The 263,057-nt window shown below is 48.1% G+C and overlaps 2 protein-coding genes across 2 annotated transcripts in view; one reads left to right on the top strand and one right to left on the bottom strand.

The window, feature by feature from the left end:
- The first annotated feature begins 37,774 nt into the window (after nt 1-37,774).
- AdoR (Adenosine receptor) lies at nt 37,775-161,817 on the top strand. Its single transcript, XM_089573648.1, has 2 exons — nt 37,775-38,603; nt 160,956-161,817. The coding sequence occupies exons 1-2, from the start codon at nt 38,013-38,015 to the stop codon at nt 161,802-161,804; spliced, it is 1,440 nt and encodes a 479-aa protein (XP_089429774.1). The 5' UTR covers nt 37,775-38,012; the 3' UTR covers nt 161,805-161,817.
- Nucleotides 161,818-168,773: 6,956 nt separating this feature from the next.
- Nucleotides 168,774-263,057, bottom strand: part of LOC149363674 (uncharacterized) — a 139,481-nt gene continuing 45,197 nt past the window's right edge. The window contains exons 2-16 of the mRNA XM_089573647.1: nt 247,073-247,421; nt 240,553-240,970; nt 237,124-237,326; nt 235,187-235,414; nt 232,378-232,569; nt 188,009-188,367; nt 186,693-186,831; nt 184,836-185,021; nt 183,722-183,880; nt 182,954-183,166; nt 180,405-181,016; nt 175,886-177,271; nt 173,617-174,081; nt 171,738-171,889; nt 168,774-170,436 (exon numbers count right to left, since the gene is read on the bottom strand). Of these exons, the coding sequence (XP_089429773.1) occupies nt 170,404-170,436; nt 171,738-171,889; nt 173,617-174,081; nt 175,886-177,271; nt 180,405-181,016; nt 182,954-183,166; nt 183,722-183,880; nt 184,836-185,021; nt 186,693-186,831; nt 188,009-188,367; nt 232,378-232,569; nt 235,187-235,414; nt 237,124-237,326; nt 240,553-240,970; nt 247,073-247,421 (5,094 nt within the window). The 3' untranslated portion in view covers nt 168,774-170,403. The remainder of the gene's footprint in view (nt 170,437-171,737; nt 171,890-173,616; nt 174,082-175,885; nt 177,272-180,404; nt 181,017-182,953; nt 183,167-183,721; nt 183,881-184,835; nt 185,022-186,692; nt 186,832-188,008; nt 188,368-232,377; nt 232,570-235,186; nt 235,415-237,123; nt 237,327-240,552; nt 240,971-247,072; nt 247,422-263,057) is intronic.

Genomic DNA, 263,057 nt, shown 5'->3' with positions numbered 1-263,057 from the left:
CTCGGTATGAAATGGCGTAAAACAGGGCCAGAGGTTAGCAGGAACTTCAGTCGTCGAAAGGATGACTCACATTCCGAGGACCACGCAAACGGAGAGTCGTTTTGCAGCACGGAAGTGAGCGGATGAGCAATTTGGGCGAATTCTTGAATGAAACGGCGAAAATATGAACTTAGGCCCAAAAAGCTTCTTAAATGCTTTACATTTTGAGGTTCTGGAAAGTCACGCACAACAGCGATCTTTTGTGGGTCGGACCGAATACTGTCCTGATCCACTAGGAATCCCAGCCTCAGGGTCTTTCGCTCACCGAAGTGACACTTGTTAGAGTTTAAAATTAGACCGGCCTGTTGAATGCAGTTCAACACAAGGCTAAGCTGCTCATTACTCTCATGAAATGTCTCCCCAGAAATTATTGCATCATCCAGGCCGGACATGCATAGCTCCCGCCTTAAGCCATGCAGGATGGTGTCCATAAATTGTTGTAACGTCACTGGGGCATTGCACAGTCAGAAGCGTTGGTTTTTCTCGGTCCGACGGATGCATCGGGATCTGCCAATATCCAGAGCGCAGGTCGACAGATGAGAAATAGGGAGCGGATTGAAGACAGTCCACGGCATAATCTGTACGCGGAAGAGGGTAAACGTCCTTCTTCGTAACGGCGTCTAACCAACGATAATCTACACAAAATATCCACGAGTTGTCCTTCTTCCTCCACAATATGAGGGGGCAGCCCAAAGACTGGAGGACTTCCGCATAAAAATTTTCTTCAACATGTCCAGAACCTGCTCGTTGATTATCCACCGCTGAGCCAAGGACACTGGATAGGGCTTCTGCCTGATCGGAGTCGAGTCGTCATTATTGATCTGATCTGACATACGTGAAGGCGGGGCAGAAAAATCACCTTTTTGGACAAAATCGAACACAGATGCGCAATGTGCCAGAACTTCACGTAAATCACGCAAGTCGGACGAGGGGCGGGATTAGTTTATCATCCGGTTAATATTTTTGCCGTAGTCAGGATCCACGCTCGGGCGCGGATGAGGTGACACAGACCGAATGGTAAGTACTCCTTAATCGTCAAATGTAGCCAACTTGAGGCTGGAGGGTGAACAAACAGGTTCCGACGAAATAACCACAGTCCACACGTGGGCGCAACTACCTACGGCCTCAACGACGGCACGGGACACTAGCAGATTTTTCTTAGCGGCGTTGAACAAGTCGGCTTCAATGAATACAAGGTGGATGTCTTCTCGCGCGCCAGGACAGTGGACAGGCACAAACATTGCTGCCAGAGCTGGTAAGAAGGCATCGTTGGTGACGCAAAATGCTCCGTCACTAGGGTTAGGTGATTCTTTTACAAAGGCAGACAGAATATTGCGCTGAAGAGAAATTCCGCCTGCTGCGCAGTCGACCGTCGCTCCACAACTGCGCAAAAAGTAAGTGCCGAGAATGACATCATGCGTGGCTCGTTCTAAAACTGCGAACTCAGCCCGAAGCGTTTCCTCACCGATGGCGAATGACACGCAGCAGGGACCCACAGGGCGCAGATGTTCTCCCCCAAAACCGCGAAAGCTAGGTCGCCCACATAATACCGTTGGCCCAAGACGATTTTTGAAACATATATTCATTAAGGAGACTGCGGCACCGGTGTCCACTAAAACGAAAGTATTTACACCATTTACACTAACATGCACTTTGTTCTTCAACATCACAGCAGACAGAGGAATTGGCGAAGATGTCTGTTCCGCGACCCCTCACCTCCATCGGCCGCCAATGCTAGTTTCCCGGCAGTGGCCATTCAGCCCGAGGACATCATCATCATCATCATCATCATCAGTGGCGAAGGCGGGCGGAGGTGCGGTGACGGGGACCGACCTCTGTGAGGGGGCTGGGGTGTGAAGCTGCGGTCAGAAGTGGGAGAGTCACTCCGAAAGGCGCCAGAGGGAGGTAGTTGTCGACGAGATTGATTCCACGCAGCCTTGTTCCGGAAACCAGGAGAACATCGGGTCCAAGAGTGTGCGGCCTGCTGTCGCCGGCGCTGACAAAACCACACGATGTGTCCGCGGCGGCCGCAGCTGTAACAAATCGGCGAGTCACGATGAGGGTAGGTGCCGGCGGGAGTGGACGGTGGTCGATAGACGGCCAACTCGGCCGCGCGAGGACTAACCAACCGCGCGGCTGAAAGTACGGCCGACTCGGAGTCCTGGTCGCGACGCAGTGCCAAGGACAAGATGACCACCTTCAACGAAATAGTGAAATGGTACAGACTGAACAGACAGACTATGCCGCCACCTCACCCGGGGCTTACCCGGAAGGAGGCAGTGTTATATAGACAGTTACAGACGGGGTCCCTGCTCACCCCGGTGCTAGCTAAGCACGTGTGTCCGAGTGTGTACGCGAGTGACATATGCAGACTGTGCGCGAAGGAGAGAGCCACCGCGGCTCACATCCTTTGGGACTGTAGCGTAAATCCGCGCGAAGCCAGCGAGAAGACGACGATCCCGCCGCAGCTAGAGGCTGCAACGAGGAGCTGTGATCATAAGACACAACTCAAGGCCGTCCAGCAGGTCTCGGCAGCTCTCGAGAGGCAGCGACCGAGCGAAACCGAGGAGAGGGGGGCGGCACCCCCAGGAAGGGGGCGGCGGCCCTCTCGAACCCGCGGAAGTAGCGAGGAAGACCTCAAGGAGCACAACGCACGAGATTGACGTAGTGGCCGCGTCGCGGTTGTAGGGTCTGCTCGCGGGCAAGTCAAATCTCGCGCCGCTCACCGCGGGTAGTCTCGGACCCCTTCTTCCCGAGTGGTGGGGCGGGGGGAGACAGGCGAGGAGAAAGCCTTTATAAGGCGAGACCGGAGAGGCTGCTCGCGGCCTCTTGCTCTTGGACCAGCCCTGCCGAAAGGACCACCTGACCCAGCTGCCACGACGACGACCGGCCCCCCTGATGTGAGAATAAACCCTTTGTACAAAGTCCTGCCTCGAGTGACTGCCTGTGCGCCCCCGCGCAGAGGAATTGCCCACAAATAATGGCGCCCAGCGTGCGGCTTTAATTAACACCTTGTGGACGATTTCTCTGCCGATTTTGGGACGTGCAGCCAGACTCGTGGCAGGCCCTCTTTGTTCAGGGCCACGCCGGACCGATAGGGTTAAGGAGCGGGTCAGGCGGAATGTTCGCGGGGTAGCGACTTGTGTAGTGTTGTAAATTTGTTAGGGGTTTTGTGTTATTTATGTAGTTTTCGGGCGTTTTCTGTTGTGTATTTCCGCGTGTTTGTAGATAGATTGTTGTGTATGTGAATGTTCTTGTTGCCATGAGCAGTTAGCCGGTGCGGCCGGACAGTTAGCGCGAACTATGCCTCCCAGAAAGGATGTTTCAGCCACGGCTTTGGATGGCGGGGCAGCCGGTAGTGAGATGGCCGACGCGGCGGCCGTAATAGGGGAGGTGACTGAGATGTTTGCCGCATTAGCCCGTCAGCTCGGTTCGGTGGCTGGCGCCAACCAGGCCGCAGCATCGGTAGCATCGGCGACAGCATCGCGCCCGCGGATAAATATGGAGGTCCCCTCCTTTTCCGGGTACACGGACGCGAAATCAGTCCACGAGTTTCTACAACAACTCGAGGACTACCAGACGGCTCTGGGCGCCCCAGATGACGTAATGCTAGGGCAGGTCCTGCCTGTAGCACTCGTCGAGAGCGCGGCGCGATGGAGGCGCTGCCAGCCGACTTTCCAGTCGATGGCGGACTTCAAAGACCGTTTCCGCGCCGAGTTCTTGCCGCCTGATTATGAGCGCCGGATGCTGGAGGAGCTCGCGTTGCGCACCCAACACCCAGAGGAAAGCCTCCTCGAGTACGTACGCGCAATGCAAGAGCTGTACAAGAGGGCAGACCCGACGGCAACCGACCGAGATCAGGTTGCGCGTGTGATCAGGCAGTGCCATCCACGCTTCAAGCCGTATCTGCGGGGCCGCAGTTTTACAAACCTCGAGGCCCTAGCGCAGGAGGCCAAGACCGTGCAGGCGGATTTACTCGCCGAACTGCGCTACCAGCCGCCCCCCAGGCCGGTCGAATCGCTGGAACCGGGATGCGCATGGGATGGAGGCCGAGAATGCGCGATGAGGGCTCGGCGCGCCGAGGTAATGGCCGTGGAAAATCAGGCGGAACCCCCTGTTGTCCCTCGCGCGCTTGACCCGTACGCATTCGAGCAGCGGCGTCGTGCCGGCCTCACAGGCCACGCGCCGAGCGAGCGTCAGGAATGCGCGGAGAAAGGGGAGAGCCGTCCCCAACCGCTTCGTGGAACGAGGGGTCCTCCGTCCACGCGGCGGGTGAATGACCGGCTTTGCTGAAATTGCAACCAGCCCGGCCACGTGGCACGCGATGCCAAGCTAGGCGTATGCAGGGAAACGCCAGGCGCTGGCGGTGATGTCTGGTGGCACCGACCTTTCACCGTCAGCGGGAGAATTTCATGGTTGTCAAGGCGCTAGTCAGGAAAAGAACTCCCGCGCCGGCGACGGGGAGGCCTTTGTCCCGCTCGCCTGTAGAGCTCAGGGAGTCGTTCCGCGCTCAAGCCCTTTTATGCTAGTGCAGTTAGCGGGTCGATGCTACTCTGCACTCGTAGACACGGGCTCAACGCTGTCACTGGTCGGTGACGAGGTGTACGAGGCCTGCCGGATAGGTAACATCCGTGTCAGACCGGCCGAAACCCCGTTAAGCTTAGCAGCTGGGGCGGCAAAGGCAAAGGGAGCAGTGCGTCTTACGATGCGCTTTGACGGCAGAAAGCGGAGACATCGCTTCGTCTATCTGCCTGGCTTGTCGATACCAGTAATTCTGGGAAGGGATTTTCTCTCGAGCGAAGGCATTGTGCTCGACATGGGGGAGAATGGCTATCGTTACAGCCAGCTCGCCCCCCTCATTCCCTTCGAAAGCGCATCCTTGCCCGGCTGTCCTGCACAAAAGGTGGGTGTCCACACCTGTGCGACAGAAAGGCAGGTGAGCTCCCTCGAGACGCTGAGAGACGGTGGCCCGTTAGAAGCGATTATTGCGTCTTTCTCAGGACCCAGTAGTCAGCGCCGAAGGCTCGCGGAAACTTTACTCCCGTTTTCGGATTGCTTCACGGAGAAACCGGGCAGAACCGACCTGCTTCAGCACGAGATTCAGACGGGTGATACGCGCCCTTTCAGGTGTAACCCGAGGCCGTTAAGTGCGCATAAGAGGCAGCTTCTCGACTGTGCCCTAGACGAGATGATTGACACCGGTGCGGTGAGACCCTCACAAAGTCCCTGGGCGTCCCCAGTGGTTATAGCGCCGAAGAAAGATGGATCGGTCAGGCTGTGTGTTGATTATCGTAAGCTCAACTCACTGACGCCTACGGTTGCGTACCCTTTTCAGTCGATCGAGGCCGTGATGTACGCGTTAGGGAACGCGAGGTTCTTCACAGTCCTAGATGCAAGCAGAGGGTACCTGCAGATTGAGGTGGCCGAAGGTGACATGAGAAAACCGCATTCACCTGCCACCGCGGGCTCTTCGAATTTACTCGACTCCCGTTTGGTTTGTCTAACGCCCCGAGCACGTTCATGCGACTGATGGACATCGTGCTGGGCGATGCAAGGTTCAACTACGCCATGGCGTACCTCGACGACGTTGTGATATTCTCACAGTCGTTCGAGGATGGATGGAAAACTTTATTGAGCAAGTGAGTTTGGACCGTACAAGGTCTCAGGGCCACCGCACAGCCCTCACATTACGCGCATGTGTCCAGGCCACGTAGGGCCATGGCACTGGCACCCCGGTTCACACAGCGAAGTTGCGCGTCCGGGTCCTGCGACGCAAGGAGGGCCTCCCATTCCTCCCATGTACCGATGGCGGGCTGTCCCTGCGGGGGAGGATCGGCAGGGCAGCCGAAGAGGATGTGGTCTAGGGTGGCGTGCGGTTCTCCGCAGAGAGTGCACTCGGGGGAAACATGGCGGAAGTGGGATAGAAGCTGAGGGGTAGGAAGAGTTCGGGTCTGGAGTCGCCTCCAGAGGATTTGTTGGGAGTGGGATAGGCGGGGGTGGGGAGGGGGATAGAGTCGACGGGCAAGGCGTGCTTGTTGAGTTAGTTCTGAGAACGTGTGTGCCCGCTCCCTCGAGAAATCCCGGCTGGGGTCGCCATTTGCCCGGCAAATAAGTCCTCGGGCTATGTTATCGGCGGCCTCATTTCCGGGATTGCCAGAGTGAGCCGGCACCCACACGAGCTCAATACGCCTATCGGGATTTAGGGTGCACATTATCAATATCTGCCACGCAGGGGGATGGACGCGTCCGCGGGCGAAGTTAAGAATGGCTGTTTTGGAATCGCTTAGTATATAAGCCGCATTGGTTTGGGCAATGGCTATTGCTATAGCTGCTTCCTCTGCTTCTTCCGGGGTACAAGGTGGGTCTATGAAATGGGTAAATGGGGGGGCTGCTGGATGATAAGCCACAGCTACTGAACGGTCTGTACCACACGCGGCGTCCACCCAGCGCACATCCTCTAAAGTGCCATATTCTGTATGGAGAGCTTTAGCTCGCGCGACTCGGCGGGATTGATGGTATTCAGGGTGGACATTCTTAGGAAGGGGTTTCAGGATAAGCGCGGAGTGTATGGCGCGAGGGAGAGAGATGAAGTCTGTCGTGTGTGCCGGTATGCGAATTCCCAGAGAATCCAGTATATATCGTCCAGTTTCCGTGCCAGCCAGACGAAGTTACTGTGTGTAGCGATGTGCATCTATAAGTTCTTGTATAGTGTTGTGCATTCCTAATTTTAAGAGTCTGTCCGTGCTAGTGCTCTTTGGTAGGTTTAGCGCTGCTTTGGTAGCCATGCGGATAAGAGCATTGATCTTGTCTTTATCCGAACAGGATAGGTTTAGGTAATGAGTGGCGTAAAGAATGCGGCTAAGCACAAACGCATGCAGCACCTTGAGATTATCTGCTTCATCTAGACCGGCTCGTGAATGTGAAACCCTTCTAAGAAGATGGATGACGGAGTAGGTGGACTGTTTTAGTGCTTTCAATGTAAGGTTGTTTTTCCCCGTGTCCTGTAAATGCAGGCCAAGAATGCGGAGGGCAGGTGTTTGCGGTATGGGAGTGTCATGCAGGTAGATAGTGATGGGGGAGGTAGGGACGCGCCGCGGGCGGATTATGAGGAGTGCTGACTTTGTGGGGGAGCATTCAAGCCCAATGTTTGCCGCGTGAGTAGCGATAGTTGTAGCGGCTTCCTGAAGGGTCGATTCTATGTCGCCATCCGAGCCGTATGTGGTCCAAACCGTTATATCATCCGCGTAAAGTGTGTGTCCTAAGTGCGGGATGCGGCTGAGAGCCTTGGCCAGGGGGATGAGGAGCACCTCATTCACCTGAATTCCGTTCTCGATAGAATGAGACGTGCCGGTCTAACCATTAATCCAAAGAAAGTGCAGTTGGCATCGAAGAGAGTGAACCTCTTGGGCTTTGTCGTGGATGATGGCACACTGAGACCGAATGATGACAAACTGCAGGCAATTCTGAACTACCCCTGCCCCATGGATGTGAAAAGCTTGCAGAGATTTTTGGGGATGGTTGCGTTCTACAGGCAATTCATCCCGCGCTGTTCGGAGCTTGCAAGGCCGCTGAACCTGCTGTTGCGTAAAGGCTCGAAGTGGGTCTGGGGCAAGGAACAGAGTGACGCATTTGTTGCCTTGGCTCGCGCGATAGCGAATACCGCTAGTCTGCGCCTCCCCGACCTGAACAAGCAGTTTGTCTTGCAGACAGACGCTAGTGACTACGGTGTTGGAGCTGTTTTGTTACAGGAACACGAGGGCAAACTGCGCCCTGTCGCGTTCGCTAGTCGCACGCTCACATCGGCGGAGCGGAATTACTCCGTGACCGAAAAAGAATGCCTGGCGATCATGTTCGCATTGTCGAAGTTCGACATGTACCTAGACGGAGCGGTCTTCACCGTGCAGACAGATCATCAGGCATTGTCTTGGTTAAAGAGGCTCAAGAACCCCGCAGGCAGACTCGCGAGATGGGCGCTGACGTTGCAACGTTACGCGTACGTCATCGAGTATCGCCGGGGCAGCTTGAACAAGGTGGCCGATGCTTTATCGCGCGCACCATGGAATGCTGGCGGAAGCGCTTCAGAGGCGCAGCCCAGCTTTGTAAAAAGCGGCGTCACCGCTGTTGGAGAGGAGGAGAGGGCGGACGGGAGTGTCGCGCCCGGTTTGGAGAGAGAGGAGACGGACAAAGGTCCCGCACGGTGCTGTGACGGAAGGGAAACACAGCAGCTCGTGGCGGCGACCGCTCGCCTGCCTAGGAGCGAGGCAGAAAGAAATCTGTCTTGGGGAGTAGCGGTCAGTAGAGAAGAGCTGATCGAGGCCCAGAAAGCAGACGGTCTTTGCCAGCGGGTGCTGAAGGAGCTTGCGAGCAGCGCAGCTTGCACCGGGAACGCTGAGGGCAAGTACGACGCGTATCTGCTGGGCGATGATGGCTTGCTGCTCCGCTATATTCCCCAACTTGACGAGGAAGCGGCGATAGCATCCCCTTTCCGGGTCGTGGTCCCGAGAAGGTTGCGGAAACGGTTCCTGCAGTACTTCCATGACTCAGCGCTGGCAGGCCATGGCAGCGGCAGTAAGACTTACGACAAGTTATGCCGTGTCGCGACCTGGCCAGGCATGAGAAAGGATGTGCTGGGATACGCCCGTACCTGCCCGGTATGCCAGGTAGCCAAGCCTCGGGCGGGCAAGCCCGCTGGCATGATGAAGGCGGTAGTTAGCAACTACCCGTGGCAAGTGGTCGCGTGCGATATCATGGGACCCCTCCCTCGGTCCGCGCGCGGAAACCAATTCATCCTGGTAATAACGGACCACTATTCCAAGTGGGTTGAGGTTTTCCCCCTTAGGAAGCTTGTGTCGGAACGAATTTGGGAAAAACTGTTGGAGACTTTCACTCGTTTCGGTTTCCCTTCCGACCTGATTACAGACAATGCTTCGTATTTCACAAGCAAAGTCTTTGTAGACTCTTGTCGGGCGCTTCAAATCCGCCACAGGAGAACGAGTCCCTACCACGCTCAGAGCAACATAACCGAGCGGGTGAATCGAAATCTGAAGAGCATGCTGGTCGCGACGACCGAGCAGCACAGAGATTGGGACGCGCGGCTGTCCGAACTGGCGTTCGCTACAAGGACAACCGTGAACAGGTCAGTGGGTATTACACCCGCTTACTTGAATTTTGGGAGAGAGATCGCTTTTCCGCTAGAGAATGCCCTACTCGACGCGGCGGGGCCTGCGCCCCCTCCGCTTTCGCAGTACGCGGCAAGGCTCCGGGAGCGCCTGGAGGCAGCGCAGCGAGCAGCCCGCGAAAACCTCGATGTGGCGCGCATGGAGCAGGCGGATCAGTACAACAAAGGTCGCCGTCACGTCGTTTTCAACACGGGCGACCTAGTACTCAAGAGAACGCACCCACTTAGTAACGCAGCGCGCGGTTTCGCCGCGTCGCTAGCGCACAAGTGGGCTGGGCCGTACGAAGTTACGGCACGGACTACGCCGCTCACCTACCAGTTGCGGTTGTTGACAAACGGCGAAACCGCCGGTCCGGTGCATGTCGCTGATTTGAAGGCTTTCCACCTTCGCAAGGACGATGGCTGCGAAGCGGTGGAAAATCAGCGCGATGCGGCGATCTCACCCCCGGGAGGACGAGCAGGTAGCGGTGCGGTTTGCAACCGACGCTACAACCTGAGGACCAGGTAGCACCCGTGTCTCTCGATCAATTATCACTCGCAGTGCTCTCGCCCTCTCAGTATGTCTTCTAGGAAGCTCCAGCGGACCGACGCCCGTGGCTCGGACTCCAGAAGGCAAGGCAGACCACCGTCGAACGGTGGCCGCCATCAAGGCGCGCCACCCGGCTGGCGGCAGGAGCCGCGCGAGTGGCGCAGGTTCCACGGCCGCGGTGGCACCCACCGCCCGCCAAACCACATGCCTAACCACTGGAGAGCACCTCCCAGTGGTGCAGGCCAACGCAAGAGGGCCAGTGACGACCAGGCGCAGGGCCCCCCTCAGCACCCAGCCGGCGCTTCGGCCGCCGAGCAGCCGCAACCCAAGCGGCCCAGGGTCCTGCGGCACGTGGCCACCTGGACCACGGTCGCCAACGGAGCGGCCATCTCTTACTGCGCGCGGTCCAGGTGGCGGGACCAGGTGCAGCCCCTTCGCGGCGGTGACCTCCAGGAAGTGGCGCTGCCTTTCCGCGGCCTGACCCTGGAGGAGAGGGACCAGGAGTCCCCGGCCGTGTTTAGTGCCGAGGAGCTTTGGAGGGCGCTGCCGGCAGGGCCCCCAGCGGAGCCAGGCGACTCGCTCCCCCAGGCGGCTCGTGAGGAGCCCGTCCAGCCAGCGGTGAGCGGCCCCCCGGCGAGCACCCCTCCCCCCTGCGACGACTCTATGGACCCGGACCCGGAGGTCATCGAACGCCTGCTGGCGGACCCCGGGACGGACGTTTGAGGGGGGGGGGGGGGGGAGATGTAGGGTCTGCTCGCGGGCAAGTCAAATCTCGCGCCGCTCACCGCGGGTAGTCTCGGACCCCTTCTTCCCGAGTGGTGGGGCGGGGGGAGACAGGCGAGGAGAAAGCCTTTATAAGGCGAGACCGGAGAGGCTCGCGGCCTCTTGCTCTTGGACCAGCCCTGCCGAAAGGACCACCTGACCCAGCTGCCACGACGACGACCGGCCCCCCTGATGTGAGAATAAACCCTTTGTACAAAGTCCTGCCTCGAGTGACTGCCTGTGCGCCCCCGCGCAGAGGAATTGCCCACACGGTAAAAGTTTGTCCTCCCTGCTTGGAGGGAGCCTAACCGACTCTGCAGGCTTTCTAAATAAAAGTTGTTCTCTCTCTCTCTCTCTCTGCACGTCCGTGTGTGGTGAAAACCGGGTGTCCATAGGCTCAGAGGTGTGACCATGACTAGGAGGATCGCGGATGTTCTGGCTGGTAGGACCACGAGGCTGGGGGTTCAGCATGCGGTGGCTGGACAGCGCATTCGTGGTGGACAGGTGGTGCGCCGACGCCTTGCAAAGTGCTTTGTCAGCTCTTCACTGAAAACTCTGCGGACCAGTGAGGTAAAACCGTCGGGAACATAATAGTCAACTCTGGAGAGTGTTGTAACGTTAGAAAGGCGTCCAAATCTGGGTGAAATTAGCCGCATTTTTAAAGCCTCAAACGTGCGGCAGTGCTGAATAACATCCGAGGTACTGGCGAGAGTATCCTTCGGGATCAGAAAATGACAAACATCTTCAGAAATCCCCTTTAAAAGAGGGCCAAACTTGTTTTCCTTGAACATGCGCCTATTCACAGTGCGGTAGATCCTCAGGACTTCAACGATGTAAGTCGTGCACGTTTCTCCCGGCAACTGCACTCGTTGAAAAAGAGTCTTCGCCTGGCGTTACTTAGAAGCAGAGTCTCCGAAGCACTTAGTAATCTCGTCCACAAACTTGTCCCACGTAGATAGTGTGTCTTCGTGGTTCTCAAACCACAACAGCGCTGTGCCTGCCAAGAAGAAGACCACGTTGGCGAGCTGCATGGCTGAGTCCCATCCCAGTGATTATACGGGCTGACTCGTTGGTAGTGGGCCAGCCAATCTTCGACATTCTCATCGATTAGACGGGAAAACGTTTAGCACTCACGCTGGTGCCGCCAGGAACTGACCGGCACCTGATGTTCGCGGTCTGGGTTGGGAGCCGTTCTATAGTCGTGTGCTAAGAGAGTCCGTTTCCGTCATGGCTCGCCATGGCTGTTCAGTCAGGCGGAAGCCAGACCAAGCGTCTGCTCCGTCGCGGTTCTGCGGGGTCTAGGACTACCCGGCACGCTCCAACAAGTTGTTACAGAGATGGGTTTATTTACAAGAAGAGAAAATGGTGAAAACAGGGGACGGCTAGCGTAACCGGCATTATTTGCCCTGTTTATTTGGAACTCAAGAAGATATGACGAGTTTCAGGCTCTGCCTCAGGTAGGACCGAACATTGAACTTTAAGCACGCAATTTTTTTCGGCAGAACGAGAAGCTTGCTGTCTGAGTTGATGGATTTCGCAACGGTTTTGCTGAAAACGCTGCAGAAAATTTTTACAAGAAATTTTTAAATCGCTGCGTGCGCCAGTTTTTACGTATCCAGGTGCTGGAAGATGTGATAAGCGAGCGTAATGGCGACTGCACGTCGGCAAAAGTGCTGCCTTAGAACTAATATAAATCTCACCCGCCAGACTGCAGTAAAAGAAAGGGAGAAAAAAATGTTTAATGCATAAAATAGTTGGGTGGACCCTCATTGCTTTTGCCGCCCTCTTGCCCGGTTCGAAAGCTGGTCTTGAGCTGGATGCAGCCATCCAGTTCTCAGTTTTTGGGTTACTGATTCTTTGTATAGCTGGGTTCTTCTTGCTTGCATATACCATGTGGTATAAGTTAGCCACTTCAGCGCAGAAAGCGCAATGCGGATCGTACGAATTTAGAAACATATAGTTGAATTTGACAGGATTTATATACGTATTCGATTGCAATTTCCTTAAAATGACCCCTTGCCCCCTGTTAGATTTTTGTGCGGTTCGGCGTATACTTTCCTCGTTAATCATAAATGTTGGAGTAAATCGCAGTAGCTTAATAGTGGTTCAGAATAATTATGTTCCTGCGAATGTTGGGGGACCCGGGGTAATCGCGCTGGCAGCAGCGTGAGCGCCTTCGTTTCCAACATCCGCAGAGCATCCTGGAGTCCATATGACGGTGGATTTAAAGCCTGTACTTCTTTAGTTCTGAGTATTCTGTCTGCGTATTTACCAATCCTTCCTCTTGTACTGTTACGACATGCAGTCTGGGGGTTCGTAATTACGCATGACACGAGACCTTCCTGGAAATTACGCAAAAGCTATCGCTGCTTCCTCAGCCTGGACGATTACCTGGCATCGAATTTATGCCCCATTAACTAATTTCCCTTGCACATCCGTGCACGCTATCTTCGTTATTCCGCTGACCGGTCCTGCCGCGTTCACGTAAATTGCCTTTTCCATCCCGCCCATGTTCCTCTGATGGCGTTCGCCCTAGACTTTCTTCTTTTCTTACGATATTCGAGGTGCATATTTCTCGGAATGGGCTGCACCTCGATCTTGCTTCTAAGTTGATCTCCCAAGTACGATATATTTAATATACAGTGCCATCCATTTTAGTTTCCATACCCAAACTGTTACGGCACAGTGATGTACGCCTCGTCGACGAAAGTTATAGCAGACCGTGGTTTCCGCTCAAGCCAAGAAATTCAAAACACTGTCGCGCCATCTAGTTACAAAAACTAATAGCGCATGGTCGACGGTGCGAAAAGAGCGTTGCTTTTCATCGAAGGGCTCACTGGAGGGAGTGTAAACTATAATAAAAACATCACGGACACTCTTGAAAGGTAAAAACGCAGTGCTGTTAAGACAAATAAGTGATTTTTTTACCAAGATGTGGCCGCGTGGTGGGGTACAATGAAAATGGCGGGTTTCACCGCAAGATGTCTTTTTATGCAATTTTTAACGCCAAGTTAAAATTATAAATCCTCGTTTCTTTGATATTGCAGCGCTCAATTCTTGCAATATGAGGCACGATTTTTTTATATCCACCATATGACTCGTAAGTGGTCGGTACCTTTTAATGGTTGACGCCGCTGCGGTGGCTCAGTGGTTATGGGGCTCGCCTGCTGAACCGAAAAACGCGGGTTCGATCCCGGCCGCGGCGGTCGAATTTCGATGGAGGCGACGGAGGCGAAACGCAAGAGGCGCCCGTGTGCTGTGCGATGTCAGTGCATGTTAAAGATCCCCAGGTGGTCGAAACTATTCCGGAGACCGCAAGATGTCTTTTTATGCGATTTTTAACGCCAAGTTAAAATTATAAATCCTCGTTTCTTTGATATTGCAGCGCTCAATTCTTGCAATATGAGGCACGATTTCTTTATATCCACCATATGACTCGTAAGTGGTCGGTACCTTTTAATGGTTGACGCCGCTGCGGTGGCTCAGTGGTTATGGGGCTCGCCTGCTGAACCGAAAAACGCGGGTTCGATCCCGGCCGCGGCGGTCGAATGCGATTTTTAACGCCAAGTTAAAATTATAAATCCTCGTTTCTTTGATATTGCAGCGCTCAATTCTTGCAATATGAGGCACGATTTTTATTGGGGTTTAACGCCCCAAAGCGACTCAGGCTATGATAGACGCCGAAGTGAAGGACTCCGGAATAATTTCGACCTCCACTACGGCACCTATTTTTCTCTTTCTTCTTTCACTCCTACCTTCTTCCCTTCCCTTACGGCGCGGTTCAGGTGTCCGCCGAGATATGTGAGACAGATACTTCGCCATTTCCTTTCCTCAAAAACAAATTTACAAATGCTAGAGGCCCGTGTACTGTGTGATGTCAGTGCACGTTAAATAAACCCATGTAGTCGAAATTTCCGGAGTCCTTCACTTCGGCGTCTATCATAGCCTGAGTCGCTTTGGGGCGTTAAACCCCAATAAAGAAACAATTCAGGTCTAAACTCGCCTATACAGCAATGGAGAGCGCCTGTCTTGTGACATGATCCCGTAGGTAGGGTGATAGGCTATCCATGTTTTTCAGGTGAGCTTCGAAAAAAAGGAAGAATTAAGCCCATGGAAGCAATACCTTTATTACATTCCTTGACCTTCTCTAGGTTATAAAAGCTCAGTTTTGGGTGAACGTAGCGTCTTTGTCATTACACCGCGGTAATCTACTGATACCGGCCATTATAGCTTCAAATTGTCCACGACGTCCTTTTGAAGCGAAATATGCACCATATGGTAACATGAAAACCTCTGCTGAACGTAGCGTAGTGGTGCTCGAGGTAGCGTTCTGTCGCCCTTAGCGTGATAATGTTTTAGTCCGTTCACCTATGCCTTTGTGTGTCCTACAGCTGTGTGTCCTGCACTCCTAGGCGTCCTCGTAGGGTTGATGGATCGATTGGTGGATGGATATAAGGAGCGCCCTCTTTGAAACGGGGTGGTAGCAGGTGCCGCCGAGCTCGAATTTCTTTTCTTTATATTTCTCGAACCAATCGATCAAATTTCAAGATAATATCTATAAATTCGCCATATTTCATTACATATAAATTGTATTGAGTTTACCTTCGACCAGTTTTTAATCCTGAACTTGTATCCTTAAGTCGCCGCCTTGCTTTTGAGCCATAAATCTTCCAGTCACTTTTTGGTAACGTCTACCGCAGATTAATTCACATTACCTTGGTTATTTTTACACCTTAAGGCCTCACGGTGAGTGACTGTGCTTGTACCGACATTCGGATGGATACGGCAGTAAAATATGTTTCATTGCCTCTGCGGATTTACCCCGCGTTGCACATGTCTCATCTTTTTGGCCAAATTTCTTTTTGGAGCTTCGTGTTTTAAGACACCCTGATCCCGCTTCAATGAGTTGTACGCTGCCTCTAGAGTTATCATAGAACGATTGCTTCCTCATTTTACTTTTCCATTTTCTATAGAGATTTGAAGTGTGGTTTTTCCTGCTGAATAATAATGGAATAAACTGGGCAAGTTAACTTCTACCATGAAAGATGATGGAGGTAATTTACCGAACGTGTTCGTGCACATGCTTTGGTGTACAGTCATGGCCTGAACAACACGGAGTACGATTCGGCGATCGAACTACTCTTGTGCGTCACCCAGCAACAATTGAGCGGTGTCTGATGCCAGCGCACGTAGTCTACAAGATAAGACTGTAAGAAGATAACATAAGAGCTACGCGATAGTGGTATACCGTAGAAAAGTAATCTAAACTATATCTATTATTAATAACGGAGTAATTACCCTAAACATTTGACCACCATTGTTCCCACTTCGAGTTATTGATCAATTCGCTCTCACCCTACCATAAGCTAGCCGTTCGGGTTAGCTCAGTTGGTAGAGCGACTGCTCCGGTGAAGCAGTGGTCCCGGTTTCGAACCCCGGACCAGGACGAATTTTTCTTAACTACCGTATGTTTAGTATGTTTCTGTGAAAGCTGTATAACTTTCCTTTTTAGCCGTGTGGCTACGCTTGGGGGGATGCCAATGAGTAATTACTTCTGTATTACAAATCTACTCCACCTTGGGGGATTCCCCTAAACATTTGACCAACACCCATATCTGTTGCTGGGGCAGAGCATAATTCGATACGGTCTCTTTGTGTACAACAGTGCTAACTTCAATGGGCTTATAAAGGAGAAAAACTCCAACGCAGACTGGCAAGAGACACAGTGTAGTTTACCGAATTTTACATCAAACACACTGATGAAGTTATGAGAAAAATCGAGATGCTAACTACACGAAGTTTACCTTGTTACACAGGCAAAGCTGATTTGTTGGGCATGGGCGCTTCTCGTCGTGGGCTGCACACTGTGCTTTGACTGTCTGACTGTGAATTTGACTATGCTCTGACTTTGGTGTTCTCTTGATATTTTTTGTTACTTCCCTGCTTTTCTCTTTCATTTTGTTTTTATTTTGAGTGTTTAGGTCCTTTTCATTTTCGTATCTTGAAATGGGTTTAAGCCTGGCAATGCGTTGCTGCCCCAGGCTCCCTCTCTCTTTCTTTTCTGTTGTTCTTTTTTTTTATATTTCTCTGAGTGCTCTCTCGTCATTATAGATTCCCTTTAATTTTCTAGCAAGTCCGCACCTGGCTTGCATTTCCTTCCTGTCGTTCATCATCTTTTTTGAGTTCAGCGTTATTTTACGTCATCCTGGATCCGCAGCCAGATCGGCTTCTTGCTCTCTTTCCGCTGCTTCGCTTATCCTGCTAGAAGCACCAGCGCACGTGTTCTTCAGCTTTTATTACTCCCTTAAGTGGGAATATTGGCTCGCTGCGTCAAAAATTAAGTCAGTTTTCGGAGTTCAAACAGGCGAAAAAGAAACAAACAAAAACAGGCATCGTTCACCGACGACCGAATTAAACAGTTTTTTTTTTTTTCCCGCACATACCTCGCTCGAAGCCTCTTACGGTGCCTTGGAGCCGACAGATGGCTACTCCGTAGAAACATGCAGCACTGCCAAAGCCAGTGCTGGCGTCGTCTGGCCATTTGAAAGCCTAATTCGCAATGCCTGCCTAACGTAAGAACAGTTTCTGTTTGGTCGGTGGCTGTAGGCTAGTGCATAAGCGAGCCAATCGCAACAGCCAGTGGTATATAACGGCCATAAGCCGCGAGAAATCAGGAAGAGCTCTTGCGCGTGATTGGACTCTGATCGAGTGACGTCACCGTTTAAGCTTTCGTAACACTGCAGGATTTTAGCGAGAAGAGTATCAAATGCGGTACCTTCGTCCTCAGCTCCCCCCCCCCCCCCCCCCTCCCTTGAGACTCGAAGTACTAACGAAAGCGTTGAGGCAACGTGCAAGAACTAGCGCTCTTATGACGTTCGAGGAAAAGAAGTCGCGTTGAAGTTACGACTTTCATATCCAATCTTAAGTGGATTTACGGCTGCACAAGTTTGTTCTGCTTATGGTTCGTGCTGGTATTCCCTCGATAAAGCAGTGCTTGACCGTTTTTACTTCAACCATATAACTTTAATGTCAACAGGACTCACGTAGACAGTACGGAATTTAGATGACCAGAAAACAGACCTGAATCAGAAAGAGCTCTGGTGTACAGACATGAATAAGAAGACAAGTAATGGAACGGATTTCAAATCACGATCCTTTAATTTTATCCTTAAGAAACTGCGGACTGATCAAAGTGTACTGAAAAGGCTTGTTAGGTCTGCAGATTTAAATTACGCTTAGCATCCAGCCAAAGTTATTACAGGAACCCAGTAACTTTTCGTCGTCAGGAATGAAGATGTTTTGAGCGGCGACCGAGTTCAACTGAATGCCACAAGCTGCGCGGGACAGTCTATTAACCTTCTAGTTTTATTTGGGCCTCTCACGGTGCTAAATTTCGAAACATGAGCCAAATGGAGAGTTTTGCAACTGCAGTAATCAAAGAGCTCCACTTCCTACACAACGCAAAGACGTCCTGAGTATGATCTCAGGAAGTCCATTATCAGGATGTCCAGACGTCCTCAGGTCGTCTCTAATTGGTCCTCAAGCAGCCCAAATGGGAACCATTTGTCCATCCGTTGCGCATACTCAGGATGCCTTGAGGATCATGTTTGGGGACGTTTTCAGCCCTACTTCAGGATTTGTATCAAGACTTTCTTTTTTTATGGGAATACCGTATTCAATGCTGATGTAAGCGAAGGTAACCAGAATAAGCAAAATGAACGGGTTTATCAAAGGCCGCAGAGAGTAGCTCTATGAAGTTGAATGCAGCTGCCTGACTGGAAAAGATGAGTGGCCAAAAAGCCTAATCAGTCCAACCTCATCAGAGCGGTTTGTTCCTCTCCGTGCCGCAGGGGGCGTGACAATCTGCCTACCTTAAGCATACTTAAACAGAATGAGGCATCATCCATCCAGATGTCGACGCAGGCATAGTCACCGTTTAGCACAGTCGCTATCTCTGTGGCCTTGGCGTTTAGAGACAAGGAAGGTAACGCAAATCTTTTTGCCTTACACATTAGTAAAAAAGATTTGGAGGATTGGTGGCTTCAAATTAGGGCAATTACCAAAAGAATTTGTATTTAAATAAAGAGAGAATTTCGAGGTAGCATCTTGAAGTTTGGCGGATCGATTAGACAAATAGTTTTTTTTTTTTGGGGGGGGGGGGGGTACGTCAGCTTCTACTTTAAGGGTATGACCAACACCATTCTCTATAGAGGGTGCTGGTATGACGAGACACGGATACTGTGTGCTCTTTCCCAATGAGAAGGGAATGTGAATGAGGGGCTCGTTTTACATTTCAGAGAAGCCAACAACCACAGAAACCAAGGAACACAGGGGCTTTTTATATTTATTTATTTTGTGGTGTTGATCAATGGAGAATATTACTGAATATGTTATCGCTTAAAGATAATTTACTAGAAAAGCAGAAGAAAAAATTATGGCTGAGGCTTAGCTAAGGTTAAGCCTAGTCAGATGCGAAGCATATTGGTGGCTAGGCTTGGTAATACATGGCTTTCCTTGGTTGCATACTTGGTCATTTTAATACAACCACTAGAAGCCTTCGTCGTGGGGGAAGACAACGGCATGGCTACAGCGGAACGCCGACTAACCCCGAGACGCGCGTTGGGTGAGCGCCTGGATTGCCACGGAAGCCGCGTCTGCCTGCCCGGTGGAGCGAGCGTTTCACCTACACCGAGTGTGAACGCGCGTTCGAAATCCGCGGGAATGCCGCTCGAGGACATTCCGGCGTCTGTGCGATGGCATCGTCACGACGACGTCACGGTGTCACGTGGCGTGACGGCTAGGGGTCCCACGGCGACGGCGCGAGGTGGAGGCCGCCTCTCTCATCCGATGTCACGTGGTGTGACGTCACGGTGTCACGTGGTGTGACGTCTAGGGGTCCCACGCCGACGGCGTGAGTGGTAGCTCTAGCAATATGCTTCGCATAAAAACAACCACATGCCGGCGGTGGGATCCGAACCCACGACCTCAGAATTACGCGTCCGGTGCTCTACCAACTGAGCTACGGCGACGGCTGTCAGATCTTCTGCTTTCTGGGGTATTTATCTTTACAATTGGCCTAACCTTGAGAGTGTTCATCAGCGCCATCCACGTTCATAAGCGGCGCACGTAGGACGTCCTGAGCTGCCGCTGGTGTGACGTGGAGCGTCATCAACGGTGAGGGTGGAAGCTGTGTGAGAACCCTCTTATACTTCCTATGGCATCAAGGCTGCCAGAACCGAGGCCCTCGCTAAGCAATTAAGCAGAAAAGCGAAGGGGAATGATATATATATATATATATATATGTGTGTGTGTGTGTGTGTGTGTGTGTGTGTGTGTGTGTGTGTGTGTGTGTGTGTGTGTGTGTGTGTGTGTGTGTGTGTGTGTGTGTGTGTGTGTGTGTGTGTGTGTGTGTGTGTGTGTGTTGCGAAATCATAAAGTACTTGACTGCTTACAAGAGTATACAGCGAAGTATACGCTTCGTTAAAGGAAACATATTTATTCGACTCGACGTTTCAATCGGAAGACCGATCTTCTTCAGGAGATCGGTCTTCCGATCGAAACGTCGAGTCGAATAAATATGTTTCCTTTAACGAAGCGTATACTTCGCTATATATATATATATATAGCAACCTCCATGCAACTCAGGTCCCGCCGATGGCAGCCGTGGTGCATCGCTTAACCACTGTACTACCAAGCTAGGAGTGGTAGGAAGACTCACAGGGATCTGTGAAGATAAGGGACAGAATTACTGATATGGACATTAACCCATTGTCGCTATCCGAGCAACTGGCATCTTTGGACACTGGATGTGAACACCGGAACCGATGTGAAAACCAAACTGTTAGCGCACCTAATTCGTATTGTGCCTAACTACGCAAATCGACCATCATTTTTTTTATGCACATGCCCCAATGGTCAGTTTCGCAACCGGTGTGATCAAAGAGCTCCGGCCCCAGCGGCTGGATCCTCTCTCTAGGACTTTTTTTTTTCACAGTAGTGACGCACGTGCTTGGGGGAGAGATCGTGCGAGAGCCTTCCCTCCCTCTCTACTTGGTGGTGTCTGGCTCACGCCACAATACGGGATATTTTCGGCGGACATCAAACAAGCCCACGAGTGGCAGGAAACTTGCTCTAACGGTCAGCGGCATACAACCGCGAGAGCTCACTGCGTGCGCATTACCCAGGCAGATGCTCCTCGGCTGGACTAAAGGGGGGGGGGCTTTATGAGCGTAATGAATATGTAGAGGCTGCAATCAGATGCGCCACTTCATTATCTAACGCCGCCTGAATATGACGCTACCAATGACTGCATTGCGTTGGTGAAAGTTTGGTTGGATATGAGAATACGAGAGCTTACGCAAAGTGCTCTGTGTATAATTTCTACAGCTGGCGTTTCCCTGTTATTATGAAACACGGAAATGACGTGGCGTGCGCGGCACATCAACCAGAATTAAGATCGCGATGAGCAAAAGCCAAGTGGTGAAACCTCCCCAAAATAAATGACACATGTGAATTAAAAAAAAAAGTCTGTGTTCAAGCATAATTATTGAAATCCGACCCCAGCTATCTGTCTTGGTGATATCGACTTGCACATTGGATAGAATGAGATTGAGGCCACTTTTTAAACTCATTTTAGTAGTGGAGTAGTAATAGTAGTAATGGTAAAGGGTGACGGAACGGATTCAGGAGAAGGCAAGCGTAGCAGGGGGCGGCAGAAAGTTAGGTGGGCGGATTAGATTAAGAAGTTTTCGGGGACAAGCTGGCCGCAGCTGGCACAGGACGGTGTTAATTAGAGAGATATATGGGAGAGGCCTTTGTTCTGCAGTGGACGTAGGCCGATTATAGTGACAATAGCGGTGGAATGAAATGGAGCGAATTATTTTTTCCTTCTCTCTCTTTTTCGCGGTTGTTGCATTGTAGCAAAAGAGAGAGAGCGATTCTGTGGAATTAAATAGTCTAGAGAATTCATTCTGTGGAACTAAATAGTCTAGAGAATTCACGCATTGGATGAAGTCATCAGTGTAAGCGATGAACAAGAATGAATCGCTAATTCACCCTTCCGGAAGAACTATGAAATTATGTTTTCTTAAACTTCGAACAAATATCCTTTTCTGCATATCATCTGCTGACAGTTACACACCCGGGTTTGCAGAATGTCTAGTCTGCATCTGCTCACAGTCTCACCCCAAGGTTTGCAGAATGTCTCGTCTGCGTGTGCTCACAGTCGCACCCTCGGGTTAACAGGATATCTAATCTGCATCTGCTCACTGTCTCACCCCCGGGTTTGCAGAATATCTCATCTGCATCTGCTCACAGTCTCACCCCCGGGTTTACAGAATATCTAATCTGCTTCTGCTCACAGTCTCACCCCCGGGTTTACACAATATCTAATCTGCATCTGCCCCGCCGCGGTGGCTCAGTGGTTACGGCGCTCGGCTGCTGACCCGAAAGACGCGGGTTCGATCCCGGCTGCGGCGGCTGAATTTCGATGAAGGCGAAATTCTAGAGGCCCGTGTACTGTGCGATGTCAGTGCACGTTAAAGAACCCCAGGTGGTCGAAATTTCCGGAGCCCTTCACTACGGCGTCCCTCATGGCCTGAGTCGTTTTGGGACGTTAAACCCCAATAAACCAATAAACCAAACCTAATCTGCATCTGCTCACAGTCTCACCCACGGGTATGCAGCATGCCTAGTCTGCGTAGGTCCGGCCGGCCGCGTTCCGATGGAGGCAAAACGCAAAAGGCGCCCTTGTGCTATACGATGTCAGTGCATGTTAAGATCCCCAGGTGGTCGAAATAATTCCGGAGCCCTCCACTACGGCACCTCTTTCTTCTTTCACTCTCTCCCTCCCTCCCCTCACTGCTCGGTTGAGGTGTCTCCCGGTATGTGAGACAGATACTGCTCCATTTCCTTCGCTCAAAACCAATTTTCCATCTCTTTTCTAGTCTGCGTAAGGCCGAAAAGAAAGTACGATGGTCTTGGAAGGCTTTCTTTGAGGAAAGGAAATAACGACTGTTTACACAATGGAAAAAAAAAATCAGCATAAACTCTTGGTCTTTCTCGCGTTCCTCTTCCCGTGCCTTTTACGAGGTAAAAGAAAAGAAACTAAATTCCGAAAGAGAAATATAATTGAACAACATACAAAGGAAAAGAAAAACAAAAGAACGAATCTCAGCTGAATATTTTCGGACACCGTGGAAGACTGCAGTAACTGCACATGGGCGTCAAAAAATAAGAATGGTTTAGAAAAGGAAACAAAAATAAGGAAAAAATAGAAGATGAAAGAAGTGGAAGATATGCTCTGCTGTGGCGCTCCATTGCGCTCGTAATGCGTGCTCGCCGACGTGCGAAACAAGCTCGAGAGACGACACAATGAGCCTGGCGGCCATTCTCAAGTGGTGGGTTCTTGTAAGGAAATAACCCTCGATGATCGCTTGTGCAAGCGCTCCATGTATGCCGCAGTAGGGCCGAGCATAAACTACATAAACTTGCAAGGCTGTATGCAGCGACGTTTTCGAGAAAGAGGGGATCATTTTTGACGACCTAAACTGGCGCGACTTCCTACTTACTCTTCCTTCTGTTACGCGCGGTAAGTTCGTCGTTATGGAGGGGAGGAAAGAAAGGGGGGGAGGAGAGTCGTCACTTTCAATGCCTGGTAATTTGTCACACGTCGTTTCCTCTGTGGCGCAAACACTTCGGCAAACGGAGTTTTCCTCGATCCGTACCCCGCTGCAAAAAAGCCAATCTCGCGTGACGAATTAGCGACGTTGGTGAGACCGGTCGCCGTCTGTCTTGCGTGTCTAACACTTCGGAGCAGTGTGGGGCAAAACACCAGACGGGACTTCTTCAGTGGGCGGGCGTTGGATGTGTTTCGACACCATGGACCCGAAGACGTGTGGGTTGGACAGACCCACGCACCGGCCTTGTGGGGTCTCTGTGCCATCTTTTGTTGCGAAAGCAACACTACGCGAGTCCCCGAGCCATTTCGCGGAGCTGTGGCAAGGCCATACTGCGCATGCGCGAGGAGCAGTGACGTCACACGGCGCACAGCTTGCGCGCCACCGCCGTCGCTGCGCGGGTGACTCAGAGATGCCGCCGCCGCGCTCGCCAGTTGCGCATGCGCAGTAGCGGCACATAATGTCACTGGAGCGGCACATAGCGTGCCGGGGCCGCCGCCGCTGCCGCGCGCTCTCCATCGCCTCTCTCTCCTTGTTCTCACTTTCTTTCTGTTCTCGCACCTTTGGCCTAGTGGCGCTCTTATGAATCCACTGCACAGGCGTCTTGCGTTTCGCCTCCATCGAAAGACGTCCGTGCACTCTGCGATGCCAGAGCACGTTAAAGAAATCTATGAGGTCGAAATTACTCGCAGGCCCCCAACTACAGTGCCTATCGCCATTCCTTCTTCCACTCCCTCCTTCCTCTCTTCACTTACTGCGTGGTTGAGGTGTTCACAAAGAAGTAAGACAGCTACTGTGCCTTTCATTTCTTGAAAACCAATCATAACCTCTGTTCCCTAGCTGCCACCTATATTTCTTGGCGTTATAGAAAAGAGGCATAAGTGTTAGGATTTCGAAATGATGATTTCCCAAAAGCAGATGGAACAAAAAAGAATTCATCATACACTACCCCGAATATAAACACATGACAATACATAAAACAAATCGATGAAAACACGCTACGCGATACGACATCGATCCGTAATTCTTTTGGTTGTGAACACTATACTGCTGTTATCCTTTGAAGGACTTTTACGGTGTCACAAAAGAAACTTCAAAACTAAACCCGAAATGAGTCTTAATCTACCTTTGAAAAATGTCTCTGTGTCAGTCAATCGCTATACAAAAAGAACACATATACAAGTGAACGCAAGGAGAATACGCCTACTGCTCACGTATTTCTGACGCATCAGTTACATTGATCGTTCTTATAATTTTCTAGAGGATGAAAGTGGGCAGTGGTGGGTGGGTGGCTGGCAACCCACAGGGTGGGTGAGGCGACTGGTGCGTGGTGCTTCTCGAGGGCAGGTTTTGAAATCGACTCACCGTTGCTTTTTGAAGAGGTCTATGCCTGCAGATCGCGGTGTATTTTTGATTAGTACAGTACAGCACGTTTCGGGAGATTAGTAAGAGCAAGAGGGCCTTTTGCAAGGTCCGCTTCGCCGTAGCAACATGGGAGAAAAAGCTGTTCTCGGCGATTTCTTCACTTGAAATTTTGAATTTCCATACAAACGCATTCGTAACTGAAAATTCCAGGTCTTCTGTTTCCAGATGCTGCTGCAGTAGCGTTGCAGTGCAACTTGTGAAATTTGGGCCGGTGTAGACAGCACAGTAAGAGTGTTTTCCAGCACTTGTCTCAATATGACCTTTACTGAAAACGTTGCGACATCTCTGGAAGCTGCTGATGTCTGTGGATTAGACGTAACCATCCACTACTTTTTAGACACACGCTAGAAAAATGGCTACTTGAACTGCGTGCTTACGGAATGGACGCAGACACATTTTCTCACGTATTGCGCATTCGTAATAAGCCGTTCAAGGGCAACAAAATGTCGCCGGCAACTTGTTCCAAGCTCACACGCGGAAGATCTGTGTAGACAAGGCGTCTTTGTGCGGCAGTGCGCAGGGCCTCTGACGTTGACCGTTTGAGGGACATCCGGACTGACAGGCGCTAAGCACCGCTGCGAGCGTCTTGTCCTGCAAGGTCTTGTATCTTTTTCCTATATTTTTTTTCTTTGCTGAGCTCGCTTTCACGACAGGCTAGTTGGAGATTTATGGGGCACAACGCTCACTTCTTCAAATGTCGGCTGCTGCAAGCAATTTATCAGTTTGCTTTCTCGCTGTAACGAGTAAAAAAAAAAGAATAAAGATAAGAGAAAAGCGCAAGTAGCAAGTGTCCTTTTCGGGTCTTTGCCAACGTGTCGTGAGAGGCATCAGGAGAAAGCAACAGTCCACCGCCGAAGACGCGGAGATTCGCCTGGCTGGACAAATGGAATCGAACTGATTCCACGAAAAGTGGGAAGGATCTAGAACCTAGAGTTGACACGCTTTGTCGGGTGCACCCGTCACTGCCAAAGCAAACACCGTTATTTTACCCTGTTGCACTACGCCGCGCTCCTGTATTGAGGCCTCCTTCTTTTATCGAATTCCTTGCTTTGTTTACTTTTATCTTGAACGACGATGTCCGTCGGACGTTGGTTTGCTACGTGTACAGATAAAAATTAGATTCCAGGATTTATCTCTGCCTTATAGTACTGGTGTAGTTGTTGTAGTTATAATCTCCGCTTCACCACCGAGCGAGACTTCATCGGGAGAAGCAACACATCAAGAGAATTAAACAAGCTTAATAAGAATGGGGTGGTACTCTGGCTTTACATAGGGGAAAGCAAATGAATAGAGTAGTCACTCACTCACTCACTCACTCACTCACTCACTCACTCACTCACTCACTCACTCACTCACTCACTCACTCACTCACTCACTCACTCACTCACTCACTCACTCACTCACTCACTCACTCACTCACTCACTCACTCACTCACTCACTCACTCACTCACTCACTCACTCACTCACTCACTCACTCACTCACTCACTCACTCACTCACTCACTCACTCACTCACTCACTCACTCACTCACTCACTCACTCACTCACTCACTCACTCACTCACTCACTCACTCACTCACTCACTCACTCACTCACTCACTCACTCACTCACTCACTCACTCACTCACTCACTCACTCACTCACTCACTCACTCACTCACTCACTCACTCATTAGAAAATTGCTAATGGCAAAAAGTTTATAGAAAGAAAAATTCAGTGAGCTGCAAGCAAGAAAAAGAAAAATTGCTAGTGAAGGGTAGCTAGCAAGATAAAGACACGGCTTCTGAAGTTCTGAGACCAACGAGTGATTGTCTGAGAAGATTGAGGGAAGAAAAATACAACTGAAACAGTCTAGACGGCGTTGCTGGCAGAGTGTGGACACGTCTGAAGTGATAGATGGGCTTCACAGGCAGAACACTAGTCGAGCTATACAAGCCGGTGCAGCTCTCGCGGCGATAACAGTTTTTGTCGGCTACGAAGAGGACGACATTGAAAACACGATACATCACACAAGAAATTCAAATAAAGGTTGCGTTAAGAAAGAGGGAAAGAAAAAGAACAACATTGCAGATGCATTGGACGACACTTGCTACTATGACAGGACGCTGCAAATACGAAGCAAATGAATAAGTCACCGACGAAAGGATAGATGATCGGGAATCAATATTCTGCACTACGAATACACTGTGAGCGCGCAAATCGTGCTCAAACAGTTCACATTCTGGTATATTTCTGACCTATCACGTATGCAAAAAAAACTTATCGGCTGATATTTGTCGCTCATTTTCAGGCGGCAAAGATATGATTAAGGAATGCCAGAGGATGAAAGTCTCGAACCCCATTAACGGGAACAGAGCTACCGGGACTGTAATGTTAAGCGAGCTGAGGTTAAACCACAAAAAAGAAAGTATAATATGGAGAGGATAGAGAGTGCGCTAGATATAGAAGGAGATGTCAACAAACTTTGAGGTCAACACAGACTTGAAATGAAATAGAGGAAAGCGCAGCGAGCTATGGAAACAAAAAAACATAGGAGTAACGCTACGGGACAGGAAGAAAGCACAATGGGTTAGGGAACAAACGTCAGTAAAGGATATCAAATCAAGTTGAAATCAAGGCAAAATAGGCAGAGGTAGGAAATGTAATGCGGAGTGTGTAGGTAACCGATGGTCTCTCAAGGTAAGGAAGGGGATTTGAAGAGAAAGGAAAAAAGCAATGGCGGCAAAAGGGCGGATGAGATTGGAAAGTGCGCAGAGATGGGATAGACGCAGCTGTCACAAGACAAGTTTAATTTGAGGGATATGGGAGAGGCTTTTGTCTAGCAGTGAACGTAGTTCGATTGAAGCTGCTGACGACGATAAATTAAACGTAATATAAATAGAGAGGCTGTCCAGCCGAAATGCGCATTTGTAGTTCGTGTAGTCGTGCATACATTTAGACAGCGCAGCTGAAGGCCGAAGCTCTAGATTCTGATGTCCCCTTAGACACAGTAGGGACAAGTTGTGCCTCCTACTGCTGTTTCACGTTCTTTCGCAGTGAAATCGATACTGCTGATTCCTTATTCTATTTCTTTCTCTTTTGGTAAAATGATTTGTCAACACCATGTCGCCATCACCTATTTTCATGCACCTTTGTGGAGCACCTCGAAAGATCTACCTGGTAATCAACCATGTAGCCACCGCCTCTTTGGAGAATTAGTAGAAATTGAGAAAAAATGATGGCAAATCGGAAGCGTGGTTATCATTACGTCACAAATGATGCTTTATATTTTGTTAAAGTAGGAATCAAAAGTGGCTCCTACACTCTGAACAGAAAGGAGTAAAAAGGGAGTAAAGTTATCCTTTAGCACACTCCGTTTTATAAAAGAGAGTGCGCTAAGGACAGCTTACTCACTTTTTAACTCCCATATAGGCTAATCCGTGTGTAGAGTGAAACGGTATACTAAGCACATGAACGAACGAAGGAAGGGCGACCGATTTACCGACCGATTCACTGACCGATTTACCGACCGATTTACCGACCGATTTACCGACCGATTTACTGACCGATTTACCGACCGATTTACTGACCGACCGACACCGACCGACACCGACCGACCGACCGACCGACCGAACGAACGAACGAACGAACGAACGAACGAACGTAGTAGCGAAATACAAGACAGTGGTTATGTCTACGGTGCCCTCGGCTGTGGTTGATAATCGTCCTTCAGGCAAAGAAAGCGAGGGCATTTCGAAGAACTCTAACATTTTTATCTCCCTTCCCCGGGATGAAGTAGCCATAGTGAAAGCCCTTTCACACCCTCTCACCTATTAGCTCTTCTCCTTGTACAAGAAAGCTGTCACTTTCCTGGACACATGGCTCACGCTTCACCTTATCGTTTCACAAGCAAGTTAACACGGCATCCTGTTGTAGTTACAGCATATTAACCAACCGACCACGGACAGGCAACACGTGAAACCCCGGTGAAAGTCCGTCACATGGCTGCCTCTGTAAAAGCCGCCTCGTGGAGGCAACTATATACCAGGAAAGGTAAGCAAGGAGCCGAAGACAAATGTCCACGAACCTGTCAGCCGCGCTAATGGAAGCGCTCGCTTCGTTGTAAGCGCATCTTCCCAGAGTGAAGTCCCCAGGCAAGCTGGGTCTGTCGCAAACTAAAAAAAAAGAAACAGAAAAGAGTTATGCATAGAGGAGGAAGACGGGGGGGTGGGGGGGGGGGAAGGAGAGAGGGCACTTTCCGAACTCGACGGAGGGATGCTAATGCATTTGCAAGTACAATTCGGTGGTATTCTCCACGGAGATAAGGTTTCTTGGCGCGAAAACAACGCCCCGCTCGTGCTGCCAGGCAAACGCAGTAGCTCGAGATGCAAACAACTTCTGCTCGAAACGACAAAAAGCTTTCTATTCGGCATGCGTCTTGAATTACTCGGAAGTGTGGGGTGGTATGCAGGTTACGGCCGGGAAACCTACGGTTCGTTCTTCTTGTTCGCTTATTTTTAACGTTCCTTCTGCTTGTCACGCGCGCTATTTCTATTCGGACGTGCTCTAGACCTCGTATACTGAGCACGTGGAGCGACGCTCGACGAACTCTGGATTACCTCGTGACCTCGCGGCGCTGTGACCTACCTGCCACTGCGGCTGCAATGTACGCTTCAGTTAGGCAAAGCATTCTCACTCTCCCTGTTGGTTTATTTGCTGCCTGCTTTCCTTGCTTTGCCTGCATTGTTGCATTGGACCTGCTTGGGTGGCTCAGGGGTTTTGGCATTCGGCTACCGATTCCAAGGTCACGTGTCCGAATCCCGGCCGCGGCGGCTGTTTTGAAGCGAGCTTCACTATACGGGACCTCGGGCTTCAATCGCGGACCGTGACCTTCAGCTGGGTTAGAGGTCAAACCATGAAAAAGAGAAAAACAAATTGAATCAATATCCATGACTGGGAGTCGAACCCGCGGCTGCAGGAACACATCTCCTTTAAGGGCCGCTTAGTAAGACCACTAGGCTATCGATTTTTTTTTTTTTTTGCTGAGTTCAGCAAGTAATTTACAAACAAACCAAGCGGAGAACACAACACACATGCTAAAAATACGTCACCCGCACTTGGGGTTACGTGAACACATTAAAGTTCGCGCATGTATAACAAAGCTTCCATTCTCGGAAGCCACTGAGGCACTGCAGTCTTGTATTTTGTGGCCTTCAAAACTCTTCCAGCAGATTCTCGAAAATACCCTCTTATCGGCCTCGCGTCAATGTCTGCATGTCTGACTGCCTTCCTGAATCGCCAAACACGGTGCAGGCCCTATATCATGATCATGTCGAAAGGAACTCTGTCTTCATTGTCAACGGGCAAAAATCTGATTCCGAAAGCATCCACCGGTAAGCCTTTTCTATTCGTGTGTTGTAGAATGTCCCAAAAGAAAAAGGCTTCCCAACAGTCTAAGAAAACGTGTTCAATAGTTTCGGGCTTTCGGCATATGAAGCAATGATTCCCCAAGGTACAAAAAACCCTTCTCTTCTAGATACGTCTTGACTTCAAGAGTGTTCGTATGGAGCTTAAAAAAACTTTTTAACTCCATCGGTACAGCCATGCTTTTCACTCGTTTCAGAACTGCCTGCCATGAACCTGAACAGTGCAACGACCTGTATAATGGGACCAGAAGAAAGACATCACACAGGTCCTTTAAAGTTCCTTGCATAGTCGCCGAACTAACAACTAAATTTCACCACTGGGTTATCGCCTCTTGTTAAACTGCACCACTCTCTCGCGCTGCGCACTGGAGAGCGTCGTCTTCATCAACTTCCATCTGCTCCGTCCCGCGGCCCTGCCTGCTCACCGTCGTCTTCTACGTAGCACAAATCCTTGCTTTTTTTTTTCATTTTCATTTATTCGTTTTTTAGGCAATGCAAGTATTGCCCACGAGGCAAGACAAAAGGAGACTATTGGTCTCCTGACTCTTGGCCTCGCCGGGCGCAGCAGAGGCAGTAGTACATAACATATCACCTTAAGCATACATCCTAATCACGATCGGATCCGATGATTATATAATCCTACATGCAATATACATATGCACAAGCTGCGAGACATAAATGGCACTTTGCTTAATAGCGACATGAAGAAACATTGGAATATTTAACAAAAAACAAACAAACAAGAACATCAATGACACAATATGGCGCGTGCTCTTTGCCTAAACTGATATACAGATGTAACATTTTTTTTGCAATAGCTATTATATCTGGATGGGAATTGCAGAACTTTGTAATGTAATGTTCGATAGTTTGTGTACCATAATTTGTTCTTGGCCTTTCTGTCAGTAAGGTAGTACGGCGCAATGAATAACCGGTATCTCTATCGAGGTATAGATTACAAATCGCCTCAGAATTTGTTGTCATCTCTTTATATATATATACAGACTCAGTTTCAGGTGATATGAATACATGAAAGACGGTAGATTGTGGCGGATCATAAGCTCAGAAGCACTAACTTGTCCATTTGCTGGCTGAAATAAACGTGCAGCTTTCCGAATGAGCACACATAGTCTTTCGCTATCAGTTTTTGTGGTAGTTCCCCATACCAACAGACAATAATTTATATGAGATTGAAAAAGAGGGAAATACTGTCGCTTCTTGAGCCAAACGGGCAACAGATTACGAAGCCTGTATAGCATGCCAACTGATTTTGCAACCTTGATGCGGACATTCGCTCCGATTCGAATGTAGTAAACATTCTCTGTAGTTTTCTTGACAGAGGTGCAATTCAAAAATACCCATATGCTGCGCGATGCTATTGTACGTGAAAGAACCCCGGGTGGTCTAAATTAAACCGGAGAGCTCGACTACGCCGTCTCTCAAAGCCCATGTGTCGCTGCAGAACGTTGCACCCCGCAATGTACAATTTATATTGGTCCGTTGCTTTTCCGTCGTTTCATGTCACAGCAATAACACTATATGACAGTTTTGTCCTCTTCGTGTAAACTGCGTTGCGGTCTACGCCGTACGTCGCATCTGAAAACATTTCACAAGCGTTCACTAGCTGGACAATAATAACTCTATCCAACCTATTTTGGTCAGCAATAGGACGCTGTTCAGAATATGCCGTCTGTGGTCACGCCATCACGAGGGCTTGGTAATAGGCGCTTTCTAAATTTAGGCCGGGAGAGGGGGCGGGTGGGGGGAGGGGAGGTTATACTGCTACTGTTGTCATTCATTTGCCTTCGAGAAGGGCTAAGTCGGACAGCTTTTACGTTTTTGTCCTTTTGCTTTAGATCTCATTGCTTCAAGCCAAGATAATAGCTCTGTTGGCTTACTTATATACTTGTGACTCTTTTTTCAACTTTTCAGTTGTTACAGTTTTCCCAGTTTGGGGTTTGCCCCCCTCGTGAAAAACTGCCCAGAAGTGACTGTGAAAGCCCCCGACCCCCGCTAGTGCCCTCAACTATAGGCCTACCTGAATCGCGTGATATTACGTGGTTCTCGGACGTGCCCCTTGTGACATTCCAAAACATAAGTTCCAAAAACACAAGTGGAACTGAATTTCTAGCGAAGAAAGACGAGTACAATGAAACGAGGTGGACAGTGGCATTAAGCCTGAGGACACCATCATCATCATCAGGACAGAGCGCTGTGTCCTGTCCATTTCGTTTCTCTGTCCTCGACTTTCTGCGCTGGAAATTCGGCCCAATATGTAGCAGCTAGCCTGCAAGAAAGTTCTCGCACAAGTGGAACTCGTTGCAAGACAGTTAGAATCTATCCCAATTCTACTTTTCGAAGTTCCGATCGGTAATTTTTTTCCTTTTTTCTTTTACTGGTATCATTTTCGTTGGCCAGTAGGTCGACGCTGGAGATTTCTTGTTAACACACACGGCAGCAACGACAGCGGCGACACCATTGCTCTGAAGGAAGCCCCCTACACAGCTCTTGCTGCGAAAAGAGAAGCGAGCCACGTGCAATGTCGCTGAATGACGGCTTCCACAGAATGCGCAACCTGTCCCGACAAAAACCCAGCAGCCGGTCACGTACGACATTTGGGTTTAGAAAGGAGGATTGACTCCCCGGAATGATGGCTGGTCGCACTGGATTTAATGTCCTGCCATGGCAGCTTGTCCATTTAGGGTGGCGAAAGCAGTTGCTTGGCTGGAAGATGCCATTATGTTTCTCCAGAACTGCGTAGACCTCTCGTATGGACACGAATCCGGTAAATTTTTGCATGAAAGAACAATTCTGTGCGTCCCTTACAAAAATGTTTTAGACAGATCATAGAGAACAGTCTATAGGCAATACAATTGCTATAGACAGTCTACAGACAATCTATAGATTTATGGCCATACACTTTTAGTAGACTCTTGTCTTTAGACAGTCTATAGACAATGGATAGACAAAAATCAATATATATAGGAAGTCAATAGAGTCAATAAGAAGTCTACAGACTTTCTAAAGACTATTTTGAGAAAGGTTGGACGATCCCGTGGCCCTGCCAGCTGAAAAGGTGGCCTTTAAGAACATTATTGCTGCGCCGCAGAATTGATCTCGTGAAACAAAATGCGTAGTTATCACCACGCAAAATGACGAAGCTGACCATCGAAGTTGCATTTCTGGGACTAGTCCACTGGCCACCGTCACAGTTCGCGATGTTCAGCGCCCTTAACTATGGCGTTCTACTGCTGAACACGAAATGGAGAGTTCAATTTGGGCTGTAGCGTCGGGGTTTTTGTTGAGGCAGACAGAAAGACACCCCTGTACTAATACCAGGGACTCTGCTAAATACTCTGCACATTGAAAGATTCCAGAGGGAGAAAAAAAATAACCTGGACCAATATAATACTCCTCGCACTGACACTCCAGAGCACTTTAATGGACTCCAGTGGCAGGAAATAGACGTGAATAATCTAATATGTGGCTTATACTGACTGTGAAATGCACAGTAAAGGGTGCTAGTTAGAGAAAATAATCCGGAGCGATATAATCCGGCGTGCACTGGCACTACAATTCCCGTTGAGAGGCCCCAGGTGGACGAAATAACTTGTAACATCTAACACGGCACATACTTCAGTGCACCATGAAGGATCCGGGTGGAGGAAATAACCCGAAGCAGTACCCAATCAACTTCTATCCCCTCCAACCCGTCCCTGTTCCTTCCTACATCGGTAACCCTAAAGAGGTACTTGATGCCCTATCACAGATGCGGAGGTTCTAGGTACTATCGCGACCCTCGAAACTACATCTGCACCCTGCCCTTGCTTGGTTACCAATAAAATCCTCCGGAATCTCGATACTTCCTCTGTCCAGCCTGCCACTGGCTATTTCAACCACTGCTTTGACGCTGGCGCCCTCCGACCCTGTTGGAAACACACAAAGGTCATATTCATCGCCAAGACTCAAAACCTTCCCCCTCCTCGCATCTTAATAACTTGCGACCAATTTCCCTCACCTCCTGCCTTGGCAAGACACTTGAGTATGTCATACTCACGCGCCTTATATCCCCCTCTCTCTTATATCTCCCCCCCCCCCCCCCCCCCGGATGGTTGGTTTACGCCAATCTCTTTTATGCCACGATGTGATGGTATGTCTTAAGCACGAATTTCTTGCCGCCAATGGCAGCATGGATATGGTTTGGTTTATGATATATGGGGGTTTAACGTCCCAAAGCGACTCAGGCTATGAGAGACGCCTTAGTGAAGGGCTCCGGAAATTTCTCACCACCTGGGGTTCTTTAACGTGCACTGACATTGCACAGTACATGGGCCTCCAGAACTTCGCCTCCATCGAAATTCTGCCGCCGCAGCCGGGGTCGAACCAGCGTCTTTCGGGTCAGCAGCAGCCCGAGCGCCGTAACCACTGAGCCACCGCGGCGGGTGCTGCAGCATGGATACGATAATAGGTCTCAGCCTACATGGCGCGTATAAATCAACGTGGCACAAGCTGCTATCTACACTGGCCTTAAAAACACTGCTTGCCGCCTGAAAACCTACTTCTACATCAGCAGTTTCCTCCTGTCGCGTATCGCTTCCCTAGTCTTTAATTCTGAGTACTCCCCCTCATACACCCTGGATAGTTTCGGCACTCCCCAAGGTTGCCCGCCCCCCCCCCCCCCCCCCCCCTCTTCTTTCTTTAATCTGGGCCCGTACGTACTTCTCTTCGTTCCATGCTCTACCTCAACTGCTTCCTCTACGCTGATGACATCATCCACTATATATCCAGGGGCTCTGATAGTCACATCGAAAATACCCTCCAAACACCAACATGGTCGTAGAACGTGCTGCCGCCATGAACTTCCCACGGTGCCCCTACATATCTGAACTCCTGCTCTTCCCGTCACACCACAGTTATCGACACTCTCTGTATATCACTGTTTACATTAATATTCACGACATTCAACACGTCCCTTAAATGCGGATACTTGGCCTTTTCATTCAGGCCACCCGACTGAACACTTTTACTCTTCAAACCCTTCGTACGCTGTCGATCATACCCTCCGCCTCATATGGCGCGTGTCTAACAACCAAGGAGTTCTCCAAGAATCGGAACTCCTTCGTCTTGTCCACGTCTTCGTCCTTAGCAGACTTCATCACCGTCGTGTCAATACGCTCTTGTTATTCCCTCTAGTGTCTCCACCGAACGTCCTCTTCACATCGGGATCGTCAATACCTTCTCTGAACAGTTAGAGGCTCATCTCACCTCCCAGTATGCCCGTCTTGCCTGTGCCACCACTGGTCGGCATATACTTCAATCCCCACCTTTCGATTTTACTTCGATTACTCAGGCCAATCACACTACACCCTATCACATCTATCCGCATCTACACATCCCCCATTAACCCAAGAAAATGCGCCCTGTTCACCATCCACAACGACGTCGAAAACTGGCGGAAGCCCTTCAAAAACGCCTTTACAACGCCACGGACGTGCTCTATGTCGACGCGGCTGAATACCTTTCCGGACTCTCCTATGCCCTTACAGCCGTTGCTTCCAACACTTCCTCTACTCATCAGGCAGAGGAGGCGGCCCTCGCTCTAGATGTGACCACTCCCGGTACTGCCACCATTGTCAGTTATTCTAAATGAGCCATCCACAATTTCGGCGTGGTCGGGCATCCCGTACAACCCTGTCCTTTCTCCTCAAGCGCCCTCAAGAAACCCTCCAACCCACTCCATGACCCTTCTTTCGAACCGCGCACACGCAGGCCTAGCTGGTAACTAGGCGACTCAGGCCGGCTACCGAGGTTTCACTGTCCGGGTGCCGGCCACGGAGTCCGGCTCTGACCACGTGACTCCGCCTAATGCGCGAGACTTCCCCCTCTCCTCTCATGACATATGTCACCATTAACGCCACGGTCCCCATATACACCCCCCTGCACAGCGCAAAACCTCTCTGTGTCGCGAGATTCTGTGCTGTCAGTTTCAGACTCGCACTTTTCCTACTCCTACCTTCTGCCCCCTCGTCCGTCCAGCTGTCTATCCCTGCTCGGCTTGTAATTTTCGGACCGGCCAGAGCCAACCCCTCGTCCATATCATGTGAGGCTGTGTGCATAGTCCCCCACCCCCACTGCCAACTTCGATTCAATCTAAGGAGCAGTGGGAGGCTGCTCTACGCAGCCCAGCGCCTGATCTCCAGCACAAGATCCTAGATTGGGCTCAGAAGGTAACAGAGGCCTAGCAAGCATAGGACCCCCTTTCCCTCACCCGCTGCTCCCCTCCTTGTTGGGGTAAATAAAGTTGTAACTCATCCATTCTAATGCAGCGTCCCTCAGCCCCAGTTAAACTCTAGGAAGCCACAGTTGCGAGTGACGGCCCGCAGACGCAGTGCGGTTTTATTTTTATTTTTGCCACCCGTGGACACCGACGAACTCGACTTTCCATCTTTCTCTTTCCTCGTTCATTGACGTTAGCCCCTCACAATGTCTAAAGCATCCAAAATGCCTGATTAACCTCCCGGCTTTCCGGTTCTTAGGTATGCCTTTTTTTCTTTCCTTAAAGCGCAGCAGAAATTCACCATTTACGGCATACTATACCCAATGTCGCAGCAAACACGAAATAGAAGCAAATAACTTCTTAAGGGTTAACGAAGCTTCGAAATCTTTGAAACAGTTACTGTAGCCGACTTTAAATCTTCTTTGAAAGGAATGTACGGAAAGCGGTTTTCTACGATAGAAACAACTGAAACTTGCCTGGCGTGCACCTACGTACAGCGGTGCGACAGAAACCTGCTTTTAAACACATAAATTCACGTAAATAAATAAAAAAGAGAAAAATGTTCCGATGTTACGCGGTAGTGTAGCAATCCTCTCTCGAAAGATACGGCACGTGTTTGCTATAAAGTCACGGAAAGTATTGCTCAGAAGCACCATAATTCTTGTGGTAATGTAGCACACGCTCACGCACGCACGCCGCACGCACGCACGCACGCACGCACGCACGCACGCAACGCGTACCAGCTACGCTCACAGGCGCGAAAACACGGGCAAGATATGTTGACCTCACAGCCACAAATGACGAAAGAAAAAGTAAAAGGCCCGGCTGCACGTGGAGTTCCCTACTAGGCTTCCATCGCCTGATCTGTGGTCCCTACATTATGTCGTGACGCAATCGTGCGGGGTTTTCAAAGACGATAGCCGAAGCGCCTTTTCCAGGATTCTTTATTTATTTTTATTACCAGCATTAGTGTATGAAATAAAGCACTTCGAACAAAAGGGAAATTCGAAGAAAAGAGAAATTCTAAAGGAAGCACTAAAAGTTAAGGTTTATGAAGCACCGTCCTGCGGGCCATAACGCCGTGCTTCGGACGCTTGTTGCGTCGATTGCGACCTGTCTGAAAACGTATAACAGTGTGAAATATATAATACGAAGCCAGACACCACTGAACCTCGCCGGTAGGATTAAAAGATGGAAGAATGGGAAACCTTGAAGCACGTCGTTCGTTATAACTTAAATGTACAACTGCTTATTATATATTGTAACAGCGGTTGCTGCCAGTTGTCAAAATTTTATGAAACTTATCCGCAGAACTTCAGCTTAGCTGGCTTGGAGCTAACGTCGACTCCTTACAACACACGCAAAGAGCAGCGAATGAGAGGAGGAGCTGCGAGAAGCCACTCTCAAGTGAGCGGACGCAAGCCGTTTGCGCAGAAAAAAGAGCGCGCGAACCGCACAAACTTCAGTGGCGCTGCCGTCAGCGCGCACGCGCACTCGCAAGCTTCGTCCTCGGCGGCGGCGATTTGTCGTCTGCTCGCGGCGCTCCCCTCGGTCGGTGCCGGCTTTCCCTCGCGTCTGCGCCGCCGGCGTCGTCTGCTCGCGCAGCTGAAACGCGTCAATGGGTTGAACTCCGCGTGGACGGCCGGGGGCAAAGTTTTTCTTCGGGGCGTCGCGGCGTCGCATATGTCGCCGCCGTCGCACAACACTGCCACCACCCCTTATGGCGGTCTGGGAAGCGCCGGTGCTCTACACGAGCGTCGAGGCCACCGTAGCCTTCCTGGCGACCGCCGGCAACCTCGCGGTTCTCGTCTGCTTCGCGCGCGAGCGTCGTCTGCGACGCCGGCTGACCAACTACTACATCCTCAGCCTGGCCGTGGCCGACCTGCTCGTCGGCGTCCTGGCCATACCGTTCGCGGTGCTCACGCGTGCCGGAATGCCTCACGACTCGCCACTGGCGTGCGTTGCGATGCTCTCCTTCATCGTCGTCCTGTGCACCGTGTCCATTCTGCACTTGGTGGCCGTGTCCGTGGACCGCTACTGGGCCATACTGTACCCGTTGGCCTATCAGAGGCTCGCCTCCGAAGGCGTTGTGCTCAGCGTCGTGCTGGCGTGCTGGCTGAGCGGCTTCGTGCTGGGCTTCCTGCCCCTGCTCGGATGGCACGACTCCGAGGCCGCTTCGAGTGGGGACTGCCTCTTCCTGCCCGTGATGAGGTACAGCTTCCTGGTGTTTCTTTACTTCGCCACCATCGTGTACCCGGCGCTGCTCATCGCCTTCTTCTACATCCGCATCTACAGCGTGGTTCGCAAGCAGGTACGTCCGGTATCTAACAACCGTCCCCCACGGCGCGCGCGAGGGCGAACGGCAGTGTTTAGTTGTTTGCATAGGGCCACAGAGCAAACAGTGTTTGCGCGACAAGGGTCCCGCCAGCGTCGTAGCGGGCTCAATATAAATGTTTATGTGATGGCTGCGTCATCAGTTAGTTATGCGGCATGCTATACGGGAAAGAGGCAGCGAAGTAAGTGAATAAGCAGTGCTGTTCGTGAGTCATCGTACGTAGCATCGATTCGCGATTGGTCGACGGCTTCGCTTTATTCACTGGGCAGTGGCCAATCACGTTAGTAGACGAAACGACACCGAAGGCACCCACTAGCTGTCTACTTGGCAAAGCCATGCGCCATTAATTAAAAGGAAACAACTGCTACAGAGCGAGTTGTGTGCAGGCGTCGGGTTAATATATAGGTATACAGCGTGGCTCATCGACATGCATTAGTTCAGACGCGTCCAAGGGCGCGATAAAACATAAAGTGTTTGCTTACTTTTTTAAATGACGTAATTCTCTGAGTAGAACTGTATTTCCGAGTAAGAAAAGCGCTTGATATGATGCGTTCATTACGCAATCACTGCTGCAAAACCCGAGTCTTCATGTGTGCAAGGCGCGCTCTAGACGTACCGGCGATTAATGGCACTCTCGAGCTAATTTCGTGTCATCAAAACGTATTGGCCACTCTGCCAGCGAAGACAGCTTGGGAGACCTTGGGAGCGACGTCGTAATTATACGGGCTTATACGACATCGAGTCGCAATTAGTGGCTAGTAAGGCGAAAAGAGACCAAGGCTCGGAGGAGGAAATCGCGAACGCAAAAAAGGCAGCCGGCCTGCGATAAAATAATAAATAAAATTATAGGTGTAAGGAAAGGATTGGTAGCTCGCTAAGTGCGGCTTCAAATTCTACTTGAAGAAAAACAAGCAATGAAAAGTAAAGAATTGTTCTGAGAACAGCATGACGAAAAGTCGCGGACAGTTTTTCGCTCGTTGTCGAAGTGGTTTAGGTTTACAAGTTAACTGTTTAACTCGCTGATTCTACGAGCCTCTTAGGTAATCAGAGCCTTTCTTTCTGTCCTTGGAGTCCGTCCAATTCGCGCGCTTGAGGGAAGCTTGTTTACACCCACCGGCAGATTGAAGGCGTCGATTTTAGGGGCCGATATTTTGGAGACGTCGACGAGAACTCGTCCGTGAATTAAAACCATTTGAGAACGGCAGGCTTGTGTTGCCTCGGAAAGTCTCGCTCTTTAAACGATTATTACCGCTTATAAGTTAAGAGCTCTCTAAGAGCTTTCCTAGAAGCTGATGAAATGTGCAGAAAAAGCGTTGTTAAGTACATTAATTACATGGTAACATCGTGTACGAGGAAGACTGCATTTAAGGAAGAACGAAGCAACAAGCACTGAAATGTCAGGCTACCTCAGAAACAATACAAAAAGGAGCAGCTCAGCAAAATTTAGTGCCGTGAACTTTGATCGCACAAATTATCTAGCTTTCGGAGTGCCACCATTTCTCATGCTTAAGTGCCGCTCTGGTGTTTTTTTTTTTTTTTCTGGGTTGTTTTAGCACTTGCTCTTTCGTCGTGGACTCTTTCTTTGTGAGCCGTATAGTCAGAGCGCTATTGCCGCCGTTTAGCCATTTATACGCATCGAATAATCAGGAAATGGGGTGACTATGTTTTCCGCTTATCAGTGGAAAAAATTACTTCGAACGCTACATTTCCCGCGACAACAAGTTGCTTTGAAAGCTTTTCTCTCTCTCTCTCTTTTTTTTTTTTGCGTCACGCTAATGAAACATACGGCTTTGTTTACGCCCGCTGCGTACACAGTTCTCGTCGCGTAAAGGACTAGTTATTAGTGGCTGTTTTCAAAGCTTCAGTTTTCTGTAACTGCCAAATTTCATCGCTGACTTCTCGCTGACTTCTCGCTTTCTTATGTTTATCTAATACGCGGTGTAATCAGAGCAAGCAATCTTCCTCGAAAACAAAAAGAAAGAAGGCAAAAAAAGAGCAACGCTACATAGGCAGATTGTTGAAGAAATATTTAGTAGTTGCTGCGGAAGAGTGTTCAAAAGTCAGAAACAATAAAGAGGACATCAGTGTACATGGCTCTGAGTTTCTGAACTCGGCACTCTAGCAACCATCCTTCAAAGCTATTTGGAGTTGTGCAGACAGGCACTGTTTTCCATAACGTGGCAATTTGCTGGTGCTTTTGGAGGATAGAAAGAGGCAGCGAGGGAGGGGGTAATTAATAGTTAAGAGGCTGAGCGTAATGACCTCTAGGCACTTTTATGCTTCCCCTCGCACTTGGATTTGCATCTTTCAATGAGAACGCACAGAACGAAACAAAATTCTAAAGTCACGAATCTCCGGCGAATTTAAAAAATTAACACTTCATAGGTAAGAGCGATGTTAACTGAAGGAAAACGCTCATTTGTACATTGAACTCGAGAAGATACCAAGCGGGCCATCAGTCTGCAGAAAAAGGGCTTTGAAAAATGAACAAACACAACAAAATGTTTTATTCTCACTTATACGTCGGTAAACAATCCTCGACTGCATGCATGGTAAAAACTTTTCTCTTCGATTCTGCTTCGACGTGATCATAAATTTAAACAAAGACATTTAGATTGCACATTTCGCAGTTCGTTTATACCTTTGCATTACGCAAGTTAATGTACCCACATTTAAATGCTAACGTCAAAATTTTGTTAGTCCGCTAGAATGTGATAAATCGACGTGTCGCAAATTATCAGCCATTAGCATTTGTTCTATATTCTTCAGCTTGGTTCGAGTTATGTGAAAGACCAAATAGAAGGTCTCGAAACAACTCGAAGGGCAAGGCACACTAGGCAAGTTTTTATAGGACATATGCTTTCTTATTTATTCCGAAAAAATTGTAAGAAAACGAGGAACCAGGAATTTTCGGACACTGGCTGTAAGTCGCGCATTCGAGCACTATTTTTCTTTACACATCTCGCTCAGTGATGTCAGACGTTTTGACTGGAAACCGCTGGCTACTGAGAGCATGTCTACATCAAACTTTGCACTCATTGTGTTCATTTAGAAATGAACACACGACGCGCGAAGGGTATGGCGGGAATTCGCGACACTTGGCATGATCATTACCAGATAGGCAGTGATGAGCTTTGTAACGCGCGCAGTTTGGTGGACCGGACTCTATTCATATGCCCTCACTTGGCTGGTTACGTCGTATATATGAATAATATTCGCGCTCCACAACGCGTTCCACAAGAGAGCACTGGAGAGGAACTGTAGATTCCAACTTGTCGCCCATTCGTTTCGTGTTTCGTCGGGCCCTGTAAACAAGGCTGCGTAAGCTACGCCTACACGAACTGCTCAGTTTCGTCGATGCGAGGGGCTGTTTGGAGGTTTCACCACGAGGGTTTATCGTAGGCGTCTTAATTGCGATGCCTACAGCAAGCATTTTTTTTCGGTGACTCAGAACATACAGGGAAGGAGAAAGAAAGAAATATAAAACGAATAGAGCAAGGCTATCCGAAGCGCTAATGTTTTAATTATGAAACCTTGTTGGGACAGCGCGGCGGTAGCAAGTGGTAATGAACGAGAGGTCTGTTTGGAAAGAGGGCTACTGTGGCTCTCATTGCAACAAGTTGTTGACCTAAAATTCGCGGTTCCTTCTACGTCGCAGCACGAAAAGAGCTGCGCGGTCTATGCCCTATACGGACGGCGCTAATTGACACACGCGATGGAGCTTCGTATGCATGAGACTTCACGGGAAAAGGTTTTCGGGGGGGAACGCGGAATTCATTACGCGATGGATGAAAAGAAGGCGTGGTCATCCCGCGACCGATGCTGACGCAGCGCAGGCAAGGTGGATCGGAGTGGAGAAAGAAAGGGAACTCGGCCTTGTCGCATCTAATTGAACGACCCGGAACGCGGACAAAAATAGATGGCGCTGCGGACGAGGACGCTGTGGTTGACGCCTTATAATACATTGGGGCGAGGGTTTGCCCGTTAAGTCAGGAGAGACACGACAGGGAAAGAAGGTTAAGAAGACAGCGGGGGATGTCTCGTCTACGTCGTTTCTGTGCCTTTTGTACTGTATGTTTGCGCTTGAAAAAAATAAATAAAAAGAAACCGACTTTCTTCGTACGTTAGTCGGGTTGGACAACAATGACTCCATGAAAAGTAATTTTTTTTTTCGTAATACAATCAGTGGCTTCACTTCACAGAAGAAACGATTAGCATACAAAACGCATACTTCGTGTTTCAGGTTTGTGATGAGTCGGCAACCATAATGTGAACACGTGTATGTGCGTACGTGCATGTGTGAGTGAGTACGTGCGTATGCGGCTCAGAAAATTACTTCGCATCAAAGAATGCGTAGGTCCCTGTGGTGTAGTGTATACAAAACCACCTCCCCGACGAAGAAAAAAGGAAGACATCGCAGAAAGTCAAATGAAGCGTTAACTGATGCGGAACGACTTGTAATAATATATGTTGTGTCGACACGTTTGCGCTATGCTAAGCACGCCACGGCCCGCACGTACGTAAAGCATTGGAAAGGGACATCACCCGACTTCAGCACCTATAGCCGCCGCGGTGGCTCAGTGGCTATGACACTCGGCTGCTGTCCCGAAAGACGCGGGTTCGATCTCGGTCGCGGCGGCCAAATTTCGATGGAGGCGAAATTCCAGAGGCCCGTGTACTGTGCGATCTCAGTGCACGTTAAAGAACCTCAGGTGGTCGAAATTATCCAGAGCCCTTCACTACTGCGTCCCTCTTAGCGTGAGTCGCTTTGGGACGCTAAACGCCCCATGAACCAAACCAAACCAGACTGACTGCAGCACCCCGGCAACTCGGGCGTTGCTGAGCGATTGGAATGAAGGAAATAAATGGTTGATTAAGAAAATTTCAAAGGAAAGTGGCCCGCATACAGACTAAGCATAATGATTGACTCATTCAGTTTACTAACAGCCACCGCATCGCTCAAATAAAGGTTTTCTCATTCGTGTCATTAATTGAGTCCATGCTGAGTATTGAGCACAGAAGCTGAACCTGGAAGTTTCACTATGGTGTTTCGTCGCTGTGGTTTAGTTAGTCATTTTCATTTACTTTTGCGCTTTCTGATGATGCGGATGTTCAATTTTTTTTTCTGCATTTGCTTTATGCCCACTGAAAAATTATGCATTGCCTAATATTTAGGGTATGCTATTTCAAAGGGTCCGGTGTTTCCAACTGTCCTTTCTGCGTTATCTTCGGTGGTCAGAACCACTCCCCTCTTACCCTCTTTTCTTGAGTTAGAGCACATCGTCCCGTCCAAAAATTGCAAGCCACTGGAATAAAGATACCGTGTTAAAGTTTTTGCAAGCCACTATTTGCTGCCACTATCCTCGTCCCCTGTTTAGGTTGGATCATATAGTCTCGATGGCTATTGTTATTGGCGAGCGCTGAACCAATTACGTGTGTTTGTTACGTCACTAAAGTTTTGTGAACATTTCCGAAGACTTTTACGCAGGCTGATATGGCTGAAATTTCCCTTCGCGTGAAGGAACAAGCTTGGCTGTTGCCGAGCCCGTAATAAAAGGGAGAGTCCTTGCAACAAAGGATAGCTCTTATCATTATCATCACGAGGAAGCCCGCGACCATGAGCGCGTTAGAAGCGTCGCTTTCTCGGCGCTAATTGGGGCTGCTTCGAAACAATAGCGATTACGCTCCGGTAAAGCCTTGACCATTATATATGGCTACGCCTACCAAGGGAGTTCCCGTCTAGATGCAAATGCGTCACGCCTCACGCTCTCTGCGGCCTTTTTATCGTCCCTGGTGGCAGTGCAGTTAATCGTCCCTAGCGCTCGAGCTACGCCTACCAGGCTCGCTGACGTCACACGGAGTTGTACATTGCGTAGTTGTACATTGCGCCATTGTAAGACAAGGGGACAAGAGGTATAGTTAGAGTGTATAGCGATTGTTCTAGTACACTTTTGCGAAACATCTGTAGTCGGTTAAAACTTAAGACCGCAGCGGCTTTCCCACTTCCATCCAATGGCGACGGCCAGTTCTCATGACACTGCTAGCGCGACAATGCAGGGGGCGGCGCCACAATGGACAGAGGGGTCTATCCACGAATATATATAGGGAAGAGATTATCCCCTTACATCTACCACTCCCTGCTTTGTCTCACCAGCAGGGTCATGAAAATCTTCCGACGCCGTTGGCTGGGAGGGTGTCCTTTGAAGGGGAAAAGCGGCTGCGGTGTGGTACTTGTTCGCATCCCCGTGTCCAACTGTGAACGAACTTACTCATGTTGTGACGCGATTACGCGGCTACCTCACACAACTTTTATACGTGCTGCTGTAGCCACAGCACCGCTCTCAGCGACTAAAACTTATAAGCTACGCTACGCGCTACATTGTATAAAAGTTTGTTGGTCCGCACGCACGTTTGTTTTTTCATTCATTCATTCATTCATTCATTCATTCATTCATTCATTCATTCATTCATTCATTCATTCATTCATTCGTTCGTTCGTTCGTTCGTTCGTTCGTTCGTTCGTTCGTTCGTTCGTTCGTTCGTTCGTTCGTTCGTTCGTTCGTTCGTTCGTTCGTTCATTCATTCATTCATTCATTCATTCATTCATTCATTCATTCATTTGTGCGATGTCAATGCACATTAAAGAACCCCAGGTGGTCGAAATTTTCGGAGCCCTTCACTACGGCGTCCCTCATAGCCTGAGTCGCCTTGAGACATTAAACCCCCATAAAAGCTATTAATTAATTGATTAATTCCTTTATTTCAACGAATAAACTGTACAAGACATAAAAAACATGTCGATATTAGACAAATTAATGGTTAATTGATGACGTAACAAAGCAAGCTTAGCAAAAACAATGAAGTACGGTCACTGACAAAGTCAGAGAATAGTTAGTCACCTTTCCGGACCCGTATAGGTTTTATGTTCACACGGAGACGCCCTTTTCACCACTCTAACTTTCAATTCAATGCAAATTCGTGTGATTTCAATCTTATTGATTTATTTACTAATCGTTCATGAGGTGCGTTTGGATCCTCCTGTTGATAACTCTAGGTGCTTGCATTGGCAATGATTCGAGCAACAACGGCATCGTCAGGTTCCTTTCTTTCGCTCTGACTGATGTACACTGGCCCACTATAGATGCGGTGATCGTTGTCACGGAATGGTTGCGCCAGCGAAATGACAGATTGGTTATTCTTAGCCACGCCGTACTCTCCCTGCTTAGGTCGTGAAAAAAGATTGCTGGTTCCTCCGACTTAACAGAGACTTCAATAATTGCTGGGTCATGGTATCTGCTATCCGCCGAACGGTCGTTAACGTTCACTATATATTTCTGCGCAGCATGATGGGAGACACATCCACAATGCTTAAGTTGTATTCTTTAAAAATAAGACGGGAGCTGCCGCTGACACCGAGGGCGCGTACGTGATCTTGGCTTGTTTCTAAGGGTAGCGCTTGTTTTTTTTTTGCTTTTTTTTCCCTGAGGGTGCAGGACAGAACTTCTTTTATATCCTTGGCTCCCTCGCTAAGCCAAAGCAAGCTCAGCCTAGCAATGAACGCAGGCCGGCGTTCCAATTTCTGAAAGTCTGGGTGAACTTTCGAATACGGCGCCTGACTGGAAGGGGCATTAAAAAAACGAGAACTCGGGACGAAATCCAGTGCACTAACAATTAAGTTAACGAGAAAACTCCACGCGCATGCTCATCGAAAGCCTTTTTTTGTTAACTTCGGTGATTAGTGCGCTCTCGTTTTTGGTGCCCGGTCTGGTTGTGAGCCGTGTCTTAAGCCTAACTACGAACAGATCCAATGTTGCATACACTCTTAACAGAAAGGAGTAAAAAGGGAGTATAGTTGTCCTCTAGCGCACAGCCTTTTGTAAAAGGGTGCTGAAAGAGAGTTTACTCCCTTTTTACTCCCATATAGACGTATTCGTGTTTAGAGTGTACTGCTACCTCACGGACCCCTTTCCAATAGCTCCGGCGGGTCAGGGAGGTCGGGCCGGGGGAGGAGCGCCGACCTTCCAGCGTGCAAAAAGTGACGAGAGGAGAGGGAAATGCGCGAAGACAGAGAAATTCAAATTTTGACTACAGATAACTCAGCCTCTATAAAACGCATTAAACAATTCTCGCTGGGCACTATTCGTGAAGCGGGATGTTTTAACACCCCAGGCACACCGCAAACTTATCAGAGCCGCTTTCAGGGCCCGTTTAAGGCAAGGGCTGAGTCGATAGCGACGGGATGACGATCATGATGGCGAGGGCGAGTGTCACCAAGTGACGCTCTTTCATAAGGTAGCAACATGATTGACCGGAGGACATATCCACGCAGACTTGACTATCGGCATACACAACGAAAAACACTCCGGCAAGTGATCACTTTCACGAGAAGAGTTTCGCGAATCGCACCGCTGGTTGGATACGGCCGCGATCTAGCGCGAATATGCAGGCTTTCTAGTGTCAGAGCTTATCGGGTGGCTTTCGCGCTTCGGTGAGTCTTTCGAAGGCGGAACTCTGGCTGGCGCCGGCAACGTTGATCTGAAAGAACGTAGATGTCACCAACACCGCGTACCCGCGGGCGGCAAGTCGCTGCTAAACTGATAGGGCCGCCGGGTGTCGTTGTCGCCTTGCCGCTTCTATGCACACTGACAGGCGACGAAGCGTGCATCCGTCTTTATATCCGCTTGAATACAAACCGCACGGCTCCTGCTGTTACGGCCGAAGCGAGCGGAACCACACGAGCGGCATGAGTTAGGGTGATCAAGCGATACGAGTTAGTGTGCTCACGCAGGGGCGCACTAGGACCAAGGACAGAAAAAGAGCAAACAAGCACCGGATGCTGCTATAGGTGTAAATGAAGAGTAAACATTCGTATGACACCGAGGGAAGATGAGTCCACAACACATACTCGTCTGTCTTCGCTGTCCCACGTGTCCTTTTGCGTTTCTTTCACCTATACGCTCTAAACAGCTGTCCTCTAGCGCTATCCTCTAGTGCTCTAGAGGACAGTTTACTCCCAGTTTAATTCCATAGATCCGCATTCGTGTTTAGAGTGTAAGAACACGAGTTACACTCTTGGAAAGGAGTGCTGAAAACTCCTTTCGACAGAGTAGACGCTTGTCTGTTATTTCACTCCTTTTGCCAGAATCACCGCACTTCTGCTAAGCTCATTACCAGGAATTGGGTACAAGCAGGTTCAATTCCGCTGACTGCCACTACGTGGAGCATGGCTTTGAACATTAAATAGCACGTTGACGTTATCTGTGACCTAAGAGAGAAAGAGAATGACCGAATGGCTGCATAGCAGATAGTGCGATAAGCTGAGAGGCACTAGCAGGCTGCTGTCTCGAATTCCTGGCAATGATAGTGCAGCACACAACCTCTGTAGGAGTGGACGAACTGCTTCTATGTACGAAATTTCAGAAAAAAAAAACAGGCCGCAGTCGGAAGACGGGTACGCGACCTCTTGAAACGCCACCGCTCTTTTAATACGTGTGCATGCTTATCTTGGAGTCTCGCTGCTGCCTTTCTTCCTTCGTACATTTTCTGAGCTATAGCGGTCCAATTAGCCAGTAATTCACATTCCGCTACTGCATTAGAATTCGCATAGCTCAATATGCGATGAAACAATCCAAACATTACGTGCACATCGCAGAAAACCTTCAGTCTCAGTTTCACGCCGGACGGTACGTTGAAGGCTCACCCTTCGTGAACGGAGATCACTCGCGTCCTGTTGCTTAAGTTATTGTATCAAAAAGCCAGTGTATAGCTCTCACATCGAAATAGCACTGCAGTATGAAGTATTTAGAGCGACGCTTGAACCCTGAAGATTTAAAAGGTTTTGACCAAAGTGCTGTGCTTGAGCCGAAGTATTCGTCGTTTCTGAGAAGCGTTTTTGACACGAGAGCGTTAAGGAGTTCGTGAGGTGAAAAAGCCGGCGTTGTCGGCGTCGCCGGCGTAGCCTCACGTGTCGCGTCGTTAGTGCCAGAAAATTTTTTGGCGCACCAGCGGCGGAGGCATTGCGTAGCTTGAGAGAACTGAAGCCTTCCACTTCTCGCGGAGGCCACCAGGAGCGCTGTGAGTGAGTGCGCAGACAGCTCTACTCTCTACTGAAGGAGGCAATGTAGCAAGAAGCAATATAGGTGGAGTAAACAGCTGAAAAAGAGAGTAAAGCTCTCGGTTTACTCTTTTTGAGAGAGTTCCTGTCGCTAGAGTGTAGCTTGTCAAAACGCTGGTGTAATATTTGTAACGGCAGTGTTTTGGAATCAGCATAAGTTTGTCCTTTGAACAAGATGAATAAATGAACAGTCCTTACGTTCGAGTACATCTGCATCTCTGACTCCATGAATGATACTTGTTTGTGAGATGCATGTAACTGAAGGACGGAATAATTATGCATCGCGGCCGTGGACTGTGGAAAGTGGGGGGAGGGCTCTTGAATTTCCTCATTCGCACAGAGCAGCTGTAATGCACGCTGCATTACTTCCGGTTTTAATTTTCGGATTTGACAGAATGGGCTGCACTTTAAAGCCTCTTCCTCCGGTTGGCTTTTTGTCGGTTACTTGCCATGTGTCAAGCATTATGCAAGCTAGTGGACTTTCATGCCACCAGTTCTGACGTCACCTGCTGCAGCTACCGACGGACCTCGGGGCAAAAAAATAGTAAGAAATTAGTCATTCCAAAACTCTATTATACACCGCTTTCTTTTTATTGCCGACATTAAGGAGGCAGAGAAGATAAAGATGGCGGGGTTAGCGAGGAGAAGGTATGGGTTTGCTACCCTGAACTGGTGGAAAAGGAAGGAGAGATACTAAGGGAATGGCGAAAAGAGAGCTGAGCTATAAAAGAAGCATTCAAAGAAGGAACTAAGAAATTTCAGGTAAGTCATAGCTTATCGGGTAGACACTACGTCGGCTTTTAGTAAGTGTAGCAGTAACACTGAAAGACTGAAGTTTTTTCTGGAGGTAATTTTTGGAAATTGTGCAATGTGAACAAATCTAACGATTCCTTCGTGACTCTGCTGCTGTCACTTACACTCGATGATTCTCTTTCTGCAAAATGCCTAGAATGAGCAGTCGGGACGCAAGTGAAATCCTCTGGTTCACTCGAATACATGTCGTTCGCGCGTGTATTATGCTTTATCGGCTCCATTCGCTTCTAATATTTCCACTACGTGCGAAATAATTCATGCAGTGTCTCGACGGTTGACATTTATTTTCCTAGAAAGAGAAACCTCCATGTATTTCCACCAAGGACGTATAAGACGGTTACCTAATAGGGGAGCGAATAAAATACACACACCTACAAAAACGAAAAAAAAAAGGATATGCATCTCACACCCATCAAGCAGCACTGTCTGCGCCTTACCTCGACCTCTTCTCTTTCCTTCTCTTTCTTCCTCCTTTGCTCATGTATCGCTATATATATATATATATATATATATATATATATATATATATATATATATATATATATATATATATATATATATATATATATATATATAGCGATATATATATATATAGCGATATATATATATATATATATATATATATATATATTGTAGCGGCCTTTATTGGCAAGAGATGACTGGTTGTTAAGGCCGGTAAGAGCGGGCAAGGGCAGGTCCGGTCCCGGAACAGTTGATGCTTTTGCCGCGCGTCGGTTCTGCTGCTTCAGCTGCCGATCGTCTTCTTCTCGCCTCGCGCCGCGCATCGGTTCTGTTGCTCCGTCTGCTAAGCGTCTTCCTCTTTACAATATATATATATATATATATATATATATATATATATATATATATCCGCCGCATGTAGCGAAACATGAGAAAGAGAGACAAAAAGAAGGGAGAAAAAGAGGGAAGGAGAGGGGGTATGCTAATGCTAGTGGCAGGAGCTCCGTGTGTAAACAGTTTGACAGTGCTTGCTCAACTCGCTGCCTACTCCTGTATTGGAGAAGCCATTAAGCATCTCGCAACTCCTTAGCGCGTGAATGGCAGCTCAGCGAGCGACACAAAACACTTGGAGCGGAGCTCCAGCATCTATATAAGGCAGCATGAATTCGACCTGCATCGAGTTGCTGCTTTCCTTCCCTTATTTCCCTGGGCGCCGACACGCTACGCGCGGCGGCCAATAAAACTTCATTATAGAACAAGCAGTGCACCAAATGTCCCCACAGCCTACCGCCGCTGCTGACCCTCCCCTGAGGTGTAACTCTGAATGAATGGCTACGCAAATGCAGCGTGATTGAGCATTATTTCCGAAGCGGCTGCTGCATGATAAAGGACTCAATTCGCTTACGTCCTGAGGCTGCCTTTGGAACGAAAGGAGTTCTCCCCTTAAGCCTAGAAGCACAGCCGAAGCACTTAAACGAAAGCGTTAATTTATCAGGCAGCTGCTCGTTCGCGCTCGAGCGAAGTATGTTTTTTTTCCACGATAAGCGTAGCCTGTTCAGTGACATAAAGAAACAACTAAACAAGGCAATAAAGAAAGACTAAAGAAATATATAAAGAAGGAAAGAAGAAAGAAAGAAATAAAGAGAGAAATTAATAAAGAAAGAAAGAGAGAAAGAAGGAGAGAAATAAAGAAAGATAGAAAGGAAGAAAGAAAGGAAGAATTGACAAAAGGCAGGAAGGAAGAAAGGAGGAAAGTAAGAGAGAAAGATGGAAAGAAAGAAAGAAATGAAGAAAGAGAGAAAGAAAAAGAAAGAAGGAAGGAAAGATGGAAAGAGAAGAAAGAAAGAAAGAAAGGAAGAAAGAGAGAAAGAAGAAACGAAAGAAGGACAGAAAGAAAGAAAGAAGAAAGTAAGGAAGAAATGAAGAAAGAAGGAAAGAAAGAAAGAGGGGCGCAAACGACAGTTCGCTTTATTTTAAATAAATAATAGCGTGCCATGAAAGACATATCGAGCAGCAGCGTCGAATAAAAAAAGGAAATAACTAAACTAACTGAAAAGAACGAGTCTAACAAGTCGTTAAGATAACATGAAACTTTAGCTGAACGGTAGCAGCAGACACCGATGCGCATACTCTGTATATCCCCTGTCTCCATCCCCTTTACCAGTCTATTGAAAGGTAGGAGCCATACACGTGAGGCGGGGCCCGGCTGTCCCCATGGCAACAAGCTCGAGAAGTAACCGGTCGTAGTGAACCATGATTCCGCAGGGACTATGTTCCGCAGGAGAAATTCGCGCGCTTGCTCTGGGCTCTCACGGCAGAGGCATCGGTCATGAAATATGGCTGCTATGGGAGCCCCCAAAGCATAAACGTCAAAAATCAGGTACGCCATCACGTTTCGCGTGTCGAGTGCAGCATTAATGTACGCACAGTTACGGCACGTTTCAATCACGACTTATCCATTTCGCAATTCCAGCCCAAGTCGCCTCTTCGGAGATTCATAGCTGTCACCCCTTTTTTCTTCACATCTTACTCTTTTCACCTCTATTAAAAAAAATAGAAAAAAAGAAAGCATAAAACTCGGGCTAGGGAGACTACCTCGCTTAATAATCAATAATCGCCGTCTTCAATCAACCGGAAGCGATACGAAAATACGAGCCCAAGGAAACTGAGAGAGAAAGATCGATGCAGTTTCGAGCTGTAATGGGTCGAGAAGAGTTTTAAATGGTAACTGAGGAGAACCCGATCCGATTTTTGTTTTCAATAAATATGAATTCTATAGCCCTGTCTGGCTATGTTGACATTTGCCTGGCAACAAAAGACGCATTTATTGCTGAGAAAAAAATTGACTCAATTTTTGTTTATTTTTTTCCGCCATCCAGCCCAAATCGGTGACGTCAAGACCCAGAAAGATTCGGTTATCAATGTCAGAGAAGGAATGGCGGTGCAGCGTAGCCTTAGAGATCCGTTCCCTTCCTCCTCTCCCTCAAAAAGTAAAAATAGAAACTCTCGACGAGCCTCAGTTAGATTGCGAAAACGGCAGATGGTGGCGACAGCTGTATTTTATATTTAACTCCGTTTTCTGCGAAAATAGTCTCTTTGTAATCATAACTGAGTAATTTATCGATACGGGCCAACTGCTGTTTGTCGTAAGCATTGAAGCACTCCTTAGCTGTCATGTGAATAGCGCGTGTTTCACCCAAAATATTCTGCAGTTTTTATAAATTGTCTTCTTTGAGTTAGAAGACCACTTTTTTTCGGCACAGCGTTGTCAGCGATGTGGTGCATCAGAATGGAGCTAAGATGTGCTAACTAGAAGGCTAGTTAACTATTACTAATTAGTTAATTTTTAAACTATGACTGATAGTCTACTTATTTATTGAAAAGCGTGTAGCACATCTTAAGTACTATCCACATCAGTATTTAGAATTTCGAAAATGCAGTCATCCGTAGCACTGCAGCCCAACAAAATTTGGCTATTTCGACGTGTTACGTGCTCTGAAGAATTGCTTTGCCTCCAAGCGTCACGAAAGCACATGTATTTTGCGGCTATGTCGGCAAGATTTTTGTGCCACAGCGCCGAAGGTAACATCGTTCTCGAAATTTTAAAAACCAATATGGATATTTTACTTACGCAGGTCACAGACTTCTGATTAAATAAGGAGACAAATCGATAGAATTAAAAAGTTAATTGTTCAGTATTAGTTAACCAGACTACTAGTTAGAGCGTATTAGCTGTATCCTAATGTACTTCACCGCAGACCACGCTATCCAGAAAAAAAAAGCCCCCTTCTAACTCAAAAAGCCCATTTAAAGAAAGTTGCCGAACATCGCAAATGAAACACCCCGTATGCACTCAAGTGAATTCCTTATTGTAACGATGCTTTGTTACCATTATTCCTCGCTGTAACAAAGTGGCCTCCAACGAGGCAGGTTATGTACCGGAAAAAGCGTAATGCCTTTTTAACCGTACGGTAACACAATTTCTAACTAACATGACACAGCAATGGATACGGCAATCCTCGTTATAGGGGAAGCTACCGGAGCACTGAAACTGCTTGTTATATATAGCCATCACTTTGTGATATAGGATGGAAATTACACTGCCGCATGGTTCAAAGGCAGCTACGCTTCTTTTGGTGCATAGTCATTTATTTGCAGTTTCTTCCGTTGCACCGAGGCTTGTCAATAGCAAGGCAACGTAATAACGTTTTGACAGCGCCGACAAAAAAAAAAAAAAGAACTTGTTGCTTCGTATGGCGAAGTTCAAGCAGAGCAAGAACTTTCTATTTTTTTATAAACCTAGTTTTTGTGGCTGTTTTCTGCCGTAGTGCCGGTAAGGCACCAGCGCCTCCTTGGGCTCAAGACTCGAAGTTAGTGCACGAATTTTCGATCGCTGTCGTGGCTGTCGAAGTTTGTGCTGAGTAAAGGCTGCACTGTAGAGAGACAGGAGGCATCCATCACCACTTGCGGGACAGCTCCGGGCATGCCCTTAAGTAAAAAAGAAAACACTTTACTCTAGCATGTTGAAATACCTCCTTTCTTCCCCTGCAGCCGTGGTTCCCACCGATAGCGGGAGGCAACAGGCAGAACTGGGGCCGGTTAGGGTCTCCACAGTGTGTCGTCGTTTTGATGGATTCGCGAACCTTCACGCTTGTGCGAGCCAACAAAGCTGTCTCTCGCGTGACGAGGATGCCGGTAGGGTTATCAGGACCGAGCTCCGCACAAAGCTACTACGAACCACCGCCACCGTTCACGGTCCATTTGATTCCTCAGAAAGCGAGGTGTGTATGTGATCTCAGTCTTTGCTGGAATGTTAAGGACGGCTGCTCAGCATTAATTGTATCTACGTATTCGTCGTATTGTAGTGGATTTGGCAGTTTAGCGCCGAAGTTGTGGAAAACCGAACGAAAGAGAAAGAGAGAGAGATAGAAGAAAGGAAAGGCGAGGAGCTTAATCAGACAGTGATTGGTTTGATTTGGTTTATAAGGTTTAACGTCCCAAAGCAACTAAGGCTATGAGAGACGCCGTAGTGAAGGGCTCCGGAAATTTCGACCACCTGGGGTTCTTTAACGTGCACTGACATCGCACAGTACACGGGCCTCTAGAATTTCTCCTCCAAAGAAATTCAACCGCCGCGGCCGGGATCGAACCCGCGTCTTTCGGCTCAGCAGCCGAGCACCATAACCACTGAGCCACCGCGGCGGCACTCAGGCAGTGATTGGTCGGCAACCCTTGCAGGTTGGAAGGAGGGTAATGGCGTGCGAAAGATAATGAAGGTAGGAATGAAGGACCAGTTAAGGTCGTAGTATGTCCCTGTTGTCCTCTGGTCTCTAACAAGAGGCGTGAACAGTGAGTCTGCAGTTAGGCGCTGAAGTTTGACCCCCGCCCCTCCTTGAAACTTGAAGAGTGACTTCATGGCCTTCCTCAACACAAGTCAGCAACAAACGACTCAGTGATTCTGAACGTCAGTGTCATTCTGTCATCGTTCTCTTTGTCCTCATTTCCGCCATAACTGCCCGTATTCAGCGACGGCGCCCTTTGAATAGCGTAGGCGTGGCAAGGATCCTAATTTCCGATGACACTTAGGCCATTTTCGCTGCTTTTTCTTCGGATGAGCTCACGTTCTGTGGTCCCAGGGACTTTGACAATAAATACGCAATGAATGCCAGGAGAAATGCAAACATTCACCATCACACCGAGTCAGCATGTTTTCCTAAGTTCGTAGGTTTCCGGGAAGCCGTGCGCGTACGACCCGCCAAACAATCCATTCGAACGTCTGGTGACACAAAGGGTAACCGACAGGGGTACAGCTAGTGAAAACAATTTTTTTTATGCCAGATGTCGGCTTCGTTTTTCCGCCACCAAAAATTTAACTAGCAATAATAAAAAAAAAAAACGAGTCATTCGTTACTGACTAGTAGCCATACATGTGGGCATTTGTTTTGTTTTGTTTTTTTTCCGCTTCACACAGTTTCCTCACAGTCGAGTTAGGCACTGGTCAAAACACCGCCTGCTGGGGAATGCTGACAAAAAAACTGGCGCCGAAATTCTTTATATAAATGAGCCCATGGCGTGCATTTTATGTGCCGCGAATACGTGAAACTAGGTTTAAAGGGTCGACGATATGCAGTCCACCTAAGCGGTTATTGCTGACCTAGGTCACGCAGGGCAAATGAGAGGGCATGTGTGTCTGGTAACTGTCTCACTTCTTTCGAATATTTTGCTCCAACTTTTGCCTTTTGAGGGCTCATCGACGGATAAAAACTTATAGCTTTTACGCGTTAAGAGCTTTGCTTTGTGCTTTACTATCGGGGATTTGGTTATCATGTATACGGCTTGCCTAAACCGCTTCTTCTCAAGCGTTGAAAAGAGATGAAACTTTGTTGTGTTACTGGGCTAGTATGTTAATGCAATCAACTATTCAATGAAACAAGGCGCTAAATCAATCGGCAATGGTAAGAATCTGTTGCACTCTGCATGCAAAATGCAGTTGTTTTCCGTAAAGCAGGCCACCAAACAGCAGTACGGAAGAGCGACACTTTTGAGTGGGCAGCCCAACTGCCTCCGCAATCACCAACATTTTTTATTCATTGCTTAAGCATCAGGCGAAATACAAATCGCTAGCGTTTAGAGAAATTGCGCCACTTTCAGAATACATACAAGCTAAAGCAGAAGAAAGAGTACGTTAGAGTTGGGCACTGACAAAGTTAGGTAGACATTAAAAGAAAATAAATGCAGTTCCCTTAACCGATGATAGTGAACTATCGAATCTGCGCTCAGCAAGTATGGCAGAAACAGATTGCACCCAAGTGTCCGACCGACCATTATACTCCAAAGCTAGCCGCCAACCGCTCGTCGATGTCATTAGAGGCGGAGTCACAGATGCGTTAGCACAGCTGCGGTATGACTTATATTTCCAGCGAGACGCTTTTGTCAGCGCCGACCGATGATATAGGCGGGGCGGCAAGGAAAGAAACTAATAAGAAGAGGTGTTAGAGGAGAAAATGAAATTTCCTCGGAGGTGCCTGTCACGATTCAGCGCGAAATCAAATTTTCGTACAGCGGTTTTCGCTACTTCAAACAAGATTTATCGCATCAGCCACGTCGCGTAAGGGACTACGTGATGTCGAGTCCGCGTTACATAACTTACATAAGCTGTGGATAATCTCGTTCCAGACGATGCGCTCGAATCCCATTTCTCACACTTCGCAGAAGGCATGTCGCGGACTTGTGAAAACGAGCCAACTTTGACGCTTGCTGTCGCCTCTAAGTATACACAGAGCCTCTAGCAACTACTTCCAGTGCGGATTGCACTAAAAGCACCCCCCCCCCCCCCCCCCCCCTCCATCCATAGCGGTGCACTTATGGCAGCGGCGTCAACCGCATCGCGATGTCAACATGTTGCCTTTGCTCGTGATAAACAAGTGCCTCTCTTTTCGCGTTGCGTGGGACTCTGAAAGTGAGGGTGAATTTCTCAAGTGCACATTTGCCCCCGAGGAAATGCGCGAGTGATGTTTAATATCCTAAGTATAAGTACCTTGATTTATGGCAGCTTGCTGCGTAGCATTTGGGGGCGTTTTAATTCCCGCCACCAACACTTCTAACGATAAGCGAGTCGGATGGAGGAAGAACTTCGGCTAATTTGTGTACTTTCTGAAATCTCTCACTTTGCGAAAGTACATACGCGGGCGTTCGTTTTCTTATTATTTTTTTAGTTCTAATTAAAGAGGCAATGAATTTTTACGTGCTAAAGCGTTATTGCGGGCTGTTTGGAATATCGTAGTGGAGGGTTCCGCAATTACTCCTTCTAAGCTCCTTCTACTTTCACCAAATTCTCAGCACAGAGGTTTTTAATGCGAAAGTATTTCTAGGCTATGTCGGCGAGGTCGTGCCACCAAAACGTGTCCGCAAAACGTGTTCGCAGCAGTTGTGACGGTCTCAGAAGAGGTAGCATGAAACGAGTGATTGTAGTCTGATTGTAGGATGATTAGTTTATTAATTAGAGCCAAAAATGTCGAAAAAACGTCGAAATAGCGCGGACGTCGAATAGTGAGTGGACGGGAAAACAATCGCTAACGGCAAAATAGTGGGAAAATAAACAAAGGAGTGAAAAAAAGTTTGAAATGAATTGAAATGTCTGTGATGAGTGGTAATTAAACGAACAAAAAGCTTTATTGACATAGAATAATTAGTTAATTAATTCTCAGCGAAAACCACTGGACGGTTGAATAGGCTTGGTGGGTACATAGTAAGTAGACGGGAAAAGCAACCACCACGCCAGATTTGAAAAACCGAAATGGTTAATTAAGATAAAAGAAGGTATAATAAGAGTACATAAATCGATCTTTAAGTAAAGTATATGATCATTACGCCAATTCGACAGTTAAATTAATGAACAAACAAAAATCAAATGATCAAGACAGGCAAAGAGATGCGGCGAGTGCCGAGGAGGCGTCAGTGCGTTCGCATTCTCCCAAAGCGGGTCGCCGCAGTGATCTCTAATTTTTATTGTGTTTAAGCCTTCGAAATGCGGCCGCTGTTGCTGTATCATAGCCATGAACTCGTGTTCAGTACATACCCAACAATTCTGGACAAAATTATTTTGAGCAGGAAACTGTTTGTGAACGCAATTTTTTCATAAAATGTAGTATTTCAATATAACAATCAATATATCCGCAGATCACCCGACGGCAGTTTTGTTGTTTTATTAGCGTTTTTGCTATCGTTAAAAGCGTTCTCCGTTGGTTTTCAACGACAGGCTTGACTGTTCCAAGCGATGGATGGAAGCACTTTAAAAGAAAGATTTTGCTATATATCAAAAGAATAGACCATTACTTTCAATATTTCCATCACAGTATCTTACAGTTTTTCAATTTTCATAATTTTTGTCCGCGAAAGTGGGAGATGAGCCACTGCGGCGGGTATTTCTGCTTTCCGCATTTAACTTCCATCTTAAAGGTGGCGCTATTGCTGGCAGTTTCTGCATGTGAGGGTTCAACAAAATTGATGAAGGTGGCTTGATAAAACCGCTAAAACGGCAAGTTGAATATTTTGTGCAGGAAAAGAAAGACGTGCCATTCCTGAAGATAGCCTTCATTGATGTCTGGCCCACTGAAGATTCAACTTTTCATCGGTTAGAGAGGCGCGTATTGTCTAAAACAGCTAAATACGCACGTTTATTAAACGAGAATTTCTTCTCACCGAGGCAGTGTTCTAAGTCTCGAACAAGAAGTCGAAAGGGGTCAGATTCGGAAACAGGTGTTGAAGAACTAATTTTAAGCCTAATGTGTACAATTTATACAGTGCGACGGCTGATTGATGGGATGGTTCGGAACAATCGCTTTCATGTGCACCAGTCAAAGGTGTTTTTTTTCAGCTCTTTTTTTCTAACAGTTCGTTAATATCGCATAATAAGCTTTTATCATTGTTTCACGCTCCTGAAACCAGTCTTGACTGCACCAAGAAAACAGTGGCATCTGTCTTCCCAGTCGACAAAATGGACTTTGTTTTCTTTGGAGCGCAATCACCAGGACTTGTCCCCTGCTTTGCCTGTACCACTTCGACGTCGTTCTGCAATGGTGAACTCATCTTTTGTCTACAGTCTCGAAAAGACACCGAAAATCTTGCGAATTGCGTCTGAGCGTTGCCAGAAAGCATATGGAAACATGCTTACGCGACTCTTAGCCATCCCGGCACCCATCGCACGCACAACTTTTCCTTGTGCAACTCTTCCTGCAGGATTTTGTTATTCACGCTCGACACTCCAACAATATCAACAGGCTTGTACACTTTTATTGCGCCATGTATAATGAGGCAACGGGAATATTTTTCCACGACCTCTAAACACATGTGACCTCAAATGGGCGTACAGAGTGGGTGTCATCTTGAGTTAGGTAAAGGTACCGAACTTGGTTTGTAGCGAAAGCTACATTGGACGCGAAATTGCGATTTCGCTGTGGCGGTGTTGCGAGGAGGCACAGAGACCGACCTTGTGCCGTTGCCTAGCAACCGCCGCAGCTGGCGGACGCCGCGCGATCGCCGCGCCATCTGGCATGACGTCACACCGCGCGCCCCGCCGCGGAGCCGCCGCCGCAGTTTGGTATGACGTCACACCGTGCGCCTCGTCGTTGCGCTCGCTTTCGCTATGTATATTGTTGCGGGAAAGAATATATTTACAAATATTTACAAATAGAAAAGAACAGCTGCGAGCGGCACCGAGAACACAGTCCGAACTTCGTTGTCGTCTTCTACTCTTCCCACTCGTGCCATCGCTCTTTGTCGTCGTCGTTTACCCGCTTCAATATCATGGCATAGCCGAGCTAAGCCACTGCCATTTTTTTTGATCTACAACGCACCGTTCACTTCTTCTAATAAAAATGCTTTAGCACTGAATGCAACTAACTTCCCTCTCCATTGCTATGGAAGGTGCCGACATGCTCGCTTCAAACGCATGCTGCTTATGAAAGACGGGGCGATTCTTGCTGATATTTGGCCTGAGCTTGTATACAAGCAATACACGCCAAGAGTGACCTCATCGTACCGTGACTTCTAAACAAAAAAAAGCTGCCAGTCTTTAAACGCCAACTATCTTACGGCGTCACAGTGTCACGCAGTATCTCTTATAAAAAGGCTCTATAGTCCGTCTACAGACTTCTTATAGACTCTATTGCCTTCCCAGAGATATTTCTTTTTGTCTATTCATAGCCTATAGACTGTCAATGACAAAAGTCTACTAAAAGTGTATGGCCATAAATCTATTGATTGTCTATAGGCTGTCTATAGCACCTGTATTACCTACAGAATGGTCTCCAGGATTTATCTATATAGAGTCTATAGACGGTATAAACAGCCTATATACTGTCTAAAAATTTTTTGTAAAGGTTAGGCGCTGAATCTCGGTAGTATTCCACATGTAAAAATAATGGAAATTTGGCTTATTGGCTGTGGACGTTAAAGGACGTTACACATCAAGCCGCCGTTATCAATTTCATCGGCAAGTCGGCACGCCAAGCAATAAGATGAAGTGAAATAACATAAAAATATCGCTTCGTTATACGACTCATAACCTGTACAGGTGCTATTTATCGCCTTATGCCATTGTATAGCCCAAGTTCTGTCTGTTTCATAGAGATTTATTTTTCTTTCTACTGGCACATCGTCATTATTGTCGTGGTGGTGACTCTCTCAGTCCAGTTTTCGGAAACTTATTGAATATATCAATCTGTCGACGTATGCTTTTGCCTGCTTAGCAGACAACTGGTAATCAGAAGTTCGCGGGCGGCGTCTAAAAGAAAGCAACCTGATTATACGTCTAACCTCACCTAAGCTCGATGACCTAGTCGCCTGATCCAGCTATTTTACCCCGAGACCAAAGCCGCGAATCTTGAGTGAGGGGTTAAAGTAAAGGGCTTATCTTGGAGTCACCCTCTCGGAGTCTGTTATCTGAAGAATGAGGTGTTTCGCAATATCAGCCAAGTCGGTAATGGCAGGGTTATGTTATTTAATGTCGTCGCAGCCGTCCCAGTTGTCCGGCGTCGGCGTCTGCAGACGACAGCTGAGAAGAGCAGTCATACTTCCTCAGCGAAATGGCGCCTGTATGAAGGAGCACCACAACGTGTCATTATGTAGATGTGCCAGCTTTCTTTCTCTTTTATCCCTGCTCTGGCTCAGAAAACTATTGGGAGAAACTTGGGGAGTTCTTGGCTGAACAGGGAAAAAGTCAGACTTTTATTTCTGCACATGCTACAGTGCTAGCGAAATAAACGCAGTAGAGGGCGTATTTAAGCAGATGCTCATGGTCTTGGCGGAAGGGGAGCAAAATTTATCAGAATGATAAAATACTTGTCTCGGTGATGTCGCTACGGAAAGGCTGCGTTTATGACAGTCTAGTTCCCAGGGGAAGCTAGAAGTGATTGATTTTGTTGAAATCCGAAACGTTGACAACGTTTGTCACTGCCTGGTTTGAAAAAGGTAATCGTTAGATGAAGGAACGAAGAGACGAGATGAGAGATGAAAGACAAAACTTTCAGCTCTGAAAACCCTGATGTATTCAGTGCTGTGACGAAATTTGGATACGGACCTCCGTGGATTCAGAATAAAAAAGAAGCATGCTGAAAAATCGTGGACTAGTCAGGCTGATGGAGATGATGACATGATTGCGCTTTTGACAACACTTAAAAGCAAGAGGGAAACAACACATAACGTGGATGCGCAGACTGTCAACTGCCGACAGCCAAGTGAAAAATGAAAGACCATGACTACAACCAGCTGTACCAATTTTAAACCCTCTAAATAAAAAAAAAATCGCGGGCAAGAAAACAAGGTGAAAGACAAGACACGAAAAAAAAGATATCTCCTCTCTTGGCGAGGGTTAATAGTTCATACAGTCGGATAAATTCTCATATAGACAGTAACAGATGGGTTTAAAGTGTTCATTAATACACCTTTCTACACGGACTACATCTGATGCAGACTATAGCAGGTTTGCGCGAAACGGAGGTATCTATAAACGCGAGAAAAATAAAGTGCAATAAAAATAAACCACGCGCACTACGCGGCGATGATTTCCTCTGCCATCCCTTCAAAATCGTGTGAAATCTTCGGTCGACGTCAGCTCATAGAGCAGGGAACGCGAAGCGCAATAAAACCAGATGCGAACTACGTATCACGAGCTGCCTAAGAAGAGCTGCGACACCCACCGGACGGTATCGCAAAGCTGTGCATTCGGAGAACCGTCTGGGTGAAGCTACCAGCACTAGACATATACAGGGTGTTTCACCTAAGACTTTCTGCAATTTTAAAAAATAAGCTATTTGAATTAGATGCGCGCTTTTTCTGGCATAGCATTGTCAGTGCTGTAGTACATCGTAATTCAACTAAGACGTGCTAACTAGCAGGCTTGTTAACCAATATTTAATAGTTAACTTTTAAACTATTACCGTTGGGCTCCTTAATTATTTAGAGGCATGCAGCCCACCGTAAGTAATGTTCATATCCGTTTTTAGAATTTCGAGAACGCGATTATCCTCGGCGCTGTGGGCCAACAAATTTCGCCTACATCGCGCCAAAATACATGCGGTTTGAGAAGCTTGCAGGCAAAGCAACCTCTCCAGTGAACCTAATTCGTCGAGATAGCCAAAATTTGTTGGGCCACAGCGCCGAGGATAATCGCGTTCTCGAAATTCTAAAAACGGATATGGCCTTTACTTACGGTGGGCTACATGCCTCTCAATAATTAAGGATCCCAACGGTAATAGTTTAAATGTTAACTATTAAATATTGGTTAACAAGCCTGCTAGTTAGCACGTCTTAGCTGCATTATGATGTACTACACCGCTGACAATGCTATGCCAGAAAAAGCGCGCATCTAATTCAAATAGCTTATTTTTAAAAATTGCAGAAAGTCTTAGGTGAAACACCCTGTATAGTACGTTGCACTTCACTCATCCCCCGATGAGAGTCAGATTAAACAATGTAGGGCTAAGGACACCGCCCTGGGGCACGCCACGGTAGGTGTAATGCTCAGGCGTCGGGCCATCTTCACATTGGATAAAAAATGATCTTTTGGACAGATAGCTCTCTATCCACGCAAACATCCGACCACCGATGCCCACAGTTTCCAGCGCATCAAGGATGGCCTCATGGGTCACGTTGTCGTAGGCACCTTTTACATCCAGAAAGAGTGCCGCTGACAAACGTTTCAAGCGCTTCTGTTGTTGAACCGTGGATACGAGATCAACGACGTTGTCAATAGAAGAGCGACCCCGCCTGAAGCCGGCCATAGCGTCGGGGTATATTTTGTAGTGTTCGAGGTACCACTCAAGGCGCGACAAAATCATTTTCTCCATGACCTTTCCTACGCAACTGGCCAAAGCTATTGGCCTATACGACGAGAGCTCGAGTGGAGATTTCCCTGGTTTTAGTAGGGGTATCAATCGACTCGATTTCCATTCTTGAGGAACAGCACCGTCGAGCCAAGAGTCGTTGTAACGTTTGAGGAGCTCTTCTCGCGCGTCGTGGCCAAGGTGGGACAGCGCAGCATATGTGATTCCATCTGGCCCTGGTGAGGACGAACGCCGACATCCTGCAAGAGCAGCGTCGAGTTCCTCGCGAGAAAAAAGGACATCCATGGCTGAGACCCGTGAGGCAGGAGGAACACGCCGGGAACTCGAAGCAGTTGGTACACCAGCAATTTTCCTGCAGTAGTCCGTTGCTACCTCAGACTGCTGTCGATCTTGATAGACAGCCAACGCATAGAAGGGTTGTCTTTGCTGCGGAAGCGTACGGAGGCCCCGCACAGTACGCCATATAAGGGACATGGGCTTGCGGGGATCCAAGTGCTGACAAAAGGACCTCCAGCGCTGGTTCGCCAGCTGATCCATTCTTCGTTTGATTTTTTTCTGCGTACGTCTAGCCTCCCGTAGATCATTTAAGCACTTGGTTCGTCTGTATCGCTTTTCTGCTCGCCGCCGAAGAGCACGCAGGCGTTCTAGTTCAATATCAAAATCACTGCGTATTCTTGAGGACGTGATGTGACTTCTCGCAACGTTCATAGCATTAGCTATAGTGTGCGTGTGACCAGTGCGGTTGTGACGAAACGATCAGCCACCTCCTCTGTGACTGCCCTCGTTTTGAGCGAGAGCGCGGTGTCCTAAGTGTTTCTCTGCTCCGCTTGGACTCGCGTCCTTTAACAGAGTCTAACGTTCTGGGGCCTTGGGCTCAACCTTCCAGACAACGGAAAGCGGTGAAAGCGCTCCTGACTTTCTTAAGGGACTCGGGGTTGCATTCCCGCCTATAATCTTTAAGTTTTCAGTGCGCGCCCTCTGTCCCTGTGACATGGTGGTCGCTGGACACTTAGAAAACTCATTTCCTTGCCGCTCTTTTTCCTTTTTTCCCCTTTGTTCCCCTCCCCAAGTGTAGGGTAGCCAACTGGGCATCGCCTGGTTAACCTCCTTGCCTTTCCGTCCTTTTCTCTCTCTCTCTCTCTCTCTCACTCATCCCCCGCCTTGTAGAAAGGGACTGACGCGTGTCTTCGTATGCACGCACGTCGTCATCTCCGTACGCACTTTACGGCGTCACAGGCCGCTGACCGAGCTTCTGGGCTTGCACCGGCCTCGGCGCCTGCCGTATTTTCACGCTTATTAGCGTCATCGAAAATTTTTATTTGCAATCGGGAAGCAGGAGTGCTGCATTATATGAGGATTTCGGATGGAAAGTTGGCTCCACGGCATTGAGCGCCGTCTACTGGAGCATCCTTGGACCTCATCATCATCAACGCACTGTTGCGCCGATCGATCATTGGAGCTTGGAGGTCATTCTCCGCTTAAATGACGCTCGAAAGCTCCAAGAAGTTTTCCATTATCAGCAAGCTTGATGGATCAGAAGGCAGACGGTCTTCGACAGCGAAGACGAAGCTTATGAAAGCGGTAGTGACGGCGAAGATTGAACGCGTTCTTGGATTGGGCACTGCAGATAGTAGCTTAAAATAAACTTGTTTGTTCACACAACGAAGTGAGCGTTGTTAGCGCAGTTTGAAAGGGCATACTCCTGGCTGAAATACGAAGGGCATGCATGGCTGTGACAGGTGGAGTGCAACCTAACCTAGGTCACGTGACCTCGTGACGTCATCACAACCTGCCCACCGGATAGTGAGCAAACTGCCCAGCGTGGCAGGTGGCAGTTACATCAATGATTGGTCGCTCGGGAAGAGCAGCCTGAGTCGCACAAGGCCCACCGCTGGGAGCACCTGCCATCGCAGGGCCATCGCTTAACCGCTGAACCACTGCGCTAGGAGTGAGTATGAGGACTCTCAGGGATCTATCAATAAAAGGCGAGCAAGACCAATTCCACATATATGGGCGTTAACCCACTAAAGCTATCGCGTCGTACCCCCCCCCCCCCCCTCGCTCCTTCTCTCTTCTCTTCCCTTTTCATCCCCTCATTCCCTTCTCCAGTGCAGGGTAGCCAACCGGAAACCTTTCTGGTTAACATCCCTGCCTTTCCTCCTCTCTGTATCTCTCTCTCTCTAAGTGTGTCCTGCAATATTTTCGTCTAGAGTTGGGGCCCAAATTCAATATGCGCGTTTATTTGGAGGCGCGGGCAACACGCGAGAAAATCCGGCATCTAAAAACGGCGTTGGCGACGGCCGCTTCAATCTCGCCGAGCCGTGGGCGCGGACGTTCATATACGAGCGCCGCGCTCCATCAGCCTTTCCCGCATATATATACAGTCAGTATTCACTTCGGCTGCGCTGGCTCGAAGCCGCCAACTGAAGAAGCAGCTCCCCCTTTCAGTGAATACCTTCTCGTTAGGCGCAGCGTAGGAATGCGAGAGGCATTTCCGCGCTACTTCCGGCGCTATATGAGGAAAAGGCAGGGACCTAGTAACGGCGCGCTCTCCAAGGTCGCACGACGAAAAGGACGAGGTTGGAAGCATGGTATATAAAAAGAGCATAGTCTCGTGTAGACGCCTGTTCTTGGTAATTGCTCTCTTTGTATCGTAATAAGACCGTCATCATCATCATCATCAGCCTGACTACTCCCGCTGCGGCGCAAAGGCGTCTGTATGCCTCCCCAATTAACCCTCTCCTTTTCCAGTTGCGGCCATCGTATCCCCTCAAACTTCGTAATCTCGTCCGCCCACCTAACTTTCTGCCGTCCCCTGCTGAGAACGTAACTGGGTCTAATAAAGGCTCGAGCAAAAAACTCTTAAGCAATCCTGGGTGGATCGTTTGAATGCGTTAGCAGCCAAGGGTTCGTTATATCCGAGGTCGACACAATAAAGTTTGTTATACATCAGCCAAACGTTCGTTATATCCGAGGTCGACACACTAAAGTTTGTTATACATGAGGTGGTACCCTTCCGAGGTCAACACATGTAGTTCGTTACACCTGAATTCCAGGTATTCGTTATATCCACACGAAAGGAATGCGCCGTGAGCATTTAAAACACACACACTCACACGCGCACACACACACACACGCACGCACGCACACACACACACACACACACACACACACACACGCACGCACGCACGCACACGCACGCACGCACACATACACACACACGCACGCACACATACACACGCACACGCACACACACACACACACACACGCACACACACACACACAAATAATTTTACTTAGAAGTAAGAACTACTTTAGCAGCCGGATTTTTCGCTGATCCCTAGATTCCGAGCACTTTAGCTGATAAGGACAGGCTTTCTCACGTACTCCAATCAAACCATGAAGGCACAGCGAAAGACGAACCCTCGACGTTAACCTATAACGACGAATACTATAGAGGTTCGCCAGCCCTGGGCATAGCTGGAAGGAAACAAGAGTATGCTATGTAACAGTTGTACCATTCTCTCAGTGCATTACTTAAGCCGCGCTTATGGCGACACAGGCAGTGCTCTCCCGAAACGCCCCTCCACGTGTCGCAACTCGCTCGTCAAATATTGGTCCGCGCTTAAAAAGGAGAAAAAGAAGTAAGGCATACAGAGGACCCTCGGGGTAAGGCCAGTGACGGGATTCGCCGTATGGTCAAGGACAGTTAAGCGAGCGTGCTTCGATAGGCCGCGCTTCAACGTTGGCAGGCAACGACGACGAAATCAAATTCTTTCCCTGTAGCGAACATAAACTGAGCACTGCGCCGTAAAAACGACGGACGGACGTAGTGGGGTTCTTTTTCAAAGCGCTCCTCGCACAGCTGAGTAGGATGAGTTTAGGGAAAAAGGGAAGATATGAGTTTAGAGGGAGGGCGAAGGGATGCTGCCTGAGGGGGCGTATTGGAACTGGTGAAGAACAGTGTTTTCTATGAATAGACGGAGCGCCGTTTGGTTATTTTAAAGCGAAGCTCGTCCGCGCGGCGGGGTATACGGTCCTTTCTCAAGCGCACAACGCACAAACGGTGTCGCTTCGGAGACAAAAGGCTCCGTATGGAGCGGACGACAGGGCAGCGATAGGGACTCATGGTCGATGACTGCTGCACCGCATGCTGGGCATTAAGTATGCATGGCGGCTCGGTGGAAGAGAAGGGAGGAGGCTATCCAGTTGGTCCAACGCAGCCGGACGGGAAGAATGATTTTTGTCCCTGTTCGTTCTTTCATCATCCCCACATGCTCCGCATCCTTTTATGATTTTCTGTTACTCTCACTCTCTGTTCCTTCATATTTAACGTTTTTTGTTGTGTTCAGTGCCTGGTAAAATTTTACTAAGGAAGACTTTCCGCACTCTCAAGGCTGCTTTTCTCAACGGGACAGTTTCGTAAGGTTGGGCTCAATCCTTATATTCCCTAATGTTTCGGTGACCACCAAAATAAAAAAAAGTCCTCCTATTCCTGCACAATTTTTACCTCTGCTTGTTCATGACAATGTCTTTCTTTCTTTCCTTCTTTCTTTCCTTCGTTCTTACTTTCTTTCCTTCTTTCTTTCTTTGTTTCTTTTCTTTTCTTTCGTTCTTCCTTTCTTTCTTTCTTTCTTTCTTTCTTTCTTTCTTTCTTTCTTTCTTTCTTTCTTTCTTTCTTTCTTTCTTTCTTTCTTTCTTTCTTTCTTTCTTTCTTTCTTTCTTTCTTTCTTTCTTTCTTTCCTTTCTTTCTTTCTTTCTTTCTTTCTTTCGTTACTTCTTTCCTTCTTTCTTTCTTTCGTTCGTTACTACTTTCCTTATTTCTTCCTTTCTTTTCTTTCCTTCGTTCGTTCTTTCGTTCGTTATTTCTTTCCTTCGTTCGTTCTTTCGTTCGTTCTTTCTTTCCTTCGTTCTTTCGTTCGCTCTTTCTTTCCTTCGTTCTTTCGTTCGTTCTTTCGTTCGTTCTCTTGCTTTCTTTCTTTCTTTCTTTCTTTCTTTCTTTCTTTCTTTCTCTCTTTCTTTCTTTCTTTCTTTCGCTCCTTCTTTCTTTACTTCCTTCCTTATGCTCTCTTTGTTCTTTTTTAACTCTAAAGATAGTTTCCTTCTCTTTCTTAGATATTTAGTATGGAGAAGGCTCCTTTCTTTCTTCCTTGACTCCTTCCTTTCTGACACCGGTTTTTTCTCTCCATTCGCTGGTTGCTAGTGCGCTTGTTGCGGGTTATCTCAGCGGCAACGACCGATAAGACAGCAAAGACTGAATGCGCTGCTTCGTTTCAGTTACTGCAGGACCCGTCATATATAACCCACGCCAAGGAAAGCGGGGGTGGCAGGAAAACAAGAAACAGGCGGACTTACAGCGAATGAAGGAAAAAGAAATGCAAATGGCTTTCCTTAAACATGAAAGAGCAGCAGATTTTTGCCATAGCACTCGTTATGAGAATTGTTGCATAAGCGCCTACAAATTGCGCAGGGACGCCATGGTCCTTTCCTGAGCAATTAAGGCAATGAAGATGATATGTGAATATAGAGTTAGCGCTAATTTGTTCTTCAGGCTTTGGTCCTCGCATATCTCTCTCGCATTTCCTCTAATTAACTGAATGTCACATCTCGTTTGGAGTGTATACGAAGGCCAGGCTCATTATTGTTACCTTTTTCTGCTGTAACGTCGTTGACGTCATAACGGGCGAGAAAAGACAGACGCGAGGAAATATAGCGCGTACCAGGAGGCTACGCCAAACGAAGAAAAGAAAGCAACGTTGGTTGGTTGGTTTATTGGGGGTTAACGTCCCACAGCAACGTTCATTTGCCGCTATGCACCCTGGACAATCCCCCGCCGTGGGTATGTGCCATTAGGACTGAGGACATCATCATCATCATCATCGTCGTCGTACCATTAAGCTAGTACAAGTCCTTTGTGTGCAGCTCCAGCTTACAACAAGGGCGCTACAATTCTTCATCTGGTTTTCTGAATACTTGGCTTAGTAAATACCTTAGTATAGCTAATTATACCTCTTAGCGTATACTGTACAACATTAGATGCAATAAAACTTCCTTTACACTCTGATCTTGGTTCATACGACATCTACGACATCATGATGCAACATACTTGTAAAGCGTTTTCAGGTACTTTGTTTTTCTTTTGATGAGGTCATTTTCTGTGTCCTGGTTTGAGGAGTGCGTTTGTCGGAGCTATTCAGCAGATTACCCATGAGCGAAAAGGCCTTATAGGACTGAAAGCAGTCAGAATCACACAAAAGTGAGGACCTGTTTCGACACCTCAAATGCCATCAGTGGCTCGAGAATGTTCTGATAATGGGATACTTACGGTACATGAGCGTTCGCATAGTAATTCGTACGGAGAGGGCCACGTTTATGTGCGTTTAATCTTTCACGAGGATATAAAGCCATATACCCCGCGAAGTAAAACTGTCTATTCTATCACAAGTACGAGAGAGTTTTCGCATGATCCAAGGGCGATATAAAACGACGCCCTAATACGACCTCCAAAACAAAACAGCTTTATCATTTGTACTTTTTTTTCTTTCTCGCGCCCTCTGTACCGCGGTTCAGACACCATTATCAGCGGTTACGGGCGGAAAAGAGCAGATTCATCCTTGTTTGAGTTCATCTCCCCTTAACCTTATTAGCCTCGTCTCTTCGACTGGTCTCGATCCGCCGCCGTATAAGCCATGACGGAGTGCCTAAGCGGTGTTTTATTTGCGGCGCAAACAGGCAGGCGTAACGGTGCAGCTACGGGACGCCTTCGGGGTCTGTAAGAAGCCAGCCTAACTGAATTAACCCGGGAGGCACGTGCGTCGAACGGGTCTGAGTGTTCGTGTCAGCGAAGAGCTACGTGAAAAACAGTGCAGTCTGCCCTGGAAGATGGGGATGTTTCGGCTCAGTTGTATGCCCATCAACGTCTGGTACATCTACGCACCACCCGAGGCCAAAGAAAGCTCGGCGTCCCCTGTCCTAGCTGCAGTGCTGAGGACGCTTTCTTCTCGTGCTGACGCTTCCGTGCTTTACGAGTAGAGGATCGCTACAGCGCAGTTTGCTAGCAATCTTAGTAAGTGTTGCCATGACATATAAACGAAAGGCACGCTTTGGATTCAAGCGTCCATGCGTTGACGGGTTTCTGTCCTAAGCGAAAACACGTGTTCGTAATATGCTTGAATGATTCGCTTTTCACGCGCTTTCTGTGGCGGTGTTTAAAGATCATTGCCGGTGTTCACATAACGCCGAAACGAATTCGTAGGGCCGCCGCGGTGGCTCAGCGGTTATAGTGCTCGGCTGCTGACCCGAAAGACGCGGGTTCGATCCCGGCCGCGGCGGTTGAATTTCTTTGGAGGAGAAATTCTAGAGGCCCGTGTACTGTGCGATGTCAGTGCACGTTAAAGAACCCCAGGTGGTCGAAATTTCCGGAGCCCTCCACTACGGCGTCTCTCATAGCCTTAGTCGCTTCGGGACGTTAAACCCCATAAACCATAAACCAAACCAATTCGTAGGTTGCCTGTCCGCATAAAGGAAATAAAACACAGACAACCATAAGTAAGTGGCTGGGGACGAGAGAAAAGCGAATTTTTTTTTCGGAGACACTTCCCCGGCCTTGCTTTCCTAATGTGAGCGGACAGATAGGGAACACTACAGACGAATTACGAGCCTCTTCCGTAATGAATGGCGGATACTTAGCAAGCAATAAGACCATCACGATTGCTGGCGTTCTACCAGTAGCCGCTGTTTATAAAGTGAGAGATGGCTTTTTCCCAAATTTTGTATACAGACATAACAATGGCGTCAACTGCAATAACAGCAAAATGTTCGGAAATGAGACTTTCCCATCTCTACCGGAAACTGTGAAAAGAAAAAGGAGCTATGAGGGAGGGCGCACGGATGTTTCTCTTTCTTTTACTTTTGCGCACGCCAGACCAAATGGGCCATTGTAGGAATTGAATCAAACAGAACCGGACTTCAGCTTCACCCTGTCATATTTGATTTCAGCCATGCCCATCTCTCCGACCGGATATTGAGTGATTTACTCTTTCGGAAACAACGTGAAATGCTGACATGTGCCACTGTTACAAGCTGAACAAAACGTCGCCAGAGTACGTTGCTTTGAAAGGCCAGCACCACTTGGCCAGAATATAAGATTCCTCGGATGCAACGAACAAAGCACTTACAGGGCAGAAATGCCGGAAGCAATGTCCCATAAAGAGCTCCCTTAATTCGATGTTTACCGCAGACACGTGCTGGTTCTGCCCACTCTGGGTCTAATCACCATTAGTGTTCCAATCAAGCGAGGAAAATAGCCACGGACCAAGGCCTCACGCAGTACTCTGAATTCATTATGTCCGGAGATTCCACTGCCCCCGACAAGAGAAAATGGCAGGAGGGATTTCCCAGATCGCTTTGTGTTGTCTGGCACTATAACGCTGACAGTACTACACATTGGGCTGGATGGCTGGCTCGCTCGACAAGTCACTCGCTCGACTCACTCTCTCACACAGTACAGTCGCGCGTGCGCACGCACGCACGCACGCGCATACACGCACGCATGCACACGCGCTCACGCGCACGCGCACTCACGCGCACTTACTCACTCACTCACGCGCACTCGCGCACTCACTCACTCACTCACTCACTCACTCACTCACTCACTCACTCACTCACTCACTCACTCACTCACTCACTCACTCACTCACTCACTCACTCACTCACTCACTCACTCACTCACTCACTCACTCACCTCCTTTAAACAGGATACAACAAGCACTTTTTTTCCTTTGATAATCTTTCTCTTTATTTAATCCTCTAAACACTGACACAACCACCTGCAGGCTTATAAAAGTCTGTGTTGCTTCCTCAAGCATACATGACGAAATCTAACAAGCGGACTCTGCAGCGTCCTGCGCCATGACCCCACGAACCTGGCGCCTAAAAGCCCGCTTCCCGCTGACACCTATTAGGCTGGCTGCATGCTGCCGTCCTCCCCGTCTTAGCCGACCATCGGTCTCCATCGCTCCATGCAGCGACGAAGTCGCACTCTTATCCCGCCGGACAGCGATTGTTCTTGATGATCGTGCCCAGCTATGCGGAAATGCCGTCCCTTGCATTCTTCAGTCCTGGATAAAAGGCTCCATCTTCCTCTTTCTAGGAGCAGCTTTCACGTGCATAGCTTCCTTCCCCTGCAGACTTGCATGGCTGGATACGTATGCATGCATACACGCATGCCATTCCTCCTAGTGGATGCAAGAGTGCTTGCTGTGCTTGCGCATGATGACATAAGAGCGAGGAAAACCCTGTTACTTCTACGTCAGCAACGGCAGTGCCGTAGCCAACAATTGTGGACAAACGCATTGTCGATCGAGAAGACGTTTACGAACGAAATTTTTTCATGTAATGTAAGATTTCACTATAACAATCAATATATCTGCTGATCACCCGACGGCAGTCTTGCATTTTATCTATTTACGTTATTACTATCGTCAAAAGCATTCCCCGCATGTCTGGAAATGCAATGCGAAGAGTGCATAGTGACAACAGGACAGGGTATGAGGGATGGTCAGTGGTCTCCCAGCGCTTACGTCACAGGCCACAATGCGTGGTAGTCGCTTCCCCTCCAGGTGGCGTTAGTGCTACATAGCGCCGCAAGCTGCAGTGCATTCTGGCGGGCGAAATCAATAAGAGCGGGTAGGTGCGGCGCCATCCGCCGCGTCGCTAATCGACGTAATGGGACCATCATTCACGGGGCCTGTTGCGGCGCATGCACAATTAAACGCTTGTCCTACTCTTCCAGGCGCTCTGACGGGAGCCCTGGGCCTGGAGCTCATAACCAAGTGCACGCGTACACTTTGCAGTTACGAAGTAAGCGTGCTTGTATATTGGCACTAGCCGAGAGTGGGAACGTATTGTATGTGGGTTAGAACACTGCGCGGGACTCATTTTGAGACCAAGGCTCATCCCGTGCCCGAGGCTGAAAGCCCGAGTCCGGTGAGGCCCGTAGTTTCAAGCCTGGGCCCGGCGATGTCCCGCCCTTATGAAAATGGCCAATAGAAAGTCTACAGACTTATAACTCTATTGCCTTCCTATAAATATTTCCTGCTGCCAATTCATGCATGCTCTATAGACTGTCTATAAAAAAAATTCTACTAAAAGTGTATGGCCATAAATCTATATATTGTTTATAGACTATCTACAGCATTTGTACTGCCTAAAGAATAGCCGATGGAATTGCGGTATAGAAATTCTATAGACTTTATAGTAAAGAGTGTATAAACAATATATAGGCTGTCAAAAGAAATTTTTGTAAGGGGCGCGCCAAGCTCAGAGTGAGGCCCGCACCGGCACAGCATCAGCGCAGGAGGTAAATTGTTCAGAGGGTTCTAGTAGACGTGTATAATAAAAATCAAAATTTTGCCGTCAAAGGAGCTCATATCGGAGTAAAAGTTGATGAAATTGGCTTGGTTAACAACAACAACAAACAACAACGAAAAAATGGTCACAAGGAGAGGTGAGTTGACCCGTTCGCATTCTCAAGCAATGGACTCATGTGTGCGCAGCTCCCAACGGCTCATCTCGGCAAGGCGGTGTTGTTGTGGAAAGATTGGTTGCCCGCGACAGTATGGCAACAACGTCCCCCTTTTCTTGACTTGGGTGACCGGTGGTCGAGAGGATCGTGGTATTCCTGTGACAGCTCTTCCCTCTCCATCAGATATTGTTGTTTGGTTTGACCATATAATGCGCAAGGAGGTAAGGCTACATGCCCCAAATGCGGGGTGAAACGTTGGTCTGTACCAAGCTTGAGGCTCGGACAAAAGCGCCCTCAGCATGTCAGCTTTCGAGGGCAGCCCGGGTGCAGGAGGTTTATTGCGAATCGAAGGCCGTTTCAACGCAATATTTTCTCCGCACATTGCTTCGTAGGAGGATTAAAACTTCAGCGCCAGTTATCGAGTAGGTCACAACCACTGTATGTGGAAATTTCACGAATGCAAGCTCGTTTAAACATACAAACCGCCAACAAAACGAACATGCAGTTCATCAAATTGTATTCGGTGAGACGTTCTGGAATATGCTTGAACAAAATTCGCTCTCAGCGCATAATTATTTCACGCTTGATGTCATTTTTTGACAGCTCTTAAAGAGTCAGATGGGCTGCTTGATTTCGCGCTTTGGGACCTGCGAGAGCGACTAGTCAAAAGCGCCGTTTAACTACTTCGTATTTAGGCGAAAGCCTTATTAGGCTCATGGCTCGCCAGCTTGTCAATCCGTCTGCGCGAACTTGTCACTCAAACCTAGTTCCCCTATATATATTCCAGTATGTGAGGAGTTCAAGTGAGACCAGTGGGTTGTACCATTGGTACACAGATTGTGGACCACCTAATTGGCTGTGACGAGATTTCAGTGCCGCCATTCTTTCATTTTTCTAAACTTTCGGAGCAGCGAGCCAAAATAAGCCAGAACAGTTTTTGTATTTTCTTCCCGCGTGATAATGACGCAGGTATAGTAGACACCAAATACAAATGATAAACAAACGGTGAATACTTTTTTGTTCGCTCATTTCTTTGTCCTTGCCGCTGTTTTTGCCGCTGGAGAGCCCAAAGTGTACTTCGTACGATAATGAGAAATCAAAATCCCGACACTGACGCGTCTGTGTACGGGCCCGAGCCCTGCCCTGTCCCGCAACTTCAAAACTAGGCCCGGCCCAGGCCCGTAAAAAGAGCGCATTTCCGAATTAGGACCACGCCAGGTCAAAAATTACAGTACTCGGGCCGACACAGGTGCTGTGTTCTAATGAGGGCTACGGCGTATGGAAAAGCAGAAAATGAAAAACCCCACAAAGATTCGTCATCAATTCTCCAGCATCTCTCCAGAACAGGGGATAAGGAGACATCGATAGAGAGAGAGAGAGAGAGAGAGAGACTCTTTAATGAAAAACAGAGAATTTAGCCGGCGTTTCAATATCGCTGGCATGCTACTCTGCGTAGGGAGGGGAATTTGGGAGATAAAGACTGAAGGAGAGCAGCGTGGAAGAGGTGGAAGAAAAAAAAAGCGAAGATAAAATGCGGCCATGAAATGGGTACTAAGGATGCAATGGCGAGTAGTGATGTGACCTATGAATGATGGAGTGCATAGTCCGACAAATGGGCTGACGAAGTTCACTGCATGAAGAATGCATGAAGGTAACGTGCAGGTGAATTTAGAGCTTATCGAGATGTCCAATGTCCTTTAAATATGTAAATAGAAACTTCATTGAAGTTGCGTTATACACAGTGTTCCTGTAAGATTCACGAGTACGATGTGACAATACCCCCCCCCCCCCCCTCTGCCGCTCCCCCCCCCCCCCCCCCCCCCCGCCCATGTCTTCATTATTGCTCCTCCCATTCTCCCCTATCACCATTTTCTTATACATACTCATACGTCTGCGCAGAGAACGTTTGCTCAAGGAAAAAGTCGCTTGCATAATTATAAGTACAAGTATTCCCTTACCACTTATAATATAAGTGACAAGCGATTACGTCTACTTATGGCAGGTAGTGGCCGCTCATCCGGATCATGAGAGGGAAATAACTAGAAGAATCAGAATGGGGTGGAGCGCATATGGCAGGTTCTCTCAGATCATGAATGGCAGTTTACCAATAACCCTCAGGAGAAACGTATACAACAGCTGTATCTTACCGGTACTCACCTAGGGGCAGAAACGTGGAGGCTAACAAAGAGGGTTCAGCTTAAGTTAAGGACAACGCAGCGAGCTACGGAAAGAAAAATGGTAGGTGTAACGTTAAGATACCAGAAGCGGGCGGAGTGGGTGAGGGAACAAACCCGGATTTATGACATCGTAGTCGAAATCAAGAAGAAAAAATGGGCTTGGGTGGGGCATGTGATGCGAAGGCAAGATAACCGCTGGCTTTTAAGGGTAATGGAATGGATTCCAAGAGAAGGCAAGCGTAGCAGGGGGGGGGGGGGGGGCAGAAAGTTAGGTGGGAGGATGAAAGTGATTAAGAAGTTTGCAGGGATACGGTGGCCGCAGCTGGCAAAGGACAGGGTTAATTGGAGAGACATGGGAGATGCCTTTTCCCTGCAGTGGGCGTAATCAGGCTGATGATAATGATGATTAAACAAAAAAGAAAAAAATCAGCCTTTTATGATTGAAATTTGAGCACACGTCACGTGGTGACCTGCGTCACACAGGTCCCGCGTGGCAGTGTGCTAGCCTCATAATTACTCCACCCTTCCTTGCGAAGCAAGGAAATTGACTCAGCTCGTCTTTGGCGAACAAGAACCGCGGGTGCCAATTACAAATTTGTCCTTTGTGTTCGTTCTGTAATCACCGCGTTTCATTTATAATGATGTGACGCGGCTTTTCATCGATTACGAGCGTCGAGACAGGCAGCTGCGTGAATTATTAATCAGTTAATTATCTGGCCCCTAGCCGTGACGTCTTCCTGCTAATACTGCCTGCAAGAGTCGCGGCCTTGCAGGACGGAAAAGAAATACAAGCCATTTTCAACTCAGCTGCAGGCAATGCACGGGTAAAACAATACTATGTTAAACTGCTCTGCACAGGAAGGCTGGGTTACGAAAGCTTGATTTCCCTTCCAAACTGGAGCAAAAAAAAAAAAGGAACATAGCGATATGGTAATGCGGTGGAACATACGTCATACTTAATATACGGCGTATGACAGGCGGTGTTGCCAGTAGCGGATGGACAACGTTATATGAATGTGGCAACAAGCTGGACACATGTGTTAGTTTTTTTTTCTTTTTTGCTTCGCTTTGGCAGCAGATAGGAAGAGAAAGAAGTGACATGGAAGGGCGGGGAGATTAATGGAACGGTGTTCGGATTGGCTACCCTAGCTGCGCTATGGAAAAGAAAGTAGGGATGTAAAAGGGAAGGAGGGTGATGAATAAATAAGTTAGGAACATGCCTTATGCAAACTAAGTCAGAACCTGTTGTGCGCTTAGGAGATATAACAGTGCCTGGCAAGCTTTAAGAGGGTTAGGGCAGAGAGGTTTAAAGAGAAAGGTATTCAGGTTGGCTAATCTGCATTGGGGAAGGGAAGAAGGGAGGTGTCAGAAGGAAAAAGAACAGGGAAGCAGCATGTACACGCAACGCATCTCTATAGTGCAGACTGTGAGCAGAAACAGCGCGAGGAACGAGCGATCAAGTGGAAAGGACGATGATATGCGAAGCTGAACGTGATATGGCGCGTCGCAAGATTTAGTGCGCAGAAGCTGAAGACGCCGCCGATTCGGAGTCCAAAGACGCCAAAACGATTACGGAGAAACCGCTCGGTCGTGTTTGGGATCAGTAATTTCAATGTTACATTCTTCTTTACGCAGTAAACTACAGTATAGGTACAGTCTTTGTCAAAAGTAACCAGGCTGCATGGTTTGCTTACAGCTCGTACAGTGGAGCCCTAACAGCTTCCCTGATGCTAAAATGGTCTTTAAAGGTAAGGACTGGGGGTCTTGTTATCTTCCAAAAACTTTTGGTCTTTAGGGGAGTCACAAGGCTCCACTATACAAGCTAGAAGCAAACCATGCAGCCTGGTTACTTTTGACAAAGACTGTACATAAAAGCTCCCCTGATTTCACGGAGTATACAGCCGAAGGGGTTCGCTTCTAAGCTGTTTGGCGAGGCTCCTTAGCACATCAAGCAGTCCAAACCTTGGGAGGATTGAGGACGCAAAGCCATTCCTCTTTCGAGCGATTACGGTCGCTGAGGATACATGACGAGACATGCTGCAGGCCTCACAGGCAAACCGTTTGGGCTGTATACTTTTGACGTGGGGTGTACTACATACACTCAGCACCATGCAGAGTTGTCGAAGCTACACAGCTCACGTCAGCTTCTCGAGGACCGAATGCGCGAAGCTGTTACAAATTGACTCGCCCTTACGTGACTGCTGTAACGGACACGTGTCGTGTTCGTATCAGTGCCGCGCATCAGTTATTGCATCGCGCCGATGCGCAACAGTAATGCGCAGTAGGTTACAGCGTCCCGCTCGGCTCGCCCAGAACGCCGGCACGCGTCCCGCTCGGCTCGCCCAGAACGCCGGCGCGCGTCCCGCTCGGCTTGCCCAGAACGCCGGCGCGCGTCCCACTCGGCTGGCCCAGAACGCCGGCAAGCGTCGTGCCTATAAAAGCTGTGCCTTCAATAAACAGTGGTTCATTCTTGCACTGACCATGCTGCTGTAAGCGTCGTCCCTCCGGCTGGTTACATGGTGTCAGAAGTGGCCCTTTGAGGCCTATGGAAATCGACCCTGCGTCCGGCGTGCGATGGACCTGCTGAAGACACCAGAGCCATTGCGGCTGACTGGTAACGTAACAGAAAACTGGAAGCGTTTTAAGCAGAAATTCGAGTTATTTCTGCAGGCGACGGAGACTAAGGACCAGCCCAGATCGGATGCATCCAAGGCGGCACTCCTGTTGAGCATCGCTGGCGACGACGCTTTGGACGTCTTCAACAACTTCCAGTTTGGCGACAATGAAGACAAGACGAACTACAGCACCTTGGTGAGCAAGTTTGATGCTTATTGTGCCGAAGTTAGCAATGAAGTACATGAAAGATACGTATTCCGTTCAAGAAAGCAAGCGGAGGGAGAACCTTTTGAAAAATTTGTTCGTGACTTGAAAAAGCAAGCGGCACAGTGCAACTTTGGCACGCTGCAAGAATCGATGATAAGGGACCAGATTGTATTTGGCACGTGTAATCCTCGACTACGTGAGAAGATGCTGCGGGACAACCAGCTGACGTTGAAAAAAGCAGAGGAAATGTGCAGAGCAGCAGAGACGCTAGCACAGCGGAATGAAGTTTGGCACAGAGGGGACGACAGTGTCGACGCGATTTTGAGGCGCGCGGCTCCCTCGAAAGAGGGGAAAGAAGCAAAAAAACAGTTTCGTTGTCGTAAGTGCAACCGCTGGCACAAACCTAAGCAATGCCCAGCTTTTGGAAAGAAGTGTCGTTTGTGTCACAAGCTGAACCATTTCGCAAGTTGCTGCGCGTCAGCCGGGGTCAGTGAAGTGCGAGAACAGCAAGACGCGGACTTTGACATCCTAGAAGTCACCACGGCAAAGCGCGAGAGGGATTGGATGGTCAAGGCTCAAGTTCGTAACTGTGCGATCCGTTTTAAAGTGGACACCGGATCGCAAGCAAGCTTGTTTCCTATGTCGATTTACCAAAAACTGCGGGGAGCAGAAGAACTGAAGCCGACTAATTCGATCCTGCGGGCGTATAACGGGGGCATCATAACGTGTTTTGGAACATGTACGCTTGAAGTCCGTCTTGGGAACACTTCTGCCACAGTGAAGTTCTTTGTGGTGAAAAATGGGCGTCAAGCCATACTTGGGCTAGAAGCGAGTGAAGCTCTGGGGCTAGTCCAGCGTAAGGTATGTGCCGTAGACAAGACCGCAACTGATGACCTTCTGAAAAATTTCGGGCACATATTCCAGGGCCTCGGGTGTTTGCAGCAGGCGTACAGTATGGTCTTGTCACCTGAAGCGATACCAGTAGTGCAACCAGCGCGACGAGTTCCGGTGGCGCTAGAAGAACCCCTTAAAAAAGAACTTGACCGAATGGTACGTGCTGGCATCATTGTGAGGGTGAACGAACCTACCGACTGGGTCAGCCCCCTAGTTTTGGCAAAGAAGAAAGATGGCACGCTAAGGGTGTGTATGGATCCCAGGGCTATAAACAAGTACATAAAGAGGCAGCATTTCCCGCTTCCTAGGCGAGAAGATTTGGAAGCCCGTTTAACAAATGCCCAGTACTTCAGCTGCCTTGATGCAAATTCGGGCTATCATCAGATACCGCTTGATGAGCGGACTTCGAGGATCTGCACTTTTTCTTCGCCGTTCGGGAGATACCGTTTTCTCCGGCTGCCCTTTGGCATTTCTTCCGCACCAGAGGTATTTCAACAGAGTATGAGCCAAGTCTTTGATGGCCTACCCGGCGTACTGGTATATATTGACGATATTTTAGTATGGGGTTCCAGTAGACAAGAACACGATGAGCGGTTGATAGCAGCGCTAAAAGCCGCCGAGAAAGCCGGCTTGACTTTCAACATCCAGAAGTGCAAGTTTAGGGTGAAAGAAGTCAGATTCCTTGGCGATATCATAGGCCGAACGGGCATATCGCCTGACCCCAAGCTGATCAAAAACTTGGTGAATATACCAACACCAACGTCCAAGAGTGACGTTCAGCGAATGCTGGGTGTACTTAATTACTTTGGTAAATTTGTCCCACGACTGTCCGAGCGAACAACGCTTCTACGTGAGCTTATCAAGACGCGCTCAGAATTCCAATGGACAGATAACCATGCGCAGGAGTGGAAAAAACTAACACAAATCCTGACCACCGCCCCCCTTCTTGCAATCTTTGATCCGCAACGAAAATCCAAGATTACCTGTGACGCATCAAAAGACGGCGTTGGTGCAGCATTACTGCAAGACTACAGTGGTGAGTGGAGGCCCGTAGCATACGCATCTCGTGTTTTAACGCAAGCCGAGAAGAATTATGCCCAAATTGAGAAGGAAGCACTTGGGATATGTTTTGGCTGCGAAAGGTTTCACGAGTTCGTGTACGGTAGAAACGTGCTTATCGAAACGGACCACAAACCGCTGGTAGCGATAGCACGGAAAGAAATTGCTGACATGCCACCACGAGTGCAACGATTCTTTTTGCGTTTGCTAAAGTACGACTTTGTCTTGCAGTACATTCCAGGAAAACATCTCGTTCTCGCTGACATGTTGTCACGGTCAACAAAGGATCAGGTCGAAGAAAAAGGTGGCACAACACACGACGTTGAGGTTCACGCCGTCCAGTCCTTGGGCTACATGGTCACCTCCGAAACGCTGCGGTCGCTACAGCTGGAAACTGCACGGGACTGCTACCTCCAGACTGTGATAGCATGCTTGGTGGACGGGCAGCCAGTGACAGGTGAACTCAAGCCATTTTCGCACGAACTCTCTGTCGTTAATGGAGTAGTGCTGAAAGGCACTAAAGTCGTCATACCGAAAAGTATGCGACGAATCATGTTGGAAAGAATTCATGCGGGCCACCTTGGGATGCAAAAATGTAAGGAGAGGGCTCGGAAACTTATTTTTTGGCCTGGTCTGAATGGCGACATCACTGCCCGTGTGGAAAGCTGTGCAACGTGCAGAAAATACGCGTACAGGCAGCCAGAAGAACCCTTGCTAATGCGACCCGTTCCAAAATGTGCTTGGTACAGGGTTGGAGTAGATATCTTTTCCTATGCGGGCAAGTCGTACGTGGTTGCGTATGATGCATTTTCAAATTTTCCCGAGGTCGCCACGCTCGAAAACACAACTGCGGAAACCACGATCGCAGCCCTTAGCGCCATGTTCGCCCGGTATGGTATACCAGTGGAAGTATGCACGGATAACGGACCCCAGTTCTCGAGCCATGAATTTGCCACGTTTGCCAGAGCATATGACTTTCATCATATAACATCGAGCCCCCGTTATCCGCAGTCGAACGGCTTGGCGGAAAAAGGAGTGCAGATCGTGAAGAGGATCCTGAAAAAGACCCTCGACGCCCGGGAGGACTTCTGGCTTGGTCTTCTTGCATATCGCTCTACACCGCTGGAAGATGGGCATTCTCCGGGTGAGCTTCTTCAGCGAAGGCGACTTCGTTCTAACCTTCCCGACTTCGGCAGGGTGACTCGTACTACAGTAAGGAAACGCCACCAAGCCAGGGCTGGACAGCCTTTGGCAGCACTACACAGAGGCTCAACGGTGCGACTTCAGGATGCTGCTGGTTGGTCGCGTAAAGCGAAGGTCGTTGCTGAAAGCGCTCCAAGATCCTACTTGGTACAAACCAAACATCAACGTATGCTGCGGCGGAACCGCCGGCATCTGCTTAGGACGGCGGAGCAGTACACCAGTGAAAGCGACGACGACACTTGTTCGGGTTCTCAGCCCCGTACACAGCAACCTACGACACCAGCTGAATCAGGTGCACAATCCTCTAGAGTGGCCTCTGCTACAAACGGTGAGGAATCTTCTCGACCAGCAAGTGGATACAATTCTCCGTCGAGCATCCCATCGTCGCCCACCGTGAGAAGATCAACTCGGACCTCCCGGCCCCCACAGAGGCTACGCTATGACGAACACTTTAATCAAGTGCCCTAACTGTGACTGTTATATTGAAGTGTCTCATTTTGTTCTTTCCCGAGGGAGGATGTAACGGACACGTGTCGTGTTCGTATCAGTGCCGCGCATCAGTTATTGCATCGCGCCGATGCGCAACAGTAATGCGCAGTAGGTTACAGCGTCCCGCTCGGCTCGCCCAGAACGCCGGCACGCGTCCCGCTCGGCTCGCCCAGAACGCCGGCGCGCGTCCCGCTCGGCTTGCCCAGAACGCCGGCGCGCGTCCCACTCGGCTGGCCCAGAACGCCGGCAAGCGTCGTGCCTATAAAAGCTGTGCCTTCAATAAACAGTGGTTCATTCTTGCACTGACCATGCTGCTGTAAGCGTCGTCCCTCCGGCTGGTTACAACTGCCAATAACGACAGCCAATGGGGTTAAGAGCCGAGTTGTCATTACCCAATCCCGAAGAGCGCTTTCGCGAGAGGAGGAGGAGGAGGCTGTGGCCGCTCTTGGCGGGTGCCTGAAGCGCGCCATTATGAAAGAGACGAAGGCAATGAAAAAGGGAGTGGAGGAAAACTAGAACTGCAGGTACGAGCGAGAGGGAAAGAAAGATGTAGTGAGGGAAAGCGTGCGAACGGTTTCGTGAATTCCACCACTGCACGACTTTTTCTTTTCTTTGACAGAATCTACGGCATTCTCGATTTGGCTGGGTTTTTCTCTTTTCAGACTTGAATGAAATTTGTAGCCCCAAGAAGAGAGAGACAAGAAATGCACAAAAATCAAAACGCCAAGCAGAACTGGAGGATGCGGCATTATTTATGGCATAACGCTTATATTCTTCTGTCTCTTCCATTCCAAACAGTCCTAACACCACTGGAGGACGTGATTTGTTTCAACTGGAGAGTGTGTGGAAAGGGAGAAGAGGCAGAGGAGGGGAAGGGAGAAGAAGTAGCGCTACTCATAATGCGTCAGCTGTCTTCTAAGCAGTTTTCAGCGTCTGAAAGCAGAGAGTTTCCGAGAAGTTACGAGTACTGAGGGGGGGGGGGGGGGGGGGGGATACTGCTGCGATGCGATGAAGGATACGTGATACCTTCGCGCATTGATATATGCGGTGCCTCCAACGTCGGCCGCCTCTTTGAAGACGCCGAAAGTGGACACTCGGGCGATGCGAATTTGCATAATGCCATCGTCAGAAGCACCGCGCTGAATTATGGATAAACGTGGACGCTCCGGTGGTGCTCTTTTCTTATTTTCTAGATCCCACCTTTTTGTGTGCAGGGTATCCAGTTCACACCAAACATGCTACTTAAAAGAGGCGTATTTCTCGTTACACGGTTTCGCTTTAAGTTACTTGTGAAAGTTTTCAAAAGAACACGCCCAGAGCGTAAAAATGGCGTTTGCAAACTGACGTCCGCACTTAACAACGTCAGCTCAACTTCCTGCTCTGCAGCTTGAACATGAAACTCGCGCCTTCAGTTCTGCGTGGAAGCCTCTCTGTAGAAGGCGCGCCAGTTAGGCAAAGCAACACGTCTTATCAGGTAACTTCCAGGAGCCTTTTGTACATTTTTTTTACCATCAAGTTGTTGCTTCACTTTACTCTAGTGCCTGAGTTGGCAATTATAGCAATGCCGAGGAGTCTTTTTTTTTAGTACATTCGCGTAACACTTTGTTGTTACTTCAAAGTCGGCTGCAGCGATGATGCGGCTATTAGAAACTGTGCCGCAGTATGTTTGGTTCGCTATACAGACTTGCACCAACTGCAACGTAAGACGATCAAAAGGGGAAGTCCGTTGAGCCGGGAAGAATGATGGAAATATCCTGACGAGATCATGACTCAAAATGGTTATATACACAAAAGCAAGTAGCCCGCGTCATTACTGCCACCACGCAGCGAAGAGTTGACCCAAAGTGTCAGCTTAGTAGGGGGAACTTTACTATAGATCGCAGGATAAAATCAATCAATCAATCAATCAATCAATCAATCAATGAACTAAAACGCGATGCTCATCTCACAACCTTAGCGAACCGCCGAAAAATTTCCAGACTGTGTCTGTTTCATAAGTTCTATTATCATCCATTGCTTAACTTCATTATCGGCCCGCACATCGCATCTCCAATCGCCCAAACCACGGGAAGGCCGTCTATCCTCCCACTGCCCGCACTTCTGCGCATCTGTCATCGTTTTTCGTTCATACAGCAAGGGACTGGAATGACCTGCTAAACGCCATCGTGGATCAGACCGACTCATCGTCGTTCAAATCGTCCATCGAAGAAATGTACTGCTGATTATTCCACCCCCTCATGTATTACCCCTTCAATGGGGCCTTTGAGGTACAAATAAATAAAAAATCAATCAATCAATCAATCAACCAATCAATCAATCAATCAACCAATCAATCAATGAATAAAACAATTTAATTTTTCCTAAGGGAGCTCAGGGAAAAAGGGTGAAAAAAGCATACTCATCGGAGATTTGACTGGGACAATGTGAGGAGGCATTCTTGCGGGTTTAGTATGGGTATACGGATTGGGCATTTTCAACTAATGCATTCTTAAATCTTTTACAAATGAAAGTCGTAGTTCTTGGAATCAAGCCATTTTTGTTTCGGCATTACTTCTACTGTTAGGCGTACTTCACTGAGCATTAGGCTGAATAGTCGCGAGTAGCCGTATTCACCTACAAAAGAAAAAGAAAAAATAACAGATCTTGTTGCTCAGCAGAAACATTCCGCTAGTGGCATCGCAAGACGCCTTGGCAACTCTCCTCATCGGCCACGCACTGCAAAGCTTCAAGCTCTATACCTCGGTGTGCCTCGGGAATTAAGTCCGTTACCTATACGAGGCCCTCTATATTTCCCCTCTTGCATTAGCTCTTCCCTTTCTCCCACCGCAGTGTAGCCCTCCTAGACCCCTTGCTGGTTAACTTCCTTGCTTTCTCTCTCCCTTTCTCTTTCTTTTAATCAGCAAATGCAATGGAAACTGCCGATAGTAAGAAGAGACGAGGACATCTAAGGAAAATACGAAGCATCAGAGATCACTATTGATAATTCACAGTCTCATGGCCCTTGGCGCAAATGAACCCTGCCTCGGAAAATTAAAAAACAAGCCAACATTCTTGTGGAAGTTGGGGCTACATAATCAGGGGCGGTTGCATTCCCGAAGTAATTTGCGATTGCGAAAGTTTTATAGAATGACCAGAACGCCCTTATGCTGTGCAGTAAGAATATACACAGCAGCCGAGACGTCTGCCGGACTTGGACCAATTTTACGCGACGAAAAACTGTGAACTTGGACCTCGATTATACCTGACGTCGTTTCTGGCTCCCAGGTGGCTCCGTAGTTCCAGTGATGTTGGGCATAACAGGATCACGTTACGAAACCTTATTATAAGTGTCGGCCATGCGTGCAACACGGAGCGGAGGATAGAGGAAGCAAAAAAGAAAGACAGCGGAGCGTGCGAGTAGGGAGGAGACTCTTACAACAAATAAAGGGTAAAAGCGAAAGCAGCGAAGCTGTATAGTCCGAGGCAAAGAGCGGCAGACACAGCGCTAGACGGAAATGGCGGCATCGTGGCAGCAACGGCATCGTTATAAGGCTGAGCGCAGACGTTGCCTCGAGCCGTTTATACTACTGCAGGGGAAGGTCATATAGAGCTCCACGCAAGCCGCTTGGGTCCAATCAGGCCTATTATATAGCGCGAGGGTTATACCGCAGGAAACCGGCCCCCGTCGTCAGGTTGCATCTCTCAGCTCGAAGAGCGGGAAAAGGCGGGCGTCTCTCAGGGAGCAACCGGAACGCACGTTCGCGAATGACGGTGCTGTTACCGCCAGGGAAAGCACCAAGAAGGTTCCTGGTCGGCGTTAGCATTGCAGTGTTCCGTCGTCATGTGCAACTGCAGCATAGCGCTGATACAGGATTGGTGAAGAGAATGAGGAGAGTACTCAAGAAGTTAAGGTTCGTTGGAGAGAGAGCTTGGTTCGTAATCGACGGCCGCCGCGTCCACCTTGTTGCATTGCTTGGTTCTTCCAAGTGCTTCTGCATTGCCTTGCTGTAACAGTAGGTGTCGTGATTTCAGAGCTGCATGGTTGATTGATTGATTGATTGATTTATTCATTGATTGACTGATTGACTAACTAACTGACTGATTGACTAATTGGCTGATTGAGCGCTTGATTGATTGCTTGATCGACAGATCGATTAAGGGATTGATATATTTATTCCTTTATTCATTATAGCTTCGAATTCGAGTTGTAGGACTTTTGGATCGATTTCTCTACTACTGCTACGAACAAACCTAGGTAATGCTATAGTGCAGAAATTGTATATTCTTGTGAGTTACATAGCCGATGTAGGTTATAACAACGAGTTCTGCATGAAGTGTATTCTATAGCTCAGCTACCACTGTAATTCCTTTGCCCTTGAGAGAGGTTGTCAGCGATAAAAGTGAAAGGAAGAGTTTCATGAAGAATTACTAAAGATTTCTTGAGCCGCCGCGGTGGCTCAGTGGTTAAGGTGCTCGGCTGCTAACCCGAAACACGCGGGTTCGATCCCGGCCGCGGCGGTTGAATTTCTTTGGAGGAGAAATTCTAGAGGCCCGTGTACTGTGCGATGTCAGTGCACGTTAAAGAACCCCAGGTGGTCGAAATTTCCGGAGCCCTCCACTACGGCGTCTCTCATAGCCTGAGTCGCTTTGGGACGTTAAACCCCATAAACCAAACCAAAGATTTCTTCGCACATAAATTGTGAGCGGTGGCTAAGCGATCTCTGTGCTTGAATGCAAGCGACATGACGAGTGCCGCGAAGCAAACTTGCACTTGGGGGCACAGGCGCAACGAAATGACTAGACGGTGATATTCAGTGACTTCATGAAACGACAAAGGATCACTTTCTTGAAAGGCTGGCTAATGAAGTGCTATGTAACGCACGAAGCGTGTCCTTCCCAAAATTAAACCGATATTCCTTTCTTCTTTTCTTACATACGCTCACTCAATCCTGGGCCCACTTCGGTCCCTACTCGCTTAATAATTATAAATAAGTAATTACTCGCATATCTTAGATTTGTTTAATAACGATTATTTAGTGGGTGTATATATACAACCACTTTTTCTCTGCATAGCCGATTCTTCTTCTACTCTCTACATTCTACCTTCTACACCTTCTGCCTATTTCTTTTCTCATTTATATTTGAATTTTTGAATTGAAACGTCGCTTCCGGAAACGTGCTAAACTGTGGACTTACCGATCACCGCCATGAAAGACAATGATAAACGCTTAGGAATTCATAAAGTGAAAGTGCTTTTAATTTATTTTCATTACACACATTTTTCTTTCTCGATAAGCTAAGAATTGGCCGTTTAGAAAAAAGCCCCGGTAAATATTGTCAATATTTCTGAGGTCATCGAAATATATCAACCAACTAGATATTCAAGATGTACTGCGGTGGAAGGCACACCACTAAATTGTTCGTCAGGATTAGCTTGACCGTATGCCCACTGTAGGGCAAAGGCCTCTCCCATGTCTCTTCAATTATTCCTGTCCCTTGCCAGCTGCGGCCCCGTATCCCCGCTAACTTTTTAATCTCATTCGCCCACCTAACTTTCTGCCGCACCCTGCTACGCTTGCCTTCTCTTGGAATCCACTCCGTTACCCTTAAGGACCAGCGGTTATCTTGCCTTGGCATTACATATGTCCTGCCCAAGCCCATTTCTTCCTCTTGATTTCGACTAGGATGCCATTAACCCGCGTTTGTTCCCTCACCCACTCCGCCCTCTTCCGATCTCTTAACGTTACACCTATCATTTTTCTTTCCATAGCACGCTGCGTAGCCCTTAAGCTGAACCCTTTTCGTTCACCTCCACTTTTCTGCCCCCTATATGTGAGTACCGATAAGATACAGCTGCTGCATACTTTTTTCTTTAGGGATATCGGTAAACTGCCATTCATGATCTGAGAGAACCTACCATATGTGCTCCACCCCATTCTTATACTTCTAGTTACTTCCCTCTCATGATCCGGATCAGCGGAGACTACTAGCCCTCAGTAGACGTACTCCCTTACCACTTCCAGCACCTCGCTACCAATTTTGAACTGCTGTTCCCCTGCGAGAATGCTGAACATTATTTCGCTTTTCTGCATCTTAATTTTTGGACCCACCGTTCTGCTCTGCCTGTCTTAGCTCATTGATCATGCTTTGCAGTTCATCTCCTGAATGACGGAGCAAGGCAATGTTTTTGGTGGATCGCAGATTACTCACGTTTTCTCCATTAACTCTTATCCCCAACTGCTCTCAATCCAGGCTTCAGAATACCTTATGCAAACAGGCGGTGAAGAGCATTGGCGAGATCGTGTCCCCCTGCCTGACACCCTTCCTTAATCGAATTTTATTGCTGACTTTATGAAGCAGTATGGTAGCTGTGCAGCCATTATAGATATCTTCCAGTACTTTCATCTAACACTCTTCTGCACCCTGAATTGCTACTTATTATCAAATGCTGGCGGCTAGCATGCAGACAGAAAGCGTTGGTTATGCGCTATTTTTACCTGAAATACTTCGCGATGTTTTGTTTTAAAGCGCTTCAGAGGAACATTTCTCTCTTCAAAGGACAAAATATGTCTCCAGCTCAGCAACATCTCGTCGTCCGAAAGCTCTTGCAAGCAATAAACGCAGAACGCTTGCTAAACGCTAAAGGAACATATGAAAAATAAGCAAGAAACGCTTCGGCCAGCGGGATCTGAACCGGCCTCTGCTGGGTCAGCCCACGCTGATCGAGCAGGCATTGGTCCGAAATAGACGCGGCCGACTGCACTAAAGGGATGTAGGCGAACGCTGTACCTGCTGAGGTTATCATTTTTGTCCTTTTTATCTCTTCTAACCGAACACAAATCGCTCCTAATCTGACGATAGCAATTTCTAAGCAATTCGTGCGCTTACACAATATGCCCGCCGCGGTGGCTTAGTGTTTGCAGGTGGTGGTGAAAACTTTTTAATAAACAACAGGAGAGTTTGCAGACCAAAAATGGCCCTTTACATAGGTGGAGTCCTTAGTCCGGGACCCCGCTGGACGAGGCCGCTACTCGCGCCCGTTGGACTAGAGCCCTTTGAGACTCCAGCCCCGAGCAGTTGAGCAGGGCTGCCTCCCATGCCTCTCGGGAAGGGAAAGGATTGGGGGGAAGGGAAGGATTCTTTTGACAGGCCCAAACCATGTGGAAGGTATCGGAAACTTCCCCACAGTGAGGGCAGCGCCCATCAATTTTGGGGTCGAAATGTTTCACTATTGCAGGACACAACAGAGTGTTGGTCTGCAAGCGCCTCAGAGTTCGCTCATCAGCTTTACTCAGGCCCTTAGCAGGGACCGGGAAAAGACGATGGCGTTCGCAATAGTCGTCCAGAATTTCTCTGAACCGCAGAAGCGGTTGCACAATCTCCGAGCCGGAAGAGCCTGGGTGAGGTGCCCGGTAGGTAAGCGCTCGGGCAGCCGCGTCCGCAGCCTCATTACCTCTAACGCCCTGATGGCCTGGAGTCCAAACTATGCGTTTGGGCGAAGGGTCCGATTCCCTCACTGCGCGCTTTAATATACTCCAGGCTAAAGGTGAAATCTCGCCAGCCAGGTAGTGTTGACAGGCTCGACGCGAATCTGTCACGATTACCTTCGAATTCAAGTCCGAGGCGGCAAGCGCAATGGCTACTTCCTCAGCCTGTGCTGAATTTCGAGCTCGAAAGGAGAGCCCGTTAACGCATTGATCCTGGTGAACTACTGCGGCCGTGTAGAATCCATTGGGCGACGGCCCTGCCACGTCAACGTAGTATACACCCTGTTTGGATCCGTGTTGGTTTTCGAGGGCCCGAGCGCGCGCCTCTCGTCTGCCTTCGTGTGTATGTGTGTCCATGTTGCGCGGGAGTGGAGGGACCCAGAGCTTGTGACGCCATAGCTCCGGAATCCGACACGTCTCCTCTGGAGTGCACTCGTGTTGGATGTGCAAGCGGTCTAGCAGGCGGCGCCCGGATGCCGTCTGCGAGAGTCGCGTATATTGGTTCACGAGGTGGGCCTCTCGTAACTCCTGGTAGGAGTTGATCACCCCCAACGCCGACAACTTAGCATTGGAGGTGGCCACTGGGAGGCCCAGTGCTCGCTTTGTAGCCTTTCTAACGATGGTGTCGATTCTTATTTCTTGTTGTTTCGTAGTGCGAAGGTAGGGAGCGGAGTAGAGGATCCTGCTGGTCACGAAGGCATGGGCGAGCCGAAGCGCGTCCCTGCCTCGCAACCCGCCGCGCTTGTTAGAAACGCGATGGATCATGCGTCCGACCTGTTCGCCTACGCGCTTGAGTTTGGCAATAGTGGATTCCGGGCTGAGCCTGTTATGGATGAACAGACCTAGTATGCGGAGCTCCCCGACCTCTTTGATGGGGCCTCCCGTCAGAGAGATTTGCAAACTCGTGTTGTCCTTAGGATCGGATCTGATGTGCAGAAGTTCCGATTTTGCGGGAGCACATTGGAGACCACAGCCGATAGCGTAGCTATCGGTTATGGTGGCGGCCCGCTGAAGGCGGTCCTCCATTTCCCCAAGGCTACCTTCGGTAGTCCAAATTGTTATGTCGTCCGCGTATAGTGCGTGATGAATGCCTTCCACCCGGGCCAATTGGTGGGGAAGCTGCATCATGGCAATGTTGAAAAGAAGTGGCGACAAGACCGCCCCTTGGGGTGTACCCCGTGTACCCATCGTGTATGGTCCGTATTCGTCATCCTCAATCTTGAGGAAGGCCTGACGCTTGGAGAGAAAGTCTCTTACATATGTGAATGCCTTGCGCCCACAATCAGTGGTACTCAAGTTAGCCAAGATGCTGCTATGACGAACGTTGTCAAAGGCCCCCTTAAGATCAAGGGCAAGGATGGCCTTGTCGTTGTGGCGCATGGCAGTGGGTCGTATTATGTAGCGGTGTAACTGGAGGAGGACGTCCTGCGCAGACATATGCGGTCGGAACCCGAACATAGTGTCTGCAAAGAGGCCCTTGGTCTCTATGTGTGGAGAGAGGCGATCCCTAACCATCGTCTCCATAAGCTTGCCCACACAAGAGGTTAGTGAGATGGGCCTCAGGTTGTCGGTATTCACTGGCTTGCCTGGCTTAGGGATGAAAGTGACCAAGGAGGTCTTCCATTCGGGAGGGAGTGGACGCCCGTCCCAAATCTGGTTAATGTACCCTAGCAGGTGGAGGTAGGCCGAATCTGGGAGGTTGGCCAACAGATTGACTGTTATGCGATCCCGACCCGGAGCCGTACCTCGCCGCATTTTAGCTAAAGCCGCCTTAAGGTCGTGTAACTCAAAAGGGGCATCAATGTCGGGATTCGGCTTTCCCGCGTACTCGTACTCGGGCCCAACTGGGTCCTCTATGCGGCAGAGATATCTGTCGCACAGGGTGTCCGCGAGTTGAGCCGTCGTACCTTGGTACCCGTGCAAAGCCCGCCGGAGCTGTCTTTGCGTCTCCCCTCTAGTTTGAGTGGGGTCGATGAGACTGCGAAAGAAGCGCCATGTTCCTCTCGAGCTCATCTGACGCGCTGCCGAATTACACTTCTCTATCCAGTTTGAATCGGTGAGCTGGGCAGCATACGCCGCAGCCTGCTCCGTGAGGTCGACAATGCGAGCCTTAAGTTTGCGATTCAGCTTTTGCTTCTTCCACCGTTTGGTAAGACTCCGGCGAGCCTCCCACAAGTGCAGGAGGTGATTGTCCACTGCAGGGATCTCTTCAGTGGTCTGAAGTGTCGTGACGTGTTGTCTTTGTATTGTGTCTAATTGCTTTGCCCACTCCGCATATCCGCCGGATAAGAGCACGGGAGGTATCTCTTTTGTTCGAAACTTATGCCAATCGGTCAATTTAGTGTGGCCCCACTTTTTGCGAGCCGCCTTCGCCAGAAGAGTGACCCGGAGAAGGCAGTGATCGCTACCAAGAGTCTCTCCCAGGTTCTCCCAGGTAGCGTCTCTGGTGTTCGTAACGAGAGTCAGGTCAGGGCATGTGTCTCGCGTAACCGAGTTGCCCACACGTGTGGGACAACACGGATCCGTGAGGAGTGTAAGACGAAGTGTGGAGATGAGCTCCGCCAGCTTGCGTCCTCTGGCCTTCTCAAAGTGGTAGCCCCAATGTAGGCTTGGAGCATTGAAGTCTCCAACGATCACTAGAGGTTCCTTGTCAGCCGATTTGAGCGCGCGGTAGAAGATTTCGTTGAAGGTCACGCGCGGCTTATGCGGGGGGCAGTAAATGTTAAGGACATGTATTGATGGGTCGCGGCGCTTGAGCGGCAGGACCTTGACCATACTGTATTCCTGTTCAGTCTCCAGTTCGAGGTCTACTGGGACTGCGGTGTACGCTTTATTCACCAGGATGCACGTTGTAGGACCGCCTTGAAACGAGCTATACCCTGTGAATTTAGCATCTGCGCCGGGTTCCTGAAGAGCTAGGAGCGCCGGTGCGGTACCGAGAGACTGCAGGTAGAGCTGGAGGTGTGACCGTTTTTTCCAGCTCCGTAGACCCCTGCAGTTCCACTGTATGATCTCGAATTGCTCCGAATTGTTGTTGGCTTTCCGCTGGGGTCGGCTAGCCATCGTGAACGTGATTATTTAATTTTGGGGGCCAGGTCCCACCCCCGAAGGTGATGGGGCCTCAGGCAGAGGCACCAGCACGTCCGGAGAGAGAGCGGCCGGAATGTTTTCTAGTGAGCCTGTGGCCTGGCGAAGGACCACCTTCCGCCTGCGGAGGTCTGGTCGCGGAGACCGCGAGCGGGAGCGGCTTTGACTGAGTTGAGCTCCAATTTGGTCCTGAACGACAGAGAGAGCTGTCTCAGTAACCTGTGCCACTATAGCAGGCATGATTTTTGCCAATTCGGCCTGAAGAAGTTGCTGAATGGAGCCCCGGACCGCTTCCATGATTTTACCTGGCAGAGCATCAATTTCGCTCTCCAGGTTGTACAGGCGGCTCTCCACCATTGGCAGCCTACCAACCACTGTGCTGGCCGACTGCTGCGACACGCTTGTCAGCCCAGATGCGACCGAGGCATTCTCATCTCGGTCCTCCGGCTCGGCTAGTTCTATAGGCTCCGAAGGACCAGCTTGAGGTTCTTTACGTCCCTCTAACTTAGCCTCCAGCTCTTGAATTTTCCGCACTAGGAATTCTGTTTGGCGCCTAAGTTCAACATTTTGCCTCTGTAGGGCGGCTTCCGTAGGGGAGAGGGAGGGAGAAAGAGGCCCGGAGGCAGCCCTAGCCCAATCGCTCACCTTGTTTTGGGCGGTCGCTAGAGGCGGGAAATCCCCAGCGCTGAAGTTCGGCGACCTCGCCTGGGTCCCGGACTTCACAGCCGTCTTGACATGACCGGACTTGCCCGGCGCAGAAGTGGACTTGCTGTCCTTGGCATTGGTGGGCGGAGCTTGCTTCTGAGCCGACTTCCGCTTGCTTTGACTCCGTGATGGTCCCGGCTTGATCGGTTTCCGGTACTTGCCGACGCAGCCGGCAGCACCGGTGAAGTGGGCACCCGCGCACAGCAGACATCGGGGGGTGCACTCATGTTGTGGTATGCCCTCGGGTGTGGTGGCCACCTGAGAGCCGCAGAGGCCGCAGCGTCCCGACTGCGGCCGCGGGCAGATGTCAGCCCGGTGCCCCACCGTGCCGCATCGATGACAGGCGGGGATCGTCTTCTTGTACAGTCTCACAGGAATGCCCTGGTCGCTGCAGAAGATTTGGCGGGGTACCTTCTTCCCTTGAAAGGTGACCACTGCGATGGCGGTGCCGCCCAGCTTGCGCACAGAAAGTATTTCTCCGTGTCTCCACTCCAGCTTCTGCTTGAGGGAGGCCGACGTTTCGCCGGGGTGAACGTTGATCACTCCCTTGCAGACCTCGCCAGAAGCCTTGGCGTGCCCGCGAAACAGAAGCTGGCGGTCGCCGACCGTCAGCGTGACATCGCCGAGGAGCTTCTCAGCGGCTGGCACAGAGTTCACGCCACACACCAGCACATTTTGGTCCCACACGGGCCATACAGAGAGTTGCACCTCTCCACAGTCCCGTATGATGTTGCGCACGGCAACTCCGGCTTCACCTGGAGCGAAGGTGGCCTTCAGATCCAGCGTCTCGCGTGGCTTGAGCACCACGATGAGGTCGTCGCGTCCAATGCGCGGCGTCTGCTGCGGCCGCCACTGGGGTTTGCAAGTTGCACCCTTCAAGGCCGCGCCACCGACACTTCCTTGCGAAGCGTGCGGGGACCGAACTGCCGCCTGGTGCTGGGCGGCGGCTCCAGTTGGCTTGGGAGCGTTCGTCTTCTGCCGGCGTCTCCAGATTTTGACCATATCTGCCAAATAGTCATCTTCCGATGTTGGAAGGTCCTCGAGTTGAACGGTTTCCATGCGTACGACTTGCATGGACAGCGGATCATAGCCGGTAACCGTATTTGGAGCCGCCATCGCCGGGGAATCCCCAGCCGGGGCTGGCGAACGCCGGCGAACGCCCCGCCGCCGTTAGGCTTAGCGCCGCGGCGGTGGGCGAAAGCTTCAAAATCTCAGAATTTCGTCAAAAATGGGCCCACCTTGATGGAAGTGGGGCCCACTTGTGCCGCTGATCTTCGCGGAGACGATGGTGCCAAGATTCGTGGGGTCCGAGTTGACAGACCGCAATAAGGAGCGATCAGAATCGGAGCCGATGTGCGCCCGTCTTCTCCCTTCGCGCGCCCTCAGCGTCCCCTCCGTGTTTGCAGCAGCTCGAGGGGCAGAGCTCGGCCGCGGCACCCCCACAAAAGACAGAGGCGATGTGCGGAAGCGCCTTTGTGTTCACATTTAGATACGTCTAAAAGAACCCTACGGAGTCGAAATCAATCGGAAGCCCTTCAATGCGGCGTGGACCACAGCCCACAGTGTCGCTATAGTCCGTAAAATGACCTTAACTAAAATTTAACTCGCATTATGTAGTACATGATGCTCTACAGAGCCTTAGCGGGCATCCGGGTTTATCAGCTGTCGCTGAAAGCACTTAAGGCACGAGGAGGCAATGATTTATGGGGTTTAACGTCCCTTAAGCGACCCAGGTTATGAGGGAGGCCGTAGTGGAGATGTTCGGATAATTTCGAACACCTGGTGTTCTTTAACGTGCACTGACATCGAACAATACACGGGTCTTTAACATTTTGTCTCCAACGAAATTCGACCACCGCGGCCGGGATCGAACCCGCGTCTTTCGGGCCAGCCGAGCGCCGTAACAACTGAGCTACCGTGGCGGCTACGTGGCCGCATTCATTGCTTGGCACAGGCTGCTAGTTGCAATACTAATGAGTAAAGGCTCTGGACTTCTAAACGTCTCCAACGAAATTCGACCACCGCGGCCGGGATCGAACCCGCGTCTTTCGGGCCAGCCGAGCGCCGTAACAACTGAGCTACCGTGGCGGCTACGTGGCCGCATTCATTGCTTGGCACAGGCTGCTAGTTGCAATACTAATGAGTAAAGGCTCTGGACTTCTAAACGGATGCCCCTACTAACTAACTATAGGGCAGTGAAGTTTGGGAGATCAAATGACATCAGGATTCCGTTTCCCGCATCACATGTAAAGGCCTAATTAGTGGCTTTAGAGGAAAGGCAATGGCGCAGTAACTGTCTCTCTCGGTGGATACCTCAACCGCGCCGAAAGGCAAGGGAGGAAGGTGGGAAGAGAAATGGGTGCCGTAATAGAGGGCTCCGGAATAATTTGGACCCCTGGGGATCTTTAACGCGCACTGATATCGCACAGCACAGGAACGCCTTTTGCGTTTCGCTTCCATCTTTGAAACGCGGTAGCCGTGGCCGGGTTCGAACCTGGATACTCTGGCTCAGTAGCTAAGCGCCCTAACCACTGAACCACCACGGCGGGTGTAAACGACCTAGGGGCAGCTTTGTAGAGGCGCCTGACGGGAAAGGAGCTGAAAAGCTCCAAGAAATACGCAGAGAAGCGTTCTGTGCTATCCCGGAGGGGAACCGGGCGATGACGTCCCCTGGATATCAGACCGTAGATGAAGACAGGAATTTGCGAGTAAATGTACGAAAGCAGCAAGGACAGTGAGACACGAAAAAAAGAAGGTGCGGCGTGAGAAAGGAAGAGCCTCCAATATCGAGGCCTGACGAGCAGAATCCGAGCTCCGGACAGAGCGATTGCAACATGATTTCCGAGGAGTAGGGCCCTCCGATAAAAAGAAAGAGAAAAGAACGACATGGTATGTCCAGCGGCTGAGCAGAGGCGTTGCGACAATGAGTCTGAGAGGCAATGTCTGCAGGAGCTAAGGCAAACAAAGTGAAGAAAATGATTCCAAAACCTGCGATTGAGTGAGTTCTTCCGAACCACACCAAAATTAGTTTGTTTTTTAATGATTTTTCTTTCCGTTTATCTCCGCAGTCATGATTACAGGCTCCAATCGGCGCCTCTTTTTTTGGTGATCTCCAGACTGTGCCGTAATTAAACTTAAATGAAACGCGAGGAGAAATAATTGAGCGCTGATTACACAACTGGCAATGCAGAAAATTAATGCCAGCTGCCGTTTGATAATGACTCCACACAGAATGATACAGCCTGTGCGGAGTGCCCGCTTTCGGATTCCCGTGAAAAGTGCCCCCCCCCCCTCCCCCCCACCCCCTGCAGCCTCCTTCTGCAGTGGGGAAGGCTCTCTGAAGTAAGGTTTCCTTTTTTTTTTTTGCTGTTCGCGTTTCTGTTGTTTTGTTTGCCTTTAATTTGATCCTGGCGCTATGTACAAACTGCGCGCCTTATTGTTCACTGCAGTACTTAGTTCTTAGGGCTAGATGACAAGAGGCGCTGGCCAATTCACAAATTTCCTTTCAACGTTTGAGCGAGAAACGCTGGTGTCGGCAAACTCCCTGATTGTTAATAATGGAAGAAGGCTGTAATGAAAACTCAGAGTGGAACGGTTTTACCGATAAGTACGGGTCTGTTTATGTATCGTTGCTTGACAATCTGGGGCGACGAGTTTGCCTGAGAACATGAACAGCTGGTCGCACTGCTGACGCTTAATACAAGTTATTCCATGTTGCACGCTTGTCGCAAAGCTTCAAGAGGTTGTCTTAACATTCGCCATGCTGCCGCTTGGAAAAAGAAAACAAGGTTGCCAGCACCGTGCTCCAAATCCCTGCCGTCGTAGCGCGCAGGACGTTCTTGTAGGAAGGCAACATGAGAACGACATAACCAACGGTAGAGCTTGAGTAGTGGAAAGGAGATAAGGAAAAAAAAAACACGAATGGTAACTAGACTTCAGTCGGGTAACTGTAGACAACCGAGATGAAAGGGGCAAAAAGATGGTAAAAAGATGGTAAAAAGAGGCAGAGAAAAAGAGCACGTGAAGAATAATAAAGGACTTGTAAATAAGGATGTATGTCAACAAAGTATAGGCCGTCTCCAAGACACGTATAGATATCAAATCCTACACCAGAAGCCCACGACCCATTGGTCCAAGGACCTTACCTAAAGAGAATAGATGCGTGTCCAGCCTATACACAGATATGTTAGCGTCAGGCGTGAGACGTTGAAGCGAGAACAGGCGCAGATACGTTTAATACTGTCCTTACATTCGCAGATGTCGCGGACAGGACTGTCAGGTAGCATATGGGGAGGCAGCACCCGCCCGCAGAGTATAGTAACATTGCGATGGGCGAACTAAGGTGGCAGCCATATTTCTAAGGAAGGTGGCTGAGGCAACCGTCGATACACGTCAGTCAGCTGCCTAAAGCCCGGGATACATGCGATACGTTTTTGTCGACAATATTGGCGCGCCAGAAAACGTCGTGGCGGCGCGACGCCCGGCTGGAGATACACGGAGCGAAGAAGCGTATCCTTCGACGCGAAAGCAAATGCGATCAACAAGTGGCAAATACCACTGAACAATTAGGTCTTTGAGAGCAACGCGACGCTGACTGTTCTGTAAAAATCACGAAATTGTTCACTTCGACACCACTGCACTCGCTTTAGCACGCGTGCATAAGTATCTGTAAGAATTTGCGTGCTCGAATGCATGGCGTCGCGTATTATACCTTTGGGCGCCCGCTCAGCCGCGGACACCACCGGCTGCGGTTTTCTTCGACAAATTCGCTTCCGGAAGGAAATGCAGGCATTCAGATGCAAGATTCGGCCGTGTTCTCTAAAAAAAAAAAGCGACATTTCATGCCTGATGTAGCGTTTATTTTCCCGACAATAACATTTTTGTGCCAAAATCACTGCGTAGCTCGTCGGCCATGGCGGCCATGTTGGTGACGGCAGGCAGTGGCAGCTAAACCGGAAGAACGGGCTTTCTGCGCTGCTGTTGGCTCGCTTCAGCTGCCGCTTCCGGTCTCACCGGACGCCGCGCGTCAATATCTGGTGGGTCCAGATCGTAGGCGGCGGGCGTTTTTCTCGACGCCGGGCGTCGAGTGAGCGCTGTGGGGCAAAAATCGCCGACTTGCAGACGTAAAAGCGCTCCATGTATTCCGGCCTTAAACTCCTGACACAAGTACCGGTCGTTAAAAAAGGAGTGAGTCTGTGCGTATTCATGAGTACTACTGTCAGCGTCGTCAGAGGGGCCGTTGCCAAACTGCGTCGCGCTACTAAACAACTAAACAGGCAGCGAGAAGAAATTGAAGTTGGCCTGCATTGATAGATCACCCAATTCTGACGTCAATGACGCTACTTTTACTGAAAACGGAGCTTTTATAGGCTAGGAAAGTACAAAAAAAGAGTACAGGTGTCAAAATCACTATAAGTGAACTGCGCGGTCCGACGGTTGTTTTTTTTTTTTTAGGGAGCAGATCTCTGAGGCTAGGCTGCAGCGCCATTCACTTAAAACGGCTATCTCAGAGTCCTCTTCGGTGTGGACGGGAGCATTCTGAAGTATATGACGGTAAACCTTTTAAATGCGGTGTTCCTAACCACAAATGCGTCTTTTACTCCCGGGCAAACATCAACATACCCAGAAAGAACTGTACTATAGATTTTTATGAAGAACCAAATATTTAATTTTTATCGTTGTCTCTTTAACGTGTAGTGAAAGCAGGTTGAGTACATAAGCCTACTTGCAGGGATGGCGGACGTAAAGAACAAAAATAGGCTGTTTTAACAACTCGTATCATAGTTGCCACGCTAGACTTCGGAGGCGTCTATCTTCTTTCTAAGCTATTGGTTGTTTCGTAAGAAACATGTGTACAGGCCAAAGAAACATGAAAAAAAAAATGCTTCGTCAGCATGCTGTCAGAACGCAGCAGGTCTTGGCAGTCTTGTTGGTGTACTCGGCCAACCCCTCTGACGTGGATATTTTTATGCAAGCCAAGGTGCCGACAAGGATAATCGAAGTATAACGGAAAAGGCCTTTGCTTGGCCGTGTACTTAACTGGATGATGATAACAGAGAAGGTGAGATAGGGAGATACTGGTCGTGGTGAAATGTGGGAGCTCCGAACCTGACTATAAGGACGTCTACATGAACCCGACAGAGTCGAGTCGAGTTTGCTTGTCGAGTAAAAAACCAGTTGTCGGGTTCATGTAAACGCTGTCGGGTCGAGTAAAATAAGCGGCGGAGCGAGTCGAGTTAACTCGCCTGCAGGGGGTAGGTTAACTCGCTTGACCCGCCTTTCTAAAGGCATGTCGGGTAACTCTCGGAAAGCTTCCGGTCATGTGATCAGTCGACCAAAATGGCAGCCGTCGTCAGCCCCCCGCGCTAGGGTCCCTAGAAATACTTGCTAGTCTGCCGTCCGCGCGGAGCTCCCTACGGAACCATTTGGCTGCGCCTCGCATGAATGCGCAGGGGGCGCTGCACGCATTCGGAACGCTGCGCCTGCAGCGGCCGCCGTGCCTGCCGTGGCTACGGAAGTGTTGCGCGCTTCTTCTTGGACGCGAGCACAGAATACTGGTGTTTTTTTTTGCAATACTGGCGTTTAGTGGCAAACTTGAGCCAAGACAGGCTTGAAACCCTATTTAGCATGGTTCGGTAGTCGTCAGGAACTATAAATGCCGCACCGTATTTGGTTGCTGCATAAGCGCTCGCATTTTGCAATCTTGCGAACCCACCACCATCGGGAAACTGCACCAGAAGTGGTCACTTCATTAGTTTTGGTGCCTAAGAAACAGAATTCTCTACAGCCTTATTGATAGAATAGCGATCAATGATGCGGAAACTCCATTGGTCTCTTGTGCTCCACGTATACATCTGATCACGGCGCATGTATGACAGGAAAAGGTCACGAGATGTTAATTCATTATATCTCGGCCGAGCTACATAGCTATAGAAGCACTGAAAAAAGCCAGTGTGTAGACTGCGTGTCAGCCTTGGCGACTGAAAAACTTTCACTGCTAAATTTCATAATGGTGGCTTGCTGTATCCCTCTGTCCCCTTGAAGAAAATTATCACCACAGCTTCATCTTGCTTATTTTAGCCTTAATAAGTTGCTCGAGAAGAGCATTGTTGACTTCGCTGATTTTTTAACATATGCACGTTTTCCGTCCAGCCAGCGTGAAACATGTACATGAAATTGCTAATGGCATAATCAAATTATACATTCTGGTTCACCTGCGCTTCTACACGAAGTCAATCAATGTTGAGAGGACTGCCAAGAAGGAGCAGCTGAAGCCCTTAAAGATGAGATGATGCCAGTAAGTAGCGCAAACAAAAATGTGAGCAGCCTGACTGAGTGCAAATTTGTCGGAAACATGTGTTTAACAAAGGTTTTTATATGGTGTCATACATTAGTGATTCTTAGGTATATTTTCTCTGGCAGTACGTGTGATCTACATTGCATGCGCTGAAGCTATTTTACCAAGCACGGAATTCAAAGAAACTTAGAATGCATGCTTGTGTTCATTACCTCGGTAACTCGGTTCCTTAAAAGGAATGCATGCCCGCAGTTCGCCTAAAGCATGTTGCGATTTACAGGGCTCAGGTTCTCATCTTGCATGCTTTAATTATGCGTGCATCGAGAAGTTTCCAGTGTTCAGTCTGTGTTCTAACTTCAAAGTCCGTACAAGCTGAGATCAGATTGATAGCATGAATGAAAACGCTGCTTTCAACAGCGCTCTGTTGCAAACACACAGTCGTGGGGTTTAGAATCCTAGGGTAATGTTCTTGATGCAAGGTATTTTTATTTATTTAAGTTCCTCAGAAAAAAGTATCACGATACGGCACGGCAGCAGTATTCAGAGAGGAGAATAGGGTATACAGAAATAAGCGGGTTTGTTTTGCCTTCGACTCAGGGTACGCGCACAAAATTCGTTCGCAAAAAAAAAAAAATCATTTGCGTCGCTACGTCGATAACTGAAGTGCTCATTGAAATACCACTACTAATCTAAAATTAAAGAAAAAAAAAGAGTGTTAATCGCATGCGCAAAGTATCTGATAACGCGCAGCCAACCCGTTTCGCGGGGCTATCATCCAGCAGCAGCCCCCGCCGCAGCCGGCGGACGCCAGATTAGCAAGTCTTTCTAGGGACTCTACCCGCGCAATGTCTACTCGCGCTTCTTGGACCGACCGGGAAGTGGAATGCTTCCTTGGCCTGATCAACGAAAAGAAAGTCAGCGAGGCGCTCGACAGCCGTTGGCAGCGGAATCAAAAGGGTCATGAAATAAAGCTGATGGAGATTAAAGGGACACTGAGGAGAGCACTATTAATATATTTTTTATAGCAAAATCCGATAGTTCGGCATGTCATGGCTTTGTTGCCACTTGGCCGGCAGCGAAAAATGCATTTATTTCTAAGAAATTTGGATTCGAAGTTGAAAAGGTTTTTCCCGCCGCTGTGATTCAAACTTGGGATTCGGCTATGACGACAGAGGACTAAGTGACGTGAAACATGACGTGACATGACGTGATGCAGACTCCGTGATTTCTGACGGCCAGCAGTGCGGCCTAGCAGCAGCCGAAAAGAAAGCTACCGCCGGCCGCACGTTGAAGGCATCTATCGGCTATTGCGGCCGTCGCAACAGTCGCTTCGCTTACGTTTGCACCGGCGTTTTGCGAGCGTTACGATGGATCTCGTTCTCGATGTCGTCAACGAAGTTCTCGCAAATAGACACTTTAGCATACCGTGTACCTTGATACCGCTAGCGGAATACCGGGAGCCCGCCTAACGCCGGCGAGCAGGCGCTGATTGGTCCCGATGCTTCAGGCGAGCGCGTAGCTGCCCGGCACGTGGCGCCATCTGGCGACGTCAAGGAGATTTGCGCATGCATTGGCTGCGCCTCAGTGATTTGTGCTTCTCGTGTCCTAGCGTTGCTAGAACCATTGGTTCTAGCAACACTGTTTTGTTATATGACGTCATGACGCTTGTACTTGCGAGTTTGGCCTGTGGCGGCGATACCTGTGTTTTGGTTCTTGCTCTTTTCTACGTTACAAGAGCTTTGTTGTCAGTATGAGTGGCGTTTTTGTAATCAGGAGCTGGTATTCTGTCGATACAAGCCAACTTCAATTTCTCCTCAGTGTCCCTTTAAGGATTGCGATCAAGAGAGCAGTCGACACGGCCATCGCGAACGCGCGGGAAAACTCGGGCCCAGAACCGGAACCGGAATTGCCGGAAGCTTGGACGATAACTGCGAACCTCGACGCTAGGTGCCGCTGCGATGCTTACGCGCTTGAACCGAGTTCATGTAGACACCAAGCGGGGCGAGTCAGTGGCGAGTCGCGTAACCCGACGCTGACTCGACCCGGTCCTGTCGGGTTCATGTAAACAGGGCTTATGTGGCCGGCCGTAGATAGAGGGTGGCACGGGAAAGGCACACCACTGCGCTTCTTTAAAGGGTGCATGAGTCCGGGGATGAATAATGAAGTTGTGTATATGGGCTTCACGGATGACCGGTTGATGCCGCTGGGTACGGGCGATTCAGTCATGTTCCTGGTCGAAACTAAAAACTTCCTTACTTAAGGACGACAATTCCCTACTTTGGGCATTTTCCCTACAGCAGTTTGAAGATGTTTCTGCCTTTTGCGATGCCGAGTTCCTCTGCTAAATTTCTACCTTCACAGATCTGGTCTGGCGGTTTCTCCACTGTGCTCATTTTGTGCCGAGCCTGAGACAGTGGATCACTTCCTGCTGTTCTGCCGCCGATTCTCTTCTTTGAGGAGGCGCCTATTAGAAATTCCGTTTCATCAGCTGGGTCTGCCTGTGTCCACTGAGGTTGTTCTTTCCTTTGGCGCTACTTCGCTTGGACGAAGCAACAGGAGTGCGCGCTGTGCAGTTCAAAAATTTCTTTTAGAAACACAGCGACTCCCATGCTAATTTTTTTTTACTTTTTTTTTAAATTTATTTATTTATTTATTTATTTATTTCCCCTTTTTGTTTTCATTTTTCTGATTATCAATCTCTTAATTTATTATTATTATTTTTTATTTTTTCTGCCTCTCTTTCAGTCAATACAAAATTGAACCATTCCAGATGTTGCATTCAAATCTGCACATTATGCCGTCCTCCCATCTTCGATCTCCCAGCTAACAGGACCCCTTTCGTTGCGTCGTCCAATCTGTCAGCCTATACCCTATTAATTCTCCTTTTCCTCTAAAGCTCCTAATCATTCCAACAGTTCACCGCCTGTGTCTTGGCCACTCCCCCGTAGTGGGTATGTGCCATTCTACTCGAGGCCAACCAACCAACCAACTACTACTACCTGCGCTTGCTTGTGTTCAGTATTTGCGCCCAGTGCAAAGGCGAGCGTTGAGACGCGTGAGAGGAGACGCGATATGGACCTGTTTTCTTTTTCGTTCTGTTAATGATTGGCAGAGAAAAACCTAAACAACCGCTGTTTCACTAATGTCGCACGTCATCGAATGTCACTTATGGGATGGTTTTCAATATCTTTGTCTCAAAATATGTTCTGTCTCAATATTTCCTCCAAAATCGAGAAGATTCCATGTAGGCCCATTTTTAGACTGGAAGCTAGTTCCCTGAAAGAGAAAAAAAAAAAAACCTTAATGGAACATTACTGGTGCGATTTCATTGTCGGCTCCGGCAGGATAAGATACCTTCTTCTCAAGACTGCAGTACAGTTAGCGTACTCATAATCATAATATTTCGTTCCTTCGTTTTCCCATCTCAACAGCTTGTAAGTATTTTCCTTAATCTCTCGGGCAAGTTGACTATTCTAGCCCAGTTTTAGAGCTACATGCCGTTCCCCTGTTCTTTTCTTTTTTCTCTTGGCATTTACCGTAGTGGGACCGTAATTCAGTAGGCGCCCTGCTGAATATCCAAGCTAGGAACCTTTGGTGCAATGGGTTTAACTGATGTCAGCGGCAGCGCTGCCAAACTAATATGTGCAAGAGCTGCCGTGAACTTGCAGGTCAGAGCTCTGTTTTGTGTCGGTGGTCCCGACTCCCATAAGAAAAAGTTGCGTGTAATTATTGCTAGAGGCCATGTGGCAATATGGAGGCAGGGCTTCGGTAAAGGTTGTAGACCGCCCTCATATTGAAAAAAAAAAAAAAAACAGAGGGCGGGCTTTCCGTATAAGTTGCGCCACAGGAGCGGAGCACTGTTTTGTGTTACAAAAACTGCAGTACATTATGTTGCCCATTTGCCAAAAGCACATTGTCCGCTGTACTCTCCCACATTACATGTAGAGACCGGTCTAATATAAGAGGGAATGCGATATGCGTGCGTTCAGACGAAATCGTTTTTTGTAGTTTGATGGTTTGTTTCGGTTTATGGGGTTTAACGTCCCAAAGCGACTCAGGCTATGAGGGACGCCGTAGTGAAGGGCTCTGGAAATTTCGACCACCTGGGGTTCTTTAACGTGCACTGACGTCGCACAGCACACGGGCCTCTAAATTTCGCCTCCATCGAAATTCGACCGCCGCGGCCGGGATCGAACCCGCGTCTTTCGGGTCAGCAGCCGAGCACGGTAACCACTGAGCCACCTCGGCGGCTTTTTGTAGTCCGAGTTTAGGTTAGTCTAGGTTTATAAGAAGCCACCAATGATTATCTTGCAAGAGGTAAACTACTTAATGATTCATGACAAAAGCGAGCGCCAGGCTTGTGCTTCGAGAGTGTTTGGTTGAGCAGCAAGTGTCACATTTGTCATCAAGGGATGCACGTCAGGGGACAAGGAAGGGATGACGATGTTAGATTGTAATACACCGAGAGCGCTATGGCTAACGCGTTTGATGCGCATGAGATGGGGTCAAAGATCCATATTTTTCCCAAGGATTTCACCCCAGAGAAGTCGACCACCAGGCCAGAAAGCATGTACCGACTGAAAAATCGGTACGTACTCGGCAACATCGAGGCTCGAACCCAAGACCTTCCGCACACGAGTTGCAATGTCGAGGAAATAAAGAGGTAAACATAATGAGAAAAAGCTGTGATCCCTAACTTGGACGCTTTTGCGTATTGCGTATAGGTATGAAGTGCAGCCAACATAGTTAACATACTTAATGCACAGAGACGACATTGTTAACATGTACAGACATAGTTAGCAAGGACAGACACTCCGCCGCCCATGCATACGTTGCGGTGCTGCGAGAGTTGATGGCGACCGTGTGTATGTTTGCTGATAAGTGTGTTGCTTGAGTCCGACGCAAAATATGCCCCGAATCCTCTCGACTGACTCTTCGAATTACTTTTCGACCATAACTCGTGCCCGAAATTTGAAGGAGGCACTCGAGGGCGTAAGCGTAAAGTGGCAAACAAAGTCGGGAACCGTCGAATCGAATGTCGCGACGCATGACTGATCTGAACTTGTGTGGCTTAACCTGCTCAGAACCTGTGCACGCTATTGCAACTCCCCAGCCCGAATAAGTATTATCGGCTACCGCGCGCACGTATTTCCAAGTGAATCCAATAATACAGCTGTTTGGAATGCACCTATGACATGCCGAAGTGCTGGGCTCGGGTAAAAGAACAAAAGACTGCTTTCACGAAAAAGTGTATTTAAACGAAACGCGCCGCGGTATGTAATAGAAGAACTGAAGATTGGGCTAGTTGGTGTTGATTCATCAGCGCTGGTGCGTGTCTTGTCTCCTTCTTAGTGTGTGAGTATTTGCGCTGTTGAACCATCATTATGTATGTAATAGTTTAAGTGGCATTATCTATTTTATTTATTTTCATAATTTCAAAGACCCATAGACAGGGCATTGCATGAGAGGCGGGTAACATGCAAGGTAATGTCAGTAACAATATCATTAATACAAAAAAAAATTGGCCGATGATTGCGCTTATCGGGTTAAGCGGTATTTGAGCGTAGCTGCTGCTGTATTTGAACCGTAGGCGTCCGCAGACTGAACACGTCGCAGCTGAGCTATAAAACTTAGTTTTTTGCTATCGCCGCACTTTCATTCTTCGCTTTCCTCTTCGTTCACTCTCCGGTTACGTCGAGGCCGAGGACGACGCACAACTCAGTAACAGGCGCCTAAAAGCTGCGCGCTAAAGCAGCAACGCATGGAGTAAAAAAAAAACAGCATACAAAGAACAGGTAAATCCCGCATAAACAATTCACTCCAGAGATATTGCGCTTAGAGATCACAAAGTGCATGATAGCTTCCATAGGGTACATTAAGTGTTTGAAGAAGGCTTAGATGGCTCCTACATGAGTGGCATTTGCGCCGACGGCGAAATGGCATGACCGTGCTCTCCTTGGGTCATAAAATAATGGTACCACTGACACGAGGCCTCCTCCTGCAACCTCCCCACTAGTGGACGACACAAAGACAAGCTAAAAAAAAGACTATTTGTGTGCTTTGTAGGAGCGTCGATGCAACCCAGAGATGGTACCATACTTGAAACCCTTGCAATGGCGAGGTCTTAAAGGATGATTTTCGTAAGCTCTTGCACCTTTCCTCCCTCCTACGCTCTAGAAAAGAAAGTAGCGGAGAATTGCGTGAGCGGCTGGTGCTAGTAGATGATCTTTCGTGTCTTGGAGCCAGCGTTAGCGTGACCGCATTACCTATGCCGCGACGTAAAGACCCACCCAACCGCTCTACGCAAACCCACTGGGAGGTGGGGGCGGGGGGGGGGGGGGGGGGTGCTGTTGCGAAGCGAAGCTCGTCTGAAGCAACTGCCGTATAGGTGGCGTGCTCAGCAACGGCAACGCGAAATGGTCCGCGAAAACCGCGGCTCCAAAAAGACGGAGGCCGTAATAAGAGAAAGCGAAAGTCCGTTTCAGCCGCGGTGCATCCGTTGCCGCTTGTTCGATCCTCTAGGGAAAACGGGTGCAAATACGGGAGGGAGCACTGCGGGCAGAATGAAATTGGGTCAAGAGGAGGGCCGGTATTGTGGTGAGCTCGCTATATGCAGGCGTTCCCGACGTGCCCTTGTACGCGCCTATGTGCAGTCTCAAAGGACGCCGCTGAGCCGCCACATCACAGGCACCGACGGCGCCTGAGTGCAGGGCCCTGGGCTCAGAAATTCACTATACAGGCGCACATTGCTGTAGGCGAAGAGAAAACAAAAAACAAAAGAGAGGACGGATTGAAGAGGCTAATGCAACTATGCCAGCTGAGCGTCGGGGTCTGATGGATCTGTCGCTTTTTGTGCGTTTGCCTTAACGGGCGTGAAGAGTTCTCGTATTTATGAACGAGCGAAACTAGTGAAGTCATGCCAAGTTCCTTTCATTGGCGTTCTCTGGACAAGTGTGATGTTGGCAGGAAAGCAAGAACCTTAAAAGGGGTGTGATGATGGCTGCACCTTATACACAGATGGAAGAGAGACGCAAAGATGGCGTAAGGGAGTCTATGAAAATTACAGTACAAAATAAATACTTGTGAAGTGGTGCAATAGACATATGCCAGCATAAAGAGCCATAAAAACTAGGCATTTTGACTCTGATTGGACGTGCAAGAAAAGTTCGGCGAACACTTGATACGACGTAACGTGCGATGCCTTCATTTCGGTTATATTGATGAGATAACATAAAAAGCCTCATCCAAAAAAAGTCGCGGTTCATAATTTTCGCCCATTCGTTGGAGGTAAGTGATGTCATCAGATCAGATAATTCTCATTGGCTGGAGGAAGTGACGTCACCAGAGCGAAAATGACGCCATTACCGGTGAAGGCTGCAATAGCTTTTAATGGTTTCGCATTAGAAACACATAAGGTAATTAGGCGTCCCTCTGAGTTTTTTTTTGCCGTGTCTATGATTTTTGAGCAAGGTTAATTAATGTTCGAACAGTCTTGCATTGTTCAGCTGGGAGAGAGAGAGAAAGAGAGGGAAGGAATGGAGGTTAAAAATACGTTAAAAAGAGCAGCCCAGTTGTCTGCTATGCACTGGGCCAGGGGAGTGGGCGTTTGAAAAGACAAAAATACTTGAAGCATACAGTCAAGCTCATATAGAAAATAAACGGTCCCTTAACACTCTCAACCCACGTTAATATTGATAGAGCAGTCGAACTGTTTTTTGGGGAATGGAACGGCGAGGCCACGGTCAAGGAACTTTAGCCTTTGAGAAAGGTCTGATGTCCAGGCAGCACGTCCTAAGACCGTTTGCAAGGTCAAACGCTTGTCGTCAAAACGAGGGCAGAGACGGAAGATGTGCGCGATGTTCCTTCACGCCCGCAAAGGTAACACCTAGGGCTTTGCGCAACTGCAGTAAAACGCAAGTACGCATTTGCAGGTTCGTCTGCCATCAAAAAGAGGGTAAACACAGTTGTATCACGGCCACTGTGGAGCCGAGTGGAAGGAAGGCGTAGTTGTAAGGAGAGGCGAATAGTATGGGAAGATAACTCGACATGGGTGACGGCACCATACTCGTTAATTCTGCGCAAGCCTGCGAAAACGGGAAGTTGTTTATGAACGTAGTTTTTCGCATATCGTAAGACTGCACCATAACAATCAATATATCTGCAAGGCCCCCTCCGGACGCTTGTAGTTTTCTGCTATCTATTGTCAAAAACGCAACCCATTGGATTTCTACGGCACTCTTAACTCTTCGATACGAGCGCAAAAGAAACTTTAGAAGCAAGATTTTGCTAATCATCTGAAGATTACATCATTTCCATCAATATGTTCGTAACAGTATCTTACAATATTCCACAGTTGCCTGGCAATTATTAGTGATGTCCAAGAAAGCTGGAATTTTCTAGCAAGAAGATCAAGCTCTATAACGGAGCCGCTTCTCAACGAAAGGATGTGGACAGCATTAATGTGAATATGTGGGTCAGTACGTACATTAAAACCCACATCGCTATGTGCTGCCTATCTCTTCAATAAACCCCTGTTATTGCCCGTAATTCTGCATCTTGAGCGGAACAACCAGCAATACGGCGTGACCTGACCCGCATTGGAGCATTGCGAAAGCAACACGTCCGCATACTATATCTACGTCCGTGGCTGTTCTGACGTCCAGGCACTATATCGACGTCCACGGCTATTTTGACGTCTTAGTGTATATTTCAGGTTTAATTAATTACCTAATCATACCTTATAAACCAAATTTTACCGACGGCAACATTTTATCATACATTATTTATCACAATCACACTTTCATACAATTATTTTCAGGGAACGACGCAATCGTGCGGACAAAACTTGCGGACACGTTTTGCGGACACTTTTTTGCTGACGCGACGTATCCATATAATGCTTTCGCATTGACAACATTGGGGCCATTGTACATGCGTGTTGGTGACTTCTCTATTTCGCGCTATCAGCTGCTCATGAGCCCTGTGAGGTTGAGCCGATTCGAGACTTTGAAGGAATGCCTTGGGACCACAGAATGCAGACCATCTCTGCGGGACTTGCTGACTGATGTAGCTTAAGCAGCAAGAAGAGCTGCGAGCGCACAAGTTGCCGAAGCGGTTATATATGCGTGAAACTTCAATTTCTATCTTTATCTTGCACTATTCAACCGTTGCGCTAGGTGGCTGCACGAAAGAAGCGGCGGAGCTACGAGAAAGGCCGTCACCACGTGGCAGCCATCCGTTGTCCCTGACGGCTATTCCTGGACCCTGGCCTGCTTCAGGCTTTGATCGGATAGCGTTTATTGACACGAAGAACGCGAAGGACGAGTTAATAAACTCCGACGCGAGGCTCCAGCGTACAGGCACGGAGTGTGCGTGGATTGAAGCGGTTGACGCCACCCTGCCTCTGCTTGAAACCCCCGTGTTTTCTTCGGTAATGCATGGCATGCATCGTATGTCAACATATTCGCTTCGCCGTGGCCGCTTTACCGTGTTCTCATATTTTTGTTCGCGCATCCGTCGGTCCGTGGACGGGCTCCTCCTTGGATAACAATTCATGTCTAAGCTCACCTAAATAGCGATGAAGGGCGCCTATGTCTTTAGTAGGTAGGGTGATAGACTATCTATGGTTTAACGAGATAGCGTTAAGCTGTGCAGAAATACGGCATCGTCGTCGGCGGCGTTATGAGTGAAAAATTCCCGGAGAAGCAACCTTGGTGGCCCGCCTAGGTCACGTGACCTTGTGGCGTCGTCACAAGCTGCCCACCGTATAGTGGGCAAGCTGTCCATCGTGGCAGGTGGCAGTTAAACTAGTGATTGGTCGCGAGAGATTTCTCGGGGAGGGCAACCTGGGTCGCACAAGCGAACTGCTTCCACTGTTTGCAACCCTCAGTGCACGTTAAGGAGCCCTATTTGGGCAAGCAAAAAGTATACACAATTAGAGGGTAAGCTGAGCTCTGGTTTAGCTTATGGTTAAACTTCAGCGAAAGCTGTTGCTTACTTATGGCAGAGCTAAGGTATACCTACTTAGTTTAGCTATGTGGTGTAGCCTCTTCTCCTCCTCCTCCTCTTGCTGCGACTGCACGCATGCGAGCCCTCCACACCCGTTCGTCCCAACGGTGACGTCAGACCGCTGCGCCGATGTTGACGTCATGACAGTTGCCGCGCATGCTTATATAGACTTCAGCGCCTTCGCTTCGCTGAAGTTTGCCCCGGTGAGACCAGTCATCAGCCGTCAGTGATAAAACTCTCGCTGCAAAATTCTATTGACGTTGAGTCCGTTTACAACGGGCCTCCACGCCTTATGTGCTTGTTCGTGTCGTCCGTCCGCCTTGACCCATTCAGTTTACTGAGTATATCTTGTTTTTACACATGTATTCCAAAAGAAGGTGGTCCCAAAGTAAAACTGTCTGGGAGACCTTTTGTTGAAAAGTGCGGACAGTAGTGCCATAGGGCAAGTGAGGATTTAAGCCAATACAAACAGAAATAACATAATAAACACAAGATGTATGAACACGACAGCAGAACAATTAAAACAACATTATACAAATGTTAGTAAATCACTGACGCGCAGAAAGAACTGTCAGATTGTGCAGTTTCTGTGTGGAAGTCAGCTTTGTAGTAAACGTAATTTCAGGCGTTGTTTAAACAAATATTCAGATCCAGATGATTTGATGAACATAGGCAATATATTTCAAAATGACTCAGCAGTAAACAATACCATGCGTTTCCGTAATTTGTGTTTATTTTTGGTAAAAGTAGTTTAGTACATGCAAAAGTAGTCTAGTACATACTGCTAATCTGGCGACATCACTGTTTTGGAGTTGAGATGGATACATCCATATCCTATTTAACATTATGCCGTCACATCAGCTGGTCACTTGAGGCTGTGTTCAGGTTAATTCCGTGTTCATCGGGTCTTCATACGCTTCACCCGTGTTGTGGCATCGTCATTTCGTCTTGCCTTGATTCTTTTCCTCGGTGCCAAGTATTCTACGACGACAGCTGTTAGCGACTCGAACCCCGAGATCTCGGTCTCGTCGATGTCCGCGTCGCTAGGAGCTCGGAGGTGAGGCACGGACAATAGTTGGCCTGCGCGCGCCCGCCTTTCACAAAGAGTCACGTGCTTACAAGCTGACCGGCCGCCTTTCTCGGATTAGACCAGCAACAGTAGCGTTAAGACCGTCAATACCCCGCATGCTGCAGAATTCGAGGGCGACAGGCATCGGCGTCAAGACCCCGCAGTGCATGCCGCCGAAGGAGAGGCAACTTCAGCGTCAATACCTCACAGCGTATGCCGCGCAATCCACATCAAGAAGGCATCAGAGGCAAGTGAAAACCGAAAGAGCTACGAAGGCGTCTCACAAGCAATTCCGGGACGTTAGTTACAGTTGCTCTCTCTGTAATCGTCTGCCGTTACGCAACGGCTACAAGCGTTACCATCGGCTTGCCACACTCTGTTGGAAGAGGCCTTCCCGAGTGCCGACTTCACTGCATTCCATGTGTGCACTAGCTGTGGCCGAATTTCGCGTTACACTTATGTAGCTGTAGCGTTAGTGTTTTTTACTTATGCGCTCAAATTTGAAGAAAAAAAGCAGCAAAAGGCTCCGGTTCTCATTAAAAAAAAATGCTCCAGAAATGAAGATATACTTCTCATTTATACGTAAGGAGTTACAATTGACCGCAAGCTAACTAAGTTTTCGGATGCATACCACTCGTACCTGCAAATGTTCAGGTGCAACCGACAAAGGACGCTTCTCTCAGGCCGAATCCGGATCTAGTCTGGCTCCGAAGCCGATCTCTTCCACGAGCGCAGTAGGATTTCTAAAGACCAGCTGCCTTATCTTCCACCCTTTCTTCGGTTTTCGAAGCAATGGAGATCATTCCCTCATTTTGCCGATATTTCTTCTCGCAGGCGACGCGGCTCGAAGGATGCCGCCATCTACGTGCGTACTTTTAATAAACGACGTTTTTCGATTCAATTCGATTCTTGAAATGAGCCACAAGGAATGCGAGGGAATGCATGCCCACAGAGGCGGGCCGGTCGAACTCCGTACTGTTTTATACGTCTGCCAGACAGAAGCAAAGCTCAATGGATTCTATATTCGGCGAGGCGTTTGTCTTGCTTCGCGGTAGATTATTTTGGCCTCGACCAGATCGAGCTACTCCCGGTCGACGGGAGTCAAGGGAGCTTGGCGAAACGCGTCTGCCCCAGACAGGGCAACTGGAGAGGTTACCGATAGAGAGAAGCATATGGAGAAGAGAGAATGCAGGCCAGCGCTTTATTTTAGAGGCTAGGACTGCGACTGGGGAATATTGGCGCTGATGACAGTTTTATTTTCCTGTTCTTTTTTTCTTTTGCTTTCTCTTGCTCCCTCGGGCAACTGCATGCGTTGGTGCTCTTCAAGCAACGCCTCCGTGGTCGCCCCAAACATGTGGCGCGTACACTCATGGGCGTACGCCAGAGAGTCTGGAGTGTGCAGGCTGTGATGAGTTGCGACAGCAAGCTCCCGACCGCAAGTGGGCCATCAACAATGCCTGTACCTGAACTTACTCTTTTTAATGCGGCAGCTTTAAAAGCCTCGTCCGGAAAAAAACGCGCGGTCGGTCATAAAATTCGTCCGCTGGCTGGAAGGTAGTGACGTCACCGGACCAGAAAATTCCTACGGACTGCCAGGAAATGACGTCACTTCCGGTAGAGTCATCAACAGCTTCTAATGCTATCGCACTTCCTCTCTCTGTGGCTCTTATATCGGCAAGGAGTGACCCGATTGCAGCTGCTTTTCTCTTTCCGTAACCTTAACATTCTCCCCTATCGAAGCGGAAAGACGCGGGTTCGATCCCGGCCACGGCGGTCGAATTTCGAGGGAGGCAAAATTCTAGTGGCCCGTGTACTGTGCGATGTCAGTGCACGTTAAAGAACCCCAGGTGGTCGAAATTTCCGGAGCCCTTCACTACGGCAGTCCCTCATAGCCTGAGTCGCTTTGGGACGTTAAACCCCCCCCCCCCCCCCCCCCCCCCCCCCCCCCAAAACCATACACCATCCTCCATAGAAGCACATGACTTGCCGTCCGGGATCCGTGTTTGATCTCGGCCTGGGCGGCCGCGTTTCAATGGAGGCGAAACGCAAAAGGCGCCCGTGTGCTGTGCGACGTCAGCCCGCCGTACAGATCCAGTTGGTCGACATTATTCCGGAGCCCTCCACTACGGGGCGTCATTTCCTCAATATTTTGTCACTCCCTTTTTCGTTCCATCCCTCACGACGCATTTGAGGAGTGAATCGCGAATCGAGACAGTTACTGCGTCTCTCTTTTCGTCAAAACCAATTTTCAGTTTTCACCCAGTCGCAATAACTTCTCTGTGTGGTCAAATACAGGCCCCCACTTAGTGGGTCGCCGGTTCCGTCCACAGATGACTGGTTGTACTGACCCGCCGAGTGTACCCTGGTGGTCCAGGACAGGCCAAAAGGAAAATATATGGTGAGGTTTGGACAGTGTTGCATGTCAAGAGTGAAAGCTCGGGGTTTCCGATCTGGTTCTGGTCGTGTCATAGGTATTTGAAGGCAGCGTTGTGTTGCTAAAGTGAACCACTGGTCGTAGCTTGTATGGTTTATTGCATTCGTTTCTTCTGCCCCTTTCATTGTCGGCTCACGTCTATGATGCCACAGCTGATATCCTGCAAGCAATGTCTGTCGTCGGATCCGTTACAGGCAATAGGGAAAATGGATTGAAATAGAAAGCTTCCAAAATAGTCTCAAGCATTACTTCAGTCCTTGGCGGTGAATTAAGATTGATCAGGCGATCGGTAATTCGGCCAGTGTGTTTGCCATCCTGTTGTTCAATCAATCAATCAATCAATCAATCAATCAATCAATCAATCAATCAATCAATCAATCAATCAATCAATCAATCAATCAATCAATCAATCAATCAATCAGTCAATCAATCAATGAAATGAAACTTCTAATGTTACGTAGAAACTAGAAGCGACATTAAGAAGTATTCAGTCCGGCCATTCTGTGCTTGCGTGTCTAGCCTTCACGCTGTCACGTTGTGGTGAAGTTTTCTGCACCCATGCGCCCACTGGTGCGGCGACAAAACTCAGTGTCTTCGAGCTGTGTAGATGTGAAACGCGAATCCGGAACACACAGCCAGAAACCATACGTGTGACCGACGCTTTGCATCACTGTGTCGCGCACACTATGAGCCACAATTGGCTAAAATGGGACTGACCGCATCGCTTTGTCCTCGGAACTAGCGTTCAGGCCGGAGACTAATTGTGGCTACTTTGTAGTTAGTCTGTGGGAATAATGGCTGCTCTTTAAGGAACTTTGTGTTACGGCAACGCAGTTATTTCCCAAAGGCGTGACACATGTAGAACTTGTAGTTCTGGCTGTTTTGCAGTGCGGGCTGCGCAGAAATGCAGCTTTCATAATTATTCTATTTTCGCACTGCCAGTGGTCCGGGAGCTTCTGTCCTCATGCGCACATTCCGAGCCAGCAACGTGTTTGTTTTGCTTGTGCGACTGTACAGAAGCGCCGTGCAGTGTAGTACACGCGTCAAAGTCGCTGCACAGGCAGGCGTACACGTTATGACAAATGGATCCCGCCGGGTAATTCACCCGGCGGGACCGGTAAGTGCACTGCTCGAATCGGGACCGCTATATCCGCCCTAACGTCGTTGCCACCGATGCAGAAAGAAGAAAAAAATCAACTTCGCAGCAGTCCTTTCCTCTTACTCATCTACGCACACATCGCCCACGTTTATTCTCCCGTATATGTATTCGTACGTAAGCAAAAAAAAAAAGCAAACAAAGCGTGGTCGGGGCAGCGTGGTTCTGATGGCTCAGCTTTGCAGGCCTGGCCGCGACGTTATTTACGAGTTCCGGTCACGAGCCTAGTGCGCCTGGTGTTACCGGAACTTTCGATTGTATGGGCGGGCTTGTGTGTGTGCGGGTATGTGTGTGCATATGTATGTGCACGTTGTGCAAGGGATCACTTGCTTTCGGAGACTACGTCCATGACGTTCTCTGGGCTGTTCTGCTCGCCGCTTCGCGCCCGCAGGAAGCTGGCAGATGTCGCAGACAGATATGCTCCTGCTGCAGCCGTTTCGCGGTGACTCCCCTTCGACGTGTTACGTCACAGACCCCCAATGGCGAAGGCGCGAAGCTGAGCCGCTTGTGCGAATGCATGCGTTATAGCCGTTCAGAAAGCGCTGCGTTTCCCATTTCGTCCTGGCTTTCTTACGCAATCTAGTGTTTCGTGGGCGTCTAGTTCACAGCCTTATACATGGCTCGCGCTTTTCTTAGCACATCGTGGTACGTGGGCCTTAAACAGCGCCTGTTAAGCAATTTCGGTTACGCCTTTGGCGTTGCGTGAAAAACGCAATTTTACGCAGGAACCGCTTCTTCGCTCCACTTCCGTGCTTTTTTTTTTTTGCAGACTTTTGAGAATCCCTCAGAGCCTGCACAGTTTCTCAAATATATTTTTTCGTTCTTTTTTTGCCATGAGCCTGAGCTAGCATGCACTGGTTTGGTTAAACACTTTCGAAACAGCTGAAAGACACCTCTGCCACGCGTTAACGCTTATTTAACAAACTCAATTACCTTGCCCCGGCGCCCTCATTACCACGCTTACACGTGCTGACCCGTTTCCACGGCCTCTGTATGCATAAGTTGACCTTTCTGCCCTGTTTTAACGCCGTTAATTAAAGCTGCGTAATAGGAATGAGGGGCACACCGTGGAATATGAACCCCAGCACAGGGTAAACTAACCGTGGGAAGATTATATTTTACGGTGTCGAAAGTTTCCGCGCTAATATGGGCCGCGCTCCTCATTCTGCATATCCCCCGTGTTTGTTCCTGAAAAGACTCTTTTAGCCGCTTGAAGAGTACACGTGGCTCTAAAGAAAAGTGGTACAGGGATGTCAGCGCTTTTTGAGGAACATGTGTCGGTGCGGGTACTGACAAGAAATCCCTGCTGGAAAGGGCCCAGAGGTGAAAGCAAAAGAAAAGGCGGACGCCTTTTAAGTTAAGTTGGAGTCGCTTACTAGTTGCGTTTCTAGTGCGAATTACATTTAACTGATGGCGAAGAGTTCTTTTGTTTGCTGTTCCAGGAAAGAATATTGCACCCTCTACATGTCCTTTCTATTTTTAGCTAAACATAAATAATCTTAAGAAGGTCCACGATTACGGGTGTTATAGTTCACTCGCTCCGATTAACTGGTACGGTCTTCTTCGGTCGTTGCATGTAGCGAGTCGGTGGTTTCACCTGAAAGCACGACGGACGTGGCAGTATCAAGGGGCAGCTCCGACGACCCTGTGCACATATTCTAACAGGATCTAGACGAGTTCTAAACCGGGCGAATACGAGCACGAAAACAGAGTAAATCCCTGCTACCATAAATCGCCGCGAAAAAAAACAATGTGATTTTCAAGGAACGTAGATTACGGGCGTTTGCATTCATGCAGTGTCCATAAAAAAGTTTGGTTGGTTGGTTTATTGGGATTTAACGTCCCGAAGCAACTCAGGCTACGAGGGACGCCGTAGTGGAGGGCTCCGGAAATTTCGACCACCTGGGGTTCTTTAACGTGCACTGACATCGCACAGTACACGGGCCTCTAAAATTTCGCCTTCATCGAAATTCAGCCGCCGCGGCCGGGATCGAACCCGCGTCTTTCGGGTCAGCAGCCGAGCGCCGTAACCACTGAGCCACCGCGGCGGGGCCATAAAAAAAGTAAAAGTTATTTTTTCAGGAAAATAAATGGCGCGGTAACTGCCTCACTATCGATAGACACCTCAACTGCGCCGTGAAGGAAGGGAAGAAGGTGGGGCTGAAAGAAGAAAGGAAGAAAGAGGTGCCGCAGTAGAGGCCTCCGAAATAATTTCGAACCTGGGGAACTTTAATGTTTACTGACATTGCACAGCACATGGGCGCCTTTTGCATTTAGCCTTCATCGAATCGCTGCCACCGCGGTCGGGTTCGAACCCGGGTACTTCGGCTCAGTAGCCGAGTACCGTAATCACTCAGCCAGCGCGAGGGAAGGGCTTCAAGGAGCTAAGACCAATATTTTACTCGTACTCTCGCTTGGCGCAGTAAGGTCAGTGCGAAACATAGGAGGAAGTGGAGGAGGAGGTTGAGGAAAGGGGGGAGGTTGTGAGATTCCGTAATGGTGGCAGCACAGCTCGCACAGAAAAAAATGGCAGTGGCTTAGCTCGGCTATGCCAGGATATACGTAGAGGAGGCGAGCGCAATGACGAGGCAATCGGTGTGACGTCATACCAAACAGCGGCGGCGGCGAGGCGCGCGGTGCGACGTCATGCCAGATGGCGCGGCGAGCGCACGGCGTTCGCCAGCTGCGGCGGTTGCTAGGCAACGGCTCATGGTCGGTATCTGTGCCTCCTCGGAGCACCGCCACAGCGAAATCAGAAGTTCGTGGCGAATGTAGCTTTCGCTACAAAATTTCGCCTCCCAGCCCAGCTACAGTGGGGAGGCAAAGCGTCCCCCTCGTGACTACAAGTTTGACGGTTCGATTTTTTTGTTTGGACACAGTTTCGCTTCGATGAAAATAAGCCAGACATTGGACATAAACCAAGAACCTTCTGAGGTGTGTTTCCCTATAAGTAATAAGCTTTTAATGAAAGGCTCTCAAACGACGAACCGCGAATATAACGACGAAAAAAAGAGAGGAACAAAAGTGGCCCATTTTAATTTAATTTCAATTTCGTTTTATTTACCCTCAGTCGCATAAAAGCACTACAGAGGGAAGCGGTGGCAAAAAAACTGCAAAAGCATCAAAAACACGAAATGAAACAAAACGCGAATAGAAACGTGATATTAATCTAGGCCAGGCAAACAAATACTAAAGCATAAAAACATTAAAAGAATGCAAACACAAATACGATGGCAATCTAAAACAAGATACCACAAAAAAGGTGAGGCGATGAATTGTGAAAAAGTGCAAGATCTGCAATTAACCCAACGTCCTGTGATATGCGTGTGATTAATGAATAAAGGAAGGGTTTCTGGTACAAGTGGCAGCATGAACTCTGTGAATTTGACCGATGCGCGATGAAAGATAAAATGGACGACTCATGAATTCACGATTTATTTTGGGAGGACGATATATTTTATGAAATAAGCTGAGTCGAGATACCTTTCTGCGGTGTTGAATAAGAGTGATAGTTTTTTTTGTACCTGAGACGCTGCTTGTGTAGTTATAGTTAGATAACAAGAAGCGGAGTTGTTCTGAATTACTTCGAGCGAAGATGTGTCAGTTACTTCGAGCGAAGATGTGTCGTAAGATTAATGACGCATATTCTAATTTAGGCCTAACTAATGTCTTGTACATTGTTAGTAAAACTGCAGTAGGTGCATTAAGTAAGCTCCGACTTAGAAAGCCCAGAGTGCGGCTTGCTTTATTAGTAATGTAGTTGATGTGACACTTCCAAGTAAGATCAGATGCTATCGGGCCCTCATATCCCCATGGCATGCAAAGATCCAAGCTGCGCCTCAAGGCCTATTGGATTTGGCAAATGGGATTCCTGCGTGAGCTAGGGGGCAGCACCCCCACGCAGTAATGTGCTGTAGCCTCGCCACACGAAAAGTAATGAGCATAATCTGCCTTTGCGAACGATAACAAACAAAAAATGTTCAAATGACTCGAAAGATCCATACGCCACGCTTTGCAAACGACTGCATTCGCCGGGCGCACTTTACAAAAGTGTATGCACAACCGAGTTTATAATATAAATGCGTAAGCAACTTATATTATGACACACAGCTCAAAAAGTTTCGCTTAGCTTCGGTAGCTTGTAACGCCCACCCATCTTACAGCCTGCTCAACTAAAAGTTGCCTCGATCGCTTACATTGCTCGAGTCAGCAGTTCGCCATGCCCGTTCCAACCGCCGTCTATTACCAAAACTAGGTCGAGCTGAGTTTCTGTGTTATTTATGGTTATATTCAAAGCAATTTGTTGTTTTTTTTTTCGTGCGTCCTTGAACTCCCCCAGAATTCGATCCGCTCAAAGTTTCCCAGTTGCGTATATAAAGTTTCGTCGCGACTGGTCCGCACGCGATAATGCTGACACGCGCGGAAAAATGCGGCTTCAGTCAGGTTTGCCCCTCGAGAATGGAGCGACGGTTTCATTACAGTTGTTTTTGTTCCCATCTTTATACTGCACGCAACTAATCGATCGACAACTTTTGCTTGCTCCCCGTTCGTCGTTAGTTTCGGTCTCAGCGTTTTCCGTCTGCCTCGGTCTTCAGTGCATTGTCGGCTCCGATCGAGCAGTTCTGTCCCTGCTAACCGACGCGGAAGACACTACGCTGACGCTGGTTGTGACATTGTCATAAGGATGCGTCTCGTTTATGCGTCACGGCTAGTTCGTTCGTTGCTCCCATTTCTTTTTTTATCGTGGTAGTGGGTGCGGGCCATTTCACGGTCTCTGCGCCAGTGTGACAGCGACGCCGCATGTATGGGAGGCCGTGTCCTCCCTTTAGCTGCCATCGCAATATTCCGCCCAGTTCTGGCCGCTGATGTGCCCTGTCATGTGTCTATTTCCGAGCCTACGCCGGGAGCCAGCTCGTATCGGCGTAGAGGCGCGGGCTCAGAATGAGGTGTGTGCTCTCCAGAAGACGAGACGTCGCCTGTATTCGCCGCTTCTGGCGCCACTGTATCGCGCTGCGTATTGCATCAACTCGCTGATGTATAGGACGGACATAACAGCTGCTTTACGGCTCGCTGAGGTTTTTATCTTATGCTACTTACAAAGAAGCAGGCGAGGCCGTCGTGAAGGCATCGATGTAGTTGCCGGAGCTTCACTATTAAATCACACGTAAATGCGGCGGATCAGCTTTAGAGCGAAGAGGCTCTGAGACTACCACGTGGATGATGGTGAAGCTTCTGTAAAAATTTTAAAACGAGAAGAGACAACTCGCATAATTCAAAAAAAGAGAACGAAAAGTGATGAAGAAGAATCGATCAATCAATCAATCAATCAATCAATCAATCAATCAATCAATCAATCAATCAATCAATCAATCAATCAATCAATCAATCAATCAATCAATCAATCAATCAATCAATCAATCAATCAATCAACCAATCAATCAATCAATCAATCAACGTGGTAAGCCATGTTTTTTAGACAATTGCTACTCGAGCGAAACAGGAGACTGATCTCACAGCAGCAGTTTATCCAGCCGCCGCGGTGGCTCAGTGGTCATGGCTCTCAGCTGCTCATCCGAAAAACGCGGGTTCGATCCAGGCCACGGCGGTCGAATTTTGATGGAGGCGAAATGCTAGTGGCCCGTGTACTGTGCGATGACGATACACTTTAAGAATTCCAGGTGGTCCAATTTCCGGAGCCTTCTACTAAGGCGTGCCTCATAGCCTGAGTCGCTTTGGGACGTTAAACCCCCATAAACCAGTACATACTAACAGCAGTCCCAACAGTAATACAGGTGAATTTCGTCACCTGAGAAATTCGCTTTGAGAAATGTCGGCAGTTGCGCCCTAGCTTCCGTCATCCGGTAAGTTTTCAAGGGCACCAACATCTCAGTTTGCAAGGGTTTATGCCCTTGGCCGCAACGGAAAAATGGTCGCTGCTGCTACAGAGTGTCGTGCCCTGCAGCACGGCCCCTTAGCCGCTCGAGTAACGCGCCATTCAGCGCGCAAATTTATTACGCCCCGCATCGTCATTGCGATGGGGACATAAATGGCGTCAATGTCCACCTAATACGACCCGTCCTTCGAGACGAAGGTTATTGTTAGCGCTCCATCTACAAGGAAGAGCCTCCGCCCGGCTTCGCACATTGCACGGAATACACTGAGAAGAGAGGTATCTCTGCTATCTCCGTGCACATTCAGCCGTGAAGGACAAAGTCAGTGGTCTCGTATACTGACTTTGTTTCCATGACCACGCAGGGTAACCAAGATAGCGCATACGCAACGCGCTTACGCATTCAAGATAAGACTCAGAGGGATCAGAATGCAATCATCCTCATCCCTCCTACCGCTCTTCCACATATCTTTTCAGTTTACAGCAATTGTTGCGCAACCACAAGCGCCTTGGAAAGCGCTAGCAATAAACGACTGCGCTTTCGGACACACAACCCAGTTTTCATTCATTTCAATAATCAATAACCCACTACTGTGTCCGGTCGTCAGCGTAGAAACGTGACTTGGACGCGCAAAATCGGCGCAATCGTTTTCGATCCGACCATTCCCCGCTTAGACTTTGTCTGAATGCTCCTAGACGGAGTCGTACTCAGTGAGGAGGGAGAAGTCGTCACGAGGGTGCATCGTTTCGCTTGAGAGCCATTGTCGTCATGTGATCCGCGCTCACGAAAATCGCACGCGATGTTGTAAGCTTCTCATCATTACGTAACTATGGATGTTTGTGCGATATATTTGCCTCGTGACGGAGCGACATTTTTGATCCTTTAACAGAGTTAGCTGCTACTAGTTTAGTAAAAAAAGAAAGGAGATCGAAGCTGAGAAGGTGCAGATATTACAAGCTCCAGTGAAGAATGGTTAAGTTTTTAGTTTTATTCCTACCATGTCCAACATTCTAGGGCAAAAAATTTGAAAATTGAAAAATTGTAAGGCACTGCATGTTACGGAAATATTGAAGGTAAGGGTCCATTGTTGTGATATGTAGCAAAATCTTTGTTTTAAAGTGTTTCCGTCGCTCGCATCTAACAGTTAAGACCGCCATAGAAAAAACAATGGTGAACACTTCTGACGACGTTTAAAAACGTTAATAGAAAAAAAATACAATAATGCCGTCTGGTGATCAGCTGATATATTGATTGTTATAGTGAAATGTTACATTATATGAAAAAAACTGCGTTCATAAACTGTTTCCCGCTTAGAAACACTTTTGTCCAGAATTGTTGGGTATGAAGAAAAATTCTTGAGCAAACCATAGTCTTTTTTTTTCTTATTCTTCAGGCCGCTCCTTTCACTTTTTTTTTCGTTCTTCACTTTCTCATCCTGCTCGACTGAAGATTAGGAAGCCTGGCATCTGAGTCCGAAACAACTTGCTCTTTCTGGTCGTAAGTGCCCACCTGAGTCTCACCAGGCCCGCTGACTGCACTCTGCACGGTTGGTTTCCCTCTCGAGTTATCCCCGTGGTTATAGTAACGTCATCAAGTCATCAAGCAGTTCTCGGAACCAGCGTCCCCTGTAATTCGTTGGGGAGAGATACGGGGCCTTCTTCTCGGCGCTACGGTACATCAAAGTAATGGACGGCCGTCCGCTGACACCCACCCACGCGCCGAGGGTTGGTGGTGGTTTGCTTCCTGGTCCTCTCGGCAATGGCGCTGCCGCTAACGACGCCAAAGCGCTGCGGTTTAAAGGAAAAGATACTGGAAAAGCTTCTGACACTCGGGTCTCCATGTCTTCTCTGAAGTGGAGCAAAACGTGTGCCTCTTGAGTCGTCTTGAGGATAGCCGGGAGAAAAAGTTACGAAAATTGCGAGAACACTTTGGCAAATAAAGTGTTGGGAGGCGAAAGCCGAGGACACCATGCCGTGACGACTTCCGGTGGATGTGACGTCACACCATTCCTGTGGCTATATCGATACCCAAATTGTACATCTTTCAGGGATCTTAAGTGTTAATTACGCTTAATTACACATTTCCACATCTAATTTGACGCAAATCCGGCGTTTTTTCGACCATTCTGCGACAATTTTCACAATGCCGTGACACTTCCTGTGGATATGGCGTCACACCGTTTCCGTGGCTATATCGACGTCCGCGCTATTTCGACAGAATTTCGGCATTTTTGCCTATAATTAATCAATTAATCTACAGTCACCAATATTGGCTTCCGGGTTCCTTTTTTCCTTCTCTATCTTAAGCAACCATTGGTTTTCTTCTATCTTTTTTAGTTCCCGAGCTCTACTCGTGTGGCACGCTCTGTTAATGGACGACAATACTAGCCATTAAAGGCTTTCGCCTTACAACAAAAATAAGTTAAATCTTTCCTCAGGTGAAGCGCTAAGAAAGCTGCGTAACTATTTAGAAGCAGGGTGTCGAACCGGAACCGAACCTGAACCCGAAACCGGAACCGAACCCGAATTTTCACCCGGAACCGGAGCCGAACCGAACCCATATTTTTTTCGCCATCTTGGAACTGAACCCGAACCGGAACGATTCAAAGGAACCGTTCCGAACCGGTTCGGAGCTCGGTTCAGCCCCGCTTTTTTTTTGCAGCCCGGCACACTTCTTTTTTTTTTTTCAGACAAAATGAGATAGCGTAGCGCGTAGGTTTATCCATCCCAAGCTGCATGTGCTGGAAAGTGGGAGAATGGCACCCAGTAGATGAGACGACAAAATTGAATGAAGTATGGCGTGTGGAAAGAAACCTAATCGACTCTTCTGTAATGTACTAGCGCCAATTCTAAAGCACTGTAAGTCAGGTTTATCTGAAACCTTGAGTTATTACTTCTCCTTTTCATGTTTGCGTATGATTTTAATCAAATTGTTAGCACTGATCTAAGTCAATAAAGGACTATAGACACCAAATTTTTCCTTGCGCATTTTCTTCTTTCAAACGATGATTTCGACATTGGTATACATGGAGCACCTCGTGGTATTTGCCTACAGCCAATACATAATTTGTATTCGAATTTCTTCGTGACGTTGTTTTAGTTTCATCAGCAGAACGATGGCTGTTACCTGTAGTTGTATTTAGGTTACATGAGGCACGAAATAAACCGGCAATGTAACTGCTAGTAAGTTGTTTGTTGTAATTATAGCCTTTGACGCAGGCTGGATTATGTGCAGTAGTGAGTCAAAACGAAGTATCAGCATCTATATCACAGTTTTTGCAGGCCTCAGGTGACAGTTCAACTACAAGTCACAGCATTTGTAGGTTGATGAAACCGAAACAGCATGGAGAATAAATTCTTTTCTAAATTATTCAGCGGCTGTAGGCGAATACCGTATGGTGATCCACGTATCCCAATATCTAAGCTATCGTTTGAAAGAAGAAAGCACGCAATAAAATTTGTGTGCACAGTCCTTTAAGCACCGATTGAGAATCCCTTCCCTTTATTTGTGTCATTTATCACAAATATATGAAACATTAGCCCAACGACCAAACAACGCTGTGGCAGTGGTTTTTGGGAAAAGGAAATGGCGCAGTAACAGTGTCAAGGGAAAGGGGAAGGTGGGAGTGAAAGAAGAAAGGAAGGAAGAGGTGCAGTTGGGGAGGGCTTCGGAATATTTGGACTTCAACATGCACTGACACCACACAGCACATGGGTGCCTTTTGCGTTTCCCTCCAACGAAACGCCACCGGGTTCGAACCCGGGTACACCTAATAAGTAGCCGAGCGTCAAAGACACTGAGCCACCGCAGTGGGTAGAGCAAAATTTACTTTTACAAGCGTTCGTTGTCACCGACAGCAGGTACTAAATAAAACCCTTCACGATGGGTCAGTGGTGCAAAAAAGAAAAAAAAAATGCCGCGGTGGCTGTGGAGCTCGGCTGCTGATCCAAGGTTGCGTCGCATCCTAATCACGTGCACAATCACATGACCACGTCTGGTGAAGCGGTAGTCGGAGCAGCGGTGAGCCACGTGGTCTTACATCACAGCCACACCTCCGGCGCTCCAATCTGCTGAAGGTCAAAACGCAGTACTCGATGACCTTGGCGAAATATGACGTGATAGAGCTCTCGCTCCAAAACTCTGCCTGGTTATGTTAATCTGGAGTCCACCACTACAGCGTCCATCGTATAGAGGCCGTGTATACTCGACACGTCAAACAGAAGGTATTATTACTGTTATTACGAAATAAAGGACGGACAGATTGATGCAGCTTTTTTTTTAGAATCCGAATATTCTTTTTTGCACGTGATGGAAAAAAGCAAGGAAAGGCAGACTCTTGGCAGTGGTGAAGCTACTTATAAGAAAAAAATTAAACACTGGTTACACAAAGGGGCAATGCCGAAATGCATGCGTTCGCTTGCATGTGATAGTGATTAGGCCCAGAAAGATGCTACTGCAATGCGATGCAACTGCGATGAAATGATTCCGTTACGCCGAACTGTTCTGCTTATAAAAACATGATGCCAGTCGCTAGCAGGCCGCTTCATCACACTGTTCTCGGACTGCTTGATCTTGGATTCTCTGTCTGGCGGCTTATATCTACTTTTCGCTGTCATACTTCCGTTTCTTGGTGTCTGAGACGAGAAGCTTATGCTTGTTGGCACACACACACACACACACACACACACACACACACACACACACACACACACACACACACACACACACGCGCGCGCACGCACGCACGCACACACACACACACACACACACACACACACACACACACACACACACGCGCACACACACACACACACACACACACACACACACACACACACACACACAGTGCGGTTATTTTTGGGAAGGGAGGCTAAACTGCTAACGCAGTAAAAAGGACAACTAAACGAGTATGCACACTCCGAGTTGGATTCGTATCAGTGGCGGCGCAACAGGAAACCTCTGTTTGGAGATGCCTTAGGTTACTCCGCCATCTCCGAGGCCTCTTTTTATCGTTGTTGCATGAAATATTAGGATCCTCTATGACATTCCTCGTGCCTTGCTTGATCTCGTCGAATTCAGAGATCTCAGCATAAGTCCTTACGCCACCATGGCTCCCTATTCCGCCCGCTCATCGAAATTTCGGAATGAGTCAGGAGATTGAGCTTGAGCAGCATATTCCTTCAGCGGTAAAGAGCACTCTTCTCTGAACAGCAACCTCGTTGAACGCGGGGGATCTGCGTGTTGATCCATCATGCGGGTGTTCCACACGCTAAGCGGTCCTACGAACACGAAGAATTCGCACGGAATTCCGGAGTCTTTCGTCGCAGACAGAAATGTTATTGTGAGGTGCATGATCTCAATGTCCATTTTAAGAGACTGCAGAAGTATGCCCCAAAAAACGCAGCACCACGACAAAAAGAAACAATTATTTTGTTGCTCAGTGATTTCTCGTTGCACTCACGGGTAGCAGCAATTCACTGACCACGGCACAAACGCCTCCTTAGCGCAAAGGTACATCCTGACACGTAAGATCCACGTTTGAAGCGTAAAAAATGTTTTTGCGGCCGATTGAAACTACAATAAAGCCCATTTATAACGAACCTGACGGTCACGCGGATTCCGTTCGTTATATCTGATGTTCGTAGTAAGTGTACTCTTCGTATAATAGCCAAAAATACTGAGGCCACTAAAAGTGGCGTTTATTTCTTATAAAACTGCTTAATGCGCGCCTACTTGTGCAAAGCAGATCCTGCAGCGGCTCTTTCCAGGCTATCTAGGGTGGTCAGTTAATCCTCGTGGAGACCATTGCTGCCAACTATCAAATTTAGCGACGGGTGTATAACTAATCGTGGTTGAAGTGTCCACAGCAGCTGGTGGCAGGTCGGCCACATAAAAAAGATTCCTGAGAGTACGGCAGGGCTTGTACTTAGTGTTCGTCTTCGTCACAGCCCGCGCTTCTGCAATTTTGTGGTCTACACGAGCGTAGTTATATATTTATCTAAGGAAACATCTGGCCAGCCATGGATGAACGAAGCGTTGCCACACATCTACATTCGTCCGGTCACGTGTGTTTTCGAGCTGCTTCTGTCGTTCCTGTGCTCATGCAGCGTCGAGAGTAGCGCAGCGCTCGTGGCACAGAATGCATCAGTTGCACTGGCCGCTGTATGACGCTACCTGCACGTGGAAGCAGCGCAAAAGATGGAGCCGTCTGGGCAGGCTATGCATACCACGTTACCAGCCCGTAGGTAGCACGCATGGCTAGCAAGGCTTTAAAAATTCTCAAATCGCTGCTGTTACTTGATCCACGACTATGGTCAGTATAGCTTCGATTTCGACGATGCCCCTTTCTCACACGCACCGCGCTTCTTCCACTCGAGAGGCTTTGCCCAGCCGACGAACACGCAGGCAGTGATTGCCCTCATTTGCCGTCGACGCGGGCTTGGCCTGCGGTTACTTACTGTTTGAATAGGGAGATATATAACATATCATTACCGCGTTTACGTTACTGTGTACAGTGTTCCCAGACGCCGGATTTTCCGGTTAGCGCTGCGCACTGCAGTGCCGCCTTTTATCGCATTTTTGGGTCGACATGTTCATTCCGGAGCGGTGTCGTGAAGGTTGAGAGGCGTTCTCTCACTCCACGCTTACTGGAAGCACGACCTCTTCAACTTCGAGGATAGTTTACCGCGCCTCCTCGTTCGCTATAACCGAGTGGTGCGGCAAAAGTTTTTAGTTGTATCTGCGACGAATTGTCTTTGCCCTTATGCATATTTTCTCGGTAACACCGCACCCGTTCGTAATAAGCGAGCGTTCGTTGTATCTTTGGCCGTTGGGCTGGACTACATCAGCTGAATTCGTATCAAGAAAGGTTAGGTAAGGCTGCAGATATACTTGAAGAGGAATTAATGACCGATCACAAAATTTGTCGTCTGCCTTTTGGAGAGGCCGTACAGGTGTCCCAAGGAAAAGCGGAGAGGGAGAAAACCGAATGGATCAGCACAAAGTTCTCTCACGACCTTGTCCAGAAAAGACATACGAGCACTGAGCCGCCTATTAAGCACAGCTCCCAGAAAGGGTTTGTTTGTAGTTTAGAAGATAAATGCCCTGAAGCAAGTTGGTGAAAAAATGGTGCACGAGACATTCACCAGACTCTACCAGGCGCAAAAAATTCTGTAGAGACACAGGCTCCCTTTGATAGCCCCCAGGAAAAATTACAAAAATTCTACGCAGTGCAAGTACACCTTCTTCCTAGCAGAATGCTGCACTTGCAAGAATGTTGAAACGCAACATCCCAACGAAGATGTTACCAATTTGTGTCTGTGCAGAAACGAAGCGCCTCAACCTAACCTATCCAAGCGTGTGTTTTTTTCATCGTACTCTTTCTATCAGAATAAAATAGGTCGACGTCATCATAACAATTCATAGTCGTAATTTCCCACTGTACTAGTAAGAATACACGATTAGCTGTCTTTTTCAAGATACTGAGCTACAGGGGCTCTAGATATATAACGCGAGTCACGAAGGCTATTTCGAAGAGGAGATTTCAATAAGATATGTTTTGGTATGCTCAGTGTGTTAGGGAGAGCTAGTGCTCCCACGAGGCTCTCGTTTGGAGGGGGGGGGGGGGGGGGGGGGTTCTCACATATTTCCGTATCATGTAGGAAAGGGCGGGGGGGGGGGAGGGGAATGACTGGCAAGTCGGTTTCGGGACGACGAAAAGGTGTCTGTCTGTATATAGGAGCCGATGCATGGCAGCTCCGTATCTCAATAGTGCGCGGGAACGCAAAGGCCGGGTGCGGCGGTCATTTCGGCGCCCGCGTAAGTGCACTGCGTACGAAAAATTCCCAACTGACTCAAGCTTCAAAGAGATCAATTTCTCGCACGACGGGGTCCCCGAAATCGCTCAAGCTGGAGAGTTTTGTAGATGCAAAATCCACCGGCTTTTCTCCTCATATATCATCAGATGGATTATAGCATACACATAGCCGTACATTATATTGCGAGTTTATTTAATTTTACGGCTCTTGCCTTAAAATCGTCTTTTTGCCGCGGACAATAAATAAAGTGGGTAAAGTGAGAAAATCTTTAATTGAAGAAATGTTTGCATTTTTTATTTTATATATCGATGCAACAAAAAAAAAGTAAACACCATAACAAGGTAGATTAAAACTCATCTACGTTCTAATTTTTTTTGCCCTGAACCCGTTTGAACCGGTTCGAACCGGTTCAGTATGGTCCGAACCGGTACGAACCGGAACGGAATGTCGCTCTGGAACCGAACCCGGAACTGAACCCGAAAGGTGTGAACCCGAACCTGAACCGAACCCGAAAAAATTCCGGTTCGACACCCTGTTTAGAAGTAGTCGCGCTAGTAGTTGTATCACTAAGAGAGACCCTAGAGTTTGGAAGCCTTCATTTAAAGCAGCTGTGAAACGGTACTTTTTTTTTTTTTGCGAGCATAATGTTTAGTATGTGCTTCCTTTTCATTCACGTTAGTGTGGGTGTAGAATGCTTTATTACAATACCTAAAGTCTTGCCTCTAGATTGTGCTGTTTACCGTTCGGTTGCTGTCGTGTTTATATGGCGTTCGCTTTTTTATGCTGTATTTTCTTTAACTAAATCTATTCATACTTTAACATTATTATCAACCATATATATTCGCATTTGTTTCGCTTAATTATTGATGGAAAAATCGCTCCGAAAATTTTCAGTTCGGGACCCCCCCCCCCCCCCTCCCCGCCCCCCTCAAAATGTGAAGAACTTAATTTTTGCAAAAGGAACTAAAATGAACATTTTTATTCCCAAATATTTTTTTTTCTTTTCAGCTGATGCTTTATGAGAGGCCTTCTCAGTATTAGACATGTGGTTGGCTCGTACTTCGGAAAAAAATTAATCAACATTCAGAAATAAAACGAAACTTCCAGTCTCTAGGAGAATACTTGCCCAAATATCAGCTCAATAACAGCCGGTAACTTACGCTCTTTACACAAGCTCGGGGAAAAAGAAAAACAGCGAATAAAATCTTCAGCTATATTTATCCGCTGCACGTAACGCTAATGACGTTCCCCGAGTTATGTGGAAGGTCTCGCGTCTTGTTGATGCGCGCGCGCCCGCTTTCAGCAGAAAGATCAAAACAAAAAAGTTCAGCCGCGACAAACTTCTGCACCACGGCTGCTTGGGTCCGCGCAGATTAAGTGCCAAGAAAAACACAGGCGCTAATTCGGCTCGACGCGAAGCGTGAAGACGAGACAGGGCGTTGGCAGCTAGCCACGCCTGTGGTGTGCGTCGCAGCTTGCGTGCTCGGGACAGATAGGCAATCAAGGCATTTAGTAGTGAAGAGAAGCGGACGCGTGTCGGGGCCACCGGAGCGTGAAACGTGGTGCGGACATCGAGTCACGGAACTTAATGCACAGCTAGTTAGTCTCAACAAGGAGGGGAGTGATAACACACCTGTGTAATAAGTTTAGCTATAATCTATTTACAGCTCGCCGGAGAGGCTCTTATTTCGCTTGTATATGCCAGGTTTTCTTGTGCAATGTCTCAAACAAAATCTTCGACATCAAAAACATGTCATTCAACTTGGGTGACGTATATGAGACGTCGCTATATATATATATATATATATATATATATATATATATATATATATATATATATATACCAAAGGTGAGTTCTTGGCAGCTGATTGATCTATATAAAAATGTCAGCAGAAATTTAAACATATAACAGGATTTAATTGACGGCGTTTCGGCTCGAGAAACATTCTAGTCCTTCAGCCGAAACGTCGTGAATTAAATCCTGTTATGTTTTTAAATCCCTGGTGACTTTCTCTCTCTCTCTCTTTATATATATATATATATAGCTTGCGAAAGCATGAAGTACTTGACTGCTTACTAGAGTATATAGCGAAGTATACGCTTCGTTAAAGGAAACATATATATATATATATATATATATATATATATATATATATATATATATATATATATATATATATATATATGTATGTATATAGTAGTTGCAGGAGGTCTTGTCGTTCAATGGGCCAGGAAGACTTGTAGAAGAAGGGGTCACAACCTTACAATTATCTTAATTTAATACCGACAGTTTCGGACGGAGGACCGTCCTTCCTCAGGGTATACACAAGAAGATTGTATACCCTGAGGAAGGACGGTCCTCCGTCCGAAACTGTCGGTATTAAATTAAGATAATTGCAAGGTTGTGACCCCTTCTTCTATATATATATATATATATATATATATATATATATATATATATATATATATATATATATATATATATATATATATATATATATATATATATATATAAAGTCGTACGTGATTGCGTGACATATATTTCATAGATTATATACTATAAATATAATAAATGTATTTGCAATTCTCGCATTTTTTCAGCACGGTTAGGTATCTTAATACAAGGAACACGGAATCAGAACGAAAGCTAAACATCAAGCTGAGCGAGCTGCGATGTAGTTCTTACAGAAATGGAGGAGGCAGTCAGATAAGATGGACAGCTGGGATGATAAGTGATTTAATATAAACTCACAACACAAGGATCGGAGTCAGCGGCGTCGCCAAAGCGCGTTTATGCCAAGCCACTTCTTTTTTAGAGCTGACATCGAGTGATGTCACCAATGCGCATCTGTTGCGCGCGCTCCCAGACAGAGCGTGTGTGCGTTTGTGAGGGGGGGGGGGGAGGGGGCGGGGTCTGTTCCGGTCTCTCAGGAGATGCCCTCGACGCAGCGTGGCAAGCTAAGCCAGAAACCAGCTACCAAGTCACAAAGAGAGGTAGTCGTTTGGTGCCCAGTTTCACACTGTTTCGACCAATCGTGAGTTCTATAACGCGGATGCCGGCTTTTCTTCTGGAGGCGCCACCTAATGTTTTTGGATTCATAAGGGCTGGCCCGCCTTGCTCAGACGCTGCAGTGTTTCATGGGAAATTTGTAACGTACACGATGAAATATTGAAGCGTGTAAATGTGACCTTCAGCTAAGTTAGAAAGTAAAACCATGAGAAAGAAATTGAATCAATGCCCATTACTGGGAGTCGAACCCGCGGCTTCTCCTTTAAGGGCCGCTCAGCGAGACCACTAGGCTATTTTTTTTCCTTTCATGGTATTTATTAAGGCGGAAGCCTGTAATGCCTCATCGTTGTAATAGGAGCTGTCGACAGAAATGTCACGCTTTTCAAATGGTCGAAACGGTCGTAACGTCACAGTGCGCGAATTTCTAACGGGGCCAATTGTACTTTGGCTACTAACCATGCAACCAATTAAAGGGATCGTATAGTGATGCTTTAAGTAAGTGTGACTTAGTTTAGTTAATTGCTTACTTAACCAATTAGTCTCATTAGCCTTTCTAGTCAGACCAGATAAATAAATGAAACCGAGTAGGAAATTGGCCGAGCTTGGGAATCGAACCCCGGTCGCCGGAGTGCGAGTCGAGCCAACACCACCTAGTGTTGGTCGAGCACGCTACCACTCCGCCATGCCAGCTCGACGGTTTGGAAATGAACAAAGGTGCGTCTAGTGAATACGGTGGCTTCGTTCACCCCCATCTTCCTCCCTTCCCGTTGCGGCGAGGTATAGGTGTCCACCGAGATATGAGAGACAGATACATTTCCTTTCCTCAAAAACCAATTTACCGACGAGCAAGGCGTATTTGTCCGTCAGATCGGTCCAAACTGTCGTGACATCACCACGTGCGAATTTTGACGGGTGTTAACCGAAATATGTGAGGCAGTTACTGCGTAATTTCCTTTCCTCAAATACACATTTCATTTTCTTCATTACGAACCTCTTTCTTCTTTCACTCACACTTTCTCCCTTCCTGTAAGGTGCGGCTCAGGTGTCCACCGAGATGACAGAGAATTGCAGCCCCATTTCCTTTCCTCAAAAAGCGTTGCGTTCAAAGGGCAACGCATCGGGCCGAACGGGTGGTGGCGTTCCTTGGACTCCCTGGCAGCGCTACAACACGCTGTCGCGTTCCACTCCTAAAGACGAAGCTTAAGCGTCATTAATTGGCAGTTAATGCACCAACAAAATGTGCAGTGAACAATCGCGTAGCAGAATGCAGCACTCAGGCTTTCGCCTTTCACCACTTTAGCCGCTAAAGTTCCTCGTAATTTTAAGGCGGAAGCCTTTAATGTCTCATCGTTGTAAGCAGCAGTTGTCGACAGAAAATGTCACGCTTTTCAATTGGTGGAAATGGTCGTGACGTCACAGTGCGCGAATTCCAAACGGGGCCAATTGTTCTTTGGCTAGTAACCATGCAACCAATTGAAGGGATCGTATAGTGATGCTCCAAGTAAGTGGGACTGAGCTTAGTTAATTGCTTAATTACCCAATTAGCCTAACTAGCTTTACTAGTCAGGCCATATAAATAAATAAAACCGATTAAGAAATTGGTCGAGCTCAGGAATCGAACCCCGGTCTTCGGCGTGAGAGACGAGCATACTATCCACTCCGCCATGCCAGCTCGATGGTCTGGAATGAAAAAAGGCGCGTCTAGTGAATACGGTGTCTTCACTCACTCTCATCCTCCTCCATTCCCTTCCGGTGAGGTTTAGGTGTTCACCGACAAATGAGAGAGAGACATTTCCTTTCCTCAAAAACCAATTTACCGACGAGCAAGGCGTAGAACCGAATGGGCGATGGCGTTCTATGGACTCCTTGGCAGCGTTGCAAGACGCTGTCGCGTTCCACTCTTACGGGCGAAGCTTAACATCTTAACCACACATCAGTGACCACACTTTAGGTCAAAAAAGTGCCCCCCTGAATTTTGTGAGACAGTTACTGCGTAATTTCCTTTCCTCAAATACAATTTTCATTTTCTTCATTACGGCTCCTCTTTATGTATCTTCTTTCACTCCCACTTCCTCCCTTCCTCTACGGTGTGGTTCAGGTGTCCACCGAGACGACAGAGAATTACTGCGCCGTTTCCTTTCCACAAAAAGCGTTGCGTTCAAAGGGCAAGGCATCGCGCCGAACGGGTGGTGGCGTTCCGTGGACTCCCTGGCAGCGCTACAACGCGCTGTCGCGTTCCACTCCTAAAGGCGAAGCTTAAGCGTCATTAAGCGGCATTAAGCTTATGCAGTTAATTAGTATTCAGGCATTAATCAGTAATTAACCATTAATTAGTGATTTGTCATCACTTAGTAATTAGTACTGAATTATATGTGACGCCACCAGTGCCAAAGAAACAGCGAAGGTGGTGCGGAAAACGCTTCCGCCTCTACCCACTTTAGACAGTCAAAGTGCCCCCTGAATTTTTTTCACATGTTTATGTACAGAAAGGATACACATATATATATATATATATATATATATATATATATATATATATATATATATATATATATTTACAGAGCACCTAGGTAGGCGCTACGTGGCGCAAGCTTGATAGAAATATAACAGAACTATATAATATATATATATAGTTCTGTTATATTCTGTTATAGTTCTATCACACACGCACACACGCGCGCGCACACGCGCGCACACGCACGCACGCACGCACGCACACGCGCACACACGCGCGCACGCACGCACGCACGCGCACGCACGCGCACACACGCACGCACGCGCACACACGCACGCACGCACACGCACACACGCACGCACACACACACACACACACACACACACACACACGCACGCACGCACACACACACACACACACACACACACACACACACACACACACACGCGCGCGCGCGCACGCGCACGCACACGGAACACCAGGTAGGCGCTAGCTACGTGGCACGAACTTGATAGAATCATAACAGAACTAAAAGGCCGGCAAGAATATAGAGCGCATCAGGAGAGGAAACTAATCCGGTAAAAAGTCCAATTCTTTGTTAATGTCCGTTACCTGCAGCAGCATTCGGCTAAAGTGATATCGGGGCGAAACAACAGGTTCAGCGTTGCGGTCTTGCATTACGAATTGGAAAAACAGCGCAATCAAAGACGAGACACAAGAGAAGGACAAAACACCAGCGCTGGTGTTTTGTCCTTCTCTTGTGTCTCGTCTTTGATTGCGCTCTTTTTCCAATTCGTAAAACATGTTCCAACCAGCCCGTATTTGCCCTCTTCTGGCGGTTTTGCATGCGCGTTTTCTAAAGGCTATGAAGTCCAATCAGAAGAATCATATCATAGGGTTTCGAGTCAGGTTGAGCTCAACACATGGCCCGATAGGAAAAACATTTTTGTGTCTTCTGTAAACTGCCGCTAGGCTATCGTCGCAGCCAACACGCCTCGTGCTAAACTGCACCACACCCTCGCGCGTTCAATTGGAGAGAGTCGTCTTCACCAACTTCCATCCGCTCCGTCCCGAGGCACTGCCTGCTCACCGTTGTCTTCTTCTGCGTAGCACAAATCCGTGCTTTCGCTCCGATTGGAATACAGTAAAGATTCTCTGCCTTTTTTTTTTGTAATTGATTAAGAAAAAAAAGATCTGAATTGGCAAAGAATTTTTTAGTTGTACCCGCGGTTGGCATGTTGCTGATTATGTCTAGCAGAAAAACGACCTGTTCTAGTAGACTGTCTTGTTCTGCAAAACATGACCCGAATGAACTAGAACTATAGAAATTTCTATCTGAATAGCACGATTTTTACTCTAATTTGAGCTCTATAAATATAACCCGACTTTTACCCGCCGAATTCCAGAACAAAAAAAAAAAACGGAAACGAAGGGCCCCACATACAAGACGTAGCTCGCCTCCGCTTCATCTGTTCATTCCTGCCAATGCCATGGAGCGCTGATTGTGTGCATAAAACAATAACCACAAAACTTCTTTAACAAAATTCAGAAATCACCCACAACACCTACTATGCAATATATTATTATCAAGTGTCGTAACAAAAAACCTGTAAGTTTGTTTTTTCCATAACGTCACATAGGTCGTATTTCAATTCGATCAATGTCAGAACCTGTAAATAAGTTATGAACAAAAGCTTCGGTTTAATAAAAAAGGCTGGGACAACTACTTGATTAAGGACGTGCCACTAGCAAAGCGCTAGTTTTATTTATAACTTATTACTTCCTTAACGTAATCCCCTTCTAACGACCCCAAGACCGAAGACCAGGACGTACATTATATGCTTAAGCACGTCTTGGTATGCTTTTCTTGTTAACGAAGCTTTTATTACGGGCGTTTCTTTCGGGGACTCTGAAAAATTGTTGCAAGTCTGTGTAACCCGATCTTTCGCCGATGGGCTTAAGAGGTTAAGGCCGGAGCTTTGCTAAACTTCTCCTTATGCTTCGTTATATGCGAAGATCGGCTTATTCGAGCTCCATGTTTAAGAGTTTATGCTTCTTCGCTAAAGCAAAGCTAGAAAGGAAACATGATTTTGTTGCTGCTGCGCTTATTACCGAGCGGCGCCCCACTATGTCTCTGCTCGGGTTCGGGCATAAGGTTCGGGCCGTTTGCACAAAGCGTCCAAACTCTGTCGAGCCGTGCCTCTCAGAGGCGAAGAGAGATGAACGAAGGTTTATTCCCACTGTTTTTTTTTATTTCTTTTGTTGGCGTAGTGCGGTGATTTATGGTAGGCGCGTGCAGAAGCAAAAATAAATTAACTGCCCGTTGACAGCATGACGTCACAGCTGCGGACAGGCTGGACGTTTTAGCTCAACGGGGCCTCGTTTGTCACGTACTGCAATACGCCACTCATGCACGTGCTTCGGCGCTGAACGAATTCAAAACTTTTTTAAACCTGAGAAGTCAGTCTTTCTCGCGTGACGCGTAAATATTGCGTTGAAAATGAAAACCGAAGCAAAAGAGATGAGCTGGCCCGTTCCGGGAACGACTAGAGGAAAGCCGCTTTCCGAGCCTATTTAGAGGGACGGTGGTTGCCTAATACGAGAGAGTGACGTGCCTCTCACTCGATATAACTGTCCTCGAGATACCGCTCCCGTTCACTCGCAAGCGAGAAAGCCTTCAGACGACAAAATTTTCCCCTTGCAGCGATGAAAAAGCTCCAACGCATAAACTTTCCTTTTCCTTCCGCACTTTCTTTTCCATCTCTTTGACGGGGGGTGCGTCAACTCACATGGAATCCACATCAGTCCTATCTAATAAATAAAGTTGAATCTCTTCAAAACAAAGCTGCCCGGTTCATCGTAAAGAACTACTCACGCACAGCAAGCGTATCTGAAATAAAAAGGTCTCTAAACTTATCTCTGCTCGAGAAACGCAGGTTGCTTCAACTCATGTCCTTCTTTCACAAACTTTACCATGGTCATTCACCCTTTTCTGCGCTACACGTAGTACCAGCTAACCAAGTATTTCCGCGGCTGGATCACCAACACGAAGTTCAGCCCATTTTCGCCCGCACAAATCTGTTTTTTCAGTCACCGCTTCTTTTTGCCATTCGCAACTGGAATCAGCTCCCGGAAAACGTGGCGTCCATCACTGACCCCGTCACATTTGTCGACAGTTTGAAGTGCTTCCTGGGGCTGTGAATGTTGTATAAGCCGCATATATCTACCTGCAATGACGTATTTGCTTCATGTTCGAATTTTTTTGTGCACTCGCCTGTTTATGTATTTTCTCCGCATTCTAAACTTAACCCCCCCCCCCCCCCCCCCCCTATGTAATGCCCGCACGGGCCTTTAGGGTAACTGAATAAAAAAAACCCTTATAAAAATGGTCTATGCACAGTCTATAGAGCTCTTCTGATCTCTATTGCCTTCCTATAGATATTTATTTTGGTCTATTCATAGTCTATAGACTGTCTATAGACAAAAGTCTGTTAAAGGTGTAAGGCCATAAATCTATAGATTGTCTACAGACTGTCTATAGCATTTGTATTGCCTATTGACTGTTCTCTAGTGTTTGTCTGTAGAGAGTCTATAGACTTTATAGACAGAAGTCTACGGGCAGTCTATAGACTGTCTACGAAAATTTTTGTGAGGGAACAATTTCAATTGTCCAAGTTTCCTTTTATATAGTGTCTTATAGGTTCTGTAACTTCAAAGTCCATTAGGCATATACCATCCCTATACTCTAAACAGACGGGAGTGACAAGGGTGTAAAATGTCCTCTAGCGCACAACTTTTTAAAGAAGGCGTACGCCAGAGGAGAGCTTGCTCTTTTTTTTACTCCCGTATCGGCGTATTCATGTTTGGAGTGTACGGTAAGCTCGCGTCGCAAGCACCTTGCCAGAAACTCTTGCCGGCAGCGCCCTCCGGACAAGACCGTAAACAATCGACTGCCTCTTCCCCCGCAAATCCTTCCCAAGCTCGGAAAGGCTCGCACCAACGACCTCAACTGCCTGCGCAGCCAGGATGTTGTCGTCGACCCGTCGACAAAAGCCGCGAAAAAAAAAAAAGAGGATCCCCCGTTCCTAACTGCACCTAGAAGATGAATGACCCGACGAGCTTTCTAACTAACAGGACGGCGAGACAAATGACTGCCCTCAACGCGTAGACGGCGCTCCGGTTAGTTACCTCCCTCGCTGACGAAGAGACTCTGTGTCGGCATAGCAAGGAGACAGTGCACCCGGGTGACTCGCACCGAGAAGCTAGCACGTGGAACTGAAGGAAACAAAAAAGAGTTAGGATTTAGAGGCGTTCGTCTCTGACTTGTCCCTGTTTGGTGAGGACGCACTTAATCTCTCGGCTGAGGCCGCAGTCATTAAGGGATACCAGTAACCTCGGCTATACGACACTGACGATTGTCCGTAAAAGGGGAACAGCTACGACGCAGTCCTTATTAATCTGCCCGTTCTTTAGCTACTGTTTCTTTTCCTCCGAAGATCTGCGTCTATAGTTGAGGCAATTTCTGGCTTAAGCGTGGAAGGAAAGTGGGGGTCGCACCTTGAAATCCTGATTTATGAAAGTCTTATCGTTTTCTGGCGATCGCGCGCTGAAATTACCCTCAGCAAGCTACAAGCAAAAAAAAAAAGAAGAGAGAGAGGGGGGAAGACACAGACGTCAGATAAGAGCTTCTGAAGGACAATACCGAGTTCGCGAGAAGAGTAGATATATGCGCGGAAATGCAGATTCGCTAAAAGCCGAGATGGTGCGTATTGCATTACGCAAGCTCCGCGCACGTGTACTCATCCCATTTTGTCTCCAAGACGCAACGAGGTTAGGGGCAGTCTTCCCATTGGGACCGAGCAGCGAGGCTGAGCTACGTATAAGTGATGACGCAACGGAACTGGACAGAGATGTCCACGCGGTAGCTTTTAGTTTGCTGCATTTGCTGAGACCAACGTACGTTAGACAGGCGTACCGTGTATAGTGCAGTTACCGTCATACCGTAACTCGCGCATGTACAGTTTCTGAATGACCAGACTGGCAGCTATCTCCACCCGTCGCAGACTGGTTGACTTGCGGGTAGCCAAGGGAAAGCGTGGACATGCAGGGTAAATTGATAGGATGCTCCTCACGTAACTCCTCCTTTTTTTTTTCAATTTTGGGTTAAGTGACACTGTTGCAGATTTTTGCGGCAAAAACAGTCTATATCCTTGTGATACTGCTTACCCTGCAACCAAGAGAAAAAATCATTTCAAATGTCTTGCTCAAGAAAACCGATCCATTTTATAATGGGCAGCTGTACGAGGATAACTTTTAGGATGTATGGCGTAATATGTCATAAGAAAAATTTCGCACTCACCTGCCACCCAGTGAAGACCTCATCCGGGCGCTTCGGACAGAGGGCGCTCGCAACAACGCGCCATTTATGCACCATCTCTGATCGTATCACCCAGGTAGGCTTAGAGTTGCTAGAGCCCTCTAGTGAAGTGAGTCGCTATCATTAGCTGCCGTTTTCTGTCGCAATATCGCTACCAGTGCCTCTTTCTTCGCTCCGAGGAGGAGCCAAAAGTATGAGAATTTGTTCGATAACTTTGTTGCGCGCGTGAATAACCTTACGACTTCTACTCGAACGGGCTCCAATGGAACTTGACTCCAAAGCCGGGAGACGTTCGCGTCTGGTTTTTTCATGAAACACTTTCTTATAGTTGATTTACGTGCCTATTACTAGCCGAACTCTTATCATTTCCCATATTCCTGAGGCGCTCCAGCGTATAAGTTCATTACACTTTATAAAGTATCTTTTGAGGGAAAAACCGGAGCTGTAAACGTGGGATCAGCCCTGGCTATTTCGGCTTCCTTTGAAGGAAACCGAAAACCGCCGCCCTTTCCGAAACCGCTGTCCTTTCATCCGGCGTGTTTTGGCGACACGCAGGCAGTGTTTGTCGGCCGAGCTCTAATTCAGAATGATGACCAGTCGAACCGGAGAGCCCTGGACCTTTCTGTCCAGTGATCGATTAAGGAAGGACAGAGCGTGAGTCGTTAGAGGCCGATATCGGGGCTGTCGACTGGGATGATTCCGTCCTACGGATCGGGAATGTTTGGGTGAGTATAGCTGAGTGAAAGAGACGGCACATTATCGGTTCCCGCTTTCAATCGTAACGGCTCGGGGTTATTTAGAGTAGTACCAAATTACTCTCTTATTCTTTCCTTTAGAAAAAAAAATAATTCCCTCTTTATCTTTTCCTTGTTCGCCAGACTACCATTCTGAAGCCCATAAATTATAAACTTAGGAGGTCAATAATTCATTGGCCTATAACAAGAATAATACGGTGAAAGCGATATCTCGTTCGAGTAGCTATTTATAGCATCTTCATCGAACCGGCATAGGACCGGACAAAGTAAAGTCGAATGGGAACCTGCTAGTTTGTTGAACAGAAAAGCAAGGCCGAAAGCAGCACCTGAAAGGGGAACTCTCTCATTGTAGCTTGGAGATCTATACAATACAAAGAGAGGCGTCTCGTTGGTCGATGCTTGAATATCGCTTCGACGTCTCCCCTCCCTGCATTAGTCTTTGTCGACACCGCAGACTTGGGGCGTCAGAACGCGACAATAGAGTGTTGGGCATCTCACGGTCTAGGGGAAAGGATGACGTAGGCCACTGCGCTTTCTGTGTGCTTGTTGTGCTTGCTGTCTCACGTGCGAAAACACTTGGGAGCTGTTGTTTGCGCAGTCGTACAAGGCGTTTGCGGACGTCTATCACTTGCTTTATAATTCCGTCGATGCCGGCTTCGACTTTACGGATTTACTTTCTGCTCTGTTCAACGCATGTTTGCACGGAGGAGGTACAAAAGGTGCGTAAAGTGACGGCTCTGATTCGAATAGCAAACAAAATTTAGTCGCGATACCTTGATGATTAAAACAAAAAACTGCAAAACAGAGGAAAGAAAGAACTCTCGCAGTAATTTTCGATTTGCAAGTATTACCTTTGTACGAGCCTTTGCTAGCCATGCTTACACTACTATTTTTGCTTCGACAAACGAAGGCATGTATCGACTTTGGATATGTCCCGCTTTCTAGTGCGTTTGGCGTGATGAAACTGAACTAAATTCTCAGTAATAAAAGGTGCATAGCGCGGAAGTTTCAAGACAGAGAACACGAGATAGGGCAAGTGCTATCAACCCCTTTTAATTTTCTAGAAACTAGCCCAAGCCGCTACTCCACTAAATTTGCATGTCTATACAGTCACGCATATAAGTATTGCCGGCGCATATGTCTGCTCGCATCATGATATGCTGCAACATATGAGGCTCTGACCCATTCGGTTACAGGCGATTTAGACGGGGCCTGAGCCTAAGTTGCCACTATCTTTCAATCGTCGGATTTTCGAGAGTGCACTGTACTTGAGAAACAACGTGTATATAATTCGCATCGTTTTGCAAGTCTCGCGAGAGGAAATTTGAGAAATATATATCGCAAGTTATACACCTTGAAATACGACACATTTTTTTCCTGTCTTTGGAAACCGTTGTAGAAGCTTCTGTCCTTGGGAAAATTTCCATAGTTTGCTGCCGCCATCACCGACGCCGAAGCAGTCGAAATAGCCAAGTCTAAACGGCTGAGCTGCATCTGGCTACGACTTAATTAAACAAAATAGACGAAAACATGTGTAATAGGCAGAATTCATCATGACTGAAGGGCTCTTAATATATTTAGTTGTTGTTCTTGCATTGCGCTTATGTAACGAAACAAAAACATTTGCATATGCGACAACTACAGCGAAGAGGAGAGAAAAAAAATTCCTCATGACGACACCCAGCCATTCATTGTGCAAATTTTGCAAGTAAAAATCACCAGGCTCAAGGATGAAAGCAAACGTTTCTTAAGACGTCTCGTCACTGCAGAAAAAGAAAAAGAATTGTTCGGAATAAACCCCAAGTTATTGGGAAAAGAAACTGTAAAACGCAAGAAGTCGCGCAGAAGAACATGGAAGGCGCGTGTTCTGTATTGCGTTATCGTTTGTCTCCCTGGATACCACTAATACATCTCCTTGCCGAGGCTACCAAGCAGTGGAAAGCTCGTGTATTTAAAAGTAAAATTATGTAGACCTCGCTGAGAAATTGTGTGCATTTGGCGGATGTGCGCCATGCACATTCAGCTGGCATAAATACTGCTGGGTCACACAGCAAGACATTCGATATGAGGGGAGCTATATACATATATTCCTTGTCAGCTGTACCGGCTCACCAAGTTCTTTATGTTTTCATCTTATAAAGATATCCCCTTTGCTCTTACTGCTTGAACTGTCTATATGACATCAGAACCATCACTACTAAGTGGAAGCATTACTGCATGTAACATATCAGCTGTTAGCTAGTCGGGCGACCGACCGACAAACCGACCGCTTCACCGGCTCTCTGGAATGACTGACTGGACGACTTGTGGCTTACAGACCGGACTGAATAACTGGCTGGACTGGCTAAATGACTGACTGAATAACTGGCTGGGCTGGCTAAATGACTGACTGGCTAAATGACTGACTGGCTGACTGACTGACTGACTGACTGACTGACTGACTGACTGACTGACTGACTGACTGACTGACTGACTGACTGACTGACTGACTGACTGACTGACTGACTGACAAGGCTGACTGACTGACTAGGCTGACTGACTGACTGACTGACTGACTGACTGACTGACTGACTGACTGACTGACTGACTAGGCTGACTAGGCTGACTAAGCTGACTAGTCTGATTCGGTTGACTGATGGCTGATGATTGACAGTACTGACCGGAGTGAATGACTCACCTAAGTGAATGACTGACCGTAGTGAATGATGACTGACAGGACTAACGACTGGATCGACTGAATGACTGACTCACTGGACTGACTGACTGAATGAGTGCGTGCGTGCGTGCGTGAGTGAGTAACAACAGACTTGCTGACTCACTGACTGATTGGATTAAGGGACTGTCTGGACTGACTGACTTGACTAAATGTCTGTCTGACCGGAAAGAATGACTGATTAAACTGATGGACTCAGTGACTTTATTGAGTGGCTGACTGAGTGAACTAAATGACTGTCTGGACTAATTGATTTGTTGGACAGTCTAGCATAACTCAATAGCTTACTGGGCTGAATGACCGTGCCAAATGACTGGTTGGTCTATGTGACCGGACTGAATAACTGACTGGAATGACGGACGGTGCTGACTGGACTGAATGGCTGGCTGGCTGGTCGGTTGCGTGGACTGACCGACTAAACTAGAGGACGGGGCTGAATGACTGACAAGCTATGTGCCGCAAAGTAGTGGAAAGCTCCGAGTGAGCTGCGAAAACCAAAAGTTTTTAATCTACACCAAAATATCAGTACACAGATGAATCTAATGCGGTCGACGCGGCCGAAATCGTACCGACAAGCTTAGGCAGAACAGTCGACGGCTATATTCACTGAACAGCCTCGGCGGGCGGACCTTTTTTCTCGGTGGAAAGTTTTGAGCCGACTTAAGCCATCTGATTTTTTCTCACTTCTGCAGAACATCGTTCACAGCGCATGATAAGGGATCATTTAATTTAACGGCGCTCTTCCATTATGCACAACGTCGTGCCTGACCCCCATCAGGGTAACTTTGACCGCTGAGACAATGACACCCATTGGGGAGAACGACCCAGAGAAATGGGTCACCGATCGGAGTGTAAACAAGTGCGTTTTTTTTCCCTCACTGTCAGCGCTTCAGTGCGTACCGGAAATGACGCCCTTGCGGAAGGAAGAGAAGCGGATGACGCAGGACACGAAGTGAATGAAACAGTTTACGAGGCATCCGCCCGGCTTCAAGAAAGCGCCTAGATTTAGCCCGGTGACGCATTTAATATTTTTTAGTCTTTTTTCCGGCGGAAGTATTTGCTGGGTATATTAGACGGAGCTTCTAACGTCGCTTTGTTTTTCCCGGCCATCCTTATTTATCGTCGAATCCGAAGTCATTGTGAGGCAGCACATTAAAACGGCGCGTTTGTGATCGGCGTCTCCATTCACGAGTGGGCATTTCCATCGACTGCAGCTTTGGAAGGCTCGAATTGCGACACATCGGGGTTAATAATGAGGTTAAAAGTAATGTAATCCTGATCCGAATCACATCTATCGACCCGATATGCGATGTCATTACCTCACTTGCTCCGCTGAGTCGTCTAATGCTATGATTTCATTACGCATTGCTTCTTTTCTTCTGCGCGACAATGGGCTTGCTTTTTTCAAAACTCTTCGCTTAACCTAATCAGATATATACGTGCGTTTTAAGTGTGCAAAGCCCGAGCTGTCATCTCTAAATCAAATTTAGGTAGCCGGTGCAGTAATCAGCAAATGACCTCGCCTTCCTGATACTAAGCAGTCGACACAGTTGGCGCCTGAACACAACTATAAGATTTTCACGCCGTAGTTTTGCAGTTCAGACACGCGCACAGAAAAATAAATAACCCAAAAGTGGTACATGTTTTAAGTTTATGCCAGCTCAGCCTGACAATGGTGAGCGGTTCGAAAGTCTTTTAGTATGGCAGGCCTGACAGTTTTGAGCTGTTCGAGAACTCGTGAATAACATCAAAAGTTGAAAAGCTTCTGGCCATCAGGCTGGTTGCACTCTGTATGAAGGGGGCTAAGATCACAACTGTTGCAGCATTTGTTTCTCAGCGATTCATTTTTCTTGTATTCCATTCGCCTGAAGTCGTAAAACGGGCTTTCCCTACCTCTCCTATAGTCTTATAACCAATCGTTGCCCGGAATCGTAAAATAGGCTTCGTTTCTCTCTGCGAACACGGCGACCAAGTTCACTCCCTCTACGGACCTCTGCGTTACGTGAAACTGCATGACAAGAAAGACAAAAGAAAAAAGAGAGAGAGGAGAAAGAAGGAAGAAAGAGGAGAAGATACCCCATTGCGATAGCAAACTAAAACGCCATGCCTGACAGCCTGTCACTTTTTCTTGGGTCCATGAGGCGAGCTCGCTCAGTGAACGCTTCGTTTGTTCTGGCGTGCTGTCTATATTTGGCCGGGCCAACTCCATTCTTCCCATCGACAGTTTCTGTAGCAGTCGGAAGTGAGGACTCCGTCCGCTCCGCCCCTGCCCTCCATACCCTGTTCGCATCTATATCAACTGCCAGTATCCGGTTCAGCGGGCGCTGTTCTCGTTATTCCGTCCAAGAGCTTGCTTTTTATGCGTCTGTTTCACTGGTTTTCTTTGGCTGGAAATGGGCCGAACACGGGAATCCTTTTCTTTCCTCTTTTCCTTCTCTCCTGCCCTCCTTCGTACTGCAGATCCTCTGGCAGCTTCGCCCACTGAACGAACTGAACGAACGAGTAGCCCCTTGGCATGTAGGGAACTGGACATTTGCAAGAGCGGACGCTTCCCAATCGCTGCCGATGTCCCGTCGTTGCAGTGTTTGTTATTTCCGTCTTGAGCTAAGATTGATTGCAGGGGCGTAAGACTAGAAGGACGGGCTCTTATAGAAGCTGCCGATGGCGTCATGTCAGCGCATCTACAGCGGACTATGCTCAGGTCAAAGTGGTCACTCACTAGTGGACTTTGAGCCTCCGGGGAAGTTTGCTTAAGATTTCTGCAAGTATGTGTGCAGTGACTCACTGATATGTTCTTAACGAAGCAGGCCATTCATCTACGCTGTAGTAGAGAAACAGGCGATAGCTGAGGCGGGGTGCGCTTTAGTTAGCAAAGATGGAAATGCGCTTACGAAATAACAGAGGAACATATCCAACAATTCTTATAAGGGAGTAATTACTCATTGACATCCACCCGAGCCCAGCCATACGGCTACAAAGGAAGCTTTCCTTTGTAGCCATATGGCTGCACTCGGGTGGACGTCAATGAGTAATTACTCCCTTATTACAAATCTACTCCACCTTGAGGGATTCCCCTAAACATTTGACGAACACAGTTCCCACTTCGAGTTATTTACCAATTTGCTCTCGCCCTACCATGAGCTTGCCGCCCCGGTTAGCTCAGTTGGTAGAGCGACTGCTCAGGTGAAGCGGTGGTCCCGGGTTCGAACCCCTTGGCAAGGACGAATTTTTCTTTAACTACGAAGTTTCTGAGAAAGCTGCATAGCTTTTCTCTGTAGCCGTATGACTGCGCGCAGGTGGATGTCAATGAGTAATTACTCCCTTATTACAAATCTAGTTCACCTTGGGGGATTCCCCTAAACATCTATCCAACAATTCTAGGCAAAAGTATTTTTAAGCTGGAACTGTTTATGAACGAAATTTTTCATGTAACGTAAGATTGCGCTATACCAATCAATATATCCGCACATCACCCGACGGCAGGCGTTTTTTTTTTTATTAACGTTTTTGCTATCTTCAGAAGCTTTCCCCATTGGTTTTCTATGGCAGTCTTAGCTGTTCGATGCGATCGATAGAAACACTTTACAAGAAAGAATTTGCTACGAGGGGGTACCCAAAAGAAACCGGACTAAATTTTTTGGTCGGCAAAGCTTCTGTGGAACCGCGTTTTGCCACTAGGAGCGCATAGAACGAACATTCCAGAGTCAGTAAGCCGAGTGCCGTCGTTCAAGGAGGTCCGACTAATTTAGGCAGAGTTTTAGAGTGACGACTGTTTTGTGTGAACGTCGTTTTTGCAATGGCTGATTTTCGTGAACAGCGTGCGCCGGTGAAATTCTTATTTTTGCTCGGAAAAAGTTGAATGGAAACTCTTGAAATATTAAGAAAGACGTACAATGATGATGCTATGGGGACAACTCAAGTGTTCCTGAATCGAATCCTGAATCAAAGCAACAATCATGCCAGTGGAAAACTTCAAATTCATCTCGCCTTAAGAAAGCTCGTCAGGTGAAATCAAACCTCAAAACAATGCTGATTTGTTTTTCAACGTGAGAGGAGTCGTCCATTGAGAATTCTTTCCGCAGGGTCAGACAGTTTGCCAGGCTTTCTACTTGGATGTTTTGAAAAGATTGGGCAACAGTGTGCGGTGGAAGCGGCCAGATTTGTGGTGGTCGGGTGTCTGGTTTTTCCATCATGACAATGCCCCTGCTCACACAGCCCTGTCTCTACGACAGTTTTGGACCAAAAATGGCATGACCCCTATTCCTCAACCGTCATACTCTGCCGACCTTGCCCCGTGCTACTTTCTCTGTTACCTAGAATGAAAAAATAAGTGAATGGAAAGCGTTTCGCTGATGTTGCTGAGGTGAAGAAAAAAACGACGGAGGCACTGTCAAGCATTACAAAAGATGAATTTAAACAATGTTTTGAAAAATGAAATGAAAGATTCGACCAGCGTATCATTGCAAGTGGGGAATACTTTGAAGGAGATTGAAGGTCTGTGCTTAAAATGTGAACAAATAAGTTCAAACAAAAATAAGTCCGGTTTCTTTTGGGTACCCCCTCGTACATATCAGGAGAATGGACCATCTCCTACAATATTTCTATAAAGGTATCAAACAATTTTTTATTTTTAAAAATTTTACCCGAGATTGTTGTACATCTATGCTGTAGACACAGAACTTCACGGATGCTGCACGCTCCAATTCCGCACTATAAAGTTTCTAATACGAAGGAAGGGGAAGTCTGTGTCGAGGTATTGACTCGAAGGAAAAACCTTGCGTTGTTAGGCGCAGAAATTTTGTTAGCAGGGTTATCGAACGTCTCTGCATGCGCACTTTACTGATGGCTGTCGCAGTTAAGGAGAAGAGGAACCTGGAGAGAAAATTTATGCCAAGCAAAGGTTGTTGCCGTGCTCGTTTCCGGTAGTGAAATGCATATTTCAGGATCGATACGAAGAAGTGATCGATATTTCTCTCTAACGGCACTCTTTCTGCGCTGACTTTGTTTCACGACGGAAAAATGAAAACTCGGCGTTGTTTAAGCGTATCCGTAGTTATGTATTCTTCGATCGAGAATACTGCAATGAAAAAGGAATAAAAACTCCGTTCCGTAATCTATATAAAATAGCACAATATGCGTTCCCTAATCGCGTTTTCGAAACATTTCTCAGAAATTTTAAAGCTTGAATTGTGAGTGCCTGGGTAAACTTTGTGCCATTTCTATTGGTTCTGCGTCAGGCTCTTATCTTCCTTTTAATGTGATAGCATTAAAGCCCTCATCGGGGAAAAAAAATGGAGGTGACGTCACCAAAGCTGGTAATTTTTATTGGCTTGAGGGGAATGACGTCCGAAGACCGAAAGTGACCTGACTTTCGGTAAAGGCATCAACAGCTTCTAATGTTTTCACGTTGCCAATCGGTGTTCCCGTGAACGTTATGCTCTCTCTATTCATATATTTTGTTCTCCGGTTTCTGACGATCACGCAGTTGTCAAAAGGTGACGGCCCCCTTCTCTTTGAGTATGAACACCTTCAATCTCTCTGCTACCATATCCTCATGTTGTCATTGCCCTCCATTTCATTTCATTTACTAATACTGTCAGCCCCAAAAGGAGATTTAACAGAAGTCGGAAAGAAACAGTCAAAGAACAGTAAAATTGGTAGTAAAAACAGACATGAGTTGAGAGACACTGGTATACAATAATAGAAAACCACCTCGAGACACACACATAACACAAATAACATGCATCACTTCAAAAACCAGGACAGCAGCTCGCTTCAAAAATAGCCCTGCCTCTCAGGGTTAGGGCCATACACAAACTTATCTAGCTGTTCCAAGTATTCAGTTAGTGATGTAGATAAAAAACCAGATTCTGGACAGTTATTGCAGCTTCGCGGAGAATTACTAAACTTAAAACAATAATTACGTATGGTTGGTAATGGGATGAACTTACTAGGACGATGCCCTGATGTTTCATTGGTATTGATTTGAAAGTAATCTGACTTGTTTATTTTGAGACAGTTGTTAATAATGAGGTAAAAGATTTTCAGTCTTTCATAATTGGTTCTTGCTTCTAGCATCGCCAGAAGAGCTTTTTTACAGAGCTCTGTTGAAGAATCATTGTGGCGGAATTTCTTATAGATAAACCTTGCAGCAAGTCGGTGTATCCTATCAAGTTTGAGGAAATTGGTTGCGGTGTGAGGATCCCGCACTATTTCGGCGTATTCAATTATCGGTCTAACGAGTGTTTTGTATGCGAGGCATTTTACGTCTGGAGTAGCACTGTGCACAGTGCGTGTCAGGTACCATAGTGATTTAGAAGCTTTGGAGACAACGTTTTCAATGTGGGTATTCCATCGTAAGTCTGGTGTAAATGTTATGCCTAGGTATTTATTTTCGTTCAATTACGCACCCGTTATTTTGGCAATTAAATTTAAGAAACTTTTTCTTTCTTTTACACACATGGAGACAGACTTTTATAAATTTAACTCCATCTGCCAGTCGTGGCACCATTTAATTTAATCTGATCATCCCTTGTATTTATTTCAATGTACAACGCGCAGTCATCGCCAAAAAGTATTAATGGAACATGAATGCTATTTTGTAGGTAATTAATAAAAAAAACAGGAGTAGTCCTAAGACACTACCTTGCGGCACCCCAGAAGAGACGGGAATAAATTTAGACTGACAACCTCCAACCGTTACATATTGCGCTCGAGACGATATATACGAGAGAAACCATTTTGTGAGGGGTTGATTTTTGAACACAGCAATAACCTTACGTAACAACTTTTGGTGCGACAATTTATCGAATGACTTCGCAAAGTCAAGGTATATGATATCTGTTTGACCACGAGAATTAAATGCACTCTTGATCTCAAACCTTCTCCAACCCTCTGCTCTGCGGTTTAGCTACACCATTCTCTCTCCCTTGTATGGGACTTGGGCACAGAGTGTTCAAAGTTGCAAATTTGGTTTTCAGGAAAGCAAACGACGCAGTAACTGTCTTACATATTTCGCTGGACACCCGAACAGCGCCGTAAGGGAAGGGATAAAGGAAGCAGCAAAAGAGGAGAATGTGTTTTTTTTTTTTTCTCAGGACCTGCGTTCCGTCAAACCCTGCGCCTACGAGATAACTGACATCCCACAAAGTTAAACCAAGATGGTAGGTGATTTGAATGTTATATTCTTCGATTTTTGAGCTTATAAGAAATACTTTTTAAAAATTTGTTTTCACATGTGCTCCAGAATGCAAACAATTCATTTTCCATCGAGCGTCAGTGCATGACGGGCGCGCGCCGCCTGCACTCGAAACACGAATACGCCTATATGGGAGTAAAACGGGTGTAAAGCTGTTTTTAGAGCACTCCCTTTTATAAAAGAGAGTGCACTAGAGGGCAACTTACTCCATTTTTTTACTCTTTCTGTTTAGACTGTACGGTCCGGGAAAAGGAGATGCAAGCACCATACACAACGTGCTCGCGCGGGACGCGGAGTAGGCTTAGCGTGGCGTGCGGGTCCTCACTGGAAAAAATGTGTTCTTCACTCTTTCCACTCCACATGCTTGCTTTACTTAAAAGCGCTGTCAAGCACGTGCAGTGACACAAACGCGAAGCATGGCATTTTCGAAACAGCGAGGCCTCACTTGCCGGGCAAATGAAAATTGATCTCTGGTACGAAGCCTCCTTCCTTCCGCCACCTTTGTTTGTCATAGTCCTTAGTCCTTAGTCCTTGAATATGCCTTCCAATAGTAGCGTTGTTGCTTGGAAGGAGCATCCTTTCATCCTGACAATGCTATTAGCTTCGAGGGAAGACCCTTTGAAGAATTCGGTACCCGGAATACTGCTTCGATTCTCTAAGCCAAGACAAGACGCCCGCACAGTTATAAGGGGATCCCTGTTTGGTTAGGGCTATTTGTTTGTTCTCCTGTTTGTTTTTTTCATCAATAAACGAAATGCCGCATCCATACCAGCGTGTGGTGCCGCCTAAGAATCGGGCCTCTATCTAGGAGTTTCCAAAGAGGATGTCGTCCCTACCGGGGTGCTTCGATGCAGCTTTCTTTCAGAACTTGCTCCATACGGAAGATCGCACTTTTGTTCCAAAATGAGCAACGCGGAAATACGCCACATGATGCCGACGAGGGAGATCAAATTCCAAGCGGATACCCTTTGATCAAGCTGATACCCTCACAAAGCAACGATAGTTTCTGTTTTGCGCCTTACATGGAAGTGTAGAAAGGATGGTCGCTTGCGCTCGAAGGAACCTGCGCTGGTGCGAAACCTAGCATTGTAAAAGTACGGTTTCGTCCAATGCGGGAGCTGAAACAGCGGTCGCCATTACAGTCAGGGTAGAAAGCTGGGCTAGTGGGTGGTTCACGATTGATTAAAAAGACAGTTCTTAAAATGATTTTGGCTCAAAGGGCATAAATAAATTGCTGGAAAAGCCGGACGTTGCTGGTGGCTCGCACACAACCGGTAACGTGGAGACGGACATGCGTGTTCCAAGAACGAGCATAATCGCTTGAAGTGTGAAAAGCGGCCAATAAAAAGCGGGAACTTCGTGCTGCATGTGCTGAACAGCGCCGTGTGGAAATGTGTTCTTTCTTCGAAATACCCTTGTAGCACTCTGTCCGTTGTTTTCGACTCTTCCTTTTTCGCCCGATGTGGCACCTGATTATAACTTATAGGAGAGTTTAGATCAGAAGGAATATTGTGGGCAGTGAGCTACTCTGTGAAGGAATTTAGTTTAGTTTAAACGAGCTCTGGTTCTTTAAAGTGCGCCGAAGTCTCAGGACATGACCGTTTCTCAATCTCAAGTCCATCGAAATGGTGTCCGGGATTGATCCAGATAGCTCCCGCTCAGCAGCCGAACTAAATTACCTATGACGCATTGCGGCAGGTTCATCCTCGAAATCATTCTGTGTTGAATTTTGAACGCGACAGCTTTAAAACGTCGGCGTTGTGAGCGAAAAATCGCGCGCGTGGCTCTGGCAGGTGGTCCCCAAAGAACAACTATGGAGGCAGGCGGGCCACCTGGGTCACGTGACCTTGCTACGTCATCACAACCTGCCCAGCTGATAGTGAGCAAACTGACCACTGTGGCAGGTGGCAGTTCAATTAATGATTGGTCGCTCGGGAAGAGCAACCTGGGTTGCACAAGGCCTACCGCTAAGGACACCTGCCATCGCAGGGCAGTGGCGGATCGCTTAACCGCTGCACCACTGCGCCAGGAGGGGTATGAGGGCGCCCAGGGATATATGAATGTAAAGTAGAGAATGACCTTCTGCATATATGGGAATCAACCCACTACACTATCGCGTCATAGTCTTGAGGTGGAACTCAAGTGCCCCTCCCATTTCTTTTAGAACGTTTTACCTAGAAGCAACCAATTACACTCTAAACAGAAAGCAGCAAAAAGAGAGTAAGCTGTCCTCTGGCATACTTCCTTTTATAAAAGAGTGTGCGCCGGAGGACAGCTTGCAGCCTTTTTACTCCCATATCGATGTATTCGTCCTTAGGGTGTAGTTATTTCTTCTTACACACTGTGGCGCCGAAACGGCCATTGCTTAGGTCCAATTTTCTTTGCAAACTCGCTATATACTCTATATACGTATACAAATGCATTCACATATACATACACATACACATATACATATACATATTGTTGTGTCCCCCCCCTTATTGCTTTTGTGTGTGTGCGCCCCCTCCTAACGACCACTCGCATTCCCCTCCTAACGACAGTTCGCATCCTCCTCCTAACGACCACTCAATCCTCCTCCTAACGACCACTCGCATCCCCTCCTAACGACCGCTTGCCCTTCGTCGCACGCTGTCGCCAGAGGCCCCCCCACGGTGCGCCCCCGCACCCTCCTCCTGTTCTGGGAAGCCACTCCCTCCCGTGGACGCTTCTCCCCTCCCTCCTTTCTTCGGGCGGCCAGTTCGGCTCCTGCCTCGGTCGACGCTGGTCGCACCCTCATCGGCTTTAAATAAACGAAGTCTTAAAGTACCGTGTGCGTCTTTCGCTGCATTCAACACAGCGACCGGACACGACAGTGGCGACGAGAAAGTGGATTCGACCCGCGCTACGCAACGCTATTGACAAGCCATGGCTACGCGAGGGTTTCCCAATCAGATACCAGAGTTCAACGGCTCATCGTGGTCATCGTGGGTTGGACGCCTTCAGTTCTACTTTGAAGCTAACAACATCACAGACCCAGCCTTGAAGAGGGCCAACCTGCTGACGCTGTGCGGGGAGCAGACCTACGATACTGTCTGCGCCCTTATTCAGCCAAGCACACCAGCGGCAGTGTCTTACGACGACATCGTAAAAGCGCTGCAAAAGCACTACGACCCAAGGCCATCCGAGGTCTACAGCCGGGCTCGCTTCCAACGACGAGATCAACTGGGAGGAGAAACTGTGAGCGCCTACGTAGCCGCGCTCAAGAAGCTCGCTGCCGACTGCAATTTTGGAACGCTGTCGACAACAGCTACCGGGCAGGAGGGAGACGCAGCTTCTTCTGCTAACACCACCATGCTTCCCTTGGACGTGATGTTACGCGACAGATTTGTGTGCGGACTGAGTGACGAGTCACTGCAGCAGCGCCTGTTCGCTGAGAAGGACCTCACATTCAGCAAAGCTTACGACATCGCCGTTCGAGCGGAGAGCGCCGGTCACCAGCAGAGAGGGATTCGCCGGAACACCGAGCCGGTACACCAGACAAGCAACCAGGTGCGCAAGCCTTCTGTTGTTGTTAAATCGGTCAAAAAGGCACAACGCTGCTGGCGGTGTGACGACCAACACAGCCCCCAGGGATGTCGATTCCAGTCAGCCACGTGTAATTTTTGCCACAAGCGAGGGCATATCGAAAGAGCATGCATTACGAAACGGAGACTTGCCAAGATAAAGTCACCTTCCCAGCCTAATCACAGCGTCAACGCCTCAGAGAATACGCCGCTATCTGATCTCCATGGAACAACATCAGCAACACCATCTGTGTTGTACGACCTGAACACCATGAATCTCGGCACGCGACCGAAGATTTTTACAGAAGTAAGCGTACATCACCAGCTGATTAAGTTCGAGGTGGACTCCGGCGCAGCCTGTACTCTGATCAGTGAGGACACGTTCCGAACTTCATGGCCATCTGACGCACCCGCCCTGCAACAAGACGACACGCACCTGCGAACGTGGTCAGGACAGAATCTGCCACTATTGGGCTCTGCCAACGTGCAGGTTAACTACAACGGCCAGACCCATACGCTACCTCTGCTTGTTGTGAATGGCACAGGATCAAGCCTTCTAGGGAGAAACTGGTTTTCTCCACTAGGCGTGATGATATGCGGCATACACCAGACGCCGAGCCAGAACATGGTTGAGCAACTGCAAGAGAAATACGAAAGAGTATTCTCGGAAGAGATTCCAGGAAACGAAGGGCCCCCGGTCACACTGGAGTTGTTGGACAACGCGCAACCCAAATTTCTGAAGGCCAGGCCGGTGCCGTTTGCTCTCCGAGATTCAGTTGAAAAAGAGTTGGACAAACTGGAGCAGCAAGGTGTCATCGAGCCGACGCAGCATTCCATCAAACTCTCAGCGTACGACTACGCTCTGGTCTACCGCAATGGGAGTAAACACCAAAACGCCGATGCGCTAAGCCGTCTGCCACTAGACGCAACTGTTGACGAACCATTTCCACCAGGAGACGTTCTGATGTTCGAAGCACTGCCAGAACCTCCGCTTACAGCAGGCACAGTTGCAGCATCTACGCAGAAGTGCGCAGCTCTCCGGCTAGTTTACACAGCTGTTCAACAAGGCAACGTGCATAAACTCAAAGGGGACAACTTCGACGCTTACCGCAGGCGAGCTACAGAGTTGAGCACCCATCGCGGCTGCATCATATTTGGGTCCCGAGTTGTGATGCCAAGAGAACTACGCGCACAAGCTATGTCTCTCATCCACGCCGGACATCGGGGCATCGTTGCAATGAAAAAGTGTGCCAGAAGCTACATGTGGTGGCCTGGCATTGACAACGACATCGAAACAGTGGTGCGAGAATGCAAGCCTTGCCAGAGCAGCCGGAGCGCCCCGCCGAAAGCTCCTGTCCCAGAATGGGAAAAGCCAGACACACCATGGCACACACTGCACATTGATTTTGCAGGACCAATTGAGGGCTGCACTTTCCTTGTGGTCGTAGATGCCTACACAAAGTGGCTTGAGATAAGGCAAATGGGACAGACGACTTCGGCAGCAGTCATTGACAACCTCCGATCACTATTTGCAACGTTCGGCCTGCCGCGCAAGGTAGTGTCGGACAACGGAACACCGTTTGTGTCTGCGGAGATCCTCAAGTTTTATCGCGACAACGGGATCTCATCAGTTACATCGGCCCCCTACCACCCAGCGACAAACGGACAAGCCGAGCGCTACGTAGCCGAGCTAAAACGCGCCCTTGAAAGAGATCAGACAGGCTCGCTGCAGCGCCGCCTTGCGCGCTTTCTCTTCAAGCAGCACACAACGGTTCAGAGCACAACAGGCGAGACCCCCTCGAAAATGATGTTCGAGCGTGAAATGCGAACCCAGCTCACAGCCATCCTCCCCGAGCCAAAGGCAGAGACGTTCCGGGAAGAAAAAGCAATTCCGCGCTGCGGCACGCTTAATGAGGGGCAGCGCGTCCTCGCCCGACAGTTTCTGAAAAAGCCACGCTGGGAGGAAGCTACAATTGTCAGACGCATAGGCCTGCGCTCTTGGCTCGTCAACATACATGGCACAGTAGCACGCCGACATCTCAACCAGCTGCGTAGATTTACGACGCCGTCTGAGAGCTGTCCGCCAGCGGAGAGAACACGTGCACCATCTTCCCACATAGCCTGGCACCCTTCCCGGAAGAAGAGACTTCGCCCAGGACAGACCTAGGAGACACAGCGAACAACAGCCAGCCTACAAGTGTTTCTCCCCCGAGCGCACAAAGCCAGCGCGCCTCCACGCGTGAGCGCCGACCCCCTGCACGATACCAGGCAACTTTCTAAGGGGGAAGGAAGTGTTGTGTCCCCCCCTTATTGCTTTTGTGTGTGTGCGCCCCCTCCTAACGACCACTCGCATTCCCCTCCTAACGACAGTTCGCATCCTCCTCCTAACGACCACTCAATCCTCCTCCTAACGACCACTCGCATCCCCTCCTAACGACCGCTTGCCCTTCGTCGCACGCTGTCGCCAGAGGCCCCCCCACGGTGCGCCCCCGCACCCTCCTCCTGTTCTGGGAAGCCACTCCCTCCCGTGGACGCTTCTCCCCTCCCTCCTTTCTTCGGGCGGCCAGTTCGGCTCCTGCCTCGGTCGACGCTGGTCGCACCCTCATCGGCTTTAAATAAACGAAGTCTTAAAGTACCGTGTGCGTCTTTCGCTGCATTCAACACAGCGACCGGACACGACACATATACATATACATATACATATACATATACATGTATATATACGTATACGTATACATATGCATACGCAAACTCGCCATATATAAACAAAAGCGGGTGGGTCTTTTACCCTCACAACAGCGAGAATAAAGGAGTTCTAGTTGGACAACATCGGCTCGGCAGCTGGCTGCGCCTGCTGTCTCCCTGTCGCGTCTCTACCAAACTTGACAGCCGCCCTTTGCGAGGACGTTGCGCGTCTGTGCGCAAACAAATGTGCGCCGTTTGTCAGCGAAAGTTTCTGCGACCCGAATTCGCTGACATCTTCTCATAACGCAAACATGTTTAGCCAGACGTAACAGCGTCCGAAGACAGTGATTGGTCCACGAGGGAGAAAGGTGATCGATACTCGCATGGATGTATAGTCGCAGCTGCGCTACTATATCATAGAGAAAGCTCGTTGACATCGCATTTGTGAATAATGGGTGTGCCAGTGAGACCTCACGCAAACTCTTGATGTGCATATGCTAAAGAAGCAGTCTTATCCTTTCCCCAGGAGAACTTTTTTTTTTTTTGCGTCGTCAGCCATACTGGCACGGATTGAAAGGAAGAAAAATAAATACTTCGCAGTCGCAACTCGCGGCATATGTATTTAGAGAGGCAAAGGGGCCCTTACAGACTGCCATGTCTGAGATCATGAGTTAGTGAAGGCCCCCAAAAGGCTAAAATAAAACATTTGGGTCCGGTGCCATCCTCTCTTCCGCTGTCGCAAGATGGGAATGAGGAAATGTGGACTTTCCGCTTCCTGTAACATGACTCTGTTATGAAATTTATTCTGCTGGCCAGATTATCAATCTCAGCGGCGACACCCTAGCTCTGGGCAGTGGGCGGTTTCTAAAGTGGCGGTTTCCTGGAAGCACGCCAACGGGATTATATCCTCAAAAGAGGCGGGGCCTTCTGAAAAAGCAGCGGTATCAGCCAGGATGTCGCCAACGCTTTTTCTAATGGACACTGCTAAAGCTTATTACTGGCTAATATTTGTTTATCTTTTCGAACAGTATGACACTTGATATAGAAGATAGGTGAAATCGGAGTCAAATGAAGGGAGGCAAAAAAAAAAAAATTGAGAACACTGCAGTCTGCTGCATTGGAGAAATGCGAAAGTAAAAGTTATCCTATGTCACGTGACTTTTTGACATCAATTTTTTTTTGCGAGTCATCTTATGTCGCGTGACTTTTTGAAGACGGGAACTTTTTGCAAATTCTCCCTGCTATGTGATTTTTGATCGCGTCAACTTTTTTGCAAGTCATCCTATGTCGCGTAACACTTTGTTATATCCGGCAAGTGCGTTATATCCATAGCTTTAGAGTAACGACATTCTACAGCACTTCGTTATATCTGTGTCTAGTTACGACATCCTGCAGCATTCGTTATATCGGGTCTATAACTATTATTACGATATACTGCATTGGCATCAATTTTATACCCTTCCCCACACTTACGTCACGACTATCACGTGACTCGACTTCCGGTGGCACTGTTTGCGGCCAACTTTCGGTGACAGACTCTCCAAACACCTTTTCATTTCGTGAGCCAGATTATGCTTTCGCACTAATAAACGAGGAACAGTTAAAACACTACGGACGTATTGGGAAGAGTTGCATATAGGCCATGCGGACAAGTTTGGCAGGAATGAACTTATAGAGTTATGGCAGTGTGAAATGTAGAACCACTTATGGTGTCTTCGGCTGACACGCACTGCCTCCGTGCCGGTGCGCAGGAAGTTACGTCAAATACTACACGAGTGGCACGTCTCCTTGCACATCAGCTGAACGTGCGAAACACTCGCAGAGTGCCGTTGCTCTTCCTGCCGTCTGGTAACCGAGGCCTCCGAGACCCTCGATAATCTCAGAGGCTATTCCTACGAGCGGCCGACGCCAATGAGCGCAGTCAAGCGCAGTCAACAGTTAGTATAATTAGCAACAGCCTCTTCCGAACAGTGCAGTACCGCGCTTGTAACAGGCGTTGATAGAATCGGCGGGAAATGCAGGACCCACGAGCATGCTCGTGAGATACTGCGATTAATTATGGGGCGCAGGTTTGTAAGACACCACACCAAGGCGTTATGCTTGCCGGTTTCGATGCATACGCCTTTAGAGCTTCAGCTAGAGTAGCTTCCGAAAATATTAGCAGGTGATTTTCAATCCACTAAGCACCCCACATTGTCGCTTTATTGATATCCTTGAACCTGCGCATACGTTGGCAGAAAGTACGATGTTATAAAGTGCAGGCATGCCGGATGAACCGCATATGTCGTTCGCTGCAAGAGCTAAGGCAGAGCTTGCAAGACTAAAAATATTGACAAACCTTTAATTTCCTCATAAGGGAAGGCACAGGGTTCGCCGGCAGGTGGCTGCGTGATTGCAGCGCGAATAAACGCATTGCTGCTGCTCTAATATTCAACATTTCTTTAAAATGTGTCCACTTGTAATGCTTCGTCCGTTTTTCCTCTCCGTCGATGCTGCGTCAACCAACGAGCGTGAACAGTGTCGTCTGCTAGCGCGCACTGCACGACGGGATTGCACGGCGCTCCACCGTCGGTCTCCACGGTGGCGCGGTGGCGCGCACGCGTGTCGTGCTCGTCCCAGCCGAATGTATGGCACTGCACGAGTGGCATCCAGCCGAACGCGGGGCACCGCACGAGTGCTTAGAAAACTCCACGAGTGCCGTCAGCCGAAGACACCATTAGTCTTTTATGAGCTAGGGGAGCCTTTTGCGGTTACAGATTGCTCTTGGATATCATTCGTCTTGAAAGTGTGATGATGATGATTGATTTTTATGACACAAGGGCATCTGCGGCAAAAGAGCGCCATGGCACAAGGTGTTATCTTCTACTCAAAGTAGTGTCAAATACCCATTACCCAAGCATTTCACCCTAAAGAAGCCGAGCGTCAGACCAGGGAAAAGCTTGTGCCCATTGTATTACCGATGGGTACCCTGTGGCACTGGGGATCGAACCCGCATGCGAGGCGGATGCTGAGACCACTAGGCCATCGCTGCGGTCTTCGTCTTTAAAGTAGCCGTTGATTATGCTTGAGCTTTGCACTGGTGGTCGTCTATTCTTTACTGGCGAACATGCGCATTTTTTCTTCTCATCTTTAACATCTGTCAGTGATCTTTTCACTCGGGTGAAAATTGCTGGGTCTGCAGCATCGGTAGGTAAAAGATAAAGAAGTTGCGCAAAATACCGTGTTCTATTCTCACCACGTCTCGAGCGAGTTCAGCTTTTCATTTGTCAGAAAAAGCATGGAGACATTCGTCCGCTGAAATCTGTCGCGAGCACCACGACTCAAGCGATGAACCTTCATATTAGGCTTAAGGCTAAAATCTGCCCTCCGAACAAAGTTATCTTTTGTCTCAAAAACATATTGAATGCTCACGCGTCAACGTCCCACGATAGCGCAATCATAAATTATTTAGCGAAAACTGTTTAAAATTTGTTACAAACAAGTTACTGATGTTTACGATGTTCATATCTTTTTGTGTTTATCAATTTCACCCATTAACAGTCGCAGATTTGTTCCGGTTTCTTTCACAGGAACAGGTATTTTGTTGGCCTTGTATTACGACTCCCCGTCCATTCCTCTCCCCTGTGTAAAACCCTCAAGGACTGTAGGGCGAAAATCTTGGGGAGTTGGTTTTCAATTGTACTAGCCATACTGGCACAGCGCAAGGCCTCTTTAGATTATCGGAACTAGTATTTACGTGTTTATTTCCTTCTCTTTTGCAGCTCCGGCAGATAACCGTGTTTGGGGACGCCGTACGGACCGACCACGAGGGGACGCCGTCACGAGGAGGCGGAAACAACAACCGGTCCGACGAAGCGCTGTGCGGCGCAGCGCTGAAGGAAACGCCAAACCTGAGCGAACCGGTGCAGTGTCCGCACATCGACACAGATCTGCACCAGCCGAGTCCGCAGCGGACACCGACCGGCTATAGACCGAACGGGCTCACGCACGACAACAACCAGGACGCCATCGTGGGCCATAACGGAACCCACTACAAGAAGAATAAGAGGCACAGCGACACACACGACGGGCTCAGATCAAACATGCTGGCCAACGGACACATCAAGGAGTTGGGACACCTCAAGGTAGACCACGGGAGGAAAAGCAGCGAGAGTTCTCAAGGGGGTCGGCGGGTGCACCGTTGCAACAGCGACTGTTCCCACTGCTTTCCGTTACACCTGAGCCACCACCACAGCCAGCAGCACAAGCGCGAAGTGCGCACCGCCAAGGCTTTGCTGTCTATCGTGCTGTTCTTCATGATTTGCTGGTTCCCGCTGTACACACTCAACTGCGTCAAGGCGTTCTGCCTCGACTGCGACCCGCCGCACTGGCTCTTCGACTTCCTCATCATACTGTCGCACACCAACTCGGCCCTGAACCCGCTGCTGTACGCGTACCGCATGAGCGACTTCCGCGACGCCTTCCGAAGGCTGCTGAGGTGCAAGTCGCCGGCGCCCCTGGCAGACTTCTTGCTTTTCTACCGCAACGCCGGGACGCCGCCCGTTCATCGGACTTCGGACGGAAACTGCCACCGGGTCGCTGTCGGCGAGAGCGCTCCGCCAGTGCTTTGAGAGTGTGCGGAAGACTCCTACTCGAAAAGTGCGCGTTTCAGTGAACTCCAGTTTCCCGAAACCTTCAGGCTTGAGAGTATCGGAAAGTGGCCAAGAACTGACATGGTGCACAATGCGGTCAAGGCACGACACAGTGCTGTGGTGCGTAAAAACAAAAGACGTGAGAACGGTACAAACAAACACATGCGCTGTGTTCGTCGATTTCTCGCGTTCTTAGCACTTCGTCGATATGTACGACTGCCAAGTGGCCCAAGAATCACCTCCGCTGAAGCCATGACAGGCTGACAGCCGTAACATTTCCTTGTGGCCAGTCGAGAGTTTAGAGCACGTTCGTAGCTGTGCCATCAAGCTGTAGAACGACCATGTAAGATCACCATAAGCTAAGTCGTGCATGGGCTCTTGAATCTCTATTCTGCTCTCAAGAAATGACGGTAAACCCGTTACTGGTCCTAAGACGTTCGAACAACTATGATGTGACGCATGTCCAGTGACAACCGAATGTAAAAGAAGTGATCCGAGGTTGTGCCGTTGGAACGTGTGGAAACGTTCCCCCGGGGTATTTCTGTGCCATTGCTCGTGGATATAAGCTGGTATCTGTGTGCTTCTTTCAGAACAGGCTCTACTTACGGCGTTTAAACGAGTGACCGAATTATATTTCGCCGACATGCGTATGATGCGGTATCGTTTACGCGTGATACTTGCCTGTGTGTACTAAAGAATGCTGCTTAAGGTAGTTCTCTATTGTGCGAAGGTATCTTCAAAGACAGATGCTGATGTGTGATGAATAGGCAGCCAAGAACGGTTGACATATATATAGGAAGTTATTTTTCAAGTTCTTAGCCGTACGGCACGTAAAATATATTATTTTAAAAGGTGCATGTGTCCCGAGGAATTGCAAGTGTTAATGTCTGAGTATGCGTATGTCAACGCACGTTACTGTGTTATCAGTGTTATCTGTTGGTAACTATCTTGTTCTACAATGGCGAGAACTTTGGAAGAAGGCAATTACTGTTGCCATGGCGACACAAACGGGTGCGAAGCAGACCAAAGCAAGAGATTGAAAGTAGACATGAGAATAAGAACAGTTTTATACAGGAAAATTGAAGTGTTCATATATAGCTCAAAAACTAAAAGATGTTTTAACCTTGTTAAACTTTTCGTTCAGGCAATTGTATTATAATTCACAGTGACCATAATACCACGATCCTCTATCAAATTAGCAATCACTATTTTGATCACTTCTAATTTCCCCTGCTACATGACGTTCGTGTGCTCATTGTCACATCTATCTATCCGAGTACTTCACGGCACTTTGCAGATACTGCATTTGTACAATATTAAATCATTAACTATAAGCTCGTCATCTATGTCGTCACATACCGCCTGTGTACGTACGTCAGTGTAAGTTCACAATGCATAACGTTGATCTCTCGTACATTTCTTTTTCGTGACCTCGCACACTATTACGCCAATAACGTACGGGTACCGCATTGTTGACATCTCTTTTATGTCCCCATCTTTGCTTGATTCTGATGCATAATCGTGCAATCCTTGCTGTTATTAAATGTTCATATGTGTCACCCAGTTACTTAACGAGTCACAGAAATGACAAGTCAGAAAACAAAATGAACACCAAATAATTCCTGAGTAATTTGTCCAATATGTACATTTTTTTATAAAGTTTGTGTTTTGTTGCTGTCAGCACGGCTATGCTGCCTTGTTGCGTTCCAATTAAAGCTCTCGTCATGTCCCGAGTCCCGTTTGTTAGTTCATGAGGAGGAAGAACGATCACAGCAAACGTAAGTACACCTATCAGTTTGTTTTGCTTTGTTCTGAATAAACATGTTCGGTGTTAAAGAAAACTGGGATGTCATTTTGTTACATATTACTGTGACACGCCACCTTAAAAGCAAGGTAATGCTTTTTAACATCTCTCGACAACACAGGCTCGCGACGTATGAGTTATCGCGTGAAAACAAGACATTGGCTTAAGACAGGTTAGCCAGAATAAGTTATGGAACTAGCACAGACAGTGCAAAAAAGGGGCAATCAGGCATGACACATGCTTGAAAAAGCAGTTGAGTCTGGTATTATATATTTGTGGAGTATCCTTGCTAATAGCTCCCACGTTTTCCTGTGCTATAATAAAGTCGCAGATAGTCTCATCACAAATCTTGCTATATGTTAAAACTAGTTACCGTCTGACAAATATATTTCTCCGCCGCATGACTGCTCATTTGCTTACTCATACCCAGCAATTCTGGACAAAAGCATTTTTGAGCGGGAAATCCTGCATGAACGCAGTTTTTTCGTATAATGCAAGATTTCACTATAACAACCAATATATCGGCACATCACCCGACGGCAGTTATACTTTTTTTTTCGATTAAATGTTTTGCTATCGTCAAAAGCGTTCCCCATTTGCTTTCTATGGCAGTCTCAAGTTCTTAACTGTTCGATGCGATCGATGGAAACCCTTTACAAGAAAGATTTTGCTACATATCGGAAGAATGGACCATTACCTTCAATATTTACTTAAAAGAATATTACAATTTTCCAATTTTTAAAATTTTTATCTGAGAAAGTTGATTATAACGTACCTTAGGAACGTTTAGATCACTGATGAGGCTGTACGAAGTTATTGCATTAAATTGCCCTGGTGAAAAAAATTTACAGACGATCAATGCGATCATTGAGGCAGAGTATGCGTTAAAACGCGATAGCGCTAGCATTAGTTAGCATAAGACATATGTCCTCACCTGTTATATTCTGGTACTGAAGTGCATACAGGCGTGTTCTGTTGATGCGTACGAAAACCACCACCCTTTGCCGACTCCAGTCCAGGAATGCCACTACAATCAGTTATCAAATCCGGTGCTCCTCAGCTTGGTTGGTAAAATCCCGTAAAAAATCCTCTCACGTGGTGTTTATGATTCCGACTAATCGCTGGACAGCGCCCGACAAGAAGGCAGGATAAGTTAGTAAGAACAGAACCGCCAGCGCTTGGTGCACTAATCACATATATTCGCGAACGCGCGCTGTTGAATTACCCTTACCATGTAACATTCTAGGATCATCGGTGCAGGTATAGACACGTGACGTCTGGGCTGACTGTGGCTTTCACGCCCCTGACTGAAGCGGAACAAGAAGTACGACGGCGAAGCACCGTACTGCGACACGTAGGCCTGTGTGCTCTTGATTTTTTTCCCTCAGTCAGAGTGCTAGCTCATTTTTTCGCACTAAACCCAGTCCGCGAAGTACTTATCAGGCACTTTCGGAGCTTGTATAGATAGCATGCCCAGAGGCAGCAAACGCCAACGGCAAACTCATGATAAAGGAAATACACGAGTATCCATAGCCGCCCAGTGATTTCAGTATCCTAGAAGCGAGGTGACGAAGGGTTGTATTTCGTTAAGCTGCCTTCCTTTCACCACGCTGCAATCGTGATTAGGCAGCTACAGACACTTATGAAACGATGAAGGACAGGATGGAGAAGAACTTAACAACCACAAGAAACGCTGGCTTACAACTGCCGATTACCTGCGGAAGGCATTGCGGGTGATGTAACTCACCGAAGGGAAGCAACAATTATCGCGCGTGCTTGTCGGTCATCCTTTGATTGAGATAACCTGCCTGTTCCTTCGAGATTGCGACACAAATCTGTGTACAGCAGTGCCTTCTTACGTTTCTGTCCTCGTACGTCTGCGGTGAAAAGCATCATAAAAGATTTTTTTTTTTTTTTGCATTCGTCTAAGGCTTCTACACACAAGCGTAGCGTCGAAAGTGAAACTTGCTTGCACCTTCTGCACTGATCAGTCAAGACTCCTGGGACTAATATTAAACGCCTCTGTATGACCATGCTGGTCCAGCCTGTGTGACTGATCGGTTATCGATTTATCGATCGATAATGCTGCCGGATGCGCATAGTGACAGGAATGCATTTCTTGACACATCAAGTTCCGCTACGCATTGGCATCCCGAATAGGTTATTTGTGTAATTTGTGACATGACCCAGTCACAAAACTGTCTTCATCTGCACTGCCTGCCGTAGTGAGTCAGTGGCTTTGCCTTTGGGCTGCCAAGTTCAAGGTCGCGGGGTCGACCCGCAGCCCTGGTGAACACATTTCAATAGAGGCGAAATTTAACGGATGCCCATGTGCTGTGGGACGTCAGTGCATGTTAAGGAATCCAAGGTGGTCCAAATTAATCAAGAGCCCTGCACTATGATGCCTTCCATACTTCACGTGCAGTTTAGATAGGTTAACCCCCCCCCCCCTTTCCCCACTCTGGCCACCACGACCATCACAATGCTGTAACTGCCGTACTGACTGCTGTGCGATTGTAGTAGCATATGATGACTACATCCCTTTATAGTTATGTAATAGATGATATAACTTACATAATATATATAAATATATTTTTCGAAACTGCGAAAACTTTGCTAAACAGGCAGACTTATAATTGATAGAAAATTCTTTTCTCAAAAATACTATGATAACTCCCTTCCCCCGCTGACTTAACTACTCTCACTGTCCACCGCCATTATTTTAACCTCATTATAGCGTATTTATACGTTTTTCTGGGTACCACACCTTTGGTATTTCCAGATCCCAAAGTATTTAGCATATCTGCCGTAGCCTCGAGGTTTGAGGGCTGGCTGGATGGCTTTACACGGTTAAACTCTATCAACCGAACATTCCATCCGACGGCTGTCAAAACCAGTTGTCTTCTCTACCCAAACGTCCGACATTTGTATCTCACCTTGAGCCTTAGCGATGGCGACCATCGCCGCTTGTGCTGTCTTCGGTGAAGCTGCCGAAGGATGACACTCGTTAGACACCAGGAACATAACCACTTTCGTCGTTAGTGTTTACCTAGGAACTATTGTGCTTACCTATTCTGCCTGCAGCGCATACACTTTTCAGGTACATAGATACCGTATCGCTTCCTTTTACCCGTCGGAAGGTCAGATAACGCTTACAACACTGCGGTTCGGATAAATTCGCGTTAATGCGGAATTCGAGAGGCGCCATCTCGTAATCTACAGGACAACACAGTGATATTTTTCGCCAAGCTGCACTACGTAAACACCGTATCAACTAGGTTCTCCTTTCCTTGCTTACACACCATTATATCATAAAGCTGCTGCAAACACTTCCACGTGGTGCTCCTTGCTGACTCCTGCGTTGGGCCATTTAATCTAGGAAGCATCTTCTGGCCCACAGCACTGTACAGCGACGTTGTAACGCAAGTAACCTATGCCCCACTCATAACAGTGCGTCGCACAGACGTCTAAAGAAGCTTAAGTGATCTAAAGTATCTAAGGCTGCGCAAGAGGTGTATAAGACAGCTTTTTGTATACTCGAGAGCGCGACATACTTCTTTGACGTCTACAGGTTTTTACGAGATATTTTATGTAAAAATGCCTGTGCTCTGCCCATACAAGAACAGCTGTTATTTTTAGGTTTTTTTTTTCCAAGCAAGAATCGGGGCTTCAAACTAACCGAACATCGCGTGTAAACGGGGCTGATTCTACTGGACAAATAATAAATTAATACATCAATTACAGAGATCGATCAATAAATTAATTGTGTAGCGGTATTTAAGGATGAGTGGAGGTTTTTGGTACACTGAAATGAGTGCAATGTTTGTAGTTCCTTGAAGTTTTGTGTACTTGTCCGGAGCATTTTGTGGTGGTCTTTGCTAGACAGTGCAAATTCATACCTAGAAAAATTTTTGGACGACCTATATATCTGCAAGAAATCTTGTTAAATATTCTGGCCAAGTGTACCAAGCATCCTTGAAACGTATGTAAAACATCATGTAAGATGTCTTGTAACCAAAAATTGACGTTGTACTGGACCAGTACTATACACTGTGCCCTGTCTTGCAAAGTGAGAGGATGTGCTATAGATGTTCGGCAAAATTACTTGTAGGTGTTTCACAGTTGTCCTTCGCGTCTAGCTATCTGTTGTACACATGTTATGGATGTTTCATCAATGTATATTCTAGATGTTTAACAGATGTAGCTTCGTTCGGTGTGCTCAACGTTGGACTATTTATGTGCTGACCTATCGTTTAACACCGAAGTCTGAAATGAGTACGCTCCCTCTGGAATCCGGTAAACGTCTTCGAAGAACTGACCACTCCTTGTTTTGTATGAATCTCGCTCGTAATTATTATACCAGCAGCGCTGTAACCTTAAAGAAATTTCTTTAGAAAGTTTACAGACTGTCCATATACGTTTGTCTATATGGTTTAAAGACTATAGGTATAGGCAAATTCTAGAGAATAGTGTATAGACAATACAAATCCCATAGACAGTGTGTGGACAGTCTATAGATTTATGGCCATACATTTTTACTAGACTTTTGTCTATAGACAGTCTGTGGACTGTGAACAGAAAAGAAAATATCTATAGGAAGGCGACTGCTCCGGTGTAACGGTGGTTCCGGGTTCGAATCCCGGACCAGGACGAATTTTTCTTTAACTGCGAAGTTTCTGAGAAAGCTGTTAAGCTTTCCTTTGTAGCCGTATGGCTGCGCTTGAGTGGATGCCAATGAGTAATTAGTAATTACTCCCTTATTACAAATCTACTCCACCTTGGGAGATTCCCCTAAACATTTGACCAAGGCTATAGAGTCTATAAGAAGTCTATAAATAGATGTTTGTCTATATAGTCTAAAGAATGAGTATAGACAAATCCTAGAGAACAGTCTATAGATAATACAAATCCCATAGAAAGTCTACAGAGTTATGGCCATAAACTTTTACTAGACGTTTGTCTATGGAGAGTCTATAGACAGTGAACAGACAAAATGAAATATCTATAGGAAGGCTATATAGTCTATAAGAAGTCTATAAACTGTCTTTAGACCACTTTCATAAGGGTAAAACCAGGAGCAGTCCATTGGAAGGCGAGATGGTTGTGTAGAGCCACGGCGTACAATGAACAAGCGGTCACATAAGTAACGTTATTCAGAACAGGGTTTTATTTCTTACTGTTTCGCCTGAGCAACAAACGGTGCACAGGTAAGCGCGCGGTCTTCGTACATTTCAGCAAGCTGGCGATGAGAGGCGTTCACTCCCCACCATTCCACATTGTACCGTTCGTACTTGTTCAAGAGAAAGACAAGACATCAGTGGAATGGGCATTCAGAGAGCTCTGTAAGACAATCAGTCGCTTTCAAAAGATTCTGGTTAAGCAGCTATATTTTTCCGACCCATATGGGTTGAAGAGAAGGCGCGCACTATAAAGAAACGAAAAGCGTGAAAAACGTATATTTGAAAACTACAAGCGAAAACGCGCATATATTATTCCTCATAATAATTTACATCTATGTACAGAAAAAAAAAGTTCGTAAAGATTCACGCAAGTGCTAAAAGAAGAGGCACACTTAACATCATGTTCCTACTAGAGATGCGCAAGTGCGCGCGTTATCAAGCCACAACCAGTTAACATACTCCACAGGACAGCCTCATGACAGACGGACAGCCCATATGGTATGCGTCAGTGCTATTCCCGACAAACACGGAAGAATGAAATTCAAATCACGATGCAAACAACGGCAGTGATACGCTATACCATTACAGACAGGGAGCAAAGAGCAAATGATGTCTAATTAAGGCAAGCAACGCAGCAATGCTGTGTTCACTGGCGGACTTTGCCGGATTGTATCAAAGTTTGAGGACGGCAACCAGGCCAAACCGAACCGCAGTGAAACACAGAGGCCTAAATAAAATAAAAAAGAAAAGAAAAAGCGGTAAACCTTTCTTAGTGTTCCTGTATATGCTCTCGCAGGAACATATACCGAAACACTAACCTTTCTATGCACGAAGCGCCATCTTTCCGCCGTTGAAGAAAGCAACCCACATCGGAGGCGCGCAAATTCAAAGCGTTTTCTTCCCCCTTTTTGCGAAGGTTCGCTTGAAGACAACAACCGGTTCTTGACTGGAGAACTATCAAAAAAACAGTGTCGCCTGAGCACTCTAAGCAATGCAGACAAAATAAATTGTAGCAGCAATCAGACATTTTTCATTCTCATTCGCAACCAGTGGATGTCACGTGAAAAGGTAATTTTCGTTCTAAGTTCTTTGAGGCCACAGAGAGAGAAAAAAATAAAGATTTATACTGATTCTACCATGTCCAAAGCACTTTAGGCCTTCATGTATTGGGATCATTTACTCCTTAGCTTCAATGTTTCTGAAAGCAACTTACAATTGTCACTTCCCACTCCGCAAGCAAAGCATTCTGTCAGTCAAGAAAGCAGGAAAGGAAAAGATAATACGCAGAAAATTCTAAGAACAGTCTGTTTTCGCGTGTGCAGTTTCAAGCCTTTACTGTTGGTAAATGCCTCGCAAGATGCCAGGCGACAGCGCGAGAGAGAAAAAAAAAAGGGCCCACAGCGGATGTTCTCTTGTCTGTAGGGTACAGGTTCCTCAAGAAGTAGAAGTGAGCGAAGGCGAAAAAGTCCGCTAAAATGTTGACGCTTTCGTAGACTGGGCTGAGCCTCCTGAAGCGGCCAACCCGGTGTCGCTATGTTTACATAAATGACTTAGTCATGACGCGCGCAGAGTTCACTCTGTGTCGTGGCAGGAGTCATACCATGATGATATGGGTGTCAGGGTCACCCTGCAGAGAAGAAGAAAAAGACAGTAAAAGAAAAACTTGCGGTTCAAGCCTGTTCGTTTGATACTGTCACACTGCGTTGAGCATTAAGCTTAAACGTCGTCGAAATAAACGGGGAATGAACCGTTCGTTCAACTTAAGGCGACTAACAAATCCTCCAGGTATTTCCGGTCATGATTATTTTAAACCTCTACGTGACCTGTGCACCGCCAAATGTGATAAATAGCGACGGCTTGTTGTGCACCCAGAATTGCATGTACGCTTCACAACTTAAGCATATTGAACAAATACATCCTTCTGTGAGACATCTATTAAGGATCCATCTGGTCCTTACGCACCTGGTCCAGTACCCCACCTATATTACATGATCTGTGATTACAAAACTCACTAGACAGATAACCTCAAACGCACAGTCTTAATTTTTTTAGACTGTTTGTAGACTTCTGTCTATAAAGTGTATAGACTCTCTATAGACAAAGCCTACAGAACAGTCTATAAGCAATACAAATGCCATACACAGTCTATAGACAACGTACACATTTATAACCATACACTTTTTTCTATAGACAGTCTATAGACTATTAATAGACAAAAAGAAATATCTATAGGAAGCTAGCAGAGTCTGTATGAAGTCTATAGACTGTCTATAGACCATTTTTATAAGGAATAATTTTAGGGTGCAAACGTGAGCGAAACGTACAGTCGTCCACAGACCTGTATACTATAGAGCTCTCGAACGATGCCCCTGGCATTACAATGACGTCATTTAGGAGTGGCCTAGGGCTCGAAACAAGATCTTGTCATGCAGGCACATTCCCATGGATGGTGCTTAACTCTTCATGTCTTTAAAAGCTACATCGAGCACACAAGGCAGCGGCGACTGCTATAAATGCATTACAGAGCGTGCCGTTCGAGCGCTCTATAAAGATGTGTGGACTGCACGTAACGAATATTGTAAGCGCACCCTCGTCGCATAACATCGCATGACGGTCCGCCAGTTATGTTCAGTTAGCGACTTTTGTTTTTAAGTTCATCATCAATCTTTTCTTCTTTGCTGAGTTTATTTCAAACGTGTCAGATTTGCAAATCAGAAAAAAACAAATAAACTGAGGGTTGGAGACAAGTAAGACAAGAACTTTGCAAGGTGCTCTCTTACTATTGCTAGTGTTTACAAATGAACACTTACTTGAAAGGCAGTTGAAAGTAGCACAAGTAGTCTGAAATTCTTGATACTTTCTTCGACAGCTAGGTTGTTATGGAGCGCATTGCTCTTTGCGCAAAACTACGGAAGACGATGCACTCACGAATCCTCTCCTGCGGCTCCTCCTGGCACGCCCCGTCGCCGGCGCCTCGGTGATGACCGTCGTCAGATACTTCTGGCCGTCGCTGGTCTGCTGCACGCTTCTCGTCACGTTCTTAATGGCGGTGCTGGGACGGACCACCACCGACGACTGGTCTGCATCAGCGCCACCAGGAATAGCGGTGTTTTGTTAACATTTAGCGTAGACAGAGGGCAGAGGAAAGAAAGAACAGTATTGCAACGCAGTACTAAGCCTAGAGGACATCCTGAGGCAGAGTCACCAAGTCAAGTGAAGACTAGCCAGGTCTCTTACGTTGGGGCAGAGGGGCATTAATAATGGAGAGGGGTGGGGGGATTGAATAGTAACTAGACAGGTGCAAAGAAAATGATGCAGACCAACGTAGGGTTGGGAGCAATTGTATGCAGACGAGGGAAAGAGATGGTAGTGGGAAGAACCGACTGAGGTGACGAGGGTATTAAGGGGAGGCGAAGAACGCGTAGCTGGAAAGTGGTGAATGATTTGTGAGAACACACTATTTAAGAAAACGTCAAGCCATATATGTCTTAGTAGCATATCGCCTTGCTCACTGTTACGGAACGCGGGCGAAACAGTAGAAGCGCATGGCCCAAAAGATGCGGGTTCGATCCCGGCCGCGGAGGCTGAATTTCGATGAAGGTGAAATTCTAGGGGCCCGTGTACTGTGCAATGTCAGTGCACGTTAAAGAACCCCAGGTGGTCGAAATTTCCAGAGCCCTGCACTACGGCGTCCCTCATAGCATGAGTTGCTTTGGGACGTTAAACCCCAACCCCAACCCCAACCCGAACCGCCAACCGTTGGGTTATCTTCACCGATTCGAAAGCATCTCTCCAGATCCTGGCCAACCTGCTGAAGAAAACGAATCACCAGCCAGTTTCCCTGGACATCGGATATCTACATCATTTAGCTATTGCCGCAGGCCACTGCATAACATTTCAGTGGGTACCTGCTCACTGTGGCATTCAGGCTAATGAAAAAGCAGATGAAGCGGCCCGTAAGGGCCATCAACATCGGAGATACATTAGAATTTTTTTTACGAAATCTGATGCGTCCCAGGTGGCCAAAAGTTTTGCTTCCGAAGAAATGTATCGACTTTGGAGTTTGCCGACATATCAGTACCAATTTCTTCACTCAATCGACCCACATCTTAGATCAAGGCTCTCACCCAGAATTCCTCGACATCTGGAAACACTTTATCATCGACTCCGTCTTAATGCTGCATATACAAACGGCTTACGATACCGTTTTAGACAAATGGACAGTCCGCACTGTGACAACTGTGCCGCGATAGAAACTGTGGAGCATATCTTGCTTGAGTGCCCTGCATATGCTAACGAGCGTGCGTACTATGAACATTGCATGCAGAAGCTCTGCTCAGTGCCCCTTACAATGGACAAAGTTTTAGGTCCCTTAGCCTGTCTTAGGCAACAGAGACTTGCAATGACTTTTCTATTCACATATTTAAAAGACATTGGACATCTCGATAAGCTTTAGATTCACTTGCACGTCACCTTCATGCATTCTTCATGCAGTGAACTTCGTCAGCCCATTTGACGGACTATGCACTCCATCACTCCATAGGTTACATCAATACTCGCCATTGCATCCTTAGTACCCATTTCATGGCCGCATTTTATCTTCGTTTTTTTTACCTCTTCCACTCTGCTCTCCTTCTGTCTTTATCTCCCAAATTCCCCTCCCTACGCAGAGTAGCATGCCAGCCATTTTTAAACGCCGGCTAAATTCTCTGCTCTTCATTAAAGAGTCTCTCTCTCTCTCTTAAACCCCAATAACCCAACCAGTAGAAGCGCAATGCTTACGTTGCCGAAATCCCTGCTGTCTTACCGTAAATCTCCTCGATGATTTCTCGGACGCCGCCGCCCTTGCCGCTGCTGCCGCGCAGGATCTTGGTGGTGACCTTCTTCCTGAGCGTCTTGGACGGCTGGCTGCTGTCCACCTTGGTGACGAACTCCACCTCCTTGGTCGAGGTTCGCAGGGTGTCCCGGAGGAACGACTCGATCCGGTCGTCCGTCTGCACGCCCATGGCCCTGCCGCCGAAGCCGCCCTCGAAGTAACGCCTCTCGTAAGACGCAGCCGGCAGCACGCCGTTGGGAGTCTGCGTGGCTTGAGACGCCGTGGCCTTCTTCGTGGGTCGCACCCTGGGGCCCAGGTTGGAGTCGCTCATGGACTTGGTCTTCTTGAAAGGTCCCAGGGGGCTGCGGACGTCTCCGTTGCAGTATTCTTTTGAGGCAGCAGCCAGGGCTTGCGCCGTGGTCCTCGCATGGGCCCCTCTCAGCGTTCCGTCGGGACCTGGTAAATTGCAATATGCCAATGATTGAACTATTCTATACATATGAACTTAGCTCTTCATGAAGGAATAAGCTGAGCAAATATACAGTACCGCAGAAAAACTACGTTTTCCAACTGTACCTTATGTTTGTGCCGCTTGTTTTCGGCAAAAGCCTGACCGAAGGATTACATCAAAGGTAAGATTATTCTAGTTGTGACTCATTCACAGCTGTGAGACTGTGTTTACCAAGTGTGAGTGCTAAAAATTCGGAGGACACTTAGGTACCACTTTTAGGGTAAGTCACGATAACGTTAATTCGCCCTTTCAGCGGCCTGAGGGCTTCTTTGCATGTCACCTCGCAGACACAGACGATGTTCTTTACTGTATTTTTATATTTATTATCTTTTTTTTTACTACAAGACACGCGCGGCTTCCTTTTAACCGAGTTGAACGTTTCTAACAGATGCAGGGGTATCGCGCTCGGCGCACGGCCCCTGGGGCAACGGTTCGTGTCCCGGCTGGACCATTTTTCTTCTCAGAGCAATTATTTTTCTTTCTTCAGAAGCCCTACGTAATAGTGATGGAATGACGTCACAACCCATTAAACCAATGAGGAATTCTGCGCCGCCGTCATCACTGTTGCCCTGTGTTCTCGTTGTGGCCGGTTTGAATTACCAGCGCCAGCTCATGTGGTTGTGACGTCACGACCCTCTCAACCAATTGCGATTTTGGAGACACGCCAACACCGACAACTACGACGGTTTCTCCGCTGAATGGGACCCTTAACGCTATCGCACTAATATGAACCTCGGTCCCTACGTATGTTTTTACCTTATTACGACAACGATTACGACAACGGGGCTAAAACCGCAACGGAACTCTGCCCTTCCCTGACGAGAGACCATGTCTGGTTTTCATGCGGACCGAAGGTATTCCCCCTCTCGTCGATGGATCAATGGTCGCCCCGTTATCCCACGCACAGCAAGACATCTTATCCAGCCAGTCGTGGAGGGAGCGAATAATAATGCAATAAAAAGCGGGTATGATATCGTACGGGCATATGGCGATCTGATGACCAGGAACTGACTAACACGCTCCCTTATCTTTTTTTTTTGGACAGCGACGAGAGAGGATAACCTGAGTGTTGCCAAGCTTACGCTTTTTTCTGTTTATAACTGAAACAACTTTACGGAAAATGTACTGGTACAGGCCTGACTCCAATTCAATCCAGCAGGAACCTAGTACAGTTAACAGCTTTGACTGCAGGGTAGGAGAATCTCGGAACGTGTTCCACCAATAGTCTTCAAATGATGCACGCCACTCGATAATAGAGGTTAGTAAGCTAGAACTGAGAATTTGGTCTCATGATGAGGGAACGGGTGGATGTCATTACGAATTGTTGGATCTGCATCACAAAATGTGGAAACATCACACGTGTTTAAGCATGTAAACAAAACTTCTTCGGTTCTTCGTTTTTGAACTAAAACCGTCTTTGACGAAATTACTGTGTTCTTGACCTGCTATCCAACATTTAGAACATCCAAAATAATTTCCAACAGGAAGAAACAGCGACCATAAGGTAAGAATACGACGCCAGAAAATTATAGCCGGCGGGTTAACAAAGAAAATATCGGCGACTGGAACGTCGAGTTTACATACCATTTCGGTTTCAAAAATACGTTGCAATTATGCACGTAACAAAAGCCGGCGGTAAAACAAAAACGAAGCATGCCTGCTTTTAGTTTGCTGACAAGAATGTATTGACACGTTTCAATTCGCTACATAGAATAACTGCAGAAAAGTAAAAAAAAAGCAATTTCGTACCTGTAGTGACTGTGGAGCTTGAGGAAGGGCTGATGCAGGAGGGCCTCTGGAACTTGGACGTAACTGACTCCCCTTTGGAGCTGGACAAAACGGTAACCCCGCTGGGACCTTTCTTCTTGAGAGGCTCGGTATGGAAGCCCCTGTCCAGAACATCAAAGGATGTCTCAAGCGGCGGACTACGGTGGCCATTCACCATTGGAGCTTTTGCCTGCGAACGCGGAGGCGTTCCAGCTCGTGGTGGCGACGGAACGGGCGACGTAGTGGCTGCAGCTCGTTTCTCCGATACAGAGACCTGCTTCTTTGCCGGTGGCGATTTCACGCTCCGTACTTCGACCGGTACCTTGGGCTCGGTCTGAGGCACGGAATTTTTCCTCGTCGAGGAATACATTGTGACTTTTTCGTCGCTCACGACCTCCTCTTTCTTCTCTTCGGCCCGAGAGGCGGACCTCGACTCTATGTGCGAGGAGTACCCCAGCTCTTCCAAGACGTCGTCGTCGTCAGCGAAGGGAATCGGAGAGTCGGACAGGCCGGACAAGATGTCCTCCTTTTCAGAGCGAGAACAGATGGACTTCAGAGACGTCTCGTCAATGGCCCTCCTCGAGACCTTAGTGGACTCTATTGTTTCCATGATTGTCGTCGTTTCTACGGTGGTGATCTTCGACACTCCAGCGGGGGTCGCCGTTCGGGGTCTAGTTTCGTCCGGAGGCTTTCTGTCTTCTTCGAGCTTCTTTTCGACTTCGTCGAGCATACTCTTGGTGTCGCCTGCCACTCCAGAGGCCGCCGCTGCAGGACTTGGAGGAGGAACTACCTGGTCGTCAGTGGAGGTCGCCTTAGATTCCATGGCAACCTTCCTGGGCACGCGGTCCTCGTCTCGAGCCACGAGTATCGCCGTCGTCCCCGGGAACACTCCGGCCGCTGGCGGCACCGCGTATAGTGGCCCAGATGGAAGCTGGACTCCGCGGTCATCGAGAAGGAGGACTTGGTTTCCACCGGGAGCTACAAACGGATGCGAGTACGTGGCAAATGGCGAAATCGCGTGCAGCAATGACCCCGGGCTGAACGCCTGCACTGGTGACGTCACCTGGGCACCGTAGTCCACAGGCTGAGTCTGTGTCTCGCTGTCCCGCTGGCAGACGGGTGCCACGATGCGGCCTGCACCTGGCTTCTGCAGCTCCTTCTTGAACCACACCTCTTTAGGCTTAGACCAGAAGTCGCTGGGCGGCATAGGTGGCGGTGGTGGAATGGATGGGCCTGCGATGGACTCTGTCGTCGGTTCCGTTGGCTTCTGAGTGGCCGGTGGCGTCTTCCTGGAAGCCTCACTTGGGCTTCTGGCTTGAGGACGGGGCGTAGCGCTGTCGATAACGGTAGCTTCGTTCAGAATATCCTCTGTAGGGAAGGTAAAGAGCAGGTTATACAGCTACATTCCCGTCAAAGATTAATCGATGCGGAGCAAGTGATGCGGCAAGGAAAATCGTAGCGAACGACGGTGCTGCCACGCAGGACACGAGGTGAGGGAGTGCAAGGCAGAAGCGATGTGCTGAGCTGGTCGGATCTGCGGTGTGGGCTTTTTATTTTGTTCTAGATACCATGATAGCTCAGCAAAAAATAAAATTCGATGTATCATAAAAGTATCGAAATTGAAAATATTTTTTACAATTATTGTAAATATTACAAAACACAATAGAAGGGAATATCGTGCCACTAATCTTTACTAAAAGAAGTAGACGTTATCCAATATAATGTAGATAACACTCTACTCTCCAGATCATGATAATTAATCGCTCGGAACAGTATTGCGCTATTTAGCGTACAGTTAGACAGGCACTCTAATGACAAGATATAAGGTATGTCAGTATCTTTTCCCCATTTCCGAATCAACAGGCGATTCTCGGAAGGCGAAAAATACAACAGAAATGTATCTAGAGTTGGGGGTGCACATCTTGCTGCACTTCCTTGACTTGTCCCTTACTAAAAGGCCTTATGCTTCCGTTGTGTATTTCATCCCGCGGTTTTAATTAATGACATACTTTCACAACTACAAAAAGAAGCGTCTCGGAGACAGAACCTAGAAAGAGTCTGATGCGCAATGAACGCTGTTTCTTTTTAAATCAATGCATCAGAGTCAGGAACGCAATCCCGACTGTCCTGGATAGCATTGTCCTTGACTTCTTAACCTGCATTGTATTCGCTTGTCGCATTTCTCCATTCTAATCCCTTGTGTCTAGTTTTTAGCGATAAGGCGATTGTCAACGCTACAGCAGCATTATCAATGAAATGATGATCTTGAAGGAGTAGAGACACCAACTGTCAGTTACGTGTTGTATGTTTGAAATGATTGCATTGTACATTATAGAGAGGACATGGACAGCCATGTGTATTGCGCCAGGAGGTCATTTATAACTGAATTTATTTCTTTCATGTGGTTTGATTTCCACAGCCGAACCACGCTTGCGACGTAACAGATGATATAAGGTCACGCGACGCTCACAAAAGCAGCTTTACAGGCGATGCTTTTTTCATTTTAATTCAAACCAACTCATACGCACGCCTACCCAGGAGTCAGAATCTCAAAAAAATTAACAAGCAAATATTATATCGCAGTTTTTGCGTGAATCACGTGACCTCAAATCGTCGGTTACTTCAAGTTCAGCTGTTGAAACTAAAATTTCACGAAAAAAAGATTCAGTTATAAATAATTCAGTTGGCGTAAGTGAATTCCACGTCGTAAGTCGTGTTGCTATTCTCGGGGACAACTTTTGGTGACAATGCAGCAGAGGCTAGGCAGGAAAGGGAGAGAGACGAGCCTTTGTCCCCGTGCCGTGAGGGGGGTGGGTTTTTCGTTGTTCGGGCTAGGGATGCCGAGTTGAGAAAGGGGGAAGGTGGGGGGATGGTGCAGGGTCGCTAGGGATGAGGAGCCCCCTCCCCACGGCACGGGGACAAAGGCCCGTCTCTCTCCCTTTCCTGCCTAGCCTGTACTGCACTGCCAGAAAAGTCCGCTAGTATAGTGTCTTGAGCACCACTGTGCCTTTAAAAAATTACCGATATGACTACGGCATTTGTAGGGGCAAAATGAATATCAGGAACTAAAGCTTTTGTCAATAGTTTGTCGTGATCGAAATGACTGTTCAGGATGTCAAGATTCGCAACTGTTTAACAACTGAAGTCGGATCGCACAATCTATGCGAGCGAAACTGGACCATAAGCGACCATCCGGACAATAAAGGTACAGATTAAGCTAGACCTAAGGGCATTTTTCACGTACCGACTTGTTTTCGCGCTAGTTTGGCGCAGAAAAATGCTTTCCCTGGCTGAGAAGTTTTGAACTGCCGACGAGAATCGGCTTTCGGAACTTCTCTCTCGAGTTAACCCCTCCTGTAAGGACATCTTTTCTTTGATGGTACATGTTCACCGATTCTTGCGGTATTTGACGGCACCTTAATCTATCCGAGGCCAACCGCGAAGCCAGACTGGAAAAAAAATGGAACCATGAGAAATAGGAATAAGGGCTCCACCTCCTTGGTACACATCATATGCACTATACGAATTTCAGTGTGACCGACACATCAACGGGTCCGAGCGCTTGTTCATCGTCAACGCCTTACTTTTCCTAGCAAGTAACATACCGTATATACTCGGCTACGAACCGCGCTCATGTACGGGCCGCTTCCCCTAACTTGAGAGCCAAGTGCATGGTAGAAAATTATGCTCTGAGAACAAATTCCTACAACCTGTGTAAGAATTCTCTTGAGCGTTAAGGTCCCCTGGGAGCTGCCGGATGACGATAGCTGCCTCTTGCTGTTATCATTATCTTCCAGTTTGGACGCTGTATAGTTGCATGCCGTTAAAAGCTGAACTCAGAAGCCCGTACACGGAGTGGATCGCAACAAGCCAACCACGAAAGTGACGTCTATTGAACGGCTAAGCACAGCACCATTGTAGCTAGTCTGCTCTTGGATTCTCAACTCGTGGCGTGCGTATGTAGGGACTTGCTATTTCTGTTGGAGTTAAGTAAGCCTACCGAGAGTCAAATTATCTGCGCTTGAATAGTGATTGTTGCCAATTAATGAATGGAGTGATTTTCTCTCACTTTGAGAAGGGCATTGTCAAAGTGACTACTTCGCCATGAGTAAGTACCCGTATTTCGTTGCCAGTCAGTGTATACAGCAGAAAAATGCCGACGACGACGCGGAATGCAGGAAGGGGCGCCTAAGGGCTACGCTCAAAAAAATTACCGCCCCAAATTTCCTCATTTAGCTTTACATGGAAGCCCGAAATCATTTTTTTAACGTTACCACAACTCCAATTTTCAATACTACCGCACTTTAACCGCCTGTTTTCTCAGAACATGCATTACCGCTACGGGTCCTGCCAGTGTGCTGTCAAGCTGCTTTGGGATGACAGGATCACAGAGACAGAGAACACCAACACTCGAAACACGGAAGCGTACAGCAGCGACAGTGGGTGTTGAAAGCTCCGACGGACACTCGCCCAAGGACGAGCGGGCACCTCGGAAGATTACCTCTAAGGTGCTCCAGGGAGTTGCGCTTCTGGAGGACGTGCTTGAGCTCCTCCATGAGAGCCTGCTTGGGCGAGTGACTCTCTACGGCACGAACCGTCACCACCGTAGTGGTGGCAGGCGTGGCACTGGCCCCAGTCGTGCTTATGATGGTTGCGGTGGTGGTCGTGACGGCTTCGTCGGTTCGAGTCTCAAAGCCCACTGTCTCGGCAATCTGAGCCACGTCGTGGACCTCCAGTGGTGACGCAGGCTTCGACACGTCCTCATCTTCAACGCGGGTTGCCTTCTGGTCTTCATCCTCCAGGTCTTCTTGACGTCCATCCTTGAGGACGTCGACGTATCTCTCGCCATCGTCTCGGTCGTCGCTGGCGTCCGACGGATGACGTCGCGGCGGCGCCACCGGCGGTTCGCCAGGGGGCGGCAGTGCGGGGAAGGGTGTGGTGCAGGATTCCTCGGCTTCGCTGAAGATTTCGTCCAGCAGCGCGCTGAGGTTCTCTGGCCATCCGACCGAGTCCTCCCTGCGGCTGCTGGGCGCGCGCAGGCCACCGCCCCCTCCTTCGACGTCCGCGCCACCGACGCCAAGGCTTTCCAGCAACACCGCGCACGGAAGGTCATCTGGACGCCGCAGGGTTTTCACCTCGATTTGTGCGTTTTTTTTGGCTAGCCCTATTACTTTGCGAATATAAAAAACGCCTGGTAGATAATACCCATGACAGAAGACTTGCTGTTGATTTGCGCAGTAAGGAACCTACAGCACCCCTCAAGCTCCAAAGGTTTGGAGGTGTGAAGAAGACAGTCCCCCCTTCCAACTCCCATAAGGTATATGAGTGTCATCTACTGTACGGGTCAACAGCAACTCTTCTGGCCTAGAGCTGCTGATCAAGGTTGTGACTGTAAAGGCGAGGTCAAGGTTAACTTACAGCAGTCAGTGCTACATCGAACCTGGCCATTAAAATCTGAGAACTGCTTCGAACGCTCCTGAAGCTTTCTGAAGCGCTTGTTTTTAACATTTACAAAGTTACTACTCCCCATCGCGACAGCGCGAACTTCACCTACGGATCTTCATGAAAGGCAGGGAAAATGCCAAACCAGCATATCTATTCCGGTTTTATGTTACTCTAAAATCATTCCATCCGGTCGGGGTTTCTCCTGTGGCAGGTACTACATTCAAGCGAATCACGGCAGCTAAGAAGGGCTGGCTCTGAAAGGTAGCTGAACCTAGCAACTCCTTTTTATTTTCTCTTGAAGTACTTGATGCAGTCGTAAATCAACTCAGTGCAGTGTGTGCGGCCATTGCATATATTGAATGTTAAAGTTACGTTTAGGTCCTTGCCGTCTAAGACGTCAGGGTAAAGAGGGTGATGAGGTGCCCTTTCAGTTACGTATTCTGTGCCCGATTAATGGCAAATCCACAGATGCGGCGTATATAGCAAGTCCAGAAATGACAGAAACGAAGCAAACACAGCCGTGCTTTAGCCGCTATCTTTTTGGATTACATCATGATCCGTACCCGCCAGCTAGCTGAGAACAAAAAATTGCCATGTCGCCTGCGAAAGAAGGTAATAATGATCAATTCGATTTCATCCCTAACTTTAAAAAAAAAAGAAAAACGTTGTCTGTCTGTCTCTGGAAATAGTTGCATCAGCTTAAGGATACGAAAAATAGCAAGTGAATTCCTGTACCATGCAATGGAACTTAATGAAGCGCACGACCGACTGCGGCCGTATCTATGTTAACAGCTAGCACAATTCAATGAATCTAAAAATTATCTTAAAAACGCATCTGCTAAAAAAATCAATAAAATACAATACTTGTTACTAATTAACACTCGAGCTTCCAAGCGTACCACTGGCAATACTATGAGCTGACGCAAAGATTCTTTGAGATGTGCCAGAAAACAGTCATGGCGGCATATTCACATTATACGTAAAATATATTGTTAGAAATTAAATGTAGAGAAAGTGCACAGGAGCCCATCCTTAATCCCAACGACAATCAGGCAGCGTCATTGACGGTAAAGGTAACGAGAAAAAACTTCATGCTTTATATATTAGACAGCATGCTTCAGTTGCTGAGACAAACGTTCCCAAGAGGCAAGACGAAAAATATGTAAACGCGGTGTCAGTATTTTGATATGTTCCGGAAAGTAATGTCATTCCAAAAACAAAGAGAAATGAAACTATATGAAGGAGACACAAACCATCACCGCAACGTCGTCATACACCTAACAGCCCACACATCAAGGTAAAGTACCGAGAGTGACAACAGCCACATTTTCTCCGAATGGCCGCAGTACCCAGTCGTTTCCGCATTCCGCATTCCCTCACCTCGTGACCGAGTCGTGAGAAACAATGAGAGAGAAATAAGGAAAAAAGTAAACATTCGCGCAAACATGCTACAAGACAGAAAAGAACGGCGCGCTTGTTTTCCGAAGAAGAAGAAGACCACCGTAGTGAGAGTTGACCCGACTGTGTTAGCAGGCCCCCAAGAAGGGTAGGGGTAATAGCTCAAGGCCGGAGAGGGCTGGGTCGTGCGAACGGAGGCGGTCGAACCTTCGTCGGGGGAAGAACTGTCGCCGAACCCACAATCCTGGGGAGCGAAAGGGTCGCTTCCACGGAGGACGAGGAGGCTGTCCTGGTTCGCTTCTTCTTCGAGGCTGTCCGCGGCGAACTGGTCTGGCGTCAGTCTGGTCATGTCTGTCGGCGTCCCGGCCAAGTAGCCGTCGACCATTTCGCAACGCGAGGCCGAGGCTCTAGGACTACAGCCTGTTCCGGACAAAGGGGCAAGGAAGGCGAATCGCGTCAAGGGGTTAGGACGCGAAAGCAGCTTTGAGAGGTATGACCGGCGGATCAGTGATGCACAGGACTCGAAAGGAATCTTCAGGGATCAGGTATAGCCGCACTTGGTAGCATGCGCGCGCGGCTTAGGCGTGTCGACTCATGCACAAGAAAAGTTCACCCTGTAAGAGCATGAAAATTGACACCAGCCAAATTTTAGCCCTAGCAAGATCATTATAGAAGGAGGAGTGACAATTACTCATAAGAGAGCACAGGATTATCCTGTGCCCTGTGTCCTCTTAGTGGGTGTGTGAGCATTTTTTGCGCCAGATTATTCTTCCAAAGCATGCAACAGCTAGCCCAAAACCAAGCCCTTCAAAGCAGAACCACCGGTTCTTGTGCTGCGGTACTAGTGCCTGAACTAGCGCTATTGTTTAGACGTTGCAAGAACAGCAGGGAAAAACCTAGTGGCATGGTCTTTCCGGCAGCAAGCAGAATTTTCCCCTGGTCCAAGATCAGGAGCGTGCACGATATCTGACGCACCTGAACTCCGCGACAGCCTGATGGAAGCGTCCTCCTCTTTTTTTCGTCGAATCTCCTTCAGCCAGTCAGGCACTACTTCGGCGGCCGAAGTCGGCTGGTGAAGACATTCGCTGGACAGGTTGGCTGACCGCCGGCCACCGGACTGGGACAGAGACTTGTCTGCGGGTCAGTACGACGAGGAGACCACTGTTACGGACTGTTCATCACAAAGGGACCAAGAAACACTGTTCTAGTCACGTGTAAGAGGTTTCAATGTTTGCGTTTTGTGCAAAGCCTTTACTTTGACCCCGGCGTCATTGTTTTCTGAAGAAGCTTCCCGAAGAACGCGGCGACGTCCACGGATGTGGAAAGCACTCGCGCTTTGCTGCGATTGCTTTGCTGAAATCCTGAAAAAAATGCAAGCTAGTGCGCGTTATCACTGCGAAAGCTTTGAAGTTTCAGTCAGTTCAAAGCAGCCTGCTTGGTGTCCTAGATGCGTTTAGAAATCCCTGAAGAAAAAGGTCAAAGCTATTTGAATGAACTGGCACTGCGCCACATTTTAACTGCCGACATGAGACGCAATTTGCTCTCTCGCCACGTACCACCACTTGTGGTTCCATGATAATTTCCTTCGTCGAAATCGTACTGTTATGCAGTGTTCAGAACGCGGAGGCGGCTTCTCTAGAAACTTCTGACCAGCGGGGGATTGCTCTTGTGACATTAACTGCGGCTAGCTGGTCCAATCTTATAGGCTAACTCTAGATCAACGCAGCTAGAAATTATTGCAAGGAAGTGTATGGTTTTGTGCTCGAACCTGAGAAACAGATGACCCGCGTTTTTGGCTTGCCGTGGCACACAGCTGCCTTTTCAGCAGCTTCTCTGCGGTCATGAGACTGAAGACCAAATGTCATGTTCCGGGTTAATCTGCCGGTCTCTAAGTGCAGGACTTTGCGGTTCAATGTCGAAGAAACCAGTAAAGAAACTATTCGTCCGCTTTTATGATCACTCTTCAGGCGTACCAGTTGCCGCTCTGAAAAGCTATGTCAGCTGCCCTTCAGACATTGCAAATTTCGCCAAGCTCTTCCAGCCTTAAACAACCACTGTTCATATGGCAGTCGAGAGAGCCTCTCCTCACCAAGGCGAGCCCAGTCGATGCCGCTCTTCTTCTTTCGCTCAGCCTCGAGAATCCACGAAGGCGTGATGGCCGAGTCCACCTGGTCCCACGGCGACGCCCGGCCCGCTGACATCACGTCACGGCTACGCATCTGGACACTGGAGCTTCGCCGCAGGGGTGGTCCGGCTTTGGCCAAGCCCCGCGAGACTGAAAGCGCATATACGGGCACAAGACCTCAGCCATTGTCGAAGTGTCGGACGGTATCGTGAAAAGTTCCGCATTTACTTTGAACAAGACACAGACAAATCGGGGAGTACATGAGCTTTTACATCGCGCAACGTAGTAACTATGGGAGGCGCCGCAATGTTTCGTGATGTGTCCTGGTGACCTCACTTGTGGATCATCTGGCAAGCTTGGGGATGGGCACACATTAAATGCGCTTCACAAATGGTACTTTGATAAAGCACAATGAAGCGCGAAGGCAGGGTCCTGCTGTACAATTTTTAGAAACTGATCAGCTTGTAAAAAGTCAACTGTGGGACCCTCAGTACTTGAGGGTCAGTACTCGAGACGTCAGTACTGACGTCTGAGCTTCTCCAATGCAACAATTTAACAGCGCAAGGCAAGCCTTAGGCAAGGTCTAAGGCATCGAAAAGCTGGTCAGAGTGCAACAAAGAGGTAAACGTGGTGGCTTATCTGTATTCTGTACGACAGCAGAGATTGGTTGCTTTTTAGCGAGAAGCACTGACATTGCCGAGTGCCTTGCTCCTGCCAGTCTGCTTGGAACACTGCTTAGTCAATGGGGAGACATGCGTTTCCAGGACCATGTGATCGCCAGCTGTGAATGCTTTAGCGGCTAGAAACGTTACAATGTGGGCGAGCAGGGCTCCTGTAAATTAAAACTGAAAGTCCTTGCGACGACAATCATGACCAACGATTTTTCTAGGTGGTGAGTCAAGTGAATCCCCTATGAGTTCAAGAACAATAGCTAGTTTAATAGCTAGATGAGGAGAGCAGCCACCGGTTCAATGGGTCATTTATCGATTGTCATATTTGGAAAACACGACAGCACAAAACCCAACATGCTGTTTGTGGAGCGCACGAGCACTCATCATCATCAGCCTGACTACGCCCACTGCAGGGCAAAGGCCTCTCCCATGTCTCTCCAATCAAACCTGTCCTTTGTCAGCTGCGGCCACTGTATCCCCGCAAACTTCTTTATCTCATCCACCCACCTAACTTTCTGCCGGCCCCTGCTACGCTTGCCTTCGCTTGGAACCCACTCCATTGCCCTTAAGGACCAGCGGTTATCTTGCCTTCGCATTACATGCCCTGCCCAAGCCCATTTCTTCCTCTTGATTTCGACTAGGATGTCATTAACCCGCGTTTGTTCCCTCACCAACTCCGTCCGCTTCTGATCTCTTAACGTTACACCTATCGTTATTCTTTCCATAGCTCTCTGCGTTGTTCTTAACTTAAGCTGAACCCTCTTTGTTAGCCTCCACGTTTCTGCCCCATAGGTGAGTATCGTATATTTTTGGAACCCTGGGGTCCTTAGAATAAAGGGCCTCTGATCTAAATCTTTATAATACCTGTCCGGTACGGCAAAACACAAAACACAGCAAAGCAAATAATGAACGATTTTGTGATATTGTGAAATGAGGCGTTAGCTCTTGTTGTAACGACTTGCAGACGTGTTCTTGTGCAACTAGGTCTATTCGCGTAATGGCGCATAAATGTTCCGCTTTACGATCTAGTGTGTTTTACAGCCGAAAGATACCGAAGTCTTGGGATACTGAGCGGGGCAGATGCATACTATACACAGGCTCGTAAAAAAGTAACTTTAGAGAACACACGAAAAAAAGACGACACTCTTACCGTGATCGGAGAAAGCGGTCCTGGTAGGACTTCTGCGCGTGGGAGCCGCGTCTTCTTTCTTGGCAGTGGGCGTGGCCTCGATGAGCTCGACGCGTTTCGGAGTCAAGTATTCGGCTACACCCAGTGTTTCCGAGGCGGTCTGGAAAAACGAAGTAGAAACTAAAATGACGGAGTCCGTAATGCCACTGATAAGCAAGCATAAATTAATGGTTGAAAAACAAAAATAACGAAATCGTGTGTCTCCCCATGGCAGCCACTCATTTATGGGCTCCAAGGTTACTTTCTGATAAGGAGGCAGAAACTCATCTGGGATTCCAGGTACGAGTCCTATAGCTACGCTTCAGTAGGATTTCGCTTACACATCTCTTTCGTTCTGCTCTGCACTGGCCTGTACTCTGGTCCATACTGGTCTATGTTCTGGTCTATACTCGTCTATACTGGACTATACTGGACTGTACTGGTTGGTACTCCATATCCGAGGTCTCCAACTGTCAACTGTCGCTATCAACTATTGCTGCGTCCTGCAACTTCGATTTCTGTACTATGTTCGCGTTTTGAGCAGCGCTGAATCGTTCGTCTAAGTGCCGCCAGTGGCGTGACAGTCTGTTAACCTCCCAATTCTGGCCCCAATCAAATCGCATGGAAACTGTGGAGATTTTCGCAACTGACAAACGCCGGTAGTGCCTGGCCATCATTCGTGGTGTCGAGCCCTCCCCCTGTCTTCGTCCGTTGACAATGGTATGCCTCATAACAACAATACGTTAACAATAGTATGTCTCATAGCGTTCAAAGAAATCAACTAGCCCAGCAACCTGTACAGTGGGCCTCTTATGCGCAAGACGTTGTGCTCAGAAGTGTATTAATCTTTGGTCACCTTCCTTGCCTTGCCATTTCTCTGTGCATTTAAAAGCGACAAGATACACTGTCACGAAGTAGGAGCACGCCTCCAATGGACTCCCTACTCTCTTCCCTCAGGAACTGGTGAAGCTCTGCTCCCTCCAAACCCAACTCCTTACGGAGTGCGACTAAGCGTTCGGCTTCTGCCACCTTGTTTCACACCGGCAATCAAACTCAAAAAGCACGTATACGGCTGTGTCGTTGTCTCGCGGTCAGAGACAGTCGGGGTTAGCACAGGGTCCTGTCGCGGACGCCAGTTTGTCATGAAGTGGGAGCACGCCCTCAATGGGTTCCACACTCTCTGATACCAATTCTGGGTGGAGGTGTTTGTCTCTCCTCCCCTAGAATTGGTAACAAAGAGTGTGGAGCCCATTGAGGGCGTGCTCCCACTTCGTGACATACACACAGCTTGAACGCACCCTCGTTCTGCCGGCGCCGCCGGCCGCCCTGTCCCTGGGCGACGCGGCGGCCAGCCTGGCTGGCGACGGTGTGCCGGGGGCGACGGTGTCCTCTCGGTGGCTCTTCCACGTGAGTGTGGGTGATGCGGAGCGGGGGGCCGCCGGCTCTGCCGCCGCCGCCGTGGCTGGCGCGGCCCCGCCTAGCCCTCCGCGCGTCTGGAAGACCACGTTGAGCGGCGAGGCCTTCTCCACGTGCCGAAGTTGGACGTTGAGGAAGCTTGGCTTCTCGTCCTCCGTAGAACTGGCGCCCGCAGACGCGGCGTCCGACGACGATGACGACACGACCACGAACTCGTCCGAGGACCGCCGCCGCTCGGGGGCTGCGGGGAAAGAGGGGGAGGAGTTGGTTTCGAGGGGCACAAGCAACTGTGCCGGTCGCAACAAGAGTGGGTACCGGAGTGGTGGTCAACCTTATACATCTCGTATGACCTTTAACGCCTATTTACAATATAGAGCTGAAGAATTGCTTTGAGAACCGGGGCACTTGAGTATAGACTTTGTACAACTTTTGTTAGGAATATGCAGACCGGCGGCTCTGCTTCTGGACATTGCAATGTTCGTTTTGAATTATCAGCGTTTTAAATTTCGTAGAGCTGTGAGGAACTCTAATGTTCACACCACCGAAGCCAATTGCGTTTTCCTGGGTGCCTACGGAGTCTCTCCCTACTCCGCTTAGGAACATACCGCTTGGGCTTTATACTGTTAGCAAAGAGTATATGTAGTGAATTTTTCTGCTACATTTTTTTTAAATCTTTGACTTTTTCAACTGAAATGCTGATGTTGTGTTCACCCACCGCCAACAACTACCGCAAGCCTGAAAGACACAGCCTTTAATGACTCAATATGTAGTCGCAGTAGTAGTAGTAGTAGTAGTAGTAGTAGTAGTAGTAGTAGTAGTAGTAGTAGTAGTAGTAGTAGTAGAAGACTTTTATTCGGCTATAATTTACAGGCCGAGCATGTCGACCGCCTGGGCGACCAGAAGTCGCTGAAGGTGTTTTCTCTATCAACGGCTTCACGCGACGATTCAGAAAAACAACCATTGGTCTGATTTACACGTTTCAAAATTACTTTCTCATAATTTCTAAGTATGAATCCCATCTGCATATACGCCAGAACTAACTCCGATTATATAACTTTTTTTTTTGCCTTAAATAGTCGAATGCCAGGATGCGGGTAAATCGTAAACAAGGACACCGAATAGTATAGGCCAGACACCGATATTCCCCAAGTTCTTGAAGTAAAACAAAAAGCCCGATGATATATTCCGTCTATTCATTCTCTACAAAAACTAAAAACGAAAAAAAAAAAACTAGCCAACACTCCGCACCTTCTTCTCCCCACCTTGCCCCGAACGAACACGAACGCGAACACTCACACTGAAGTCTAGTTCCAAAACGCACAAGCCTGCGTATATTCAAAGACGGTGGGCGCCAACATAAACCTACAGGCACTTGAGCAGCTATATGGACGAAGGCCCAGTGTATGCCTGCAGGCGTCGTCTCAGGGCACTAATTTTATGTCGTGTAAATCACTTTGTGTACAGGGACCCGCTGAAAAAAAAGTGCAATATCATGACAAACAAAATTCGAGTCCAACTATGCGTCAACAGGCGCTACGCGTAGTGGAATGACGACGTTTCTTCTGCTAGTAATAATTCAGTGCCACCATCGGGAAAGCGAACGTGATAATATCGAGGGGATGAAGATAACACTAAGATAATAAGCTCGGAGAGAAAACATCCGCTTCTACAGAGAGATGAACAGTAGCAGAGGAATTCAGTTTTCTAGGTGTCGCCCAGTAGCATCGGGCATCCGTACAAACCTCCGCGACTCGCCGACTTGATTTGCTCATTGCTAAATCTGTAACTGAGGGAAATAAGCTTTCAGTACGCATTCGTAAGAAAGAAATAAGAAAAAGAAACAGAAAAAGAAAGCAAACGAAATTAGCATATCAGAGCCGACTACTGGCCTCCGCGATGCAGTCTCTCGTCAAAAGCTCGTTTCCAGGCTATAAACCACAGCGGCGCGAGAGAGGCGGTATATATTAAATTTCGAAGCAATACGGCTTCGCGCCAGAGTTGCACGCTAAATTTTTCTTATAAATCAATGACCTTGAGGAGCACAATAACAAAGCATCCGGTTGACGAGCTAAAGGTTATTAGCATTGCCAAGACAGAGACCAAGATGAAGTGAGAACTCTAGCGGCCACACAGCGGCGAGCGAATCATGAGCGCGTTCATATACGGAGGGCAGTTTCTACTCGGCTGCTGAGCGTGAGCTATTCGTCCCAAATTACAACGGAAATATTAACTGCAAATATGCTCAATCTTCTCAAGAAGGGCTAAATAGGTTACGGAAGACACATACGTACAAGAGTGGACGGACGTAGACGGCGTGTCACATATAGCAGAGGCGCAGCCGTTCTCCGAAACTCCGCAAAGTTTGACTACCCGAATACGGAGACGCGGTCGTCGCAAAGATCGAGGTGGCGGGAGAGGCCGCGGGGCGAGCGGGAAAGGAAAGACGCCCCGAAGATCAAAGGCTGATACGGAGACGAGACGGCGGCCGAATCGCTGCAGTGCGAGCACACACGGTGGGCGCAGTTCTATAGGAGTATCAGTAGAGGACACGGCGAAATCTACAGACGTGAAAGAATAAGCCGTCGCAGCGGGGGGAGAGGGTAAGGAATATGGAAGGCCAAGCGGGGAGAGGGAGAACCGAATAGGCGAACACGCATTTCGGCAAGGAAGGAAGACGCGGTCAGTTTGCGGAACGAAAGACTAGAGGCTTACGAAGGAAGGGTTGTCCTCTCCTGCTGGCCGGTCTGCGCATTGAGACGTAGTTTTCATATTCGTGTTCGGTCTCGTTCGAAATAATAACAGAAAATGCAAAGGACGATGGCCGCTTGGTGTTCTTCCTGGTGATTCTTTCCTTGGCTGAGCGGCGAAATAAGCGATAGACATCGACTTTTGCTTTCTAACCCTTTATAACAGGTTTTTAGAGCTGGATATAGACGGGCCAGCTTTGAGCAAGACCCCCCCTGGTTCGCCACTTTCACTCGAGATATGACCTCCCGCAAAAAATTAGCTTCTGTCTGGTTTTTCGGGCAAAACATAGTCGCATTTTTTTTCCCGCAAAATACTCGTTCGAAGAAATGGCTGCTTGATTCGGAATGTCAGTATACGAGGAAGGAGATGATACGGCGAAAATTGCGACCGGAAATCATTCCATTTATCACTCCCTAAGCAAATATAATGTCCGGTCGAGAAAACTGTCAATGTAGATCACGTAAGGTGATCCATGTAAGGAGCACGAAGTCACTATAGAATCGTTATACCCGACGCACTTCTACGTACGCATGCGCTGTCACTGTCAGAAGGCGAATGGTTCAGCAAGCAAGGTAACACGTACAACTTCATCATAATTGCATTCGCATACGATGACCCAGCAACTGGTATCGACCGCTCACACCGAGTTCCCGAATGCTCTTTTATCAACGAACGAAACACACCACCCGCGTATGTGAAAAATGCCACAAGTTAGCACACAGCGTAATAGGGCTTCCTTTTAGTACATACATATTACTTTCTTCCAACCATTACTTGTTTTTTTTCTCTTCCAGCCTTTCCAATTCATTCATTAATTAATTCATCCACTCTGTTCATCCAAATTAAACATTTGCTTGCACTTGGTCGGTGGCTCTGTACAGACGTGACAGCCACCGCCAGAATGAAAGGCGATATCTAAACATAACCTGGAGAGCGGTGCAAGGCAAAAGCGAGAAGAGATAGAGGCAGTCTGTAGCGCGGTCACGTAGGGAGAGATCTGAGTTAGCTCACAGATTCTAGTTAGCCAGACCTCCTCTTTTATGCCCTCGATATCGGCGTTAGTGCTTTTTTTTTTTTCGTTTCCAAAAGAAAACCAGAACGTCTCGCCCAAGATACGGTCCTCGAGTGTGATGCCCTCACTCCGGCAGGGTAGAACTGCGATACGTTAGGCTTGTCGAGAGCAAACTAACAGTGCAACGCCGTCGACACGCACGGTTGATGCCTGGGTATACGTGCTCCATAGACGCAGCACCTTTGTCGGTTCACGCCTTTTGATCAGACGGCAGAATAAAAAGAAGATGAAGAGAGGGACACCGGTTTCCTTTCTTCAGTTTTGGCTCGCTCTATACGGTACACTTGCGCTTCGTCTACCGTGAAATTGCTTGCCCATGCGGCCAGAGCATCCGAACTTTTTAACAAGAGCCGCGGTACGTTAGAGAGGCTTCGAGGTGATGCGGAAAATAGAACGATTGTACGGCGATCACGGCCACGTTTGCGATCGACGATGACTTTGATACGAAACTGCGCTTTGAGCCATTGTCATGCAGTGTTAAATAGATCTGATGGATGTCTGGTCGACGAGGGCTGTGCACAGTTAGGTCACGGATGCACGGTCCGTCGGGCAGCCATCACCAATTTGAAAGACACCTCAACGCCTGTCCTGGGATATCCTTTGTATACCTTCAAGAGCGTTGGCTGGGCTTCAGCGACCTAGAGCACGCCATGAAGAACAATGCGAGAGCAGGTATGCAGAGCCACAACAGCGAATACTGTGGACAGCGTGTGCGAACGGTTATGGTTGCCGTTTGACGGCGATATGTATAGTTGGACAGAGATCAAGAACGATGGGGAAAATGCCTCTCATAGGAGGCCCTACAGCCAGTGGAATCTACCGATTGTCATGACAGTGAGGTTAATCCTCTTGTACCTGTCTGAAACCTGGGGAGCCTTGTTAGCAGGTGTAAAGGGATTAACGAACATGTCGTGACAACTGATCGACGACACCACTCTAAACACGAATACACCAATATGAGAGTAAAAAGGGTGTCAGCTATCCTCTAGCACAACCCCTTTAATAAAAAGGAGTGTGCTAGAAGACATCTTACCCCTTTTGTACTGCTTTCTGTTTAGAGGGTGGAGGACCTTTTTAGAAGCCTCATTGGTCTTGAATTGTATCCGGCTATAGCTTTCTCAAACACGTCGCGGTAACCCTTGTCAGTTTGGGAGTGTAGTTTCAGTACAGAAACCAATTTTTTCGTAAACTACCTAGAATGGTTTTACATTATCTTCAAATCTGCACTGCTAAAGGACACCCGATTTTTCCGTCCAGATTGGTGGCTCATATCTCAATCACGAGACTTGCGATGCAATATGGGCGGTGATGAGTAGAATTGTGTGAGATGTCACCCTTCTACATATCAGTCCGTAAGTTTCGTGACTGCCATGCTGAGTGTTAGAAGCTGTGGGTTTTCACAAAATTTTATGCTGCAAACCCGGCCTCGTAAACGGCACTGAATTGCGACGGTGGATACGACGTCTCATGTATAAGACCACAGACCGACTCCCAGTCGATGAAAGCGAATCACAGTGACGTCAAGTTGTCCAATAGTGGAAAAACGAACAGGAAGAGAAGGCCGAGAGAACACATCTGCGTGTCAGGTTTGAGTGACTACGCGCGAGCACTGAAGTGAGCACGGCTGTACAGTGTTGTACTTCTCGTTTACGCGGAGTAGGAAAAACTCCGCCAGTTTTCTTCCGCTTAATCCGTGAGTTTTACTTGCTGGGCAGTAACGGCTCCTGTCGTATCGGCACACAAAAGACGTTTACGTGAATGCGACGAAAGTCGACTCCAGCCCATTTTTTGAGGGAAAGTGCAAAAACGTTGAGGAAGAGAATATGGGACGAGTCACGCCTTTCCTTCTGAAAACCTGCTCTTTCACTCGAAAAGTGGCCTCGAATCGAGTTCGGCCGCATTCATGTGAATGCGGCTACAGAGGAAGGAAGGAAAATTCACAGGGATTAGTAATGACAATCCGTTAATTTCTAAATGATCTTTACCTCCAAAAACTGCGGCCAATGAGAGAAGCCATAGTCGATGGCTTCGGGTTCGCTTCGACTACATAGGTTTTTATTAATCATTTATTTACATACGAATTGCGATGAATTCATGCCACTATCTCGGTATAGGGGCTATTTCATGGTGAATTCTAGCGCGAAGGACACACGAAGGACAAACCGGAAGATACGGGCAGGCACTACCATTAGCTATCATTAGTAGCAGCCGTCCGTGTATTCCCTTCAGTCCGTCGCTAAATTCATCTGTGAATCAACCAACTCGCCAAAATTTCGGCATTGGTTAACGAGGGCTTTTCCGCATGTCGCCGCCACTGAAATGCGGCCGCACTAAGACAACGTTCGAACTGTCGAACTTGTGTTCGAAATGCAGCGCTTGTATTATCCGTCGCATTCGTCAGTGCTGCAAGGCGGGCTTTCTTGGCATTATCTCGTGTTCGTCGTTCTGCTACAACGTTCACTCCGACCTACAAAGAGCGCAGGAGGCACCAGAGTCAAAGCCTTGTTCGAACGCGACCGCCCATGCGGACACGGTAATCCTCTTTACACGTTCGACCAGCTGACTAGGACTTATACGGACGCCCTTTGGGGTCAACGCTGTAGGCTCGGGGGGAACCTCTCGTCGAGACACAGCGGCGTCTCGTCGCCGTCTGGCAGCTCATAGGACGCACGCTAGTCACGATGCGCACCTCGACAGCTGCTTCGATGGCGGCGGCGTCGAAAAGAATAATGATGACAGACTCAGCTGTGCCCCGACGGCTGCACGGAGGTCCGGAGGTCCCGCGACCTCCAAGTCTACCTCCCTCTCTTCATCGCGTCACGTGAGGAGCTACAATCGTGCCGCGCTCGTGTCGTGCGGAAAGAAGGGAGAGTTGTTTTACTGGCTGTGAAGGCAAGAGGGCAAAAAAAAAGAAAAATAAACGGGGGGGGGGGGGGGGGGGGGGGGTGGCTTATGCGTAGTGAAACAACGCCGTTTTGCTCCGTGCACCGCGAGATAAAAGTCACTTTTGTAACGTCGTAACAAGTCGCACGGGCTGATTGCTTTCGAAGTATGTGCACATGAGCGGAGAGACGGAGGCCGTATGGATGGAACAATACGGCAGTCTCTATAATGGAACGCACGCGATGAAGACACGCGAACGGGCTCGCAAACGTTTAGCGCCTATAGTCATAACGCGTGCGCGCAAACCGTGAGAGTACACTTATACGACCTCGCTATATATATATACCAGCGGATTGCTGAGAAGTTTGATCGTGAATGTTTTTATAGCGGCGATGAAGATGTATGTTCCTTGATGCGCCTCACGTTCTTTACACGGCAAGTGAATGATTAACGACGGGACGCCATTACTCGAGCCTGTCTCGCTTGATCACGGCTCCATTTGGACGCCGTGACCAGATAACAGAGCATTGTTCTCGTCGCGCAAAGTTTCATTGCTATATTAACAACGGCCTGCATTCGTATAACTCGAGCGCGATGGGCTATTTCGCTGCAGACACTGTTTCGTATACGGAACGCAGAGCGTCGAGTTTTCGGGAACACCGTCCGTCGCGTGGTTATCGTCGAACCCTTCAAACCTGTTCTCACCGTTCTGTGGTGGGCGCTGACCGGGCAAATCCGAGCGCATGATTCAAATACAAAAATAAAATAGAATAAAGCGGCCATAAAGAAGAAAGGAGTCCCCAGTGAAAGATGCCTCTATTCTCTTCCCAGAGAGCCGACACTCGCTCCGGGTAGGCTGCCGGCAGGCGTTATCTAAGAGGAACGAGCTGCAAAAACGGTTCAGCCGCATCTATAGGCATGAAAGGAGGAAAGAAAACATAAACAAAAGAGAAAAACACGATAGCTGCACCCGGCTGCTACGGGGGATTGTTGTCTGCTTTTCGTCGCTGCGTCTCTGCTTTTTAAGAGGCGTAATCTCAGCGCTGCGTCCTTCCCCCGTGAACATTTCTCTCTCCCTCTCGCCTCCGTGCCCCAGTTATATATAAGCGCTGGCTTTGTAGGGCTCCTTTATACGTGTGGTGAGCCGCCAAGGAGGTGTCTCCCCCCCCCCCCCCCCCCCCCCCCCCCTCTACCGCGTTCTTCGCGTTGTATGAGTGCAACCAACTCTTCTTACGTGGGACGGACGCAAGCTGTGCTTTCTCTACGAATTTTTTGCTTTGTTTCCGTTCCAAGCCGCTTCCCTTTTAGCGCGGAGTATATAAACGGGAATCCGGTTTATCGGAGACAGGTGTTGTTGATGCTGCCTATGCCGATGGTCCGTATCAAAGCGGGGCGCCATCAAAACGTTTCGAGTGTGAAGGCTCCGACGTCTGAGATAAATTGATAAAGTTATTAATTTCTTGGAGGAAGTGCGCCGTGTTTATTAGCTCGGGCACTTGTTTTCCTAAGAGGTGCCTACGCTGAAGAAGCGTATCGTCGGGATGACTGTCATCAAGCAGATAAGTGAAAGAAGTAGACTAGAAGAGGGACTAGAGAAACGAAGTATACAAAGAGCGTTATCTAAAGACGCCATCTTTGCAGCACCCGTACCACTGCGAAATTCCGGCTCAGAACAAACGGGATCGTTGTAAGCTGTACGGTAGTCTGAGCCAACTTAAAGCACGTCGAAGTTACCGTGGAAACTTCGTATGCCTCTCGTAGGCTTGCGTGAATAAGTCGCCATGGGAAGCTTGTGAGGCTGAAGATATTTGTTTGCGCAGCATGCCTTCAGCGTGAAAGGGAACAGCGAAAAGTGGGTAAGGGTAGCACGTGGCAATGCGCTGATGTTTTCTCCGAGTCCACTGAATTCTCAAATACAACATCACAGAAGATTCGACGATACGGCTTGCCTAGTGGCAAATTCATCGCGTGAAAGGCAAAATTTCAAGACCAATGGCAACGTGCTGTTAGAAACGGCGATATAAATTTGTTCGCGACCAAGATTTATATATATATATATATATATATTCTTGTGTATACCCTGAGGAAGGACGGTCCTCCGTCCGAAACTGTCGGTATTAAATTAAGATAATTGCAAGGTTGTGACCCCTTCTTCTACAAGTCTTCCTGGCCCATTGAACGACAAGACCTCCTGCAACTACTATATATATATATATATATATATATATATATATATATATATATATATATATATATATATATATAAACAGTTCAAATGCCCTTCTTGAAAAGACGTTTACTATACCAACGGTTTCGGACGGTGGACCGTCCTTCATCAGGGTAAATTGATGACTTCCCCAAACATCTTACCCTGATCGACGGACATTCCACCGTCCGAAACTGTTGGTGTAAGAAATGTTTCTTCAAGAAGCGCATTACAACACACTTTACTTACGTTATCAGCATTCGAGTAAGTTCTTTATCGTGACAGTGTTGATGCGACACATACGACGTTCATACACCGAGAAACAAAACACCTTCAGCCTGCTGCAGCCAAGTCGGCAACCTTCTTAACGATAACTGTAATTGCAGTATAAACTTTATCCCAGCCACCCTCCGCCCTCCCTTTATATGCCCTTTCCTTTTCTTAAGTGCAGCTTAGCTAACCGGTACATTCTGTTGATTGACCTTCCCCGCCTTTCGATCTGCACTCTTTCTTTCTCTGTGCGACGTAATGTGATCTAACGTAATATAATATAATGTGGTAAGAATATAGTCATGTAAGCATTTTAATTAGTCTTGCTCTCAAGCGATGAAAGTAAGCACAGAAGTTTACCAAATAGTAGACCAGAAGTAAATCAGAACTATCTGTTCTTGTCGCTCTGTTTTTGGGCTACGAAACAACCAAGTGCACAGTGCAGTAAAGGTGACGTGTTTCTACAGCCTTATGGATGGTGGTAAACTGTGGAGACGAAAATGATTTGAAAACTGAAAAAGCAAACCAACGCAGATTCTCTTATGAGTTCGCCCACTGAGTCTGCGCCAATGGTAGTGTTGATGATTGGGATCGTGAAGTCTACGTGGACAGACACGTGATATTAACTGGTGAGGCCGCACATTCGCAAACTCCATGTAACCCCCCCTCCCCCCCCCCCAAATAAAGAAAGAAAAACGGATCGGTAAAGCAATGATGTCATAAGAAATGAAATAATTGTTTCGGTCCATGAAGGAAGCTGAAGACGAAAGGAGCTTTTAAGATGACTCAAGAACATCCAATTCTAAAACAACTCCTTGTTTAATGACCGCTTATAGATACACTTGCGCAGTTTACTATGGCGGACGAATCGGCAGTGGCGTAGAATTCACCCTACAGAGCGAGAGGCGACTAAAGCGGAATACGAAATGCGCCTTATAAGGAATTTCCCGCTCCAGGGAAAACGAAAGCGATGACCTCTGTGTAGAGCCAAATATCAAGGCCAGGGCACGAAGGCCACGAAAGTAAGAAACGCGAGTGTTAGACAAAAGGGAAAGTCGCTGAAGGCACGAACGCTTCGTACACAGGTGTATTCCTTGTGTAGAATCGGCACGTACAAATCGGACGTGACAGTCTGAGAACGAGGAAAGTGAAGTGCAGCGCTTACGCGTCGAAGAACTTTAAGGGGAAAAAAATAATAAGAAAGGTCGCTGGCATCAGCGCACACATCGCTGCGGGGTTATAGGACGATAAATTCGGTCATCGCGGACCAGACAGTGGTCGAAGAATTCGAAGCGAGGGACATCGTTCACTTTGCAGTGTTCGCACGTAGTACGTACTTATATCGGTCCTCGAACTCCGTGTGTAACTCTTCCTGAACAGTAAAGTTTGCGCAGGAACGGCCAGATAGCTCGAGTATATAGGCAAACTGGGACAGTAAAAGTGACCCCCCTTTCACTGCTCTGCGGCGAATGCATTCAGAGTTCGGTAGATAGTGAGCTAATTTAGGCTCGAGCGAGGTGTTCCTTCTGATACTTGTGCCCCTCTATGCACCCGCTGTTAGATTTGCGTAGGCAAGGTTTGAGTATTTTTAACCCTTTTAAAAGGGCTGTGCTCTTGACCGTGATCTTTCGGGGGCGAAAAGAAAAATCGCAGAGGCGATAGAGCTGCTTACGTCGCGGTAAATGAGCCCTTTATTCGCATACACTGGTTACCACCAGTATGGGTAACTTGATCAGGAGAGCAAGCTGCCGGGCTAGTTGGTGAAGCATGTTAAATTGAATTCAGCGCAAAAATACAGACAAGGGACAAAGAGAGACACACTGAGACAACACGAGCGCTCGTGTTGTCTCAGTGTGTCTCTCTTTGTCCCTTGTCTGTATTTTTGCGCTGAATTCAATTTAACATGGGTAACTTGAGCTTGCCTCAAGCTGGAATGGAGAACGGTAACCCCGGTTTACAAGCATCATCAAAATGGAAGCTTGGTAAAGTTGGTTCAACATTATTGAAACAATTTCTTTATGATTCACGTGGCTTCTTTCTGACTTCTCTTCACACTAGTGTCAATTTCACGTTAATGCACCGAAAATGCACAGTTTGCAGTGGTACATTATTGGATCACTGCGACATATGTAGGATTCGGTGGTTCATATGAAACCACACTACAATGATCACAAAACTCCAGGCCGTGATAATTTAGTAATGGAACAGATGTCGTACGCATGCGCTGTCCAGCACTAGATTACAGCAACTGAAGCCCGAACTCCGACTAGTCATCTGAAAGCCAATGTCTTAGCTTTCGCAAGCAATAAACCACCCACGACTTCGGCCTTCTCACACACCGTACGCACACTAATCCTAAGCGGACACCCACGGCGTACACACTACCCAACGTGTTCTTTTTGTATGTGAGGTGCACGAGAAGGGCGGCGTAACATTGGCCCGTACAAACGCAGCTTCACGCGTGCACTTGCCATGACTCGCCCACGGAACAAGGCGTAGTGTAAGCACGCCACGCGTACGGCGCACACCGTCAATCCCACGCCGATACGCGCCTTTCACGCCGAGCTAACTCTTGTCCACACACGCACGCATACGCGCGCCACCATCCAGACTGCCGAAGGGTTCGACGACCGACCTTTCCTCCTCTGCCTCGTTCTCAAACACATCCCTCTCCCTCACATTTTGCTGCTCCGGTGGGTGTTAGTCCATGTGCGCGCGCTCGCAACAGCCTCTCCGTACCCCTCCGTATCCCCTCCCCACCACGCTCCCTCCTCGCCAGGCAAATCATCCCCTCCCGGCGGTGGGTCAACTGGACAGTTCCGGTGCCAGGGACCGTTGCCGCTAGATCGGGTCGGCCTTCCCACGGCTAATGACATGCGCCGCTTCTTCTCCCCTCTCCTCCTGCTTTACTTCTTCCTATTCGTACTCTTCTTCTTACACTTCGTCTTTAAGTCTTCTCTCTCTCTCTCTCTACGCCGAGCTTCTCTTGATTGTCCGAGACGCCCGAAGGCCGTCCGGCGAGCACTCCCGGAACGCGATGAACTCCGTGGCTGGTCGGAAGGTGAGAAAGAACGCGCTCGCGATGCCGGGTCATCTTGCGCCATCGGAGCCTCGCGATCGCTGGGGGATAACGGCCGGAAGGCATGAATGGCGGCCGCAGGTGTGTTTGGGGTATCGTCTCCTCTTCTTTTTTCTCCCTCTGTCTATCCCTCTCTCGCTTCATTCTGCAGGAGTGAATAGAGCGAAAGAAGACGCAGCCAAGCGCTTCAGTAAACGACTCTTTGAGCTTCGTGAACTGGCGTTATTTGGTTGAAAGAGCGCTTAGGTCACAGGGCCGCGGTATATAATTCGCTGGACCACCCGCAGGTGTGAGAAGCAGCTAAACGAATCCTTAAGGAAACGAAGAAAACGAGGTAAGAGGGTACGCGCCGCCGACTTCCTCAATGACCAAAGTGTTGAGGTGGGTTATATCCGGCATATTAGTTAATGCGGACCGCACTGGTTAAAACGGGACACGGGAACGGAGAGGAGACAACACAAGGGCCGACCTGGAACTAAGAATATGTTGCCCGCCAGCAGGCACACGCAGTGACTGAACGCAAGTAGCGTCAGAAGAAACAGGAGGAACAGGATTTAAACACGCGAACTAAAAGGAAAAAGGTCCTAGCTGGTTCAGGTGCAGATACGGAATCCCCCTTGCTTCTTACTCCCCATTGAAATATTAGATTTCTTTATCTGTCAGATATGCGGATGGAATGCCGATGAGGTCCTGTTTAACTGGCAAGTTTCTAAACCATAGGTGTATTATCAACGTCGTTAGAGCCGTCTGTTAGCTTATAACTTTAAGCCGACAAATAAAGGTTCGTGCTGCTCGACAGATACAAGCGCCTAAGCACTTAGAACGTATACTTTGTAAATGATGGGAAATATAGACAACGCAGTAATGACGACGCCACAAAGCGCTCTTTTACTTGGCAAAATACGGATTTTACTTCATTAGGCACACAGAATAACGAAGGCCTTTAAAGGCCGGCGTATCGCGACTGAGTCACATAATCAAAAAGGCACGAAAAGTTCATTTTTCGATAGTGGATGCTTGGAAACGTCGGTATTCTACAGCTATATAAGCTGTAGCACAATTGGGAAGTTTGATGGATGGAGATGGTAAACACAGCATCCGCCTTCCTGGCTGTGACCGGCGAAAGTGAAGTAATTAACGTTCTGAAAAGCATTTATTTGTCGTTACGCTGATTTCAAAACGAAATCATGCAACATCACAAAGTACATTCGCTCAACTGATTGGTTTCAGAAGACAGCTCAATTAAGAAGTTTGTCTTTCTTTTTTTCAGCTGGCTTAGCTACTTGACAAATGTAAATTATAGCAATGAGAATGATCATGCAACCTGAATCAAGTATACGAAGTGACAATATTGGTAATTTTGCATCGAACAGAGGTCATACAATTCCACATATTCAACCGCTCGCACGTAATGCAGTGGAAGCAATTACAGGGCCCCACTCGTAGCTCTTACTATTTATCAAGAAATTTTTTACGCGCCATACAAACACTACGTACATATTGGAACCTGTAGTGGAAGACTATGGATTAATTTCGATCATCGGCGTGTTTTCGTTTGGCTTCATGGGGGTTTAACGTCCCAAAGGGACTCAGGCTATGAGGGACGCCGTAGTGGAGGGCTCCGAATGATTTCAAGCGCCCAGGCTTCTTTAACGAGCACTGACATCGGACTGACACTGACCTCTATCATTTCGCGTCCACCGAAATACGACCGCCGCGGCCGGGATCGAATCCGCGTCTTTCGGATCAGCAGCCGTGCACCATAGCCACTGAGCCACCGCGGTGCCTAATCGGTGTGTTTTAGCCTGTAACGAAATCTCGGTACGCAAGCGTAAGTTCCTGCAATTCACCTCGATCGAAACGTAGCCGGCGCGGCCGTGATCGAACCCATGAATTCGTGGTAGCCGAACGCTACGGCCACTCAGCCGACGTTATACAGGTACTAGATCCGGTTCCCTATGATTGCCGACGGTGAGGCAACTAAAGCTCTGACACCCTTTACTGCTCCTGCACGTGGGTGGCTTGAAAACGATATCGTGCATCTCCTTTAACTGAGCAATTTAGCGTTGTATAACGGCATACACCCATTTCAGTGTGATGGCGGACTATGTTCGTTCTGGTAGCGGTAAAAGAGTAAACAAGAAAGCCGAGTCAAAGATGAGCTCAGGTAACGTCCATTCCAAGCGAACATGTCGCCGTGAGCTCGTATTACCTCAATGGCACCGAGGAGACATTGTGCTGCTCTGACACAATAAATCGGAAAGATCGCTAAAGCAAATTGCGTCGCCCTTATAGGAGAAACGATAAGGGCAGTGCGCGAAGCGAGTAAGCGAGCGACACTTCCGACAAACCATTTGACGGCCTCACGTCACTCGAAAATTCTTTCTCATTCTTCCCGGAGTCATCGTAATGGTCTATTCGCTCCGGCATCCAACGTTTCACGCGACGATCGCGGGCGTAATGCTCGCGACGGCCATTACGGTTCGCAATGCGGAGACCCTTTTATTTGAACGTTCTTCTTCTTCTCCCCGCAAGTTCAATTGTACGGCTGGCATTGTTGGCGCGCCAAGTACAAAGCCCAGAGGGTAATCCCGGCGTGCCGACGAAGATTCTTCCCCTGACGCTATCTTATTCGTGCGTTTCCGTACTGTCGTGTCCGGTCGCTGTGTTGAATGCAGCGAAAGACGCACACGGTACTTTAAGACTTCGTTTATTTAAAGCCGATGAGGGTGCGACCAGCGTCGACCGAGGCAGGAGCCGAACTGGCCGCCCGAAGAAAGGAGGGAGTGGAGAAGCGTCCACGGCAGGGAGTGGCTTCCCAGAACAGGAGGAGGGTGCGGGGGCGCACCGTGGGGGGGCATCCGGCGACAGCGTGCGACGAGGGGCAAGCGGTCGTTAGGAGGGGATGCGAGTGGTCGTTAGGAGGAGGATTGAGTGGTCGTTAGGAGGAGGATGCGAACTGTCGTTAGGAGGGGAATGCGAGTGGTCGTTAGGAGGGGGCGCACACACACAAAAGCAATAAGGGGACACAACACTTCCTTCCCCCTTAGAAAGTTGCCTGGTATCGTGCAGGGGGTCGGCGCTCACGCGTGGAGGCGCGCTGGCTTTGTGCGCTCGGGGGAGAAACACTTGTAGGCTGGCTGTTGTTCGCTGTGTCTCCTAGGTCTGTCCTGGGCGAAGTCTCTTCTTCCGGGAAGAGGTGCCAGGCTATGTGGGAAAATGGTGCACGTGTTCTCTCCGCTGGCGGACAGCTCTCAGACGGCGTCGTAAATCTACGCAGCTGGTTGAGATGTCGGCGTGCTACTGTGCCATGTATGTTGACGAGCCAAGAGCGCTGGCCTATGCGTCTGACAATTGTAGCTTCCTCCCAGCGTGGCTTTTTCAGAAACTGTCGGGCGAGGACGCGCTGCCCCTCATTAAGCGTGCCGCAGCGCGGAATTGCTTTTTCTTCCCGGAACGTCTCTGCCTTTGGCTCGGGGAGGATGGCTGTGAGCTGGGTTCGCATTTCACGCTCGTACATCATTTTCGAGGGGGTCTCGCCTGTTGTGCTCTGAACCGTCGTGTGCTGCTTGAAGAGAAAGCGCGCAAGGCGGCGCTGCAGCGAGCCTGTCTGATCTCTTTCAAGGGCGCGTTTTAGCTCGGCTACGTAGCGCTCGGCTTGTCCGTTTGTAGCTGGGTGGTAGGGGGCCGATGTAACTGATGAGATCCCGTTGTCGCGATAAAACTTGAGGATCTCCGCAGACACAAACGGTGTTCCGTTGTCCGACACTACCTTGCGCGGCAGGCCGAACGTTGCAAATAGTGATCGGAGGTTGTCAATGACTGCTGCCGAAGTCGTCTGTCCCATTTGCCTTATCTCAAGCCACTTTGTGTAGGCATCTACGACCACAAGGAAAGTGCAGCCCTCAATTGGTCCTGCAAAATCAATGTGCAGTGTGTGCCATGGTGTGTCTGGCTTTTCCCATTCTGGGACAGGAGCTTTCGGCGGGGCGCTCCGGCTGCTCTGGCAAGGCTTGCATTCTCGCACCACTGTTTCGATGTCGTTGTCAATGCCAGGCCACCACATGTAGCTTCTGGCACACTTTTTCATTGCAACGATGCCTCGATGTCCGGCGTGGATGAGAGACATAGCTTGTGCGCGTAGTTCTCTCGGCATCACAACTCGGGACCCAAATATGATGCAGCCGCGATGGGTGCTCAACTCTGTAGCTCGCCTGCGGTAAGCGTCGAAGTTGTCCCCTTTGAGTTTATGCACGTTGCCTTGTTGAACAGCTGTGTAAACTAGCCGGAGAGCTGCGCACTTCTGCGTAGATGCTGCAACTGTGCCTGCTGTAAGCGGAGGTTCTGGCAGTGCTTCGAACATCAGAACGTCTCCTGGTGGAAATGGTTCGTCAACAGTTGCGTCTAGTGGCAGACGGCTTAGCGCATCGGCGTTTTGATGTTTACCAACCATGTTCTGGCTCGGCGTCTGGTGTATGCCGCATATCATCACGCCTAGTGGAGAAAACCAGTTTCTCCCTAGAAGGCTTGATCCTGTGCCCTTCACAACAAGCAGAGGTAGCGTATGGGTCTGGCCGTTGTAGTTAACCTGCACGTTGGCAGAGCCCAATAGTGGCAGATTCTGTCCTGACCACGTTCGCAGGTGCGTGTCGTCTTGTTGCAGGGCGGGTGCGTCAGATGGCCATGAAGTTCGGAACGTGTCCTCACTGATCAGAGTACAGGCTGCGCCGGAGTCCACCTCGAACTTAATCAGCTGGTGATGTACGCTTACTTCTGTAAAAACCTTCGGTCGCGTGCCGAGATTCATGGTGTTCAGGTCGTACAACATAGATGGTGTTGCTGATGTTGTTCCATGGAGATCAGATAGCGGCGTATTCTCTGAGGCGTTGACACTGTGATTAGGCTGGGAAGGTGACTTTATCTTGGCAAGTCTCCGTTTCGTAATGCATGCTCTTTCGATATGCCCTCGCTTGTGGCAAAAATTACACGTGGCTGACTGGAATCGACATCCCTGGGGGTTGTGTTGGTTGTCACACCGCCAGCAGCGTTGTGCCTTTTTGACCGATTTTACAACAACAGAAGGCTTGCGCACCTGGTTGCTTGTCTGGTGTACCGGCTCGGTGTTCCGGCGAATCCCTCTCTGCTGGTGACCGCCGCTCTCCGCTCGAACGGCGATGTCGTAAGCTTTGCTGAATGTGAGGTCCTTCTCAGCGAACAGGCGCTGCTGCAGTGACTCGTCACTCAGTCCGCACACAAATCTGTCGCGTAACATCACGTCCAAGGGAAGCATGGTGGTGTTAGCAGAAGAAGCTGCGTCTCCCTCCTGCCCGGTAGCTGTTGTCGACAGCGTTCCAAAATTGCAGTCGGCAGCGAGCTTCTTGAGCGCGGCTACGTAGGCGCTCACAGTTTCTCCTCCCAGTTGATCTCGTCGTTGGAAGCGAGCCCGGCTGTAGACCTCGGATGGCCTTGGGTCGTAGTGCTTTTGCAGCGCTTTTACGATGTCGTCGTAAGACACTGCCGCTGGTGTGCTTGGCTGAATAAGGGCGCAGACAGTATCGTAGGTCTGCTCCCCGCACAGCGTCAGCAGGTTGGCCCTCTTCAAGGCTGGGTCTGTGATGTTGTTAGCTTCAAAGTAGAACTGAAGGCGTCCAACCCACGATGACCACGATGAGCCGTTGAACTCTGGTATCTGATTGGGAAACCCTCGCGTAGCCATGGCTTGTCAATAGCGTTGCGTAGCGCGGGTCGAATCCACTTTCTCGTCGCCACTGTCGTGTCCGGTCGCTGTGTTGAATGCAGCGAAAGACGCACACGGTACTTTAAGACTTCGTTTATTTAAAGCCGATGAGGGTGCGACCAGCGTCGACCGAGGCAGGAGCCGAACTGGCCGCCCGAAGAAAGGAGGGAGTGGAGAAGCGTCCACGGCAGGGAGTGGCTTCCCAGAACAGGAGGAGGGTGCGGGGGCGCACCGTGGGGGGGCATCCGGCGACAGCGTGCGACGAGGGGCAAGCGGTCGTTAGGAGGGGATGCGAGTGGTCGTTAGGAGGAGGATTGAGTGGTCGTTAGGAGGAGGATGCGAACTGTCGTTAGGAGGGGAATGCGAGTGGTCGTTAGGAGGGGGCGCACACACACAAAAGCAATAAGGGGACACAACACGTACTTTTTGCAGTCCGCGCTTCTTTGCTCGGTTACATTTGTGTGCACAATGGGGTATTAATGCTGGGTGCTTTTTACTGCGCCTGAGTCTTCCTGGGATACTTTTTTTGTGTTTTTACTTATTTTTGAAACCAGACGTCGAAAATTAACCGTGGGGTTGATTTCTTTTTCTCACAGAGGTGTGCTCATTAAATGGTTATGGTTAATGGGAATAATGTTAATGGGAAAAATGTTCTTTCCTTCATTTCTTTTTACTAACCCACAATATAGTCAACAATAAGACGTCGACGTTAGAAGCGCTGAATTCGGAGATATCAAAATGAAAATAAAGATAAGAATCAAAGGATTTCTACTTCCAGCTTAATTACTTATACACCTGTCTTCTTTTTCCTTTATAGCAACCTAACCGTCCAGTCTAAAGTTTTTTTTACAAAGGTGTGCTGATTAAATGGTTATAGTTAATTGGAATAACGTTAATGGGAAGAACGTTCTTTCCTTCCTTTCTTTTTACGAACTCACGATGTAGTCAACAATAAGACGTCGATGTTAGAAGCGCTGAATTCGGAGATATCAAAATGAAAATAAAGATAAGGATCAAAGAATTTCAACTTCCAGCCTAATTACTTATACAACTGTCTTGTTTTGTTTGTTTTTAGCAACCTGATCGCACAGTCTAAAGTCGTATATATTTCTTAGGACACTTGAAGAGCGTCGCAGGTGGGTGATATACAGCCCCTTGTCCTTCTCCTTCGATATTCTATCTTATCTGTCGCACCATCGCTGCCGTAAGACGAGTACTGTTCAGGCACCAACCAACCACGTTTATCCGTGCTATTGAGACACCTTCAAGACAGTTTTGTAGGCTAAATAAACAAGACCTAGTACTAGCACAAGCGGATACGCGGGGAGCGACGCTATCTTAGTTTTTTTCCTGTAAGAAAATTTTCGCTTCGTTTTATTCTTCCGCTCGCAGACAGTAAACGGATAAAAACTACAAAACGATAGCCAGCCAATGTTTTTCTTCCTCGTAGACTTGTGCTCCATTTGCCGTCGCACCCTTTCCCCTCTGCGATGCCATCTCGCTCGGACGCCCGCCTGTGCAGCAGCCCGGGGCGCGAATAATTCGAGAGCCGCGCTGCATTCGGGGTAAGTGAGCGAGCATGCAGCGTGGTCACGTGGTTTCAATACGCCCAGCGAAGAGGGAAGTATGGAAGTAGCACGTGTGGTCCCCCCGTCGACGACCGCTTCCTGGCAGAACGTTTCGCAACGCGCGAAATAAAGAACCAGAAAGATGCATTAACGACCCGCGCGGCAGCGTGTAAAACAGCAAACCTCACTTCCTATATAGAGAAGTAGCAGAGATCGCTACTTCTCTCTTTCAACCCACTTCTTCCTAGAGAAAAAAAAAAAGTAAGATTGAAAGGAAGAGAAACTTTATGGCAGGAAAGACGGAGATAATGGTCTCAAGCAGATCGGCTCTAGAATTCGCCCACTGATCACTCCATGAGAAAGTTTCTTATACTTGTTCGCTTCTTTAATTCTTATTTTTAAGGCGGGGAGTTGGGCCTAGAATTGAAGACCTGTCGCTGAGGAAATGCTTCTTGGGCAGATACCATCGATCCGCGGGAGCACGTTATAGTTCTCGCCGACTTCATTTCAAGCGAAGCACGCATCGAATACCTGCTTTTCATGTGTAAGACGCGTAAGGGAGTCCCAGGGAGATACTCATTGGTCCCGAGGGTTCCTACATAACTTTAACTCTAATCTGCCGGTGCTTTAGAAGTGCGTCTGAGTGCCAGGCTTCTTTCTTGGTTCCAAGTCCCAACGCGCTATACGCTGCGAAAGTTCTGAGTACGAATTTAATTTACAATGGTTTGATTCCGCACGAGCATTCCTAAAGCTAATATTCGCCTCGTCGTGCACATTCAAGGATGTCTGCGAACAATGACGAGCGGTGGGTGGCATATCGTATGAAGCAAGCACGGAAATAGCTGCCAGACGTATACAACACTTTCTACAGGCGGCAAGTGAACGTGGGAGATCTAGGTTACGACATATCAGGATAGCGACGTTGTACGCCGCAAAGTCCATCGTACAGATGTATCACAGACAAAAAAATTCCTCGCCGTAAAGTAATCGTCCGAAATAAGTAGAACTCAGGAAAGGCTGGTAGCTTTACCATCAACGAGTGTTTCCTTGGAAAAGTAAAATAGAAGCTGTTTTTTAGAACATTATAAAAAAAAAAAAAACGGCGGGGATTGGTGTGAGAGGGAGACGCAGAAGCCAGCCAACGAGAAACAAAAAAAAAGAAAGAAAACCGTGCGTATCAAGGTGAATAAACAAACAAGCGTGCTGGAGTGGTAAGGCCTCCCTTTCAAACTGGGCCTTTTTCTCTGCCGCCGCCTCGCCTCCGTCTTCGTGTGCGGCCAGCGTGTAACAAATCCGTTTTCCGCGTGCGAAATTGGCAGGGAAGTCGGCGGAACCGTCGGGTCCCGCGCACGCCGACAAGAATTCCGTGCCTGGAGCTGGACGCCGCTCGGAAGCCATGCAGACAGGCGAGCCCTCTGTACGGCGGCATATGGCGGTGGCAGAGACACACACGCGGTCATTATATGGAGACACGCTCTGTTCTTCTCTCTTTCTCTCTCTGCGCGTAGTTTAAGCCTTTTGAGCTCCCGTTTCACTGCTGGAGTTGCCCTTACAGCATCTTGGCCTTAGTTCGAGCAGCCCACTCCTGCTATCATTTGGCGCCACCCCGCTTGGGTTCAGTCACAGGTCTGTTTGTGACGCTGTTCGAAATTTCTTGCAGGAATCTCATCGACTACCTTGCTAAAGCTTGCAGTATCTTCTTTTCTATGCTTTATTACATTTCGAATTAATCTCTTCTTTTTTTTTCTCTTTCTCTCTCTCTCTCTCTCTCCAATCCAAACTCATACCTTTTTTTTCACTCCCTGCCCTCCTTGTGGTAGACTCCCCCGCTGTTGCTCTCCCGTGTGCTTTTCTTTTGCCTTTACTATGTACAGGTGAATAGCAACCTCTGCCTCCCGATTTATGGCCGATCCCCCAGTGTGGGTATGTGCTATCTTTTCAAAGGCTAACGACAACAACAACAAAAATGTGGATTACCCTGACAAAATAAAATCATGTATGCACAGTTATAGAATATAGACCCTTCCAAAAAACGCTCCCTGAACGTCGCCATATGTTTCCCGCTGGTCAGGCAAGAATAATGAAGTGACGCATCCTAACTTCTACTTGTACCCTATGAAAAAGCGTACACAGCTCTCGTAAGGTAATGGATAGCCCAAAACGCGGGTTGTGAGGATTAGCGAGCGAGGCCTACAGGATTAGAAAAAAAAAGGCGTAGACAGGTGAAGTCTGTGCATAAAAAAAGACGTGTCACATGCAATAAAAGCGACGTAACTCCGACGCCGTCCCATGCATTCTCCCGTCAGTGATATATTATCAAGGCGAAAGCCTTTAATGCCTCATAGTTGTCGACAGAAGGTCGTCAGCCGAGGTGTCACGCTTTTTCTAGTCAGACCAGAAAAAAAAAATTGTGCACGATCCTTAATAATACCTTCCGTTCCGCAGCAGAGCGTGCTAATGGCTAAGCTACTTCCTGCCAACGTATACGTAGTTCTCCTTGTCTAGGAGGCTGGATAGTGTTTGCAGAAAGGCGTCGAAACAGACGGATGCCTCCCAAACGCCCTACAATGTCTCCAGCATTTAAGGTTAACAAATATTGTGTACTTAATTAACATATCAACCACACATCAATGACACAAGTAGCAACACCGCGCTAAAGGCTTTCGCCTCACTGCAGTTTAGGTCAACAAAGTGCCCCCCCCCCCCCCCCTGAATTTGTTTACCTGTATATATACAGACAAACAACTACGTCGACTCGAAGCAGCCAAGAAAGGCCCATAAGTCAGTTTTTTTTTTTTAATTTTGTCCGCTCAGTCGATTCTGCAGTTTCTTTAACCAACACATATTCTATAGCGTTCGGTTGCAGACCCCGGTGACGCGTATTTGAATCCCGGCCTCAGGTGCTGGATTTCGCTGGAGGCGAAATGCAGTAATACCCGTGTGCTGTACGACGTCAGTGCACGTTAAAGAACTCCGGGTGGTCTAATCCAGAGCACACCATTACGGCGTCACCCAGTAGCCCCACGTGGCTAGAGGACGTTGAATTCGACATGCCAACCACGTGAAAATAAGACTTTGGAAATTAATACGCACATGTCGTGATTACTGCCTCCGACGGATAATTACAGGAGTAAGCCAGAAGCAACGCGTGACAACTTCACCTAATTAGCACTTACAGAAAATGCAAGGATTCCGGGAATCACTCCATGTAGGTTTTCCAACCGGCCACGAGCTAAAACATGGACTAATTGATTAGAAAAGTAAATGTTCCGTAGATCCCTACTGAAAGTTTCCACAAGACGAGTCCCATAATTCCATATGTATCCATATAGATTATATGGATTCTATATAGAGCATACGGAGTCGACGTGGACTACGTGGAAGGCTCACATGGACATTTAAGGACTCTACATGACGTCATGCATACTATATAGGAATCATAAGGGAGTTATATAGAATGCTTATAGACACCATACAGGTGACGCATAGAGAACACATGGATATCCACACATGTACATATCATATCGACTCCATATTCCTATTATTCCTATGAGCGGGTGATATGGAACGTTTCAGTATGGATGTAATATTAGTAAAACGTAAAATAGGCTAGGATACGAGCAAGACCTCCGCCGGCTCAGATTCGCTAAGGACGATTTTCCGCTCTATCAGAATACATGTGAGTTCGATCCCGGCCGCGGCGGTCGAACTTCTATGGAGGCGAAATTCTAGAGGCCCGTGCACTGTGAGATGTCAGTGCACGTTAAAGAACCCCAGATGGTCGAAATTTCCGGAGCATTCCACTACGGCGTCCCTCATAGCCTGAGTTGCTTTGGGACGTTAAACCCCCATAAACTAAAACTAAACAATACATGTGAGTATCCTGGCCATCTCAGCTTTGCGGTTACCCCACTTTTCTTCAGTGTACATGGGCATAAGTCGAAGACAAGCGCGAAATCACTTCGAAGTTTCAGAAGAATTTCTCGATGCATTCACGCCGTCGGGTTAGTATTTACTCTCAGACCTACACAGTCTAGTTCTTGCGAATGGGGCTAACGAAATCAACCTCTTTCCCAACCAAGCGGACCACGCTATAAAGATCCCGAAAAAGAAACGGCTGGAAGCAAGATTAGGGCGACGATCGGCGGCGACTGTGCAACGTCGTCGTTACTGAGCCGTGGTTAAAGCAGCCACGGTGCGCTGTCGACTTTCCGGCTGACCCAGTCCGGGGACGAGTTTCACGGTACCGATCGTCTTGCACGAGGAAAATCCTGCAGCAGCGCGAAAACTCCGCAGCACACCGCTGCCGTTGTCTCTGCGGCGCTCGGTAGGACTCTCACGTAAGCGCCGCAACATCCCACCCGACGACGCACATTCCCTTTTGCTTTTTGTGTGTGTTATTGTTATTTTGCTTCGGGTCACTTGCGTAAGAAATTTCAGGAATGCGTCACCGTCCCGCTCTCTGGCTCCATAGAAAGTGCCCGAAGTTCCAGTGTGTAGAAAATAAGCGGCCAAGGAACGAGTTAGTTAGTTAGTTAAACTACTTGAGCATCGGAGAAGAAAGCTTAGGTTAGAATTTATTTCTCTGTTATTACAGAACAAACTTGGTTTGGATCCCTCATCATACTTAACACCGGCACCAATCACACAAACCGCCAACACCATCCCAGTACTCAAACCCCTATATTCGCTAGAACAGACACAAGTTTTCGTTCTTTACACGCACAATAACAGATTGGAATCAGCTAATTAAGCCATTGCTAAATGAGTTTAAATCAATTATTGCTATATTGTGTTGTTTTGTTTGAAGTGTTGCGTTTTTGTGGTTTGATTTTCATTACTTGATTTTTAAGTGGAAAAGAAACACTGTAGGCTGAAAGGCTCCCCGTGTAGTGGACATCTCCGAATTAATTTCGAAACGTGTTGTTTCTTCAACGTGTACGGAAATCCCAGTAAATGGATGTTTCTGAGTTTCTTTTCCCCAAGGTTTCGGTGCAGGCGTCCGGGAACGAACCCGCACGTGCACTCGTGCCGAGGACCTGAACGTGTGCAGGCACTGAAGGAGCGGATTGAGCTCAAGACGTGAACACTTAATGTGCACGGTCCCTTCTGCAAAGACGCCAGTGTCTTAAACACACACGCTATTAAAATTGTAAGCGGGCCTTCTAATTCTTCGTAAAGACTTTCCAAGAAAGCGCTTCGACGCATTATCTCTGAATTGAATTTAGCTGGCAATGAATTGCTTTGAATCATGGGCTGCGTTTCGGAAATGGTACTAGTGTTTACCGGGTCCATTACAACCTTCTCATGGCACTGTTCGTCCACTCAGGATGAACAGTGAGGAACAAAGTACAGATCCACTTCTTTTTTCTTTTTTTTTTTGGAGGGGGGGGAGGGTACCGCGGCGACAGTAGTAACTGACAGTTAACGGGTCTGAACCCTGCCACGGAAGTAGGTTCTTGCCCAAATTACTGTTGCCTAAGCTGATAATTCGCACCACTAATTTGCCAACTTCCTTAGCTCTGGGTAAAGTATGTCTTTATTTGCGGCAGGTTTTGCACTTGACTGCGATTCGTAATTTTTGTTTTCGCGGCCTCGCCAAGGCCGAGCAACATGTAAGCATTTGTTCATGTCGACTTTCTTTTCTACCTCTCAGTTAAGCCTAGACAGCCCCACTAACACTTTATCTCCGAGTGCCAAGCCGAAAAGTGAGCTCGTCGTCCGTTAATTGAGTATACGCCGAGCAAAGTAAGCTCGCCCAGGCAGCGCTTATCTCTTATCGCCTGTCATCGATCATGGCTGCCCGTGGTCGTTTTCCTTCTCCGGATATATCCACCTGACCTCCACTCAGATTACGTAACTGCGAAAGATAAATATATCCCCACGAGACGACCAAAATATAAGGCACTCTTCGGACGTTAGCGCACTTTGCTGTCATGTGTTTTTTTCTCATCGCCTGTGCAGAACCACTGCCTGGAAAGTAAAGTGCTATATAGAGTGAAATTATTCATAGTAATGCGTTTTGTTTCTTCCTTTTCACACACTGCTGCAAAAGTTTGGTTTAGCGGGTTTAAAGTTCCAAAGCGACTCAGGTTATCAGGGATGCCATACAGTGGAGAGCTCTGGATAATTTCAACCACCTAGGGTTCTTTAACGTGCATTGACATCGCGCAGTACATGGGCCTCTAGCATTTCACCTCCATCGAAATGCAACTGCCGCGGCCGGGATCGAACCCGCGTCTTTCGGGTCAGCAGTCGAGCACCATAACCAGAGCCACCGCTACGGCAGCCATGCTGTATAAGTCACGGCAGCCATGCTGTAAGTGTGCAATTTCTCTTGGCTAGCGTTTTCGTATTTTTTTCCCCCTACATTATACCGCTAAAAACTGCAAGCGATAATGTTGGACCTTTTCAGTGGTTCCGCAGAAGTGCTGAAGAAAAAAAAAACTAAAAATCTGTTGTTTCAATGATTTCAAGCTGATTAATTCGTACTGAAGAACTCCGCTATCATGAAAGCATGTTCTGCTGAGTTTCATTTAGAATATGAATGAAATGAGTGTCAAAACTGCAGACAAAATTAAAAACGTCGGTCCTAGTTTTGCGAGGGCTCATAATGCAGTGTTTAGATTGCTGCTGTTTGCTCTCCGATTGGTATTTTCCGCAAATCAGCTGTTGCTGCTTTTTTTTTTTCATACATATCAGGAGGGGAACACCGCCCAGATTATCATTTGTGAAATCCACGGTTTTCAGCGGAGTGACCTGCGTGCATGACGGACTTTTTCGTTCGAGGCGCTAATCCAGCCAGCTTTCTCTTTTTTTTCTTTCGTATTCAGGGCCATATTTCCGAACGACTTCGCCATTTGACTCGCATCGCCATATGAATAAACCCTACCTGCTGCAACGATCTATACTAAGTAGAAGGCCAACCGCCTTTCCCATTTCGTGTAATCGTAACCAAGTCCTGCTCATACCGGACTTCGTGAGAAAGTTTCAACACCACAGTCATCATCAACCATGTTCTGTCAACCACTGCACGACTATGGCCCTTCCCAATGTTCTGTCAACCACTGCACGACTATGGCCCTGTAGATACCGGACTTTCTGAGAAAGAATTGTCAGCACCTCAGTCATCATCAACCAAGTTCTGTCAAGAACTGCACGACTATGGCCCTTCCCAATGATCTCAAATTAGCCGTGTCCTATGCCAGCCGCCGCCAGCCTATCCAAAAAAGTTTCCTAATCTCATTTCTCCACCTAATCTCATTTCACGATTACCTTAGCTTGGAGTATAGTCTATAACGTCAACTTACCCTTGTTCATCTGTTCTTATTACACGTCTTGCTCAAGCCCGATTTCCTCCTCTTTGACTTGTGCTAGGGTTTCTTTAATGCAGCTATACTCTCCATTAATATCTTAACGTCAATCCCACCCCTTTCCTTTTCATATGTCACTGTCTTCAACTTAAAGTTCAACCATCTTGAAATTTTTAGTTTTCAGCATGACTACACTGCGTCTGAGTACAGAAATACGCGCCGCATCAGCAAAAGTACGAGCAGCACGAGCAACCTCACCCATGTCCGAGAGGCAGGGCGAAGGCGCCGACGCGTCCACCGTCATGGCGTCCTCTTCCGGGGAATCCCTTCAACGGTCAGCCGATTCAAGTATACCATTCACAAAGAACGCGATCGCGGCTGCTCACTTTCACTCGATGCGCCCAAAGCACAGTCCCTGCGGCAGTATTGCGGAGCACAGAGACAGGCACAATCACTTCCCTCTCTCGTTGACCAGCACCTCCTACCCCAAATGCCGAACACGACAAATGTATATACGATAGCGGGGACAAATGATTAGTGCAAACACCGCTTCAAGACGCCCGAGACAAAGTCGAGAGCTTGCTTGTTGGGCCTCTCAGAGCCTGATGCCACTCAGAGCCACTGTCCGACGAAGTCGAGCGACGTCTTGCGAAGAATCCAAACAAACGGCGCTTAACTCGGATCGACGGAAGGCAAATGCGTAGAGTCAACACAGCGAACGTGGCTTCGGGACACGGGAGACCAACTCGTGAGCTTGCTTGTTGGGCCTCCCTCACCGAGGCCCCGCTCTCAAAAGACGCCGTCTTGAGAAAAGTCGAGCGACGTCTTGTGGGGAACCCAGTTTCTCGACGGCGTCTGTCACGCTGACGGCCGGTAGGCTTCACTCCGAACTCTCTCGCGCGACGTGGCTTCGGACGGGGGGAGGGAGGGAGCGATGTTTCGGCGGTGTACTTGGTCGTCCGTCCCGCCTCCCGAACAGCTGGGCGCGCTGCACCGCCACCTCTTTTTCTCACGGGCTTGAAAACGAAACCAGGTTGGGATAAAACGGTTGTTGCGCGGGCGTGCCGCCAACCGCGCTCGCCGGTAGCGCACGCCGAAAGGAGAGAGCGACAGAGAGAGAGAGAGAAAGATTAAAAAGAAAGCGAAGAGCGAAGAAGAAGAAGAAAGACGCGTGCGGGCACGCGAGCCTTGAGGGCGCGTTGATTTCGGTGCGATACACTGGATGGGCGGCCGGGAGGAGAAAAGAAGTAGGTGATAAATGACGGCTCACGGAGAAAAAAAAGACAAAAAACAGATAGATGGAGCTCTTGTCTTGTCGGTTTCTTTCGCCACCTGTTGTTCTCCGTCTTCTCGTAAACCAGCAGCTAGTAAGAGAAGCAGTTAGGTGTCTTGTACGCGGTGAATAACGACGCCTCACATTTGGGTAGCGTGACGCCTCACACTATCCGAGGTAAGCACTATGGAAAAAGAGGCAGATAAGGTAGATAACTAGGAGAACACAATCAGCCTTTCCACATGCCAGATAAGGAGAGTTGTGAGGGGACGCGGAGGGGTGAGGGGGTCGGTAATAAGGAATAAAGGAAGGTAGTCAGAAACAAATAAAACGTAAAGAAAGAGGAAAGCAAGTGCGACGAGAAGGGAGACAAGCTAGCTAGCGGCGCGATGATAGGGTTGTCTCGCGCGCGTCGTTCACTACCACCAGCACAGAACGCGACGTCGGCTCCGATCTGGCCCAGTAAGCGTTGTAGTCGTCGCAGAAGCCACTGCAGAAATAGCGCCTTTTCTTCGGGCCGGTCGCTCTTCCTCTTGTCGTCTTCACGGCTTGCAAGCAGGAGTAAGTAACAGGGACACGAGCGACATGCGCGTGTGATAGCGACGTGGGCGCGACGCCGCAGCACAGTCTCTAAACAAACAAAAACTTGAACAGAAGCGTCGCCGACACGGAGGGGGGAGGACGACAGTTGGCGCGCGCACGCCAGCACGGAGCCGCGTAGCAAATATAAAACCACGCTCCACAGCACACACTCCGACGTCGGCGCTAGCACGTCTTCGTCGTCGACGAACGGGGCGAACAGCGGCAGCCTAAAACATCGCCGCGGCCCGGTGCGGAGCCGCGCGTGGAATAGCCGGACGACTTGCCAGTTGCGCTCTAAATGTGAGGCACACATTTTTTTTTGCCGCAGGCAGCAGCGCCGGCTCCACGCCGGTTTCCGCGGGGAGGGGGTGATGAAGGAGGAAAGAGGGAAAAACTTCATTGGGGGAGGGGAGACCGAACGGCTTTGAAGCGGGCAGAAATGAATCGGAGAGGAGAAAGAAGGGTACCAAACTGTGAGGGAAGGGAAGGGGTATGGTTGGCCGCTTTATTCGTTCATCCTCCTCGCCCAGTCTTTTTTTTTCTCGAGCGGAATTCGTAATACGCTGGCTATCGTTATGCGGGGAACGCAGGTAGGGTAACCGGAGTAAGCGTGAGGAGGTTAAACGTCTGATTGGAGGAAGGGTGCGGTCACGGCGCGAGCCACGAAAACCAGCGTTCGTCTGTATACCCAAGAAGCACGGGTAATTGGCCCAATATTGGAAATGGATGGTTTTACTCAGGTCTTTAATAGGAGCGGCCTTTGCCTGTACATTTCCGAAATTTGGTCAATTAGCTGTGCTGCTGAAGTGCACTCTGGTGGTTGCGTGATTTACGAATTAAATCGGAGTTATACTTACGATTTAGAGTCGGATCACGGGTGCCTGATTTCTGGCCAGTCGACTTGGCCGTCAAATTTTTAAACTGTTAGACTTACGTGGCGTTCAGACAAGGCTAGCTTTCGCGGGGTAAGTGACGGTTAAGACGTTGCGGTTGAGAGCGCTGACATGTTTGTATATTGCTGCCGACTGGATTCGAGGGCTGTCATGAACAGGGCGGAACCAAGGGTAGCTACACCTGCTGGGAACTAAACACCCACGTACAAATCCAATGTGTTTCGGAGTATACCGCAAGGGTTGTATGTTTCTTATCTGAGGTGGACGCTAATGAGCCATTGCTCCCTTAGTTGATCACAGATAATTGTTGGATGCAGGCTAATTGGTGCGAGATATCCGTGTTAGGAGATCTTGCGCAACCATTAGCACAGAAGATTGCTTCACAGGAACCGCGAGACATGAACGGCTGAAAGCAACTGGTAACTGCCGTCAAGAGGCATTTGAGTAATAAAACACACAAGTTACGAGTCTTCGGTTGGTGCCTTCTTGGATTTATGTGACCCATTACAAATGAGGAAGACGTGCAGTGAGTAAGGAAGACAGAAGAGTATTGATATTCTAATGGGAGAGAAGCAAGTGAAGGGAAGCTTGAAGAGTAAGTGTAGGTTTGTCATTACTGTTTCACACTGCATTCGATACAGTGTTGCATATTACTTCGGCGATTAATAACTAACGCCGATAGTGCTACAAAGTAATTTATGTGAACCCCAAGCACGTCGGAGCGCAGGTCAAAATAGAAAATAATGATACCGCCGCACTGGAGGCTTCATTTCGCGTGTACTTAATGAAGCAACATCATATCAAGTTTTGTCGCGGATGTGATCGTGTTTGTGACTGATAGTGCACAGAGGAGTGTCAACTAGTAATCGAACCCATCATTAACGTCTTCTACGCGTTTTCCTTCACGCTGCCTTTTCTTCAGTTGTTGTACAGGATTTTTGTTCAATCCAATCTGCTTGGATTCTCCGCAAGGTTATATAATAGTGATCCCTATGTAGAAATTTTACGGCACCGCTCAACCACTATGCAACGTTTCGCTTGTGATCTGCAGTGGAGTTCTATTGTGCTTTGGTTCCTGGGACGTAGCTGTCTGTCGCCAACGCAATGACAGTGTAAACACGACTGCCATGAGCTGCCAAAGGGTATACTGCTCTGAATCTCTGTCTGCGTGGAGCCGATTGCATCACATTGCTGTCAGAGGTGGGGCATGAGTATGAGGCATGAGGTATGAGGTCGACACTTTAAGCACTACGTTCTGACATTGAGTATCAACCAAAGTTCTGACAACGTTTCGGAAAACAACGCCGATCTCTGCTATATGCATCCGCGCTATGTGCATACCGCCACTAAAAACTGCGTTGTGCGTATTCGTGAAAGTAACTTTTTAGGTTGAGCATTGTTGAATCCTTGCGAATACTCAACAGCAGATTTGCTGCAAAGCTAACCGAGCTAAGAGCTGATAGGTGCCATTTCATGGAAGAATATGCTGCGCGCTGGACACAGCGTTCGCTGTATGCCGCGTAACCAAGTCTGCGCAAAGATTATTGAAACACGACTATGCGAACCTGGTCACCACAACGCTATCAGCAATGTATTAATGCGAAAACACTCACACGCTAAGCAACACCTACTAAGAATCTTGTCATCTTTCAATTTTGTACCATTGCCTAGAAATAGCGATGTCACATTAAACAAGAAAAAAAGAAATGAAATAGACATCCACGACTGGGTGTCGGAACCGCGGGGGCGCGAACACATCAGCTTCGCAGGCCGCTGCGTGAGAGTACTAGGCGATAGCAGAAGCCAAACGCGCCTCCTGCATGATAGCTCACTGTCGCGCTGTGCCTTGCACACCGTCATCTTCGTTCACTAATACTTTAGCTAAATAAAACCCTGACACTTTCTTCAACTGCTCAACATTTAGATAGAAAGAGAGAGAACAAAAGAGAGAGAGAGAGAGTGAGAGAGTAAAACAAAAGAATCAAAAGGAGAACATCTTTCAAAGGAGACCACGATTCCAATTTCCACGCAACTGCTTATCCGCATTGTGTGCCCGTAAGCGACGTTGAGCTCAGTCGGCATAGACGGTAAACGCGGCCAGTCGATGAGTTTCTACACTAAACTTCCTGCTCGAACAGGGGACGCGATATGTGCAGAGAGAGTTGAATAGAAACGCTGGGCGTCGACAGCCATTTCATTCTGTGATTTACCCGTTGTGCGTTCTCGGCACGCTTGCTAAATAAATACTGCGCTTTTGTGTTCTCAAGAACGCTCCTATCCAATCAGAAAAGCTATATACAGCTCTAACCGAAAGCTGTTGCAAACACACCCCAAGCGAGCTCTATACGGACCACAATATGAAATAAAAAAAAAATTATTTTCAACAGCTGCTGCCTGCGCGGCTTTGCTTTTATATTTTTCGTTCGTTTGATCTCACCGTTCAGTTTAAGCTGTGGACGTTTGTTGTACGCAGCTTAACGTATTTCGCCTTTCTATGGCAAACTCGATCTCATCTTATCCCTGAAGCCCACAGAGCCCCAGACACGCCATATTTCCACCCCTTTATAACATACCGGCCCCGGCGTATAGTAAACCGAACACAGGCCCGGTTAGCCCGTCCATCATTCTTCGTTCTTTCCATCTTTGAAAGAACCGGCCGTAACAAGGATATGGTTTACGAACCTCGCTCAACAGTTACAGAAAAGAAAGAAAAAAAAACCCTCGAATGTGAATAGCAAGACAGCTTTCCATGAAACCAAACGCCGCACGCATACTACCCGCGCGCACGCAGCAAAGCACGCACACAGTAGTGGCGAAGCCGAAACGAGAGAGTGAAAAGAGCTACCAGCAAAATAATAGCCAAACAAAACTCGGTGAAGTTCTCGTTCGACAACACTGCGGCCATTCTTTTGAGAAACCGTCTCTAAAAGGACCATAGGCGAAGCAAGCGCACCTTGTTACGCTGCCGCCCCTGCTGGCCCTCGAGCGGTCTATACTGGGGCCAAGCCAGAGCCAAAGCCAAGAAGAAAGCCAATACGGAGCTGCGCTCTTGTTGCTCCTTTCAATAGCGGAGGTCGAAGCGAGACGCGCTGCGATGCTGTTACTGGTTCGAAGGAGCCGTCCCCGACACGGACGAGCGGGGATCCCACCGAAAGCCAGATAGCGAGGCTGCGGGCACTCATACACACGCTCACACGGCTGACTGCGGCTGGAGCGTATGTGTGCGCCTGTGTAGAAAGCACGCAGGGAAAAGGAAGAAGAGGCTGCGAAGCGCGCGGAGTTGGTCTGGCCGACCTTTCGCCACGGTGGCGGCGGTGCGCGGTTTGTTCCTTCTTCGAGCCACCGACAGCCGCTCTCTACCGAAGGCCAAACGAACGATGACCGACGCTCGTGTTGGACTGACAGCAGGAGTCTGGCTTGCCTGATTAGCTGTCTAGTGCTATATATATATATATATATATATATATATATATATATATATATATATATATATATATATATATATATATATATATATATACACACACACACACACACACAGAGAGAGACGCTTTACTCAGTGATGTGCCTGCTGTCTGTCTGCTTTAGCCGACAGACAGGTCGTGGATTCGGATCCCACCGGCGGCAGTGGTTGTTTTTTCTTCTGCTTTTCTAATCAATTAGCTTTAAGCGATAACATGTTCAGTAATATTCTAAATTGATCAACACCACAAAATAAATAAATAGATTAAAAATCCCCTGTGCCCCTTGGTTTCTGTGGCTGTTGGCTTCTGTGATATTTATAACGAGCCCCTCATACCCCTTCCCTTGTTTGCTTAATTGCTTTAACCACAGTTATTTATTCTCTGTGTCTCGAGCGGATGCATATATAATTCCTGGTTGTCCTCAGTTCCAGCTTTCGGGGTGGGAACGCAAATAAACACAGCTCAAGGACTGCGGTGAAAGGTGTGCAACTTTCCATCGTTTACTGTAGAACACCACATAACCTTCATTTTTATTTTTTACCGAAATTCAAGAAGGTCATTGAGTACATACGAAAGAGCCCTCCCCACGCAGGGGTCCCAAGAGTCAATAATAAATCCGCCACGTCGAAATGATCGCCTAGAGGGCGCTTTTTAAAAGTTTGTTGTCAATCGATTCAATGCAAAAAATAAGGCCTGTGTCGCAGCAGGTTATTTTCAGCGGTAGAATGCAATGGAGTGAAATTAAATGTTATATTATAGCGGACTAGACTACATCGCTCCAGTCGCGATAGTAGTTTCTAATGGACATTGGCGTTAATGGAGAGTACGAAGAAGCTGAATACCAGTCCACGCAGATTTCGGCTCATCAAAGTAGGTAAATCAAGTGGCAGCGACAGCCATTGGAAGCTAAAAGCGTGCCTTCAAGGAACCATAACAACACAACACTCCTACTGCGTTGAATCCATGTGGTGCACCACTATACCGTATTTTGGTATACGTTACAAATTCCTATAATTCAGATGCGAGCTGTTTTTCTGCGGTAGGAAAAGTTTTATAGCGCAATTATTATTTCATGCTTCAACGCGTATGAAGTGCCGTCATCTAAAACAAAATATTGTAGAACAGCTGCGGCACAACTGACTAGAGGTCAGCCGCCAAAGAAGAAGCAAGGAGTGCAAAGGTAATAGTCTGACAAATCGGAAAGTTTTTAAGGCGAAAGCATTTAATGTCTCATCGTTGTCGACAGAAGGTTGTCAGCAGGGGTGCCACGCTTTTCGGTTGGTCGAAATGGTTATGACGTCAGAGTGCGCGGATTCGAAGTAATGAGGTCACCCACGGATGCCTGACGCCCCCTTTTGGAGCAGACGACAACTAATAAATTGTTGCCGTCCGCTCCGACATGGGGCGGGATGCGTTCGTGGGTGACCACATTGCATACCTCATTACTGCGAACAGAGCCATGGATACAACCGAACTCATCGACGCAGAGAGAGAGTCGTCTTGCTAAAGAAGCAGTCTAAGTCGGCAGTCAAAGTGTGTAGTTGTAATGTGTAGTCAAAGTGTGTAGTCAAATAAAGCACTAGTACAGCACAGCCTCGCAGTAAATGCCAAACAGTGTGCCAGGAAGGGCTTTCGCCTTGCAGCACTTTAGAGAGCCAAAGTGCCATCTGAATTTTTTTCCCTTTCTTTTAGGTGAGAAGGAGGAGAAAGGGGAAAGCTTTATTGAGTGCAAAATAAGTCAGCCGCTCTCGGTGGGCTTCTTACTTAGTTCAGTGTAGATGAGCGTTAAGAGGTCAGACTTTTTCATGGGCTGGTTGGTTCTTGATCTTTGAAATAAGTACGAGCTTAAGCCGGAAACAGAGGTAGAAAAGGCCGGAAGCAACGTGACAAGGGAGCAAATTCCGACTTTAATGAGGGCCAAATGAATGCACGCCTGACTTCATGTGCCGTCGTTAAGTGAGGATGAGAGGATTGGAGCCGAAATTTTTTATTTGTCGCTGCAGAGCAACGAAATTTGCCATGCTTTACTGTGATAAGTCCATTGAATGCTTAAATAGAATATTTCACTAAAATATCTTAAGTAGCTTTGACATCACGAATTTTTATTTGCTTCGTTCGATACCAAACTTGCAGAAAGTCTGGCATGGTATACGCCTGAAGTCACTCTTTTACCTTTTAGAGTGACTGCAAAAAGTTTTACCTAAAGGAGCACGGCAGCCATTGGTAAGTCGGCCTCATCATCTCCTGAAGGTTCCTGACAATTGGAGAGTGTTTGTACTTCCCATACTGATATTTTCGTCAGTGTATGGCTCACCGATGTTGTCCCCACCTGCCTCATCGAACTCATCCCAGGCGACATAGCTGCGCATTGGCGACGCGTTACCACAAATATGCATGCTTTCGATAACATGGGTGTTCGAGAACGTGCTCCATCGTTCCTTGTATCTAAACTTTTGCCTGACGTAAGTAACAGTTGATGCACTCCGCAGTCAGTTATATCCAGGCGAACTTATTACATGGTAGGGAACAGAGTCACCCGAACTGAGACGTTGGCACTTTGTATCAGTATGCACTTTGTAGTGACGGGGCACCGAAAAAATGCATCGAGCACGTGAATTACGCCGATGTCAAGCGGTAGGTCAGGTTCATTGCGTTTATATAGGCGAAAGAGTGTGGCCGCCAGTCAAAGGAGGCAGCACATGGTGCGTTGCATCGTTGTCTAGCACGAACAGGATCTTCCAGTTTTCTTTTTTCAAACCACTCGGCGAACAAGTCACAAATTTATGCCTAGTGGCACACTCATCGGACAAAATGTCGCGCGTCGTCCAGACCTTTGTGTCGTGCGCACGAGGAAGTAGCTTCCAAAACACTGCGCCTTACTAGTCTTCTCGAGGACACACTGCAGCCGCTAGTCGCTGTCTTCCATGCTCGGACAGTGAAGGACGGTGACTCGAAGGTTACTGCAGTTTTCACCAGCTCCTTTCAAGACGTGCGTTTTGGACGGCTGCATCTAGCAAAAAGCTTTGCCAGCGTTCCATACACTCCGTAATTTTTTTTTCTTTTTGTGGGTTGCGTTCGTTACTTAGAAAGAGGGTGGGGGGAAGGTGGAGATGCTCGTAGCTCTCCGGTCCTGAGCGAATATGGGGTTTTCTAAGAAATTCCAGGAGCGAGTTTACAGCTCCTCCTCGTTCGCTGCAACCGAGTTGTGCGGTCACACTTGTTCGTTGTACTGCAGGTGCAATGCCATTGCCCTAATACATATTTTGACGGTAAATCCGCCTTCATTCGTAATAAGCGACCTTTCGTTATTACTCTGGTCGTTATAAGTGGGCTCGGCTGTGCATCGTAAATAGCAACAAGCCGCATTGTGTGCGTTGTATTTTCATTGCCGCAGCGATCATCGCGGTGACTGAGACTTAGTCTGATTTTGCGATAGGCAATGCTCACCTTGCATGAATAAATAAAAATGCAGTTTGCTAATATCTAAATTGCAAGGAATTTCGCGCGAAATAACAGAAACATCAGGCACTGACGATCTCACAAATATTAGAGCAGGGAGCGCAATATAAGTATTTAGTAGGGCAGCTGGACAAGATACCGGCAAGCGTTCTCAGGAAACGAAAGATGTTAGGAATCGTCAAAACATGACAGCCAGTAGACGGAACTGGCAGAGCTGTCAAAGCTTGTCAGTAAGCTTAAGCTAAATGACGTAAGGAAGTAAAATATGGAGAGGACGGAGCAGGTTTTATAGAAAGGATGTGGCCCAAAAGCGGCGAAGAGGAAATTAGGCGTAGCCAGAAATGTGATGTATGTCTTAAGAGACAACGAGGGAAATGCGATTGTTAATATATAGGTACGAAAGCTAAAAGAGCCGAAGAATTCTACATGGATCTCTGCTGTAACCGAAATAGTCAGAATGTTAATGATGAAGCCAGTGGCTGGAGGAAGAGGAACCGAAAGTGGAAGTAATAAAGACATCTGTGCAAGCAATGAAACGGGGAGAAGCGGATGGTGAAGGTCCGGTATAACTGCATATCTTGAAGAATATTGGGGACACTGCGTTAAAAAACTTGCCACACATACGCAGTGCCTCACGACCTAAAACGCACCGGAATCTTGGCAGAGCGCCAACCGTAAAATTAATCGATAAGAAAGGGGACGTCAAGCACATGAGAAATTACAGAGCGATGAGCTTACCGTCCGTTGTATAAAAGGTATTTAATAAGGTTGGAATTAGATCAGCCTTAGACTTCAGTTAACCAAACGACCAGGCTAGCATTCGGAAAGGCAACTCAACAACGGACCATGGTCACACCATCAATCATATCATATAGGTATGCAAAGGATATAAACGATCGCTATATAGAGCCCTCATATATTACGAGACAGCATTTGACTCAGTTGAAATATCAGAAGTGATGCAGACATTGTGCAACGTAAAGGTACTGGAAAATGTCTTAAGCAGTTGCACAGCGACCATGGTCCATCACAGGAAAACAATAAAATACCAATCAGCAACGGTATCAGGCAAGGAGACGCAATCTCTACTTCATTATTCGCGCGTGTCTACAGGAGGTATTCAGATAACTTGGAGATAAGTTGGAGATAAAAGTTGATGGAGAATACCTTAACAATTTCCGATTTTCTGACGACATATTGCCTTGCGAAGTAACTCAGGGCCGAATTGTAACGCATGATCAATGATATAGACGGGCAAAGCAGAACGAAGGGTCCAAAAATTAATGTGAAGAAAACTAAAGTAGTGCTCAATAGTCTTGCAAGGACATAACAGTTTACAATAAGTAGCGAATCATTGGAAGTTGAGAAGGTGTAGAACTACTTTGGACATGTAACGACCGCATATCCGGATCACGAGTGTGAAATAAATAAATGGGAGAATAAGAAAGGGGTGTTAGCGACTCCTCAGTATCCCTCCGTAGAAATGAAGTGTCCTTTCTTAACAGTTTTTTGTAACGCCATGTGCTGTGCATCTTTTCAGCCCTGCATTTCTAGCGGCCGTCTGTTGTTTGTTTTAGGCGGGTTGTTAACTTTTTTACTGTTTTTTGCTTTCCGTTTTGTTGTTTATCGGGTTCTGACTGCTTTTGCTTAATACATTTGACTCTGCCTTTGCTACGATTGTATTTTTTAATTTTTTTGACTGCTTTTGCTTCTCTTGTTTGACTCTGCCTTTGCTACGATTGTTTGACTCTGCTTTTGCTACGAGATGGCCTGCTCAAAGTTCTGTTGTCAAAATCTTTTAGTTTTTTCTGCAGAGGTTAAGGGTTTTTTTTTTCTTTTTTCTTTTATCCTGATGTTGCTGTTTCTTTTCCACGTGTTGGGTTCTGAGCGATATTGCGATTAGTGTCATGCCTGAGCTGTATAAATATGCCTCCTTTCCATGCAATAAAACAGTTGGTAGTGTGCGCATGTGGTGTCCCCTCTCTTGTTGTGTTCTTCTTGTTGCGCCGCCGTTCATTTCATTTCTTCAAGAAAGGGGTGGAATGCATTCGGCAGGCACTCTAAGCTAATCAATAGCAATTTACGATTATCACTCAAGAGGAAAGTGTATGACAGCCGTATATTACCCGTACTGGCCGGTAGGGTAGAAACGCGGACACTAATGAGAAGGGTTAAACTGAAGAAAGCACAATGAGCTATGCCAATGAATATCATAGGTGTAACATTAAAAGACAGGAAGAGAGCAGAGTTGGTTAGGGAACAAACGCAGGTAGGTAATATACTAGTCAAGATCAAGAATAAATAGGCATCAGCAGGGAATGTAACGTGAAGTCAACATAACCGACGGTTCCTTATGGCATGGGAATGGATTGCAAGAAAGGGCAAGCGTACGAGGGGGCGGCAGAAAGTCAGGTGGGCGGATGAGATTGGGAGGTTTTCACGGATAACATGGCCGCTTGTGGCCCAGGGCAGCGTTAATTGCAGGTTTACGGAGTGTGCCTTTGTCCTGCAGTGGGCGTGGTCAGGTTGATGATGATGATGGTGATAGATAGGGACAGCCCGTTAGTTTTCGAAGGCACTGCGAGGCACCGCTGAATGGTCTTTTAATTCAGCCCAGCGCGGTCGCTATAGCCTGCATAGGGTTGAACTATAGAGGCCTACCTGATGCGTTGTATACATGCGAAATAGCCCGCACCTGAACCAACCAGCCCGTCCAATACTCGGGGAAAACCGAATCCGCCACAACGGGGCAATGTGAAGGGGGACACTAAGGACACTGGTCAGTGGCAACAGTCAGTAGTAGTGCCTCGCCCTCTTTTTCCCTTTCGTTTGTCTTGTAGAACTGTACACGCAACGCAAGTAGGAACGACTGAAATAGCCTTCCCTCGCTACGCGAGCAGCGCTGGACGGATTTATCCTTTTCCGGAACCCCGATGCATTAGAGGGACATTCGCTGTCGGTACCACTCTCCATCGCAAGAGGTTCTTCCCGCGGCATAAGAAGATTTCGCTTTCTTTGCACGCTGGTCACATCCGCCTTTCCCTTGCGGAGCCAGCCCGCAGGCAGGCATTAACCCCGCGCACCGACGGCGGTCAAGGGAAGTGTTCCAGCCGATTGTCTCGCTGAGGTCCACAGCGCGAGCGAAACGCCCACATCGCTCGCACGCCGCGAAATTCGTGGGAGCTGCGCAACTGTCGAGTGCAGCTGAGTTCGTATAGCATCGTCCGTGGCTGCTAGGAGCAGGTGAGACCACCACGCTTGTCAAGCGTGCTAAATGAGCGACGCCACGCGCATGCCCCTTCTCACGTGGCCGGCTTCGACACGCCGAGACAATGGAAACTTTGAACAAGATAAAGACTCACCGCGCAGGCAGACCATGGGGATGTGTGTGTGCCTGTGTATGTATGCCTACAGCTGGGAGAGTATAAGTACAGCCGTGGCGAACTTTCCGGCGGCAGGTGCGGTCTCTCTCTTGCTTGTCGTTTTCTTCTTCCGTTTTAGTATGTTTTTTTTTTTTTTTACCCGCTCTAAATCGTGTCCTCATCATTGATGCTAGACAGTGTGTCGCCGAAGCTCGGGGCATCAAGGAAGAACAATGCTATCGCGATCGCGGTTTATGGCCCGTGCCGTTTTTAGATGCTCTGTTTGCTTGCCGTTCCCGCGCTCGTTTCGGTGATATGCTCACGAAGATTGTTTGAATAGCCAAGGCTCAACTGTCTGGTGTTAGGCGTGAGTATGTCAACAAATCGCGTGGATGACTCTCCGATAAACCGCTGTAATATGAACGTAGTAACCCGTTGAAGTGATCTATTTCATCTACTCTTGTTATGGTTAAAAATGCCCTTTATTCCTCATACAAATTGTGCAGGGCACAGTTATTATTGAAAGCACTGCTCTCTTGCTGAAATTTATTCAGGCGTGAGCACAGTTCACACTGTACTGGGCTGGGTTTGTTGGCTACGGTTAGTATATTTTTGCTTCAAGGTACACAGTTTTGTGTGAGGTAAACATTTCTTTCTTGTGGGTGTATCGTAGCCCATATCTTTTATTCACCTGATTGTTGATCCCAGATGCGGCAGCCGCATTTAGGACGAGGGTAAATGTAAAAACGTTAGTGTGCTGTAGATTCACAACGCACGTAAAAGAGATCCAGGCGGTCTAAATTAATCCGGACCATACCATGCCGTACAATACCGTACCATCTGCGCGCTAATGCTATTTAAGGTATCAAAGTGCTCTTTTTCGATAGCATCAAATACCGTTGGGTTAGAAACTAATAGAGGAGCCGAGGAACACGCTGCGGCACGTCTCCATTGTCTTGTCTCGCTGTGGCAACGTTGTTATAGCGTTCGCCTGCCGAGTACGAGTTAGCTTATCCTATCCCAGCCACAGCAGCTGCATTTCAATTGAGTGAAATGCAGAAAGCCCCGGTACTGAGTATCCGGTACACAACAGATCACCCTAGGCGGCCGCTACTACTCCGAAGCCAAAACTACGGCGTGCATTGTAGCTCAGTGTGCTAATTTGTCATGGATTAAATCTGCGAACTGTTGGATTGATTAATCATTCGGTCAATCATTTTATTGATTAATGGTTTGCTTTTATGAGGTTAACGTCCCAAACCGACTTAATCTTTGCGGGACGCCGTAGTGGGTGCTTTCGGACAATTTCGACCACCTGGGATTCTTTAAAGTGCACTGACATCACAAAGTACACGGGCCTCTAACATTTCGCCTCCATCAAAATGCGACCGCCACGGCCAGGATTGAACCCGCCTCTTTCGGTTCAGCAGCAGAGCACCATAACCATTCAGCCACTGCGGCGGCTTTTTTATCGGTTAATAAATGACTCAGTCGATGTATCAATCTGTTAATCAATCGATTAATTGATCACTCTGTTGATGTATCAATCGAGCAATCATTCAACATATTTGTCAATCATTCGACCATCGTTCAGACAAACCATCATAATTTGTTTGATTAACCGATCAATCAATCAATCAATCAATCAATCAATCAATCGTTCAGTAAGTCAATAAATTTGTTCATCATAATGAACCCAATTACGCGCATTGAATGCAGGACCAAATGCTTCTCGCATCAATCAACAACCAACTCGCTTTTGTGCCAGCCGGGGCTATCTTCCAATTTACTCGCTAATGCTCCCGGAATACTTTCGTTCCCTTGGAATCCCCACCGATACGCTAACGAGCCCTCGGCTGTCTTCCGCAGCCAACTAATCCAATTTGACCTAATTAAAGCATGACAGAGAAAACAATCACACGGGCTTCTACGTACGCGAACAAAAACGCAAGCATTCATTTAAGCGGTCTGATATATCCAGGACACGCCGTCGGCGGTGTCCCGCTAAGCGGTGAGGACATGCAGCTTACGGCAACGACGTGGCGAAACCAGCCGCCGGGACAAAGCGGGTCGGGCGGAGGAATGGCGTAACCGCTGCCGTGCGCCCACGTAACGATACGCGAGGCCCGCTTCCTCGAGAGCACTGCACACGGGCGCGCTGATGGGGAAGCATTTGCCTGTTCCGGGGTGTCCGACACATTAGGCATGCCTGATTGACCCGGCGCCGCGCCGTCATGCGCCGCTGTGTCGCGCCGCTGTGTCGCGCTGCTCGAGCGGAGCTCCCATGTTCTGGCACGATAAGCGCGTGCAGACATGGGAGACGCGTGCAACCGCCCCCGCGTGGCCCCCGAACAGCTTTTGGACCGAAGAAACGGAACGCTGTATATACTCGGCTTCTTCCGGGAAACACCGCGGGTGGAGTGACGGTGGTGAGGTGAAGGCTGGGGAGCTAGGAACCGGGGCGCGATTTTCAGAGAAAAAAGAATGCGTACAAAATGGCGCCGGGTGAAGTGGGTGGAGTGCTATACGGAGCGGAAAGGAAGGCGGGTGATTGCGATCGCGGTCGTAATCGACTGATCAAAGCGAATCTACAAGCTAGACATGCATGTTTTCCATTAGGTTGGATAACCAAGGGGGAGGGGCGGGAGGGGGTGAAGGGGGGGGGGGGAGATCAAGGAAGTAAATCAAGGAGGTGGTAATACGATGTGGTATTGTCGATGAACAGAATGAAAAAAGCTACATAATGTAACCGTCGACAAAGATTGTATAACCATGTAGAAGGGTTGCGAAAGAGCCTAATGAGTGGTGCTGGTAGGAAGCATGAGTGGTTTGCGGGTCCATGGACAGTGTTCATACCATTGCAGTGAATCAGAATGGTGACACCAAGGGTCCTGGGATGACTGCAACAAGCAGGCGCTGAATTTTAAATATGATCTTATTCGGTAGCATGTCTGTTCGATCTCATTTCATAGTGCATATCTCTTTAGGGGCTGACGAAGAGTCCCTCATATTCAAATGACCGGATAGGGTGGACAGAACTCCCTGCATTCAAGGCTGCCTGTTTGGTAGCATACTGAGCGGCACCATGTGCGGACATACCCGACGACGTTCCTTTTCAAAGTTGGGCTGTCCGCTTGGGCAGTCCGCTGGGGCATAATAGGGCTGTCCGCATAGTTGAGCTGTCCGCATAGTTGAGCTGTCCGTAGAAAGCTCCATCCAATTATTGTTCTCAGTAAAAATTCATTCCATGTTTCTTTCTGGGTGTGTTGATGCTTTACCGGCAGCAAAATATGAGTTTATTGCTGAAAAAATTGCATTTAAAAATCTTTCTACCACTCGATTCAAACTCGTGACGTTCTTACTTAAAAGAACCAGTTGACATCGTTGTGAAATGAAGATCAGTGAGGCGTATCCTACAAGATGCGCACAAAATTCAGCGTCAACGCATGAAACTACTTGCAAAAGCGGCTGATGATGGCGAGACCTGTATTTAATTTTTGATATTTTCTAGCTTTTGAAAGCTCCTTTCTCGGTGACAGTCATTTTCTTGTGATTAGAACGCGGTACCCTATAGATACATGTCAACTACAATTCGTCTTTTGTGTCCCTTTAACACTGGGAAAACAAAGCGACAAGACGAGTAATGGCGGCTGAAGACATGCGTTCTCTCTGGTGCTAATAGTGGTGCTATCATTAACCGCGGCTCTTGATGGTGTATCAACATGCAGCGATGAACGAACGGTGAGGTCACTTGAGGCATCGCAAGGTCGGTTGTCCATGATCTTGCTGATGATTATGCCACAAACTCATTATTTCTGGCTTTCTCTCTCACGCTAGCGTCATTATCCCAGCGAGCGATACATTCAAGTGGTCACTCTCCCTCTGATACACCAAGGGTCCTAAACGAGAATACTCCGGAGAGGAGCCGCGCCCCGCCTCTCTTTTGTGGAAGCATGATGATGTGGTTACAGACCAGTCTGAGGCGCCGGTTAAACGTCAGCAAACATCTGTTGTGGAACACTCTGCGACGAAATGAGTCACTTTCACTTTGCTGCAGGTGTGGGAGGAGACCATATGAAGCCGCTTCAACAGCAGCCACATTATCGCATGCAACACATTCGCTTCGATTGCTCGTGTATGTACGAGATGAACGCCACACAGTTTGCTCTGCTTTGCAGTGCATAGATACGTGTCAGAAGCGTTCTCTGGGTGCCGCCATATTGGACTGTTGTGCGCGCTTCGCGCTATCATGGTAGCAGCGGCACCACACCCGGTTGTCAACAGTCCAGAGAGGAGGTGTTTCGATCTCACGCGTGTACACAATGGAAAAGCCTATACTCACAGGGGTTTGGGTTTTCCCTGCGTAGGCGGCGCTCGAAGCGTGACATCTTGATGCGTGGGTAGAGGGCGCTGGCGGAGCGCACCAGGCGCATTCCCGCTCGGTCAGCCGAGTCCAGGGAGGCTACCTTGCCTCGCAGGTGGCTCTCAGACAGGTTGGAGCAGGAGATGCTGTGCGGCTGCTTCATCCGGGCCTCTGGAAATAGATGACAAGCATATTTTGAAAAATTGCACGGGTTGCGGGCAAAACTGCATGACGGAGAGCATCTACCCTCAAAATGGTGCAGGCAGTCTGTCAGGCACGGCAAACTTTCAGAAACTTCGTCAAGGGCTAAGCTCAAGCTGTGAAGTCGTGACCTAAAGCCTATCTCTGCCTGTGGCTGTTTCACTGAACTGCAGTCTATGGATTGAGGAGTTGCGGTTGTCGACAACACGCAAGACAAATAATATTCCGAGGACGATTACGATACTTCCTAATGCTATATTTGAGCGCAGCTTTGTAGGGGCCTTGATTTCGCGATATATTGGGGAAAAGAATTCGAGAGATACGCGTATGTGTGTACAGTTACAAAGCACTCTTTATTTTCCACAGACACTCTCTCTTGAAGTAACGCTCCTCTCCCAGTCTTTGATTGTCATGAAGCTGGCTTTGTGGTCGGAGCAATGGATGGAGACATGTTCAGTCTGCTGCACCAATGCGTGGCTCATAAGCAGACGATTTATACTAAGAAGACAAAGCTGTGAGTGGCGTGGCCGACGCAGACAATCTATCGCATGCAGCGCATTTCAAAGTACCGCCCACAAACGGAGTGGAGCGTGGCACGGCTGCGAGGAGGCAGCGCGTGGGTGCGAGTGCCGCCGCTCACATACCTCCCGTCCCCTAGCCATCTACCTACGCACATGCAGTTGTGATGAACGACGGCGCGCACAGCGCGCATCACTCTGGCGCCATCTATGAGCGCGCACGGCGTGCACTACTCTGGTGCCACCTATGAGCGAGCCGTGGTACTTTCGTTCGCTCGGCACAACCGGTCTCAAGGGGAGCCGCTCGATCTCCTCCCTTCCCCTCGCTCCCTTCGCGCTCGGTTACACCGACGGCGACGATGACGCTGGTCAACCTACGAACCGGCGCATAAGAGCTGCGCTCTAAAAGAAAGAAAAGGAGACGTCAGTATTGTTAGCGCCGGTAAACGTCAGAAGTGGCTTCACATGCAGTTAATAGGCGCGAAAAAGCGAAAGGTATATTATGGTTGTAGGTGGAGGTTGGCACAGGAGGCAAGTGTGGGATCACTGGAACCATACAGCAGCGATGTTCTGGCCGTCCCTAATAACTGCCGAACGTTAACGCCGGTGGACTAGTCTGGTTTATGTGCCAATAAAAAGCCACCCCCCCCCCCCCCTGCGAGGAATGGTGGATTCAACATTTAAACCAGGCAGTCCGAATTTTACGTATGGTGAGAAGCCGATGTGGCTTTCAGTTTGCCTGAATGGACCGATCACATTGAAACAACAACAATTACATTCAAAGGCCTCCCATATCGTCACTGTAACGAGGCTAATTTAAGCGCCCAAGCACCCACCTCTTAAAAGCCATATGCATAAAATGAATGGCGACCAAGAACGACACATTTATCAATTTAGGAATTTGCTGTTAAAATTTGGATCAGAGTTGAAGATCAGGAGCTAGAATGACTTCCAAGACCTCAGAGCCATTATGGGTACTGGTGATGCCTGAAAGAGGAGTTGGCGGGGTATTTGATCCTGGCCACTAACTAAAACAGATAAAACCGTTTCTTAGGATACAAGCGGATGTACAGTGTCCAACTTTCAAAACAATTTTGCTTCTGGCAGAGAGAGTAAGAGTGATTGAAAAGATGCCTCGATTTTTCGCCTGTTGCTTATACACATCGACCTTGCCATGTTGTTTTTTACTTGGAGCACATCCCCTGCCATGTTGATTAGATTTCTGTTCAGTTATAGCGGTTCACCACGTGTAGTGCTCCTGAGTGTTAGCCTTCATGTCAGTGTTCTTGAGCGATGTCATGACTTGCCTACTGCACCTATCGTCCACGGCTTTCTGTTTTTGCCCCTTTCTTTATCCCGTGGGATGTGTTACCATGTAGAAATTCGGCGCACTGGCAGCCTTACAATGAAGTGGAAATTCGGCGCCTGCGTGTGTGCGTGTCTGCGTCCTTTCTGATACTCGTGAATTCCTGTCGCGCAATTATTCGCATGCAATTATGGAATTATGGCTTAAGTGCCTTATCCCGCAGATCTACGGCTGTCGATATTGGCCGCAGGGCTGGGCTGAATTGGATATTATCGGTATTTGCTGCTTTGTGCGAGCATCTGAAGGGGATAATGCCCGGAGATGATACTTGTGCTATCCTTCTGCGGCCACATCTGGGTGTCGTCAAGAATGCTTGCGCAAAAGCAAACAAAATTAAATGCTCACTGCTTCAACAAGCGCCGAAATCAGGTTGGTTAGGTTAGGTTAGGTTAGGTTAGGTTAGGTTAGGTTAGGTTAGGTTAGGTTAGGTTAGGTTAGGTTAGGTTAGGTTAGGTTAGGTTAGGTTAGGTTAGGTTAGGTTAGGTTAGGTTAGGTTAGGTTAGGTTAGGTTAGGTTAGGTTAGGTTAGGTTAGGTTAGGTTAGGTTAGGTTAGGTTAGGTTAGGTTAGGTTAGGTTAGGTTAGGTTAGGTTAGGTTAGGTTAGGTTAGGTTAGGTTAGGTTAGGTTAGGTTAGGTAGGCTTGGGGACCCCTATTCTAAAACTCTCGTACGCTATGAGGCACGTTACAGCCAACGCATACACACCCAAGTTCTCCCAGTCAACTCCAGTGGCTTGTCTGCGGCGGGCTATCTCGAGCCACTCGGGGTCCCTTCTGGCGTCCTCGAGTGACGATGAGGAAGGAGGACGGCTTGGCCGGGACAGCGACCGGCACCGCCTCTCGGAGTCGTCCAGGTATCGGTCCGACGGGGAGGACAACACGTGGCGGTCCCAGGACATGCTCTTGAAGGCGGGCGCGACTGGGCTGCCCGCCGCTGAAACAGAGGTTGAAGGGTGCTTTTACAACAGCGTTAACTGATGGCGCTGCAGAAAGACAAAGCAATATACAGTTCCCGGGGTACGTCACTGTTGTGCCTTCGTTCCTGCTCAGAATAAAGACCGACATGTCAACGCGTGCATCAGTCAAAGGGTTACCTTTAGAAAACTATTATCATCCCGTTCTAGTGATACTCCAATATCTGGCCAGCCTTTTTGGATAGTGTCGCATCAGGTGAAATAAAATATAACCACATTGGCAAGTTTAATCGAAGCAAGAAAATCAAAATCACCTTCATGAAAAAAAAAAGATGCAGTAAACCTGTGATTGTTCACCCTACGCCCACAGCTGGGAGTAGGCTGAGGGAAATCCTTACGTACAGAGAATGTAAACCGTCAATAAATGGCGATGCGCTACTGGTTACAGATCACGCCCTGGTGGTCTTGGTGCCAGTTTCCGTTGGCGCCATTGATAATGTCAACTGACGTCGGCACTTCGAAAAACGCGAATTATTTGCACGACTCACGAACTGCGTCGTAAAATTCGGATTAACTCCAGGTAGGTAAAAAGAAACAGGTAAAAGACGTGGTCACGTGCTCGATTTTACCACTTTCTTTCTGACGTTGGCTTTCAATTTAAGTAGAAAGAGAAAATTAAGCTAACCATCATTTTTAACCGCAAGTAACATAAGCATGGAACTTTTGGAGGTTGACAATAATTCAATACCGGCTTGAACTTATAGTTTTGACACGTCAGACACATTAGCACATTTATTTGCCCGCTTTTAACTATCCTCGCGTTTTCCTGAGACATTTGCAGTGGGCAGAATTAATAGAAATGACACTTTTCGAAAAAGGAGGTTTCTTCAAGACTCTATACATAGTCTCTGTAGTGCCGTTGCAGAGAACACATTAAATCTTGTATTTTTAGCGTCTGTCATCGAAAGCACGAGCAACTAAAATGGCGTCTGATGAGCAACAGTGCTTTGAGGAGTTATCTGCATCGTACGACTACCGAAATCATGGACATGCAGTGCTTTGCAAGTCAGTCATAGTCAGGCTGGTTTGATTCAAAGAGCGAGAGGTGTGAACAATGTGAAGATACGAGACCATAATCGTGACACTACCACACACTCCCTCATGACTTCTGCAAAAGCAGCCGCTCCCCGAACTATGGAGTATTTAATTAGTTAGTTGCTCTATACGTTGAACGACCTTAAGTATTCTTTACAAATTAGAAGCGCGTACAAAGTGGGTCGAGAAAGCGACAATGCTTCACACAACATTTGGGAATCACTGGGAAAGTTTTTAGAAGAGAATGACAACTTTTCAGAGCTCGTGCTTTCTGCGACTTCAAGTAGTTCTCTCTTTGCAGTTTCGACTTTTGGGCCTCCTGATGTATATATACCCCATAACCCTGTACTGTAGTGTAACTATGAAATAAACTTGATTTGATTTGATTTTTTTTATTTGTAACGCCTCTTGGGAGAGCGTGTGGTCAGTGTCCCAAAGGAAAGAGTGCGTAGCAGAGGACCGCCGAGGGAGATCACTTTAGGAGATCTGCTGGGAGAGGGTGCCCGCAGATAACGCGAAATGTACAGGGCCAATTGGACGTAATTAGGAGAGGCATTGGCCCTGTTGTGAAGATAATATGGATGATGGTAATGGTGGTGGAGGTAGTGGTGGTGGCGGTGATAGTGGTACTCACTCTTGCTATAGGTGCGGCAGCTTTCGGATCTCGACACCGACGTGCCGGGGGCGTTGGTGGCGCGGGCCTTGGCCCTGGGCAGGATCCGGAAGTTGATCTGGATCTCCGGGGAGGCCGGCTTGGCAGCGCTGCTCGCGCTGTTCTCCTTGGCTCGCGGTATACGCGGAATGGAGTCGGGTACCTTGGTCACCGTGCTGTACGTCCTGCAGCGAATTGTTTGAAGGAAGCAAACGAAGTCTGAGTCACACGCATGTTTGTTCTGTCCTTCAGTCAGGACGTGAGCGAAGATATAGTGCAGCAACTACTCAAGTGAGTGGTTTGTACTGCGAACAACCATAGTAATCTGAGAGCAAATATCTGCGAGTCATATTAGTAGACAGATATAGAGAGGAATAGAGAGAAGAGAGGATAGGCAGATGGTATACCAGCCATACATCAAACGTGATGCCAACTCGTGCATCACATCTGCATACAAAGCCTATTCGTTAACTGCGGTCAACAACAGTCATATTGAAACCTAAAGCCTTCACCCGAAGTCAGCTCACTGGTAAAACACGGCGCCCTGCAGCGATTTTTTTTTTTTTACTGGGATAGCAGCTCTAGTGGCCTTTGAAAGTCGTCTTCGTCTGTGTGAAGCCTCGATGAGTGGATCCTCAACCGTTCAGTGGCGCCAGTCACCTCCGCACCCCAATTCCACCTTCCGAAAGCGCCACCTACCGCCCACCTTCATCCACCTGCACCTCCCAGAAAAATTCGGTCGCGTGTGTGAAGCCTCTCCTTAGAGTAAAAGCTTTCACATAGCATAAAAACATCAATGTCGTCAACGAGGGCAAATCCAACTGCTATCGTAGCTCCTGCCAAGTTTTGTTCTCTTTACGTAATCGTGAAGATGCACAGGCGGTATGAGGAGAGGTCGGCGCTTTGATGTCGGAGTGCGAGTCTGACCAGTGCCAGGTCTGACCTAATTTATCCATTTACAAACGGCGAACAGGCTTCCACTGGGTCGCTATAGACACTCTGTTGAAAGTTTGAAAGCGAAGTCGCTTGCGCGACTTCCGTGTATCACTAAGAAAATAATAGACACTCATATAAGATCTTTCACTTCCTAGGTGACCTCTTTATGCCGTTGAAGGTATAATTACGGCAGTTCTAAAGCTTCGTAGCTAGCGTTTCGGTCGCACATTATCTTCTTGTTTCATTCAAAGCACGAACCCGAGTAGTTGCGAAACCTTTGCTGAACAGGTATTTAAAAGAAGGCACAAAAACCACATGTGTTTCGACCGAGCTCAGGGAAGCAACATCCCATCTGTCAGGATTACAGTTTATGCTGCTGAGCGGGACGCTGCTTGGCGCTGTCTTGACCCAGGAAACGTGTTGCACCTTATGTGGTTACCCCCGCAGGCTTATTCACCTCGGTGTGGGGCTTAGTGCTAAGCTCCCGCCTGTTAACAACACGTCGCTAAAGCGGGAAAGAATGCCCGGAGGTGTTGCTCTTTTCTGTATTTTCAGAAACCCCTAGCGTGACAGGAATAAAGTAAAAAAAAAAAGGATCGTCGAGAGATAGATGCTTCGAAATGCGCGACGCGGAATGTTGTTTGCAATGTTTACACATTACTTTGTATAAGCGCGATAATGCAAAATTCATAAAGAAATATAGGAATAGAACTGCATTAAATAGAAGACTGCTTGAGAAATCGTTGATGTAACCAAAAAAATATATAGATATATCACGTAGACGTTTAATACCTCTCACTACCTCCATCTGGTTGGGGCCAAGTCGGTTCTTAAGGTAATGAGGGAGACATTACCAACCTGAGCACAACCATACAATCCTAGAAGAAGCCTCTATTGTATACCGTAGTACATCTTTGCCGTATAACTGAAGTCTAAAATATTCGTCCGTGGTCGGATAGCAAAACTTTGGTCACTGCCCGATTAGGAAGTGAGAAAGTAAAGAGGCGTTAACTCGACCTATGTCATATTGAATACCCTGCGCTTTCAAAAGGACGAAGAAGGCGCCTTGAATAAATGGGAGACCACAACAGATAAAGCGCATGCGCAGAAGTGCGCACGTAAGGGCTAGCCTGGACGGTAACAAAGTTCCTGAGGTACCAAGAAAGTCGTCCCACCAACGGGAAAAACCAGTTTGCTAATAAACTAAAGGGTCAAGTTTTCAACTACTAACCAGCTCGAAAACGAAACGTTGTTAGACATTTGTTCAGGGGAGATCACCTCTCAGTGCGAAGTGGCACATGATTGCATTTTGAAGTTCAACATCGCATAAAACAGTATTTACGAACACTGCATTTCTTTTGATGGACTCAGCGCAAATACGGGAAAAACAAGGAATACGATCGTACAGGAAAAGGCACCTTGCCCTGCGTTGTTTTTTCTTTCATTTATTGCGTTAGCATTCGAACCCGCATGTCGGAAAAGTCCGTCCATCTGTTCGCCTGAAGGCTGGGTTGGCAAGTGGAAAAGTGGAGAGGGGAAAATCCCTCTATAACTGCTGCGTGACCCACTGGGATTACTGGATCGGATCGGGTGAGTACGAGAGCACTACGCTATCGCCGCAGACGATCACGCCTCGTGTTAAACTGCGATGCGTTCTAGCGCCGTGCATTGCACGTCGTCGTTTTCATCTGTTTCCATCTGTGAAAGGAAACGCGCTTTCAGTCGCTCTGTCAGATACGTGGCGTTTCTGCCCACTTGCAAAAACTTGATTTCGCACAGCGTTTCGGAAGCCGCCGTGGTGGCTCAGTGGTTATAATGCTCGGCTGTTGACCTAGAAGACGCGGGTTGTATCCCGACCTCAGCAGTCGCATTTCGATGGAGGAGAAATTCTAGAGGCCCGTGTACTGTGCGATGTCAGTGCAGGTTAAAGAACCCCAGGTGGTCGAAATTTCCGGAGCCCTTCACTACGGTGTCCCTCATAACCTGAGTGGCTTTGAGAAGTTAGACCCCGTTAGACCCCGTTAGACCCCGTTAGACCCCGTTAGACCCCGTTAGACCCCGTTAGACCCCGTTAGACCCCGTTAGAAAATAAAGTTGCAAGTTAGCGCCTGTCCCGTCCAGCTCTGTGTCGTCCGCGTCCTTTTCGCGCTATGTTTTCGAAGAACTGTTACCAACTAGCCCACATCAAGCTACTGTCCCATAAACCATAAACCAAAAGCATTTGTTGGGCGAGTTGGTGTTTTTGATGATCCATAACTACAGCGCAAACGACAGGACAGAGATGAAGAAGGTGTGGTGGTGTCCCTTCTTCATCTCTGTCCTGTCGTTTGCGCTGTAGTTATGGATCACCATAAACCAAACAATATTTCGTGGTTGGAAACGCTAAACCACTAGCAATTTTTACGGGGCTTTTGATCAAGAGTGTATACGATGCTCTTATGCACAGCGACAGTCCACTCTGCAGAGGTCTCTCACCCGACACCGGGCGATCCGGCCATGGTTCCGGGTGTGGCGGAGGTGCCCGAGGCGTGTCTCCTTCTGGAGCGGCGTCTCCTCTCCATGACGGGGGTGTCGGCGAACTCAGGCGGTGGCGTGAGCGTCGGTGCGACGGGGTCTGGTGAGCCCTTTCCCGACGACGAGGACGAGGACATGTCCAGGCTGCAGCCCGAGTCGAGACTGGACTGGCGCCGGTGGCCCAGCACGGCCCGGACGACGTCCTCCTTCTTGGGGACGTCCAGGCGCTTGACGCTGTCCGGCCCTTCTTCCTTCGAAGCGGAGATGAACCGGACGGCCGGTTTGGGCTCGTTCTGGGCGTTCTTGCTGTTGTTGTTGATCTCCGTCTGCTGGTTCGTTCGATTGGGCTTCGGCTTGGGTTCTGCTTCGTTGACGTTATCTGCAAGGGGACAAAGGAAGATGCTCAGAGTGGTATGAAAAATGGAGATATTTGGGTACGGTGTAGTGTTAACTATAAGCCATAGAAGACTAAATGTGATGCAGAGATTAGTTTGTTGGAGAATAGATGCGCTGTGAACCCACCAGTCAATCAGAGAGAAACCACCGCTGCCCTAAAGACAAACTGCGAAGGGACGTCGCCCGCAGTTAGCCTCCCCGCGGACCAGCAGTTCGTCGCGGAAATGAAGTGGTTTCAGCTAAATTTGAACATTTTGTAAGTAGTTCGGACGGCGCGAAAACAACAAAGACAAAGGAGACACGAACACAACAGGACGGGCGCCATGTGTTCGTGTCTCCTTTGTCTTTGTTGTTTTCGCGCCGTCCGAACTACTTTCAAAATATGAACCAACTAGCCCAAATCAAAGTACTTCTTGAGAACATTTTGTCTTAGGGTGTATATATGGGGTGCGTGGGCGGCACCATTTACCGGTGGCTTTTACTGAGTCAGCTGTTAGAGGCCCTTTTGTGCGCACATCGCGTTGGTCGCGCGAAGTGACGTAACATCCAATGACCATAATCAGTGAGGTCATCGATAATCACGTGGCATATCGATGGATCAGAGGAGCCACTGTCGTTCTTTACGCGACAATATAAATCATTAAACGTCAGGTGACCTTTATTTGCTGTTGGACGATATGGCCCGCTAAACACATTACACATGACCTTGACCCTGTAAGCAAATCAGATTACGTGAACAGCGTTCAATTTTTAGCGCATTCTGCATCTCAAATAGAAAAGATGCCCTTGACATATCTACTCTGACGTGTGGACTATGTGCACTGTTATGGTGAAAAAACAGCATACATTTTGTGCGGTGGTTCCGCCACCGACGCACACTCTAAACACGAATACACCTATATGAGAGTAAAAAGAGATTAAGCTGTCCTCCAGCCCACACATTTTTTTTTTAAACGGTGTTCGCTAGAGGACAGTTTAATTTATTTTTACTCCTTTGAGTTCAGAGTGTAGTGCGTATTTTTTCAGATGAACATTAAGTTCGCCTTTTTCCGTCGCTAGCGCTTCTGCGTTGCTAATGAGCCAGGTTTATGGCCGGGAATTTTGAGCCGGGCTAGAATTTGTGCTCAAACGGCAATTTCAGGACGTTTCTTGAAGCCGCGAGCGCTTCTCCCGTTCATAGTCCATACTTCCCTGTCCTTGCTGCCACCATCGCTTCTAAATTCCGTGCGTCGACAAGTAAAAGTCTCTACGAACTGTAATCGAGAGTCAAAATGACTGAAATCTTTTCATATTTCCCTCGATAGATCGAAAGGTAGCCTGTCTCACAAAAATGACCGGAAGGTACATCTTACGTAATGTCGGATAACATAAGATCTCCTTGTTTGGTGCCGCCAGTCCTTCTGCAGGCTCTAAAGGTCCTTTATTTAGTGAGCTGAGAAATCACTATCACGTTAATAATGGGTTCTTGTAGTAAGTACCGTTAACATCACCCGTGACATACCCGTGGTATTTAAGTTAACCCTCAGCTGAACTCAGGCCACAATACAGGAAAGTATGCTCAGCGCACACTCGCTACATTTAGTAGCATCAGCATGGTGCCAGTTATTGTCGTGCGAGGCACGTCCGATTTGGAAAAAAAAAAATTAACCCGCGATTTAATTCGTTAGCGACATAGGTGCGCTAGCACAATATGTATGGACTCTTCGTATAGGTTGCTCATGACGGTTCTGCAGACAAGAGCAGCGGCAGCTGGCGCGACGTTGTTTCTGCCTTTCCACATGGCTGCAGCTGCAGCGAAACCGGTTTTCCTCCTTCACTAGGGCAGCAGCAGGCTTCACCAGAACATAAAACGGCTTTTTCGCTAGTGACCCACCTAGTGCTTGTTATCGCACGAAAGGAAAGAGGGATTTCCCGCTCTCGACTTTCTCACCGGCAACCCGTCGCCCGTTACCCCTTCTTCGTCTACCCTCTCCCTCTTGCGTTTCAATTTCCAAATAAAGATCAAAGGGGTATTTCTCTCTCTCCACTTTTCCACCAGCCACATGTGGCTGGTGACAGCTGGCAGGTGTAGGCGTCATTAGGACATATAAGGCTTTTCAGTGCGAAAGCACTACTTAACATGGTCCCAACCAAGGATCTTATGCGAAGCCTCGGACTAACTCGGGTAAGCTCGGGTTAGTTAGTAGGAGCGTCGTGCAAGCTTCAGCCAACCGGAGGAAGCTCGAGTAAGTTCGTAGGAGTGTCGCGCTAGCTGTAGCCAACGGGAGGCTCACCTTGATGGTGACCTTAACCAAACCTAACATAGCAATAGCCTATGCAGAAATAACATAATATTGCCGCGACTGGGTTTCGAACCCGAGGCGGAGCAAACAGATCAGCTTCGCTGGCTGCTGCACGAGAGCACTATGCTATCACTGCAGGCGATCGCGCCTCGTGTTAAACTGCGAAGGGTCAGGGTTCGCGCTAGTGGGTAGTCAACATGAGGATCCATACCCCACAAAATTGAAGGGACAGAACACAAGCGCTAAACTTCCACTGAACGATCTTTATTTGGGCGCGGACAACCTTATGAAGATCACGTAAGGTACAGGTATAGATGACTAACAACGATTATCTTGTCAAGTTCATGACGTGTCAGGAATGAGAAAAACAGAATGCAAGCCATCGATCATTGATCACGTTTCACACTATCACCCGCTGCCTTGAATCTAAGAAAGCTAAGTCCTTTTTTGATAATGACACCGAAGGATCACTAACGCAATTTTCCAATCCCTCTTTTTCCACCGCCGCAGTTTCAATTATCTCCCTCGTTTTTTTATCACTATTTTTTCCTGCCACTGAACACTCCTCGAACTTAGGCGCGCACTTGTGACCACGGCAGTGACGAGCCAAATTACCTGGCCCCTCATCTCTAACGTTTCTGTAGTACTCGCTGAGTCGCTTATTCAGGCACTGGCCTGTCTGTCCAATATACAACTTGCCACATGAAAGTGGCAACCAGTAAACAACGTTATCGGTGCAATTTACAAAGGGGTTCTGGAGCCGTACAGAGCAGACGTTCCTCTCCTGCTCATCGGGACATGTGTCCTTACACATGCGGGACAACTTTTCTGGGGCTGACATGCAAACTCTAACTCCAATTTTCTCTCCAATCTTTTTGAGGCCGTGGCTCTGTACGGCACCAGAACCCCTTTGTAAATTGCACCGATAACGTTGTTTACAGGTTGCCACTTTCATGTGGCAAGTTGTATATTGGACAGACAGGCAGGTGCCTGAGTAAGCCACTCAGCGAGTACTACAGAAACGTTAGAGATGAGGAGCCAGGTAATTTGGCTCGTCACTGCCGTGGTCATAAGTGCCCGCCTAGGTTCGAGGAGTGTTCAGTGGCAGGAAAAAATAGTGATAAAAAAACGAAGAAGATAATTGAAGCTGCGGCGATGGAAAAAGAGGGATTGGAAAATTGCGTTAGTGATCCTTCGGTGTCACTATCAAAAAAGGACTTAGCTTTCTTAGATTCAAGGCAGCGGGCGATAGTGTGAAACGTGCTCACTGATCGATGGCTTGCATTCTGTTTTTCTCATTCCCGACACGTCATGAACTTGACAAGATAATCGTTGTTAGTCATCTATATCTGTACCTTACGTGATCTTTATAAGGTTGTCCGCGCCAAATAAAGATCGTTCAGTGGAAGTTTACCGCTTGGGTTGTGTCCCTTCAATTTTGTGTGCTATGGATCCTCATGTTAAACTGCAACACATTCTCACACTGTGCATTGCACATCGTCGTCTTCACCAACTTCCATCAGCTTAACATCGATTAGAACTTAACTTGAGCCTAATATCATCGCCAGATGTGCCGACGACACAACCAAGCAAAATCATGAGCCTACCAGGCTAAGCATATGCTTTCGCACATCTAATCGGTTTAACTACGTTAAAACCCTTCCACTTTTTTCGCTAATGACCTTCCTAGAGCTGGCGCACCGCACCTGCCAACAATTACAGGTGTCAGCTGGTAAGTGAAGGCTTCAACCGCAGACAGGACGTCTTTTTTGCTACCGAAGCATCTATAGTGCTAGAGCAATAAAAGCAAGAAAGCGAGACGCTATGCCTAGTAGAGCGTAGCATAAAGATACGGAGGCGGCGGCGGCTTTCTATTTCCAGATCGTGAGTCGAGATCCCGCTCGGCTAAAAAGCTCGCAGGACGGACAAACAAGAACAAACAAAACAAGGCCAATGGATACCCCAGCGCGGTGCGTAAAAGAATCAACGGCAGCGAAAAAAAAAAAAATTCCGTAGGAGCTTAGCTACGTCGTTGGCCCGAGGCTAGCACGCGCCCACCGAAACTTGTTTCCCTCCGATCCGGTGGTGGTGCGAGAGCTTCCGGCTGCCATGAATACCGTGGACCACCGCGATGACCGATATTCCTCGCCACCGAAAAGCTCGGCTTCGAACAAGAAAGAGGCTCATCTTTCTCTTCTTTGGGAAAGATTCCATTCGAGACTGCTGGAGAAACCGAATCTCACTCGTATATACCTACGCCCAGCGTTCTCAACGCCGAACAAAAGTGCGTTTTCTATAAGCGCACGATCGTGCTTATCTCCCACGGGTCAAGGCACTCTGTGCATCGTGTTCTGGAACTTCCTCTCACCAGCCGTTCGCTACGCCAGTGCCGGTATTACCTGCTTCCACGCGTGTCCCGAAATCCGGATACGTTGGTTTTGTTTCTTGGTTCTTGGGTAATTCGTTTCCGGCCACATTTTTTCCCGCTCGTGATCGCTCAGTGTTGGGCGCTCACAATAGAAAGCGATCATATGTACACAAACGGGGTCAAATTGTGCTTCTGATGCGTGTTCACTGTGTGCTGATATACCTATTTTTTTTCTCCTTTCAGGTGGACACGCTTACCAAAAATTCAAAGCAATTTTTTTTTAATAAAAAGTAGACAGAAATTCACCGCAGGAAGACTACGTTAAGGAAAGGGTGGATAACAGTTAAGGCACTCTTGTCCCAGTCTATCTCCTCAGTGTGACTCAAAATAAGTACAGTCTTTGCCAAAAGTAACCAGGCTGCACGGTTTGCTTCTCAGTCGTATATTAGAGCTGGCATGCCAGCTCTCAAGCTCTAAATCTTTATAAGGTAAGGCGAACTCCTGTCCTCACCTTCAGATAACTTGTTTATCATAAGGGGAGCCGTGAGCGCTCTACTATACAAATGAGAAGCAAACCATGCAGCCTGGTTACTTTTTGCAAAGACTATATCTATTTGTTCCACATGAAGATGTGTGTCACACAGAAGCGCATCGTCTCAGCTCATTTCTTCTTTCGCAAATCTTGCTAGCTCGCTTTTATGTACGATGAAATCTAGTTACGGGGACTCCTGAATGTTTTGTGAGCTCGTGATTTATTTCTAGCAAGTATGGGGCACTTCAGAGCCGAAGGGCCCTAAGTCGGGTACAATTCAAGAGCGCAGTGGCAAATACCCCTCATTGCATACCCTCCAGCAAATAACGTCGATCGTTTGTCATGACGTCGAGGTTAATCCCCTGGCGTGACTTCGCAGGTGGCTGGCAAATGCCTCCGTGAAATGCGATTAGCTCCGACCTCATGACATTCGGTCGGCACCTCAGTGGTGGCCTAGCAGTTCGAGCATCCGCCTCGCATGCAGGAGGTTTGGGGTTCGATCCCCGGTGCAAACAGGTACACAGCGGAGACACAATGGGCAAAAACCTTCCCTTGGCCTGGTGCTAGATTTCTCGTACGGTGAAATGTTTTGACCCCACCTAGAGTAGAAGAAAATACATTATTCCATGGCGCTCTTTGGCCACAAATGCCCTTGCGCCATAGAAGTCCAACATCATCATCATCATCAATTTGGCAGTCAGCAGAAATCCAGTACAAGGCCTCGTAAGCAACCCAAGAAAAAGTACTCGCGCTACCGCTTTTTAGATTTGCACTAATAACACTTCACACTGTTTACACTTTAAGAGCGACGTCTTCTTACTGATCAAACCCCCGAAGAGCCTCAAATCCAATATAATATCCTCAGCGTATAACCTTGCGGTGCAGCTACTAATCACTGCTCACCGATATCCGTGGATAGTGGCGGCGGGCTACTGCGAGCCGCTGGCCCTCCTGACGGGGAGACGCTGTGGGCAGCGGGCGGCGGTGCAGAGCCGTCTACGTCGGCGGAAACCGCGGGCGCTGTCGCCTCTCCGTGGTGGTCGGGGTCCTCCTGGTCGGGCTCCCAACGGTGCAGGGCAGAGAGGAAGCTGTGCAGGCTGCCCCTGGACGGCTTGCGACGCTTGCCCAACGAGCCCTGCTGGGCGAGGAGACGCCTGTCCTTCTGGGCGCTGTGGTCCAGGACAGGACCACTTGGAACCACGCCAGGCACCAGGCCAGCCGCCGGCAGGCCGTTGGCCGCACCACCGCCCAGCTGCAAAACCGGGACAACCACGGTTTTCACACTCTAAGCCAGGAAGGACTGTATGTGCCACAGGGGTTGCTCATGTGGGGATGTTCTCACAACCATTAGTACCTAAAAGAGCAACCGTCACTTCCTTACAGGGCAACGCAAAAGGACATCAGCCGCAGCCGAGCTATTCGCCACGAAAACTAAGCGGTGATGTTAGTTGCATATTACACATTTATGGGTTGGTCATTTCGGGGCTGAGCGCGTTGCCAGAAATATTAGTCGTTAGAAGAGCAACCAGTAGCCTCTCAGAGACTAACTGAAAATTGGCAGCAGCCACAGTTACTCCCCGTGAACTAACCGTTCGTCGCCGAGACGAGCGGCTGCTGTTAGTTCCGTTTCATCCAGCTTTTGCTTGGAGTGCAGATGAACCGCTTAAAGACCGAGTTTGAAGGAATGACAACCAAACAGCCTGCACTTGTGATAAGGGCTCCGGGTCTGCGTAATCCCGCATGGCGGTGGCGAGCAAATAGCCTGTTTATTTGGTCAGAATAGACTTCAGAATGAAAACAACGTGACGATTATGTCCCAATGAGCTTGAAGCTGCATTAGTAGAAAAAGTTCCTAGTTCCCGGGTCAAGGCGCCCATTACTGAGTGGAGAGGAGGACATAGAATGCCTCAGCGGTCGTTGCACACGCACCGATTTCGCGATTAGAGACTCTGAAAAAGAATTCCGCGATCTCCCTCGACCTCGCGCGCTCGCGTGAGCAAATAAACGCATCCATTTTGCCAGACGCGGGCTCACCCACTGCAGCAAAGGGCGGGTTTGCCCGGGAAGTCAATATGGACACGTTCTTTGAGTCCGGTTTGCTGTGCATGTTCTGAAAATGTTCGCCATGCTCTCACGTCACTTCGAGGACACAAACGCATGGCTCTGAGCAAAAAGTAGTTCTGTGACTGAAACAGATATCCGCCAATGCTTTCTGCTTTTGAAGCAAGTTTACTGCCATTCGAGAGTAGCACGGGATTAGATGAATAGGGAGAACACGAATCGTGCTAAAAGCTTTTCAGCAGTATGTCTACAGTGTTGGAACGGGTGCATTAGCACTGCGCCTGCGGCTTCAAATTTGCTGTTGGATCGGCCATTACTGATATATGTAGTCCGCCAGGACCAGATCTGTGTTTGGATGTCGAATGAGCCCGCGCACAAGTCTTGTTTTACATGGCTTTGGACTGTTAACGCTACGATGGAAATGATCAATTTGTTACCGAGCTACACAGCTGATGAAATCCTGTCGGAACCTTATGTAAAGGCGCGAGGCAGTGGGCTGCAGGAGTGCCCTTGTTTTAAAGAAAGGGAGCCACAGATGTTCCCTAGAAAATCGTCTTAAGGCAAAAAATTGGCTGCTTAAAATCGTCGCCACTATTAAAGCACGGTGTTCAAAAATTTTAACATTATGGGCCGTTTAAATATCAAATGATTTTCCATCCGACTGTCACCGATTAGAAGCCTAAGCTTATTTACGTTTTTATTTTTCCATGCGTTTCTTCCAGCATCTAGGCCAACCGCAGCAAACCTGTTTCGATTGATTCGGCTAGTCCAGAATGACCACCAAACGAATACATCACAAGGAGCCCGCTTCCACGCTTTCTCTTTCGCGCATCGGAAATTGCAGCGCCGATTCCTCACCACCCGTCGCTCCTCGGCAAAAACCTTTCAGGAAGCAAAGACGATCGTACTGAATGACAGTAACTCTGAGAATAAACCGCGGAAATGCCAAGGCACTGGGATACGAGAGTCTCCTTTTTTTTTCCGCAAACAGAAGTGCATGTCACCTCCCGCTGCATTCGCGTCCAATCTTCGCGACGCTGGAAATGGAAGAGTAAAGCGATCGCGTGCAGTTCAGTTCGGGCCAGACGTCGACACCAACCGAGCTGAACGCTCGGATGCGTGGAGTGGGATCAAGTCGACCTCTCAGCGGCTGTCGAACGAGGAAGGCTTCTACGAAGACCCCCCGCCGTTTTCTTTCCCTCAGAGCCGCACAGTCCGCGAGTAGTTGTCGGCGAGCTTCGTGAAGCCACAGAGCCTTTGAAAGCGTGCCGCTTAGTGGATTCGAGGCGCAGCTGGAGGAAGCTTGACTAAGACTGCAAACTGTACTTCGAAGACAGCAGCGACTATGATCGGACTTGTTCGAACAAAGCTGCTCCGCTCAATAACGCACACAACTAAACAGGGTGGTCTCATTCCAGTCCTACTGTTTAGGGACTGCCTTTTAGTCAAACGTCCAGCGAACTGCTAAAAGCCCATGCGCTTCCAGACACTTTGAGTGGGTCGGGTCAAAATCAATAAGCCTTTGTTCGGAAGTAGTTTGACTTGGGCCAGTTCATACACGTTCCTGGAAAGTAGGGTCTAAGAGAGAGAAATAGCAATACGTAATCAATGCATCTTCGTGTTAAGCTCATTCGTTCTTCGTCGTATCTCATCGGCTACGTCACCAAAGCGCATCAGATATAACATCAGCCAGGGCAAAACACCGCGTAGTCCAAGGTGGTCATACGTAAATGGCAGTGCTCAAATATTAAGTTAAACTTTAGCTAAATCATATTAAGCTAAACCTCGCTGTTCTGATCAGTTCCACGAGTTTGGCTAGTGCAGGCAGATAAATATTTTATTGGTGTAATTAAGCGGTCTCAGTGAAAGCATTGGATCTATAATAGTTCGCAAGATGATCTAAACACGTTCTTCCTCTGTGCAAGGAACAGAATGCAAGTACCAGTGACTCTACACTACCAAACAAGGCCTCAAACATAGCTCCTCTTTGGATGTTTGTTGCGTTGCCGCCAAGTCTACCGTGGATATATGTGTACGTCAGTGACTTTGCTTTCACCTCTGCGGCAGAAAAAGAAGACAGTGAAAGAGCCCTTTGTTAGAAGTGAAAGAGATAAAATATGTAAGGGATAAAAATTTGTTGATTTAGTTTTTAGATAACTGCATCAATTTTGCAGGCATTACAGTTGTGGGAGGTTACAGATAAGTTAACAAGACATGAAAGACAAGCTGCACCCACTCAAAGCGTGGTTAGAAACATCAACCTATCGGATTTCAGCAACACTGGGCGGCAGACGGTTCCAGTCTCGAACAGTAAAAAAAAATATGATTAACAGTAGGCGTCACCTTTCAAGGAGAACTCTGAACGTTAAAAGAGTAGAAAACTGAGCTAGTTGGTTCCCACATGTAGTTGGTTCCTGTTCCCACCAAGGAGAACTCTGGGTTTCATAGAATAGTCCCTTCTTTAGGACATATATAATGGAGGTCTGATGCTGTTTTTTACGATCAATGTCAGTATCTGAGTGGTATACGGTATGAAGAACTATAATGGGAGAGTTTTTCCTGTGAACTTTTAATTCTTGCTATTAGAGGCTGCCTTGGATAAAATATGTTTATGGTGCACAAAATGGCGTATGAACTTTAACCTTCACAAAAGAGTACATATGGAATGCACAAAAACCCTCAAGTTCGAACCTGCGCCTTGAATGTTTTTTGTTAAGTCGAGTATTTGAAGAAAAGTATTTAAGTATGTATTTCAGCTGCGTCAAACATACCACAGCCAGAGCAGGCCATGCATTGGGTTTTCTTCGCCGCAGTGCTCGAAACTATTCATTAGCCTCTCGTGATTTTCTTTAGGGGAGGCAATGTAAGATCGATCCGAGAATATGGATGCACAGTTTGGGATCTGCCACCCACACAAGGCACGCAATAACTTAAACGAATACTGAAAATGGCTGCTCGCTCTGTTACTTTAAATTACAAAGCGACAGTCCAATGCTGCAAGAAGAAACAATGATTACATTAGGACCTGCTGGACAATAGACGACGAAACCTATGTATGAAATTATTCCACAGTGTATACCGTCCTTGGTTGAGATAGAATATGACAAATATATCAAGCAACCTTATCTATCAGGATGAGTGGATCATCCTTTAAAATTGTGAGGAATGAGATGTCATACAAAACTATTCAGGATGGCAATTTTTCCCACAGCAATATTAGAGTGGGACCAGTTACCTGGGAATGTTTTTAGTATATAATCCAATGAGGTCTTTATTTGGAGGTTAAATTGAGTGTTTTTGTTTAGCTCTCAGTTTTCTGTCTATCCCTTTAATGGTCAATCAACGCTTTTACTGCGAGTATATTGAGTGTGTGCGTGCGGATGGACTTGACCTGTTTTAATTTGTTAAGTGATCAATCATCGCTATCCCATTGAATAAGTACATAAAAGAAGGTTTGTTCAAAGTCTGCACATTTAATAGTGGAAAAAAATATTAACAATTAATAATTATCCTATAAGCACTCGGTCCATTGATGCATCGTTATAAATTTTTCAGACGCTGTATACATTTAACAACAGGCTGTGGTGGTGTTTGGTTTCCAGTTTCGGCATTCTCTGCTTTTCTGCACCGCGTCGCCTAAACCACAGACTAGCCAAAAACAAAATTTCGCGCAAGGAACAGTTGCGCTTGATAGGGCTTTCATTGACGGCAGTGTGAGTTCCATCTGTTCTTTCACACGACGAGCCCATCAACCACTCCGCTTGTCACTTTGCTAAAGACTTGAAATAAACATGATACAATAGTATCCTACAATGCACGGTACTCCTGACACCGGCAACGCAAGGCTATTTTGCATATCTCGTGCTAGAGGCCCCACAGGCAGTGAAAGTATATCCCACCCTGAGCCCTGGTGTCATTGTACCGTACAGTACGAGAATACTGCGCCTTGTGGTGACGGTACCACAGGATTACGTCTAAAGTATACGGTTACGTTAGAGTACTACAGGATGTAGTTAGAGTCTACCTGTCTCCCCAGGTAGAACAACTAAACACCGCAGCGGCAGCCTAGTGATGTGAGCACCGGCCTCTCAGGCGGGAGGTGCGAAGTTCGATCCCCAGTGTCACCGGGTGCCCACCGGTGATACAATGGGTACAAGCTTCACCCTGGTCTGGTGCTCAACTTCTTCAGGGTGAAATGCTTGGGAAAATGGGTCTTTGACCCCACCTTGAGTAGCAGAAAAGTACCTTGCGCCATGGTGCTCTTTGGCCACAGATGCCCGTGCGCCATAAAAACCCATCATCATCATCATCAGAACAACTAAATATTCTGAGGTAACATCTACAATGGCTCAGAGCTGGTCATCTAAATCGCGTCAAGAGTAACGGATTCGGTTTAAAAATGGAATCCGGTCTAAAAATCGAGAGTAGGAAAATGTGACACACCCTTAGTGCACCCTTCAGGCTTCCTTGCGCAGTAATTAGACTCATTTGTCTCGGAGTAAGGACAACGCCAGTGGGCCACTATGCTCCCAAGAAGTCACAACAAAAAGAAGGAAGCAGGGCGTGCTTGCGATCCCCTACCCGGAATTGTCTTCAGACCGCAAACAACCCGGAGTAGGCACTCGATCGACTGAAAGGAAACGGCCGACTGGGAATTCTTTGGTTGTCGTTTTAGTCGCTTTCATTGTTTATTGGCCGAAATCACGCAGCTTCGAGAGGCGGCCCCATTCCGTCGGCAGAAACAATTACTCTTCGAGTGGCTCGTCGCTTAACGCGGAAGACGGCGGAGACGCAAAGGCTTGCTCCTAAACCGGGAAACCGAATTGGTTTATAAACAGAAGGGAAATCAAGCGTTCACGAAACGACGAATACAAGGCTTCCTAAGAAAATGCGAAAGGCTTTTGCACCCCAATATTCTTCTCCGCCGCTTTTCGACTTTACTCTCCAGAGTGGTCTTAAGATGTGTATTCACCCAGTACTTCTTTTTTTTTTTTCGTTCCGTGCCGTTCCTCCTTTTGAGAGCATGTCATCAATGCAGCGGTGCGTATCTTGTGCGCGCACAAGCCCGAGTGATGGCGCAGCCAGCATTCAGTGCAGTGTCCCAGATTGGGAACACCGACAGTGCCGGTTGACCTGCACGTTGCCGGAAGAAGACGGGGACCCGAAATGCCAAACGTCATTCTATCGCTGTAGTGCGATAAAGAACATGATTTACATGCCGCACAGGAGTCCGCTAGACCTTACAAACGTCTTGTGACGATGTTTGGCTCTTGCCGTTCGGCCAAACAAAAGACAAACGAGACAAAACAGCAACCGAAGTGTTTTTTTTCTGGCTTTGCATCGGGGCAGAATGCCTGACTACGGCGTCCTCTAGGCGCTATCCTTAATTTCTGACAAAGGCCTACCAGTGAAACTTTCATGGAGTGGTAAAGTATAGTGCGTCACAGCTATGGAAAGTTTTCTTGGAGTAACGGCATTGGGTATCTGTTGTTTCTAGCACCAAATCCCATTTCAGCCGATTGGTTGTTAATGTCAAGCATGTGTGTGTCCATCCAGACTTCACACCGGAGTGGTGCTTCCTCTTGGAGATGCTCCCAGCCTTGCCTCCATTCTAGTGCTTTGCTGCCGGCCCTGTCTTATTTCGAGCTTGATTGCATGCTGCTTCCTGAAGACTGCAAATAGTTCATGTGTGTAGAAGAGTACTTTAATAAATGTCCCGTGTAAGACTGAAAAAAAAAACTGATTGTGGCTCAGTGCTTAGGGGTGGCGGTTGTGTTTCGATGGAGGCAAGCTCCAAGACGCCCTAATAATCTGGTTTGGTTGGTTTGGTTTATGGGGTTTAACGTCCCAAAGCGACTAAGGCTCTGAGAGACGCCGTAGTGGAGGGCTCCGGAAATTTCGACCACCTGGGGTTCTTTAACGTGCACTGACATCGCACAGTACACGGGCCTCTAGAATTTCTCCTCCAAAGAAATTCTAGCCGCCGCGGCCGGGATCGAACCCGCGTCTTTTGGGTCAGCAGCCGAGCACCATAGCCACTGAGCCACCGCGGCGGCCTAATAATCTGCGATGCGCGTGCAGGTAGGAACCATTCACTGCGGCGTCTCTTGCAGCCCCTTTGGCAGGTTAAACACCACATACCATACCATACCATACCATACCATACCATACCATACCATACCATACCATACCATACCATACCATACCATGCCATACCATCCCATACCATGCCATGCCATGCCATACCATACCATCCCATCCCATCCCATACCATCCCATCCCATCCCATACCATACCATACCATACCATACCATACCATATCATATCATATCATATCACATCATAGCATATCATACCATACCATACCATACCATACCATACCATACCATACCATGCCACACTAACAACAGTTGGTTAACCGCCCGTATAAAAAAACGAACACGATGTAGACGCGCTTGTAACAAAACCACAACAAGAAAGATAACTATACCTATCGTCGGTGCAAACGAAAACCAGATTCACGCGAGCAAGCCTATTTTAGATTCCTAAATGATTAAACATGTCGACTGACGGGCATACTTCACCAGTTTATTTGTCGCTTATTTATAGTCCTATTATTTACAATGTGTGCATATAACTGACAGAGACGAAGCCTTAGCACCCTCCTGGTGACCAAGCGATTTGAATGGCGTTGCCAGACAGTGTTTAGAAGCTTAGATGAAGACCAATACTTAGCGAGTGAATGAATACATCTAAACATGCTTGAACAAGCTAAAAAAACGTATTGTCCATACGGTTTCGTGGTTACACATAGCGCGACCATTGTAGAATGCTGCATCCGTCCCGGCTAGAGTGTACTACACTGTTAAGCCGAGGCGTGTAATATAAGAAGTCTTCCGCAATTCTAAGTATATTTAAGAGAAGACTCCTGGTTGATGTTCAAAGAAAACAGATGAAAAGATGCGACCGTACAACGACAGGGGTTTTTCCGCGCCCCTACTTAAGATCAGAGTCTATTTTTTCTAAACGAAAATGTTGTGAGACATAAGTCAGTGAATTATGCAGGACAAGGACTCAACAGAATACTGACCTGTCAGGATGCATATGAACAAGGAGCCTGTTAGGTTTCCGAAACGTCATTTTTATCCTTTTACTTGATCAGGAGACTGCAATTTTTCTTATCTCCAACTCACACGGGCCACGGAATAATCAAAATCAGTGGCAGTGGGAATACGATGAGAGAGTTAAAAGGGAATATGATCTCCTTCATCCAGCGCACTCCCTTTCATAAAATAAAGTGCCAGGAGGCTAAATTCTCTCTTTGGTACAGGGGAGGATTTAGAGGAGGCGAAGCCATTTCCCTCAAGTGTGAATCTTTCTAACACAGAACCACACTGATACCCCTTCATACCACAAACCGAGCTATAAGATTGATTTCTGCATATATGAACCCTTTCTGCCTCCCCACCCCGTATCGTCACCTCTTACCCAGCTTTGTCTAAACTCTAAAGTAGAGCTAAAAAAATTGGTTCAGGGGAATAAAGGACAATGACCACCCAACACAAGCGTTGAATCTAAGGCGAACCAACTATATCATAATAGTACTTTGGAAGTTACATCAATGCCACATCAATGCCAAGAATTTGCTGTGATGCGCTCGCAAGAAAGGATGCTGTGTAATAAGCCGCAGCCGTTTAATACCTGTCTAACAAGTTTAACCTTCTTCTGTATCCTGCGTGCATGCTAACCGCAGTACATTTCGCTTTAATGCAGTCCACTACATGAGAAGCAAAGCACGCAGTTCTGGATGCACATCTCTTTAGAAAATCACTTCACAAAAGTTCAAAGAAGCACTCCTTACATGCATATAAGCGCTGCTTCTGATAAGAAATTTCTCAAACTTGCAACAGCTGAATTTCCTGCGAAAGAGTTCTCGATCGATCCTTTCGCATTTTAACAATTCGCTCATAAGACCTCCATCTTCGCCGCGTGAAATGATAAATATTTTAAGTAGAAACAAGTCGTGGCAAATCACAGAAGTGCCCTGGTAAGAAACAACTAGCAAAGAGCTCGAAGTCAATCGAAGTGAAGCTCTGTACAGTTTTACTCTGTACAGAAAGGAGTAAAAAGGGAGTAATGTTGTCCATTACCGCGCACCCTTTAGAAGCTGTGTACACGCTAAACAGAAAGTAGTAAAGAGGTAGTAAAGCTGTCCTCTAGTGGACAGCTTTACTACCTCTTTACTCCCATATAGGTGTACTCGTGTTTAGAGTGTACGAGTGAAGTTCTGTAAATCTGAGAAGAAAGCCGAGTGCGAAAGCTTTCGTAAATAGACGGACAGCAGGCAACAGCTGCCACAGCTTGACAACCAGCAAGGAATGCGACTCCATGCTCACTGTTAGCAAACCATCCAACAACGCCGCGAGACATCCACGAGAATTAAAAGGAAGAGGCGCGTCCGTTAGCGGAGTCAAAACAGGGCGGCTTCTGACCGCTCCGCTCCGCTGAACGTCGATGTTGACGTTACATGCGCGTCTAACGGCAGCCCGCCACCGTTTCATGGTCACGGTCACGAAAGATTCAGTCCAGGAACCTGCGGGGTCGCCGTCCCTGCCACCTCCCCCAATCCCTCCCCTCGTTTACCTTCCCCAGCTTTCCTTCAATATCTCACCGAGAATTTAGCGGCGTGAGTGAGTGCGGCCCTACTTTAATAACCCGCAGTGACCGAGACGCTCTTTAGGTCAGATTAGATAGCGACCGTGAGTGCGGCGTCTGGAACGAAGTTATGCTTTGTTTTTCCTTGTCCCAATTTGCGGTTGCAAGCAAGAGCGCTCACCGACGCTTTGGGAGAGATAAAGGGGAGAAAAAATAAGCAGACAAGCCAGAGTGGGCTACAGCTGCCCGGCGACAATTTCGCATCGCAACCGTTGCTCTTCGTGGCAAGCAGACAGGGGAGACGAGATAACGACGCACACCCGAAACCTTGCCGCGGATAATTAACGCCGAAGCCCTTGCGTAAATTGCGTAAGTGAGCGGGCAGGGAAGGCTGCTTCAGAGTAGCGTCGATCTTCAGGATACTAAGGCGAGAAAGAACGCTGCGATACGGAGAAGTGAGAGGCCGCGGCTCCTAAGAGGACTTCGTCGAAGGGACTGCGACGAGATGGGAACTTTTGGATTTAGTTATAGAGAATATTGTTTCTGCGACAATTATCACAATTTTAATGAGGACAGTGAGGAAAGGACTAATTACTGCTAGTATACGAATTTAAACAGTCTGGTAAGAATGAACTTTACCAGGTACTGAATAATAAATATTTGCAGCAGGTCTGGAATGAAGTTCGGGTACCGTTGACATAGCGTTGTTCCGCGAATATGCTGCTTTCTTTTTTGATTCAACAAGCTTCATCGTCATCATCAGCTTCACTACGTCCACTGCAGGGCATATGCCTCTCCCATGTCTCTCCAATTAACCCAGTCCTGTGCCAGCCCCGGTCACCTGATCCCCGCAAACTTCTTAACCTTCTCCGCCCACCTAACTTTCTGCCGCTCCTTCTACGCTTGCCTTCTCCTGGAATCCAGTCCGTTACCCTTTTTATGGATGACTATGAATGCTGTGCAGCCGTTGGAGATATCTTTTTGCATTTTTGCATAACGTTCTTCTACATTCTGAATATGTAATAACTGCTTAAATTTAGACTGAGTTAAATGCTTTTTCATAATCTATAAAGTCTAAATATAGGGTTTTGTCATAATCTGCACATTTCTCGATCACCTGACTGATAGTGTCAGTACGGTCCATTGTCAATCAGCCTTTATGGAAGCCAGCCTGATCATTTTGTTCATTGAAGTCGGAGGTTGCCCTGACTCTATTAGCTATTACCTTAATGAATACCTCGTAGGCAACTGGCAGCAAGCTAATCGGTCTGTAATTTTTCAAGTCGCTGACGTTTCCTTTCTTATGAATTAAGATAATATTAGCGTTCTTCCAAGCTTCTCATACGCTCGAAGTCATAAGGCACTGCGCATACAGGGTGAAAAATTTTCCGGCACAGCATCCCCACCCTACTTCAACAGATATGCAGTTATCTGATCCTCACCCGGTGCCTTGCTGGTTTGCATTTGGTCCTGAGACTTTCCCTCCTCCCTCTTTCGTTCCAGGCGGGTTGTCCAATTGCACTACCACCTTTCTCATTAACGTCCTGATTACGTTGGCTACCGCTGCGAACTCTTCGGCTACTTCAACTGTCTTATCGATATTGATAACTAAGGACGCCGAAAATGCGAGCTTTCCATTTATTTCGACACGTTATTCATCTAAGATAAGCGGGTACGAGAAGATTTGCAAACAGGAGTCATACTTTGAAAATTTGCCTTCATCAAAACATCGCCGTCCCTGGCGAGTATCGAATCTACGGTCACGTGTCCAGCAGCAGATTGCCACAGCCACCGAAGAGGGTCGCAGTCAAGCACGCGCAGTGAACACAGGTCGAAACAGACCGTTTTGGGTGATCAAAAATCACTGTGCTCTAAATCGCGCCCCATGTAAATCCTCCTTATCTTCGCGAACGAGTATATCGATTCCAAGACCACATGTTCAACAACGATGCGTCATAGTTGCTAAGCCGTCTAGGCTGGTCTCATAAAACGCACGTGGTTTTAAGAGAGAAAAGAACTTACTTTACGTCGTCGAAAAGAGCGGCGAGAAAAATCGCAATCCAGGTAAATCCAAGTTGGCGGCCACATATAAGAGACAGCTCTCTGTATCCTCGGTCTTGGCGCTCACAACAGATTTGAGCTCAGCGCCCACGCACGGCGTCAGTGTGGAAGCTGAACAGAGACGAGTGAATGAGCGGAAGCAGTGCGGGCAACATCGCATTCCACGCCGCATATGAGGGTTGGAGCGCCGTGATTAGCACAGGCGTCGAGTACCGTCATTCCTAACACAGGAAAAGGGTGCGCACGTGCATTTCCCAGATTTGGGAATAGTCGGAGGTGCAACGACGTCGATGCCGTCCCGCTACACGTCATCGTGCGTGATATGCGCACTGGTGCGGCGGTGATCGGGCGAGGGCACCGCCCGTGTGTAGCCGCTGTCAGCATTTCGCCCGCAGGCAGGGGTGTTAAAAGTGAGTAATTACTCATTGTCAATGCCGCTATCAGCATTTCACCCGTAGGTAGGGGTGTTAAAAGGGAGTAATTACTCATTGTCAATGCCGCTGTCAGCATTTCACCCGCAGACCGGGGTGCTATAAGGGATTAATTACTCATTCTCAATGCCGCTATCAGCGTCTCACTCACAGATCGGGGTGTTATAAGAGACTAATTACCCACTGTCAATGCCGCTATCAGCATTTCACCCGCAGGCCGTGGTGTTATAAGGGAGTAATTACTCATTGTCAATGCCGCTATCAGCATTTCACCCGCAGGCCGTGGTGTTATAAGGGAGTAATTACTCATTGTCAATGCCGCTATCAGCATTTCACCCGCAGGCCGGGGAGTTATAAGGGAGTAATTACTCATTGTCAATCCCACTGTCAGCATTTCACCCGCAAACCAGGGTGTTATAAGGGTGTAATTACTCATTGTCAATGTCAGTGATGTCGGTGAGCACTTACTCCCTTATTACAAATCTATTCCACCTTGGGGGATTCCCCTAAACATTTGATCAGACCGGGGTGTTATGCCGTTTTTCTGCCCGGAACAGCATTCACGCCGTCTGTGGGGAATATTCACCGACGTAGCAGGGGCCGCCGTTTTGTTGTACATGGAGCGCGGTAAATTAAAGACCATGTGCGGTCCTTATCGCCACCTGCTCCGGCCTGCACTGCTGACGAGACGCGCTGGGCAACAAAATGGCCCCCGTGACGTCAGTTAAATACTGCCTTTTCTGCCCTAGCACAGGGGAGAAAAGAATTCGCTCCCATAGTACAGGGGGTATGTATATATGCTGCTTCGACAACCGAATCTTGCACGGCATGTTTCCATCCCCGAATTGCGGGACATCCCAAGTCCAGCTTTCTTGGATGTCACTTTTAATTGGGGGGCTAGTGTGGAATATTGCAATATACTGTTGTGGACCTATTTATTGGAATCTTCTAATAATCCGATGCGTAGCAAAATGTTGCTTTTACAGTTTGTCCTGCGCTGGCACCGAGTAGTTAAGACTGCCATTGAAAACCAGTGGGGTAATTTTTGGCAATATAAATAGCGGAAAACTTCAAGTGTCCCGAGCGGGGATTCGAGGATATATCGATGGCTATGGTGCAGTCTTCCGATGTGAAAAAAAAAAACAGCGTTCATAAACAACTTCGCGTTGAAAAAACGCCCTTGTCCAGAATTTCTGGCTACGGATTGATTTCGCTGAACAGTACAGTACGTCGCCAGGACTGCGCAGTCACAGTGAAGCCCACTAAGACCGAACACCTAATCTAGAACTGAAACTACTCCACACTTAGAGACAGGACACTGAGCCCCACTCCTGCGAACATCAGACCACGCTCTCACCCAACCCGACTATCTCTCCAAACAACCAAAACGAAACGTGACGTTCCCTGCCCGTGGAAGTCCCTACTACAGTTCTTCAGAGCTGGTGCACGGTCAGGGACAGATACTGTTTCTAGGACACCGTCCTCGCCCCTCGGCACACCCGACCGAGCTCGCCTAAATCTACCTACCAGGTAAGCGATCCAAAGTGCAAAACCAAAAGATTTATCCGCGAAAGCTGTTTATGAGGGACCCCCTCGCGAAAGGCCCCAGCCAGCACAGGTCATTGGCCCCATTCTCGAAATGTTATGGCTACGGACGGTCCTACAAAGGACCACAGTGAAAATTGGCCCAATATTGAAAATCGATGGTTTCACTGTACATTGCCAATGTTGGGCCAATGACTTGTGCTGCTTGGGCGTGGTCCTCGCGACACCCCGTATATTCACGTCGCCTCGCGCGGCTTGTTTCGAAAGTGAGAGTCCGCATAGATAATGTATAGCAACATGCTTCCCTCTGCTGCTGTACACACATAAAATTAGGAAGCTACCTACGTGAGCAGCGTGTAACGGCCGAAGAGCCTCAGCGTTGCTCTAGACTCTCAGTATCTGCACCCATAAAAAAAGTGCTCGCACCGAAAGGATCACAGCAGGACCAAAAATACACGCTGTCGGTGTTCGTGGTGCATTATTAGTTCCGCATACACGGGTCAACAAAACTGCCCGCGATATCTTTCTTACTGCGGGCCGCCCCAGTACTAACAACGTCGCGTCAGTACACGGTGTTCTCAGGACAGATAAACCCTGCATGGAATGTATCCGCTACAAGATAAGCCAACGCGGATGCTGCCAAAGGCTCGTGGTCTAGCAAGGTACCCGCCGTAGACGTGCGCCCCACATTCCATTCCCGCAAAAGCACGCGACGCGCTTCTATGGAAGGTCGTTCGCTATCGACGTCAGTGAACGACCTATAGCGGTACCCTCCGTCGCCTCGCTACTTACAGGACAAACAATGTTCCCTTTAGTGCACTGCGAGGATACTATAGATCGATCCACGAAGCGTCTGCTCAGTAATAATAAAAGAGACTCCCAGACTGGTAATCTTGTTTACGCTCAAGCTGGAAAGCTCCTAAAAGGCACTTCCATCGGCTTTCAAAGCGAGGTACAACGACCTCTCGGCGTGCACTACTCCGTACCTTGGTTTCCCCTACCTTGTTGGTGTAGCAGTACGTTCACCCTCAAATCACTTTCGAATCGTCCTAATCGCCTCTTCATCGGGCGTGCTATTCCCCCACTTTGACACCCGAGCAACAACCTTCCCGAAGCGGAGAAAAGGCAAGAATTATCGAATTATCGCCAGCTAGTGCCAGCCGCGTTCTAAGGCGACGTTGCCTAAGCCCGAAGCTTGGAAAGATTGCAGCGATCCACATGGAAGTCTGCGCACGTCGACTTATAGCTTTCAGTTCTTTCCCTTTCTGTAACGTGCGTAGCTGGCGGTCGACGGCTCAGACCGACTCGGTGTAACTGTGCTACGGGGCCACGACCAAGGCTCTTTTTTTTTTTTTGCGGCTGGCCGAGTGGAGTGTGGAGTGGAGTGTGGAGTGGAGACGTGGAGTGTGTGGTAACACCTTTTTCGTCGTAGAGTTGCGCAAGCATCGCGAAAACGGTTTTTTTTTTTTCTGGCAAAAGCAGCAGAGACGGCTCTATCTCAGGTTCTGTTATGACACCTTTTACCTGGTGTCTAAGGAGCGTCGAATCAGTCATGCTCGATGTGTGTGACGCTAATTTTCTAGGTGTTTCTGACACCTCGGCTCACGACGTATTGGTCTGCACGCAAGAAGTGATCAGTGTGCACAAATGTTTCGAAAATATTCCATTCTGAATTTATCCTCTTAATACTATCTTGATGGCACACTCTTTTGTGTGCAAAACATAATAAAGTTGGGCACAAGTTGAGAAGTGCCTGGTCATGGCGCTATAGCTATCGGCCGGCGTTTATCGACGTTAATCCTCGAGAGCTAATTGCCGAAGTCTAAATGAAAAAAATATAAGGCTACTCCTGTCAGCAGAAATTGTGTTTCTTCATTATTTATTCAGTCTAAACGCTCAAAACATTCCGAAAAGCTACATTTATAACATATGAATGCAATATCGTTTAGATCCCCGCCGCGGTGGCTCAGTGATTATGGTGCTCGGCTGCTCGGCTCGGTTATGGTGCTCGGCGGGTTCGATCCCGGCCGCGGCGGTTGAATTTCTATGAAGGCGAAATTCTAGAGTCCCGTGTACTGTGCGATGTCAGTGCACGTTAAAGAACCCCAGGTGGTCGAAATTTTCGGAGCCCTCCA

This window comes from Amblyomma mixtum, chromosome 2, assembly GCF_055824585.1.
Source record: "Amblyomma mixtum isolate Tamu chromosome 2, ASM5582458v1, whole genome shotgun sequence".
Taxonomy (NCBI): Eukaryota; Metazoa; Arthropoda; class Arachnida; order Ixodida; family Ixodidae; genus Amblyomma; species Amblyomma mixtum.
The sequence above is the reverse complement of the archived record's forward strand: the minus strand, read 5'-3'. Positions and strand labels throughout refer to the sequence as shown.

Bases quoted from the DNA above. Each gene is read 5' to 3' on its own strand.
- AdoR (XM_089573648.1), top strand. From the start codon at position 38,013: ATGGCGGTCTGGGAAGCGCCGGTGCTCTACACGAGCGTCGAGGCCACC. The intron at 38,604-160,955 runs GTACGTCCGGTA...TCTCTTTTGCAG, and splicing joins ACAGCGTGGTTCGCAAGCAG to CTCCGGCAGATAACCGTGTT.